Here is a 288,358-nt window from a genome sequence, read left to right as displayed (position 1 = left end):
GAACCAAGGCTGTAATGAGGTCAGGAGCCGAGTAATCATGGATCAACCCAAAATGAGCTTCAGTGAGCAAGTTATTGCAAAGCAAGTGCCACTTTAAAGCACTGTTGATGACCCCTCACATCACTTTACTGATGACCGAGAGTAGACTGATGAGTTCGTAATTGGCCTGATTGGATTTGGCCAGCTTTTGTGTACAGGGCATATCCGGGCAATTTTCCACATTGTCGGGTAGATGTCAATATTGTAGCTGTACTGGAACAGCTTGTCCAGGGACGTGGCAAGTTCTGGAGCACAAGTCTTCAGTACTGTTGCCAGAATATTGTCAGGGCCCATATTCTTTGCAGTATCCAGTGCTTTCAGCCGTTCCTTGATATCATGTGGAGTGAATTGAATTGAATTGGCTGAAGACTGGCATCTGTGATGCTGGGGACCTCCGGAGGAGGCTGAGATGAATCATCCACTCTGTACTTCTGGATGAAGATTGTAGCAAATGCTTCAGCCTTATCCTTTGCACTGATGTGCTGGGCTCCCCCCATCATTGAGAATGGGGATATTTGTGAAGTTTCCTCCTCCAGTGAGTTGTTTAATTGTCTACCACCATTCACGACTGGATGTGGCAGGGCTGCAGAGCTTAGATCTGATCCATTGTCGGATCGCTTAGCTCTGTCTATCGCATGCTGCTTATGCTGTTTGGCACACAAGTAGTCCTCGTTTGTAGATTCACCAGGTTGATGCCTCATTTTTAGGTATGTCTGGCACATCTCCTGGCATGCCCTCCTGCACTCTTCATTGCACCCGGGTTGATCCCTTGGCTTGGTGGTAATGGTAGAGTGGGAGATATGCTGGGCCGTGAGGTTACAGATTGTGGTTGACTACAATTCTGCTGCTGCTGATGGCCCACAGCACCTCATGGATGCCCTGTCATGAGTTACTAGATCAGTTTGAAATCTATCCCATTTAGCACAGTGGTAGTGCCACCAAACATGATGGAGAGTATCCTCAATGTGAAGACAGGATTTCGCCTCCACAGGACTGTGTGGTAGTCACTCCTACTGATACTGTCATGGACAGATGCATCTGTGGGAGGCTGGTTGGTGAGGATGAGGTCAAGTATGTTTTTCCCTCTTGTTGGTTCCCTCACCACTTGCTGCAGACCCATTCTAGCAGCAATGTCCTTCAGGACTTGGCCAGCTCGGTCAGTGGTCGTGCTACCGAGCCACTCTTGGTGATGGACATTGAAGTCCCCCACTCAGAGTACATGCTGCGCCCTTGCCACCCTCAGTGCTTCCTCCGGGTGATGTTCAACATGCAGGAGCACTGAGTCATCAGATGTGGGAGCGGGCGGTACGTGATAATCAGCAGGAGGTTTCCTTGCCACTGTTTGACTTGATGCCATGAGACTTCATGGGGTCCGGAGTCAATGTTGAGGACTCCCAGGGCAACTCCCTCCCAATTGTATATCACTGTGCTGCTACTTCTGCTGGGTCTGTCCTGCCAGTGGGATGGACATACCCAGGGATGGTGATGGTGATGGCTGGGGCATTACCTATAAGGTATGAGTCTGTGAGTATGACTATGTCAAGCTGTTGCTTGGCTAGTCTGTGTGTCCCAATTTTGACACAAGCCCCCAGATGTTAGTAAGAAGGACTTTTCAGGGTCAACAGGGCTGAATTTGCCATTATCATTTCTAGTGCCTAAGCCAATGCCGAGTGGTCTGTCCAGTTCCATTCCTTATAAACTTCGTAGCGGTTTGATACAACTGAATGGCTTGGTAAGCCATTTCAGAGAGCATTTAAATGTCACATATAGGCCAGACCAGATAAGAACAACAAATTTCCTTCCCTAAATGGCATTAGTGAACCAGATGGGTTTCTATGACAATTGACAATGGATTAGACATACTCGACCTTGCCCTCACCACCATCACCACCACCATTCCACCATGTTTCCTGCATATTCATTGGCTAATTTTAGCTATCGTGTGCAGCATCAGCTCATTGACATCTGTGATGTCTTGATCTCGCTCCTTCAACCTTTTCGGGTGCACGTAAGGGGATGTGGAAGAGGATAAGGAATACATTTTCAGTCCTGAAGAGTAATAATGTATGGCTCTCCACAGCTTGAAAACATTAGTATGCATGCCACAAGCACTGTGCATCAAGTTTTGGGTCTGCATAAATAATCTCATGTGTACAGCAGTGCTCGTCATTCAAGTGCCCTCACTGCACAAAATCTAATTCTATGATAGCCTAGCCCAGGTGTGTAACAATAGGACTTTAGCTTGTAATAACTGTACATTATAGGTACACTCAGACACACTTCTCCAATATTTCAGAAAGCAGACTTGTACTCTGGGTAAGATATTTCACTGTCCATCACCAAGAATTGCTAGGTAGCACCACTAATGACTGTCCAGAAGAACATACCTGTTAGACTGTGCTTGAGGCAAGTGGTGAGAGAAGCATCCCAGCGGAAAAGCTTACCTTCACCTCAGCCTCACCAATCTACCTGTCACAGATGCATCTATCCCTGACAATATTTGTAGGAGTGACAACGAAGAGTGCAGGATGACATGCCAGGAGCAGCACCAGGCATACCAATAAATGAGGTGTCAACCTGGTGAAGCTGCAACACAGGACTACTTGTATGCCAAACAGCATAAGCAGCAAGTGATAGACAGCTCAGCGATCCCACAACCAACGTATCAGATCTAAGCTCTAAAGTCCTGCCACATCCAGTTGTGAATGGTGGTGGACAATTAAAAAACTCACTGGAGGAGGAGGGTCCACAAATAACACCATCCTCAATGATGGAGGAGCTCAGCACATCAGTGCAAAAGGTAAGGCTGAAGCATTCGCAACAATCTTCAGCCAGAAGTGCCGAATGGATGATCAATCTCAGCCTTTTCTGGAGGTCCCCAGCATCACCGATGCCAGTCTTCAGCCAATTTGGTTCACTCCATGTGTTATCACGAAACGACTGAAGGCACTGGATACTGCAAAAACTATGGGCCCTGGCAATAATCCGGCAATTGTACTGAAGACTTGTGCTCCAAAACTTACCATGCCCCGAGCCAAGCTGTTCCAGTACAGCTACAACAATGGCATCTACACGACAATGTGGAAAATTGCCCAGGTATGTCCTGTACACAAAAAGCCGGACATATCCAAACGCTTAATTACTGCCCCATCAGTCTACTCTCGATCATCAGTAAAGTAATGAAAGGGGTCATCAACAGTGCTATCAAGCAGCACTTGCTTAGCAATAACCTGCTCACTGCTGCTCAGTTTGGGTTCCATCAGGATCACTCAGCTTCTGGCATCATTACAGCATTGGTTCAAACTTGGACCAAAGAGATGAACTCCCGAGTTGAGGTGAGAATAACTGTCCTTGACATCAAGGCAGCATTTGATTGAGTGTAGCATCAAGGAGCTCGAGCAAACATGGAGTCAATGGGAATCAGGGGGAAACCTCTCTACTGGTTGGAGTCATACCTAGCACAAAGGGAGGCGGTTGTGGTTGTTGGAGGTCAGTCATCTCAGCTTCAGGACATCACTGCAGGGGTTCCTCAAGGTAGTGTCTTCGGCCCAACCACCTTCATCTGCTTCATCAATGACCTTCCTTCCATCATAAGGTCAGAAATGGGGATGTTCGTTGACAGTGTTCAATGACAATGTTCAGCACCATTCACAACTCCTCAGATACTGAAGCAGTGCATGTCCAAATGCAGCAAACCTGGACAATATCCAGGCTTGGGCTGACAAGTGGAAAATAACATTCGCACCACCCAAGTGCCAGGCAAGAGAATCTAACCATCCCCCCTTGATATTCAATGGTATTACCATCATTGAATCCCTGACCTTCAACATCCTGGTGTTACCATTGACCAGAAACTAAACTGGACTAGCCACACAAATACTATGGCTACAAAAGCACGTCAGAGGCTAGGAATCCTGCGAAGAGTAACTCATCTCCTAACTCCCCAAAGCCTGTCCACCATCTACAAGGCACAAGTCAAGAGTGTGATGGAATACTCCCTACTTGCCTGGATGAGCAGCTCCAACAACACTCAAGCAGCTTGAAACCATCCAGGACAAAGCAGCCCACTTGATTGGCACCAGATCCACAAACATTCACTCCCTCCACCACCAACGCACAGTGGCAGCAGTGTGTACCGCCTACAAGGTGCACTGCAGGAACTCAGCAAGTCTCCTTAGGTAGCACCTTCCAAACCCATGACTGCTACCATCTAGAAGGACAAGGGCAGCAGATAGATGGGAACACCACCACCTGGAGGTTCCCCTCAAAGCCACTCACTATCCTGACTTGGAAATATGTCGCCGTTCCTTCACTGTCGCTGGGTCTACATCCTGGAACTCCCTCCCTAACTGCACTGTGGGTGTACCCACACAGCATGGATTGCAGTGGTTCAAGAAGGCAGTTCAACACCACCTTCTTAAGGGCAATTAGGGATGGACAATAATGCTGGCCTAGCCGGCGATGCCCTCATCCTGTAAAATAATTTTTTTTAAAACTGCACTGTCCTTGGGGAGATGAAGTCCCATCTTCACATCAAAGATACCCTCCACCGTGTTGTATGTCACTGCCACCATACTAAATGCAATAGATTCAGAACAAATCCAGCAGCTCAAAACTGGACATTCTTGAGGTGCTATAGGCCTTTAGCAGCAGCAGTTTAGTATTCCACCACAATCTGTCGCCTCAAGGCCTGGCTTATCCCTCACTCTACCCACACTATGCTCATTACTATCAATTAGGATTAGCCTTGGTTTAGTGAGAAGTGTAGGAGTGCATAATCGGAACAGCACCAGAGATTCCTAAAAATAAGGTGCTAAACTAGTAAAGCTGTAACACAGGACTAAATACATGCTAAACAGCAGAAACTGCATGTTATAGACAGATCTAACCAACCTCACAACCAACAAATCAGATCAAGGCTCTGCAGTCCTGCCACATCCAGTCGTGAATGGTGGTGGACAATTAAATAACTAACTGGAAGAAGAGGAGGTTCCCTGAATATCTCCATCCTCAATGATGGCAGAGCCCAGCACGGGAGTGCAAAAGACAAAGGGAGGAATTTTCCATCCTGAAGACTAAGACTAAGTGTGGTGGCGGACGGGAAATTCAGCGTGATTCCTGTTGGATGGCAGGGCAGATTTTCACGCCTGATTTCCTGCTTTCCAGCTCATTAATTATGCATCAACGAGGAGCTCATCAAATCTCATGGCATGGCGGGCAGGTATTCATCTTCCCCACCATTACCTCATGGGGTCGAAGGTCCTGGCACCATATTTAAATGGCAGCCGGACAGGCATTCACTCACTGCAGGCCAGATGTTATGTCATTCAGGTACTCCATGGTGCCTAAAAGATCCAAACCATCCACTCCATGGTTCAGTGAGGCTTCCCTGGAGATTCCCCTCCCGTCGCCCAGGAAAGGCAGGAGGCCCTCTTACCAGGAGATAGGAGCAGGAGGTCCAGTCACCTTACCACACCAGCCTGCGAGGAGGTTACCGGGGAAGTCAGTACCCGTGGCCCTCAAAAAAGGACTGCCCTGCAGTGCAGGATGCAAATGAATGATCTGATGCACTCCACAAGGGTAAGTGAACCATCTACAACAAAAACAGAATTACCTGGAAAAACTCAGCAAGTCTGGCAGCATCGGTGGAGAAGAAAAGAGTTGACGTTTCGAGTCCTCATGACCCTTCCGAAGGGTCATGAGGACTCGAAACGTCAACTCTTTTCTTCTCCACCGATGCTGCCAGACTTGCTGAGTTTTTCCAGGTAATTCTGTTTTTGTTTTGGATTTCCAGCATCCGTAGTAGCTTTTAGCTTTTTGTTTTTATCTAAGTGAACCATCTCCTCACTCCAAACTCACACTTTCATAAGGGCATCAGACAGTCTAAGAATTAGAGTTCAGAGGGATCTCACACAACACCAGCAGATGGGATATCAGCACTGAATGTCTGCCAGCCACTTTAAGATCCCCATCTCATGTAAGATCCTGCACAAACGGCATCTTAATCCCTTACTGGGGAGGGCTCAGCACACACAGCAGGCATGCATGCTTCTGAACTGCTCTTTCATCCATAGTGCTCACAGCCAATTCACCTGTCTTTATCCAAGACAAACCAGCCCATAATCGACTGGAAAGAGCGAAGACTGGAGGGGGTGCCCCGGAGCTGAGGATTCTCTCCTCCCATGAGGAGCAGGCTGCTGAGATGGCTGGTGAGGATAGAGATTGATCCTGCATAGTAGGCAAGATCAGACTCCCCCAAAAAGCCTGTGAGGCTCCATACAATATATATTGACCACATGCGGACAATGACTATGTGTGACATATAGTGTAGGATACTGCCTAGTCAATCACTAATTATCTTTTCTCTCTATTCCAACTACCAGAAAAAAATTGAGAGGAAGAGCTCCAACAAATGCCTCAGCCCCAGCCCCCAGGCCACCTCTGATGAGGATGCTGACGGACCATCCAATGAAGACCCGTCACTGCATTCACCTGCACCCTCCACCAGCACAAATACTCACACCTCAGTGGGTCCTAATTCTAGAGTAGGCTCAGGGTCACTGTCTGGTCATCTCACCGACACTGGTCCACAGCAGGCGGAGGCAGTGACAGCCGAGGTCTCTGACACTCGGAGGATTGCTGGAGACCAGGCCCCTGCAGAGTCTGAGTCCAATGACGAGTCTCTGCAATTGGCTCTGAGAGAAATGTTGGAGATGCAGAGGCAGGCAGGGGAACATCGGAGAGGGCTATCAGAGGCTTCCATCAGGCTGGAATGAAGGATGGAGGAGTCCGTCCAAGTTCTGTCTGATATCGTGGATCCGGCATGCAAGCTCATCAAAGTCTCCATGGGAAGGGTGGCTGCTGTTTCGGGAACCCAGGTCCGGCAGAAAGCACAGTTTCTGCCAGATTTGCATTTGGACATGCACTCCATTGGTCAAGCCATGGATGCATTCCAGCAGTAGCTAGACAAGGGGGGCGTGGTACCTCGTCCTCCCTCGGGGTACCTCTTCTCCTCAAGGAATCAGGGGGGGCTCCTCAGCACCTAAAGGGAGGAGAAGCGCCAGCCAGACACTCCAGGCACATCCACCCAAGAGTCTCCAAGGGTGTCCTGCTGCTCCAAATCCCCACTGCATGTGGCCCCATCAAATCCCGCAGGTCAGGCCGAGGAGGGTATACCTGCCCTTAGCAGGCCAGGGCCCTCTAGGCCTCAGGCCTCCAGTGGACACCTCCCAAATCATCTCAGACTACAGGGCATAGCAGTCAGCAGGCTGCATCCACTTCTGCTGCAGATGTCAGGGCTGCACCCAGACATAGCTTGACCACCTCAAGATGGAGCTACATCCAGACAGCACCATCTCTCGAGACACCACCTCTCATGCATGATTAATGCGGAGGCCGCATCTTGATACTGAGCCCCTAGATGCCATCGGACATCAGGACACAGTGATCTGTCACATGACAGCATGGACGCAACGCTGCGAGTTATGTTAGCATTGTACTCACAGAGAGTGGTTCAGCAGGACCATCCTGCGATTATTGACAAATACTCATTACCCTGTATTTGTCAGAAGCCTGCCAAGTTTACATCCTGCATTACCTTGGCATCTGGGAGAGATATGGCTCAGTCAGTGGAGCATGCATCCATTCTGACATGACTCCGTAAGGATCAGATGCCAATTAAGACAATATGCACCAAAGCACCTAAACCTAATGGATTCTTGCCTGAATGTACAACATTAGAAAAGGAGCCAAGCCCATTCATTGTGCATGAGACCCTCGAGTCCAGCACTCAGCTGAGCTATGCTCACCATAACAAGACAGTTATAGGGTGCCCCTTCAATCCACCAAGATTTGCTGTTCTGAACTCCTCCCATACGCCCTGAGACCACTCCCCAGCCAATTTTTTCTAACTTGATTTTCGAATTGCATCATTGCAAGGTGAACTTGAAAACGGTGCTGCTAACCTTCATGTGGGCGACCAGCTTCCAACCTTCCCCTATCACCCACCAAGTCCCTCCCATACTCACTGCATCCTAATTGCCCTTCCTCCCATCACTATCCAGCCTCCCCCTTTACCCTTGACCCCATCATAATCCATGTTGATATTTTTGTCCTCCCTGGATGCTTTAATGTTGTTGCCCCCATGAACTTTGTCAACCTGACCCCTCCCCTTCTCAAAACCACTTGCACCTTGACTTTCCAGGACCCCACCCCATGAGACCATCCAATACCCACCATGACATTTCAGCTACTGATTTACAGGATCCAGATGCCTCCCTGACTGTGACTTTGCCATCTGCATCACAGTATCACATCTCTCACCCCAAGGACCAAAATTCTTAGGTGAATGACCACACACTGTACACCATGCTGTGCGCGACTGACTGTCACTGCCCAGAGAGGGCTCCCCCGCCAAAGACAGGGACCAAGGCATGTGTGCCATGCAGAGCCCTCTGACATGGCTTGGACAGCCCCAGGACAGTCTGTTCTATATATCCCCAACAGCGTGGCCTCAGCGCCAGGACAGTCTGTTTAATATGCCCCTGACAGCATGGCCTCAGCCCCAGGACAGTCTCTGACTCCTCCTTGGATAGTCTTATAACTGTTGCCCCAGGACAATCTTTCACCACTCTGTCTTCCCCCTTTCCCTCTCATGTTCCATCCCCCAATCCTGCCTCCATCTCCACCCCACCCCCCACCCCTCCCCCCACCCCGTTACTATTGGCCTCCCGTGCCCGCTCTTGGCGCAACTTCTGGTACAAGCACCCAAAATCTCGTAGCAATGCTCTTAAAAATAGGCGAAAGCAGCATCTATGGTAACTCAAAGGAATTGATGAAGTAAAGCTCGCCAGGTGCACACCACTTATATACAGTAGGGATACAGAACATTCTGATAATCTGCTGTGGGGGCTCTTTATTTGGAGGGGGAGCGTAATTCTAATGAGTTGGTTTTTTAAGGAGCATTCATGAGATGCAAATGAATGCAAATGTGGTTCCTGACATAGATCAGTGGGAAACTTGACCCACCGTCAATGTCAGGAAAAGAAAATTCCAAACTAAATTGCTGCCAGTGAGAAACTGCCTTTTTCCATCACACCAAATTTAGTTCCCCCATCCGCCACAATTCCAGTCACTGGCGGGAGTGGAAAATCCTATCCACAGCTGAAGCATTTGCACCACTGTCAGCCAGAAGTGCTGAAAGGATGGTCCATCTTGGCCTCTGTAGTAATTATCGTTTTATTTACCATGTAGTGTACCTTTAAGAATAATACTTGTTAAGGAAAATCACATGATCTGTAGTAACCAATAGGAGAGTAGCATGGGCTACCTCAAGTAGTCAGTGTAGAGATAGAGTTGGAGTTGAAAGCCCACAAGTAGTTGCTGCTGAGTATATTGTAAATAAACTTAATATTTCCAACCAATAAATAATCCCCTCTCAAAATACCACAATTTGAGAGAATTGATCCTTTAGAACCAGCCACAGATGATTGGTCTCATTACATAGAACGCCTCACATTCTTTTTTCAAGCGAACGAAACTACGGAGGAAGAGAAGAGGTGAGCAATCCTCTTGAGTACTTGTAGGAGTAAAACCTACAGCCTGATTCAAAGTTTGATGCCACCTATTGCCCCCGATTCAAAACATTTCAATGAATTGGTGGAGCTCGTGAAGGGTCATTTTCAACCAAAGCCCTCAGTCACGATGCAGATGTTCAGGTTTAATTCATGAAATAGAGCATTGGGTGAGACAATTGCATGCTATGTGGCAAATTTGAAGCAGCTAATGGAACATTATGAGTTCGATATGATTCTAAACTACATGCTCAGATATTGTTTAATGTGTGCTGTGAAAGAAGACAATATTCAGAAAATATTATTGGCCAAAGTGAATTTGGATTTCAAGAAGATGCTAGAGAGGACACTGGCCATGAAAATCACAGTAAGAGATTCAAAAGCAATACAGGGTGCGCAAAATGGCGCTGTCCTCCACATCAGATGGGAAACTTCTGCCGAAAAGGGCACAAAAAAGCAAGACTCTGCCGGGAAGTGGGAAATAACCCCTGCTATCCAAAGAATAAAGAAAAATAACTTAGCAGCGAGATCGAAGAATAATTTTAATAGATGTGAAAATAACCAATCTTTTATCGATTGGCAGTTTAAAAAAATTGAATGCCAATATTGTCACCAAAATTGATATAAAATGAGGCAGTGCAAGGAAAGATTCAAGCAGGCTTGTAAACTAAAAAAGCCCAATGAAATCTACAATTTAGCAGAGCCTGAAACAACAAACTCAGATATTTACTCATTGTTTAATCTGAAGGTTGGAAAGACAGGACCAATATTTGTCACAGTGAAAGTAAATGGCAAACCTGTTAGAATAGAAGTGGACATAAGAGCTGACACTACAGTAATTGGGGAATATACCTTCAGATATCTGAATAATGGTGAACATCAATTAAGTTTAGAAGAAACAGCTGCCAAGCTAAAAATATATACAGGTGAAGACATTCAAGTAAACGGCATAAGCAGAGTAACTGTCCATTATGGAAGCCAATCGGCAAAACTGCCAGTGTTAATATTGAGAGGCAGAGGACCAGGCCTTCTAGGGCGAAATTGGCAAAGGAAAATCAACCTTGATTGGCCACTGAGATTCCAAAAGGAAGCTGGAAGCATTAAGATAAAAGCAAAAAACTACAGATGCTGGAAATCCAAAACAAAAATAAAAATACCTGGAAAAACTCAGCAGGTCTGTCAGCATCTGCGGAGAGGAACACAGTTAACGTTTCGAGTCCATGTGACTCTTCAACAGAACTAAGTAAAAATAGAAAAGAGGTGAAATATAAGCTGCTTTAAGTGGTGGGGGCCGGGGGGGGCGGTGGGACAGGTAGAGCTGGATAGAGGGCCAGTGATAGGTGAGATAGCCAAAAGATGTCATAGACAAAAGGACAAAGAGGTGTTGAAGGTGGAGATATTATCTAAGGAATGTGCTAATTAAGGGTAGAAAGCAGGACAAGCAAGGTACAAATAGCCCTAGTGGGGGCGGGGTGGGGTGGGGTGAAGGAATCGAAAAAGGCTAAAAGGTAGAGATAAAACAATGGATGGAAATACATTTAAAAATAATGGAAATAGGTGGGAAAAGAAAAATCTATGTAAATTATTGGGAAAAAAAAGGGGGGAATCGGAAAGGGGGTGGGGATGGAGGAGAGAGTTCATGATATAAAATTGTTGAACTCAATATTCAGTCCGGAAGGCTGTAAAGTGCCTAGTCGGAAGAATTGGTTGGAGGAACAGCACTTCATCTTCCGACTAGACACTTTAGATGCCCCCAAGTCAAAGTCTGTACCTCTGGAAAAGTATGAAGAGAAAAAGAAAGAATTCAGCACTTCCCTGAACAAACTGAAGTGTGAGTTGGCAGAGAAGACACAACAATGTTCAATTTTCTAGGAGGCAGCAAATAAATAGAAAAAAGAGATGGAAGAGCTGAAGAATCAGCTAAATGAAGCCAAAGAGGCTTTGGAAGCAAAAGTTGCAGAATTTTCCAAGAAGCAGACAGATAATTAAATTTTGGGAGACTCAGCAACTGAGCTCAGACAAGTTGAGCTTGCATCTGAGAGAGGAACGGCCAACATTGAAGTCAAAAAGAAGGCCAAGATTAAAGTCTGTGCTAGAAAGAAGAAGGCACGTAGAGAAAAGATGCAGAAGTACTAATAAGGCTTTAATTCTGGCAGCATACGAATACACTGTCGTACATGGGCCTGGCAATCAAATCACAAACGCCGATGCCCTTAATCGTTTGCCTTTACAACAAAATGATGAGCACGTCCCAGTTCCACAGGAACATGTTTTACTGTTAAATTTTTTCGATTCCTCACTGGTATGTACTTGATAGATCAGAGACTGGACAAGTTGGGACCTGTCCTACATCAAGTACGAGAACAAATGCTACATGGTTGGTCACAGAAGCCCGTATCTGACAAAATGAAACCGTACTTCAACAGAAGACATGAAATAACCAGCCAGGATGGCATTTTATTGTGGGGAGCATGAGTGATAGTTCCTCCAAAGGGAAGGGAGCCAATTTTAATTGAACTACACAGTGCCCATCCAGGATTTCCTGAATAAAGACTATAGCACGCAGCTATCTATGGTGGCCTGGGATGGATGGCAGAATAGAGAGTTTAGTAAAGCACTGCGTGCAATGTCAGCAACTGCAAAAGTTGCCAGTGACAGTTCCATTACACCCATGGGAGTTGCCGGGTAGACCCTGGGTGTGGTTACGCATTGACTATATTGGGCCATTCCTGGGAACAATGCTTCTGCTCATTGTCGCTGCCCTTTCAAAATGGCTGGACATATATGAGGTGAAGTCACCAATGTCAGCCGCTACAATTGAGAAGCTACATTAGTTTTGTCATTCACGGACTACCTGAAGAAGTCATTTCTGATAACGACATGGCATTTACAAGCGCTGAGTTTCAACGGTTTATCAGTCTCAACGGTATTACTCATGTGAAAACTACATCGTACCACCCTTCCTCAAAGAGACTGGTTGAAAGGGCATTTGAAACGTTCAAGGTAGGCATGAAAAAGCTAACTGGCGATTCCTTGGCAACCAAGCTAGCACACTTTCTTTTTCATTACAGGACTACCCCTCACAATAACAGGTGTCACACTTGCAGAGTTATTGTTGAAACACCATCTCAGGATGAGATTGAGCTTAATGCCAAATTTAGACGGGAAGGTGAAAAAGAGTCAGGGAAACCAGAAAACTAGACACGACTGGCATAGTCATGAAAGGAAATTTACTGTGGGAGAGCAGGTATACGTGAAGAACTTTGGGGAAGGAGCAAAGTGGTTACTGGGTGAAATAAGTGCGGTGACTGGACCTCTATCTTACCACGTGGAGGTGGAAGGCTGGTTCATCTGTAAACATGTGGACCATTTAAGGAAGAGAGAGACAAATTACCAAAATTTGGTTCCACTGGTGATCATGACCGGGTCTGCGTTTCCTGTTGAGGATACTCAACCCAGGACTGACATGTCCGATGTTCCTGTAAGAGTTGAGGGTACAGAGCTACAAGTGCCCACCGAAGCACCTGATGTTCAGGCAACTCCAGAAAAGGAGGTTCCTGACAAAGAATCTGAAGTTGTGGAGCTGCGATGTTCCACACATACCAGGAAACCATCTGAAAGACTGAACTTGTAAATTCCTTACCCAGAGTAAATATTATGCAGTCTTGAAAAATATGTACTTGTAAATATAATATGTATAGCCAAGTACAAGGGGGAGGAATGTAGAATTATAGTTTTATTTAGTGTTCAATGTACCTTTAAGAATAATACTTGATAAGGAAGATCACATGATCTATAGTAACCAATAGGAGAGTAGCGTGGGCTACCTCAGGCAGTCAGTGTAGAGATAGAGTTATTAGTCATGGAATAAAAGGGACAGTAGCAACGTGGATACAAAAATTGGCTGAGGGGTAGGAAACAGAGAGTAATGGTTAATGGGTATTTTTCGGGCTGGAAGAAGGTTTGTTGTGGAGTTCCCCAGGGGTTGGTATTGGCACCCTTGCTTCTCCTGATATATATAAATGATCTCAATCTTGGTGTGCAGGGAACAATTTCAAAGTTTGGAGACAACACAAAATGTGAGAGAATTGTTAACTGTGAGGAGGACAGTGTAGAACTTCAAAAGGACATTAACACATTGGGAGTGAGCTGATAGGTGGCAGATGAAGTCCAATGCGGAGAAGTGTGAGGTGATACACTTTGGTACAAAGAACATGGAGAGACAGTATAAAATAAAGGATACTATTCTAAAGGGTGTGCAGGAGCAGAGAGACCTGGGTGTATATGTACATAGTCATTAAAGGTGGCAGGACAGGTAGAGAGAGCTGTTTCTAAAGCATACAGTATTCTAGGGTTCATTAATAGGGGCATAGAGAACAAGAGCAGGGAGGTTATGATGAACTTATAGAAGACACTGGTTAGACCTCAGCTGGAGTATTGTGTACAGTTCTGGGCGCCACACTATAGGAAGGATGTGAACACATTGGAGAGAGCGCAGAAGAGATTTACGAGAATGGTTCCAGGGATGAGACACTTCAATTATGAGGAAAAATTGGAAAAGTTGGGACTGTTTTCCTTGGAGAGGAGAAGGCTAAGAGGAGACTTGATGGAAGTTCTCAAAATCATGAGGGTTCTGGACAGAGTAGATAGAGAGAAGCTGTTCTCGCTCATAAACAGATCGAGAACCAGAGGGCATAGTTTTAAAGTGTTTTGCAAAAGAAGCAAATACGAGGTGAGAAAAAAATTTTCCACACAGCGAGTGGTTAGGGCTTGGAATGCACTGCCTAAGTGTGGTGGAGGCAGGTTCGAGTGAGGCATTCCAGAGGGCATTGGATGATTATCTAAATAGAAACAATGTGCAGGGCTACGGGGAAAAGGCAGGAAATTGGCGCTAAGTTAAAATGCTCAGAGAGTCGGTGAAGACACAATGGGCCGAATGGCCTCCTTCTACACCGTAACAATTCTGTGATTCTGAGAGTTGGAGTTGAAAGCACATGTGTAGTTGCTGCTGTGTATATTGTAAATTAACTTAATGTTTCCACCCATGAGATGTCTGCAGATAAACTCTATCATCAGTAGTAGCAAATCAGCCACCCTTACAACAGCCTCCCTCTTAGGTCCCCAGCATCAATGCCAATCTTCAGTCAATTCAATTCACTCCATTTGATATTAAGAAACAGCTGAATGAATTGAATACATTAAAGGCATGGGCCCTGACAACATTTTATCTGTAATGCTGAAGAATTAGCTGCACCCATAGCCAAGCTGTTCCAGTGTAGCTACAACATCTAACCAACAATGTGGAAGACTGCCCACAAATTGTCCTGTCCACAAAAAGGAAGACAAATCCAATCTAGCCATTAACCGTCCTACCAATCTTCTCTCAACAAACTGGTGGAAGGTGTGGGTGACAGTGCTGTCAAGTGAACTTATTCACTAATAACCTGCTCAATGCTCAGTTTGAATTCCACTGTGACTGTTCCAGAATGCATTCCAGCCTTGGCCCAAACGTGGACAAGAGTTACATTTCAGAGGGTGGGGTGAGAGTGACTGACTTTGATATTAAAGCAGAATTTGAACAAGTGTGATTTCAAGAAGCCTAGTAAAATTGAAATCAATGCAAAATCAGGAGGAAAACTCTCCACTAGTTGGAGTCATTTCTAGCACAAAGGAATGTGGTTGTGGTTGCTGGATGCCAATCATCTCAACGTGAGGAAATCGCTGCAGGAGTTCCTCAGGGCTTTGTGCAAGACCAAACCGTTTTCAGCTGTTTTATCAATTAACTTCTTGCCATCATAAGGTCAGGAATGGGGAAGTTTACTGATGATTGCACAGTGTTTAGTCCTATTCACAACATCCCAGATATTGTAATAGTCTGTGCCTGCATACAGCAAGACCTGGACAAGACTCAGGCTTGGGCTGATAAGTGGCAGGTTACATTTGTGCCATATAAGTGCCAGGAAATGTCTATCACTGAAGCCCCCATCATCAACATTCTTGGAGCGGGTTGAGTTGGGGGACTGGGTGGGGAGGGGGTGAGGGGGTCACCATTGACCAGAAACTTGATTGGATCAGCTAATAGTGTGGCCAAGAGCAGATCAGAGACTGGAAATTCTGCATCAAATATTTAACCTCCTTACTCCTCAAAGCTGGTCCATCATCTCAGGAATGCTCTCCACTTGCCTGGATGAGTACAGTCCAACAACACTCAAGAAACACAACACTATCCAGGACAATGCAGCCCACTTGATTGGCACCCCATCCACCACCTTAAACATGCACACATACCTCCACCACCGGTGGACTGTGGAGGCAGTGTGCACCATCTACAAGGTGCACTGAAGCAACTTGCCAAGAATCCTGAGACAGCACCTGCCAAAGTTATGACATCTAACACCTAGAAGAACAAGGACAGCAGCTGCTTAGGAATAGCAACACCTGCAAGTTCCCCTTCAAGCCACACACCATCATGACTTGAAATTATATCACTGTTCCTCCCCTGGCACTGGCTGAATAACTGGAACTCCCTTCCTAATAGCACTGTGGGTGTACGTATACCACATCAACTGCAGCAATTCAGGAAGGCAGCTTACGACTGTCTTCTAAAGGGCAATTAGGGGAGGGCAATAAATGTTGGCCTTGCCAGCAACGCCCACATCCCATGAACAATTTTTTTAAAAAGCCTGCCAACTCTGTAGAGTGATGAGCCAGATACAGATCATTAAGCTGCTTTATTTTAAATCAAATGAACTAATGGATGAACAGATGCAATCAACTCTCACACTGATACATCCAGCTGCGGAATTCTCTTCAAGAGCAAGAGAAACAATTTTTAAAATATATCACAATGTTGCGAATAGACACTTTTGCCTGGTCAGCCACCTGATCTGGACTGGTTTTGGGCTTGAAATGAGCAAGATTCCCTCACAGGTTTCCCCTTCCAGTTGGCTGTTCAGCTGCCCATTTGTCGCTTTGTCCTTTTCTTTCTACGTTCCTCAGCAATGGGCCTTCAATCCTTCCGACTTTTTCTCAAAGTCAATAGTTTATAATTGTTAAAAACAAAAAACTGCAGATGCTGGAAATCCAAAAACAAAAACAGAATTACCTGGAAAAACTCAGCAGGTCTGGCAGCATAGGCGGAGAAGAACAAAGTTGACGTTTCAAGTCCACATGACCCTTCAATAGAACTAAGTAAAAATAGGAGAGAGGTGTTGAAGGTGGTGATATTATCAAAAAGAATGTGCTAATTAAGAATGGATGGCAGGACACGCAAGGTACAGCTCTAGTGGGGGTGGGGTGAAATAAGACTAAAAGGGCATAAAAGGTATAGATTTTAAAATAATGGAAATAGGTGGGAAAAGAAAAATCTATATAACTTATTGGAAAAAAAAGGGAGGGGGAAGAAATGGAAAGGGGGTGGGGATGGAGGAGGGAGTTCAAGATCTAAAGTTGTTGAACTCAATATTCAGTCCGAAAGGCTGTAAAGTGCCTAGTCGGAAGATGAACAATGCAGCAAGCCAAGGACAGACATGTGGGCAAGAGAGCAGGGTGGAGGAAGGTGTCCGGCCCATCTCCCGCACATGCGCGCCCTCACGCCTTCTCCAATTGGAGAGACCAAATGCACACTGGGCGACCGCTTTGCAGAACACCTTCGGTCTGTCTGCAAGAATGACCCAGACCTCCCTGTCGCTTGCCATTTTAACACTCCACCCTGCTCTCTTGCCCACATGTCTGTCCTTGGCTTGCTGCATTATTCCAGTGAAACTCAACGCAAACTGGAGGAACAGCACCTCATCTTTTTCTTTTCCCACCTATTTCCATTATTTTTAAATCTATACCTTTTATGCCCTTTTAGTCTTATTTCACCCCACCCCCAATAGAGTTGTACCTTGTGTGTCCTGCCATCCATTCTTAATTAGCACATTCTTTTAGATAATATCACCACCTTCAACACCTCTTTGTTCTTTTGTCTGTGACATCTTTTGGTTATCTGGTCCTATCACTGCTTGCTTGTCCCTACAACCACCACCCCCCCACTTCTCTCCCCTCACCCTCCCCACCTTAAACCAGCTTATATTTCACCCCTCTCCTACTTTTACTTAGTTCTGTTGAAGGGTCATGAGGACTCAAAACGTCAACTTTGTTCTTCTCCGCCGATGCTGCCAGACCTGCTGAGTTTTTCCAGTTTATAATTGTTTATTTGCAGCTCTATTTCACAACAATCTATTTAAACGTAGTTGAGATTAAAACAAGTCATTTCATTCTGGTAGTGGTAAACAGCTAATCATCTTTGCTGCTGTGTTTGTTTCTCTACAACTCCTCACTCTGATCAGCAAATACAAAATGTTTAAAACTTCTTATAGATTTTATTGATTGTGCCTAAATTATTTGAATTTGCAAATTTGAATGCTAGTAGTTGGAGATTTGGTTGGGGCAGTTATCCTGACTTAACAGGCCTGAGATGGGACAAATGGCCCTCATTGCTCCATTTGAAGTAAACAGCAAGCCATAGCATCCCACAAACTTGCTTTAATGGACAACTCCATGCCTGCACATTCACTTTGTTTCAGAATGCAACACATTAACATAATTCATTCCCAAATGTTGTTTGTGAAGAAAGCTCAAAGATCCTGACATCAGCAATGAAGCACAGGGAGCACGGAAATTGTTTCTATGGATTTAGATCCTCTGTCTCTTTTTAAAGAAGAAAAATACACACAGCACAATGCAAACCAGTAAAATGAGGTCTCCCCTCCTTTCTCTGCCACACTGGGTCGTAGGAGCATACCCCTCTATCAGAGTTCCCATGCTTATCTCCTCTTCTGCCATTTTGCTGTATCTGGACCCATCTTTTGTTTCTTTGCTTCACCCATTACCGCACCCCTTTGCACTGCTCCATGATTCCTTTGTTGTTTAATCACCCCTGCCCTCTACTCTATCAGAGACCTGCCCGTTGTTCTTTCTCCACCCCTACTGACCCTCTTCACCTTTTCCCTGGCTCTGTATATGCTGTAAAACTGTTAATCTCTGACATCCTCCAGTTGTGATCAAAAGTTATCAACCAAAATGTTGGCCAAAATCCGGTCCCAGGGTGGCAGGCGAGGGGACAGGGAAAATAGCAGGTAACCGCTTCGGGACAGCTTCCTGACACATTCCCACCATAGATAGTTTCCCAGTGACAGGACTGGGTGCACATCGGCAGGCAACGGAGGCGGGCAACTGATTTAAATAAATAAGGCCCCTATTAGGGGTGATTTTCCTGGCAATCAGCATTTTGGCACTGGCAGAGTGGCTCCCCAGCTTCAGAGAGGTGGCCATCTTGGGGGCCATCGGAGCTAGAGTCTCCATACACCAAAGAGGGAGCCACAGGCAGGGAACACCGTCCCTGTGATGCCAGCGGGTCGACTGGAGGGGCCAGCCTGCTTGATCCTTCTGATTTTTAATTTTATATATGCCTCTCCAGCGGTGCCTCCATGTTGAGGTGCCCACTTGACCCCAGAGCTGCCTTAGCAGTGCCCACCCTCCTGATGGGGCTGCTGAAACTCTAAGCTGTCGGCCCTCTGGTTGAGTCAGCAGCACCATGGGCCCACCCGCCATTTGTAATTGGATGTGAAGCCTGGAGGCAGCCAATTAGGAGGCCGCCACCCGTAAAATTGCTGAGGCAGTCCCGCTGCCAGCAGGGGCAGCTCAGGACACCCATTTTGTCCTGACATCAGGGGTCCTGAAGCCGGTGGTAAAATCCTGCCTGTTAACTCTGATTCTCTCTTCACAAATGCTTGTCTGTTGAGTGTTTTCCAGCATTTTCTGTTTTTATTTCAGATTTCCCGTATCCGCAGGGTTTGGCCTTTGCTTCAAGCCTGCAGTGATATCTTTATTTTATTTATTCATTCCTGGTATGTGGATGTTTCTGCAAGGCCAGCATTTATTGCCCATCCCAAACTATCCTTGACAACTTTGCAGCCTGTGTGTTGATGGTACATCCACAGTGTTGTTAGGGAAGAAGCTCCAGGATTTTGACTCAGCGACAGTGAGGGAACAGCAAATTATTTCCAAGTCCAGGTGGTGAGTGACTTGGAGGGGAACTTGCAGCTGGCGGTGTTCCCTTGAGTCTGCTGCCTTGGCTGTCTATGTGGTAGGGGTTGCAGGTTTTGAAGGTACTATCGAGCGAGCCTTGACAATTTGCTGCAGTGCATCTTGTAGATGATACACACTGCTGCTAGTGGTGGGGGGAGTGAATGTCTAAGGAGCCGTTTGGGGAGCCGACCAAACTGGCTGCTTTATCTTAGCTGATGTCAAGCTTCTTGAACGTTGAAGCTGCACTCATCCAGGCAAGTGGAGAGTATTCCATCAAGCTCCTGGCTTGTGCCTTGTAGATGGTGGACAGGCTTTGGGGAGGTAAGTTACTTGCTACAGAATCTGAGCCTCTGGACTGCTTTTGTAGCTCAAATATCTTTCTTTGTGCTAGGTATGATTCCAACCAGTGGAGAGTTTTTTCCCCTGGTTCTCATTGTCTTCAGTTTTGCTAGGGCTCCTTGATGCCACATTCGGTCAAATACTGCCTTGATGTCAAGGGTAGTCACTATCACCTCACCTCTGGAATTCAGCTCTTTTGTCTATGTTTGGACCATGGCTGTAATAAAGCCTGGAACTGAGTGGTCCTGACAAGACCCAAACTGAGCATCAGTGAGCAGATTGTTGCCACTTGATAGCACTGTCGATGATATCTTCCATCATTTTACTGATGATCGAGAGTAGGCTGATGGAAGTGATAATTTGCCAGATTGGATTTGCCCTGTTTTTTGTGGGCAGGACATACCTGGGCAATTTTTCACATTGTTGGTAGATGCCAGTCTTAGACCTGTACTGGAATAGCTTGGCTAAGGGCATGGCTAGTTCTGGAGCTCAAATCTTCAGCACTGCAACTGAGATATTATCAAGGCCCACACCCTTTATCGTACCCAGCGCCTTCAGTCGTTTCTTGGTATCACCTGGAGTGAATTGAATTGTCTGAAAACTGGAATCTGTGATGCTGGGGACATCAGGAGAAGGCTGAGATGTATCATCCACTTGGTACTTCTGGCTGAAGATGGTTGCATCATTGAGGATGATTGAGGATTAAGTCATCTCCCCCAGTTAGTTGTTTAATTGCTCACCAACATTCACGCCTGGATATGGCAGGACTACAGAATTTTGACCTGATCCATTTGTTTGCTTAGCTCTATCTATACATGCTGCTTCTGCTGTTTAGAATGCATGTACTTCATTTTTAGGTATGCCTAGTGCTAGTCCTGGCATGCTCTCCTACATCCCTCATTGAATCAGGGTTGGTCCTTGCTTTGATAGTAATTGTAGAGCAAAGGTGTGTCATGAGGTTATAGACTGTGATTAAATACAATCTTGCTGCTGCTAGTAGCCCACAGCACCTCGTGGATGGTGTCGAGCTTCTCAAATGTTGTGGACCTGCACTCATCCAGGCAAGTGGAGACTATTCCATCACACTCCTGACTTGTGCCTTGTAGGCAGTGGAAAGGCTTTGGAGAGTTAGGTGGGGAGTCACTTTCTGTGGAATACCTGTGCTTGTAACTACAGTATTTATGTGGCTGATCCATTTAACTATAACCTTCAGAATGTTGATGGTGGGAGATTCAATGATAGTAATGCCATTGAAAGTCAAAGGCATGTGGTTCGGCTCTCTCATGTTGGCAATGGTCATTACCTAGCACTTGGCATGAATGTTACTTACCAACACAGCACGGATGTCATCAATCATGGCTGTTGATCTCCCAGGATCTGCCCAAACATAGTTTTATATTTAACAAGAAAGTTCAAGAACAGGTATTTTTCAGGAATTTTTATTGTACCTAATGTGGCCGTTTAAATTCATTTCTGTTTTTAATTTACCACCTAGCTACAGCATGTTTTATATAGTGTAGGTGTGAATGGTACTCAGAGTAAATGACCTGGTAATAATGACAAACTGGATTTACAGTGTCATCCATATCATTACCAGTTTATTTAGGCTCTTATTGCTCTTCTTTGGATGAACAATTCTGGCATCCAGTGAATGTGATGCGTGAAAGTATGAAGGACAAGAAAACAGACTGAAATTCAACGTAATGGATTTTTGCTGCATTTTCCAGGCTCACCCATATTAATACTGTCCAAAAGTCAGGTGATACTCAGAAAAAATCTATCCTCTGCCATCAGGTTAAATCATTGTACTATGTAATAATTTTTAATGCCCACCTTATGATAAAGTGTTTGGTATTACAGGAAAATAGCTTTGTGTTCTGGGACAGTTAAGACAGCATTACAACTATTTTAATAGTCCATATTGCAGAAACACTTCTTGCAGTCATGCATTTCAAGTTAGGACATTGGTTTGATCCCTTATGGAATCAGTAGAAACATTAGGTTGGTAATAATGTTTCTTGGCTGTGGTTAACTTGAGTGAGTGACTGTCAGTTTTCAACATACTGTTGAACAGGAATCACAGAAAACTGACATGGATTGCCAAAATCTATTACTTTAACTGAGAATAATTTAAAATTTATCATTAAAGTGGATTACTTGATCTTGATAACTCAGTGTGTTGGGATATTTATACATTTATCATAGAATTTAGAGCCTTTTTTTATGATTCCCACTGGAGAGTTCTTGATTTTAGTTGACTTATTTGGTTCGACACTTACTGCAAAGTGCTTATGTGGTTGAGAAAAAGCTAAGGTTTAGTCAACTTACATGAGCTCAGGCCCATAATAACCAGGATCTATTGACTCAAAGTAAAGCCCAGCACCATTTAGAAATAAAATATAAAGATCTTTCCCACAAATTTGGATACAGAACACCTGTTTTTTGGTATCGCAGGCATCAGTTCAGTGTGAAAATGGCATTCGTTCTGGTGTGGGCCGCATCAGATGTCATTTATGGGTAAGTGATAGAGTGGGCAATGAGATTATGCACTGGAAGCAAGCAGAAGAGGCAAATCATGACATCAGCCAGCATCTAACATCGACTTGGTGCCAGCTATGCTATTTTTTTCAACCTCGATGCTTCGAACATCTGAACATGCATTTAGGAGCAGAAATCCCCCTCCATCTCTATTTAAACAGATTATCAACTATTTTCAGTTTAGTTGCTGATTGATTTCTACTGGCTTCTGCTGAATTAATAGAAAGGTTGGTGGTTGTAGTCTTATTTAAAGGTAGTTAAGTTTACAGGGAGCGGTGTGGCATGTGGCGAAAGCCTTGGTTCTCACTTCAAGAATCCTGCTCAGATCATTTTCTCCCAGTCACGGATGGTGTAGATTCCATTGTCCTTGGCCTTCAGCATGGCAGCGAGAAAGAGCAGAGGTAACACAGAGGAGGATAAACTGCTCAAAGAGGAAGGAGGAGGAGAAACAGGGTCTCCTCAGGAGGCCATAACCACCCAGAGTTTCCAGGGAGCAATTGTCCTACCTCAAGCTCAGCAAGGAACAGTACCTTTGTTTCACTAAGAAGTCCTCCACTGAAACCTGCCACCGATTGAAGGCAGAGGTCAGCCTCAGAACAGATTGAGAACAGCACAGACAGTGACTTTAAAAGTGACCGTGGCCATGAACCTCTTTGCATTGAGCTCCTTCCAGGCAGGAGCTGGGGATATCTCTAACATCTCCCAGTTCACTGTTGTATAAGGGAGGTGACTGATGCGCTGCATGCAAAGCAAGGAGAATAGATTACCTCCTCTCTTTCCAGAAAGAATCAGGCAGATTAGGGGAGGTGATGATATAATGGTATTGTCACTGGACTGGTAATCCAGAGACCCAGGGTAATGCCCTGAGGATCTGGGTTCAGATCCCAACATGGCAGATGGTGGAATTTGAGTTCAATAAAAATCTGGAATTAAAAATCTGATGATGACCATAAAAACATTATCGATTATTGTAAAAATCCACTTGATTCACTAATGCCCTTTAGGGAAGGAAATCTGTTGTCCTTACCTGGCCTGGCCCACGTGTGACTCCAGACCCACAGCAATGTGGTTAACTCTTAACTGCCCTCTGAAATGGCCCAACAAGCCACTCAGTTGTAACAAACTGCTGTAAAGTCACAAAAAAGGAATGAAACTGGACGGTTGACCTAGGCACCGGAAACGACAACTGCAATCACAGCCCTGTCAACACTGCAAAGTCCTCTATACTATCATCTGGGTGCTAGTGCCAAAATTGGGAGAGCTGCCTCACAGACTAGTCAGGCAACAGCCTGACATAGTCATCCTCATGGGATCATGCCTTACAGATTATGTCCCAGACACCACCATCACCATCCCTGGGTATGTCCTGTCCCACGGGCAGGACAGACCCAGCAGAGGTGACGGTGACACAGTGGTGTACAATCAGGAGGGAGTTGCCCTGGGAGTCCTCAACATCGACTCCCAACCCCATGAAGTCTCCTGGCATCAGGTCAAACATGGGCAAGGAAACCTCCTGCTGATTACCACGTACCGCCCTCCCTCAGATGATGAGCCAGTGCTCCTCCATATTAAACACCACTTGGAGGAAGCACTGAGGGTGGCAAGGGTGCAGAATGTACTCTGGGCGGGGAACTTCAATGTACATCGCCAAGAGTGGCTCGGTACTGACCGAGCTGGCTGAGTCCTAAATGACATAGTTGCTAGACTGCAGCAGGTGGTGAGGGAACCAACAGGAGGGAAAAAATACTTGACCTCATCGTCACCAACCTGCAGCAAATCTGTCCATGACAGTATCGGTAAGAGTGACCACTGCACAATCATTGTGGAGACGAAGTCCCAGCTTCACGTTGAGGTTACCCTCCATCGTGTTGTGTGACACTACCACCGTGCTAAATGGGATAGATTTCAAACAGATCTAGCAACTCAAGACTGGGCATCCATGAGGCACTGTGGGCCATCAGTAGCAGCAGAATTGTACTCGAACACTAATCTGTAACCTCATCGCCCAGCATATCCCTCACTCTACCATTACCATCAAGCCAGGTGATCAACCCTGGTTCAACGAAGAGTGCAGGAGGACATGCCAGGAGCAGCACCAGGCACACCTAAAAATGAGATGTCAAACTGGTGAAGCAAAACACAGGACTACTTGCGCGCCAAAAAGCATAAGCAGCAAATGATAGACAGAGCTAAGCGATCCCACAACCAATGGATCAGATCTAAGCTCTGCAGTCCTGCCACATCCAGTCGTGAATGGTGGTGGATGATTACCAACTCACTGGAGGAGGAGACTCCACAAATATCCCTATCCTCAATGTTGGAGGAGCCCAGCACATCAGTGCAAAAGATAAGACAGAAGCATTTGCTACAATCTTCAGCCAGAAGCGGTGAGTGGATGATCCATCTACAGAGGTCCCCAGCATCACAAGTGCCAGTTTCAGCCAATTCTATTCACTCCACGTGATATCAAGAAACAGCTGAAGGCACTGGATAGTGCAAAGGCTATGGGCCCTGACAATATTCTGGCAATAGTACTGAAGACTTGTGCTCCGAAACTGTGACAAGTAACTCACCCCCTGACTCCCCAGAGCCTGTCCATCATCTACAAGGCACAATTAAGGAGTGTGATGGAATACGCCCCACCTGCCCGGATGAATGCAGCTCCCACAACACTGAAAAAGCTGGACACCGTCCAGGACAAAGCAGCCCACTTGATTGGCACCACATCCACAAACATTCACTCCCTCCACCACCGACGCACAGTGGCAGCAGTGTATACCATCTACAAGGTGCATTGCAAGAATTCACCAAGGATCCTTCGACACCACCTTCCAAATCCATGACCACTACCATCTAGGAGGACAAGGGCAGCAGATGGAAGGGAGCACCATCCTCTGGAAGATCCCCTCGAGGTCACTCACCACCCTGATTTGGAAATATATCGCCATTCCTTTACTGCCGCTGGGTCAAAATCCTGGAACTCCCTTCCTAACAGCACTGGGTGTACCTACACCTCATGGACAGCAACAGTTCAAGAAGGCAGCTCACTACCACTTTTTAAGTGCAAATAGGGATGGGCAATAAATGCTGGCCCAGCCAGCAAAGCCCACATCCCATGAATGAATTTTTTTAGAAAATAATCTGCATCTAGCCTGCCCCATTGTGCCAAGGCCTTTGACCGCACAAACGTTGCTTTCAGGAGCCGCATCTATGTAGAAATGTAATGGAAATACAAAGGATTCCACTCCCTCAGTGTGCATCTGGTGTGCTCAACTTGTCAATGCCTGTCATCCTGGAAGCAGGCTTGGTGCCTTTATTTTGCACCAGTCCATAGTACCACCAGCATTTGAGTCACCGTGAGAGAACAGAAGGTGGCTACTGGGTATCAAGGACTATCCACTGACTGCCTGGCTCATGATTCTGATGCACAGCCCACTCAGACGTGGACAGCATGAGCCATGCTACCGCATGTAATGTGATTGAGCAGACCATTAGGGTGCGTAAACAATGTTTTCACTGCCTGGACCGATCTAGAAGAGCCTGAAGTACTTGACAGAGCATGTGCCAAGACTCGGTGGTCCGCTGCACCTTGCACAGCCTCGCCATAAGGGGGCAGCCCTTACCACCATGCATATTGCAAATTGCTAAGGAGGAAGAGATGGAGGAGGGAGGAGGAGGAAGAGAGGAAAAGGATGAAGGGAACAGGCTGACTCATCTAACTGCTCTACCACTAAATGAAACCCCAATTCACCATTAAACAGCAGTCACACAACTTACCATCCTTCTGTTACAGACCATCAACAGTGTCCTCTTGCTCACAATGCTGAAATGAAAGCTACCACAGGACAAAAATTCCAAACTAATTTCACCAAACAAACTGTTCAATATTCCATACAAAGGCCTACTAATCAGTGCTGAGCATTTCCTTAGTGCCTGTCTTCCATGTGCCTTTGCCTGTCCTTGTGCTTCTATGCAGTGCTATCCCAATGACTGCAGCATTGTTGGTGGTAGCTTGCTGAATTTCAGTGGGGAATACTGTAAAGGCCCTTGCACAGCTTTGGCTAGAAATTCCAGGTTTGGAATGCACCACCTTGGCTTGGGTGGCAGCAGTCTGGGCTGGCTAGCTGACAGCCAACAACAAGGGCACTGGCAGAGTGTCAGTGGTGGGAGGGTAAATGCTGTCATGCTGAGAGAGTACAACAGGTTTGCATTCTACAGAGCCACTGCCACACTGCTGGGGCAGTACCTCAGCACTCCTAATAATCTGCTAGAGCAGATTGCTGGACTGCTGTAAGAGTCTGCAAGCCTCTTTGAGCACCATTATCCACAGCCATTATGGCAGCAGCATGAGTGTGCATGGCAGCAAGCTGAACTTGCATGACTTCAGTCTGAGTTTCCATTGCAAAACACTCAGGTGTTTAATGGCTTCTGCTTGTGCTGCAGTGGAAGCTGAAATGTTAGCCACTGAATCATAGTTGGATCCGCAAATGTCCTCATACAGTTGCTCATCACTTAGACACTGGAAAGTATGGACTCCAAGCACTGCACAATGTCTTGTGCAAGGTAAGTGCAGACTTTTCTATGCTCCTTGACATATTGTAGGTCTTCTGGAAGACCTGCCAATGCATAAGCATTTCTGTGTGCATGCCCATCAGCTTTTTTCTGTACGCCATCCTATTGAAGTTCTCATCTGAGTCCTCTGAAGCAGAACTTGTGTGTGACCTCACCCTTTCTCCCTGCCTGTCTACAGACCACTCATGCCTGATAATTCACCGCATGCAGATGCCATGTCTAAGCCATCCTCTAAAGTATGCGTCTCATCAGTATCTGAGTTGGTTTCTGCGAGTGTCAGAGTGGGTGACAGTGTTTCTTCATCATCAATGTCTTCATCCTCAACTGCTTCTTGCTCTTGCACCATTGCTTGACCAGTTTCCAGTTTTTGGGCATCTGAAAGGAGAAAGACACAAGGTCTTGGCGAGGGGAATGGGGGAAATCAGGAGGTGCATTCATGCAGCTTATAAATCAGAAGAGATTGTAGGATTTGGGGAAATAGGATGTGAAAAGGAGGATTTGTTATAAACAGAGCATCATCTTCAATAGTTTTATCCCCACAGCTGGCCATGGCCTTCGTCATGGCTACTCCAATGATGGTGAGCACCATCTCCTCCTTCAGGGTGAGAGCTTGCAGCTGTGCCTTGACCCTGGTGCTTAAGTGCTACTGCCTCTGTTTGCACACCACCTTGTGCAATAAGAGAGAGGAAAGTGTGTGGGTAAGCTTTGTAAACCAATTCAAACTTGATACCTAAGTCATTCACGGTTAAAGCCTCTTGTTGACCATATTTAAAGGAATGCCTCATGAAATCTGATTTTCTCTTGATCTGCTAACCTGTTTGAATCATTTGGGAGTTTCCTTCTACTTTAGTGCATTTCACTTGTGATCAACCTTTTCATTTCTTCTATTTATTCCATCAAATAAGCCAAGTAAAGAGAAAAAGGAAAGAACCAGGCACAGAAGCAACAACAAAACCAATGCGTCCATGGGAATTACAGAAAAGGTCAGGGTATAGAACAGCCAGGTGCAAATGAAAGGTCCCTCCACTCTGCCTAAACAATATGCATTGGCTCAGTAGAGAACCCTCTGCTGTACCGGTGTCATTTTGAATGATACTGTCAGTGTGAAGTGGATTAGGTCTGCCAAAGATCATTTTACATACGACCCTTAAAGGCAGCAAACAAAAATTATTTTCGTCTCCTCGGTCTGGGCTTAATTTGAATCAAGGTCCCAAAGACAAAAGGCCAGTGACTATTAACTCCTTCATCCTGTTATTTTGATGAAGCTACTTATTTCAATGGGTTAAACATTTGTTAAAATTCCAGAAGAATCCCGTACAAGCACATTGACAGGTTAGTTACGAATACCGCACAGCACAATTTTAAGTTCCCTGGAAAGTTGGAATAACATCCATCAAGAAAGGAACCACCAGGAATGTGAATTATAAATACAAGATAAATGAACTGTTGAACATCACTATAAAGAGTACCAGAAAAAATTGTGTAGATCATAAAAATAAATTCCAAATCATATTCAGTGATGTGATATATATTCAGGTGTGACTGATGTAATACATTTTATGGTAGATTTTGACAGATATTCCATGGTTCTCTTTTTCTCAGAAATAACTTAAAAGGCTTTCAGCTGTGTCTGTGAGCAACCTGAATACATTCTTCAATAATTCAACAAATTTGCAGTAACACATTGCAGAAAAAGATGAGACTCACTAGCAGAGACACCACTTAGACTAAATCATTTATTTGTGTCACAATTTGCAACACCAGTACATTGTCATCAACTTTTTTATATTATTAGTCTTTTTTTTTCAATTAAAAAAGCATCTTTCAAATCCCAAGCAGCCTTTAAAAAGTTTGAAACTAAATAATGTAGTGTCCTCAGGATTCTCGCTGTACATTTATCATGGAAAGAAATTGTTTAATAAAATATTTAATTTAAAAGCATTTTCAGATTTAAAATTGCCAGCATTCAACCCTTTAACTGTGCTCCTTCTAATGCACAAGCTGTCAGAAAAAACAAGGATAGTTTAAAGCAACATAGCTACTGATGCCTATCACATTAAACCAAACAACCTTTAAATTGTTAACTGCAGAGAACCAGGCGTTTGCCAACAAACACTTGTTTTGTTAGTTTTATTATTAAATGACGGAAAATTGACAGAAATCTGGAACGTTATGCTTGGCATTAAAATTTAACATTATACATGAGACAATTTGCCAGTACAGCACCACCTGTCCACTCTTCCTATGCAATGTAAATTCAGTTGCTGTTAAGCACATTTTCAGAGTGTTCTAATTTTCCTTCTCCTTCTGCCTGCTCATCCCTCCAAAAGTAATTGATTTCTCACTGCAATACAGTTATCCAAGTGCCAAGAATCCTCCAACATCATGCCAAAGATGCCACTATTTATGTGTGAGCCTAGTAATGAGTTTTAGCAGGATATTCAAGCACACTTGCATCACAACCAAGTTTGATATTATCCACACCGTACATCCACACATTTGCATTTCCAACAGGGGCCTTCGGATAGTATTCAAAAGCAGGAACCCTGAAAGATTTTCTCCCCCAAGTCTAGATTGCTGAGGGCCCTTGTACTACCTTTGCTGCCATTCTTGCTTGGATCATATCTCAGTCAATGCAGAGGAGGTATTGAACCAATGACCTTCCTAATCTGTATGCTCAATGGATAAAATTGCTGAACCTTCAGGGAACTCTCCGCTCATGTTTATATGTAATAGTTACCTAGAGAAAAAATATGAATTTTGAAACATGACTGCAGAGCAGCACACAGGGAGTTACAGCATTTAGTTACAGAATGAACAAATTGGACAAAGTTATGGTTCACCCAATTAAATTACAATCTGTTCTGGCTCCTTACCATTTATTCATCAGTCAGGCCAGATTTTCCTTCCAATCACTGTGGGCAGAATTTTCCGTGCCTGCTGGCAGTGGGCATGATTGGTGGCACGAGCGAACAATATGGCACGATTGGTTTCACGATGGCAGGAAGGCAAGTCGTGATTGTCCACTCAGCCCGCCAACGGTGGGCCATGTTTCCCACCATCGATCATCGAGAGCTTCACTGTAATACATCAGCATCTCATTGTCCAGCCATCCCCCCAGGCTCTTCCATCACACTCTTCCTGGATGGGCACTGTGTAGTTCAATTAAAATTGGCTCCCTTACCTTTGGAGGAACTATCACTCATGCTCCCCACAATAAGATGCCATCCTGGCTGGTTATTTCATGTCTTCTGTTGAAATACGGTTTCATTTCGTCAGATACGGGCTCCTGTGACCAACCATGCAGCACTTGTTCTCGTACTTGAGATAGGACTGGGTCCCAACTTGTCCAGTCTCTGATCTGTTGAGTACATACCAGTGAGGAATCTAAGGAATTTAACAATAAAACATGTTCCTGTGGAACTGGAACGTGCTCATCATTCTCTTGTAAAGGCAAACGATTAAGTGCATCGGCATTTGCGATTTGATTGCCAGGCCTATGTATGAAAGTTTCTTCATATGCCGCCAAAATTAAAGCCTTATTAGTATTTCTGTATCTTTTCTCTACGTGCCTTCCTCTTTCTAACACAGACTTTAACTCAGCCTTCTTTTTGACTTCACTGTTGGCCATTCCTCTCTCAGATGCAAGCTCAACTTCTCTGAGCTCAGTTGCTGAGTCTCCCAAAATTTCATTATCTGTCTGCTTCTTGGAAAATTCTGCAACTTTTGCTTCCAAAGCCTCTTTGGCTTCATTTAGCTGATTCGTCATTTCTTCTGTCTCTTTTTTGTATTTGTTTGCTGCCTCCTGGAAAATTGAACATTGTTGTGTCTTCTCTGCCAACTCATTCTTCAGTTTGTTCAGGGAGGTGCTGAATTCTTTGTTTCCCTTTATACTTTTCCAGAAGTACAAACTTGGACCTAAGGGAATCCTGTAGTGTGTGAAGATCTTCCAACAGGTTTTCTTTTTCCCTTCAAAAGTTGCTCACCTTGTCTCGAACTCCGTCATCAAGCAGGGTATCTGCTATTCTTCCAGGTTTTGGCTTAAGACAGCCTGCATTTCTTCTGGTTGTTGAGTCCTTAAACACTCCTTTTTCAAAACAGGAATGCTTCCAGCTTCTTTTTGGAATCGCAGTGACCAATCAAGGTTGATTTCCCTTAGCCAATTTCACCCTAGAAGGCTCGTTCCTCAGCCTCTCAATACCAACACTGGTAGCTTTGCCGACTGGCTTCCATATTGGACAATTACTCTGCTTGTGCCTTTTACTTGAATGTTTTCACCTGAATATGTTTTTAGCTTGGCATCTGTTTCTTCTAAACTTAATTAATGTTCATAATTCAGGTATCTGAAGGTATGCTCCCCAATTGCTGTAGTGGAAGCTCCCGTGTCTGCTTCCATTCTAACAGGCTTCCCCTTTTAACTTTCACTGTGACAAATATTGGTTCTGCCTTTCCAACTTTCAGATTCAACAACGAGTAAACATCTGAATTTGTTGCTTCAGGCTCTTCTACATTGTAAATATCATTGGGCTTCTTCTTTTGTTTACAAACTGCTTGAATATTTCCTTGCATTGCCTCATTATATGTCCATTTCTGTGACAATAGTAGCATTCAATTTTTTAAACTGACAATCGCTGGAAGACTAATTGTTTCCACCGCTATTAAAATTATTCTTCAATTTCCCTGCTAAGTTACTTATCCTTATTCTTCGGCTAGCATGGGTTGTTCCTTGCTTCTTGGCAGACCCTTGCTTTATCGCGCCAGTTTCGGCTGAGGTTACCTGCCCGATGTGGAGCACGGTGCCATTTTGCGCACCCTGTATTGCTTTTGAATCTCTTACTGTGCTTTCCTTGGCCAACGCTATCTGTAGCGCTTCTTGAAATCCAGATTCACTTCGGCCAATAATCTTTTCTGACGAGCGTCCTCTTTCACAACACGCACTAAACGATCTCTGAGCATGTCGTTCAGAGCCGTACCGAACTCACAAAGTTCTGTTAGCTGCTTCAAATTTGCCATGTAGCATGCAATTGTCTCACCCAGGGCTCTATGTCACGAACCTAAACCTCTGCATCGGGACTGAGGGCTTTGGTTGAAAGTGACCCTTCACAAGGTCCACAAATTCATCAAAATTCTTCGAATCTGGGACACTGTGTAACCTCAACCTTCAAATCAAGCTGCAGGTTTTGTTCCTACAAGTACTCAAGAGGATCACTAGCCTCTTCTCTTCCCCCGTAATCTTGATCGCTTGAAAAAAGAATGTGAAGTGTTCTATGTATTGAGACCAATTGTCTGTGGCAGGTTCAAAAGGATCAATTCTCCCAAATTGTGGTATTTTGAGAGGGGATTACTTCTTCAATTCTAACGGAGCTTGCTACTTACAATCACTGTACGAGGTACAGTGCCAATTTCTTTTTAACTTGATCTCTTCTGTTCAATCCTGTTCTATCCTTGTCACCAGTTTGTTGTAGGGTGGCCAATTTATACTACTAATGATAGAGTTTATCTGCAGACACTTCTTGGGTGGAAACTTTAAATTTATTTATGATATACTCAGCCGTAACCACACGTGTGTTTTCAACTCCAACTCTATCTCTACACTGACTCCTGAGGTAGCCTGCGCTACATTCCTATTGGTTGCTACAGATCATGTGACCTTCCTTAACAAGTATTATTCTTAAAGGTACATTGCACACTAAATAAAACTATAATTATTACAACCACCATCAGCATTCTGTCTCTAGTTCTGATCCCTTTCCCATGTACATCACTTTTCCTATACCCTCCTTCTCTTTGTTCCCCTTTCCTGTTTGCTTTTCTTCTTCACCCGTTCAGCTACCCACCTGCTCCATAAGTAATTCTCATATCCACTCTCTCACCTTCTTTCCTTTCCCTCTCTCCAGCACCCCTTTTCTTCACCTATCCATTTTCCTCTTCCACTCCCCCATCCTTTCTGTGTCTTAAGGTTCAATTATTTCCCTGCCTTCCAATCTTGCTTGACCTGAATACAACATTTTGTCTTGTCTATATGAGAATAAAGGAGATCATTTCACATAAATAATACAAAGATGGATAAGTAAAGGAGTATGGAAGAACTGTAAGTTAGAAGGGAAAGAATATGGATGTCAATGTTTGGGAATATTGGGACAATGAATCAAAAATTGGCAAATCAGCTTATATGTCAATCTTCCTGTGTACATGCTGAGCTTTTAGTAACTCATTCAGCAATCTAATTAATTTAGTATAGGAGTTAAGGAGTTGGCTTTCCTAAGATGTGTTTTGTCAAATTATTGCTCTTTGATTAATTACCCTGTCACATTGAATTCTGATGTTCATTGTGCATTCTTTTACTTTTCAAGCTTTTATTATGATAGCCTGGTCAGTAAATTATGTTAGTTTAATTAAATAAATGTATCTTTTCAATTGTTTAATGTACTTCTTGTTTATTATGTCTTCTTTCATAAACAACAGAGAATGAATTGCATAGATTTTTGCATTTGGTTTATATTTTTTTCTAAATGATTTAGACTCATAATGACTTGAGACTTTAAGGGACCGAAGTGAAATGAGGTTCAGAAGTTTCAATCTAGTTTCTAGCAGGTACACAAAGCTATCCATAATTCAAATTAAGTGGCACTAAAATAGCAATTTCAACATCTGTAATAAAGCTTGATACTTAAGAAGCAAGTGGCATTCTGTAAGGATGTTTTCTCTGATTGCAATTTTGTTGGAGCAGCTACTTCACTGCCTCTGAATTTTATGAAATCTGGCCTGAGAGTGTTGGCAATGTTATTCAGGATTTTCCTGCAGGCTTCACGATCCCAGAATTTCGGACCAAGCCAAGTCTCAAGCTTGTACTTGCTGGGAGCCAGACCAGCAAAGTTATTTGCTGTTTGGTGAATGGCCACTTCTATGCTTGCCATCCCATCAGGTTGGCAGGCGGGCTCCCCATGCTGCTAGCTCAATTAGAGGGCCAGCAGATCTAGAGCCTTGGCAGCACCACTAGTCAAGGTGAGCGCTGCTGAGGCTGGTAGGAGACCTCAAGACGGAGGTACCCTCAGAGGTGTAAAGTAATTAATTATATTAGTGGGGTAGTGGTGGCAGGCCCCTTGGATCAGAGGCGAATCCCCTCTACTTTAATCATTGTGGCTGTGGAGAATGCCTTTTCTGCACACAGAGTGGCCCCCAAGACAGCCAGAGTTGGGGGCCACCCTGCTGCCAGAAAAATGCCTGCAAGTCCAGAAAATCACTCTTAATTGGGGCTTTAATTATGTAAATTGGTTACCCGCCTCTGTTGTGCCGGCATCCGATCCACATTCCTGCACACCCCAGGAAGCTTCTCTAGCAGTGGGAATTCATCGGGGAGCTGTCCTGACATGGCTCACCCCCAGTTTCCTGGCTCCCCTCCTCGAAGCCCACCACCATTGCCCATTTAGTGCAAAAATTGATAGTCTTCATTCACCAGCAAATTGCATTTTTCACGATAAGAAGTACAAAATTTCTCCCTCGTTCCACTTACTTTGAAACTAGTTTTAGGGCAGTTTCATGGTTCACTATGAAATGGTTGAAATTCAAATAACATATACGTTATAGTTAGAAAACATCTCTAAGTTGATATGAACCAGAGTCATAAAAATGAGTAGTCGCTTTGTAGTGTAGCTACAAATTAATGAAATTTACTATAAATAACCTCCTCCAAATCATTTATAAAGAATGAAGACAGCCTTCAGTTCTCATGAACTACAGCTTCCACACAACAATATTGCAGACATAAGAATATAAGAAATGAAGAAATAGGAGCAGGAGTAGAACATTTTCCCTTTGAACCTTCTCTGCCATTCAATAAGATGGTGGCTGATCTCATTGTTACTTTAATTTGACTTCCCTGCTTACCCCCCATAACCCTTAACTGTCTTGTAGATCAAAATTTGTAGATCAAGACACTACACTGGCTTGAATTTTTACTAGAAAATGCTATGTGAATGAAATATGCATTCTTTCTTAGTGCAGCTTGGCTAATTGACTTAAAATTCCTTCCATCACAGAACTAAACATACATACTGGAGTATTACTAGTGTAATATTTTCCATGCCTTGGATATGTTGAAATAAATTTGCTTCAAATAAAAGGGCCAGACACACAAAATGAAAGCCCCCATCTATTTGGTCCACCAATCTGTCGAAGGTGGACATCTTTCTCTCCAAAGTGCAGTCCAGAGCCTGCATGGCAGCTGACTGAGATTTCACCAAATTAGTACTCCTAGAGTGAGAACATAGGTGCAACTCATAGGAGGCTGCCAAAGCTTCCAAGGCAGACTGAAGAGTTCTGATACCCTGACACTACACAGGCTGAAAGCAGATTCCTTTACACTTCAAGCCACCATGCTAATATTCCTATCATAGCCTGTATAACTGTTTGTAAGAGAAAAACTGTTTTCTTTTCATTTCAGTGTCCCTGAAGCCCTCATCTGCCCTGTTTCACAGAGCAGGGACATGACCTTACCCTCCGCTAAGTTGTGTCCTGGACTGTTCCTTCCATCAGCACCTGCTCTTTGTACATGCTAGGTATTTCACCATGAGCTCTCTGGCTCACTGTAATCCAAACAGAGCACCAATGCTCATGCTGGCACTTTGAAGGGATAGAGCAGGTGACAGCACATCCTCAGGAAGATTGTTTTCTTCTGGGTTGTTTTCGCCTGCTGCTTTCCTGCCAGGGTTTGTGAGGAAAGATGTTGGAAATGGAACCATTAAGCTGATGTCAATTTGTTCTGTACTAATTCAGCTGGGGGCTTCCTCCTTCTGTGAGGTGCACTGTCACAGAGGGGAGACTTCGGCCTGAGTGAGACAAGAGACCGAGTGATTATATTTAGGAATTTGGTTCAAAGTGGGAATTCAACTGGTAAATCTTTTTCAAGTTCAATTTTAGAATATGAGTCAGATTCTGACCTGGAACTAGCAGCCTTTAAGTAAGTTAAATGGCCTAACCATGCTTAACTAAACAGAGAACTGCCTTAGTGGCAGTTAACTGTCAATCCCCTGAAAGCCTTTGCCTGAATAGGTGCCTGAATAGGTGTTGATTACTGTAGCAGGAAGCTAAGCTAGACAGTGACGCATCACAGCTCTGTATAAGAAAGGGACTGTTAAAGCGCACGGTTGGTAAGAGGCGCACAATTGCAGAGAGGAAACTTTGGCCTGAGTGAGACACAGACTGAATGGGTATATTTGTGAATTTGGTTCAAAGTGGGAAGTAGGGAGGGTTTAAAACTAAGTAGTGGAGGCAAGGGTACAAATTTGGGAAGATGTGGTAAATCAAAGAGTAGAGAAAAGGCAAAAGAGAAAGGTATTGTTACAGGAAATGAAAAACAGACTTATGACAGGAGGGGATGGAGAGTGAAAATGTAACAGTAAATCAACAGATGAGACTAGAGATTATAAAAAGGATAAAACTAGAGGCTCTGTATCTGAATGCACGAAACATTTGAAACAAAACAGATCAACTGAGAATGTACATAGAAATAAATAAGTATGATTTAATAGCCATTACATAGACATGGCTGCAGGAGGACATGGATTGGGACCTGAATATTAAAGGATATAGGACATTTAGGAAGGATAAGAAGCGAGGAAAAGGTAGAGGAGTGGCCTATTAGTTAATGATGGTGTTAGCACAATAGAGAGGGATGACCTAAGTTCAGGAAATCATGATGTGGAAGCAGTTTGGGTAGAGATGAGAAACAGTAAAGGCAAGAAGTCACTTCTGGGAGTCATGTACAGGTCCCCTAATAGCAACCACATGGTAGAATGGAACATAAAGGAAGAAATAAAGGGAGCTTGTCAGAAAGGCATGGCAAATAATCATGGGAGGTTTTAATCTGCATATCGATTGGAAAAGTCAGATGGTCAAAGGCAGCCTAGATGAGGAGTTCATAGAATGTTTCCGGTATAGTTTCTTAGAACAGCGTGTTCTGGTGCCAACCAGAGAGCAGGCTATACTAGACCTGGTACTGTGCAACAAGATGGGATTAATTAATGACCTCATAGTGAAGGCGCCACTAGGTAGCAGTGATCATAATATTCTTGAATCTTACATTCAGTTTGAAGGAGAGAAGAGTGGGCCCGAGACTATGTTTTTAAACTTAAATAGGGGCAATTATGAAGGAATGAGAGATGAGCAGTGAATTGGCAAATTAGGTTAAGGTATAGGTCAATAAAGATGTAATGGCAAACATTTAAGGGGGTATTTCAGAATACACAGAATAGATAACATTCCAATGAGTAAGAAAAAGTCCAAGGGATGGACACACCATCTGTGGTTAACTAGAAAGGTTAAAAATAGTATCAAACTTAAAGAAAAAGTATGTAATTGTGCAAAGATAGGTGGAAGGCCAGAAGATTGGGCAGAATATAAGGAACAGCAAAGGATGACCAAAAGGTTAGTAAGGAGAGAGAAATTAGTGTATGAGAGAAAGCTAGCCAGGAATATAAAAACAGATAGTAAGAGTTTCTATAAATACTTTAAAAAGAAAGGTGTCGACAAAGTGAGCATTGTTCCTATAAAAAATTAGTCTGGAGAATTGATAATGGAAAACAAGGAAATGGCAGATGAATTGAACAGGTATTTTGCATCAGTCTTCACTATAGAGGATACAAGTAATCTCCCAGAAGTAGCTATAAATCAGGAAATGGGAGGGAGGGAGGAACTCAGGAAAATTACAATCTCCAGAGAAGTGGTACTGAGTAAATTGTTGGAGCTGCAGACTGACAAGTACCCAGATCCTGATGGACTTCATCCTAGGGTCTTAAAAGAAGTGGCTAGTGAGATAGTTGATGTATTGTTTTAATTTTCTGAAACTCCCTAGATTCTGGAAAGGTTCCATTAAATTGGAAGATAGCAAATGTAACTCCATTATTCAAAAAGGGAGGGAGACAGAAAGTGGGAAATTACAGGCCAGTTAGCTTAACATCTGTCATAGGGAACATGTTAGAAGCTATTATTAAAGGAGCTATAGCAGGGCACTTGGATAAGTTCAAGATAATCAGGCAGAGTCAACATGGTTTTGTGAAAGGGAAATCATGTTTAACCAGCTTATTGGAGTTCTTTGAAGAAGTAACTGTGCTGTGGATGAAGGGGAACCGGTGGATGTACTGTACTTAGATTTCTAGAAGGCATTTGACAAATGTTATTGTGGAAAATAAAAGCTCATGGTCTAGCAGGCAACATATTGCGTGGATAGAAGATTGGCTGGCTAACAGAAAACAGAGAGTAGGCATAAATGGGTCTTTTTCAGATTGGAAAGATGTAACAAATGGTGTGCCACAGGGATCAGTGCTGGGACCTCAACTGTTTACAATTTATATAAATTACTTGGTTGAAGGGTTGGATGCAATGGTTGCCAAATTTGCTGATGACACAAAGGTAAGTAGGAATGTCATTTGTGAAGAGGACATAAGGAGGCTACAAAAAGATATCGATAGGTTAAGTGAGTGGGCAAAGATCTGGCAAATGGAGTATAATGTGGGAAAATGTGAAATTGTCCATTTTGGCAGGAAGAATAAAAGAGAGGCATATTATCTTAATGGTGAGAGATTGCAGAACTTGAGGTGCAGTGGGATCTGTGGATCTTAGTGCATGAATCACAAAAGGTGAGTATGTAGGTACAGCAAGTAATTAGGAAAGCTAATAGGATGTTATCATTTACAGCAAGGGGAATTGAATACAAAAGTAGGGAGGTTATGCTTCAGTTATACAGAGCACTAGTGAGACCACATCTGGCGTACTGTGCACAGTATTGGTCACCTTATTTAAGGAAGGATGTAAATGCATTGGAAGCAGTCCAGAGAAGGTTTACCAGACTAATACCTGGAATGGGCGGGTTGTGTTATGAGAAAAGCTTGGACAGGCTATGCTTTTATCCACTGGAGTTTAGAAGAGTAAGTGGCAACTTGATTGAAACATATAAGATCCTGAGGGGACTTGACAGGGTGGATGTGAAGAGGATGCTTCCTTTTGTGGGAGAGTCTTGAGCTAGGGGTCGCTGTTTAAAAATAAGGGGTCGCCCATTTAAAACGGAGATGAGGCGAACTATTTCTCTCAGAGAGCCATGAGCCTATGGAACTCTCTTCCTGAGAAGGTGATGGAAGCAGACTCTTTGAATATTTTTAAGCAGAGGTGGATAGATTCTTGGTAAGCAAGGGGGTGATAGGTTATCGGGGTAAGCAGATTTGTGGTTACTCTCAGATCAGCCATAATCTTATTAAATGGCGGAGCAGGCTTAAGGGACTAAATGGCCTACTCCTGCTCCTTGTTTGTATGTTCGTGAAAAACAGGACCTCCTTGATCTACTATTTCAAGTGAGTTGATTGGCCTATCTAATAGAACTGTACAATGTGAATGTGGAAACATAAACCTGTAATTATTTTTATTTGGCATTATAGATTTTTTTTTCACATTTACCTTTTTACTTCAAAATTCTTTGCTCCATGCCTTACTACCTTAGATTTTAAAGAGAAATCTTTCACAGGAGTAAGAATCCTCCAGCTGAATGAGAGCAGAGCATTTAATGCTTAGCTCAGCAAATTCCAAAATAGCAATTATTGATAGGACGAGTTTAAAATGTGCATGAGGGAAGTCTGCAAGAGAAAAAAAATCTAAATGGCAGAAAATAAATAACAGTGAAACATTGATCTTTACAGAGAAATACCAATGAGCTAAACCTTTATTGAAGCAAATTAATAATCTGAAATAGAACATAGAACATAGAACAAAGATTTTAATCTTTGAATTCTCTCCAGCTATTCTTCTCTCATTCATGATTTGTCACTTCCGGTCAGTTACTACTTGCTGAATGAACCACTTTGTTACCTGAACATGAGTTATTCCTTGACTAGCTGCAAGATTTGAAACACCAGATCAAAGTCTTCTGGCATTAGCAAATATTTCAAAAATAACTCTCTTTTATGAGACATAAGTTTGTCTTGACTCATTTTAGGATAGTGTATATTTTGTATTTTCCATAGGAAGGCTTTATATCTTTAGATATAAGGATCAGTTTTATAAAATCATGCTCCTGGTGCATAGATTTGCATGCTGCGAGCTTATACCATATTCAGGCATGCCTACAATGACTTTCTGCCCATTAGCTTTGATTTAAACTTTGCTTCCTCTGCCATTTCAGAACTGAACAGTTTGTTATACATTTCCTGCCAATTCTTAGATTAATTATGAAAATTACAGGGCTATGTGCCAAAATTCACAAATGTGCTCCCAGTGGATAAAGCCTTACGTTGGGAATAAAATTTGTAAACTTGCTTACATTACTGAAGACAGAGTTACTTGTGTTCTTAAAATAGCCAGATCAAAATATCAATGTTACTGTATTGTAGAAGATAATACTCATGAAAATCTATGTCGTATGTTCCATCTGCCACCCACAACTCTGTCCACCACCTCACCCCCTACCCAAATAATTTTGGCTGGACAAGCCATAATTACTGATGACCCTCTCAGAAATCCCAGAGTCAGATTTTGTAATGTACCTTGGAGGAATAGGAGCATAAATCCTGTGCAGAATGGGGTGAAAGGGAACTTGCAGGGTTATGAGGAAAGAACAGGGTTGTGGGACTAGTCGGATGACTCTACCAAGAGCTGGATGAGGCACAATGGGAAGAATGGCCTTCTTCTACGCTGTATCATCCTATGATTCTGCAATTCCAATATAAATTAGGCTATTTGTAACTCAATCGCTTAAAAGAATGAGTTTGTTTTGTGTTTTCAGTCAGCAGCAGAGTATTATTCCCAATGAACTGAGATCAGCCAAATCATCAGTACATGGTGCCCTGATGGTTGGTTGATATTTTATGTCACAGTTGCTATGCCCCATATGTGATGAGCTTCTTTTACTTTGCCTGTTTGAACACAGTCTTCCACATTATTTTTTAATTGCTTTAGCAGCTGCTTGCTTTATAGAGCGCCCCCTTTACAACCAGGAGCAGCCATCTGTCGAGTTAGTGGGATCTGAAAGCTCAGTGATTGATTTTGTGGGGTAACAGGACAATAAATACAGGGCCATTTACTTTGCTAAGAAAACGTAGTTTGAGTTTTAGTTATAGTTGTAGTTGTAGATCCTCCTCCTTTTTTTGCCAATGCTATATTTTAAATAAAATAACCCTGACATCAGCACTGGAGCTGTGATTATAAAGGTACATTTCAGCTATTTTGATTTTCCCTCACTAAAACATTAACCATTACATAAACATAAATATAAAACATTATAATGTTTTTGAAAATTAATAGAAGGTTACATAAGGTTACAAGGAGCTGAAACTTCTTTCTGATTTCTTTTAGTTTATTCCAAAACAATTTGATGTTGATGAGTTCTTCTTATGCACCTATTTACAATTATATATCAATAACTCTATGCACATAAAAACACAGGACATAAGAAAATAATTACCAAGACAATAATAAACCAGTCAGGGAAAAAAATCAATTCAAACATTCTTACATCTAGTTACATAAATTGTTACATAATAGCCAAGTACTGAAAGGATTTAGCATTGCCCATGATTCAAGCCAAGGGACAATGAAGTAATTTAGCTCTTTTATAGCTCCTTCTCCATTTTTTCTTTCTTTTCGTATATTTTCATAAAACTTCCTTTGACAGGAAATGCTGGCATCTAAAAGTTTTCTTCCTTCCTCCTGAAGTCACGAACTGAAAGAATGAAAGCACGCAAACATCTGAGTGACCAGTCACATGAGATATTTCTTCAAACATTTGCCATTGACTGCACCACTTTTGATTCATCATTATGCTCATTGCTGCTTATTCTAATTACAAATCAGGAGATTTTGAACTAATTTTGTGATGGTGGGACCAACATGCAAAGTGACAAAATTGACAACATAAGTCAGCAATCTCCCTGTTGCATCAAATTCTAGGCTAATAATTCAGCCTCGTTTAAAAAATTCTCATAATGATGCCTACAAGATTATGGTACTGGAGCAAACAACTCAGTAGAGCTGATTGAAATTGAGGAAAATGGCAGGAAAATATCCACTTTATTAAAAGTGGTGAAATGCAAAATAGGTCACCCAGATCATAATTGATCTTCCCAATTTGCATTTTATTGCCCATTCTCTCACATATCATCTTCGGTCCTTTTGTTTAGCTATTTCTGCAAGAAACTGACAATAGGCTTTATACTAGTGCTATTAATTTTAGGAGCACAAAGTCATAGCCTAAATGTTCTGAGTTGACCCCATGGGCCAGTTCTTCTTCTGAAGAAAACAGGTTCAGACTGCTTGCAGATTTGTAGTAAAGTAAATGAGCACAAGGGTTAAAATTTTCATCTTCAGCATCCAAGATAGATCTTTGCATACCTGAAGCACGTATTAAAAGAATCCCATTGCCGGGATGCAAATCGGATTCACATCAGCCTCCCTTGGGATTTCAGTTACCAGAAAGTCATGGGAAAAACATTCTTAATTCTCTAATATGAGCAACCAGTGCAGCTCCAACAACAATCAAGAAGCTTAACACCATCCAGGACAAAGCAGCCGGCTTGATTGGCACCACATCCACAAACATTTACTCCCTCCACCACTGATGCACAGTGGCACCAGCGCGCACCATGTACAAGATGCACTGCAGCAACTGACCAAGGCTCCTCAGCAGCTTCCAAACTCACAACTACTACCATCTAGAACTGGAAAACCCCAGCCATTGAGCGGAGTTGTCCCAGATTTACACTAAGTGCAGTAACAGCCGTGAAAAGGGTTGTTTTCCCCGCTGGCCGCAACGGTGGGTTTTCGTGCCGTGTTGTCACCGTCCCAGTGCAAGCATTCATGGGATATGCAGCAGATCGCTGGCAGGTGGGCTCGGATTTTCTCGCCACGCTGTGACCTCAGCGCTTCATCGCTATGGCGCCATATTTAAAGCGCACCAGAGCGCAACCTACTTCATGTCTCCAGACCATGATTGTTCCAGGCATCAGATGGCCCTGAAAGCAAAGAAGATGACAGCCTCCAAATTTAGTGACGCGTCTCTGGGGTACCTGCTAGACACAGTGGAAGGCTGCCGTGATGTCCTCTACACGCACTCTGGCCGCAGGAGATCCACTAAGGTCACCAATCCGGCCTGGAGAGCAGTGGCAGTGGCAGTCAGCACCACCGGAGCACAGAGGATGTCAACCATCCAGTGCAGGAAGAGGATGAATGCTCTCTTCCGTTCCACCAGGGTAAGCCAATCACCTCATCACTCTCAACTCACACACTCACAAACCCATCACACATCCACAGGGATCTCTCTCTTCAAGGGACAACATCACTAACTCTCACACACATCCTCACATCTCCATCAGGCTCATATCCACTTGAGCTCAAGTCCTCATTCCACCCATGGCCCACTCACCACACAAACATTTCATGCAGTACCATGTGTCCTGCTCACGCTCTCTCCATCTGTTTTCAAGCAGGAGAAGCTGGCTCACAATGACAGGGAGAGGTCCCAGACCAGGGTGGTGGGGGGGGTGGTGGAGTGGCCCACATTAGGCCCCTCATTCACTTTGAAGAGCGTGCCATCGCGCTGAATAGTGAGGACATGGGCCGTGCATGCAGTGACAGTGAGGACAGCGATGAACACCCACGTTAGGATCCTGCACCACATCATCCCTCTCCCAACACAACTGTGAGTGCTCTCTCTCCTGCTTTTGACTCTGCTGCCATGCAATAATTACCTCTACTTTGGTTCACCGGGAGCTCTGCCAAGTGTTCAACACCCTCAACCAGCCAGTCCCTCAGCTCCATCCACATCCTCACCTCCAGCGAAGAGGACACCTCCTCTATTGAAGAGCTGGAAATAAGCAGCCAGGAAGACCCATCACAGCACTTACCCACACCCTCCACCAGCCCAGAGACACACACCTCGGTGGGACCTAGATCTAGGGCAGGCTTGGGTTCACAACCTGGTGGTCACCACACAGACACGCGTCTGCAGCAGGAGGAGGCAGGTTCAGCCAAGCTCCCCGGCACTTGGAGCACTGCTGGGGAAGAGGCATCTGTGAGGTCTGAGGCAGATGACAAACCTCTGGATTTGGCCTTCCAACACAGCGTGGAGAGTTAGCAGAAGGTGGAGGAACATTGCGCAGAGCTGTTGGAAGCCCTCCATGTGCATCGGAGTAAATCGGCCTGCTCTCTGATGAAGTGGTTCCCACGTGTGCACGCATGGAGGTCTCCATGAGAATGATAGCAGATGCCTTGGAGACCCTGGCCCAGCAGAACACAGAGATGTGTGCAGACCTGCACTCCATTGCAGGAGCTATGGGTGAAATCCTGCAGTGGCAATGCAAGAGAACAATGGGACACCGCAATGTCCCTCCAGGTGCTCCTTCCCCTCAAGGAGTCAGGCCAGGGCCCCCGGGCACCTGAAGGGAAGAGGAGTGGCAGCTGGACACCCTTGGTTCATCCACTCAGGAATCTCAGAGGCTGTCCTCTCCCTCTGAGTCCCCTTTACCTATGACCCTCTCAACCTCGACCTCTGTCACCACAGAGGGAGCAGCTGACCCACAGGAGGACAGCCAGAGCAAGCTGGAGCCTTCAAGACCTTAGCTCTCCAGAGGTCCCAAGCCAAGGTCATCAGAGACAACAGGACCAGCCATTGCACAGGCTGTCTCTACCCCTGCTGCGGATGTCAGGGCAGCACCTAGAAGAAGCGGTAGGCAATGAAAAGTTAAGAAATTCTGATCCAAGTGCTTGCACAGGTGACATTTTGTAATCTGAATATATATTCACTTCCACTGAATAATGTATAAAGTTGTCTTTCAGCTTCATTGACAGGCTTCACGAGCCCTCCCACTGCATTCCCCGCCTCTAGCAGTTTAGCTGCACACAGTCGGCCCTTAAGTGATTTTGCAGGGGCAAGTGTGTATGTGTAGCAAAGCCTTTCAGAGCCTTGAGCAAACACTCTCCCACGCATGTGCAGCCTTCATCCATCACACTCATCTCAATGTCCCGAGCATTTTCAGTACTGCCTGCTGGGATTCTCTTTCAGTCGTCCATCTGAGTTGCATCTCCGCCCACCCACTGATCACACTCCCATGCAGTACCTGTGCCCACCCAACTTTCAATTTCAACAACCATGATTGCAGTGAGGTTTTGGAGCAGCTCCCTTGTCCTTTCCCCTATCACTGTTGACCCCCTGGCAACACCTTCCACCTCCCAACCGTCATCTACAAACCCGAACCTTTGTCTTTCCTGGATATCCAGGAGAAAATGCACATTCCCAGCCCCATCCACATTGACTCGCCCCCTCCTTCCCAGCCTCAGGATCCGTGTCTGCCTCCGAGTCCCCACCAACCAGCCTCGCCATCCCTTCTTCCACTACTGACGTACGCTCACCCTCCCACCCTACTGACTCCCTGTGACCATTCTCACACTCACCATTCCTTCCCATCATGCCCACCTCCAGTTTGCTCCCCATGAGGCAGTCATTGGCTCCACAGAACCGTCGCTTGCACGTTAACCTGGACATCACCACCCCTCCTCCACCCCACTCCCTCCTTCACCCAGACACCTTCCCTTCTCTGAACTCCCTCGCTTACACCTTCCTCCCCCCTTACACCTACCTCCCCACTTGCTGCATTCTCCCCCATTACACCCACTACCCCCTGTACTCCCTCCTCTCCCCTCCAAACCTCAATCCCCACTGACACCTTCGATCCCCTCCTCCAGCTTCACCCTCCACCCCCAGCCTGTTACACCTTCCGCTTGCAGTCACATCTAGACCTTCCTCTCCCACCCCCCGGTACACCTTCCTCTCCTACTCACAGCTGGACCTTCCTCTCTGCCCCTCTCCGATGGCTGAGACCGTGATTTTCCGAAGCAGACCCAAAGCATCAACAGAGACCACCCGCCTTCCGAGAGCTGCTTCACAGTGGAGCCGTGTCCATGAGAATCCACCCAGCATGCGATACATGTGTTCCTACAGGGTCCGGTAGCTGTAGGGCTCCAGCATCTTCTTCTCCTCAGGCGTCCACAATCTGAGCAAAGCCCTGAAGATGAGCCCTGACTTCTGCACATCACACTTGTCCAGATGCGTGCTGGGCCGGCGTGTTGTCCTGCCAGAGTGATGGTAAATCGGGCATGGTGGGACGATTCTGGTCAGGCCTTACTTTGCATCCATTACTGGGATTCACGTCAGCCTGCAGCGGGACTCGCGTTCCACCACGGTGGGCACCATTGGATGATCCCGCTGTGCTTTCGCACCAGCGTGAAACAGATTTCTACCCCTCACGCCGAGTTCACCCCAGCCCCCCACCCCCATTCCCCGCCCCCCCCCCCCCCCCCCCCCCCCGTCCACCATGACGCCCGCCGCCAACGGGACTGGGCTGTTGAGTATTTCCAGCACTTTATGTTTTTATGTGAGGAAGAATTCAGGAAGCTTGCCAAGGTAATCATGCGAATAGTTTTCCTCACTTTACAATCTCTTTTTACAATATATGCTAAAAGCAGGCCTTTGTGCAGTATCACAGGGAAATAATGTAAAATGCTGTTCATGTAGTTTCCACATTCACAGGCAAATCCATGTTTTTGTCGGCACTTTGTATTGTTGCCGTGTCAATATAGCAAGTTACAAGCATTAAGTAATCGACAATACAAGGAAGGTAGCAGTGGGCCATGTTCTTGAACCACATTAGCTTTTGTACTATATTACCCTCACAATGGCATTAAAAAGGAATTTTAGAATTTTGACTCAACAACAATGAAGGAATAATGATATATACCCAAGTCAGGATGGTGTGTGTCTTCTAGGGGAACTTGGAGGTGATAGTGATGTCATGCTGCTTTTGTCTTCCATGGTGATATTTGCAGGTGAGAATCGATCATAGATTATAAGCAGCAGTTTATGCAGACTGGAGAAGGCTAGTGTATCTCACTTCTTATGAAGAAAAAGCATTCCAGACTCTGGTCAAGGCATTATAGGAAGTGCGGGATTGTGAGATCAAAGGCCTCCACTGACTTCACACCTAGTAGAACCATTTGCTTTAGACCAATGCCTCATTCACCTGCAGGTTATAAATGGAAGTGGCACAATAGGGTCGTGTTCTAAGTGGGTAAGTAAACTGCTCATTTTTAACATCCCATCCATCCAGTTTCCTATGGGTCATTGAGGTTAAAATCAACTCCAAAATTTAATGTTTGCTAAAATGGCAGTATAGAATTGGAAGATGTCAATCATCTGTGCAATAAAATTGAACAGTTCGAGGCACCATTCCAGAATCTTATACTCTGAAATAATTTTGTTCATCCTGAATGTTGACTTAGATATGTTTATGGGCAGAATTTTCTCCCCCGTTGGGGGGGAAGTTCAGGAGCAGGCGCTTGGAGGCTTGCCTCTGATCGGTGCGCCCGATTGGGGACGTGCTGCCATTTTATGTGGGTGGGCCAATTAAGGCCCGCCCAGCGTGACGTCCGCAAGGAAGTGCTATGCACTCCCTGTGCGGGCGGGTGGGGCGGTGGATTCCCTGAGCCAGAAGTGCGCTACTTCACGCATGTGTAAGAAAGAGTGCACTCATCTCCCTAAAGTTGAGTGCTGCCTCAGGGAGATCGGCTCCACATTAAAAAATGTTAAAAACTGAAAAAAAAAAAATTCCCTGACGTGCCCCCTCATGTGACACTGTCACATAAGTTGGGACATGTCCATCACTTTTAGCTGCACTTTTATTAAATTTTTAAAAACCTACATGAAACCTCACCCCGCCCGTGGATGACGTTTCATGCTTTTTTGCAATGCCCGCCAGGGCTCCCGGCCTGCCTGCCAACCTTGAGGTTGGATGGGCAGATCCACTAATCATGTTAATTACTTTGTCAATTGCCTCAATTGGCCATTGACAGGTCGGCGGGCGCACAGCTGATTCGGCTGAGCCCCTGCCCACCTGAAAATTAAAATGAGGCGGGGCGGCATTGGGCGTTCCGCCCGATGTCACCCCACGTCATTTTACACGTTGGCAAGCTGGCCCCACCCCCCCCACTCGCCGACCGGGAAATCCTGGCCTATATTTCAATTCCCAGAAATTTGAGCAGAGTTTTTGGTAAGTTGATACTAATTACTGTAGAGTGAACATTTTGTGTCAACCACTGTATTCGTTCAATAATAATAGCTGTTCTCCTGAACACTATTTAATGTACCAATTGAAATTTTACAAGGATTCTGCTGGCCTGGTAATGATCTTCAGAAACACTTCACAGACCAGACACATTCTGTAAGATAAATGTCCTCATAACATTTGAGACAGTGGAGTTTAATGAAAAATGTGATGATCAAAACCTGAAGACCATTTATTGCATTGAATCTGTACTCTTATTTCTTTCGCTAAAAAATTGGAAAATATCATTTCACCTGATTATTTGATGATTATTTGACTATCATTTAAAAATTATGGACTTATAAATGTAGAAAAAGTACTTTTCATTGAGGTTTCTCAGATGAAATAATTAGCATTCTGATAAAGCATCTAGAATCAATTCTTTATATTGGACATTGACTGATCTCTGTTCAAGTGTTTCTCCACAACTACAGAAAATGCTTTCTACCATATTATATTATAATGGATTGTTATGATCCCCGTAGAGACCGGTAGCTTTCAAAAGGCGATGTGAATTTGTCAGGGACCAGTAGAAAAAATCTTTTGACAAGATTTCACATTTTATGACTTTTATAGGAACAAACTAAAATCAACGTAGACAAAGCATTACTTAATAGACAACTAATAAAGCGAACTATAGAAAAGGTCCTTCCCAATTAACTAATTAGCACAACTGAAATGCTTTACATCACGTTTACACAGGACGCCACTCTCTCAGCAGTTATGTGGCCTTTTAGAAAGTTCCAAACTTCCCCGGGCTTACTAACAGGATCCCTTCTCGCACCAGGACAAGTCTTCCAGTGCCCTCTGAAAGTGCCTTCACTCTGCCTTCTGAATATCCTCGAACTGACTTTCAGCCACTAGGTCCATTCTGGCGATTCCTTCATCCTTAAGCCTCCACAAGTTCAGTTTCTTTGAACAGAAAAATAATTCTGTTACGAGCTTCTCGCTCTCACAGTGATAGCTCCTCTTTACTTCTTCATCCAGCAGCATATCTCTGACTCTGTTTGTCTCAGTCTGAGAGTCTTTACCCAGAAAGACCAAATGCCCCTCTTTTGTGTCAAGGCATGAAAACAGGTACTCAATTTTCTATAGGTCTCGGCCTGGGCCTCTTTCCCCATGGCAACCACATCATATGGGCCTGTCTCCAGGCAGAGTTCAGTATTATTCCGCCATAATCCATTCCAGGGCATTCTTTTTTACCTTACATTAAAGGAGACAGTGTAAAATATAACTGCCTTATAAAGTTTCACATTCGTAACCCCTCCCCCTAAAATTTAGAAAAAGCAGTACCATAGTAATAACATTATCAATATATAACATTGTAAACATTTTAACAACCAACTTACTACATACAGTACAGGTAATATCCTTTCCCCCCCTTTTTCACATTTCACAATTAAACATTTAATCTTGGCAACATTGTAAGGCTTAACCCATCCCCACCATCCGAATTGACCATTAAGATTTAAAGTCCAGTTTACATGAGTTCTTAGAGTACCAACTCTCTTGCAAATGCAAGTTTATTTTCCTACAAGTCTTTTCACTTCCTTCCAATTAGCACAAAAGGTATCCTTTTTTATTTTGCTTAGGCTGTGCTGCATTTCATGCCCTTGGTTAAAAGATTGTACCATGGATTTGCATCCTTCATGTTGCTTCTTAAAATCTGTATTAAATTGTGCACAGCCTGGACCTTGAAATAGTATTTGCGATGGGCCCAAAGGTTTCACAACTTCTTTGGTCCAGTTAACTTTATCAAGAACAACATTGTTGATTGCTGGCAAACCATCTAGCTTCTGGATACTGGCAGCTGTGATGCTTCTTACCCTCTGGATTCAGCAATTTCCTTTGTTAATCTTAAAAGTCAGACACCAAATAATCACCAGAGTTGTCACTTTTTAAAACAGACTCTGAACCACTCTGTTCAGATTTTACCTCCTGATTTCCATCTTCTTCCATGTTTTTAATATCCGAGTCCATGAAGAAAGCCTCCAACAACCACCCTTCCAAATTGTCATGCATAACAATTGAATTCACATGTTCACACTCAGGATAATTTTTATCATTAAGTTTATTTCCACGAATTAATCCATTTGTGTTCTTATCCATGGGATGCAAGTCCTTTTGTGCAAACAGTCATTCTTCTATCGGGTAAAATCCTCTTTACCTGCTTTGAGAATTTGGTTAAGGTCATGACCAAAAGATCAGCCAAAAAAATGCTGGATACTCCACTCTTTCAGTTCAGAACTCTTTTAATTTCTCTTTGCTTATCTTCCTATACAGTTTGAGGTTTGTTTAATTGTTTTCTGGCAAGAGCGACCATTTCACCATTTTGTAGTTTTAATTTATGTTCAAAAACATATATCCTTCGTCATAGCTCTATGGTATCAGTAGTAGTTGCAGTAGAGCAATTCTATTTCAAAGCAGTTATTTCCTTTGCTTCATCGTTAGCTTTGAGCACTGTTGCTAAATGCTTTGTCGCACCTTTTTCATGTTTTCCCTACACGTTTAATTCAGAAGTTTTATCTTATCTCTAAATGTAATTAACTCTTTTTTGCAGTCTGATGCTCCCAAGTCCTTTTAACATTCATAGTTTGTTTCAGACTCTTTGAACACATTCTATTTTACCTTAAATTAAAGGAGACATTTTAAAACAAAACCACCTTATAAAGTTTTGCATTCGTAACAAGATCCATATTTGAATTAAATGCAGATTATTGATATGTACAGGAGAAGATAAATTATAACTTTAAAATAGGTAATGTTAATTAATTGTAGATGTGATCACTTAAAATATTAAGCAGTTCAATAAATGAATGAAAACATAAAATCGGAAGAGTCAGAGGAGAGATTCAGCAGAATCAGACGCCTGGAGTCAGGCCCATGTGAATGTCTTGGTTGCCATGGGGAAAGAAGCCCAGGCCAAAATCTATAGAAAATCAACTGTCAGTTTTCACACCTTGACACAAGAGGTGCATAATATACATATATATATATGTATACATGTACATATATATTATATATATATCCGTACAATTATATATATATATATATATGTATATGTATATATATGTGTGTGTGTGTGCATATATTGTTATGGCCATGTGAGGAGGGTTAGATGACCCCTATCTTACCAGCCTAAGTCTGACTATAACAGAGTTTGTTGTGAATTTAGAAGTATGAGACCATTTACCCAATATCTGTGCTTAACCATTTGCATACTGATTGCAAAGAAACAAATCTCCCAGGCTTTCTTGAGGTTCAAAACAAAAAGGGGGTTAGTTTTTATTGAGTTAAAAACCCACCCAGGTAAAGATAGCAAAATATTTAAAATGGTAAACCCACGCTCCTGGAACTCCTACATTCACATATTCAAGCATGCAAAGTTTACAAGTTATACTGTAGATAGTTACTTTTTAGCCAAATTAAAGTTCAATATTGAAAGATATAAAAAACTTGAGAGTTCACTGTTTATGGGTCCTTGACTGGTCACTCTAACTGCAGCAGAAATTTTTCCAAGTTCCTGTAGATTTCAGGAGTTGAGTTGAAGCCCATATAACAGCCTGAGACAATTTTTTTTAAAAATCCATAATCTGTCTCTCCCAGAAGTCAATAACTTTTGCACCTGAGGGTCCTTTCAATGGAAAATTCATTATCTCATTGCTGGATTTTTAAACTGTAAGGGATGGATTCTTTATTTGGGAAAAGAGAGAAGGGAGCTCCTAATGCCTCACTGGCAGCTTTTCCAGACTTCTGACCACTGGTTGCAGCTCTCTCTCCCCATAATGATTTCAGAAGGTGTTTGCTTATCTGGGGGAGAATTTTCCCTATGTTGGGCGGGCTGGGCAGGAATGAGTGCGAGCGTGGGCAGGCGTGGAACTGATCGCCACCAGTGATGCCACTGCCATTTTACGTGGGCGGGCCAATTAAGACCCGCCCAACGTGACGCATGGCTGGTAGCGCTCAGCGCTATCTATGCGGGTGGGGGGGGGGTAAGGAGAGTTGGGGCCTGTGCTCTTTCGCACATTCGCGCAAAAGAGCACAGGAATCTCCCTGAGGCAGCTCCGTGCCTCAGGGAGATTAAGTTCATATTGAAATCTTTACATGAAGAAAGATAAAAATTATTTAGGCATGTCCCTTCATGTGACAGTGTCACATGTGCTGGGACGTGTTTATAACTTGTTCAAAAATATTTAAAGATTTTATTAAACCTTCAGGAAACCTCATCCCGCCCGTGGATGAGGTTTCCTGAAAACTGCGAAGGCCACTTGGGTTCTTCGCCTGCCCGCCACCCTTAAGGTTGGACGGACTGCCCTGTTAATTATCTGAATTAGTTTCTTAATGGCCTTAACAGGCCTTTGACAGTTCAGCGGGCACACAGCCACCTCCACTGTATGCCCACCGAATGAAAGCTCCGAATGACACACGGTGACGTCGGGACGCACGCCCGATATCACCATGCGTCATTTTACGCGTCAGCGTGCCGGGCCCACCCCCGCACGCTGACATGAAAATTCTGGCCCTTATGTCTGAACTGATGTGCTTTTGTTTCAAGGCCCTTGGGGGGGGTGAGTAGATTCTGTAATGTCCCAGCCATTAACCCCCCTGAATAAGTCATTATCCACCTTGATGAGATAGGAAGACATATCTCCATATAACCATTGTTCTAGCAGACATTCTATCTCCACTGGAGTTCTTATAGAACTGCAAATGCTATGTCCAGTACATTTCAGTAAATCTCTTTCAAGTGGTTCTTGACATCCTCAGGTATGGAATTCCAGAGAAGGCTGTCTTGGCATGTTTGCATTGCAATTCACAGTGGCGCTTTCCAGAAGCTAGCCAACTTGCAATACCAGGCGTCAGGTGTTGTGGCAGTCATCTTTAGTCAGTGTCTCTTGTTGTCTTTAAAAAGTCCTTTTTAAACAGTTCGGTATATGTTTGGTCAACCAGTGAAATTACAGATTAACATCACTCATGCAAAGGTCACGTCATCATGATAATATGTGTACATGTAGGAAATTTTGATTGGTAATTTTATTTTGAAGAAAACAGATTTGATAGTATTGTTACCAGCCCTGCCTTGTGATCTCATATATCTGCAGACCTTAAGCTATAAAGCTGATAAAACCGCTTCTCTTACTTCTTGAGGGACTGCTCTCAAATCCAAACAAAATCTCTGCATTCTGCATCTTAGAAGTAGGATACCATCACTGTAAGAAAATTTGTAAATCAAAATTCACAATCTAAGAATAAGAACAAACCGCCAAAACCTCTCGGTGTATTCAAGCCTGTAATTTTACTTCGGAATTCAAATAAGAAACTGGAAAGTGCTGGAGCATTACCGAGTGGTATTGCACGGGGTGTATACCTGCCCAAATCAGTCAGTGTCAGTCATGCTATTGTGAGAAAAGCAAGTACTACCACTTAACTCAGGAAGTCAAATTGGATGGATCTTTTCTGGGCTGACACTCCAGCAGCTCCTAGCAGCCATTTTGATGTAGATTTCCCGCTCCGGACTTAATTGGGGAAGACGGAGGGATCTCCACCCCTCACTCTCTAGCCCTATCACACCACGCCCACTCCCCACCTCTGAGCTCACTTTCAGGGGGGGTCATTAAATTCCGCCCTATGACTCCAAGAACAGAAACACTTTCTCCAAGAAAGCAAAAAGTACAGTAAAACAATCTTCTAACCTTACCGGGAGCAAGTTTTTGATATGGTTGTTTGTAGCTGTAATTTGAGTTTGAAAGCAGTATTACCTTATTTCAGCTATTCAAAGTTATTGTCGTGGAATCTGATGATTTGTGATGCTCCATTTTTTTCATTGCAAAGTAATTTTTAAAAATGTAAATGAAGTGTTTTCTGAGCTATTAGGAATTTAATATTTTCTTTCATACACTAGCTTGCCATGATTCATTGCCTAATCAAATGTGTAGATGGGCAACCTTGCATCTGTCAGTATTATTTTTTATATCCAAAGCACATGAGCAGAACAAGATGAGAAATATTTTTGTGCTAGAAATTTTCTTGCAGCACAGCATTCACAGTCATAGCTCCCATGCTCTTACTTTGTCACCACTCCAACCCCCTACTGGGATTTTTCTTCTGGCTGCTGTTTATTTACTTAATCTATTTCTAGCTTCTTTACTTGTTCTTTCTAATTGCATTGATTATTCATGTCCCCTCCCTTCCTCATTTAAATGACACTTCACTTCCCTATTTATCTGTTTTGCCAGTTCATTAGCTCCCTTATTGCTCAGGTGAAATTCATTATTATTAATGCCAATTCCCCATAATATGGAAACACTTTTCCTGACATCTTTTTAGCCATTCATTGAGCTCCCTAATCTTCCTATCTAACTCAATTCTAGCATATGGCTGGGGAATAATCCAGAGTTTTGCACCCTTGAAGTCCTGCTTCATAATTTCATAAACTCCTTTTGTTAGGATTTCAGGCCTTTCCTCTTCTATTGACATGGACTGCAATGACTGGCTGCTATCCAGCACTTCCCATAATCATTTCCAGCCTTTCCAAATTGTGTTTCACACTAGCATCTGGGTGGTAATAAAGCATCGGGGATTCTCAGTCTGGACTACAAAAGGTTGAGTTGACCTATCTAACATTCAACCTTTCCGACTGTTACTACACTCCTAACTGAATTGATCATCTCCTCCGACCCGATCCATTTGATAGTCCTGCATAGGCTCTTCCACACATGAAGCGTGAATTTCTCAGATTTTCTGCCTGTAATGAAATTATAGGGAGTAGTGGAAAGGGTCAAAAGAGGAGGGTTAGTCATTGTGATGAAAAGCTTACAGTTTTCATTATAAACCAAGATAATCATGAAGTAGTACAAGGATTTGGATGGAGAAAAGGACTATAAAATATTGCTTTAAATGATCCTACAAATCTCTGTAGAGCTATTTAAAAACAGGAGCCCCCTATATAATAATTGCCCCCTATTATATAATAAAAGCTGTTGTAGTTCATTTGTTAGCTGTGGCATATGAATTTGTTTCCATTGTTTTAAGCTATTACCTGAATGGTTTGCCTTCTCTGTTCTCCAAATTCTTCATATTTCTGTTGCGTATGCAACAGAGAGTATTCTGCACCTCTCCACTTCATAGGTATGGAGGTGAGAATTGCCGCAATGAAAATGGTAAGGGAGATAGTGAATAACTTGGAGGGAACAAGGGCATCAGAAAGAGACCAGACAGCTATTGAGCTAGTTGACTGTAGTGGATGCGTTGATCTAGCTGATAGGTCAAATAAGATGAAGTTGGGAGTTTTGAAAGGACTTGAAAAGGGAGCAGCATGATAGTTTTCCCTATTTATGATGCTGACTGTTGAATGACTTGAAGCATGACAGGCTTAATTGTAGAGTTCTCAGAATCGATCCCAAAATCCTGAAAGTGGTTATGGTACTGATTGGGGAGGGTTTTCAGAGACTGAGATTAAGTGGGCCCATGAAAGAAGTAGAAATCAAAGGCATCTTAGATTAAGTTTGAAATTTCGATCAGTGAGAAGCCATTTACTGCAACAGCAGACTGAAGAGAGGGGAAAGAGATTTTGGGTAGGATGTTGGCAGGAAACAGAATACACAACAGAAATATTAAGAATTTGGAGAGCAAAGAAGGCAAACCATTATTGCAATAGCTTAAAATAATGGAAACACATTCATATATCACAGCTATCAAATCAACTATAGTAACTTTTTATTAAGGAACAGGAAACAATTAATGTAGTTTTTAAATAGCTCTACAGAGATTTGTAGGATTCAGGATATCACCTCACTAGAGAGATTATTTAATAGCAGCCTTGACAAACAGCACTTCCAAATGCAGTGTAGCCTGGTTGATTACCTACTATACCTGCAAGATAGTAAATGCATTTACCATCTAATTACATTGCTTAAGCCTTGCACACTCCTTTTGAACAATATTAACTGCATTGTTATGCTTCCTGTGTTATTTTTTAAACCTTATTTTTATTTTTGGTTATGCCTGTTTGATGGGGTAGTCGTGCATAAATTCACATTAGAATATATTTACATATATCAACATATCCAACAGGAGAATTCACAGTGGAGGTGTTTATGCCATTTAGGGCATATCATCAGGGCCACTGGTCTATAGTGGCTGAACAAGTCAAATTCTGTTTGATAACATATTGCTGAGGGATTTTTACCAGTGTTTTGAGGTTCAAAGTCATTTTCATTATCCCACTAAACTTGTTAATGAGTGGCCTAAATTTAATATAAATTTATATGTGTAATGTATATGGAGTTCAGTCACAGATCGGTCATGACTTCTTTGAATGGTGGAACAAGCTCCAGAGACAGAATAGCCTCCTCCAATGTTCTGAGTAGATGATCCTTACCTAGGTATTTCACATTTATCATATATCAGTTTAAATTTGAAGGTACAATGCAAGATGATGTGCTTGATACATCAGTTAGAAGTAGGCATTTGAGAGTCAAAAATTTGCTACCATTCCAGCACTTTCTCACATAATTCCAGTGGGAGTGCTGAAGACTTGTGTTCCAGAACTTGCTGATTCCCTAGCCAAGCTGTTCCAGTACAGTTACAAGACTGACCATAAGACCATAAGACATAGGAGCAGAAATTAGGCCATTTGGCCCATCGAGTCTGCTCCGCCATTCAATCATGGCTGATAAGTTTCTCAACCCCATTCTCCAGCCTTCTCCCCATAACCTTTGATCCCCTTACCAATCAAGAACCTATCTATCTCGGTCTTAAATACACTCAATGACCTGGCCTCCACAGCCTTCTGTGGCAATGAATTCCATAGATTCACCACTCGCTGGCTAAAGAAGTTTCACCTCATCTCTGTTAACGGTTTCCCCTTTACTCTGAGGCTGTGCCCTCGGGTCCTAGTCTCTCCTACTAATGGAAACATCTTCCCCACGTCCACTCTATCCAGGCCTTTCAGTATTCTGTAAGTTTCAATCAGATCCCCCCTCATCCTTCTAAACTCCATTGAGTATAGACCCAGAGTCCTCAAACGTTCCTCATATGTTAAGCCTTTCATTCCTGGGATCGTTCTCGTGAACCTCCTCTGGACCCTCTCCAGGGCCAGAACATCCTTCCTGAGATACGGGGCCCAAAATTGCTCACAATATTCTAAATGTGGTCTGACCCAAAGCCTCAGCAGCACATCCCTGCTTTTATATTCTAGTCCTCTCGAAATAAATGTCAACATTGCATTTGCCTTCCCAACTACCAACTCAACCTGCAAGTTAACCTTAAGAAAATCCTGGACTAGGACTCCCAAGTCCCTTTGCACTCCAGATTTCTGAATTCTCTCCCCATTTAGAAAATAGTCTATGCCTCTATTCTTCCTACCAAAGTTCTTCCTACCAAAGTGCATGCCCTCACACTTCCCCACGTTGCATTCCATCTGCCACTTCTTTGTCCATTCTCCTAATCTGTCCAAATCCTTCTGCAGCCTCCCCGCCTCCTCAATACTACCTATCCCTCTACCTATCTTTGTATCATCTGCAAAATTAGCCAGGATGCCCTCAGTTCCTTCATCTAGATCATTAATGTATAAAGTGAAAAGTTGTGGTCCCAACACTGACCCCTGCGGAACTCCACTAGTCACCGGCTGCCATCCTGAGAAGGACCCCCTTATCCCCACTCTCTGCCTCCTGCCAGGCAGCCAATCTTCTATCCATGCTAGTACCTTGCCTCTAACACCATGGGCTCTTATCTTACTGAGCAGCCTCCTGTGCTGCACCTTGTCAAAGGCTTTCTGGAAGTCCAAGTAGATAACATCCATTGGCTCTCCTTTGTCTAACCTACTCATTACCTCCTCAAAGAATTCTAACAGGTTTGTCAGGCATGACTTCCCCTTGATGAAACCATGCTGACTTTGCCCTATTTTACCATGCACTTCCAAGTATTCTGAAATCTCATCCTTAATAATGGATTCTAAAATCTTACCAACGACCGAGGTCAGGCTAATCGGCCTGTAATTTCCCATCTTTTGCCTCACTCCCTTCTTAAACAGGGGGGTCACATTAGCGATTTTCCAGTCCTCTGGGACCCTCCCTGACTCCAGTGATTCCTGAAAGATCACCACTAACACCTCCACTATCTCTTCAGCTATCTCCTTCAGAACTCTGGGGTGTAATCCATCTGGTCCAGGTGATTTATCCACCTTCAGACCTTTCAGTTTTCCTAGCACCTTCTCCTTGGTAATGGCCACCATACTCACCTCTGCCCCCCGACTCTCTTGAAATTTGGGGATGTTACTTGTGTCTTCCACCGTGAAGACTGACGCAAAGTACCTATTCAGTTCCTCCGCCATTTCTTTGTTCCCCACTACTACTTCTCCAGCATCATTTTCCAGCGGCCCAATGTCCACTTTTGCCTCTCTCTTACCCTTTATATATCTAAAAAAAACTCTTGCAAACTTCTTTTATATTACTGGCTAGTTTACCCTCATATTTAATCTTCTCCCTCCTTATTTCTTTTTTAGTTGTCCTCTGTTGGTCTTTGTAGGCTTCCCAATCCCCTGGTTTCCCACCGCTCTTCGCCGCATTGTATGCTTTCTCTTTAGCTTTTATGCTGTCCCTGACTTCCCTTGTCAGCCATGGTTGCCTCATCCTCCCTTTAGCATGCTTCTTCTTCCAAGGGATGAATTTTTGCTGTGTCTCCCAAATTACTCCCAAAAACTCCTGCCATTGCTATTCCACTATCTTTCCTGCTAGGCTCATCTCCCAGTCAATTCTGGCCAGCACCTCCCTCATGCCTCTGTAGTTGCCTTTATTCAACTGTAATACTGTTACATCTGATTCCAGCTTTTTCCTCTCAAATTGCAGGGTAAATTCTATCATATTATGGTCACTTCCTCCTAAGGGTTCTTTCACCTTAAGCTCCCTTATCAAATCTGCCTCATTACACATCACTAAATCTAGAATTGCCTGTTCCCTAGTAGGCTCCAACACAAGCTGCTCCAAAAAGCCATCTCGTAGACATTCCACAAATTCCTTTTCTTGGGATACACTACCAACCTGATTTTCCCAGTCTACCTGCATATTGAAATCCCCCATGATCACTGTAACCTTGCCTTTCTTACACGCCTTTTCTATCTCCTGGTGTATCTTGTGCCCCACATCCTGACCACTGTTCGGAGGCCTGTACATAACTCCCATTATGGTTTTTTTACCTTTGCGGTTCCTCAACTCTACCCATACAGATTCTACATCATCTGACCCTACGTCGTTTCTTGCTATCAATTTAATTTCATTTCTTACTAACAAAGCAACCCCACCCCCTCTGCCAACCTGCCTATCTTTTCAATAGGATGTATATCCTTGGATATTTAGCTCCCAGTCCTGATCCCCTTGCAGCCATGTCTCCGTGATGCCCACCACATCATACCTGCCAATTTCAATCTGCGCCACAAGCTCATTTACCTTATTTCGTATACTGCTTGCATTCAGATACAACACCTTCAGTCCGGTATTTCCCTTCCCCTTTCTCATTGTTAGCATATGGGGGGTGGATTCAACTTCATGGAAAATTATGAAAAAACTGAAAAGAAAGGAGAGCCCAGGAGAGGCTATTAAAGTCTCCAGAACACAAAATAGGACAGAGTGTTTGGAAAGGGCTAGGAATCTAACTTCAAGCACATCAGGCACTGGCATCTACCCGGCTATGTGGAAAATTGCCCAGGTATGTCCTGTACACAAAAAGCAGGACAAATCAAACTCGGCCAACTACCGCCCCATCAATCTACTTTCCATCATCAGTAAAGTAATGGAAGGGGTCATCAACAGTGTTATCAAGTGGCACTTGCTAAGCAATAACCTGCTCACTGATGTACAGAGTGGGTTCTGCCAGGGCCACTCAGCTCCTGACCTCATTACAGCCTTGGATAAAAGAGCTGAACTCCTGAGGTGAGGTCAGAGTGACTGCCCTTGACATCAAGGCAGCATTTGACTGAGTGTGGCATCAAGGAGCCCTTGTAAAACTGGAGTCAATGGGAATCAGGGGGAAAACTCCACTAGTTGGAGTCATGCCTAGCACAAAGGAAGATAGTTGTGGTTGTTGGAGGTCAGTTATCTCAACTCCAGGACATCACTCCAGGAGTTCCTCAGGTTAGTGTCCTCGGCCCAACCATCTTCAGCTGCTTCATCAATGACCTTCCTTCCAGCATAAGTGGGGATGTTCGCTGATGATTGCACAATGTTCAGCACCATTCACAACTCCTCAGATACTAAAGCAATCCATGTCCAAATGCAGCAAGACCTGGACAATAGCCAGGCTTGGGATGACAAGTGGCAAGTAACATTTGCGCCACACAAATGGCAGGCAATGACGATCTCCAACAAGAGAGAATCCAACCATCACCCCTTGATGTTCAATGGCATTACCATCACTGAATCCCCCACTATCAACATCCTGGGGGTTACCATTGACAAGTGACTGAACTGGACTAGCTATATAAATACTGTGACGACAAGAGCAGATCAGAGGCTAGGAATCCTGCGACGAGTAACTCACCCCCTGACTCCCCAAAGCCTGTCCACCATCTACAAAGCACAAGTCATGAGTGTGATGGAATACTTCCCACCTGCCTGGATGAGTGCAGCTCCCACTAACACTGAAAAAGCTGGACAACGTCCAGGACAAAGCAGCCCGCTCGATTGGCACCACACCCACAAACATTCACTCCGTCCACCACCGACGCACAGTAGCAGCAGTGTGTACCATCTACAAGATGCACTGCAGGGATTCACCAAGGCTCCTTCAACAGCACCTTCCAAACCCACGAACACTACCATCTAGAAGGACAGGGCAGCAGATAGATGGGAACACCACCACCTGGAAGTTCCCCTCCAAGTCACTCACCATCCTGACTTGGAAATATATCGCCGTTCCTTCACGGTCGCTGGGTCAAAATCCTGGAATTCCCTCCCTAACAACACTGTGGGTGTACCTACGCCACATGGACTGCAGTGGTTTAAGAAGGCAGCTCACCGCCACCTTCTTGAGGGCAACTAGGAAGGGGTAATAAATGCTGGCCCAGACAGAGAAGCCCACATCCCGTGAATGAATTAAAAAATGGCTTGGACTTGAGTTGGGGCTCAGATGCATCAGGACCTTGGTAAGTTTGGAGGTTCTCCCTGCCCCTTTCAAGGCCAGTGGCATGGAAAGAAGTGGAGCCGGTGTTGGAGGCTCCTAATACCAGGAGTTCCTCTGAATTTCAGAAGGATCCAGTATATCATCACCAGCAATTAACTTGATGAGACCACAGGGGTATGTCTAGGGTGCAAATCATTGAAAACAGGCCAGGATAGTGGGGACAGTTTTGGTGCAGTCATCTCAGCAATCAATAAATAATGCTCTTTTGGGGGACTGCATTTAAATTATTTTTTAAAATTGCTCTTTCGGGTTTCAGCCCACAGTTCTGGGCTGGACCCCCAGATGGCGCCCACATCCACCATTTGGTAGGCCTGTACACCTGATCATATCAGGCATATTGTGAGCTTTACCTGCATAGAGCTTCTGAAATCTTACTTCTAGCATTTCTTCAAATTATCTTAAATAACAAATAAATATTGTTAGAGATTGAAAAGAAGGAAGCACTTGGAAGGAAATTTCTGGATTGGCAGAAATTGCAATGGGAAGTGGCTGAGTCTTGTGCTTTGCGTAACAGCTCTACTTTGGGGATATTTCTTAGCTCTTCCTAGCTATCTGGGTAATTACGTATGTGTTCGTTGGACCAACAGAACTGTAACCAGCTGAGGGTGTGCAAGTTCCATTGAGGACCCTAGCAAACCTGCCCATGACCAGGATAATTGATTTTGGAGACTGGCTACTGCTTTAACTTCTGCCAGAACATTGGAATGGGTGTTAATCAAACACACTTTTGTCCATCCCGATTGTAATGATGACCTTGATTGTAATAATGATTCCTCATGATTTAGAAGACAGTATGCATTGGTCTCCACGAGCGAACAGGAGTCTCACCCAGCTCCACTTCTAGTGATGGAACAGTATGCCCAGAATGTTGGGCACAATGTCAGTCGGGCTTAATAAAAGCAATCGATGCATCCTGAGAAAAGTCTTCAACTAATAAAGTCACAGGTCTGAGCAAAAATATCGGTCAAGATTGCAATCCTCTGCAATTCACTGTAACCCTTTCCCTTATTTTCTGTTGCATTTAGACAGCTACTTAAAATATTACATAAGGGTAGACATATGAAAACAAGTTAGGATAGAGAATATTGTGCTTTGGCCTCGGAGATATGCAGAGATGACTCTCACCAGGTTCCATGTGTGCACAGGAGCTTTATTACACATGCTTTCAAGCTGTCTGCAGCCACAAGCTTACTAATTCCTTTCAGTTTTGCTGTAACTACATCCACAGGCTTGACTAACAGGACAGTGAGCAATCAACAGGCTCACACAATCAAGCCCTGAACAATTGAACACATCTTTTCCCCCTTGTAGAACTAGAGCCATTATAAACAACAAACATATATACAAATAGTTGCTTGGTAGTACAGAACTTGAGTATTGCTGAAAAAAAGAGACATGCTGTCAAAGCTTTTCATCTTGAACACAACAGGACAGACTTGCAAGAAGATCAAAGCTCAAAGGGGAACAACAATTTATACTGCATGCAAAGATTGGTCGGAAAGTGGACTCTGACTGATAGGGGCTTTGCCATGGAGAATGCACCAGGGAACAGTTAACTGCCAAGCTTTTTTTAAAATTTGCTATTCTTGCGAATCTGACCTGATGTGTGCAAGACGAAAAGTTTCGACAGTGAGTCGCTTTTTTTAGCATTAAACATATATTTATCAAGTAACTTCTTTGAGTTCAGAGTATCCATTTTTTCTAAGTGCGGAAATAGTAATTGAGGTATGAAGGTCACTAGTGATGGTGCTGAGCTCCAAGAACTTGAGGTTGTGGTTCTGCGTGATTGCCTCGATGAGGCAGGTGATCAACATCACAGTGACTCATCAGAAAAGGAAATGTAGCCTCATAATCAATGCCCTCGAAATATCCGGGTCTGCTCACTATTAAGCACCTCACGTTCCACTTTGTGTTATCATCCAACAGATAAGTGTCGGTACCGAGCAACCGCTTGACCTCCTTTCATGATAGAGATAATGAGAGCTTGTAATCACAATTTAGCTGATTAATGCAAACCCAATCTCAAGTCATGGTTTCCTTCCACATGTTCATTTGTTGAAGTACGCTTGCACTTTACCTTGTCATTTTGCAATTTCATCTGCTTTCGCTCTAACATTCTCATCAGATGGCAGTGGTAGCTTAAGAATGGTCAGCAACATGCAAAAGTTACTAGCAATTGTAAGTTTGGCTGGTGCTTTTCCAGTCAGAGTGTGGGATGGATTGATATGGATGAAGTAGGATATGAATGGATTGGTCAAACTCTTTCCCCCCTCACACATGCTTTCTCGTAGACTGTCCTTGATCACCCTGTTGAATCGTTTGACACCACCATTCGATTGAGGGTTGTATCGCAATGTCAGATGGTAGTGGATTCCATAGCTTGCTTGGAACTCTGTGAACTGACTGGAAACAAACTGCAGTCCATTGTTTGTAGTGATAGTCTCTGTCAAACCCCATTTCATAAACAACTTGTTGAAAATGTCAATGACCAAAGTGGTGGCTATGAAATTTGTTGTAGCGATTTCTGACCATTTACGATGTAGATCATAAACAGCAAGGAAAAAATCCATGGATTGCAAGGGGCTGTTTGCACTTCTCAAAACAAAATCTACTTGAGGTTGTTACCATGGTTTTGTTGGCCATTTTTGCATTGCATTGCATTGCAATGACCAGGTTAAATAACCATGGGAATTGATTTGTTCAATGCTACTATCTGCTTCAAGTGTATTCAGCTCCTGTGACACTTCAACATGGATTGCAAATGGCAACCATCTCAAATTTTGCAAAACTGGCAGAATTGAGGTGTCAATGTGAAGAACATGACAGTACCCCTTAATCTTCCCAAACCTGGTAATAAGGAAGGATAGTGTTGCACATAGTCATTGTCATTGATCATGTTAATGTGTGTTCTGGTGTAGTCTTCAGGTTTGAAGCCAAGCTTATCAACAGGTTTACTCCATAATGCTTCTGCCTTTAGCTACGTAGAATGTGAACTTGTCTAGGGTGACATTTTTGTAGCGCACTGGAACTATGATCATTCCCAAATCCGGAATAATTGAGTCATTGTAAGTTTAAAGTGACTGTTGCAGGAGTGAGAAAAAGTTGCAAAAAATAATGATGGTACAGCTTGTCCCTCATTATAGATATTTTTGTGCCAACATCAATGAGGAGCAGCACTGAGATGCCAGCGATTTTGACTAGGCAATCCTTAAAATGACCTCGTGCTTTACCGACCATGACGGTATACACATACCGTACTCCACACTCGGGAATAGATTCCTCCTTATGTCAAACTTACGAAGCCTTCTTCTTTGATGACTTACACATATTTGCAAAGTGGCTAATCTTTGAGTATGAGTTACACCTTTTTCCCTCGAACTAGACACGGTGTTGAGAATCAATGGGTGCCTCCACAATGTGGGCACATTATTGAGGGTATCTGACCCATGGTGGGGCAAATTTTGATGAGCCTGCTGAGGCCCCTTTGTCCATACACACTGTGCATGAACTGGTTGGGCAAGATGTGTCAGTGGCCTTTGGGTCTGAGGGTGCATTTCTGTGTAACCTCTTTGAATGGTGGTGATGAGCTATCACCTTAAACCGGTGCAGTAGGTACACCACAATGCTGTTAAGAAGGGAGTTCCAGGGTTTTGACCCAGCAACAATGAAGGAGCAGTGATATATTTCCAAGTCAGGATGGTGGTAACTTGGAGGAGAACTTCCAGGAGACAGCGTTCTCATGTGCCTGATGCCCTTGTTCCCCTAGACGCTTGAGGTAGCAGGTTTGAAGAAGCTTTGGCAATTTGCTGCAGTGCATCCTGAGATGATACGCGTAGAAGCCACAGTGTGCTGATGGTGGGCAGAATGAATGTTTAAGATGGTAGATGGGGTGCCAATCAAATGGACTATTTGGTCTTGGATGGTGTTGAGTTGCTTGAGTGTTGCTGGAGCTGCACTCATCCAGGGAAGTGGCCAGTATTTCATCGCACTCCTGACTGGTGTCTTGTAGAGGGGGGAAAGGATTTGGGGAGTAAAGAGATGAGATATTCACTGCAGAGTGCCAAGTTTCTGACCTGTATTTGTAGGCCACAATACTTATTTGGCTGGTCCAGTTTAGTTTCTAGTCAATGGTGAACCCAAGGATGTTGATGGTGGGGGATTTGGCAGTTGTAATGCTATTTAATGTCAAGAGAAGATAGTTAGACTCTGTCCTGCTAGAGATGATCATTGCCTGGTACTTGAAGGTAAAGTATGCAAATGTTACTTGCCATGTATCAGGCCATGCCTGAATGTTGTCCAGATCTTGTCGCATGCAGACATGGACTGTTTCATTATTTAAGGAGTTGCAAATGAAACACAATACTGTGCAATCACCAGCAAACATCCCCACTTCTGACCTTATGATAGAGGGAAAATAACTGAAGAAGCAGCTGAAGATAGTTGGGCCTAGGACGCTCCCCTCAGTAATCCTGCAGCAATGTCCTGGGGCTGAGATGATTGATATTCAACAACCACAACCATTTTCCTTTGTGCTTGATATTACAGGCCAGGATATTGCCATGGCCCATAGCCTTTGCCATTCCTCAGCTGCTCTTGATATTCAGCTGAGTGAATCAAATTGGTTGAAGACTTGCATCTGGGGCATCAGAGGGAGGCTGAAATAGATCATCCACTTGGCACTCTGGTTGAAGATGGTTGCAAATGCAGCAGCTTTGCCTTTTGTACTTTGTGCTGGGTTCCACCATCATTGAGATGGTGATGTTCGTAAAGCCCCTTCCTTCATGACTGGATGTAACATGATTCAGAGCTTTGACCTAATCCATTGGTTGTGGAATAATTTAGCTCCATCTATCACATGCTGCTTCCGCTGTTTAGCAGGCATATAGTCCTGTGTAATGGTTTCACCAGGTTGACACCTCATTTTTAGGTATGCTGGTGCTGCTCCTAGTATGTTCTCCTGCATTTCTCATTAAACTACAGTTGATCTTCTGGCTTTAAGGATGCCCAGAATTGAACTGCTAGATCTATTCTGAATCTATCCCATTTAGCACAGCAACAGTGCCACACAGTACAACAGAAGGTGTCCTCAATGCGAAGACCAGATTTCATCTCCATGAGGACTGTATGATGGTCACTCCTCTCAATAGTGTCATGGGCGGATGCGTCTGTGACAGGTAGGTTGGTGGGGATGAAGTCAAGTAGGTTGTTCCCTCATGTTGCTCCAATCAGCACCTGCTACAAGCCCACTCTGACAAATATGTCCTTCAGAACTCAGCCAGTTTGGTTAGTTGTGTTGCTACAGAGTGACTCTTGGTGAAGGACATTGAAGTCCCCCATTCAGAGTTCATTCAGTGACCTGGCTACTTTTAGTGCTTCTTCTGAGTGATGTTCAAGATGGAGGAGTGCTGATTCATCAGCTGGGACAGGGCGGTAGGTGGTAATCAGCAGGATGTTTCCCAGCCCATATTTAACCTGATGCCATGAGACTTCGTGGGGCCAAAGTCAATGTTGAGAACTCACACAGTTATTCCTTTGCTGACTGTATACCACTGTGCTGCAACCTCTGGTGGATCTGTCCTGCTGGTGAGACATACTGAGAGATGGTGATGAAGGATTCTGGGATCTTGGATGAAAGGTATGATTTTCTGTGTATGACTATGTCAGGCTGTTGCTTGATTAGACTGTTAGACAGCTCATCCAATTTTGGTACAAGTCTATAGATGTTACCAAGGAGGACTTTGCAAGGTTGACTGGGCAGGGTATGCATTTCTCATATCTGGTACCTAGATCGATGCTGGGTGGCCCAATGTGTTTTATTCTTATTATACTTTTCTGTATGGCTTGAGCTGAATGGCTTGCTCAATTGACTGTCTTGCTAGGCCACTTCAGAGTTCAGTTAAGAGTCAACCACACTGATGTCAATCTGGAGTCACATATGCACCAGGCTGGGTAAGGGCAGCAGATTTTCTTCCCTAAAGGACACAAGTGAACCAGATAGTTTTTTTTACAGTCGCATGGCCTCTGAAGTCCAATTCTCTGTCCTCCTAAGTAGAGCTGAGAAAGGACCTTATTCTTCATTTTGCCCTGCAGAAGGGGAGGATATACATTATTGAGTGTGTCCTACAAAAGAGATTGAAAATATCTGAGGCTTCTGCATGTTGTGCACATGCTGAGATGCAGAAAAATCAAAACTTAAGCAGAATGGGAAGGTGTCAAGTGCCTGGATTGTGAAATGAAGAAGGAGCCATGAGAGAAGTTGTTGGTTCTGAAAATCTATCAAGTGAGAAAAGAATGCTGCCAGAGCTGCTGTGAATGGAGCGAGGAAGAAATGATTGTGTGTTTGGAATGACAACGAGAGATTGCCACACAATGTAAACCAAGTCTCATTTTAATCTTATTGGAGAGCTTCCCACCAGATTCAGTGACACAAAGGGAAATGTGCCCACTTTCAATGGGGCTGCAGGGGCCTAGTTAAATTATGAATGCATCTCTTAAAGCCAGGTTGCATTCCCTTCAGTCTGATTGCATTGAACAAATAGATGTGCTGTGGTATTTTGTTGAACTGACACACATGATATAGGCCTGGATTTTGTGGTAGGAATAACTAAGCACTCATCATTATTAACAATAAATCGGACAGCAACTTCTGGCATCACCACATGCCCAGTTAAACCAGGAAATCATGACATATGGTGTGATTTACCCTGCCCCTCCACAAGCTTTTGACATACCAATATCTCAACAAAAGTTTCGGCATTGAAACAGATGAGGACACACAGTTGCGATACTTCACTACATGCCCATTAAAACACACCAGACAAAGTTAGGGCTTGTCCATTCAAGTGCAAGTGATTTTGTTAACAGTGTGATAAATGTTAAGTATTCCAAATAACATTTTTTGCACTGAAAAATAACTTTTGCAAATGTGGAGTCTTGTTCCTTCAGATTTCAATAATTGTTGATGTTAAAAAATTAAACAATGTAAAAAACGTTTTAAATTTTTTATTTTTGCCTCTTTAATCTGTCTTCTTAATCCCATCTTTTGTTCCCTTTTTTTAATGTTGCTTTCTTTAGATGATTTTACATTGAATTAACTTAGATTTTTGGTTTAGATCGTGTGCCTCATGAAAGATTATTCAATCTGATTAGTTGAGGACACATGCTGTTACTTGTCTCGATTCCAGATACCCTGCTGAGGCCCTCATGCTGTTTCAGACTCCTGGTGACCATAAATTGCCACGCAAAAGTGTGTGGCCGGCTGTAAGCCTAATGAACAGCAAACGCCATTCATTCACTACTGACCATAAATACAATAATATCTCAGAATTGTGAACGCGATTTTGAAAATTAAGCATTTATCACAGAGATTCTCATAGGGCAATATAGTTTCTGTTTGGGGTATTAAAGAATAACACTCAAGAAAAAATACAGCAATAAAACTTCTGGCTGAAACTCCCTACTGTAAAAAATAGAAAAAATTAAGCACATGAATTGAGCATATGCAATCAATACAAGCAATGGAATAGCACCTAAGGATAAATTCAGCAATCCTGCATTCTCATTAGTAAACTTTGCTCGATGGGAATCGTGAATTGGTACTAGCATGTTCTATTTCTATCTCTGTTTTCTAATTCTATTTCTGACCCCTGTTTGCAGTCAGCAAAGCTTTCCGTTAACAGCACAGGGTCACCAAATACACAATATAGACTTACATTATGAACATAGTGTGTGGGTAGTAGGAAGTCACCAGCAAATTGCATTTTTTACAATTGTATCCTTTAATTAAATAATTTTATTTGTAATCTATGTATGCTCAGTTGACAAGAGACATGGCAGAGACATGTGTCCTGTATAAGTACAGGAACTATCAAAGGGACTTTGAGTCCCTTTAACCCTAGATGAAATTGTTCAATAAATGGACACCGTACCAAAATGGCAAAGGCACTGCTGAAGGTACATTTAAAATCATATCATATACTTAGAACTGGACACTAAACAATATTGCATTAACATTAAAACATGCACAGCAGACAATTAGGCAAAGTAAAATCTATAAAACAATTCTGCTACATGTTTGCAAAGTCTATTTGCATGAACCAAGTACCTACCCTATTTCACATGCCTTTGCTTTAGCTCTCTATCACCTCTCAACAACAACAGGATACCTTTTCTCCTTACCTTCCACCAGACTAATCCACACATTCAACAGATCATTAAAACATTAGAACTTACAACCGAACATAGCCCTTCCACACCCACTGTCCCTCCGCCTTCCAGAAAGACAGTTCATTCCAGGATCGACTTATTGATTCTTCCAACACTGACTTCTAGCTGCCCTTCACCTGGTTCTTTCTCATGCAACATAGCACATGCATCTACTGTAGATGCAATATCTGTCCATTCACCTCTTGTCACGGATCATTCAATCTTCACTGTCTTTTGAAAAATAGGGTGATGCTAGTTTTCTTAAATTAAAGGCACTGTATGACCTTCCAGGAAAAAAGGTAGTGAGCTGCAAGCTTGTTGGTGGTCACGTATCAGCAGAACATCAGTGGAGTGCAATCAATTTTGATTCCTGCAGGAAATATATTCTTGAAAACAACAATAAAAGTGGGATATGGTGAACTACTGCAAAATAATTTCACTAACATACTATTTGATAAACATAATGGCCTAAAAATGTCACACTGAGTTGTATCATTGTTATGCCAATGAAAAATGAGTTGTGCCCATTGTTGGTATAACGAGGTATTTACACCAGAATTTCCTGTGCCCCCTCATTTGCTTATCCTTTGGAGTAGTGATTGATGTAAAATCCATCTAAAATGGGAATAACCTGCTGGGGTGCATGGGTATTGGAGCTCAGCTTTTAAAAAGCCAGCTCTGACTGAAGGTTGTTACGACAGCCTTGAGGAGCAGAGGGTAAGTAAGGAACAGTGGTAGCCTGAATCAGTTGATTGTCAGCTAGTTTGACTGTGTATCATGACTGTTTTTTTGTGTTAACTTCCTGGAATGTCTAATACTGGACAACTTGGCACAGAAAGCCACATGAGGGGTTAAAACATGGTGCAGAATAGAGAAATAAATGCTGCAAGTTTTCAGAAATAGATTTGCAAACCCACCTGAATGAAACATAGCAATGGAGAGGCATAGCACTGGTATCCATAGCAGGAAACTAGCAAAGAATATCACTTACACTGTGTGGAGGGAAGTGGTACTGCCACTGAGCAGCAACTCTCTCCCCAGGAATGTAGACTTGTGCCACACAAAATTCAGCGACTTACCTGGGCAAGTAAGGCAACACAATTGCCACTCTCCCTTCTCTTCACTGATCATCCTGAGCATCAGCAAACTCTTACTGATTAAATGTAATAGCCTCACAACAGACCCTTCACATACATGCTAAAGGACACTAATATGAAATCTTAAAATACTGACCACCTATTGCACCTAACATCACTTTAACAAGGTGATGACACCACATCATTTACCCAGTGCTCCCATGCTACTTGGCACATTTCTCAATTACTAGTCTTCACCTCCACAGAATCCCAGACTCCGCTCTGGTGAAAATAGGAGAGAAGAGACAGCACCTGCATACTAATTTCCAGGATCTGGCAGCCACAAAGCATCGTATAGCCTCTCAGAGCTTTCTGAATCTGGTAGCTACTATTAGATCAGTCATCCCAATGATTGGTGGGAAACCAGAACCAGGGCCCAGTGGAATGGCAATGGTTAGAGTTAACCTGCCTGATACTGCTGTATCTCAGGACAGCAGCACATGCCTGGTACACTGCTCTTGCTCCCTTACCACACCAGTAAGACCAGGTTGCCCAGGAGCAAACTACAGAGATGCAACCAGCACTGTCTCTTGAGCAAGAGCCAGCTCTGTAAGAGAAGGGCTACCTCAGTGCCATGATCTTTTGAAGGGTATGAGCAGCAAAACAGGTTATACCGGGCCTCCGATTATATTCAGAGAAGCACTAGAATGACACATGTAGCCATCCTGGTGTAGCACCATGCTTGGAAAGAATTGTTTGACTTGTCTTCAATTTGTACTTTATTGTAAATGAAATACAATGAGCATATACATTATGTTTGTTACTCATGGAGATTAAAGTCAGACAGAAGAGGTTTTTTTATTCACTTACAGGTTGTGGATGTTGATGTCCAGGCCAACATTTGTTGCCCATCCCTAATTTCCCTTAACTGGGTAGCTTGCTAGGCCATTTCAGAGGGCAGTTAAGAATCAACCACATTGCTGTGAGTCTGAAGTCACATATAGGCCAGATCAGGTAAGGATGGCAGATTTTCTTTTCTATAGGACCTCAGTGAACCAGGTGGGGTTTTATGGAAATCTGGTAGTTTCATGGGCACCATTACTGATCTAGCTTTATGTTCCAGATTTTTTGAAAAAAGTTACTAACTGAATTTAAATTCCCCAGCTGCTATGATGAGATTTGAACTTTAATCTCCAGATCATTAATCTAGGCCTTGGGATTAATTGTGTAGTGATTATGCTATCATTCACTGTAAACTTATTTGAAGTTTACTTCTTCAATCAGGCACACACTACGTAGAGCCAAAGAAAGCTGACAAATTGTTGTTTTAGAATGGGTGCTGGATTGAAGGAATGTTATTTGAAGATGGAGGGGATGGTGATAAGGTATTAGTGTTGAAGGCAAACTGTGTTAAGCAGAAGAGAATATTTCAGTGATGAGTTGTGACAATCTGGACCAGCTAGCTGTCTGGCACCAACATGAATAAGGAGCCAGGCATGTTGTCATTCTGATAGAGAACAGCATATGCCTATCTCATGATGGATGCCTATACCACTGTCATGGGGCTGCATCTGAGCGCTCCCACTGTTCTGTGCAAGAATAGAATGCAGCAGTAGTGGGATGCTTTGGAAGCTCTTATCATGCTTTCCTTTACACTTTAAAAATTGATAGAGATGCCGAAACTCAGTCAAGATGAAAGGAGTCTGTGTTTCCATTGGAACTGTCAGAATTGTCATCAAAGGGTCCATCACTGCAGTGTTCATAGAGCTGACCAAATGCTCTATGGTTGACAATATTGTTTCTATGCCCTTCTCAAATACCCCATACAAGTTGGCACTATAGACTCCTCCATGGTCTCTAATTTTGTGTAAAGGCTTCCTGTCAGGCAGTCCAATGCAGTGAGAAGGTGGCTTTACACAGCCTTTGATGTTCTTCTACAGGTTCTTCTACAAGTCAGCATCTGCCCTACTGCACCAAAATGTGAGTTCGCTCTCCGAAAAGTTGGCTTCTGGCTTTCCTAACCTCCTGACCTTGCTCCTGTGCAATTGTGCTGGGTGAATCTCTCGATGCAGGCCCCTCTAGCTTATTCTCTACATGACCTAGACTGCCATTTTCTAGTTGGTATGTTCAAGAAGAGATTTCCGTTAAAAGAGAAAAGGAGGTTAAGTTAACTAAACACCCTGCAGAGCAAATCCTCCATCCTCTCCAATTGCAATACTCCTGACATGCACCATGCCCACATCTCCATGGCCACCTTTTCGAAGATAGCACAGGTGTTGATGAGGATTGTAATGGGTGCAGAGTGCGATCAGCAACAGAAAGAGATTCAATGATATGTGCTGCTGTGATTGGAGAAGAGTGATGGGTCATGGGAAAGGAAAGCTGGGAGAAAGGCATTGGAAACATATCAACTCAAAGAATCCCTCTGTTACCCAAGGCAAAAGAAAAATGCTATAATATCAACTTGCACAAAAGCTTATGGATGCAGTTGGGGTGAGGAAGTAGAATCAAGGCCTTATAAAGGTCTAATTCTCTTACATTTAAAATCCTGGGGCAAACATGACCAAGGCTTCCATCCCACCAAGTTGTCATGGATGTGCTGAAGATTAGGAATCCAGTGCTGTCAGGGCCAGAAAATTAACTGTGGCAATACATTACCTATATTACAAACACAAACCTGGGATCAGTAAATGGTTAGTACAAGTTAATTTAAATCTTGGTAAGGTAAATTTGTTATTCGGATGTGGCACCGAAGTGTTATGGGAATAGCAAGGCATGGTTTAAGTACAGGAAATGCACACTATACATAAATGTTTTAACATATTATAGATGACAGTTTGCATCGAAAAGGTGTGTTTCAAAGGTTTGTATTGCTCTGGTTATAGCATCTGCAAAACGTTCCAAGCAACCAATTAGGCAGCAAATTGATTTATAGGGCATGGGGTTCCACTGTCAAAGGTACTGATGCTGCCTTTAACTTTCTCAATTTGGCAACAACGTCCTTTTAAAATTGCCAACGCCTCTGTAAAGAATGGAAATGTGTTTTGACTTACATTTTCATTGGTATGCAACTCACAACTTTTGTGTGCTCTATATAAAAGATGCAATCTGCCCGGGTCATTAGTGCGAAAAAAGGTGACACCTCGCTGCACGATTGAGGCTGAGCACAGTGAAAGTGGAGAGATCTCCTATGCAACTGCTGCCGAGGACATGTTCTCTCTCTCTCTTTCTCCTTTAATAGGCAATACCATTGAGGTCTCGACTTGCTGACCTCCAGGGGGGTACTTTCCCGTGGCATTGTGACGGAGCACGCACAGTTTCCGAACCCAGCACGTGAGGAGGAGGCGGCAGGGACCGGAGACTGATAGAGAGAGGGGCGGGTTCAATTCCAGCGCCAGCCCCAGCAGCAGGGACAGGCAGCTCCCGTCACTTTCCCAGTCACCTCTGAGGGAGAAAGCCCGAAGCTGCACATCAGCGCCGACTGCTTCCAGACAGAAAGCAAGTGTGCAGCTCGCCTGCAGTAAAGAACCCATTCAGGATGTACCAGGGGCACATGCAGGTCAGTCAGAACGTAGCCGAATACGTGTTTCTGTAATTAAAATTAAAAGCATAAATTTGAGGTAACCTCAGCATGAACGTTGGCTTTCAATGGTTAAAATGCAATTAGAGCGAAACGAGTACATGGCATGCAAAATGAAAAGGAAAATGATTGTCAAGGTGATCTGGGTTTTTGGCTGTGATAGTTACAGAATGGTATTCAATAAGACACAAGAGTTTTCAGTTGTGCATTCAGGATGGAGTGGCAGGCACATCGTTGGTATTTAAATTAATGAGCGTGTATTTATCAATGGTAACGGCTTATCTTTAATATAATGTGGAATTACGGTCCAGTTTATGAAGAAGGTTAACATGAACTGCAGTGTAGCTTTACATCTAGTACATGTTTTAATACATTTAAGTATTACGCAGAAATATGATGCCTGACACTCGTCGATTCAAGGGCAAGGGATGATAGATGGGGAAACAGGAAGGAATCTGCCGCGTTTTGTACGCTATAATGCAAGCACTTAGTTGGCGAAAGCCAAAAAGATTACAATTTAGGTAACATCTTGCAGTTGCAGTAATGTGTCGCCCCACGTGTGTGTAACATGGATATATTGCCTATTTGGGACAATAAATAACTGTTAGGAGCATCACATATTAAAGATGTATGAGTTCTGAGAGGGTGTTGCATGCAAACAAACCAACTGATCAATGCTTCAATTAGAAATCTTGGTGTGAACCATTTTTAGATACTTGTCATTGTTGAAACCACAAATTTGTTTCTTTATATAAACATTTCCGTCATTAGGAAGCGAATTAGTTTATAACCTTGAAATTCACTGTTGATCACATTTCATAATAGTTCTTAGCAACAGTTTTAATATTTTGCCAATAGGTTGTGTACATAATAAAGCAATTTTGTTATTTATCGCACGTATTGATCTGATATTGTGCCGGTGTTCCGCACTAGTGATTACAGCAAAATCCGTCACAGAACACTGTAAGTACAGTTACTGTGTAAATGAAGGCAACAGGCTCGCAGACTTTAATACTATCTGCTCAGTAAGCATATCTGACTATCGGGAAACTTCTGTAATAGCATGTATTAGCAACACAAAAAGTGGTGGTATTCAGGAATATGTGTGCAATTGTGTTGTGAAAATAGTTTAAATCTGCAGCATGACTTTTCAAATTGCTGGGGTGTCAGAATTTGATTGTCCCATATTTTTGTTTATGAATCGGTCCACGCTACTCCTTCCACCTAAAATTCTCAAAAATATACGGGATTAGAAATGCTGTTCAAATAGGCACCCATGACCAATTTTCCCATTCAGTGGAGGCATTATTACACACCTATCTAATGTTGCATGTTTTCAAGTGTGCAAGTCTGTACATTTAGGCAAGGGATGACAGTTCCGAGAAATGGATGGTTTTGCTCCTGAGACCAGGTGAGAGTAATAATCATTTCCAATGTAGATTGGTCACAGGTCAGACATAATATAGAGATCACCCAAATTATTACCCTAACAATAGGTCAATCGCAATTTGCAGCAAGTCAGTTTTGCCAATACATTATTTCTATTTCCAGCATCCTGTGTTCATGCATTTGTATTTGAAACAGTTAACAAATCTTAAAAGCCCACATTAACAGAATGGCTTCTTAATTCCTTCCCAAATGTTGAGCCAGTTATTAATTAAAGGTGACAGCAATATATGACAGTTATAATGACAATTTATGTGACAAATTAAAGACAATTTGAGGATTGTACAATATTTTGATTTGACAGTTATACTTTGGGTTGATTACATGAGCTACTTGGTACAAATTTTAATCAAACCTTAATTAAAATGGTCTGCAAAAAAAAATATTGACTTTGGGGTGATTGTGTAAAAAAAATGTGATATTGGACCAACTGCCCATTATACATATCTTCATTTTCATTTTGAAAATTGGGAGAGATGTATGGTGGGTGGCGGATCTGTTACTGGCCAAAGTCAAAATTGCTTCACTAAATCCACATCAGGCAGACAGAAGTAATGCTACAAGCTTGAATTGTTTTTCTGGTTGTCTAAAGTTCAGCCCGTGTTAAATATATTAAGTGGAGTAGTTTGAAGGTTTATAAGCATTTGATTGTTTTAATTACAAATTTATTTGTGCGCATAATGACAAGAAAAAGTTCAGGTGGCATAGAACTGATATTTTTAAGGAAACCATTATAAGATTTGAGTTCAGTTATGATGCATTTTCCACATTGACAAATCTAAAGGTTACAAGCATGATTTAAATAATATAATTTGAACACTTTCTTAGAAGTTACTGGCATAAAAAGTGATGTGAGGGCAACATCAAAGCAGAACATACTTTTGAAAAAAAAACTACACCACTTTTTATAGATAATCAATCATTCCAAATCAGCCCTTTCCTTGAGAATAAAATCTGACTGGGAAGAGCCAATTGCAAAGTATAGTACAAATTAATATATATGTTTTAGGAAACATTAAAATGTTTCCCCTGTAACTCCTGATTATTTTTGAATGTGTAAAGGACAACAATGAACAAAAAAACTTAAAATGAGCAAGATGTGAGTCACTAAGCGCTTCAGAAATAACACGAACAGCCTCCTCTTATAAAATCATTTTTTTTCTCCTAACCTCTAAGGTAGAGTAAATGTGTTAGTCCATAAATCAAACCTTTTAGATAACATTTCCATAATTTATTGTAAGATTTTCATTTTCACACAATTAGTGTATTTTTACTTTGTAATGTCATTCCTGTTTAAATACTGAACTAGTTTTTATCTTTCCTATTGAAGTAAATTTTAAAATGGCATTTTATCTTATCCTGAAGCATTTCCTACAGCATACTTCTAGGTTCTTATAAACATTAACTATGTATTTCTTAATTTACAAAGATCCATATTGAAATATAGATGCTTTCTCCAGAACTTTGAAGAAAAACTACACAGAATTTTATATACATCTGTAAAATGTTTGGATAGGATTTTTTTTGTATTTTCTCCAATCCTTATCTGAAGGTGCTGACTCTGGCTATTGTTATCTTCCCATTGCACCGAAGGCCTTTGTGGTCAGTCTTTATCTGAGAGTCCAGATAGAGAGCATCAGCAGGTTATTGCTTTTGGAGTGGGAGAATTGTGGCCTCACCCAGTAACCGCATACACACACTTTTCAACTGTGGGCTCTGGGTAGCAATGGGTAGCAGCTCTAAGCTGATATTTTCCCCTTGGCCTTCGGTCAGTGTGGTGTCTTTTTATTTAAGGTCCTTATAGCCACCATGCCTCAGAGCAGTTAACTGCGCACTGACCAGTATTTAAGTTCTTATTTTGGGAGTCTGACAGGTGCAGAAACCCATCACTTTTCTTAGGGGCAGAATTTTCACGTCGGTGTGCGGAGGCAGGCCTGGCACGCTGACGCGTAAAATGACGCGAGCTGACATCGGGTGTGCATCCCAACGTCACCGCGCGTCATTCAGATCTTTAGTTCGGCAGTCACGTGCCAGAGGCAGCTGGGTGCCCGCCGAGCTGTCAAAGGCCTGTTTAGGCCACTAGGGTACCAATTTAGATAATTAACAGGGCTGCCCGCCCAACCTTAAGGTTGGTGGGCTGACAAAGAGCCCAAGCATCCTTCGCATTTTTCGGGAAACGTCATCCACGGGCGGGATGAGATTTCCTGAAGGTTCAGTATGACCTATAATATTTTTTGAACAATTCATAAACATGTCCCAGCTCATGTGATACTGTCACATGCAGGGACATGTCTAAATAATTTTTATTTTTCTTTATTTAAAGATTTCATTATGAACTTAATCTCCCTGAGGCAACTTCGTGCCTCAGGGAGATATCTGTGCTCTTTCAAGTGCATGCACGAAAGAGCGCTGGCCCCAACTCTCCCTCCTCCCCCCGCCTACACAGGTAGCACTGAGCGCTACCAGCTGTGCATCATGCTGGGCGGGCCAATTAAGGCCCGCCCACATAAAATGGTGGCGTGGAGCCGATTGCGGGCGGCAATCAGCTCCGCGCATGCCTGCGCCCGCTCCCAACCAGCCCGTCCAACATGGGGAAAATTCTCCCCTAGGTGTTTTTCAAACCTTTTAAATGATAGATTGGCATGAAAAATGTTGCCTAATATTAAGTGCACACTCTCATCCCAATGTATCAAAGCACAAATAGTTTAAGCAGTACTTGCCAATCCAAGGTTTAGGGACCCAGAAGTTTGTGTAGAAGTCCTCTTAGAATTAAACATGCCAGAACAGTGAGCAGAGTGTTAGTAAGCATTTTGCTGCTATCTAGCAGTACTCCTTTACTTATGCTGCATTTGACTTGCATGGTTATATAGAACTAAATGAAAAGAATAAAAGCTTACAATGGAAAATCAATGCAAGCAGAGCTTCTGGCTCATTTGAAAAATGGGCAGGGGGTGGGGAGGGAAATCACCATGGTGCAGTGAAAGGTGTACTTCTGAGGTTAAAGTTGAGACTAAGCATTGTCGTAGGGACAAAGTAGAAGGAGTGGTATCCAGTATCCAGCTGGTTATACCTGACCTGAGATTGCTTGATACTGACACTAGGAAAGAGGGAATTTTCATCACAACTTTCTGAACTGTAATCTAGTATAACAGATTAGCTGCTATTTTCATTCCATTAGTTTCGATGAAATGAAAATTGGCTAGGTTCTATGATGTGTCAGCAGTCTGCTCTGTCAGTTTGCCACATGAGCAGTAAAGATGAAAATTTTCTGGGTGTCTGAAATGCAAAGCGTTCCATTCGCCAACACTAGCATCATTCACTTGCTAGAAAGATAGAAAATAGGAGTTGGAGTAGGTCATTCGGCACTTTGAGCCTGCTCTGCCATTCAATATGATCATGACAGATCCTCTCCCTCAATGTCATACACCTGGTCTCTCCCCATGCCCTTTGATGCCTTTAGAGTCTAGAAATCTATCTATTTCCTCCTTAAATATATTCAGTAACTTGGCCTCCACATCCCTCTGTGGTAGAGAATTCCACAGGTTCACCACCCTCTGAGTGAAGAAGTTTCTCCTCATCTCAGCCCTAAATGGCGTACCTCGTATCCTGAGACTGTGACCCCTTGTTCTAGGCTGCCCAGCCAGAGGAAATATCATCCCTGCATCCAGTCTGTCCAGCCCTATCAGAATTTTATATGTTTCAATGAGATCCCCTCCCATTCTTCTAACTCCAGTGAATACAGGCCGAGTCAGCCCAATCGTTGATCATACGACAATCCTGCATTCCCAAGAATCAGCCTGGTGAACCATCGCTGCACTCCCCTATGGCAAGAATATCCTTTCTTGGGTAAGGAGACCAAAACTGCATACAATACTCCAGGTGTGGTCTCACCAAGGCCCTGTACAGCTCCAGTAAGACATCCTTGCTCCTGTACTCAGGTTCTCTCGCAATGAAGACCAACATATCATTTTGCCTTCTTAACGGCTAGCTGTACCTACATGCTTGCTTTCAGTGAGTGGTGCACAAGGACACCCAGGTCCCTTTGTACATCAACATTTCTCGATTTATCACCATTTAAATAATACCCTGCCATTCTGTTTTTCCTACCAAAGTGGATAACTTCACACTTATCCACTTTATACAACATCTGCCATGTATGTGCCCACTCACTCACCTGTCTAAATCGCCCTGGAGCCTCTTAACACCCTCCTCACCACTCACATTCCCACCAAGTTTCATGCCATCCGCAAACTTGGAACTATTACATTTGATTCCATCATCCAAATCATTGATATATATTGTGAATAGCTGGAGCCCAAGCATTGATCCCTGTGGTACCCCACTAGTCACCGCCTGCCACTCTGAAAAAGACCCGTTTATTCCTACTCTTTGTTTCCTGTTTGCTAACCAATTCTCAATCCATGCCAATATATTATCTCGAATCCCATGTGCTTTAATTTCACAGACTAAAGTTTTATGTGTGACTTTATCAAAAGCTTTCTGAAAACCCAAATACACCACATCCACTGGTTCTCCCTTATCTATTCTGCTAGTTATGTCCTCAAAAAAACTTCAGTAGGTTTGTCAAACATAATTTCCCTTTCATAAATCCTTGGTAACTTTCCTAATCCTATTGATACTTTCTAAGTGTCCTGCTATCACATCCTTTTATAATAGACTCTAGCATCTTCCCTACTGCTGATGTTAGATTAAACTGTCTATAATTTGCTGTTTATCCCCTCCCTCCTTTTTTAAATAGTGGGGTTACATTTGCCATCCTCTAATCTGCTGGGACTGTTCCAAAATCTACAGAATTTTGGAAGATGATAACTAATGCATCCACTATTTCCATAGCCACCTCCCTTAGAACCCTGGGATGTAGATTATCAGACCCTGAGGATTTATTGACTTTCAGACCCATGGCCGGAATATTACACTCGTCGGGTAGTCATGCGCCCAACCCGAAAGAGCGTAAAATGATGCGGGATGATGTCGGGCGAGCGTCCCGACGTCATCACGCATTCCCGCGATATTTCTGTTGGCAATTAACAGACCTATAAAGGCCATTAAAGTCCTAATTGAATTAAATTTGTCACTGCCCGTCCAGCCTTACGATCGGGGGGGCAAGCAAAAAGGCCAGGCAGCCTTTGGATTTTTAAGGAAACCTCATCCACGGGCGGGATGAGGTTTCCAACATCTAATAAAAATAGTGGTAATGGTGACATAGAGGTATTGTCACTGGACTGGTAATCCAGGGACCCAGGGTAATGCTCTGGGGACTCAGGTTCGAATCCCACCACGGCAGACGGTGGAATTTGAATTTAATAAAATCTGGAATTAAAAGTTTAATGGTGACCATGAAACTATTGCCAATTGTCATAAAAACCCAACTGGTTCACTAATGTCCTTTAGGAAAGGAAACCTGCCGTCCTTACCTGGTCTGGCCTATGTGACAGCAATGTGGTTGACTCTTAAATGCCCTCTGAACAGGGCAGTTAGGGATGGGCAATAAATGTTAGTCGGAGGTGTCCACATCCAGTGAATTAAAATAAATTAATAACATGTCCCTGCTAATGTGACAGAGTCACATGAGGGGACATGTTTTTTTAAATTTTATAATTCTTTATTTTTAATTTTTAAAATCTTCATCTCCTCTGTGACTCAAGGAGCTTTTCCTGCACGCATGCACCAAGTTCCCCACCCGCCCTTCCTCCCCTCACAGGCAGTGCTGAGTGCTGCAGCATGCGTTTCACGCTGGGCAGGCCTTAATTGGCTCGCCAGCGTGAAATCGTAATTGGGTCCCAATCACAGGTGGCAGACGGCTTCCCAACCGCTCCCGTTCGCCCCCACTGAGTCTGCCTGACGAGGGCAAAATCCTGGCCCATTAATTTCTCCAGGACTATTGTTTTGATTATACTAATTTCCCTCAATTCGTCCTTCTCGCTAGACCCTTGGTTCCCTCGCGATTCTGGGAAGTTATTTGTGTCTTTCTCTGTGAAGACAGAACGAAAGTAGTTTTTCAATTGCTCTTTCCTTGTTCTCTATGTATAAATTCTCCTGTTTCTGACTGTAAGGGACCTACATTTGTCTTCACTAATCTTTTTCTTTGTACATACTTACAGAAGCTTTCATAGTCCACTTTTATGTTTCTTGCAAGTTATTGTTTCCCCTCTTAATCAATATCTTGGTTCTCCTTTGCTGAATTCTAAACTGCTGCCAATCCTCAGGCTTGTTGCTTTTTCTATTAACTTTGTGTGACTCCTCTTTGGATCTAATATTATCCTTAATTTCTTTTGTTAGCCATGGTTAGGCTGCTTTTCCTATTGTGTTTTTGCACCAGAAAGGAATATATAACTGTTGAAATGCGTGCATTCGTTCCTTAAATATTAGCCATTGCCTATTTAATGAAGTTCCCCAATCTACCTTAGCCAACTCATGCCTCATACCTTTGTTTAGATTTAGGACCCAAGTTTCAGATTGGACTGCTTCACTTTCCATCCTAATGAAGAATTCTATCATGTTATGGTCACTGTTCCCAAAAGGACCCCGCACAACAAGATTATTAACTAACCCCTTCTCATTGCATAAAACCAAGTCTAGGATATCCTGTTCCCTAGTTGGTTCCTTCACATACAGGTCTAAAAAACCATCTCGTGCACATTTCAGGAATTCATCTGCTAGGGTATTATTGCTAATTTGGTTCGCCCAGTCTATAAGTGAATTAAAGTCACCCATGATTACGGTAGCACCCTTGTTACATGCATTTCTGAGCATGAAAAAGTACAGGAATTGTTAAGTGAAAGTGAAGGTTGTTTTGGCCTAATACCCAAATAATACAAAATGGTGGAAACCAACAGAGGGATGTGAATACGTATCTTCATTTCTATTAAGAAGAGTAAAACATAGGATTAACTTTTTGTTATTGTCGTGGCTCCAGTACTATGATGGAAAAGTAAAAAGCCACTTAACCTGCCACTATGATGGTAGAATAACAAAACTCCCTGAGGATTATAAGAGGGGAACAGTTGACATCTTCCTTTTAGTAGTTTCTTGGTGTACAAACTGAATCAGGCTTTGATTTATAACTTCAGGCAACTATTAGTGTGTGCATTGTGTTTTCCCGATGAAAATTGAATCCAGAAACGAACATGCATTGCATCTGTGAAATCAGCACAACACAATAGCATGCAGTTTGCATACTGATGTAATTGATGCAATGTGCCCGCATCTCTGGACCTGATTTTTGATGGTAAAACAATAAGATGTTTACTTGAATTATTAGAAAAGCAGCTTTTGCTAACTCAACACGCAAAATAATTCCACCAATTTGTCAGTGGAAATCAGAGCTGATTTTAATGAAATTTACATGCAGCATTGAGAGGAAGGGAAAATAAGTTAAAACCAAGCACATGTTCAGATTCAAAAGATCTTTTGCAGAAAAATGAAATGAACCTAACTACTACATCATTTACATCAATATATTTTCAAGAACTGATGTACATACTGTTCCACATTAGCTCCTACAATACATGATTAATTGAGGTGGACTGAAATTGCGTGGTTTGTGAACTGTAATGTGGAAGAGATATGTACACTGTCCCATTTTCACCAGACAGCTTAAATCTCTACAGTAAACTGATTTACTGTACAATGACAACGTGCAACTTTGAAATGAATGCGTTTGTTTTTTTGCACATATGTGCCCTCATCAACCACTGGACCCTTCAAACAACTTATCAGATGCCTGCTTAGGTCTGGCAGCTTACTACAGTACAGCCTACAAAGAGTGTCTGATGTGATTGTGGCTTGATTATGTTGCATTACTATGCTCTGCAACTGGCACGGTGCATGAAGCCAGCATTGGAAGAGGATCTTCAGCATCTTGAAGATAAAGACACTAATGACATAGAGGATAGTAAGGAAGGATCAAACATTGCCTGAAGCTAGAGATTTTCAGCAGCCCCTTATTAAAGAGAATTTCAGATGAATGATCTGTGCTCACCTATATTAAATGTCATATCTTTCAACCTAAAATTATCAGCATCTGCTCAATACCAAAATTGATATTCATGTCATCTAATATTGCAAGGTCACAATTACTGGAGATCTATTGCGATTTTTAAAACAGTTGCTTTACTGACTGCAGAGAAAGCTCGCTTCTTTTGCACAAAGGCAAACAAACTGTTTTGCTGAATATGAACCTTTAGTGCCTATCATGAAATGCTGCTTTATTTATGCCAAAATGTCTCAAGATGATTACCCTGGTGCCTGTAACATGGGAGGAGGGAGACTGCTATGGATCATTCAAAGGTTAATAATATGATCATGGTTCATTTTGTCTAAGAGCTTGGGGCAGAGGGGTCCCAGCTGCAGACTACAAGAAGTCAGAATCTGCTCGTCTGGCCCCAATGACAAAGTGTTGTTATCATGCAAGATGGCATCATGTTTGATTCCCATTGCAGAGCTGACCCTGCTACTGGGATTTGACTCAGTATAACTACTGATCTAAGTCCCTTTACATTTGCTCTCCCAGTCTATTCATGGCAAGAGTGGCTGATCCCATAGCATGCATGGCTCCAGTGTGAGCAACTCTCCAAATGCTACTACTGGTGCCATATATTACTGAAAGGGTTCTTGATTACAATTGCCATCAAGATGAATGTAAGCTCCATGATTGACTGCAGAGTGGTGATGACGTGCATGGGAAGCCATTGAGAGGTGATAGTGAATTTTACCATACAATACAGGTGCAAACAGCCCAATTCATTCAAGCAATTATCTGTCCACAGTAATCTTAATTTTGTATGCTGCATCCCTAAAGTCTGCATCTCTGTTCTCTTCAGCTGCACTAGGCTGCAAGCTGAACCTCTAGTTAACTCTTCTCTTAGCCTTCCTTACCACATTCACTCCTGCTCACTTGATATGATGTGGCGTGTCCATCTAAAGACATTGGTGTAAGTGCCAAAGGTATTCAGTTACTTTTCCATGCTGCAACATCATGAATGTCTGAAGTGGCTGATGTGACAGTCTTGCTACAGATGGTACAGGTGTAATCACAGTGTCAGATGAAGGATTCCACACTGTATAAACTCTTGAAGCCTGATGTGCTTTCCTCTTTATCCTCTTCTCTTTCTTCCTTCAGCCGCTTCTCTTCAATTCCTTTGGCTCCCCAGTGGCACTCAGCTATCCAGTCTGATCCATTTGTTAGTTGAATCTTGCTGGTTTGCAGTTTTAATGTCAAAAGTTTCAATCCCTCCTGCTTCACCTATGCTCAGTAGAAAGATTTTTTAAAGTAATGTGATTGTTATTCGATACACTTTTAGGTTTATTTTTATTTGTAAACAAAGTTTAGGGAAAAGGTAAGGTGAGAGAGTGAGGAAAAACTGATAGTTAATAATAATGCTGTTCTTGTCTGCTGTTTATTTTATTTAGAATCTTGTTCCCATGCTTAAATGCATCTGCAAAAATTAGTCCCTGAAAAAAATGTTCATTATGGACATGTTAAAAGTAATTTGAGACAGTTTTGCTCATGGTTGGAGATGGTGTCATTACTTAGTTTTGTACTTGTGAGTAACTTTGTGAATGGAGGAGAAGATTTCAGTGGCTCTCAGAACACTGACAGAAGAGAATAATGTTATATAGTTTTCGTTCTGACAGTATGAATGCTGTCATTGTCAGGTTTTCCTAGTGCAGAAGCTGAAGGATAGCCAGGTAATGCATAGGCCGCAGGAGGCGTACCGTACACAGCACAGACAATGAGTGTCTCAATACCATAGCCTTTAAAATGGGCTTTATAATCACTTTTTCCGCATTTACATCAAGGTTTGTGTATTAGAAAGCAAGATGTACGATTGTTCCTGATTTATGCCCTTCAGCTGTTATACTGGAGAAGGGTAAAATAACCAGGATTACACATGTACCTTCAATGGCTATTTTCAGCTGTTAAGTTAAACAACTAGTTTGGATTACAAGGAACAAATAAATGATATCCTATCACCATTTTGATTTCCATTTGTTATTATGTGCAAAATAAGGCCATTGACCCTATATTCCTGAAAAACTGAAGCATGTTTCTCTAGGCTTTTTAATTGATTGTTACAGGAAAGAGTTTACTGCAAATACTTATGATGGTTTTCTTGGAAAGTTACAGTGGGTTTAGTAATCTTTACATCAGACCATAATCTCCGACCTTATTATATTTTATAGATTGTGAAGATATAGCCATTGTACGCAGTGCTTGTTGCAATATGCTGTTTGGAAATAAGCTGCCCAATTGATTTTTATTCAATATCTTTGAATATTCTTTCCTGTGTTTCTGTTGATGTCTTTGATCTAAAAAAATAGTATTTTAATATTTCATAAGTATTTGGGATTCCTGGAATTTAATCTAGACAGGCAAGTTTTTTTTTCTTTGGTTCTAAGTGCATGCTTCCCCATTGCAGTTTCTGTGCCTAATATGTCACAGAAAAAAATAGAGAGCCTCTGTCATTTCACTGCTTAACATCATGAAAATTCTTTAAATAAAAAGGGTTTAATGACAATAAATTGGAGAAAATTTTCAAAAGTGATCTGAGCTACTCAGTCATTTTTCTTTGGTATTTAAGAAAAACTATCTGAAATTAGGAGATTACATCTTAATTTAAATGAATACATATCAAAGCTAGGATAGTTATGGGATGTAGGTTGTGGAAATGTACTATCTAGAGGCTTTTTTAGTTGAACAACAAACTTTGTTTACAGAGCTGCTGGATTAGCTGCCTGCCTCCAGCAAGGCTACAATACATTCTTTACACTAGGAAAACTCTGGCCCCTATAATTCCCCACGCTCGTTGTTGATTGGCTGTTCTGACCACATGACCCTTACAGTAAGGCTGGCCTTAAAGCAACAATCACCACATCCCTCCCTCTTTAATTCCTTGTTTTACATTCCTTATTTACACAAATAACTTTATACAGGTGAGTAGAAAACAATATCAAAAATCTTCAAAATAATCACACTTGCACTTTGTCATGAATTCAGATTATACACTTATATACATAGGTCCAGTAATTACAAATCAAATCATTGAGGGGGTTTTCTGTTCCAGATAGAATGGCGTAATTCTATAGCCTGAGGTTCTCCTACAGAATCGACATTAACAGGAACTGCGATAACAGGTACCTCTTTTGACACAGGCAGTTTATTACTATTTGATTCAACGGAGACATCAGTTATGTTTATAACAGGTCGATCAGGTACTTCGATGCTTACAGATTTGATAACATTCCTTGGTGGCAACACTGACTGTGGAAGCATCTCTCTGCTCCTCAGGTGATCCATGTGTTTATGAGCGATCCTGCCTTCCACGTCTACTTGGTATGAAAGGGGTCCGGTCTCACGGACAATAATTCCTGGGATCCATCTTGGATTGCTACCGAAGTTCCTTACATATACGGCTTCATCTACCATAAATTTCTGGACTCTACTCTGCAAATCATGGCTTATTTTCTGATTACCTTGGTTCTTCTTTACCCTCTCTGGCAAATTTGGAAATACGAGGCTCAGTCTTTGTTCTGAGACGACGCTTCAGTTCTGCTGGTGGAACTCCCGTTGTTGCATGCGGAGCCGTGAGGTAGCGAAGAAGGAAGCGTAAGATTTTGGTTTCCAAGGCTCCTCCCAACAATTTTTTTTAATCCTTACTTGAAAGTTTGGACAGCCCTCTTGGCTAATCCGTTTGATGCTGGGTGGCAAGGCACAGTTCGGATGTGTTTGATGCCCTTTAATTTGGTGAAGTTCTGAAATTCAGCACTTGTAAACACAACTCCATTGTCTGATACAATAACTTTGGGCAATCCGTGAGCTGGAAAGCATTGACGTAACCTTTCGACGGTAGCACACGACATCGGTGCCCTCAAAAACCTCCCTCCATTCTGAGTGTGTAGCCATTATGAGCAAAAACATTGTGCCCAGGAATGGACCCACATAGTCTATATGGAGCTGCACCCATGACCGGCCAGGCCATTCCCAGGGGTGTAGTGGGGCTGCAGCTGGCAACTTTTGCTGCAGTTGGCACTGTTGACAGTGCTTGACTAGCTTCTCGATATCTGCACCTATACCAGGCCACCACACAACTCCTGGTGAGCATTTTCATCTGAGAAATGCCAGGGTGAGCACTGTGTAATTCGGTTAGGAGCAGTCTGGTACAAGAACGACTAAGCTTGCTCCCCAGAGTATGATGCCATCTTGGCAACTCAATTCGTACTTGCAAGTAAAAAATGGCTTCATTTCCTCAGAGACTGGCTCATTTAACCATCCTGTAAATATCTGGTTTCTCACTTTGGACAGAAGCAGATCTCGATTGGTCCAGTTCCTGATCTGCTTCGCACAGACAGGTGATGTGTCTAAAAAATTCAATGTAAGGACTATTTCTTGGGGTACAGGAGTACACGAGATACTTTCTTGCAAGGGTAGACGACTAAGGGCGTCCACGTTTGTCATGTGTATCCCAGGTCGGTGCTTGAGAGTATATTCGTAGGTGAACAGAATTAATGCCCATCACTGAATTCTTGCTGAAGCTATTGGCGGGTTAGCCTTGTCTTCTTTGAAAAGGCCCAAAAGCGGTTTTTGATCGGAGATGATAGTAAAGTGCCTGCCCTGTAAGTACTGGTGGAATTTTTTAACTCTGAAGACTATTGACAGCCCTTCCTTCTCAATCTGTGAATAACTTTTTTCAGCCACTGAGAGTGTTCTTGATACATAACCTATTGGCCTTTTGGAGCTGTCGTCCATTCCATGGGAACATACTGCACCAACGCCATATGGAGAGGTGTCGCAGGTCAATATCCAGTCTCTAGCTGGGTTGAAATGCACTAACAAGGTTGAGGAGTGCAGCAATTGTTTTATTCTGTTGAAGATTTCCTCCTGTGGAACCTTCCAGGACCAACGATGGCGTATCTTCAGCAGTATGTGCAAGGGGACCAGTACAGTTGATAAGTTGGGTAAAAATCACCCGTAGTAGTTCACCATCCCTAAAAATGCATTCCCCAGTGTATAGAGCACCCAAATTCAGCCACAATGCTGTGAGATAGGACTGAACAGAAGCCAGGTGCAATGCATAACAAACATCAAAGGGGGAGTTGACTGTAAGTAGCCTTCCAGGTGAGAGGTGGTGAGCAGTACTTGGCAGGGGCCTGGGAAAACATTGTTCACCTTTATGTCTCAAATATAGTTCACCTGTAGAGAAAAGAGATTCAGGTAATGGGAAGGAAATAAAGCACACTCATGTCCTCAGTGACAATCTTTGAAGAAAAACTTGACAAGCCTGTTTCATAATGGATTTCCAGAATTCCATTTAAGAGCCACTTAAAGAAGTGTGCACGCGCACATGAAAATAGTCTTACATTGGCATAGGATCTTGATTTAGATATTGAGAAAAGGTTTCCTTGTTTCAGGTGAATGATGGTCACCTATTTTGAAGCTAGCTCAAACAGCCGGGTGAACTTTATGCAGTCAGCAGGGAGGAAATCGTTTTTCTTAATTTCCAACTGCCCCAGTTGTCAGTGTAAATGGGATGGTCGACAAATGAAAATTAGTGCCCTTAAATAACATGAACAGATTGCTTCACAGATTTCTTCACTGACATTTTTATTTGTGAAGTTATTTGTGACAGGATGATAATAACTGACAACTTTAATAGCAATTTGTAGAAGTGAATGAAATGTTGTGCAGTAAAGATGTACATATTTAAATAGCGCTGTTACTGCTTGCAGTGGACAATAATTGTTGTGGTAAATGTCATAACCTTTTATGGTGAGCCTTTTGATTCCTGCCTACAGTAAAATCCAGCCAAAATTTATCGAAACCATAATTGATTAGAATCTGGTCTAGCATCTCGATCACAACTTTCTGCTACCTGATCACCAATTTAGTTGTCAAGCAAATCGACCAAACTTTCATCCTTTTAAGCTTCTAGTTCTGCATGAAATTATAGTTTTTGTAATTGACTAAAGCTCTGAAGGAGCAGACTCTGGCACTCAGGTTAGTTGTGGGGGTTTTAAGAGGGGTTCGAAGTCTGGAAGAGTGGGTGCCCAGAACAAGAGAGACCTAAACATTCCTTTGGGGCCTGAAGGAGCTTTGTTCCTCCTGGGAGGTTAAAGTTTTTAAAACTTGCCTATTTGGGCCTTTTCTGACCCAGACGCCTCTTTCTCCTAGTGTCACTTGGCAGAAAAGTAATAAGTGGTTGAAATCAAAACCTGATCTGCACTTTTTTTTTAAAAATACCTCACCTGTTTCTGGTAAGTGTCCTTGATTTCCCAGAAAGGTAGACTAAAATGGAAGAGAGCAGAGTGCCAGATGATTTTTCACTGCCTGCCCATTGGATTCTACCAGGGTTAAAATTTATCCTTCCAGCTGATAACTGCTAAGAAAGATTAAGGGAAAGCTGACCACACACTTCAGCTCTTTAAGGGTTGCGAATTCCCTTTCATTGCAAACACCATCCCATTTGATTATATAGGGTGAATGAGTGCTTGTTGCTGTCAGCAATTTCCCACTCGCGAAAGGTCATATTTGCCCACTGATGGAATAATCGGTTAGATTTTTAAAACAGGTGAAAAGTGAGCAGGGCATCCTCTGGCCCCATTCAAACCTGATGACATGAAGAATGCATCATTTTGAAGTGCTTGAGTCATTTCCGTGGAAAAGGCAAGCTACTAGTACGTGTGCTAGTAATTAGAAACCTCTCCTTGAGTGGGGGCAGGGTGTATTGTGGAGAAAATGAAACCTGGCGGAAACTTCTTAAAGGGGAAGTGTTATATTGAATGCACATTGAAGGAGTGTACCTGTGAGCCCAATGGATATGCAGGGCCCATACTTATCACTGTTACATTGAATTTACCAACTATCTGTCCAACTGTATAGTAAACTTAAATCCTTCTGTAACTCTTTTGTCATATACTTTGTATCGTTTTCGTGTCATCAGTTTTGATAATCATGTCATTAAAGTACTTCTGTAGGACCATTGATTCCTGACACGTCTTATTTTTCAATTATCATTTTATCATTTTTGTTTCTTTCTGTATTTTATTGGAATGTTCCAGTGGCCTCCTGCCTTTCTACATCTTTAATTCACATCCTTGCTCTCACTCAGGTCACTCTAGCAGACTGTAGGCCTTCAGTGAACTTGTCAACAAGATAGTGTTATGAACAATGTATAATTTTACATTGAATATATATATTTGTGTGTGTTAAGAAAGGTAAAAATTATTTCAGTTTCATTTAGGTTTTGTTTATGAACCTTGGTGCCTGGGAGCCTAGATTGTGACTAAAAGGTTTTGTGTCTTTTGAGTTTGTTTGTGTATATACATTTTTTAATGAGGTTTTACAACCCCTGAAGTGAAAGAGATGTGTTGAAAGGAGTTAAAAGTTGGGTGATTTTGGAAACAAAACACAAAGTAGAAAAGCTTTACTGTTGCCTAGTGACAGTGATCCAGAGACACAGAGATATGGAAAAAAGACAGGAGTTGACAGGGGGAGTTCAGAGTGGTTTGTTCAAGAGAAAGCAGACAGGGCTCTTTGAGAGAAAAAAAACTACAAGGCTATTGGGACAGCAGTTAGCTGAATAATCAGTTAAAGGGCTCAGAAAAATTATCAGTTTAGCAGAGGTACTACCAGAAGATTGAATTTAGGGAACTCATTTGTTTGCTTTGCAATTGAAGAAACTGTGAGCTTAGAGTGTGGTTTTTGGATGTCTCGGAGAGAGTTAAGAGTTGGGTGAGAAGCATCAAGTGAATGCTCAAGAATTCACCGGTTTCTGTCTGTAAAAGGAAAAAGCATTGATGGGGTAAGGAATAGTGGGAATTTGAATCGTGATCTTACATTTGTATTCAGATCTTTCCAACCATTTTGTCTGGTGTAATATAGTTCATTTTTCTTGTTTTAATAAATATTTTATTCTTTGCATTAAAAGTTCATCAGTGGCCTCCTGTGAATTTGTTCGTTAACTTACCTCCGCGTTTCTGAAAAAAAAAACTTAGGATCTATCAAGCCAGGTTTCACTCTGGGATTTGACATGTCCAGTATTCATATCAGCTGGGGTAGTAACAATAGTTACTGTGACTTTCCCTGTGGGGCTTGGAAGAGTTCTTCTGCTCCACTTAGTCCTGTAAAGGAATTTTTTGGCTTTCCTGGAGAACCTCTTTTTGCCTTCTCAAAAGCTACCAACCAGCTTCAGCCTGGTGGGAAAGTTGTGCAACCATTAAGGTCAGGAACTGTTTGTTATGCTATCAGGGACCTATTAATCATTAGCATCCCAGTTCACACACATTCATGAGGTTCCCATCTAATGTAGGCATGCGCCTCATCCACCTGCAGAACTTACAGATTAATATTTGAGATAACAGGATGGGTCAAGCTCCAAATGAGTAGGCAACCTGCTTGTTTCTGTTTGCCCTCTTGCCAAGTTTCACTGGATGGTGGGGTTAAATTCATCCTCTGGTGAAAATTTGCATATTCTTTCATACATTAAGATGAAATCTAATCTTAGAGTATAAAAGCTATGACCAAGAACTTGCTTGTAACTATGCTTATTTTTTGCTTTAGTGACCAAGCTACTAGTCATGAAAACTATAAATAAATTAATCAAATTACTTACAACAAGATAAACAGGTCAAAAATGCATTGTGTGGCCAACATATTGAAGGGACATTTATAATCAGTGACCTTTCATTCGCCATTTCAGACTAATTATTAAACAAACAGAAATTGCAGAGTACAGCAATGTTGTAGAGGGATATGCCATTATCTGTGCCAACATTATAATATGAGTTTCACAAATTATTCATAAGCATAATTGTTTAATCAGTTATTGGTGAATAGACTGCATTTATGGAGAAGTAGGTTTAGTATATTTGGACTAAGTTTGAAATAAAAAAACAGTATGTTACTGTTGTTGGTGCAACTTACAACAGTTGCCTTAGCTCATCTTCCACCCAGTATGTCAGTCAAAAATATCAACTGAATGAAAAGTGTAAACTTGAAGCAAAAAAAATCAATACTGGTGAATTGCAGAAAACCATTTTTGATATGGTAAGAAGGTTTAAATATAAAATAAAATTGAAAGCAGTGTCATCCTAATAAATTCAACAACTCTATTTCACTTTTCAAGTGCACTCAATATGATTTATGACACAAGTAGCTCAAGTTTTTCAATACATCATAAATGCTGCATTCTGTTTGCATAACAAATAACTATATTCTCATTGTGTAAAATGTTTATTTTGAATTTTGGCAATGGGTGAGACATTGGGCTCATTAGCAATCAATTTTGGGTGCTACAAATTACTTAGAACTCCAAAATGGCATTTGCAGCAGTGTGGGCACGTTATAGGTGAATCCCACCAGATGTTGTATTGGTGCACACAGTGAATGGTTGCTAGAAGTATGCAGAATAGGAAGAACATGACATCAATCATCATTCAATGCTGATTTAATGCCATCAGTGCCATAGTGGAGCTCAACACTCCAGCTCATGTCCTCTCTTAACCTCACACAACATGTGTTCAGCAGCAGGAATGACCCCCCCCACCAGTACTACTTAAAGAGAGGATCAACTGATTCCAGGTTATTGCTGGTTGACATCTTCTGCCTTTGCTTTGGTTATACAAGTTTTTTGGTGTTCCTACTGCTCCTTAAAGTTGCAAATGTCTAAGGGAAATGAGTGGCAGGTGCTGAAGAAGTTTTGCTAACTTCAAGGCTCCCCAGGCATGGGTGCACGAGTAGGTATTCCCCCTGAAATGCAGCATGACTTGGAGGTCACACAAAGCAGGGCAAGCTGTTGAAAGAGGGAGGAAGGGAGGGAGAAGACCTCTCAGCAGGAGGCAATATTCCTCTGGGTGTTACAGCAGCAATTCTCTTACTTCAACCTCAGCAAAGAACAATGTGTGAGACATCTCCACTTCAGTAAAGATGCCCTCACTGAAATCTCAGCCTGTTGCAGCCACAACTGCAATTTCAGAGCAGGCCTAGGTCTGCATTGCCAATGGCTATGAAGTTGATCGTGGCCATGAATCTTAATGTGTCTGGTTCCCTCCAGGCTAGAGCTGGAAATATGTTGCAGTTTGCCGTCTATTGTGGCATAAGGGAGGTGACTAAGGCTCTCTACTTCATGAGAAATAATTACATTTCACTCTCTTGCTAGAGACAAACGGGCAGAATGAGAACATGGCTTTTCCAGGTTTGCAGGCTTTCTTTTGGTTCAAGGTGCCATAGACTGCATTCACTGCTTTGCAAGCAGCACATGTCAACTCTGTCCAATGCTGGAACTGAGTAAGTTTTCTCAGTACAAGCAAATGAGATGCTAAAGAAGCAAGATCCGTGTGTGGGTCTGTCTCTCTGTCTCTCTCTCTTCGGGAGAACAGAAATTGTCCATCTACATCTTAAACTGCCTTGAAATTGAACTCAGAAGGCTCGCTGAGTTCAGTGTGAAGTCGGCCAAGTCAACAACCTGGAGGGGTAAGCCAGCCTAACCCTCCTCACCAGGTCATAACAATATGCAGTCAATTATGCTGGTCAGTGCCCAGTATCCTGGCAGCAGTCATGATACTTTCATTCTCTGGCAGTTTTGTGTCAGCTGCATTTGAGTCACAATGGAAAAGCAAAGGGTGGCTACTGGGTGACAAGGGTTATCCACTGATGGTATGGCTAATCACTGTGGTGAGCAACCCACTTGGACATGTGCAGCATGAAAACAATGAAATGTAGTAGAGCAGACCATTGGCTTGCTGAAATAATTGTTCCAGTGCTTGGAAGAGCGGTGCAGCACTTAACCAAGTCAAGATTTTTGGTAAAAGCAAAAAACTGCGGATGCTGGAAATCCAAAACAAAAACAAAAATACCTGGAAAAACTCTGCAGGTCTGGCAGCATCTGCAGAGAGGAACACAGTTAAAGTTTCAAGTCCGAATGACCCTTCAACAGAACTAAGTAAAAATAGAAGAGAGGTGAAATATAAGCTGGTTTAAGTGGGGGGGGGTGGGACAAGTAGAGCTGGATAGAGGGCCACTGATAGGTGAAGATAACCAAAAGATGTCACAGACAAAAGGACAAAGAGGTGTTGAAGGTGGTGACATTATCTAAGGAATGTGCTCATTAAGGGTAGAAAGCAGGACAAGCAAGGTACAGATAGCCCTACTGGGGGTGGGGTGGGGTGGGGTGAAGGAATCGAAAAAGGCTAAAAGGTAGAGATAAAATAATGGATGGAAATACATTTAAAAATAATGGAAATAGGTGGGAAAAGAAAAATCTATATAAATTATTGGAAAAAAGGGGGGGGGATCGGATAGGGGGTGGGGATGGAGGAGAGAGTTCCTGATCTAAAATTGTTGAATTTAATATTCAGTCCGGAAGGCAGTATTCCACAGGGATCGTTCCCTCCAGGACACCCTGGTCCACTCCTCCATCACCCCCTACACCTCAACCCCCTCCCACGGCACCTTCCCATGCAATCGCAGAAGGTGCAACACCTGCCCCTTTACTTCCCCTCTCCTCACCGTCCAAGGGCCCAAACACTCCTTTCAAGTGAAGCAGCATTTCACTTGCACTTCCCTCAATTTAGTCTACTGCATTTGTTGCTCCCAATGCGGTTTCCTCTACATTGGAGAGACCAAACGCAGACTGGGTGACCGCTTTGCAGGACACTTTCGGTTTGTCCGCAAGCATTACCCAGACCTCCCTGTCACTTGCCATTTCAACACACCACCCTGCTCTCATGCCCACATGTCCATCCTTGGCCTGCTGCATTGTTCCAGTGAAGCTCAACGCAAACTGGAGGAACAGCACCTCATCTTCCGACTAGGCACTTTACAGCCTTCCGGACTGAATATTGAGTTCAACAATTTTAGATCATGAACTCTCTCCTCCATCCCCACCCCCTTTCCGATCCCCCCCTCTTTTTCCCAATAATTTATATAGATTTTTCTTTTCCCACCTATTTCCATCATTTTTAAATGTATTTCCACCCATTGTTTTATCTCTACCTTTTAGCCTTTTTCGATTCCTTCACCCCACCCCACCCCACCCCCACTAGGGCTATCTGTACCTTGCTTGTCCTGCTTTCTACCCTTAATTAGCACATTCCATGGATAATATCACCACCTTCAACACCTCTTTGTCCTTTTGTCTGTGACATCTTTTGGTTATCTTCACCTATCACTGGCGCTCTATCCAGCTCTACTTGTCCCACCCCCTTTAAACCAGCTTATATTTCACCTCTCTTCTATTTTTACTTAGTTCTGTTGAAGAGTCATACGGACTTGAAACGTTAACTGTGCTCCTCTCCTCAGATGCTGCCAGACCTGCAGAGTTTTTCCAGGTATTTTTGTTTTTGTTCAAGATTTTTGGTTGTCTGTTGCATGCTGCACAACCTTACCATCAACACGGAACAGCTGTTTCTGCCAGCTGTATCCACAAGCAGCTCAGGATTAGGAGCATTAGGAGGAGGATGAAGCGAGGAGACACCCGCTTTCTGCCCAGGCTGTCCATGAAGAATTCATCAGTATGTAATACTAATAACCACAACTCCAATTCCCCATTCACTAGCAGTCCAAATTCTAATTTGCCTTTGTCCGTGATCATCATAGCAGCTGCTTGGCCACATGAAAAAATAAAATGCACCACTAAACATTCCAAACCAAATTTATAAATAAAATCATACCATACTGCATACTAAAGTCAATAACAACCCCTAGTGCCTGTCTTCCTACAGTGCTAAGCCAGTGGTGGCAGCATGGCTGGTGGAAGGCTGCTTCTGTCAGTGGGGGAGACTGCAGGTGAGCTTGGAGATTGACCTTGAGGAGCTCTGGGACTAAAAGGGCTGGTTGCAGACTGCACCACCTCGGCATGGGTGACAGCAGTCTGGATTAGGTAGCTGACAGGCAACAAAAAAAGCACTGAAATAACATCCCAGAAATATTTGTATAATCAAGAGGCGAAAGGGAGGGAGGGAGAAACCCAAAACAATCTCTATCACTAAAGAATAAGTAATTGGAAAATTAATTGGACTAGAGGCTATCAAGTCCCCAGGAGTTGATGGACTCATCCTCGGGTCTTAAAAGGAGTAGCTGCTGAGATAGAAGATGCATTTGTTATAATTTTCCAAAATTCCCTAGATTCTGGAAAGGTCCCATCGGATTGGAAAATAGCGAATGTGATGCCTTTATTCAAGAAAGGAAGAGGACAGAAAGCAGAAAACTCCAGGCCAGTTAGCCTAACATCTGTCAAAGGGAAAATGCTAGAATCTATTATCAAGGAGGTTACAGCAAGACATTTAGAAAACCTTAATCCAATCAGGCAGAGTCAACATGGCTTTGTGAAAAGGAAATCATGTCTGACTAATTTATTAGAATTATTTGAAGAAATAAAAAGTAACATGGATAAAGGAGAACCTGTAGATGTGGTGTATTTGGATTTCCAAAAGGTGTTTGATAAGGTGCCACATCAAAGGTTATTATACAAAATAAGAGTTCATTGTGTAAGGGGTATCATATTAGCATGGATAGAGGATTGGTTCACTAACAAAGTAGAGAGTGAAGGGATAAATGGGTCATTTTTGGGTCAGTAAATTGTAACCAGTGGAGTGCCACAGGGACCAGTGCTGGGGCTTCAACTATTTACAATCTACACTAATGATTTGAATGAAGGAACTGAAGGTATGGATGCTAAATTTGCTGCTTGACACAACAAGAGGTAGGAAAGTAAATTGTGATGAGGACATAAGACTGCAAAAGGATTTGGATAGGGTAAGTGGGAGTGGGCAAAAATTTAGCAGATGGTATCTAATGTGGGAAAACATCCACTTTGGAAGGAAGAATAGAAAAGCAGTATATTATTTAAATGGAGAGAGATTGCAGAATGCAGCGGTATAGAGGAATCTGGGTGTCATGGAACATGAATCACACAAAGTTAGTATGCAGGTACAGCAAGTGATTAGGAAGGCAAATTGAATGTTGGTGTTTATTGCAAGAGGAATGGAATATAAAAGTACGGAAGTTTTACTGCAGCTGTACAGGACCTTGGCAAGGCCACATCTGGAGTGCTGTGCAGAGTTTTGGTCTCCTTGCTTAAGAAAGGATTTAATTATATTAGAAGCAGTTCAGAGAAGGTTGATTTGACTCATTCCTGGGATGAAGGACTTAGCTTGTGAGAAAAGAGGCTGAGTCATTGAATTTATTCAAGGCAGAGTTAGATAGATTTTTGATAGACAAGGGAGTCAAGGGTTATGGGGCAGTCAGGAAGATGAACCACAACTAGATCAGCCATGATCTTATCAACTGGTGGAGCCGGCTCAAAGGGCCAAATGGCCTACTCCTGCTCTTAAGTCCTGTGTTCCTATGAGTGGTAGGGTGGGAGGACAGATGCTGTCTTCCTGAGAGAGGACAGCAGGTTCATGCTCTGTGGAACCACTGCCACTCCCCTGGTATGACACCTTAGCAATATTAGTAACCTAGGAGGACAGGTGGCTGTGAGACTCTGCAAATTTTTTTGAGCATTGTAATCAGCAGTCTGAACTTGCATGGCAACAAGCTGAGTTTGCACAATAGTTGTTTCGTTGGTCTCTGTTTGTGCTATAGTGGAAACTAACATTGGCCATCAGATGCTGCATCATGGTTGGCTCCACAATTGTACCAACGCAGCTGGCAACCACTCCCAAACAGGAAAGGATGGGCTTCAAGCACTGCACAAAATCCTGTGCCAACTTGGTGCCAGACTCCTCTTTGCTCCATGATATTGACCGCAGACTTTTTGGCAGGCTTCCTAATGCAGCAAGCATTTAAGTCATGCATACCCATCAGTGTTCTGCAGGCTGCCCCTTTGAAGCACTCATCTTGCGTTCTCTGCGGCAGAGTTAGTGTGCAACCTCTCCCTAGCTGGCACCTGTGCTATTCTTGCCCCCTGCCCAGGTTGCAGCTTCTTACGCCGGTGTCTCACAATGTGCAGATCCCATCTCTTAAATTATGCACAGTGTCAGTATCTGAGCTGGAGGCCGCGAATGTGAACCAGACTGACGGTGTGTCTTCTTCATCACTGCCGCCTTGCTGCTCCTGCTGACCATGTTACAAATTTTGGGTATCTGAAAGGAAAAAGGCACAAGGGTAAGGTTGTGATGTGGGAAGGGGGTGGCACAAGGGTAAGTAAGAGGTGCATGCTTACACCATCTGCAGGTTTTAAATCAGAAGAGAGTGTGGATTGAAGGGAGGTGGGTTAAGAGGAAGAGGATTAGATATCAGGGTACAGTCATCTTCGATGGTTTCATCTCCAACGTTGACCACAGCCTCAGCAATAGCCATTGCAGTATTGGCCAGCAGAGTCTCCTCTGTCAGGGTTAGGACATGGAGATCTGTCTGTCCCTGGTGGATAGCTCTTGCTCCCTCCTCTTGTGCTCCAGCTCATCCAAAAGAGAGAGGGCAATGTGTTGTTGAGTATGGTGCAATCTGTTTGGGTGATGTGGTTGTCATGGTTTAATCACTAGCAGTGTATGCAAACTGAGATACAGTTGTGAGGCTTGCAGCATTGCTACGTATATGACGATGCAATGAATTATGTGAATGTCAGGTACAAGTCCTGATGGAGGGGTGATGGAGTAAGCAGTGTGCAAGACCAGTGGTGCAGTTGGTATGATGTGGCACTTGAAGATTCATTCACTGACTTTGACCACTCATGAGGCCATTGAACTTCTGGCAGCACTGCATCCAATTTTGACTCCTGGCATTGGTCTCCACAGCCACCTACTCCCATGGCATTCTGAGCATGTGTTTGGAAGGCCACTTGGATATTTGTGGATACCGCACATCTCTTCTCCTTTCCACCTTCTCCACCAGAGCCTTGAGTGGAGTGTCCAAACCTAGAGTCCATTTTCTCCTATGTTGTGCTATTCCTCAGTGTTTTCCAGGTCAAAGTCACTTTCTACATGACTGCTGGCACCTGCTCCAGCCACAATCCACCACCCATTTAAAAAGTACAGGCTAGCTTTAAATGGTGCTAGCCATTCGTAATATTAGTCCCCTGATGGTTCCAGCCAGCCAACAGCATGATTAGCGCTGGCTGGATGCTGAAATCACCATCAACGGTTCAAGGGTTAAATAGGCATTACAATGCACATGCCTATTTCAAGGGCTGTTGAATTTACCATCCAATATGTTTAAAAATTGTCCAAAATAATTCTTGTTTACTTGCTGCAGTTTTCTTTAATAGTCTGGTTCAAGAGGTCAGATAGAATATTAACTAATTAGTCAGCTAGTTGATCATGTCAAGTTTCACAAAAACTGAATTGTTAAATTCTTCCAATATCCTGTCAGCCTTCATATTTCCCTCAGTCAGGAAATATCTAATTGTATAAGCTGTGTAAATGCTGACATTGTAGCTTGTGAACTAATCTGCACAGTGCTACAGAGCATATAGTCCAAAACTCAAATATGCTGATATTACAGAAGTGTTATGCTTTGGGCACAGCTTGTTAAGTGCATTCTGAAAAAACAGGAGTGTGCCACAGAATCTTTCCATATATTTTGTCAGCTGGCTCAATTAAGCATGTGATTCAATATGAAGCAGTACAGTTTTCTACACCTGCAGGGATTCACAAATTCCACAGGAATTAACAACGTCATTTGTGCTGCAACATAAATCCCTATTGATTAATTTAAAACTACCTGGCCAAGGATGGCTACATGTAAAAATATCCTTCTAATGCACACCTGATGTCTGAAAACATTAGCTCATTTTTAAAAACAAATTCTCCTGTACAAGTCCCATCATTGTGCACATTTTAATTATTTTTGTTCCATATTGATTGGACTTTTACAACATAGAAATATGTGAGCAGTCTGCATTCTGTTAAAATTACATTGAAATAGATTTGTGCTTTGAAGAAATGCCTCTTGAGAGATAATGTTTTGTAGAAATTAGGAGTGAGAATCTCAACAGAGTTTGGACAGCAATCCAGAAAAGCAGAATATTTAAGTAGGGAATAACATATTTTATCATCAAAACAAGTTGAATGTCAGCTTACCTAAGATTTATTATTTTTTATTTGCACCACCTCATGAATTACCTGCTAATTCAGGTCCATGGTGCATAGTCAGTAATATTCATGTGCATGTTGATCCCATGGAAATTTGAATTTCCACTCAAAACCATGGGAGCAAAAATTTCCTCTGTTCGAAATGCTGTAAACGCAATAAATACTTGCCTAGCCAGCAATGTCCATGTCTTGTGAATGAATAAATAAAAAATGTACCAAAATTGTAATTTATAAATTGCAATTTTTAACTTGTAAATTATTGAATCTAGCACAGTTCATAACTAGGTGGCATCTAATGCCATTGAAACCGGCTTTATTTTCCTTTCAGTCGTACAGCAAATGAAAATTAAAAGCAGTTCAAACTGATAAAGGATAGAAGTTGTCATGGAACACAGGTGCAGATGAAAGTGTCCCTTGATAGGTCTATCTCTGCAGCAGGAAATTGTGGGAATTGTCAAGCTGAAGCTGCTTGAACGCAATGCAGTCATTTTCTGAGCTCGCTTGGGATTCTCAGCATGGTTTGTTTTCCACTTTATGCCCCTCCTCCTAAAGGCCACTCTTACCACAAATTAAATTCTAAGATGCCAACAGTGTCCAACACCTCCCCCAAAGCACCATTCTCCAACATGTCAATCTAGGCAGTAAATAATTGCAGACCTTTTTTGTTATCACTGGAAGCATTATAAGCAAGTCCAATCTTGCCCTGTCCTCATAAACAAGTAGGTTTCAACAGGCATCGCTGGATAATGATCAGAAGTGAGATCCCAAGTTCATTTCCCCTCTTCCTTTAGCCTGTGGGGCAATGAGGCCAAACATAATGGGGTAGTGATGTGGAGGGGTGGGACCAGGGCAATGCCAGGGGCAGAGGAATTCTAAGTGGGGAGTTTCAACCGTGGCCTCTGATACAATGCATTGTGGATCATCAGAAAGAAGAGGAGTATTGGCTTCAAGGATGGCAGGTGTGGGGTGCACCTTGATGACCATGGCCATGCCTTGGCCCTTAAGACGAGGTCAGTAAGTTTTTAAAAAAACATTTTTAGAGAGGTTTCCCACCACCCAACCATCAAAATTACAGTTTGCAGTATTATGATCTTGGCGGAGGAACTGTAAACCAAAATAACAACATTTACCAAATGACCCCCAAATGAAGAAATTACCATCTTGATTTCATTTTTTGTAACTTTTGCTTTAGCACAATTCAGAACCAATACATATTAAACATGATTAGCAGGCAAATGATAAATCAATTAAAAAGATATATTTCACATTAAATAGTTGATACAACAAAGATACATCTTACATAACCACAAGCACCCATGTCACTCCACGCAGGCATGTGGCACCATGTGCAGTTCCAAAGTTTTCTAATTCGGCCTTTAGTTCTTAAGATCTCTCACATTTAATTGATTTGACCCTCGAGTCACATTCATAGGCAGCCATATTCCACCTGAGGTCCCCAGAAAGGGTTACCACCCAAACAGCGTACATTCCTGCAGAACCTCCTTAGTTAGGTTCACAACAGTCTTGATTGCACAGATTCCCCAGATACTCCTTTATCTAAGCCCTTTAATAAACCCTCTTAAATGGTCTGTTCGGATGCAGGAGGAGTAAAATTGTCCAATTCGCAATCCCTGCTCTATCCTATCTTTGGCTTTCAGCGCTCTTTAATTGTGTTACACACACAAAACTCCTTGTAACTGTGTCTTCTCTGTTCACCCCTCTGCTGCAGCTCTCCTTTGTGTCTGCCAGCCACACGGCTTTCCTGTTGGCGCTGCTTCCAATCAAGGGTCGCCAGGTCACATGGACCAGTATTTCTTATTATTCAAGAAAATTACAATTGATCCCTTTACAAATGATGCAAACTCTTAAAGATCTTTTTAAAACATTCTTAAAATCCAGTAGATTCCACAGGCATTTTAAAGAAATCACACATTTTTCTTACTGTACTGCTTCTGTGTCAAAGGTTATCACAGCAGTCTCCAGTTAGACAGGTACCCAAAATGTGCCTGTAGCAGCATTAGCAGCATAAACTCCAACTAGCCCTGAACTAATTAGATGTTTTCCCTCTAACCCCTCATACATCAGGGTCATTGTTGGAGCACAGCAACAGTCTTAATCCCATTGTAAATGGTAGGATTTCAACATCAATGTTGTTGACATTAATCTAGCTAGTTTCAGCTAAACCAGTATGAAACGGTGTTGACACTTGGGATCTTCCTGGTCTAGCATGACTCAGTGTCACACTATCTGTTATATTTAAGTGCTGAGTGTTCAGGAGTTCTATCGAGTGATTTTTATCAAGCCTTGCCTGCCTGGCAAGGCCAAATTAATGATTTTTAGTGGGAAGCAACATTTGCAGAAAGAGCACGACCCAAGATTTTCCATCCAGTTAAATGAATAGATTGGAATCAATGAGGCACTTTCTGCATGCCACTGGAAGCACTGGAGCCCTAACAGTAAAATTCTATAGCATTTTCAATATTGAGAGCCGTGTTGAATCTAGTTGTATGTCCAAAATTAAATATATGGTCGATATTCTAATTAGACTCCTAAGGATCAGAAGGGTCTCTACTGAACAGCCTATCATTGCAATCATTGGGAGAATATTGACATGTTAACTCAGGATTAACTAACATTTTAGTGTCTGTTGAATGGTCATGAGGACTCGAAACGTCAACTCTTCTCCGCCGATGCTGTCAGACCTGCTGAGTTTTTCCAGGTAATTCCGTTTTTGTTTTAGTCTCAGTGATCCACTTAGCTCTATATCAAAGACCCTAAAAACCACTAAATAACATTTATAGAACAACATACTGAGTTAATCATCACACCAAATAAATCTGGGCAACTAATTCACATTAGCTCATTCTCCTCAAGCTAAATTAGAAATGAATTTTGAATGTTCCCAGAGGTGATGGTGTAGTGCTAAGAACAGTCACTGATAATCCATACCCCACTTTTACCACCATCTCCGTCTCCTGTACCCCATACCTGCAAAGTAGGTGAACCCAGCAGAGGAAGGGTAAATATCAATGGACCATATCTTCAGATAGTAATGACAGCGAAGCTGCAACTTCAGATATCCACACCTGTGCAGTTAAACACGGAACTCTGGTGAATGCTGCCGATTACTCTACGCTTCTGCATAGGGTGCACTGTTGAAGTGCATGCAGACTGTAATCAATTGGAAATGACTGAACTGACGAGAACTTGCCTGCCTACAATATCACTGTTAATATGTATGGTGTAATATAGCTGTTTTTAAAAAACACTCTAAAAAATGCATGCAGGCTCAATGGTATACTAAATCAAAACCAGTGCTCAGTAACCCCTCTGGCCCTCAAAAACTAATCTTAAATTTGTGTAATGTCAATTTTTTTCCATTCTGATAATTGCAAGTTTTCACATTTTGAAAAAGTTTGTGTTTTTAGCTTCGAATGTATATGATCCAATCAGCTATTTTGCTTTCTGTCGAATTTATTAAAAAAATGAAGAATAATCATTGCATTTTACTTCCTGGTTTGCTAACTCTGAGAATACTTCAAATGTGATTCGCTGCTTACCCTGCTTGATGACATATGCCCGAACACCTGGGGCAGAATTTTGCCCTTGATGGGCAGGCGGGCCCCACCAGCTCGGCGGTGGGCGGGGAGCCGAATGCCGCCACCGAAACGGGCCCCGCCGCCATTTTAAGTGGGCGGGCCAATTAAGGCCCGCCCAGCGTGTCGCCTGACGGGAAGCACTATCCGCTTCCTGTGTGGGGGTGGAGGGATTCCCCAACTGCCAGAGTGCGCTTTTTCGCGCATGTGCACGAAAGAGCGCACACCTCCCTGAGGCAAAGTGCTGCCTCAGGGAGATCACTGAAACTCTGTGAAACTCTAAAAATAGAAAAATTAAAAAATCATTAACATGTCCCCCTCATGTGAAAATGTCACACGAGATGGGACATGTTAATGAAATAAACAAAAACTTTATTAAATGTTTTTAAAACCGCTATCAAACCTCACTCCGCCACTGGATGAGGTGTGTAAAAAAAAATCATCTACCCGCCTGCCCGCTGGGTCCATGTGCCGAGCCGAAGTTCACACGGGCTCCTCAAAATCGTCAACAATTGGCATGTTAAGGGCCTTAACGGGGCCTTTAATTAATGGCGGGCGCACGTCCCGCTGCATAGCGCGCCTGCCAACCGAAATATTGCGATGCCACGCGCTGACGTCGGGACGCTCGTGCGACATTTTAAGTGCTGGCGTTCGGGCTCCGCCACCCGCACGCCAGCCAGAAGATTCTGCCCCTGGAAATCCCCTTGACTTGGTGCCAAATTTAAATTAGCATCGGTGAGTTAAAATCCATGCCATACAGATCACTAGATATTGGTGGGCAGTTTTCTTTGAGGTCAGCAATAAGTGCCATCCCTTTGCCGCTAACTGCAAAATCCATTTCACTGGAATTTTATGGGTTGCATAGTTACAACTGCTTGCTCTCTGAATGAGCTGTTAGCATTGTGACCCTCTGTGTTAATTGTGCAATGTTTCCAATGCTAGCATTTCTGGATGCTCTAAAATCTGCCTCACAGCATCTTGTAAGCTATCTCTTCCACTTAGGCATAATATTTCAGTACATGTACTTAAGAAATAACTCAGAACGCCATTGATAAGGTACTGCACAGTCTTCTTATGTGGTCTTTCGAGATTGAGGATGGCTCGCTTCCGCTCTGATTCGATGGGTTCTGCGATGGCTGATAAATCGAATGCGCGATCTACACACTCTGCCACATGGTGGGACAGGCGGTGCTTTAAGGGTCAGGTGGATGAGTTGTTTGGAGGTTTGTGCACTCTCTCTGACACCTTGACTTCAGCTCCTCATGTTCTTGATGAAGTCTTTTGATGTGCTTGATGCTTTTCCAAATGAACCTTCTCCGGTTTAGTTGGTTACAGGCCAGAGACTCCCATGAGTTGACGGGATGGTTGACCTCTTCAGCACTGCTTTGATAACATCCTTAAAATATTGCCGTTGTCCTGTTGAGAATTCTAGGATGAAACCGAGTTCCAAGTAGAGCAGTTGCTTTGGGGGTCTGGTGTCAGGCATAAAAATGACATGTCCTGCCCAGCGGAGCTGGTTTTGAGTGATTAATGGCTCAATGCTGGACATGTTGGCTTGGGAGAAGACGCTGCTGTTGGACAGCCTTTCTTGCCACCAGATTTGGAAGGTCTTGCGAAGGCACTGCTGGTGGTACTTCTCCAATGCTTTGAGGTGCCTGCTATAGGTTGTCCAAGTCTCCAAAGCATATAGGAGCACGTGGATCTCTGCTGCCCGGTAAACCATGACCTTAGTCTCGAGTTTGAGCTTCTGGTACCCAAATACTTTTCTTTTTTTTTAAGTTTGCCAAAGGCTGAACTGGCACATTGGATATGATTAAATTTCATCGTCTATGTCTGCCTTCATCAAGAGGAGGCTCCCAGGATATGGAAAATGGTCACTTCCAGTGCTGCAGCTAGGCCAAGGAGGAGGTGTTCAGTGATGGAACCAGACTTTACTATAGCCCAGCATTTTTCTGGGGCCAGGCTGGTAGATCCTAGCGATGGGGACGGGGGAGCATGTTGGATAGGGCAGGGGTGGAGGGTGGAAGCAGGGAGGGGAAACTGTTTTGTGGGGGGGGACCTCTGATTGGCACTGGGGAGCTGGACAGAAGGAACCTGCCCCACTCAAACTTTTGCTGACCAGCAGCCCGCAGGGTAAAACCTGCCAGGCTAGACATTGGGCGTGAGTCTTTCCCTCCATCAGTTAAACCCGAACAGTCATAGGATGAGGCCCTCAAGTGTCTCAGTCCAGGGCCTCTTCCCTGTGCAGTGTGTAACCTTCAGACCAAAGTGATGGTCCGGCTTCACCCTCACTGGACACATTAGTGAATCCTGCACCACAATGGTGTTTGTCACTGCTGCCAGAATGTCGTGGGTAGGTGTCAGAGTTCTGTCATTCTCTCTGTGTGCTCTCAGCACCTTTTGTGGGGCTGGATCCCCATCTCTTCAGCATCTGTGTCCTGAAAGGATCAGGTGCACCTAAAGTATGTCAGCTGTGATGACCCTGATCACAGAGCGCAAATGCGCTGCCATCAGCCATACAAGTCGGACATTCACAGAGGCAATGTGAAGATCTATGGAGTGTCCTCACTGCATGTCATCATCCTCCTGGATTCTAGTGAGTATTAGGGCCTCTGCTGTGTCTCCATGACATGAGCCTGAGCACCGAGGGTATGTGCGCTGCCATCAGCCACACAGGAGTCAAATGTTCATGGATGCAATGTGAGGTTGTCAGGACTGTCCTCACTGCATCTCGTCATCATCCTCCATGAATCTTGCAGCTATTAGGGCCTCATGAGCACGCCTGCCTTGTTTGGCCAGTGCGATGGCCTCATCGCCAGCATCCTCGCCTTCAAGGACCTCATCATCATCGTCCCCTTCAACATCCTCCTCATCAGAGGAGACATTTCCATCTCCTCCTCAGGCAGGTCAGTCCCCTGTTGCAACGCCAGGTTGTGTAGTGTGCAACAAGCTACGATGATGCGTGACACCCTCTGGGGATTGTATTGCAGTGCTCCACCAGAAGGCACCAGAACCTCATTTTAAATATGCCACTCGTTTGCTCCACCAAAGTCTGGGTTGCGGCATGAGCCTCAGTAAAATTTCTCTCTGCTGCAGTCTGAGGCCGCCGCACGGGTGTCATCAGCCATGTCCTCTGTGGGTAGCCCTAGTCCCCAAGGAGTCAACCCTGCAGCCTCTGTGGACCCTGGAAGATGTCAGGGATCTGAGACCTGCTGAGGATGTAGGAGTCGTGGACACTCACTGGAAACCATGCACAGACCTGTAGGATGTGCTTGTAGTGGTTGCACACCAGCTGAACGTTCAGTGAGTGGAAGCCTTTTGCGGATGACGTAGCTGACTGCTTGTTGCCACGAAGATCTAAGCACCACTGGGTGCAGTCGATGGCACTCTGCACCTGTGGAAAACCAGAGATCACTGAAAATCCCAGCGCTCTTGCTTCCCAGCTTGATCCTGGTCGAAATGCACAAAGTTGATTGCCTTCACAAAGATGGCAACCGTGATGTCCTGGACGCACTTGTGGGTGGGGGCTTGTGGAGCTTTGGTAGGAGCCATGAGCATAAAAATTGAGTGCTGCCGTCACTTTCACGGCCACTGGCATTGGATGCCCTCCAAGTTGCCATGGCACCAAATCCTGCAGCAGGTGGCATTTGTTACTGACCAGTTCCCTAGACATGCATTGCAGGAATGACGAGCCATCTATAGACCCTCATTCTAACGAGGCGCCTACAAGTGATGGCTCACTGTGGACCTTCAACTGCGTGCACAGGAGACCCTGCCACCCCTTTATCTCGAGAGTGGTGCTACTCCCTTTGGCGAGCCAGGCGTCTGTTGCACTTGTCCCCTTCTCTGCTCCCTGTAAGCCACAAGGCATACTGCTTGATTGCCAGGCTCAATGATCCTGATGTTCTCCTCCAGCAGGATCAAAGAGAGAGACGTATGGATTAGCATATGTCTCCTAAATAGCTCTCTTGGTTAAGACTCCAGCTCTGGCTGTATCTTGCGACCCCGTCACGCATGCCGGAGACTGCTGGCCACCACTTGAATGGCCAGCGTGTAGTGCGCTTCATGGCTGTCTGACACCCCACCCACCTCTGCCCTAATCCACTTGACCAATTGGCGGCAGCTTCGGCCACTCAGCTGCATGTTGTGCTCTCAGCTCAGGCGCAGGCATTCTCCTAACCCCCACTGCAAGGCTGCGCTGTTAATTTGAACCTTGAGGGATACTAGTCCAAACCTGAATAAAGACATTGCAAGGGGCTCTGAGCGCCTCCACCAGTGACTGCGCCATGGCCACCTTTCGCAAGGGGAATGTACAACTTGCCCAGTCAGCCAATTGTTCTGCTGCCCCCTAAAACGCACATTAATTTGCCAACTGATTCAGCATTAAAATAATTGAAGGGCTTGAAGTTGTGGTATTTACCCACTAGTTACCTACTAAATACACTAGAATATGTTAGGGCTAGTGTATTCAGGTGTAAATGATTTTTCTAACAGCATGTTAAGTCTTAATTTCTGCAAAACAACCTCTCTGTCCCTGAAAATTTTATTATGGTGGAGTCTCATTCCTTCTAAATTTAATAATTGTTGGAGATTTTTAAAGGTTAACTATTATAGTTTTCTTTACAATTTTTTTCTCTCTCCCTCACCTCTCACTTTCTTTTACTCCTATAATTCTTTCCCTCACTTTATTTTTGTTTCTGTACATGATTTTACATTAAGTATTTCAATTTATAGTTCTTGGCTTAGACTCTACATGTCTCAGTGAGGATTCACAGTCTGGTTGAAGAGACAGGTTGTTTGTGCTGCTTGCATTTGTCATGGATTCCCTGTAGAAGGCATCACACTAAGAACAATCTCTAATTATTGTAAATTGCTGTTCAGAAGCCCACAAATGTCCGTGGACAGCTATAAGCGTGACGAACAGCAAGTGCTATTCCCTTGTCACTAGCTGCAAAATCTGGGCCGTTAATAACCTTGCAGAATGCGTGTGTAATTGGTAAATGAATTTCAACATAGATAAGTGTCCGCTTATGGTAGGAAGAATCAGGAGGCCACCTACTCCTTGGAAAATAAGACCCCAATATTTACTAGGGCAGGATTTCTGAGCAAAAGTGGAGGTTGATGGGAGAGGAGTTCTGGTCAGGAAACCAGGTTTCCCCTAAATGCTGTGGAAATGCTGAGCAATTTTAACTCCACAGCATGCATGTATTTTTTTTTAACAGCTTCCCCACTTGGAAGCCAGCCTGATTGGCAGGCTTGGATCTCTGTCAGGTGCACAAGAGATCGCAGCCCAGGAAGCAGGTAGGTTCTTGTTGCTCAGGACAGAGATCATGGCGTGTGGTTTGGAAGATTGAGTGGTGATTGTGGGCTGTCAGAGAGATCAGAGACAGAATTAGGGACCTGAGGGGCAACTGAGTGATCGCGAGGCAGATCAATCTCAGGGAGGGAATTATGTTTGCTTGGGAAAGTGGTCAAGGGGAAGAAATCCTGCTCCTCTGGCCTGCAAGCAGTACTGGGGAAAACTTGCCTCTTCCACACAGCAGTTTTCATCTTCCATTAATGGCTGGATTTCCCAAAGTCCGGGAAACCCAGCCGTCCAGTATTACACCTGGAAGAGATGTGAAATCTCTTGTTTCTACGTGCAGGGAAGACAAGAACTAGGGACCATTAATATAAGATGATGACTAAAAAATCCAAAAGTAAATTTGTGGGAAACTTCTTTACCCAGAGAGTGATAACAATGTGGAACTCACTACCACAAGGAGTAGTTGAGACGACTAGCATAGATGCATTCAAGAGGAAGCTTGATAAACAAGAGGGTGAAAGGAAGAAGGATATGTTGATGGAGTTAGATGAAGAAAGGTGGTAAGTGGCTGGTGTGGAGAATGTGCTTGTTGGACCGAATGGTCTGTTTCTGTGCTGTAAATATTATGTACTGCTATGTAGAATGCACTATAGGGAATATATGATTGTATGCCTGCATTGCGTCCACTAAATCTATTTTGTGTCACATCGTAAGTGTTCAGAATGATGCTCTATTGGCAGTTACTACAATGGGGTAAAAATTGGTTATGACCCTTTACCATGGAATTTTGGGATTAGAATAAAGAACTGTAAACTGGCCATAAAGAAATTAGATGAATTCCAAAATATATTAATTCCCTTTATCACTAATAAAAGTCTAACACAAAATACTAAATCGATTCCACTATTCTGAACTGCAGAGGATAATTTTTATCTTCACTATCTAGGCAGTAATCTGCTTTTTGAATAACACCCTTACCCCTCCCACTGCTTTTATCCCATTGAAATCAATGGAATGAAAATCGGGCAGATGCTAAGCTGGCTCGGTGTTCCACTCTTCTTGATTACTGCCTCAGCACTGACAGTGATAGCCTTTGGATCTCACTTTGAGAAATATTCACAGCTATAACAAAAAATGAACAACTGATACAGTTATGATATTATTATATCAATAGCTCCTACTGCTAAATAGCATACAATGATTGAGGAGGTTGGGGCACTAGGCACTTAATATTTTTCAAAAACATTTGTTATTTATCTAATAAAAACATATTTGGAACAAGTACACAATTGAATATGCACACCAATCATTTGAATTTCTCTTCTCTAAATATAGTACTGGCACAAGTGTTGAGCATGAAACCATTTTTCTTTATGAAAGGATCACCCTGCCAACAGCCAACATGCTCTGGTTTCTTCCAAAATATTTGCATGGTATCATGCTTCCATGTGTATAGTGGAGCGCTAAATTTCCATGGAAACCAGTGCACATGGTCATTTTACCCAAGTCATAAACACTTGAAATAGTGCTTAGTGAATAGTACAGACTGATCATCCTGAGGTATATTATTGCAGAAAATGAAAAACAGTTTTCGAGTGAACTGTTATTCTCTAAACATAACTTCATACAAGAATGAAAAATAATGTTTTCATAAGTAATTTTAAGAAAATAAGTTTGAGTTGCATCATTTCTGACAAGGTAAGAATTTGGTATATCAAAGAAGCAAATTCAGTGTAAGAAGCCATGGAAGATACATGTTAATTCATCTGAACATAGTGAAAGGAATAAGATTTCTTGAAAAAGTTTCAAACCTTTGTGTCTTGAGTTTTGATTATCAACAGGTATACTAAACAAATTCTCATATACTGCTGGGAAACATTTTTAGCAGTTAATTGCAATCATTCTAGTTTTCTAGATGCACATTTGTTACAATGATAAATGTCTTGAGCATAAAAATGAAGTAGATATGGGTATTAACAGCCAAGCCATTAAGTTTGTCAATGACCTATAAAGGAGAAATGTGTAAAAAGCTGAACTTATGCAAAGGGACTTGGAGAAGTTCAGATGTTGGATTAATGATTGATGAGTATCATTTAACTTGTCTAACTCTGAATTTCTAGGTCTTTACACACAAAATATGAATGTTCTGTCCTTACAGATGTCAAACAGGAGCAAAATGCATGCAAAATGGCAGGCAGCATGCACATACTCATTTTTGAGTTCTAAGTGTGCTGCCCACCATAATTGTATAGGCATTAAAAGAGGCAGTCAGGGCACCTAATGGCTGTTTGCCTCTTTTACCAAATTGGTTTGCACTGAACAGAGCTGGCACCAATGGCCTTAGAGACACAGTTGCAGGCCACTACCAAAAATATGTTTTTAAACAGGACTTTGCTAAATGTGTAGCTGGGAGAAACATTCCTGTTTCTCCTAGTTCTATATAAACTACAAGTTGTTGCTGGCCTTCATTTCCCCTCTTTTCACCACACTCAAATTGCTGCATTGCTTTCTCTCCTGGTCACTTTACACCTCTGCTCTCCCAATTGCTGCCTGCTCCCTGTCCTGATTCCTAGCCCCCACTCCAATCCCCCGGTTCCCGGTCACTATCCTCCCTCCCAATTGCTTACCCAACCTCTCCCAGTCACCCTGTCCCACCAAATAGCTGTCCCCTTCCCTCTTTCAAGATCAACCTGACGGTTGCAACAGGTGATGCAGTGGCCAGAAATTCAAATGGTCTTTGCCAGTGTGTTGCTTGCAGATACCCAGCAGGCATCTCCTGTGCCCAATTCAATTCCTGGTATATTGGCAAGAAAATGAACTTCAATAGCAATGAATCTATCTTGCTAAAGAAAAAGTATCTGGTAGCTGTAAATGCATTTTGTAATATCTTAGCAATGCAAGTCAGCTATATATAGACAAACATAACATTAAGGTGTACAGTCTGAACTGTGGAAACATCATTGCCACATCCACCTTGTCAAGGCTGTTCAAGATCTTAAATACTTCAATCAAGTAACCCCTCATTCTTCTAAACTCCTGTGGAAATAAGCCCGGCCTGTACAACCTATCCTCCTAAGACAACCTGCTCATTCCAGGTATCAATCTAGTAAACCTCCTCTAATGCATTAACATCCTTAGCTAAATAAGGAGACCAAAGCTGCACGCAGTATTCGAGATGTGATCTCACCAATGCCCTGTATAACTGAAGCATAACATTCTTATTTTTATGTTCAGTTCCCCTTGTAATGAAGGATAGCATCCCCATTAGCCGCCTTAATTATTTGTTGTACCTGAACACTAACCTTTTGTGACTCATGCACTAGAATGCCTAGATCCCTCTGCACATTGGAATTCTGCAGTCATTCTCCATTTAAGTAATACTCTGTTTTTTTTTATTCTTCCTGCCAAAGTGAACAACTTCACATTTTCCCACATTATGCTCCATCTGCTAGATTTTTGCCCCCTCGCTCAACATATCTATATCTGTCTGCAACTTTCTTATGTCCTCTTCACAAGATACTTTCCTACCTATCTTTGTGTCGAGTTAAAATTTAACTACCATGCCTTCACTATACCCTCATCTAAGTCATTGATATAAATTGTAAACAGTTGAGGCCCCAGCACAGACCCCTGCAGCACTCTGCTCGTTACATCCTACCAATCGGAAAATGACCCATTTATGCACAGTTTTTTCCCAGGCAGCCAATCTTCTATCCATGCTAATATATCACCCCCTACGCCATGAGCTTTTATTTTCCACAATAACCTTTGTGGCACCTTATCAAATCCTTCTAGAAATCCAAGTACAGTGCGTCTACAGGCTCCCCTTTACCCATGGTGCAAGTTAATTCTTCAAAGAACTCCAATAAAGTGCTTAAATGTGATTTCCCTTTCATAAAACCATGATGACTCTTCCTGATGACCTAGAGTTTCCCTAAGTGCCCAGCTATAACCTCCTTACTGATCAATTCTAGCACCTTCCCCACAACAGACGCAAGGCTAAATGGCCCATAGTTTCTTGTTTTCTGCCTCCCTCCCATCTTGAATAGAAAGGTTATATTTGCTACTTTCCAGTCCAATGGAACTTTTCCAGAATCTACCGAATTTTGGAAAATTAACACCAACGTATCTACGACCTCATTAGCCACCTCTTTAAAGTCCCCAGGATGAAGTCCATCAGGACCCGAAGACTTGTCAGCCTGTAGCTCCAGCAGTTTCTTCTTACAAAGACTTAATTTTTGGAACTAGTTATTACCTCTTGTGGTGAACATGGTTCTTATGTATGAGAGCTAAACAAATTTACCTTGCAGGAAGAAGGTGATGAATCTATAAGCCTAACTCTAGTGCAAAGTCATCATAAAGATATAAATGAGCTGAGGACTTGATGGGAATTAGAGTGTATCAATGGCAAGAGATGGGTATAATAACAATTCACTGGATAAAGCAAGCTTAATAGGGCGAATGGCCTATTATTATTCGGCATATTATTAGATTCTAATGAGTATTTACTAAATTAATATCCTTCGTTCACCACATTCTGTAATTTTAAGGGGTGAGGCTAGCATTTGTTGGCAGTATTGCCTTTAAGGATGCAGGGCGGAATTTTATAGCCCCTCCCACCGGCGGGGTCTTCAAAACTCCACTGACTTCAGCGGGACCCGAACGGCTCACCGCATTTTCCGGCCCCGCGCCCACCGCGATGGGGCCGTAAAATTCCGGCCATAGTGGTGAGGAACCTTCTTGATCTGCTGCAGTTCTGGAGTGTAGGCATACCCGTAGTGCTGTTAGGTAGGGAAAATAGTTCATGCGATTCTCTGCTTACTGACTTAAATGGATTCCCAGTCCTGATTCTCATACTTGTTTTCAGATCTTTTATATGGCCTCATCCCTCCATAACTCTAACTTCTTTCAGCTTTACAACTTTCTAAGATCTTTGCTCCTCCAATTCCAACACTGGCAATTATGCTTTCAGCCACCTGGGCCCTAAGATCTGGAATTCGCTCCCTAAATCTTTATCTCTATCCTCAGATGATCTTTAAAGTATTCCTCTTTGACCAATTTTTTGCCACAAGCTGTCCTAATATTTTCTTAAGTGATTTGTCAAATTTTGTTTGATAATGGTCTTGTGAAACACCTTGGAGTATTTTACTGTGAAAGATGTTGTTATTGCTGTTGTAAGTATCCTCCTTCACAAGGTATGAAATTAACATAGTAAAGGTGAACAATACCTAGACCTGTTGACCATTTTTCACTTTAACAAAAGATGCTGTAGTTATCTAATAATGTTACAAAATTTATGGCTTAGAAATTCATTCACACTGACATGCACCAGTAGGCCTGAGGCCTAACTGGCCCTCTAACCTCGTAAACCTTAGATCGGAGAGCTGCAGATACCTGCTGGGCAAGTTCAGCAATTCACCACTGAAGACCTCAGGAATTTCAGCCTGCATGATGTCCTGCAGGTAATTGTTAAATGGGGGGGGGGGTGGGGTGGAGTCTGTCAGGAGGTAGGAAAGGCAAATCAGGCAAGCAGTGGCCAGCAGCAGCCTGGGGTTTTCATGTGGAGCTGGAAAAGGAAGCTCCTTTCAGCTCCACAATTAGATAAATATATTTTACTAAACTTACTTTTTTTGGTGGCAGCCTAGATTGGTCCGTTTAAAGACCACTATCTAGGCTGTATGTGAACTTGTTCTTCCTGAATGCAGCCAGTTGAACTGGGTTTTAACACAATATAAATTAATGTGATTAAAGCCTACTTCAACTCACACCATTTTATATAGTAACAACTGCAAAGGAGAAAGTGTTACAGCATTGTTGAACTTGACGAGAGGATGTTTTTAATGCAACATCTCCCCATGGTACTTGACCTGGAAAAGGTTGAAACTGATACCTCATGCTAAAAATGGAAGATAACATTCTTCAATGCTAAACTGATGAGTATTAAGAAAAAAAGTCCAAAATTATAAATAACATTCCAGTGAGACCAGTAATAGCCGTGTCTGTTCATACAAATGACCCAATTAAAGTATTGTTCAGATTTATTAGGCTCCCACCCTCCCACTTGGAAATCATCTTTCTATCACAAGTCCTCTGCAGAGATTCAGATTGAGTTGGTATTGCTGTTACTTATGCTGTTCTGCTTTCTAGTTAAAGATTAGACCAACTCATCTTATATGTAATTATTGTATGAGTGAATAATTATTCTTTAAAACTTAGCTGAATTTCTTCCATTACTGAACATCGTTCTAAATGGCTCAGTTGGATTAAACAGTATTAGTACTTTAATTGAGATACATTGTTGTAAAACAGATGAGTCCCAATTTTCTTATTTCTATCCATCCTTTTCTTTCTGCACCTGCTCTAGTACTTATTCATAACTGGTTGTACCTCAGTAGCCTTGCTAACTAACTTATTGCCTTCCTCAGTGCCTCCACTGTCTATCTCTCTATCTCTCTTCACTAAAGCCAATCTCACACTTTCCTTCCATTCCACCCTTCATTGACCTTGCCCCTTCAAGCCCACAACTCTCTTACTTCAACCCTACTCTACAATCCAGCAATCCTCTGATCACTCTCCTTCACTAAATCATCTTGAAAAATTATTTCTTACTTGCAAACAAGACATTCTTTGTCCACAACTTTATCCTGGAGGAATATTTTGATACCCTTATTCTAACTGAAATCTGGCTCACTGTTGATAACCCCTCCCCTATCACTGAGGTCTCTTTTATTTTAAATAGCGCCATGTCTGCCAAATAATCACTTTAATGGTAACGTATCATTCTAATTTAGGTCTTGCTTAGTTTTTCCCCTCATATTGTCCATTATTCCTCATTTGAGCATCACACATTCCTTTCTTGGGGCTTCCTTGCCTAATACTTGCTCAAAACTCTCAAAAATCCATTTATCTGCCTTAACTTTCCACCAATTGTTTTGGCTAATTCTGACTATCACAAATTATACCAACTATGTTGTGTCCGAAGTCAAAGCTATCTGTGTTGGCTGCTCTGATGGGCCCCACTTCCCCAGATTCCCAGCTCCATCATCTGTCCTATTCTTTGTGCTTTCTCCCTGTTTGCTCTCCACTTCCTCAGCACTTCAATGAAGCCTGCTTCTTTGATCCCCTACCAATTTAACTTAATTCTTGTCAACCTCATCATCTCTATGAAGAGGTTCATGATGTCAACAATATCCCGCTTTCTTCAAAACCATTCTCTCTCCCCATCTCAACCTAAACTTCATCCACTTTCTTCAAACTCTTTCTTAAATCTTCCCTTCCTTTTCATAATCTTGGAATAAAATTTTATCCTGCAATTTTGCTTCCACACCTCACCACTTTATTCAACTCCTCTAACCTGGCTTCTGCCTCATTCACAGTACTGGTTGCACCTACTAAAAACCACAAATATTATTTTGAGCAATTGTGACCATGGCCCCCATTTATCCTAATCTTCCTCATCCTGCCTTTTGCTTCAACACTGATGACTGTTCCATCTTGTCCCAAAAGGAGTGGAGGCATCAGCTGGTGTATGGGATATGGATTAAGTGGATTGCTTTTTCCTAAATGGTCTTGAGTTTAAACCACTCTCTGCTTCAAAGCTTTTCCCTTCGACCAAATCTTGGATTCTGACACCCAAGAGCTTCCATTCCCTTCCCCCACTTTCTCAATGCTTAGTTTCCATTATCTCCTATCTTGTTTATCCAGACAAAACATTTGTATAAATGGTTGTTGTCATTGCTGTTGCCATCCCTTTTCTCGAAGAGTGGAGTAGATATTGACTTTGTGCCTTAGTGTAAAATGGGTGATAGCGAGTCGGAAATAAAAGAGTGGGAGAGGTATAAAATGGGCTGCCGACTTGTTGAGATTTAACATTATTGTGCAAAATCAAGATCTACCCTATTGTGTCTTGAATGCTGGAAACCCCAATCAGCGGGGGAGCAAATCCTAATTTTGCTACGTTTTACGGCAGAAATGTCTAGATACAAACATATTATAGAGTTGATTTAAACATCAGGCAGATATCGATTGAGTGGTGGGGAAAGCACTTGTACTGGCTGCTCGAGGAGAAACTGGAGCCATTTTGAGGGTTAACCTCATTTCAGTATAAATGTCATGCAGTGAAAGCAGAACCAGTGTTCACAGGCAGTTCACTAGGAAGGGTGTGATGAGAAATTTAGCAGAACTAAGTCAGACATAGGGACTAAAGGTAATTATTGGGACAGCTGGGGTCTGGGCAGTCACCGATGGACCAGAAGATTTTACAAATCCAGGAAAAGCATTATCCTCTTTCTAGCCTTTTAAAAAGCAGGAACGTGCCTTTTTCTGAAAAGCCTGCAGCAATCCCATTAATGACAGCTGGTTATACTGCTCAATGCCTGCTACCAATGGGCAGAACATGCATTGTACTCACTTTACCTACTGCTACCTCAAAAATGCATTGTGGATCTATTTACATCAGACCTCGATTTGTATATTATAAATAGGCTTCATGGGCTGCACATGTGAAGACCCCAGTGATACCTGCAGATGAATTGGGAGCAGGAGCTGTCCCTGCAATTTTCTGGGTTCAATTTCAACATTCCCATCAGGTGACCACAAAAACCAGTGTAAAATGGCTGTTGATGGCTGAGGAGCTGAACATAGGCTGCATTCTGTATAACTTGAAAATTCTAAAACCTCAGCTAAAGCAGATTTGTCACTATATATAAATATATAGAAGAGCATGTACTTATAAAATTCTCCATAATTCCTGCGTGTCAATGACTAGTACAATCCCAACTACTCTGGAATTTACTTTTTGAATATTAGTTGTTAACTTAAAATAAGGGAGTAAATCAATAAGTATAACATCGAATTTAGTGCAAGTTCTTATAAGACACATTAGGCCATGGTGTCAAGCTGGGATTTTCATTAGTGTTTGCCTCTAAAATTGTGACATAATTCCCAAACTCGGTTAGACCTCAGAATTGATGATGTGAGGGAGGCTGCTTCCAAGAGGTAGCCTCAACAGTACACAATTGCAGCAGGCACAAAGTTGCTTTTCTATTTATCTTTGCTGCATTCCCAGCTGCCTTACTAGTAATTAGAAAGCTGGCAATACAGAAGGGCTGGAAAATCCTATTCTGTGCAGCTATCTAGACAGGTAATGAAAGGTATAAATAGGTATACAGTGTACAGCAACATAATTGTCTTGTTAACAAGCATATGCTGATTTCTTGGGAGCTTGAAATGCAGAATGTGCTTGTCAATATCCTGCACCATCCCTACTGAGTCGATTGTTGTTACATTAAAAGCTGAAGTCCCGGAATATATGAGCACGAATTCCATAAGTCTGTACACAGCAGTGTACCCAGTTCCAAAGAAGAATCATTCAACTCAAAATGTTAACTGTTTCTCTCTGCACAGATGCTGCCAGATCTGCTGAGTTCCAGCACATTCTGTTTTTAATTCTGTCTGTACGCAGTATGCAACACATTCAAACATTTTAGCTTTTAATAAAACAGGAACAAACTCAAGTTGAAGCTATAGCAGGACTAGGTTTAGGAGAGTGACGTAGAGAAAAAAAGAAAAAAGGGATGGTTATTGGAGGGAGATTGGTGGCTGTATGGACTGTGGAGGAAAATGGAGAAAAGGGACAGTGGTGGACTGGGTGGTGGGAGGGGGTAGAAACAAAGTGCAAGCATGGGCTGGGTTGAAAGCAAAATTGACCTTATTTGTTCCATTCTAGAACCCGTGACTTTTCTTTGAAGTGCTACTTATCAACCTCTTGGCTTACATATAACTGGTATAACGCATCTCTGCACTTCCTGCACTTCTTTACACCAAGGCTGCTTTCTACACCCTGAGTAAGCAGGAATAATTGGGGCAGTTGTTTTACTTTTTACAATGTTTTCCAATTTCTTCATGGGTTCACCACCTCAAGCCTTGCGTTCTTAATCTTTTTCTCTTTCATTCCTCTTCCTAAGGCCTCCACCTCTATCCAAATACACTAGGTCATTCCAGCCACTCACCCAAGCACGATCTGTCGCCATCCCCACTTGAATCAATCACCAGCACAGTGACGTATATTGCAAAAGCAAACAGCAAGTTCAAGAGAAATCAAACGATTGGATACAGAGCACGGGTGAGGAAGGGGCAGGAACTGTTGAGTATGCAGCCAGTCCCCGATGCAGAAAATTCCACCTTGGTGTGGTCAACAATGCCGAAGGTTGCAGACAGGTCGAAAAGGTCAAGGATAGTTTACTTTGTCACAGTCACATAGGATGTCATTTGTGACTTTGACAGGAGCTGTTTTGCTACGGTGGCAGGGTGGTAACCTGATGGAGGGATTCAAACATGAAGTTCTGGGAAAGATGGGCGCAGATCTGGGAGGCCAGTGCCTTCCAGGTGTAAAGTGTGCCTGCCTGAAACAGGATTTGGGATCTCAATTTGCATATGCAGTGCACCTAATGCTAATTGTAGGGCCCTGATCAAAATGTGTCTACATATAGGTGGAGCTTGTGATGTGTATGATCAAGCTGGCTATTCTGGCCTTGAGCAGCCTCACCAATGGTTCTTAAAGGGACTACTGGAGGCTGCTCAAACAAACGACCAGAAATGTTGCTCGTTATATTTCTGTGCAGCCAGGAGGCGCGAGAGTATATTTATTGGTTTCACACCAGGATACTTTTTTCAAAATTCATTCATGGGATGTGGGCTTTGCTGGCTGGGCCAGCATTTATTGTCCATCCCTAGTTGCCCTTGAGAAGGTGGTGGTGAGCTGCCTTCTTGAACCGCTGCAGTCCATGTGGTGTAGGTACACCCACAGTGCTGTTTGGAAGGGACTTCCAGGATTTTGACCCAGCAACAGTGAAGGAACGGCAATATATTTCCAAGTCAGGATGGTGAATGAATTGAAAGGGAACTTCTAGGTGGTGGTGTTCCCATCTGTCTGCTGCCCTTGTCCTTCTAGATGGTAGTGGTCATGGGTTTGGAAGGTGCTGGCGAAGGAGCCTTGGTTAATTCCTGCAGTGCACCTTGTAGATGGTACACACTGCTGCTACTGTGCGTCGGTGGTGGAGGGAGTGAATGCTTGTGGATGTGAATTCAATCAAGTGGGCTGCTTTGTCCTGGACAGTGTCCAGCTTCTTGAGTGTTGTGGGAGCTGCACTTATGCAGGCAAGTGGGGAGTATTCCATTATACTCCTGACTTGTGCCTTGTAGATGGTGGATAGGCTTTGGGGAGTCAGGTGAGTTACTCATCGCAGGATTCCTAGCCTCTGACGTGCTTTTGTAGCTACAGTATTTATACAGCTAGTCCAGTTCAGTTTCTGGTCAATGGTAACCCCCAGGATGTTGATAGTGGGGGATTCAGTGATGGAAATGCCATTGACCATCAAGGGGCGATGGCTGGATTCTCTCTTGTTGGAGATGGTCGTTGCCTAGCACTAGTGTGATGCAAATGTTACTTGCCACTTGTCAGCCCAAGCCTAGATATTGTCCAGGTCTTGCTGCATTTGGACATGAATTGCTTTCAGTATCTGAGGAGCCACGAATGGTGCTGAACATTGTGCAATCATCAGCGAACATCCCCACACCTGACCTTATGATGGAAGGAGTTCATTGATGAAGCAGCTGAAGATGGTTGGGCCGAGGACACTACCCTGAGGAACTCCTGCAGTGATGTCCTGGACCTGAGATGACTGACCTCCAACAACCACAACTATCATCCTTTATGCTAGGTATGACTCCAACCAGTGGAGAATTTTCCCCCTGATTCCCATTGACTCCAGTTTTGCTAGGGCTCCTTGATGCCACACTCTGTCAAATGCTGCCTTGATGTCAAGGGCAGTCACTCCCACCCTCGGGAGTTCAGCTCTTTTGTCCATGTTTGAACCAAGGCTGTAATGAGGTCAGCAGCTAAGTGGCCCTGGCAGAACCAAAACTGGACGTTAGTGAGCAGGTTATTGCTAAGCAAGTGCCACTTGATAGCACTGTTGATGACCCCTTCCATTACTTTACTGACGATGGAGAGCAGACTGGGCAGTAATTGGCTGAGTTGGATTTGTCCTCCTTTTTGTGTACAGGACATACCTGGGCAATTTTCCACATAGCAGGGTAGATGCCAGTGTTGTAGCTGTACTGGAACAGCTTGGCTAGGGGCACAGCAAGTTCTGGAGCACAAATCTTCAGTACTATTGCCGGAATATTGTCGGAGACTTTAGCCTTTGCTGTATTCAGTGCCTTCAGCCCTTTCTTGATGTCATGTGGAGTGAATCAAATTGGCTGAAGATTGTCATCTGTGATGCTGGGGACCTCCAGAGGAGGCCGAGATGGATCATCCATTTGGCACTTCTGGCTGAAGATTGTAGCAAATGCTTCAACGTTATTTTTTTGCACTGATGTGATGTGCTTCTCCATCATTGAGGGTGGGGATATTTGTTGAGACTCCTCCAGTGCATTGTTTAATTGTCCACCACCATTCACAACTGGATGTGGCAGGACTGCAGAGCTTAGATCTGATCCATTGGTTGTGGGATCGCTTAGCCCTGTTTACCACTTGCTGCTTATGCTGTTTGGCACACAAGTAGTCCTGTGTTATAGCTTCACCAGGCTGACACCTCATTTTTAGGTATACCTGGTGTTGCTCCTAGCATGCCCTCCTGCACTCTTCATTGAACCTGGGTTGATCCCCTGGCTTGATGGTAATGCTAGAGTAGGGGATATGCTGGGCCATGAGGTTACGGATTGTGTTCGAGTACAATTCTGCTGCTGCTGATGGCCCACAGCGCCTTATTGATGCCCAGTCTTGAGTGGCTAGATCTGTTTGAAATCTATCCCATTTAGCATGGTGGTAGTGTCACACAACATGATGGAGGGTATCCTCAATGTGAAGGCGGGACTTCATCTCCACAACAACTGTGCGGTGGTCACTCCTACTGATACTGTCATGGACAGATACATCTGTGGCTGGCAGTTTGGTGAGGATATCAGATATATTTTTTCCTCTTGTTGGTTCCCTCACGACCTGCCGCAGACCCAGTCTATCAGCTATGTCATTTAGGACTCGGCCAGCTCAGTCAGTAGTGCTGCTGCTGAGTCACTCTTGGTGATGGACATTGAAGCCCCCCCACCCAGAGTACATTCTGCTCCCTTGTCACTCTCAGTGCTTCCTCCAAGTGGTGTTCAACATGGAGGAGCACTGATTCATCAGCTAAGAGTGGGCGGTACATGGTAATCAGCCGGAGGTTTCCTTGCTCATGTTTGACCTGATGCCATGAGACTTCATGGGATCCGGAGCTGATGTTGAGAACAACTCCCTTCTGACTGTATACCACTGTGCCACCACCACCTCTGCTGGGCCTGTCCTGCTGTTGGGACAGGAGATACCCAGGGATGGTGGTGTCTGTGACATTATCTGTAAGATATGATTCCGTGAGGATGACTATGTCAGGCTGTTGCTTGACTAGTCTGTGAGACAGTTCTCCCAATTTTGGCACTAGCCCCCCGGATGTTAGCAGGGAGAACTTTGCAGGATCAGCAGGGCTGAGATTGCCGTTGTCATTTCCAGTGCCTAGGCCGATGCCGGGTGATCCACCCGGTTTCATTCCTTTTTTGTGACTTTGTAGTGGTTTGTTACAACTGAGTAGCTTGCATTTAAGAGTCAACCACATTGTCTGGAATCATGTAGGCCAGATGGCTTCAAAACCAGATGGGTTTTTACAATAATCGGCAACGGTTCCGTGGTGATCATTAGACTTTTAATTCCAGATTTTTAACCGAATTCAAATTCAACCATCTGCCATGGCGGGATTCAAACCCAGGTCTCCAGGGCATTACCCTGGGTTTCTGGATTACTGGGCCTCTAGTCCAGCAACAATACCACTAAGCCATCACCTCCATTTTGAGAGCGCATGTCCTCAGAACTTCTGCTGCTATTCCACCATAAGTTCAGCAAAGGTTTAACAGAAAACGCATTTGCAAACTGGATTTCTGCCAAAGTTACAGCAGGACAAGTCCTGAGGAAATTAAATGCTGTAATTTTGTGGAATTTATAATGGAGACCTTGTGATAATTATGAATTTCGAATTGCAGCTCAGCAAATTATGGAGATACCCAGTCCTTTAATTTACTAAACATTTTGGTATTTGAAGTCTCTCTGCAAATATCCCCCCAACTTCAGGCAACTAAAATGACATTACAGTTTTAGTAAAATAGGCTTAATTTTGCCCTTCTGTGACACTGAAGGGGTTAATTCTTACTTTTCATTGTCAATTTGATGAGCATTGTTCTTAATTGTTCTTGATAGAAATCACTGAAATTTTAATTTCCAACTTATACAACTAAGGGCAATTGCACGAGCAACGCAAAAACATGAGCACAGAGGTCAAAGAAACCCAGTGAGCATTTTAATAATCACGATTAAAAGCTAAGAAAGAGAATTTCCCTGTATTAGTGATAGTATCCAGGTCAAACGGGCAGAGAGTGGGATATTGCTATAAGTAATTCAGTGATATCTGCAAAGATAAAGGCAGAGAGCATTAAAATGTCATGGTGGCTGTGGCAGCTGTTCATGATATCAACAAGCGAGCGACCCATTCAAGCAGATCCCATGGGTAATGTGTGGCCCCTGAATCCTAGGGAAGGAAGAAATGAGCTGGGCAAGTTGAAACAGGAAGATCAATAGAAGAATATACAGCATCAGCACATTCAGTTAAAGTTTCCAGCCTTGTAGAAACGACAAGACAACTTATTTTAAACTTCTAAAAACATTACCGTTGCTTAAAGTGGAATATTATGGGTTGCACATTTAACTTGCAGCCAAAATTATCACAAATAATTGGAGACGGGGCAGTCATGTTGCTCACCCTATGTTGTCCTCTTTTAGGATGCACGCCTGCACAGCTAATTAGCTGATGTTGCAGATGCCTCCTGCTGCAGCCTGGAATTACCCTGTAATATAAAAGTTCAGGGCCACCGTTCTCATCAAATTCCCGTTTTAGAAGTTTTTATTTTCAGTGTTTTCCCAGGTCACTGTTACCAGTTCACTCTTATGTGCTATTGAGCAATCAGAACCTCTAATTATTGATGTTTCCTGCTAGTGGATGCCAGTCTACATTACAACTATATATGTTTTTTTTAAAGACAGTTGCCTAATTATTAGTTTACCTTTAGAGAAGTAAACTTCAGTCCTGTGAATGAGAATGCTGTGTTTGCTGTGGGTGCAGTACTCTTATCACAGCTTTTTTCTTCCTATTTGCCAGGCTTACTGGAAAAGTATAGGCTTCAAATTATGTACGGTTTCTCTCCAGGTCTCCAACTAGAACTGTCGTAGAAGCCCAGAGAAACCAAATGGAATTTCAGGGCCTTTGTGTTGAAGTTTATACCCATTTGGAAGGTACCAGAATTCTTTGTACGTAGGGAGCTGGTGATGCTTTTTTTAAAATTTAAAGATCTAGACTAAGATGTAAAAGGTTCTCGGATTACTGAAAGTATAAAATCATTAATCTTTGGATGAATATAATTGATTAATGCAAGATGCATGTTGTTTACAGTTATAAGCCTCTGACAGTATTCTGCAGACAAGACATTCCAGAAATAGACTCACTGTGTACTAATGATGCTGTGCTAAGCAGCCCATAGTTAGAAATGTTACATTTCCTCTGAGGTGCTTGACATTCTATGCCACCCATCTCCCCTGTTATCCAATTATTCTAGGATTTTTTATTGTTCAATTTGAAGTAACTGAAGTATGTAACTGAGAACAGCCATGCTGCATTATTCTTATAGCAACTTTTTAATCACAAGATTCTAAATGAGGACAGGCTCCCACAGAAATTCACCCCTTCTATACTAAAACCCAAGAAAGTGAGCTCGCGCTCGTAACATGTTATTTATCAGCAGGCATGGAGGTGAATTTCCACAGGAATGCTTTTATGTTATTCCTGGGATGTGGGCATCGCAGGCAAGACCAGCATTTATTGCCCATTTCTAATTGCCTTTGTGAAGGTGGTAATGCAGTCTGTGTGCTGTAGCTATACCTATGTTTGATGTTAGTTAGGGAGAATAGTTCATTTGGCGTGAGCTCCAGGAATAGGCCCAGAGACAATAAATAACAATAAAAGATTCCTAGTCAGAATGGTGCATGATTGGAAGGAGAACTTGCAGGTTGTGGTGTTCCCATGTATCTCTGCTCTTGTTCTTCGAGGTGATAGAGGTCGCGGGAATGGAAGGTGCTGTCGAAGGAGCCTTGGTGAGTTGCTGCAGTGCATCTTGTAGATGGTACACAGTGCTGCCATTGTGCATTGGTGGTGGAGGGAGTGAATGTTTAAGGTGGTGGATGGGGCAGAGAGTATTCCATCACACTCCTGACTTTTGACTTGTACGTGGTGGACAGGCTTTGGGGAGTCGGGAGGTGAGTTACTCACTGCATAATTCCCAATCTCTGACCTGGTCTTTGTAGCCGTAGTATTTATATGGCTGTTCCAGTTCAGTTTCTGGTCAATAGAACCCCCACCCAGGGTTCAACGGTGGTAATATCAAGGGAGAATGTTTAGAATGGTCATTGCCTGACACTTGTGCGGCGTAAATGTTACTCGCCACTTACAAACCCAAGCCTTGATATTGTCCAGGTCATGCTGCTTGTCGACATAGACTTCTCCAGTATCTGAGGAGTTGCGAATGTTGCTGAACATTATGCAATCATCAGCGAACATCCCCACTTCTGACCTTATGATGGAAGGAGGTCATTGATGAAGCAGCCGAAAGATGGTTAGGAACTCCTGGAGTGATGTCCTGTGACTGAGATGATTGGCCTCCAAAACCACAACCATCCCCCTTTGTGCTAGGTATAACTCCAACCAGTGGACAGTTTTCCCTCGGATTTCCCTGACTTCAGTTTTGCTAGGGCTCCTTGATGCCACGCTTGGTCAAATGCTGCCTTGATGTCAAGGGCAGTCACTCTCACCTCACCTCTGGAGTTCAACCTCTTTGTCCATGTTCAGACCAAGGCTGTAATAAAGCCAGGAGCTTAGTGGCCTTGGAGGAGCCCAGACTGAGCATCAGTGAGCAAGTTGTTGGTGAGTAAGTGCCGCTTGATAGCACTGGCGATAACCCCTTCCACCACTTTGCTGATGATTGAGAGTAGACTGATGGGTGGTAATTGACTGGGTTGGATTGGTCCTGCTCTTTGTGGACAGGACAACCTGGGCAATTTTTCCATTGCCAGGTAGAGCCAGTGTTGTCGTTGTACTAGACAGCTTGGCTTCGGGCATGGCTAGTTCTAGAGTACAAGTCTTCAGTACTTTGCCAGAATATTGTCAGGGCCCATAGTCTTTTCAGTAATACTAATGGGTTAATTAGGTTTCATAGCCTTTTGCTTCATTTTGATGGGATTGTTAGCACCTTATCTCTGAGAAAGCAAGTTGAAAGTATAAAAACAAAAAACTACTGCGGATGCTGGAAATCCAAAACAAAAACAGAATTACCTGGAAAAACTCAGCAGGTCTGGCAGCATCGGTGGTGAAGGAGGGTCGTGAGGACTCGAAACGTCGACTCTTTTCTTCTCCACCGATGCTGCCAGACCTGCTGAGTTTTTCCAGGTAATTCTGTTTAAGTTGAAAGTATAATCTGACATGAAACTCCAGTGTAGGATTGAGAGTGCTGCATTGATTCAGGTGTTATGCTTTAGTGGAGATATTAAACTAAACGCTTGTTCTGGTGGTTCAGAGGCACTTTAAAAATCGCAGTGGTGATGTTCAAAAAAAAAAGAATGGTGTTCACGCAGTATTGGAGCCAACACTTGCCCTCAAAAATAATACCAAAAGCAGATTAATTGGTCATCCATCTTCCTTCAACCTGTGGGACATTGCTGTCTGCACATAGTTGTTACATTTACCTACATAAGCCAGAATTTTAGGGCTTCTGAGAGCAGACAATTCTGTTGCCTACCCATTTCCACTGGAATTATACCAGCGGAGCGACTGACTGCAAATTTGGTGGGGTGGGGGGGGCTCCACCCTTTTTGGGCACCTTGTGCCCTGTGCTGGGCCGCAGCCACTTGATTACCCACCCCCGGCCTCCCAATCAACACCCCCTCCCCCTGCCCTTAACGAGGCATGCTTGACTGGCCCCGATGAGCCACCTCTCTCTTACCTGATTTTCCAGCCACCATCACTGCTCCAAGTCGGGGGGACTGGTTGCAGTCCCAGCAGTAGCCTCCACTCCTGTTGGCACTGCTGGGACTGAACAACTGCTGGCCCTCTGATTAGCCAGCAGCTCTTGTAGTCAGGACATGCTGCCTCAGAAGGGGTGCGAGCGACGACCTTGGGCAACTAATTGCCTGAGGCATGCAAAATAGTGTTGTGATTTCCAGAGCTAGTGAAGGCGATCTCACCTCTGCCTTTCCAGCCACCGCCTCCATGTTAAATCCTAGCCATACTGTTTCCTACATAACAACAGTGGCTACACTTCAAAAGTACTTCATTGGCTGATGGATGCTTTTGGACGATAGTTGTAAAAACACTATATAAATGCAAGTCTTTCTTTTGTAGTTGTAGCCATTGTATTTCAGAGTTATTAATTGTTTGTGAAATGCATTGAAACATTTGTGAGGAATGTGGTAAAGTGCTGTGTAAATCACCTCGAGTCTTTGCAGCTTTTCTGAAAAATTATTTACACCATACTAGTTATTTATTAATAGCTAGATGCTATTTCTGTGTACCAAAACCATGTTAACACTTCTACTATAGTACAGTTTGCTGTTCTCTCCATTTTTTTATTGTTTGGTGTATTCTTTTTGATCTTGATGTTTTGTGGATGTTTTGGGTGTTAATGGGCACTCATTATGAACTACTACTTTTTCTGTGAACTTGGATGATTTTTCCAATGCACCACTTACCAGAGTGGGAATATGTCACATCTTGGTGATAAAAATGTAATGAAACAGCTCCCAAAATCTAATATACTATTAAATTCACATATTAGATTTGTCACAGTATTGGATTAACGCAACCTCCTCTTCATTCTTTCCCAGACATTGCTCGAAAAAGCAAATGTCAAGGCAGGAAATGGAGTCTGCATGCAAGTGATGGAGCAGCATGGCATGTGAACCCTTTGTTTGCTGGATAAAAAGGTGGAAGTGCTGAATGAGGTCTGAGCACAGGAGGCTTACCCTATTTGCACCCTATGGTACCTTCCTCAAGAAAACAATAGTGCAGCATACCTCACAAGATCAACCCAGGTTCTGAACCAAGAGACTCTGTGAAAAAACTCAAAAGTAGATAACAGACAATGAATGGATGACCAAGATATAGCAATACAATAGTAATATAAACTATGTAGATGGCTGAAGTAAACAAGTGTCAAAGTTATAGATAGGTCAAATAACTGTAAGCAGTACTCCAGTTGTGGCCGCATCAATGCCATGTACAGTTGTAGCAAGACTTCCCTCCTTTTATATTCCATCCCCTGACAAAAAAAGGCCAACATGCCATTTGCCTCCCTAATTACTTTCTGTACCTGCATACTAGTTGTTTGTGTTTCATTTGCGAGGATAGTCATACCCCTCTGTATATGGAGAATTCTGTAGTCTCTGTCCATTTAAGTAATATTTTACTTTTATATTTGTCAGGAAGAGATATTAATGTATATAATGTTATTGGATTTTTTAAAAATAGAGGTTTAGTCTGTGTGTGTGTTAATTGGATTAAAGCCAGATAGTCTGGGTGGTTTGATGTATAGTAGTTTTGAGATGTAAATAATAGATAGAGGGTACATTTGCATTTTGCTGAATAAAGCATTCAAGAGTTGGAGTGAAATCTTGCACCTAGCTAGGAGACACCAAGCAATGTTTATATTACTAATAAAATTGGTACTATGAAAGGGGTTTTATTGTTAGAAGAGGTGGAGTTCAAAGGGCCTGGTGATACAATGAGAATTTGCATTCAAAGGGAAAGGCTGGGTATAACAGAAAGGAGTTTGTATGTGCGGGTCAGAGGCATGTAAGATCTAAGCCTGTAAGCCTACAACTGTCTGCAAAGGAACCAAATTGAAAGGAACCTCATTTTGTATTCGTAAGGTGAAAAATGCTTTGCCTGGTGTCTGTTTAAGTCTATTGGTTATTGTTGCCTTAGTGGAGATTAATTTGGGAATTTGTTAAAAGTAGTTATAATTTGTAGCCATGTATATGTGGTTAATTTGTTGCAAATTAATAAATGTTTCATTTAGTTTAATATAAAAACCTCTCAAGAACTGGTGGTCTTGATCCTGAATTTAGAGCTGTAACTCAAAACATAACAATTGAAAATACAGGTTATGATAGTTGATAAAAGTTTCCCTCTGGGATTTTAAATAACTCAGCCTTTACGAACTGCTATGTCATAACAATTGGGGGCTCTTGGCGGGATAATATTTATAATTCCTTGATTGGTTTGGAATTGGTGAATCTTAAGGTTACGAGTATGCAAAGCACTTTGAATTCGGGAGTTGGTGAGGTCTTTTTTAGAAGTGGTGAGACTGCAAGATTGCTTTGGCAATTGCTAAGACTTGTCTGGAAGCAGAAGACATAACTCTGATTGGGTTGGAAAAAATAACCAAGAGTAAGTTAACAGAGTTGGCAGATAAGTTAAAATTGGTGTTACCTGCGGGGGCTAGGAAATCAGATATAATTAAAAGTATTGTACAACATCTACAGTTGGAAGTGAAACCTGACACTAGTGAGTCACAGCTGGAGGTAGTGAGATTTCAGTTACAAATGAAGACACTTGAATTTGAACAAGCAAAGGAACTGAAAAAATTGAATTAGAAGCAAAGGGAAGAGAAATGGCTTTTAAAAGGGAGCAGGAAAAAAGGCAGGAGAGAGAAAGAAAACAGGGAAGGGAATTAGAAATTGTGAAGATAGAGAAGGAGGAAAGAGAAAAAGAGAGAGAATTCCAACTGAAAATGTTGGCAGTTAAAAAAGAGACGCCAGTAGGTGAGGAAGGACTTATCTCCAGAGTAAAACTCAGTGGGGAGATGTTTAAATTTGTACAAGCTTTCAGCTATCATTGTTATATCAGAAAGGCTCAGATGTATCCCTCATTGCATGTATTTCAGCAAGTATATACTTTCACACCTCGTTTAGATGTTTGGTTGAAAAATGGCAAAAGATTTTGTAGTCATGACCAGCATTACGTTAAAAGTTACTGGCTCACCCAATCTTATAAACCCTTACAAAACAAAATGTAGACTTATGTCCCTGTATGGGGAACATATCGAAACAAATTGATGTGGCTTTCTTGTGCAAAATTCAATGAGGATAACACTCCTGTCACCTATATAACACTCATTACCACTGAGTGCAGCCCTAATTTTAAAATTCTTGCCAAATCTGGGCTCTGATTTCTTTCTGATTTCTTGTAATTATAGGTTAGTGGTCCTGGACTAGACAATGAGTGTTCTTATTCACAATGAAGGAAAAGCGATCTATTTCACAATGACCATGGGGTGCATACAATGAAAGGTTAATTTGGTGGATTCTAACATGCTGAAATCAGCATTAGTTGCGTCTCCAGTCCCTTCCCACCTACATCCGTGATTCCTCTGACTCCTTACGTCACATCAACAATTTCCAGTTCCCTGGCCCCAACCGCTTCCTCTTCACCATGGACGTCCAATCCCTCTACACCTCCATCCCCCACCAGACCATCTGAGGGCCCTTAGCTTCTTCCTTGAATAGAGGCCCGAACAATCCCCATCCACCACTGCTCTCCTCCGTCTGGCTGAACTTGTTCTCACACTGAACAATTTCTCCTTTAACTCCTCTCACTTCCTCCAAATAAAAGGTGTGGCTATGGGTACCCGCATGGGCCCCAGCTATGCCTGTCTCTTTATGGGGTATGTGGAACATTCCTTGTTCCAGTCCTACTCCGGCCCCCTCCCACAAATCTTTCTCCGATACATCGATGATTACTTCGGTGCTGCTTCGTGCTCTCATCGGGACCTGGAAAAATTTATTAATTTTGCTTCCAATCTCCACCCCTCCATCATTTTCACATGGTCCATCTCTGATACTTCCCTTCCCTTCCTTGACCTCTGTCTCAATTTCTGGTGATAGACTGTCCACCAATATCCATTACAAGCCTACCGACTCCCACAGCTACCTCGACTACAGCTCCTCACACCCTGCTTCCTGTAAGGACTCCATCACATTCTCTCAGTTCCTTCGCCTCCGTCGCATCTGTTCTGATGATGCTACCTTCAAAAACAGTTCCCCTGACATGTCCTCCTTCTTCCTTAACCGAGGTTTTCCACCCACGGTCGTTGACAGGGCCCTCAACCGTGTCCGGCCCATCTCCCGCGCATCCGCCCTCACGCCTTCTCCTCCCTCCCAGAAACATGATAGGGTCCCCCTTGTCCTCACTTATCACCCCACCAGCCTCCGCATTCAAAGGATCATCCTCCGCCATTTCTGCCAACTCCAGCATGATGCCACCACCAAACACATCTTCCCTTCACCCCCCGGCGGCATTCCGTAGGGATTGTTCCCTCCGGGACACCCTGCTCCACTCCTCCATCACCCCCTACTCCTCAACCCCCACCTATGGCACCTCCCCATGCCCACGCAGAAGATGCAACACCTGCCCCTTCACTTTGTCTCTCCTCACCGTCCAAGGGCCCAAACACTCCTTTCAAGTGAAGCAGCATTTCACTTGCATTTCCCCTAACTTAGTTTACTGCATTCGTTGCTCCCAATGCGGTCTCCTCTACATTGGAGAGACCAAACGTAAACTGGGTGACCGCTTTGCAGAACACCTGCGGTCTGTCCGCAAGAAAGACCCAAACCTCCCTGTCGCTTGCCATTTTAACACTCCACCCTGCTCTCTTGCCCACATGTCAGTCCTTGGCTTGCTGCATTGTTCCAGTGAAGCCCAACGCAAACTGGAGGAACAGCACCTCATCTTCCGACTAGGCACTTTACAGCCTTCCGGACTGAATATTGAATTCAACAACTTTAGATCTTGAACTCCCTCCTCCATCCCCACCCCCTTTCCGTTTCTTCCCCCTCCCTTTTGTTTTTTCCAATAATTTATATAGATTTTTTCTTTTCCCACCTATTTCCATTATTTTTAAATCTATACCTGTAATGCCCTGTCAGTCTTTCCACCCCACCCCCACTAGAGCTGTACCTTGAGTGTCCTGCCATCCATTCTTAATTAGCACATTCTCTTAGATAATATCACCACCTGTAACACCTCTTTGTTCTTTTGTCTCTGACATCTTTTGATTATCTGCTCCTATCACTGCTTGCTTGTCCCTACAACCACCCACCCCCCCCAACTTCTCTCCCCCCACCCCACCCCCCACCTTAAACCAGCTTATATTTCACCCCTCTCCTGATATTGCTCAGTTCTGTTGAAGGGTCATGAGGACTCGAAACGTCAACTCTTTTCTTCTCCGCCGATGCTGCCAGACCTGCTGAGTTTTTCCAGGTAATTCTGTTTTTGTTTTGGATTTCCAGCATCCGCAGTAGTTTTTTGTTTTTATATATTAGTTGCGTGGTAACTCACTCAAATTCACATTGGTGGACTTACTGCTCCATTATTAGCAATGGTTAGGCTGCTGCTACATTCACAGGGACCTGACACTGAAGTCACCCAGTGTCTGTCTGTTTCAGGCAGTAAATCTCTTATAAGTAAACAGGGGTCCTATGAACTACTTAGGACCCCGATTGCCATTATGGAGCAGAATTGGTTGGAATATGCACCATGTACTCTCCAACTGGTGATGGAGTCGAAGGAACTCAGCATAAGGTAAGTTTAAGTAATTTTTATGGGGGTAGGTAGAATACCACAGAAATGATCTTTGCTACTCCAGGCCCAGAGACATAATCGGGGCTGTTGCTTTCCCAGCTTCCCCCCCACTTCCACAATTGTAACCACCTCACCCACCAGACTTACCTTGCTGTGACCTGGCACCCTTTGGATCATCCAATTTTGGGCCAGACTGCATGCAATGATCTGAATTGGAATGTAGGTTTCATGGCTATGCCCTCTTCAACCCCAGAACAGGTGAACAGCTGGGAAGCTCCATTGATCATCTGACCCGAAGGACCTGAGGTTAATGAAAAAGAAAGTGAATTTACAGATTTGTCTCAAAATGGAAGAAAGTTTGCCCCCCAACTTCTCTGCCCTCCTTCTATTCTTCCTCTGTTTATCCCTCTTCCTTCCTGGCTCCAACATTGACCCCACTTTCTCCCACAAGATAATCACCTGAGATATTACCAAACGATGTAAGGAAGCACAAAAGAAGCAAATTAATATGATGAAAGTAATGATAAAAAACATAACATGATGAGTACCACCAATGATTAGCAAGGGTTTTTATCATATTGGCCCAGATTCTCCAGCCTCCGGGGAATCGTGCCCCGGGGGTAGCCTGAAAGATGCAATGGGGGGATGCCTTGGGTGTCCCCATGCATTGACTGCATGGGAATTGCCTGGAAGCTTCAACCGCATTTGAAACTCTTCAAAACTCTGATTTATAGTTGGAAACTTCAGATGGTTCTGACTCACTTAGCGGAATATTTACCCAGGAAAAGTTAGAAGGCTTAAAGCTGATTCTAATTCCTGGGTAGCCATGGGCAGAATTTTATGGCTGACGCACGGGAGGCGGAGCCCACATGTCAGCGTTTAAAATGTCGTGCGCTGACATCGTGAGAGCGTCCCGACATCAGTGCGCGGCATCGCGATATTTAGGTGGGCGGGCATGCGATGAAGTGCAATGCGCGCCCGCCATTAATTAAAGGCCTTGTTAAGGCCCTTAACTCGGCAATCGACGCCGATTTTGGGGAGCCCGTGCGATCTTTGCCTCAGCGCACAGGCCCAACGGGCAGGCGGGTAACTGATTTTTTAACAAACCTCATCCACGGGCGGGATATGTGGACTCAGAGGGGTTGTTCGTGTTTTTTTCTGAAATATTTAATGCAGAAAGTGTTTTAAACTTGCCTGTGTGATTGTAACCAGTTCAGATCGATTTCCAATAGCTTTCTCTGTACTTTGAAGCTTCAGCTCACCAGTCTGCAGACAGTAATCTTTATCGGGCCTGCAGCTTTCCGGAAGCCTCCCTTTAGCCTGGGTATGGGTTCTGACATCTCCACTGGAGGCAGCTCCTCTGAGGAGGAAGGGAGGGATAGAATAAGGAGGAGGCCAGGAGTGGACAATCAGCCTCCAGGGGAGCCACCTTTGGGAGCCCAGGTGCAGGCACAAGGGGCGCAGGGCCAAGGGGTTGTCCAAGGTGGAAGGGGCTGCAGAAGACGCCACTATCCTGCTGTCAGGGTATACAGGCGGCGAAGCAGCTACCTCAGTATGACTGAGGTACAGTGCCGAAGGAGGCTCTGTCTGTCAAGGGGGCCAGTGAACTATATCTGTCAGATGATTGGCTCTGAGATCTCCCCTAACTGTGTGGGTGGATACCCCATGCCAGCGGCTCTGAAGGTCACAGTTGCCCTCCACTTCTATGCATCTGGCTCCTTCCAGGGCTCGGTGGGTGATCTTTGCGGTGTCTCCCAATCAGTTGTCCACACTTGTGTCAAACAGGTCACAGACGCTCTGTTCAGACGGGCATTGACCTTCATCCACTTCCACTGTGACCAGGCAAGTCAGGCACAGCGAGCCAGAGGCTTCGCGGCCATTGCTGGCTTCCCCCGCATCCAGGATGCAATAGACTACACACATGTGGCCATCAAGGCGCCAGCAGGTGAGCCCGGTGCCTTCGTCAACAGGAAGGGCTTCCACTCCATGAACGTGCAGATAGTGTGTGATCACAGGATGCAGATTCTGCAAGTTTGTGCAAGGTACCCAGGCAGCTCCCACGACGCCTACATCCTTAGACACTCCCAGGTGCCGGGGCTCTTCAGTGCTCCGGCTCGGCTGGATGGTTGGCTGGTGGGCGATAAGGGCCATCCCCTCAGAAGGTGGCTCATGATGCCTCTCCGCCATCCAAGAACAGAAGCTGAGAAGCGCTACAATAGGAGCCAGGGCACCACAAGGGCTGTGGTGGAGAGAGCCATCGGTCTTCTCAAGATGTGCTTCCGTTGCCTGGACCGTTCAGGGGGCGCACTCCAGTACCCCCCAGATCGCGTCTCTGTGATCGTGGTAGCATGCTGCACTCTGCACAATCTTGTGCTGGAAAGGGGGGACGCAGTGGACGATGAAGGCCTTGACGCAGTGGATGAGGCTGCACATGATGAATCCAGCAGTGGCTCAGAGGATGAGGAAGCACAGGGCAATGATGAGGGGCAGCACGCCGACCCGCTACTACACCAAGGAGGCAGGGACACCCAGGACACTTTAATCCAAGGAACCTTCAGCTAGCTCCACACACATCGATCAGCAGGAGCAGCATTGCCTGGCGTTTCCACACGTGGCACTTAGGTGCTACATCTTCCACCTCATCAGCTGCAACTAAGGGCTTAGTACAGAAACATCAATGTCCACTCAAACACTCATGAGATGTCTGTGAAACATACAAATGCAGCACAAAGGAAACACCCTCAGCCATGGTCAGAAAAGTAGACTTTATTCCCACCAAAATAAAGCACAAACGTCGCTCTGACGCTGATAATGAAACATTCCCTAATCTAGAGCCAACACAAAATCACCAGTGACAAGCCCGTGGAGTGCCTAACGTGCCTTATGCTTACGTTTTTGGGTGCTGCGTCTAGGTACCACCCCATCGCTTGGAGTGGCTTGTGAGACAGCCTGCTGACTTTGCTGTCCTGTTGGCCTCGATGACCTTGGCAGCCGTCCTCTGGTCCGTGGAGCCTGTGATGGCCCCGCCTGGGAGGGAGTGGCCAGTTCCAGAACTGGCACCTCCCCAGTTGTCACAGCCTCAACGGATGCAACGGTCACTGGCAGAGGGGCTGCTGCCCTCATCCAGAGCGCCCTGAGAGGAGCTCGCAGCGATGACAGGCAGCTGTTGCGCCGACGTGAGGTCACATTGGACCTCCCAGCTCACCGCAGATGGATGGGCACCGAGCGGCGACACTTGGTGCACAGAACATCTTCCACATTGTGAATGACCACCTGTGGCCATTAGCGCTGTGAGGGCTTGCAGGTCAGAGCGTAACCCAATCAGAAGATTCTCAATCCGCTGGAAGCCCCTCTCCATGAGAGCCGCCAATCTCTCAATGGAGGAAGCCTGAAACTCTGTCCTGAGGTTCATGCCATCACTGAAACTCTGCCTAGATTCCTCCACCACAAAGACCAAGTGAAGCACACCCTCATGCAACCCTGCCAAATGCTCCCACGCACCCTGCCCTTGTCCTGCAGCTGCTGCATGGCTGACATCTCCAGAGGTACATCATCACTGCCGGACTCAGCATATGCCTGGTCCCCTGCAGTCCTCCGGCTGCTGGCGCCATCGGCACTCTCTGTCCATGCCATCTCCTCCAGCGACTGTGAAGACCCCTCTCCACTGTGCCCCGGGACACTAGCTGACGTCATAATCCCGGAGTGTTTGTCGCTGCGCTGGTGCCTGGCTCGCTGAAAGGATGTGACATAAGTTGCAAGTCTTGGCCCTCAGGTGTGGAGGGGAGGCTCTGGACATGTTGGGGGCGGCCATGCGGTGGTGATGCTGAAATTACCAACAAGAACAGTGCATCAGTTAGCGTTCAGTCAGTAACACCTTTCATCCCTTTCCCCCCCAGCCTTATAAGTTGCTCATCCTTTAAGGGGTGGTCAAGAGGAGACCTAAACATTACACGCGCCTACAGACAGGCTGGTCAGATGGCCTAAGGAATGCCACATGGAATGTTATGTGGATAAGTGTTCGGTTAAGCACTTGGCCAAGACAAGCAAGGTACAGGAATACATGAGTAATGGTAGGACCGTGGGAAGTCACGACGATTACAGGGCAGACCCGTTAAGGTAGCAGAACAAGAACATAAAGCATTTAACAAGGTCAAAGCCAGACGTGCCTTTATTAGCCGAGGAATAGAATGTAGGAAAAGGGAGGTCATGTTGCAAGTGCAAAAAACGCTGTGAGGCCACATCTACACTTCTGCGTTCAGTTGCGACCTGCGCTTCATGGGAGGGATGACATTGGAGTGGGGAGAGTACAAAGGTTCCTGACCTGGATGCATGCTGGCCTGGAGAGTTGAAGTGATGAGGAAACATTGCAAACACTTGTGACATTTGCCGTGGAGTACAGGAGATTGACAGGTCACATTATTGACCTTCATACCGTTATAAGGGGCATAGAACAGGTGGACAGAAGGCAACATTTCCCCTTGGTGCAGGGATGACTAACGTGGTGGCATTTATTTAAGTTGAGTACCATGAGGTTGACAGGTAAGGTGCTGACGACCATTTGGACAGAGTAATGTGGAACGCACTGGCTAAAAGGGTGGTGGAGGTACAAACCCTCCTAAGATGCAATAAGTCTTTGGATGTGCAGCAGCGATGCCATGGCATGTTAGGCCATGGGGATAGTGGTCACAAATGGGATAAGGCTACTTTGGAAGGTGCTAGAGACACGCATCCTCAAGGGGCCAAGGGACCTTTGTGTATGACACACACATCTGACTGTATCAGTCTGTGAATGAGCAGTGTTGCTGCATTAACGATTGCAGCAATAATCAGTGCTTTGGATGGTGGGGAGACAGAGTGGATGGGACTGTGGCCCTCAAATACCTGGCTGCTGCACCCCAGCCTCACCGACACCTGCCAACCTGGCCGCCTGCTCATACGTGGTGAGGCGCTGCAGCATGGCGTGCCCACCACCAGTCCGCTTCTGCTCCCGCATATTGCTCTCAGTTTTTGCTTGCAGAACATAGAAGAGCATTTATTGGGGCTGATCGCTCATGTACTCTGCATGCGCACGCCGCATCCCAACCCCAGTGGCCTATCTGAGTCCTCCTGCGGCTCCTGTCCACACTACTGGTGATCAATCCCCAGAAGATAGTACGGCTGCTCCCAACCCCCTCCCCCAGTGGACACTTTGGACACATTCAGCGTTCATCACTTTGAATAACACACGAGCCTTAACGCCCCTGGCAAGGAGGCGCAACTAGTTGCGGCGCCAAGGCCAGCAGATGGCTCTTGGCCACGACACCTTGAGGCTCCCCTTCCACCATCTCATCATCACCAAGAAGACATATGTTGGAGTTCTGAGTACATGTCTAGCTGCCTCCCCTGCAGGTTGCCCCCAGACTACTCAAATGTGACAAACACCAATATATGCTGCAGGGAGAACCCATCTTCTCCTCAACCACTAAGGCTGATGTAAGCATGGTCACTATCTGTTTGCCCACCCAGTGTGCGCCAAATGCCCAATGCAGTAACGACAGTAAGACATGGGGGGGCAGGGGGGCTCAAAGGCTAAGGCTACCTGCTGGGTCAAATGGCCAAGACTGACATGGTCCTCACCCTTCCAGAGCGCTGCAAATCATTGAAGCGCTTGTGGCACTGTGTTCCGGTGTGCCGCACAGCATCATGAGAGCTAACAGTCTCTGCCACCTGCTGCCACGCCTGCCTGGTGACATGGGGGTGCCCTCCTCCTCCCATCCTCCGGAAACAAGACCTCCCGATGGTTGGACACCTCTTCGAGGAGGACAGCAGGGCAGGCATCTGGGAACCGAGGAGCACAGTGGCCCCCCGCTGGCCTACCCTGCAGCCTGCCCCCCTCCTCCTCCTCTGCCCTCACCTCTTGTGGTGCCTGGTTGCTGGCCATGGTCAACAGCCTAAAGGAGGCTGCCTGGCCGCTCTTTATACAGACTGCCAGTTCCCGGTGGTCTGAACACACCCGCTGCCGATTTAATTTTCCCGATGAAGATGGAAGTCGGAACCCCGCTGGGCGGGTCTTAATTGGCCCGTTTCGGCACCGGGGATCAGCTGCCCACCCGCCGCCGAGTCGGTCAGGCCCGCCTGCCCATCAAAAGCAAAATTCCGCCCTATATTACTAACACCCCAACTCCCCATTGGACCACCTGACTACTACCCCCCAGTCACCCACCTACCCACTTACCTTCTCTCCGTAGCATGTCAAGGTGGCTTTGGGACATTTAAATTTACCGCTCTATGGCAGCTAGCGCTGTAAAAAGCGGGTGTGGCATGATATCCCCTGATGTTCCTACACTATGAGGAAAGGGCTCCAGGAGCAGGTATGCACCATGTTTCTCAGGAAGCCTGATTCTGAAGCCCGGGTGAGAAGCGTGGAGCTCCAGTGTAAAGTGAGAGAATAGGAGCAGAGTGGCAATCCAATAGTAAGTCCAATTGCCATTCCTCAGAAGATTCAGCCCAATTCTTTTTTTTAAAGCGCTACAAAATTACACTTTTATATGCTCACAGGTTTCACATAAGATAATCCACAAGAAAGTAAGCCCATTATTACTCTTTCACACCTGGAGAAAGCTTCATTACCAAGATGAGGAAGATGAGGAAAAAGAGTAGAGACATCTGATGCTTTTGCCAGGGCTACGTCAGGGCCCTACAAATAACATGAACTTGCAAATCCAGATGAGTTCAGGTACGAAAAATGCCCAAGCTTGCCGGGAAGGAATGTTAGGGCCAACGTTAATGTGCATATGTACAAATACTTCCAGCAGTCTCTCCTGAATCAGTACATTATTGAAATTAGCTCCTTAGAATTTAGGATCTAATATTATCGTGTGGTCCTTTAATGAGAAGAGAAACAATATGTTTCTCTCTGTGCAGCTCAGGCAGAGTTAAAATATTGGATGGCTTCACATGATACAACCGATAGGAAAACAACACCTATGCATGCAAATCTATGGATCCATGCAATTTCTAATGAATCACTTAATAAATTATTTATAATAACCACCTTAAATTTAAGATTAAAAGTCACTGTCTGGTTCTTCAATTAGAAAATAAACTAAGCCCTGTCAGTCAACTCTTAAGTCGATACAAAAGCAAAATGCTGCGGCTGCTGAAAATCTGAACTCAAAACAGAAAATTCTGCAAACACCCAGCAGATCTGGAGGCATCTATAGAGAGAAAAAACGGAGGTAATAGGTCAGATTTTCACCACCGAAGCAGTTAGCTCAAGTCAGAAAATTCCCCGACTTGGCAGACCTGCCTCTTTATTAAAAAGTCCCATCACATGCAACTTTAGCTCCAGGGGAGTGGGGGCAGGATTGAGTGCAGCACACTAAACCCAGAAGCAAATTGGAGTCAGCCATGGAGGCGGGCGAGTATCAAGACGGGCTGGTTAGAAGGCCCACCTCGGTTCTCTGGGACTTTGTTACCAGTTGTTTTAGAAGCTGTTAGGCACTCTAACCTTCACCCCTCACATCCCCTCACCTCCCTCTCATTCCCATGTCCCTCCTCTTGCCTGCTCCATGTCACCTCATACCTTCATGCCACTTTATATGCCCCTATGCCACCTCATGTACCCACCTAGTACCCAATACGGGCAGTTGTCAGGAGCCATGTAAGATGGAAAAAAAAATTGAACTTTAACAATATAAGGTTCATAACATTTAATACAAAAAAACTCTCATTCACGAAACCCATTCAAAAATTTTAAATCCCCTTAAATCTTTAAGCTGTTTTCGAAACAAACTTCTATTCAGTCATCACATCAAATGCAGATAATCCTTTTATCTTAAACTATCAAAATGTGAACTCAAGCCCCTGCTGAGATAAGTGCTTTTTGAGCTTTTGAACTCCGCCAAGCATCCATAATGATTTCTGCTTAGTAAATGCCAACAATGAACCCAGCTCAAACAGCAGGAGCAGATGGTAATGTTTTCTCTAACCTACACCTGATGGCCTGTCAATCAAAATAGACCAACAGCTGGTGCTTTTTTTTAAAAAAAGTCTGACAGCTTCAGCCTGTTTTGTTAGTTTTTAAAGGGCTGGGGATTTAAATAACTCCAGATCCTATCCGCCCATCAAGAGTGTTTATGTTACTTCATAAATCCATGACTCCCACACCGCAAGTTATCCTTGGGATAGCAAAAATGAGGTTTATTTAAACACCACACTAATTCAAATGGCCCTGCTAAGTTTGGGTTCCTGCCTGTGTGATTCATGCCCCTCCTCCTCCCCCCTCTGGCATAAATGGGATCTGTCAGAAATGGGGGCGGGACTTCAGCATTCGGGTCCAGCCCGCCATTTTTAGAGGTCTCCGGTGTCGACCCGACTCTGCGAAAATCCAGCTCATGTTTTATGTCTATTATTTTTTATCAGAACCTCTGATGAAAACTCTCAGAACTGAAATTATGCCTCAATAGTTGTTGTAATCACTGCTTTTGCCCTTGTTCTTGTAATCGATCACATCCTTTGCATCATGCATATACCGAGGCACTTTGCCTTTCCTCCAGCAGAGGCTCAAAAGTTTGTGCAGATGCTGCAGGAATGCCTATTTCCCATGTTTAATTAATTCAGGCAGTATAGCATCATAATCATCTGGAGCTTTGCCGATGGAAAGCCAATCAATAGCTTTGCTAAGTTCCTCCTCTTTGGGTTTGATATCCAGCTCTGCAATGACAGGCAACTCTCTATGGTGTCTCGAGCTTCCTCGGTGATCAGCTTCTCCCTAGAACACAACTGAAAGTATTGTTTCACTCATCTCTCCAACTGTGTTTATTGCAATTTGTGATGACCTCCCCGCCTTGTTTTTTTTTCAGAAGATCTGTTTTCTTTGCTGTTGCCTTTTGGTCACATCATACATGCCCTTAGCATTCCCTGTGTCAGAGGATATCTGGGTATTCTGGTAAAGTTGTAACCAGTATAACCAGATAGCCTAGGTGCAACACCTAACAGTCTATTAAACTTTACTTTGAGCAGCTCTTGAAGCATTCAGAGTCTCCTTGCCCAATTCTCCCTTACAATTAACGGGAGCAGATTGCTTGGCTTCAGAGACAGGTTGTATTACAGTGATGTTTGCCTCAAACCAGTCAGCAGTTTCTGCTCTAGTTTACTATATGTTGAGTGTGTGGTATCGTAAATCAATTCGATTGAACAGGTGCTCACCAGCATTCCCGTACAAGAGCGCCGACAGAAAATGGAACATATTTTGAAACACCATTTATGATACTGCACCAGTTAGTTTCCTACAAGTGCAAAAAAAAACAATTCTAGATTTGACTATGAGTAATGATATGGATCAAGTAAGTGAATTAAATAACTCGGAAGATTTCTCAAAGTATATGGCTGCCCTTTTTTTTTCTCATTGACTGAAATGTATAAGTCTAGAAATTGGTTTGCGCTAATCTGTTAGCATAATCTGGGCCTCCATTATAGGAGACTGCCGAGCTGCAATAAGATTTTTCCTACTAAGAAAAATAACATTTTCTTTATCGAATAGTCAAATTTCATCTTGTGTATTGCAATATTACAGTTTATGTATTTTTGAAGATAATTTGAATTCAGTGATGTAGTTTTTAACTTGCTGCCTGTGCTTAAAACTGGCCATGCAGATTGGACATACACAATAGAAACCACTGGATTTTAATTTCCACTGAAAGCAATTGAAAGGAAAATGGTGCAGTTTCTATAATAGGCAGCTGATCCTCCATGCCAGTTTCAAACATGCATGGTAAATTGAAAGTCTACCTCCCAAGTTTGCAACCAATTCGTTAAATAAAAGTTTTTTTTTCACTTCAGAAAGTGAGTCTGAAGAGGGAGCAGCTGTGGTGGTTATTGGAAAAACAAAATAGAGTTGATAATGTAATTTTGAACTATGTATTTTTTCTAACCTAGTAAGCTTATTTCCGAGGAGATTATTTTGTAAAACACAAGTAATTTAATTTTCAAAACTTCTCTGTTAAGTAAAGCAGGCTAATTACATCCTCTGTGAAATTTTTTATTGAGTCTTTGAGTAGCTAACTACGTCGCCTACGTTATCTAATTGTAAACATTGGAATTAATTACCACTGTGTTAAGTCACTGAATAAGTACACTATCACCAAATACAATATTAAAGTGCTTTTCATATTTAAAATTCACTTCATCTTGTTACAGGGCAAGCAGCCTGGGAATATGGTGTGTGGGTTGTTGATTTGTCTGGAACAGTCCAGGGTGAGTCAGTTTAGATTCTCTCGGGCACTCCTCCTGTTCAATGCTGCCAGACCTTGCCTATTCTCCCACCGATGCTTCTCAACGCTAGATCATCCCCTCTCACCATCCCCTCCTCAAGTGCTCCCAGATGCAGTTATTCCATTATTTACTCCCAGACTCCCATCCTGTCTGACAAGATCCAAAAACTCGGGTTTCCTCCTCCCGTTGCCACCGAGCCAGTGTTCCCAGATGCTGGTAATCCCCTAGGCACTGCTCCCAGATGCTGGTAATCCCCTGGTCAGTGCCTCAGATGCTGCAGCCTCTTTGTTTAGTACTCTCAGACCCTGCCTGGTCCTAATGCTTGCAGACAAAAGGATGTTCCTTCTCCATGTCCCGAGCACGGGGATCCACTCCTCAATACTACCAGATCTGGGAGACCCTCTCCAGTGTTATGTGATCTGATATGTCATGATGGGCTAGATAGCCACCTCCTGTGCCCTCCACTTTTTCTTTTTATTCCTTTCTTTTCTATCACCAGTAATGACAGATCCAGGTATATCCAACCTTCTCAATCAATGCAGTAAGAACCTTGAACTTTCAATGCTTTCCCTGTAATCCAAGACGTTCCAAACCCTAATTCTGTCACACCTTGATACCTATTCCTAGTATGTCAGACATCAAAGCCTCTCTCAAAACAGCACCCCTGATCCCCATCCTGCCCCCCAAGGCTGGTAACTCTACTACCACAGTTGTGGCACATCCTAATACCTCAGTATTCCAGGCTCTAGCCCGCTCCCTAGTGCATGCACTTTATACCCACTGCCACCACAAATAATCAAACGCTTATGGTTTTTGCAGAAAAATGGACATGCTTACAAAATTGACCTCCAAAGCACCAATAAAAATCTTAGTTAATCACATTGTGGCAAGTGACAGTGAGGTTAAGATAGCACTAAAATTTGCTAGCAGCTAACACTGATGGCTCTATTTAACTCTTTCAAGTTTATTATCATAAAGTGAAAGCACAACCCTGATGACAGCAGCTATAATGACCATAGGCTTCGGGACATTTTGTCAAGGAAAGGACTTATCCTCTACCTAACCGTCCCAAATCCGCTGAGATCCTGTGATTTGAGATTTTCCTGCTGACCTTTTCTGGATATCCCTCCAAATGGACTCCCAGCTAGTGTTTCAAGGAGAAAAGGTCCACCTGTTAGGTCCACCTGTCCCACTTTAATATTATTACAGTGTCTCTGCACATTGTCAGTACAGACACTTGCTCCCTCAACCTACCTGCCCTGCCATTCCCTGCATCTTTTCTCTGCAAATCTGAAAGTGGCAGGGCAATATAAAAAGCTATATTTGGTCACTGCTCTTCTTTTCATCTCCGTTGCACTAGCGAATCAATTTTCCAAGGCACATAGGAAAGGAAAATCTGCATCAATATTTCAAATAAACAACAAGTAAATCCTTAATTTTTACATTTCATAATCTTCACAATTTACTACATTAAAGGAGCTACACAATTATATGCTGCTGATATCTAATTATGATGCTTTAAAGCAAAATTAAAGTAATCTGTGAACACTGTTACGGACAGGAGAGAGAGAGGCAAACTACACTGATTTCCTCTCATTGCCTGTCTGTAAGCAGAAGGTGTGTTGAATTATTTTTTAAAGTACGCGGTGGCGTGTTTTCCCAAACCCACAGTTTGTGTGATCCAATTTACTAATAACCCGCTGCAAACTCATGTTATGCTTAACTCAGAAGGTTAGTTTATTTCACACTCATAACCTGGGGGAGGAGTGTTTGGAGTAGGTACATAGAGTCTGGGTTGCTTCTGCAGGCAATGGTAGGAAATTTTCCAGCAGAGACAGGCTTGGAGGAGTTAAGAGATGGTAACCGACTGCTTGCTCAACCAGGCAGCTGAAGTCCTTTCCAGTTAATGTTAAAACAGTAGGCTGAGGATTTCTCACTTCTCAAAGGCATATAGAGATTTCAAAATGGACACTCAAGTCACGTGTCCTTCTTTCTCCACAATGATTTCCAAAAGGGATTTTTATCCAGTGTCTGGAACTGGCTTTGATTTCAGGACTGATAATGTCCCAGTTGTTAGTTAGTGAAAGAGTTACCATCCATATTGAGGGTCTGGTTTTGGGAAGCCATTTCTTTTTATTCATTCACAGGATATGGGCTTCGCTGACTGGGCCAGCATTTATTGCCCATCCTTAGTTAGTTGCCCTTGAGAAGGTGGTAGTGAGCTGCCTTCTTGAACCGCCGCAGTTAATGTGCTGTAGGTATACTCGCAGTGCTGTTAGGAAGGGAGTTCCAGGATGTCTAGGAAAACCCACTGACTCCTCTAACAATGTGAGCCTATCAGATGCAGATGACATCCCTTTGGTTCCCTTTTGAAATGGGCCTGGAAGTCTCAGATGTGATAGGAGTCTGTTAGCAGCTCTGAAAGCTTCATGAATTTCAATGTGCAAGTCTCCTAGTTTTCGTAATTACAAGGGGTCTGAGGTGTGAGATACCATTGGCTGAGAAAATAATTATTTTGTTCTTGTAACTCCTCAAATATATTTAGTGTTCACCTTTAAAAATTTGGTCCATCATGTGTAGTATATCTCTATACTTTTTTGCATGAACAATCCAAGAGATTACACTCAAAATGACTACAGATGTCTCACAACATGTCAGTGTCCTTTATCCTGCCACACATTAGCACACCCAGTTAGGTCTTCATCTCCAAAAGATGAAAATTATGTTTCATTTTGAGCATGGTCACTTGGGCAAGACACAACTGATGCTCGTAACTACCATAAACTCAAAGTAAGAAATATATCTGGGGATTTGGTAGGCTATTATTTTTGCATAAACAACTGTAAACAAATTGCAATCCCAGACCTATTGTAAAAGACTTGATGTTAAATAGGGGAAAAAAGAAAAAATTTCCATCGGTAACCCAGCTTAGCTGTTTCACTGACATTCATTTCACCTTGAATTCTGTCAGATAACAACCACAGAATCACACACTATTGTTGTGCTGTTCTTTGTGGACACCAGCAGCTCAACATCAGTGGTTGTATTTTGTGTGACGTTGCTGGCAATGGAAGTGAAACAGTTAAGCCATTACCATCATGATCCAATAAGAACAGATTACTTTAGCCTAAGCTGTAGGCATGCAATTTTAACTGCAGGATTCAGCAATTTGACACCTGACAATAGCTGAACTGTGTGCTCAGCATGGTTATATCTGAAGCTGTTCTTCCAGTGCATTGATAATTATACTATATGATTAACATAAAAAACAACCAAACTTATTGTTTGCACATTTATTTATGGGCAGACTTTTCACCTCAGCAGGCGGGCGCATGCCTGACCTGCTCGAGCGGGAAATGTCACTCATTGACATCGGGCGAGCGTCCTGACCTCAACACGCACTCGCACAATAGTTCAGTCGGTGGGCGCACGCGGGAATCAGAAGCTCGCCTGCTGACAATTAGAAGGTCTGTTAAAGCCATTAAAGCATCAATTAAGTTAAATTTTTCACTGCCCGTCCAACCTTATGGTTGGCAGGCAGGCGAAAAGGCCAAGCGTCCTTTGCATTTTTTGGGAAATCTCATCCATGGGTGGGATGAGGTTTCCAACATCAAATAAAAATAAGATGAAAGTTTTAACATTTAATTAATAACGTGTCCCCTCACGTGACTCTGTCACATTTTTCAATTCTTTATTTTTTCAAAATCCTTCATCTCAAGGGCGCACTCAAACGCAGGCACGAAGTTCATGTTCGCCCCGCTCGCACTCCCCCCTCGCATCCCCCCCCCGCCCCCCACACAGGCAGCGCTGAGTTGCTTTCCAGCCTCAATCGAGGGCGGTGGTCGGCTTCCTGCCCACCCCTGCCTGACAAGGGCTAAACTCTGCCCTACATTTTATTTTTGTTTCTTTTCTCAAGTTTTTAAATACAATATGTATTTTAAAGATCTTAAAATCTATCTTTAAAGAGTATCATCTCAATTTACTATTTTAAAAATACAAGACTTATAAATAGTAAGATATATATTTTTGTAGTTTAGTTTCAATAGTGATTTGTTTTGAATATTTCTATTTAAATGGAGAACAAAGAAATTACTGCACTTCACAATGAGTGAAATAAATGAACATACAAAGTTGAATATGAAAACCTGGAATGGCTGCTGACATGATTTCAGATTGCTTATACTCTCCACCTCAGAGATTCTTCTGATTAATTTTCTCCAGTGGCATCTTCAGTTGCTATTTTTCAGGGAAAAACAACGGGGGGAGAAAAGGTTAAAATAAATGAAGGTCTGTTTCATTTCATAACTCTTTGCATCTGTTTGATTTTGAACATAAGCATGCTGGTATTTGTCCACAAGAAGCTGTTAAATCTTAAAATTAAATCTCAATATTCGTTTTAAAGAAAAAGTACATAACAGAGCTTTAAACAAGTAAATAATGGCATTCACAAAATTCTTGAGCCCTGAAGCAAGGTGGATCTTGAAAAACAGAAATAGGATTTTGTTATTGTCTGCATTTGATAAATGTGTTAAGAAAATTAATAACTTCATTTTCAGAAAGTAAAGTCCATATAATACAAAAATACCTGGATGCTACCAGATTGAATATTTCCCTAATATTTCTTTGCAATTTGTGTGCCATAAAGTTTCCTCCTGTGGTACAATGTTTCTTCTGGCCTGTGGGCAAATGAATGCTTTTTTGTGATTGGCTTATCTGTAGCAAACAGTTCCATGATGTATATTAGTGATGTAGTGACAATGTTTTTGGATGTTTCCATTGCTCACTTCATGCTTTGGTTACAAAATAATGTTTTTGTTACCAATTTAAAACTTAAAAGTTTATTTCAATTCTAAGAATGTTATAAAAGTGTTAGTTTGGCTAAAACATATATGGAAAAGAAAAGTTATAAATTGAACAGTAATAGTTTAAAGTCTTTTGACACAAGTCATTGTTGATTTCACTGTTGTAGGGGAAAGGCGCTAGGGCTGCAGATAAGGGTGTTACCATGGTGATGAAGGAGATACCGAGGGAGGAGTCTGGAGAAGGAAAACCCCTCCTCACTGTGACATCACAGGTGGGCAGCATCATGCCAATATCAAGTTGGCATGTGGTCATTCAGTCACGTGAACTGAATGTATGAGGACAATGTTATGAAACAGTTTAAAATGGAAGACTCTTCCTTAAATATGATTAATTCAGTTAATAATGATGTAATATCCAATTAATGTTTGCCTAACTGTACCATCATTAACATCCATCCCCATCCTGTGTTAATTGCTTTCAAATCATCTTACCAGAAGGACCCATCCTTTTGAATGTTTGAGGGACACCAGTTTGTTCATAATTTCCTCAAATGCTGAGCCCAGTTTTGTAAAATCTAGACGAGCAGCATTTTTGGTACATAACCTGGACTAAAGTAAAGTCTGACTCTGATATCAGTCTATTCGCATGTAGCATACTGAAAGCTGAATACCAGTACTGCTGCTGAAGTGTTCATTTAAAAACTTATTTTTAAGATGAACTTCATTATAATAACTTACCAGTCATATCAATCTTAAACCCTAAGAATGCATAGTATTCATTGATTTAACAAAAGGTAGTCCTGTGAAATAAAATATTCAATAATCTGATTTAGAGCATAAATCATTTTCTTTCCCTCTTGCCCAGCCACATCAAAGCATAATGTATATCTGTTCAAGTTTGTGCTTTATTTTCTAATTAAAGATCTTAGCTATTTTTGATCCATTGGCATTTGTGATGGCCCATATTAGTAACGTGCTGTGTCCTTTTATAAATGTGATATGGATTCTAGTTTGCCTTTAAGTTTTCCTTCACATGTCATCAGTGATCTCGCTAATACTAACTAAATGTGATACTTCTTAATAGACCAAAATATTTTGTTGTACATCAATATTAGCATACGTATTCCCTTGTTGCTAATTGTAAAGCTTTAACTGCTGGTTTCTGTATTAAACGGCATATTCAATCTTCGCTATTACTTTTTTTCTGTTAGTTTCATTGAGATGGATAGAATGTAATTTAAACTCTTTCCCAGGCAGCAATATTTGCAAAATATTTGGTGTTGAAAATCTGTAGCCATTCTAGTGAACTCCTGCCATAACTTCTGTACGAGTCAGACATAACCGCTGAAAACTAAGCCTCAGGCTCATGCCAATGTTTCCTGTATGTCTTAGGGTGGAGTATCCACCCACCCCTACAGTGTCATCAGCATAAGAGGACTCCATATGTTGGGAACTACTGTGAACCTGGTCCTCAGTCAGAGCACAGTGTAAGTTTGCTCACCAGCAGAGTAGATGTGAGATCCACCTGCATATTCAGGCCAGGATTGAGCTCTGGAACCTTGAAGACAAGTGAGGCTAAAACTATTTTGTTTTTTCATTAACAAGTAACGCTTAACATACTACTTTTGAAGCAATTTAAAAATAGCCCATTTAAGATGAAATAGGTGCCTCAGTTGAAGGGGACACCACTAACCAACAACAAAAACCCCAAATTTTAAAGGAAACTTAACTCCAATTAAAATAACATTCCTGGAGTTGACAATGCACTCCAGGTCCCTCACTGGCGCCCAATGGTCACCAAAGGCCTCAGGGTATCGGTGGTCACTGTGTATCCCCTTGCCAGGGTCACCTGGGCGTGGATGTAGCCATGGAAGAGAAGCAGCATACAGGAGAAAGTAGCCCACTTGATCAGCATTCCAGCCCACCATGCAAACATTTACTCACTACATACTGGCTCTGTGGCAGCTGTGTATACAATCCACAAGATGCATTGCAGCAACTCGCCAAAGCTCTTTCAAAAGTACCTTCCAAAACTGCGATCTCTACCGGCCAGGAGGACAATGGCAACAGGCACATAGGAACACCACCACCTTCAAGCTTCCCTGCGAGTCATACACCATCCTGACTTGGAAATATATCACCATTCCTTCATTATTACTAGGTCAAAATCCTGGAACCCCGTCTCTAACAACACTGTGGCTATACCTGCACAACGGGCACTGCTGTGGCTCAAATGGCTGATCACCATCTTCTCAAGGGGAATTCAACATGGGTGACGAATACTGGCCTTGCTAGTGACGCTCACATCCCATGAATGAAAAAAATTGTGATTCATTGGATTTAGATTCCTCCCCTGCCACCTCATGAAATTTAGATTAAATCTGTCAAAAAGTGGCAGTGTGCAGTGTTTTGCCTAGCAGGGCTTCACATGCATTGGATCCCCTGAACAAGGGGAAACATGTCACTTAAAACTAACACAATCTATCTAGCAGCTAGATGCTTATGAAAATTGGATGCATTAGATCTCCTAGAGCACCAAGGAATTTTGGAGACATCAGAACCACTAGATTACTAGCAACTTGTGCATTGCTGCCAAGTCATCAAGAAAACACAAGAACTAGGAGCAGGATAGGCTATTTAGCGCCTCAAATCTGCTCTACCATTCAATAAGATCATGGCTAATCTGATTGTGTCCTCAATTCGACTTTCCTGCCTGCCTCCCATAACCCTTGACTCCCTTGTCAATCAAAAATCTATCTAATTCAGCCTTAAATATATTCAATGACCCAGCCTCCACTGTTCTCTGGGGAAGAGAATTCCACAGACTAATGACCCTCTGAGAGAAGAAATTTCTCCTCATCTCAGTCTTAAATGGGAGACCCCTAATTTTTAAACTTTGTACCCCTATAGTTCTAGGCCCCCCACAAGGGGAAACATCCTTTCAGTATCCACCATTTGAAGTCCCCTCAAGATCTCTCAGATCACCTCTCATCTCATTCTTCTAAACTCCTATGAGCATAGGCCCAACCTGCTCAACCTTTCTTAAGATAACCCCTTCATCCCAGGAATCAGTTGACTGAACCTTCTCTGAACTACTTCTAATCTAATTATGGCCTTTCTTAAGAAAGGAGACCAAAACTGTACTCAGTACTCCAGTCTCAGTAAGGTCCTGTACAGCTTTAGCAACGCTACCCTACTTTTATATTCGATTTACCTTGCAAAAAACGCCAACATTTCATTTGTCAATGGTAAATTTGCCATTGCATTTAATGCCTATATATATATAATCCTGGAGAATATCAAATAACTCCAATGGATGGATATCTAGACCTCCAAAATCGGAAGTGATGCTGTGATCAGCACTACACTTCTTGGTCTAGTAGAGGTTGTGGTATCAGAACACGCCATTGACATTGGGTGCCCACAACGCTACAGATGTTTCAGGGCCTCTTAACTGTTTGCTGCTGAAAATCCCTGTCACTTAGCCATCAATGGCAATGCTGCCCATGTTATTTCCGTTATCCTGCTGTGTAAGATGGCTGATCTTTGCCTGTGCTGAAGAGATCTAAGCTGATTCCCTGACCAGGACTCCTGAACACCCCCTCACCACCACCACCCACAGCCAGGTCCATCTGAATTCTTCTGGAGGAAAGAGTTCAGCATCTCATTGATGTTCCAACACATCGGCATTGCCCCTTCAATGCCAATGATCTTATAAGGTGCAGAGCAAGCAGGATTTTCAGATCAAGCCAGGGACGCGGTATATCCGGGTCAAGGCTTTTTAAGAACTATTCTGCCAGTCACATCTGGAATTATGGCAAGAATCATGAAGAACTGGAATGGAATTCAGTCCCACATTTATAAGTCTACAAGGGAAAAAATTACACATAATGTATTCACTATATAATCAGCTATCTCTTTGATAGAAGGTACAGTGCACTATTGTGGAACTAAGGTAGATTACACACAAATCACAAATACCTGATGAATAATTATGCTTAAAAAGGGGAAGCCATCTACCTAATGCTCCCATTTACAGTTAGATTGAATAACAGTTTAAAAGTCAACCACATTGCAGTGGATTCACATGTAGGTCGGATCAGGTAAAGACAGCAAATTTCACATTAGTGAACCAGATGGGTTTCTATGATAATTGATAGTTATCATGGTCAACATTATCAAGACTATCTTTATATTCCAGACTTTCTAATCAATTGAATTTAAATTCCACCCGCTGCCGTGATGGGATTTGAAGCTGTGCCCACAGAACATTAACTGGATCCTCTGGATTACTAGTCCAGTGACATTACAACTACATCCCTGCCCCCTCCCCCAGCAGCAGGTGAAAATATGTATATTCATGAATTACTCGCAGTCACAATATTTTAGATACTAATTCTGGTTTAGAGCTCTCATCTTGACCTTTTTTTGTAAGTCATCAAAAAGATAACAGGATAGAAATTAAGCCCCGCTGCACCTATTCTTTGGGTGCAGGAGAGAAAGGCAAAAAACATAAATTTCCCGGTGCTATCTCCTGAGCTTTGAGGGTGTCTGAAGTACATCTGATTCCATATTGAGTCACCTAAGACAGGCATTAGGCCCCTTCCATATGTTTGGGAAGGGCCTGTTTCAGGATCTTTTCCTGGGAATTTGTCAACACTGAGAGCAGCACTGTTCCTGTTGTGACCTAACCATTGGTCTTTAAAGGGATTTCTATGGGCCAACCACCAAAAAGCTTAGTCAAGAGAGGGAGAAGTGCTGCTCCCCAGTTGCCAGCTGACATTTGCCCCCATCCTGTACTCCTGCCACGACATCCCACCCCCACAGGATTTACCTGAGGACTGTTGTTGGTCTGGCAGTTGGTCTAAACTGAAGCTTGGAGTTTAATGAGCTGTGTCTGGAGACCCTGTAGGTTCCCACAGTTCATATGAATGTTGTATGGCTCTAAGTCAAGTTTTAGTCATGTTTTGCATTATTCTGGCTTTTCTGACATGCACTATTCACACCCAATATTGAGCCAATTTCTAGGCTGACGTTTTCTAGTAGTATAACTGATAAGCTAGATTAATTCTGCAACGACTTTGATTACATTTTTGCCTTAAAGGTAAATGATACAAAATGTTAAACATTAGCTAGACAAACTTTAATTAATACGTGTTCAGATATTTTTCTAATTCTCTGATACTCTTAATGCACACTATTAAGATTTATTATTTAACATTTTTATTTATAATTTAAAACTTTGATATTTAAGGAATACCTTGCTTGGGGACTAAGTAATAAAGTGAGTTAGGCATTGGCATTCAGATCAGACGTGAGTTTGGATCCAGTCCAGACTGGTGGGTTGGAAGCACAATAGTTAAATGAATTACAGCAGTTTCTGTTCATTTCAGGGTGAATTTCAATCAACAACACATACTACCCAGAATTTGATGGGGATAAATTGTTAGTCTTGCTATCAAAGGTAACAAATGGCTGTTACGGGAAATTAAATGATAAAAATCATATTGATGCAGTTCAGGCGAAGGCACATGGCTGCATAAAAGTACATGGGGAGATTTGTTTCTGTAACCAAACCAATTTTTATTTAACATGGAGTATTTTTGATGCTGACAGTGAATGCTCAACAAAATTGGTGGGGGGGAGGGGGACAATCATTCAACTGAGACTCTGCATCACTAGTAAGCCAAAAAAACTTTAAAATGCTGCAGTTGTTAAAGGTACTGGCAGATCTTCTGTTGATGATGTTTCTATATTTTGATATGTAAATATATGTTGTTTTATAACAATAGGGATGTTATGTCATGCCATTGATTTGTGTAACTGAATAACTCAAATTCAATTATTAGTAAAAATTTCAGAACACTATTTAATAGTGACTTGAGGATCGGATTCTGCAGCTTTCCATTATCCTGTGAAAAGGAATGAAAATGAATGCCCTTTATCTTTATATTTCTTTACCTTTTATTCTTTTGTATTAATTTTCATCTTTACCTTTTTAAATCTGTGCTCATACTACAGGGTGGTATGCAGGATATACTGGTTGAAAGTAAGTAATTAGTATTTGGTGAGGAGAAAGTTAGGAAGTAATTAGTGAGGAAAGCAATGGCTTTTAGAATTATGGGGGAGTGGTCCTGGATGTTCATACCAGTCTAAGCATTGTCCTGAAATTTTGTAGTACTGGAGTGGACATCCAGGATCCAATAGCACAAGACATAGGGGCAGAAGTAGGCCATTCAGCCCATCAAGTCTGCTCCACCATTCAATGAGATTATGGCTGATCTGATAATCCTTAACTCCACTTTCCTGCCCTTTCCTCATAACCCTTGATTCCCTTACTGATTAAAAATCTGTCTATCTCAGCCTTAAATAAACTTACCGACCCAGCCTCTACAGCCCTCTGCGGTAAAGATGCACTACCCTCTGAGAGAAGAAACTCCTCCTCAACTCTGTCTTAAACGGGTGACCCTTTACTTTGAGATTAAGCTCTCTGGTCCTAGACTCTCCACAAGGGGAAACAACCTCTTAGTATCTATCCTGTCTAGCCCCCTAAAAATCTTATGCTGCAATAAGGTCGCCTCTCTTCTAAACTCCAATGAGTACAGGCCTAAGCTACTCACCCTCTGCTCATAAGAAAATGCCTCTATCCCTGGGATCAACCTAGTGAACCTTCTCTGGACTGCCTCCAATGCCAGTATATTTGTTGTCTAACACCACTGTGGAGAACTGGGGGTAGAATGTGGATTTGGCTCACTGGCAGATTCCTATGTTGTGCCATCAGTGAGGGGAAAGAGTTGGACTGACAGAATTTGTTTATATGCTTTTAATTAGGGATGGGCAACAAATGCAGGCCTAGCCAGTGACACCCACATCCTGTGAATTTTCTGCCTGTTGGGCGGGCGGGCCTGACCCAATCTCCGGCAGGTGGGGAGCCAATCCCTGCCGGAGAAGTGGACCCCACCGCCATTTTACATTGGCGGGCCAATTAAGATCCGCTCAGCGTGACGTCCGGCGGGAAGCGCTATGCGCTTCCTGTGCGGGCCGGGGGGGGGGGGGGGATTCCCCAAAAGCGAGAGTGCGCTCTTTCACGCATGCGCACAAAAGAGTGCACATCTCCCTGAGGCTAAGTGCTGCCTCAGGGAGATTGCTGACACTTTTAAAAAGATTAAAAATAGAAATTTTTTTAAATCCTTAACATGTCCCCCTCATGTGACAATGTCACATGAGATGGGACGTGTTCATAAATTACAGTAAAACTTTATTAAACTGTTTAAAACCCTACATGAAACCTCATCCCGCCGGTGGATGAGGTTTCATGTTTTTTCGATTGCCCGCCGGGGCTCCTGGCCTGCCCGCCAGCTTTAAGGTTGGACGGGCAGGTCCTTTAATTGTTTCAATGATCCTGTCAACGGTCACAATTGGCCATTAACAGGTCGGTGGGTCAGCTGATTTTGCTGTCCCCCCGCCTTCCTGAAAATTTAAATGGGGCGGGATGAGGTCGGGTGTTCCCAACTTCATCCTGCGTCATTTTACACATCGGCGAGTGGGCCCTGCCCCCTGCTCGCCAACGGCAAAATTCTGCCCATTGAGTTCAGTGTTCTGTTATTGATTTCTAGATATGGGTGCCTTTTTCTTAGGCTGTATCTCTCTTTGTTGCTTTGTCTCTATTTCTCTCACTAATTAGAATATTTTCTAAATATTAACAAGATGCAATAGATGACCTTTAAAGCTATTCAGTTTGAGAAACTTTCAAAAGTCAATTTATTTCTTATTTTCCGTTTTTTGAAATGTAATAAGATCTCAAATTAGAATGAGGAAAGACAATTTCTCCATGTGTCTTTCTGTTTCATACTATCTCTTTGGCCTATATTTTCATAAGGATAGTGGGCTCCGCACCTTAGCCAAAATGGTGACGGAGCCCCGATTCTAGATGCACTGCCCCCAAACCTGGTACCCACCATTTTTGTTTGTCGGTGGGGGGGCAGGGGGGGAGGCAGCGAATGAGAGGGATGGGGGGGGATGCAGGGAATGGAGACAGGTTGTATTTTTCATATGTATGGTTCACGGAGGCAGCAGCCCTCAGTTAGATATAATTCTTGTCACCCAGGTTTCTGAAATACAACTTCTGGGCTTTATAAATTTGAGGAGAAGATCTAAACTTACTCTTTGGGGAGTATCATTATGGAGTGCTCAGGTATTCATTTGGATAGCTTTAAAAAGTTTAACCAAGTGCCAAAGAACTTCCAGTGTGTGCCTGACACCCAAGGGAGTTCAAGGGAGGGGCTTGTGGCCTTGGAAGGGCAGATATTTTTGCCCCTTGTGACTCGAAAACCAGGTGTCAGGAAGGACAGTGTGCCATAGAAGGGAAGAGTGCACACCATGGTAAAGAACCTGCAAAACGGGGGTGGCACCTTCACACATTTGCACCATAGAGGAACCTGAGTGTGACCAATGTGAGGCCAGAGGGAGAGGACCAGGCCAGGAGTTAGAGGCAGCACTGCATTCACCAGGTAGGTGGAGGAGGATAACCTGGTTTTACACTGAGGTAAGGGTCTACTCACTGCGGAGGTCATATCTTGATATGAGAACCAATGTAGAAGGTGGCTCAGGTTAAGCCGGGAATTGGTCACCAACATGTGCCATGGTCCAGAGAGACCTCGAACCACAGTCAGTCAATCCTCATACCCTCCCAATGGCTCTCAAGGTCAGGTTGGATCTGAATTTTTATGCAGTCAGCTCTTTTCCGGGCTCAGTAGGAGACCTCTGTGGAATCTCACGGTCAGCTGCGCACAGCTACACCAGGGCAGTCACTGATGCCCTCTTTTCTTGGGTGGGGAGGATGAACACATTAACTTGCCAATGGATGTGTGAGCCTCAGACGCAGAGAGCCATGAGGTTTGCACTATTAACAGGAATCCCTCAGCTGTAGGGTGTTATAGGCTGCACTCACGTCGCAAGGGCACCAAGTCATCAACCTGACATTTCGTGAACAGGAAATCCTTCCATACCCTGAATGTGCAGGTGTTGTGTGACCACAGCAAGGTGCTCCTGCACATCTGTGCATGGTACCCTGGGAGCTTGCACAACTCATTCATCCTGAGGAATTCCCAACTGCCTCCACTTTTTCACGCACTGACAGATGTACCAAGGTTAGTTTCTGTGGGACAAGGGTTAGCACTTAAAGGTGGCTGATGATCCCCTGCTGCCCGCAAGTGGAATTATAAAAGCAGCCATGTGGTGACCCACAGTATAATAGAGCAGACTATTCATATTCTCAAAATGTGCTTCAGGTGCCTTGACCACTCAGGAGGGGCTGTACAGTTTTTCCCTGCAAGGGTCTCTCGAATAGTAGTGGTGTGCTACATGCTCAGGGGAGGGGCCTCCAACTAGAGGGGGCAGAAGCCGGGTCCATGGATGCAACATCTGAGGAGGAGGACTATGACTAAGGTGAAGAGCAGAAAGAGGAGACCTCTGTCCAGGGTCATGGACCTGACACAGAGGAGGAGGGGGAAGGCTGAAATGGCAGACCACCTGAGGGGCTAGCCAATGTAGCCATGGCTAAATCTTTACAAGAGGGAGGTCATTGCCATAAGCCTGGGTATCGATGGCAAGGCCAGCATTTGTTGTCCATCCCTAATTGTCCTTGAGCTGAGTGGCTTACTAGGCCATTTCAGAAGACAGTTATGAGACATCCATGGATGTCAGTGCTCATTTTCTGCAGACTGATCCAAGTTACTGAGTGAACCTTGTACCCTTTTCAGGCAGTGACGCTGCTATTGCATCTCCTCCGGGTGATGCTGCCTTTGTGTCTCCCTGAAATTGGCCATTCTCTCATGGTTGGAGCTCATGCAGTCAAGCCCCTAAGACAAAGTGGAGCTCAAAACCACCATGGACTCCTCAACTCGCAATGCGAGAGTTCACATTGCCTCAGGGAACTCCTCCAAACACACTCACATCTGCTGCTGATGGTCCAAATACTCTGCCCTAAAAGGTGATTGCTGAGGCCCCACATCCTTGCCCACTGGAGCATCATGGTGACTTTCCTCCCTCCTCTCAGGGGGACTGTGTATAGATGTCTCTGGCTGAGCAACTCCTCCTGCACTCTGGTGTAGTGCCCTTCACCCATGCTACTGACTCTACATGCATGCTACATCCCTCTGATGTCTTGGTATCGGTGTTGATGGAATGTGGGCTCATCAAATGTGACACTGCCTCCTCGGACATCTCTTCCTCTTCCTGATGCCCCAGGGATGAGGTGGCCTAGGGGTTGAGCAAGGAACGCTGGGACCTATGTGGGACACACAAGGATTTAATGAAATATAGCCCTTCACATTGTGAGAGCACACTCTGATACACGCCATTATCTTTAACCAGAATTGCGGTGCTCTTATCATGCAACCTAACCTTCACACATTCTCTCATACCAACATCCCCTTGTGCTCAGTGAACTAACAGGATCACCTCCACCATTACTACCATTTTCCAAAGTGCCTGTCCCACTCTGTCTTTAGCACCTGCTACAGGCAATTCTTCATCCCCGACAATCAGCTGGACCGGCACCGTGGCAACTTCCATTGTTGTTTTCTCCACATTACGGATCGCCTGTAGCCTCATGGACCCACCCCAGTCTGGGAATTCTCCCTGGTATTGTGGACCCTCTTGTCCTGCAGACACAACATAGAGTGCTTTTAGCCTAATATAGAGTGCTGCCAGGGAAAAATATCTTGATTCTGGCAATGCAGCAAAGTGTACATTCACATCTCTAATGTGTGCACCTATGCAGGAGTGTCTTGGACATATAAGCCTCCATGCTGTGCCAGGTGCAGCATTCAGATATGAACAATCACTTGGTCCTCTGTGTGCTTGAGCCGAACAACTCACCTTGCTGGAGTGCAGCAGCTTGTGAACCTCTTCTTACACTTTATCCATGAATGCCCATGGTCCTCTGCTGTGCTCACAGCAGTGGCTATCTCCTGCCATGCCCTCTTGGTCTTAGTGGGCGGTTGTGCCAGCTTAGGGGGTATAGAATGAAGTGCTGTCTCTGCACCTCCTTCATCAGGTTTTGGTTGCTGAATCTGCAGACAACCCCTCCCGCACTTTCCACAGTTTCTCTTCTTTCAGCCATTATGGCACGAGAATTTTTTTTTTTTAAAAAAGCATGCAGTGTCTCCAGCTTCAAATGGCCTCACACAAGTTAGTCTGCTTACAGACAAAAACCATGTTCTCTGACTCATCAGTGCTTAATGTTGGGGGAGGGGGAAATGGGTCTGGCCAAATGCAAGGCAGCCTGGATTTTGTTTCTGTCATGCCCAGATGGCATGCTGTGCTCCTGACCACAAACTACCCTACTGCTTGTTCCGCTAAAGTCTCAACAGTTGTCCCATGACAGCATGCAGCTGTGAGGATCCTAGTCAAGGGTCCATTGCATGGCCACACCCTGAGAGATGGGTGAGGATAGGTGGAAGGGCAAAGGATTGTGACAAATGTCGTGTGTATCAGTCATCCCCAGGGACAATCTCGTAACCTGAGTCAGTACAGAATATCTGAGCAGCTGATGTTTCCAAAATGCTGCCATTTCCATGGCTGTGTCTTGTGAAGCTTTTCCAGCCTTAACGTGGTTGTGCATGCTCCTTCATTTACAGTGTGAAAAGGCAGCAGCATTGACTGTATTTTCCTCTGGAAAACCCATGATGGGCCATCCCTTCTAATGTCAGCAACCAGTTAGAAAACTATTACACTTTGTACTCACCTGACTGTTGAATGATATCTCGTCCAAGCAAAAGCAGCACTTCCATACACTTCTTGCCTCAAAGAAGGAGCTCCTTGCCAGCCCACCTTTTATCGCTGATCGAGTCATGTTACCCATGCTGGCTCGCCTCCACCTCTCCACTACTCCCGAGGTCAGCAGGCTCGACTCCGTTATCCCCCGCCCCACCCCGGAACGAAAATTGGAACAGTCCAGACAGTCTCCCCACCCCCCACAGCCCCCACTGAGTCCGGTTTGCGGAGTTGAGAATTTTACAAACATTTTATTTAAAAGTTGAGCTCCTGCTCAAATGATTCGAGTTAGTGCCCAAATCTTAGATAAAATTTGCAAGCTTAAATATTATACACAGCTACAATTTTCTCTTTTCACAAGAAGAATAAATATCAATGGTTTTAATCCCATTCTGCACAATCTGTAACAGATCAGTACTTTCTGTCTTATTTGAAGTGCATTTGTTCCTCTGTCCTACACACACAAATGTGTACATCTTTTTAAAAACAGAAGAAACACATGAAGAAGCTTTACATAAGTAGTTCTTCTAAATTTTGCTTAACTTTTTTCAAATAATTTTGAAAGCCATCACAATAGGGATTGAAGCATTGTATCGGTTGAGCTGAAGAGATGCTGATGCGTCCTGAGAAATTATGTGCATTGGTTATGCTCCATCTGCAGCCTCTGCCTTTATCGTCTCTATCTTAACCCTTCGCCTTATATGAGAAAACATTTTCAGCATTCTCAATGCCATTATTTCTACCTGGAAACCAGACTATTCCTCCACCATGCATATGTTGTTCTTCAGTTCAAACTGTTGGAAAAGGTTACAAATGGAAGGCAAACATCTTTCACTTTCCATCAGTTACTTAGATTGTAATATGACTATTTGTCATCACAATACTTTTCTCTCCTTTGCTTTGTAGCATTTGTGTGTACACTTGGCTGCTTACATGCATCATAACCAGTGGCTGAACTTGTTAGCTGCAGCGTCAATGTGTACACATTAGACTTTCCTTTGCTTCATTTTAACTTGTCACTTTTCAATCACCAGAATCTGCTACCAGGCTTTCAGAACTGCTGTGACACGTTCCTTTTAATTTTCCCCTTGTTAACTAACAAGTTTGATTTCTGTACGTCCAATCAATGAAAGCAAAAGAATTTGCCCATAAGATAAGTTCACTTCACTTACTAAAAGTATTAATGCCTCAAACACAATAAAATACTTATAAACCAAAAAAGCTTAAAGGGGGAAATATGAATTACAATTCTTGGGCTCAGTCTTTGCGAGCTGCATCCAAATTCCTGTTACTAAAGTGCTATCTTATATTTGTTATCCAAATTTCCATATATGGTAGGCCTAAGATAACCTGATCTGAAGAAGAGTCATATGGGCTCAAAACGTTAACTCTGTTTCTCTCTCCACAGATGCTGTCAGACCTGCTGAGTTTTGCCAGCATTTTCTGTTTTTGTTTCATATTTCCAGCATCCACAGTATTTTGCTTTTATTATAACCTGGTCATACTTAGTTCATGTATAACTTTTCCATCTCTAAACTGCAAAGTACATGAATAATGGATAACAACAATACTTCTATTGATCGACATGGGTGAAGTTGATTTCATTTTCCAAACATCTTGCTTTCCACTTATTCAGGTTACTTATATTTCCTTCATAAGGACACCAATTTATTTTTAAGAGTCCCAGGGATTATCATTTCTGTTTTTCCTCACAGGAGGTGGGGAAAATGCCAGAGATAGCAGGATTTGAGAACCATAGTTCTAAAGTCACTGTTCCTCACAAGCACACTGAGGTCAGCTGTGGCTTAGTTGGTAGCATTCTCACCTCTGAGTCACCAGGCTCTGAGTTAAAGCCCCATGCCAGGGTTTGAGTACAAAAATCAAAGCTGACACTCCAGTGTAGTGCTGCACTGTTAGAGGTGCAGTCTTTTGGACGAAATGTTATACCACCTGCTCAGGTGGATATTAAAGATCCCATGGCGCTATTTCAAAGAAAAGAAAGAGAGTTATCTCTGGTGTCCTGTCCAATATTTATCCCTCAATCAACATCACACAAACAGATTTCAGGGATGAGGAACTTCAGATGTGAAGATAGATTGGAGAATTTAGGACTGTTTTCCTTGGAGGAGAGAAGGCCGAGAGGAGATTTGATATAGGTATTCGAAATCATGAGGGGTCTGGACAGAGTAGATAGGGAGAAACTGTTTCCACTCATGAAAGGGTCAAGAACAGGAAGGCATAGATTTAAAGTAATTGACAAGAGAAGCAAAAGTGATATGAAAAAAACCTTTTTCACGCAGCAAGTGGTTAAGGTCAGGAATGCACTGCCTGAGGGTGTGGTGGAGGCAGGTTTGACTGAATCATTAGAAAGGGAAATGGACTGTTATCTGAAAAGGAAGAATGTGCAGGGTTACAGGGAGAAGGCAGGAAAATGGTACTAATGAATTGCTTATTCGGAGAGCCAGTGCAGACACAATGGGCCGAATGGCCTCTTCTGCGCAGTAACGATCCTGTGATTATCTGGTCATTATCACATTGCTGTTTGTGAATACTGGCTGCCACATTTCCTATATTAGAACAGTGACTACACTTCAAACATACTTCATGGGCAGAAGCTTTCTGTCGGCGTGCAGGGGCAGGACCCTGACACCAACGCGTAAAATGATGCGAGGTGACGTCGGGCATGCGTCCTGATATCACTGCGCGCCATCGCGATATCTCGGTGGGTGGGCACGTGACATTGTCCGTTACACGACTGCCATTAATTAACGGGCCACTTAATTGAGGCTCCAATTGACCTGGATTTTAAGCCACCCATGCGATCTTCGGCTCGTCGCACGGGCGCAACGGGCAGGCGGGTATCAGAAATTTACATGCAGCTCATCCACAGGTGGGAGAAGAGAGCTCAGTGGGTTTGCGATTCCAGACATTTAAAAGTTACTGCTCCTCAGAAGTTAGTGAAACTTGCCTGTGTGAAGTGGAAAAGTTGCAATCGCATAGCAGCTGCTTGGACTGGACTCATAACCTTCAGGTCAGCACTTTTCAGTGAGGATTTGTTTTGGGGCCTGTAGGTTTCAGGAAGCCTCTCTGAGCCTGGGATTGGGAGGTGATCTCTCCACTGGAGGCACCTCATCTGAGGAGGGAGGGAGGGCTAGAAGGGGGAGGAGGCCAGGAGTGCACATTCAGCCTCCAGGGGAGCCACATTTGGGAGTACAGGCGCAGGCACAAGGGGCGCAGGGCCAAGAGGCAGTCCAAGGAGCAAGGGTTCGCAGAAGACGCCACTATCCTGCTGCCAGGGTATACAGAGTGTGAAGCACCTACCTCAATATGTCTGAGGTGCAGTACCAAAGGAGGCTTCGTCTGTCAAGGGAGACAGTCAACAGCATCTGTCTGATGATTGGTCCAGAGATCTCAGCAAACTTTGTGGGTTGACACCCCATGCCTGTGGCTCTAAAGGTCACAGCTGCCCTCAACTTCTATGCCTCTGGCTCCTTCCAAGGGTCGGGTGATCTTTGAGATATCTCCCAATTAGCTGTCCATACTTGTGTCAAGCAGGTCACAAACGCTCTGCTCAGGCGTGTATTGACCTTCATCCACTACCGTTGGGGCCAGGCAAGCCAGACACCGTGAGCCAGAGGCTTCGCGGCCATTGCTGACTTCCCCAGCGTCCAGGGTGCAATAGACTGCACACATGTGGACATCAAGGCGCCAGCAGGTAAGCCCGGTGCCTTCATCAACAGGAAGGGCTTCCACTCCATGAACGTGCAGATAGTGTGTGACCACAGGATGCTGATTCTACAAGTCTGTGCAACGTACCCAGGCAGCTCCCATGACACCTACATTCCGAGGTTCCGAGGCTCTTCAGTGCTCCAGCCCGGCTGGATGGATGGCTGCTGGGTGACAAGGGCTATCCCCTCAGAAAGTGGCTCATGACGCCTCTCCGCCATCCAAGAACAGAAGCTGAGCAATGATATAATAGAAGTCACGTCTCCACAAGGGCTGTGGTGGAGAGAGCCATCGGTCTTCTCAAAATGCACTTCAGATACCTGGACCGTACTGCAGTACCCTCCAGATAGAGTGTTGCTGATAGTGGTTGCATGCTGCGCTGTCCACAATCTTGCACTGCAAAGGGGGGACACTGTGGACAAAGAAGATGTAGATGGAGTGGCTGCACCTGAACACTATGAGTCCAGCAGTGAGTCCGAGAATGAGCACGCACAGGGAAATGATGAGGAGGTACATGCTGACCCGGGCATACTCCAGGGAGGCAGGGACACCTGCGACGCTCTAATCCAAGGAACCTTTAGCTAGCACAGCACATATGGACTTCCAACACAAGCCTCGCCTGTAACTTCCATCCTCGAGACCTTAGTGCAAAATTTGTCAGGATAGGAGTATTGACAATGGGCCCAGTTAACAAATGTCAATGACACACAAATCACTTGTAACATCTCAGGAATCCATCCACCTGCCCAAGAAAAGAGGCATCCCCATCCATGTTAGACAACATAAATTTAATGCTATAACAAAAGTCTTTTGACATAACAGAAATAAAATGGTGTCGCACTTCACACACAATCAGTAAGAACTCATAGGGGGGCCAACAGAAAACCACCAGTGATGAACCCGGATGTGCCTAAGGTGCCTTCATTTTACGTTTGCGGTGCTACGTCTTTGTGGTGCCCCCTCACTGGCACTGACATCTGAGACAGCCTGCTCTCTCTGCTGTCCTGTTGGCCTTGATGACCTTGGCAGTTGTCCTCTGGCCCGTGGAGCCTGTGATGGATCCGCCTGGGAGGGAGCTGCCAGCTCCACACCTGGCATCTCCCCAGTCATTGGAGCCTCATTGGGTGCTGTGGCCACTGGCAGAGGGGCAGAAGAGCTGCTGGCCTCATCCAGAGCGCCCTGTGAGGCGCCAGCAGAGATGACAGGCAGCTGCTCCGTCGATGTGAGGTCCGTTCGGCCCTCCCTGGTCACCTGGTAGATTGGTGGGCACCGAGGTGGGATACCTGATGCCCAAACCACCGCCTACACGGGCACTGACCACCTGAGGTCAATGCTCCTATGAGGGATTGCAGGTCCGAGCGCAATCCCAGGAACCACTGATCCTGTCCCTGGAGCTGCCTCTCCATGAGAGTTGCCAATCTCTCCATGGAAGAAACCTTGCGCTCATCCATGAGGCTCAATGTATTGGCCAAGGTCCACGAAGGCTCCTCCACCACTGACACCAAGCCAAGCAGAACCTCATGTATCTCCACCAGATGGTCCCGCACACCCGGCCGCATCTCATCAGTTAGCTGCATTGCCAACGACTCCTGAGGTTCATCATCAGCGACGGACTGAGCACGTGCCTGGGCCCCTGCAGTCCTCCCACTGCCGGCGCCATGGGCACTCTGTTTCCACCAGCCCCTCCAGTGAAATGTCCTCACCGCTGTGCCCCGGGACACTAGCTGAAGATATGAGGCCCACCGAGGTGCCAGTATCTGCGCTGCTGTCTGCCTGGCAGAGATGGTGTGACGCTTGTGATGTTGAAACTTCATGGTCCTCAGATGTCAGAGGGGACCCCTGCTGCTCTGGGTCCCGACCCTGCGCCACTGATGCCGAAAGGAAGAGTAAGGACATTCGATCAGTTAGCCTGCGGGCAATGTCAATGTACATGCCTGTCCCCCGGATCACCATGCACTCATCGTTCCACACGCAATGGGCAAGCCATGTTGGTAACGTCACTCACTCAACAATCAGCACTGCCATGGGTGTTGGGAGACTGCTGGTGACATGAGTGCTGGACACACATACCTGCCCGTGGAACCCAAGCCTCTCTGGCTCCGGTGGACCTGGGTGCGTGGCGCCTCTCCAGGGCGAGGGCCTCCTGCTCAAAACGGCTAAGCAGCAACATCTGGCCTGGCCCACCGCCAGTCCTCAGCCACTCGGTGTTGTTATGAGAATTCGTCTCCTGGAAATGAAAAAATTGCATTGATAAGTGATACTTGTACCGTCAATCTCCTGGCAGCCGGCCCACCCCAAGCCCAGTTGCCCATTGTAGGGGTGCAGTACATCCTTACCCCACTGCTGGCCAGTACGCTCTCAAATATGCCAGATGTGTCCTCCGCCACCCCCCCACCCCCCACCCGCCCTTGGCCACACGCTGCCTTCATCACACTTGGGAGCACACAATTTAACCTGCCATTGCAAGGAGGCACAATGACATGGAGCGCAGAGGGCAGCAGATTTATCTGTGCCACGCCACCTTGAAGATCCCCTCCCACCATGTCATCACCCTGACTTCGACATGTCCTGGAGTTCGAGCAGTGTGCCTGGGTGCAGATCCTGCAGGCTGCCCCCACCACAGTCACGTGGGTCTCAGTCCACTACATGCTGCAGGTGCAAAACCCATCTCACCACCATCCTCTCAGGCTGACCAACGCATAGGGAATATCTGCTGGCCCATCCAGTTAAAGGCACATGCCGTCAATGACTCATTGCATTCAGGCCAGTCAGACATGGGTGGGGCACCAGCAGCGGAGAAGCTTACATGCTGGGTGAAGTGAATGATGCCAACATGCTACTCGCCCTTCCCATGCACAGCAGGTCATTGAAGCATTTGCGGCACTTGGTCCATGAGCACCGCACCACATCGTGGGAGCTCACGACCTCCGCTCCCTCCTCCCACGCACGCTTGATCAAGTGAGGTGGACTCCTCCTCCTGTCCTGTGGGGACAAGCACCTCCCGCCGTGCTGCCACCACCTCGAGGAGGGCAGCAAAGCACTCGTCTGAAAACCTGGGCGCACAGTGACCACCCGCCCTACCTTCCTGCATGGCTAGCCTCGATGTGCCTTGGCCCCGACCTCTGGCCATGTATAGCAGCCTTGGAGCAGCTGCAGCTTGGCCTTTAAACAGGCCACTGGGGCACCATTCGACCCAGCGGCAATTGCCGACCCGCCTCCGCCCGCCCACTCTTGCCATCCCTGGGAGCCGCGAAACACGCTGGGCAGGCCTTAATTGGCCCGCCAGCGTAAAATGGCGGCAGGGCAATCAGGTCCGCGCCCACTCCTGCACGGGCCGCCCAACATAGGGAAAATTCTCCCCCTTTAGTTGTAAAGTGCTTTGAGACACCCAGTGGCCATGAAAAGCACTATGTAAATGCAAGTCTTTATTGTTACTACATTTACACCATGTTTCATATTATTCATATACAGTATTCCAAAGTATTATTTTCATAAGAAATTTATTTAATTCCCAATTGAAAGAATCAATATATTCTGCTTCCACCATCTCCTTAGGGAGCCTGCACCGTGTATTGACCAACCACACGCTGAAGTAACGCCCCAGATCTCTGGGATGTATGGCCCAAAAGATGCACGTCAGAACCTGTGGATGTCCTGACATGCTGACCTCTGAATTGCCCGGGAAGTTTCTACTTCTGATGGGCAATTCCCATGCTCCCCAGGACTCTCCCAGATGTCTCCGACTCTGAGTTAAGTAATTACCCAGGAAATGTTAGACAGATTAAAATCTTGTCCATCTCCTGAACAACTATAGAACTGAGCTCTGACTCCCACCTCGTCCCCCTCCGAGTACCACCCCGCACCTCCCCCCGACTACCCGTCCCGACTACCCTTCCTGGCCTTCAGACCCAACCCAACTAACCCCCCCTGTTCACCCAACAACCTTAATGTTACAGCAAAGTACTGCGGCACGGGAAATCTGAAATAAAAACAGAAAATGCTGGAAAAACTCAGCACGTCTGGCAGCATCTGTAGAGAGAGAAACAGAGTTAACATTTTGAGTCTGTATGAGTTTTCTTCAGAGCTGAACTCCCTTCTACCTTCCCTGACCGGACCCAACTATCCCTCCTGACCACATTACACCCTACGACACCCTATTCACCTGCCACCTATCCTCAGCCACGCTACCCACCTACCACTTCACCCACCTGCCATGTCATCTATCATACCCATCCACCAACATACCTCACCCACCAACACACCCTACCCATTCATTCTCCCACTCGCTCACCCATTCACTAACATTCACACTGGACCTTTAAACTTACGAAATGGCAGCTGGTGCTGTAAAAGGGAGGCATGTTGTGACTTCCCCTGACTCTACAATGCTGCGAATGAGTGTCCCAATGAAGGCTGCACTCTGCAATTCTGGTAAAGCTGGGCTCAGAAGACCCGGCAAGAAGTGCGGAGCAGTATTGAGGCAGAACAAAGTTCGAGTGGAGCAGCAATCCAATGACAATTGCCACTCCTTGGAATATCAGGGCAATTGTTTAAATGTATTAATTTTGAATCCACTCCTCTTCAAACTCAGGCTGTGCTCTCTGGTATGTTGTTCTGGACAAGGTGGAAAACAGCTACATTTTCTCTAATCTTTATCATAGTCTCTAGAATCATAAAATCAGAAATCATACCACCTTACGATCTTCTCTTTTTCAGTGAAAACATTGTAGTAGCTAGATGTACTGTCCCTCCCTCCTGTAAATCATTCATCATGTGATGCGATTACGGGGACTTTGATCAATAAGCTTATTGCTGTGGACCGGGCTTCCGACAGAGAGATCGTGTCTAGCGTGCAAGCACCTCTACATGTCTCCTGAATAAAGTTTAGCCTTTTCTTCACCAAACCTGCTGCTCCATCAAGTTATTACATTTGGCGATGAGCACAAAACTGACTTCTGCGTACTTCACCCTGGCTGATGTGAGTAAAACGAAGTTGAACAATACTTACCAGTCATGCGCTGTTTGGAAGAATCGATTCATACGATGCTAACATTGAAGATTGGAGTCAGTATGTCGAGTGACTCAGGTTCTATTTCGTGCAAATGAGATTATTGCTGAAGAAAAACGTAAAGCTATCCTGCTGAGTGCATGTGGAAGCAAAACATATAACCTGATTCGAAACCTAGCTGACCCGAACACGCCCAGTTCTAGGTCGTACAGTGGATTAGTGGAACTTGTGAAATCGCACTTTCAGCCCAAACCGTCTGTGATTCTGCAGCACTTCAAGTTTAATTGGAGAGTCCATTGCTACCTTTGTGGCGAATCTGAAACAGTTAACCGAATACTGAGTTTGGGGATGCCTTGAATGATAAGTTACAGGAAGAGACTTGCATACAGAGCCAAGGACAAACCATTCATCGCCGCTTGCTAGCTGAATCTGACATCGATTTCAAGCATACCCTCGAACTTTCTCTCGCTATGGAAAGTGCTGCGAAAGACTTACAGGCTTTACAACATGTGGATAATGGCACCGTACTCCATGTTGGGCGGGAACCTGCCACTGAACGTGGTGCGAAAAGCAGAACAGATTTTAAACACGACTTTATGCCCACTACACAAAGATTAAGGAAGCCTAATGGTAATATGACAGCTAATGAGATACACATTTGCTACAAATGTGGAGGAAATCATTGAGCAGATGTTTGTAGATTCAAAGAGGCAGAATGCAATCATTGCCAGAGGAAAGGAACCTGCTTCAACGGTGCAGGATAGGCAAAACAACAAACGAATCTAATTGAGTTAACTGATACAGCAAAGGCTGAGGCTGCTACCACTGGTGTATACTCTGTATCATGTGACTGCTGTTAAATCTGAGCCCATTACAGTGGCAGTGCAAGTGAATGGCAAGCAACTGCAGATGGAGGTGGACACCCGTGCTTCAACTACTGTTGTTGGAGAGCACACGTTCAAGTACCTCAGTGAAGGGAGTCAGCCATTGACATTGGAGTGGTCGTCCACCAAGCTGAGAACTTACACTGGAGAAAATTGAAGAGCATGCAAGCTAAAATGCATGTCAAAGCCCCTGTGATCGCATCGCATGATGAGTGATTGACAGGAGGAGAGACAACACATCTAGTTACTACAAACATATCCAATTTACATAATTGGCCATCATAATCCCACCCTCCATCCTCTCGATCAATATGGTTGCTCTCTCCTGCAACCTTTCAAAAGGCTGCAGTATCTTCTTCATGCTGTGACAACCAGAATTGCACATGATACTCTAAATGCAGCTGTTAAAATTCAAATTTTGAATGCCATATTTAATTGATTTGAGCAGTCTCTCAAAATATATTTGAATGAATCTGTACCTATCTTATGTCTCTTTATCTTCCATTCTACCACTTCAAGGCTCAATTTTTACAGAATGATTAGTTGTTGTTTTATGTTTCTCTTTCACAACATGAACATTTGGAGAGTTAAGCTGTCATTGTTTCTGCTGTCCCTTCGGGCTTCTCATTTGCATAATCATTTTTAATAGAACACTGCCTCATCTTCAATTGGGTGCATTACGAGGAATGATTTTGAAAAAAATATATTGCAGTAGCTTATTTTTGCCAGACAGATGTTCATCCCATGCAACTTCTTTATAGAAATATTTTATATAATAATTTAATTTGACATAAATTGGAGCTGGAACTGCTGAGTCAGTTTGTAGAAACATAAATGCAAACTCTGCATGTCGAACTGATTTTCTTTCAATATACATCAATGAAGTAAGACAGGTGCGAGTCAGCCTCTATAAAAGGTATGCCAGTTCCCTCTTGATAAGTGTCAGCTTAATTATAATCCAAAGTTTTAATCATGGCTAATTTGAGCTATGAACATTTACCATCTGTGTTTGTCTATTATAATTATTTTTAGAACTTAGACCATTTATCTTGAGGACATTTATTCAAAAATATATTCATCCTGTTTGAAATAGCTTTTAACAAAATGGGTATATAGTGAAACAACTTAGCTCAGTGATAAATATACATGCTGTGTATTTGCATCAAGCTAAGTCCCAGTGGCAATTGACCATTGAACCCATCAGCTGTCAGCGCAGGGAATTTTATTAGTATTGAACTTGACTCGTGAATGGGGTATATTACTAAAAGTGTCTCATATCTGTATACTGAATCTCGGGGTAACAGAAATAACCTTCCAGACACACTATGGATGTAAATGGAAGGTGGAATGGAGATCAAAAGTAAATATCCTGCATGCTATATAATTAGAGTTGCCAAATGTGGGTGCACTTATTCACGGAGGTTTTATCCACATGATCCACAGCCTCCCAGCATCCCACCCTGCCCAACAATCAATTGATTAACAAAGATGGTCAATCAAGACTCATTCAATCAGTAGGCTTCTTTCTCATTTCTGATATTTTAATAAATAATCAATGAAAGTGTTCAAAGAAAATGAATTTGACACTTTTTTACTGCCCTTATGATTGCTCGCAGCATTGTCCTGGAGATTAATCTTAGTTCCTGAAGATACCAGGACAGCTCTGGAGCCTTGGCAAGCCTATTTATTATAGATACTTATAATTCTGATTTTCATTAGTTTATTTCAAATTTGGAATCAAAATGATACTGCGAATACAAGATTATTAAATTTCAGACTGTATTTAGAGTATCAGCATGAGCTGGGCTGACTGTTATTTTGTACTGGGCTCAAGAGTGGAAAGTCAACAGCACACAATTTAGAAGTCCACGAACATGTATTACTTTGTGGATTGTGCAGTAGGTTAGTATAGTGTGCACACTCACTTTATATTGTATGTTTTGTCACTTTGAAAAAAACTTGGATTGCATTGGGAAAGGTGTTAAACCTAACATAACAAATGTATAGAATTGGCTGTTTTGACCAAAATTTGGTCAGTTCATAGAATTGACATAGGATTACTTCATAAAAGTACAGCAAAGCTCTTGCTCTCTTTAGGCCCATTGTACCTGATGGATTTTAGCTAAACAGCAGGATTCTGTAATCCACAGATTTAATGAGGTAGCTCATTGCTCTTAGCTGGTTGCAGGTTACCTTAGTTCATATGATATCTTTGGTTCAGTTTATTCTGAGTAGATACTAGTTTGAATATACGGTGCCTTTGGGACAGTGCAGTGGTATTGTGTGCTAGAGCGTGAATGTGCTATACTATGGAATGGCCCAGTGCAGGTCTCTTCTCACTCTGACAAAAGGACACTGACCTCAAATGCTAACTCTGTGTCTCTCTTCACAAACGTTGCCAGGCCTTCGGAGTAATTCCAATGTTTTCTGATTTTATTTCTGAATTTCCTCTGTTGAGATCCCAATTATATTTTCATTCATTCATGGAATGTGAACATCGCTGGAAAAGCCAACATTAATTGCCCATTCCTAATTGCCCTTGAGGAGCCTCATTTCTGGGAGGAAGGACCAGACATTTTTAGTTGGGAAGTGCCTATACAATGTTAAAGGAAGTCATGTCCAGGCCACTTAAACAGGTCTTTTAGCAGCCACAGGTGTGTCAAGTAATACTTGCCGGGCAGTGCTACTCAGTAGTTTTGCTTTTTTTTTTTAAAAATCATCCATTTTAATGGATGCCCCTTTCAATAAAAATATAGCTCCAAGGGTTTTCCTAGGTTTATCATCGGTAATATGTGACAGGTTTGTAGGAATAAAAGGGGGAAATTATATGCAAAATCAAAATATGGATATAGTGACCTTTAAAATAAAGGAAGTAATTCCTTCTATTATATTCCATTCTCTCCAAACTTAATAAACTGAGATATGCATTCAGTAAATATTGTAAGATTTTAATAAAATCCACTTACTATGCAAAATGGTGTTCTGTATTTCATAAAACGCTCTGAAACATTACCTGAAAGAAGTGAGCATTCACTTTTTAATTGGATTATGGATTTTTGTCAAAGTACTTTTATTAACAGTACTGTGACTTAGCAAATTCTGTCATGTAAAATTTAGAACATAAATATAGCTAGTAGCTTTATTATTAGAATTTACCAGGATAAGCTGACGGGCGAAGAATAATGGCAGATGCTATATTTACATGTCACAGCCTACACTTAAACATGAAATTATTATTCTAATTGAAATGAAATCCTGCAACTACACATGTTTTGTCATTGTGCCATGTCAAGCAACAGACATTTTTGAAAAGCAATGGATTGTTCTAGTAAAAGGGTGTTAGAAACAGTATTACCTACATGCAATATTCAGTTGTTTACACAATTTGTTTTGAAACACAAAAAGAATTCCTTGCAGAATTTTGCTGCTGGAATTTTACAATGAAGAATTACGCACTATATGTTCATAAATTTAAAATTTTGGTATAAGAATTTAGGTGATGTATACTGAAATAAAAGCCTTTGCTACACACTTGGGTCTACCTCAGTTACCTTCTTGGTGTCAGTCACTCTTATAGGATTATATAGGAAGAGGCTATTTAGCCTGCTCCATCATTCAATCAGATCATGGCTAATGTGTACCTCAGTCTCATTTATCCACCTTTGATTCACATCCCTTGATACTGTTACCTTAAAAAGGATGGTGTAGTTGAACAGGCCAAAGACATTTTTTTCATGAGAATTATGGAATAATAGAGGAGCTGTTATGCTACGGGTGTGTATTATGTCAAGTCTTGGAAAAGAGATAGAGGAGCAAGTTTGCAGGCAAATTACAGAGAGATGCAATAGCCACAGAGTAACGATGATGGGGACTTCGATTATCAGAATATAGTTTGCGATAGTAACAGTCTAAAAGGCCAAGAGGGGGAGGAATTCATAAAAACTGTAGAAGAGAACTGTCTTAATCATTGTATTTTCAGGAAGGAAGCAGTGCTAGATCTGCATCTGGGGGATGAAGTGGGTCAAATGAAGCATGTTGCAGTGGGAGGGTATTTAGGGAACAGTGCTCATAATATTATCAGGCTTAGAATAGGTATAGAAAAGGACAAGGAACACTTGTGTGTAAAAATACATAACTGGCAGAGGGCTAAATTAAGAGAGTTGAATAGAGATCAGGCCCAGATGGATTGGAATCCAAATTTAGTGGGTAAAAAAGTATTTGAACAATGGAAGGGTTAGGGTTAGATGAAGGGGAGATGATTCAGGTATAAAATTGTCACATACCCACAAGGGTGAAATGAAGGGCATCCAAAGCAAGCACTGTCTGGATGACTAAAGATCAAGGCCTTGGTTTTGGTCAGCAGCAAAGTGACACCATTTGACAATGACCTTGAAGAAATCTGCCCCCAAAGGTCTAGTGATCTCTATGGTGTGAATTTCAACTGAATGAATGAAATTTTACAACTGAATGGCTTGCTCAGCCACTTCAGAGGGCATTTAAGAGTCATCCACATGGCTATGGGTCTGGAGTCTCATGTAGACTAGACCAGGCAAGGACAGTAGATTTCCTTCCCTAAAGGGTATTAGTGAACCAGATGGGATTTTCCAACAATCAGCAATGGTTACATGGTCACCATAACTGAGACTAGCTTTCAATTCCAGATTTATTAATTGAATTTAAATTCCACAATCTGCCTTCTAACTAGCCTGCCTTGTCACTCACCTGGTCCTATGGCCACCTACGATCTGCCTCTGGGGCTGACGGGCCTGATTCTGTCTGGTCCCACTTCCCAGTGGTGAAAATTGGGTGTCCGTTAAACCAAGGCAGGTCTGACAAGTCAGGAAATGCCATCAATCTAACCCAAAATATTTGTCATAACACAGAGTACAAAACTGAATATTGAAGTTAAAGAGAAGATCCAAAAAAGGGAATAAGAGAGCCAAAGGGAGAGTGTGACAGTAGATTAGAAGCCATCATAAAAGGAAACCCAAAATCTTTTATAAACATATAAATCATAGAAGGGCATACAAAGGGAGTAGGGAGCCAGTTATAGCCAAAATGAGAACTCTTAATAGAAGCAAGAAGGCTTGACTGAAGTACTAAATGAGTACTTTGGCCCAAATTTTCACCACAATGGAAAGCCCCCCCCATTGTGGCGAACATGGTGGAAGTGGCTGAAAACCACAAGTCCCGCTCCCGAACAAGGCAATTCCGATTCTTGCAGGGGCAGGAGTGGGGGCAGGGTGTGTTTCACGTATGCACGTTTTACCTGGGGTGGGGCAGGTGGCCGTTTAAATCATTAGCTGCCTCCACTCAAGTAGGATTTTGGTCACCTTGGAGTTTGAAAACCAAAGTGTGCAGATTAGACCTGGTAGAAGCAGGTATAAAGTTTGTGGATTTATTTGGATAGCCTTTGGATTTGGTCCAGGAACACCTTTGGGTGAGAAAAGGTGCCATTTGTGGTAGGTCAGGTTCCGTTTGGGGGAAGTAAGCTGCCCTTTGAAATTGTTAAAATTAGGCATAAATGTGCATAAAAACTGCATAAAACTCATAAAGCTCATTGGAACTGTTGACAGGCAATTCAAAATCAGCTGTCATAACTGTCAGGAGCACCCGTCAAAGGGAGCTGTCAATTTTGCAATGCATTTAAAAGTCTGGTCCTTTAAATCTTCAAAAATGATTGCTTGCTATTTCACTCTGTCTGTTGACATATGTCTGGGGGCTTCCATTACTGGATTGCTGCTGCATGACTGATTTCACAACCATCCATTATCACATTATCACATTCACAGTTTGATTGACAGTTATAAGTGGTTATAGTCTCTGAAGTGGTCTATGAACTCCAATGCTTGCTCTTATAAGGGATTGTGCACTTTAATAAAATGTTTATCATGAGGCTGTATTTAGTTGAAGGAATGTAAATGAAGTAAATGAACGTTTTTTTTCAATATAGTGAAGGCTGCAATTGACATTTAGGACTTGATTTTATCGAACTTTATTTTATCTCATTTCTGTATGGGTCCTGAGGTCTGCCCATGGTGGATACTGGGTAGCTGACATGGTAGGTGTAAGGACAATGGGTGGTGGGGCATGAGTTAGCACTGTTGGCATAGGGCTATGAAGGGTCTGGGAGTGGGTGGAGGGGCATAGGTTGGCATGTAGGGTATGAGGGGCCATTGGGGTGGGTAGAGGAGCATAGGTTGCCATGGAGGGGATGCAGGGCCATGGGTGCTGGGTATGAGGGGTTATGGGGATGGTTATAGGGCACGAGGTGACATGGGAGGTGTGTGAGAAGGTGAGGGCTGGAGGGATGTTTCATGTTTTATTCTTTATTTTTATATTTTGGATAAATGCAAGAGCCCTGAGGCGGGCCTTCCACCCAGCCCGCCTCCATACCTGGTAGCCTCCTCAGTTCTTCGGCGGTTGCCTGCCCCAACTTCTAAACCCACTGACCCTTTTCAGACTGAAAATCTGATGTCCAGAGAGCCATTTTTAAAAGTTGGGTTCATGGAGCTGAGAATTCTCCTGTCTCTGCACACCACACCCGCCTGGGAGCAAAAAATCTGGGCTTTTGTATCTTTCTTCATTGGAGAAGAGGATGCTGCCAATATAGTAGCAAAGGAGGAGGTAGAAGCGATATTGGATAGGATAAAAATAGGTAAGGTTTGGCAGTCCTCAATAGCAAAGTTACCTGCTCACGATAGGATGCATCCTAGGTTACGTAGGGAAGTAGGGGTTGAAATTGTGGAAGCTCTGGCCACAATCTTCACATTCTCTTTAGATGTAGGGGTGATTCTCCTTAGATGTAGGGGTGATTCTCCTTAGATATAGGGATGATTCTCCTTAGATGTAGGGGTGATTCTCCTTAGGGTGTCACAAGACAGAAGGATTGCAAATGTCGCACCCTTATTTAAAAATGAAAAATGGATAAGCCACACAACTGTATGTATGAGCAGTCTACAGGAGCAAATCAGCTAGTCCCGCTCCCCCACCACCCCACCCCACATTCCTCACAGCCCAGCAATTTACCTCTTTGGGGGTTATCGAATTTCCTTTTGAAGTCCACAATTGAACCTGCTTCCATCACCCTCCCAGGCACTGCCTTTCAGATCTTAACTACTCACTGCTTTAAAAAGTTCTTTCTCATATCGCTATTGCTTCTTTTGCCAATCGCCCCAAATCAGTGCACTCTGATTCTCGACCCTTCCCTCAACGGGAACAATTTCTCCCTACTGGTTTCTCCCTATCTACTCTGCCTCAACCCTTCATGATTTTGAGCACCTCCATCAAATCTCTCCTTATCCTTCTCTTCTCTGAGGGGAACAACCCTAACTTCTCCAACCTTCCTCATAACTGAAGTCTCTTATCCCTGGAACCCTTTCTGCACACCTTCACATTCTTCCAAAGTGTGGTGCCCAGAATTAGAAGCAATACTGCAGTTAAAACCGAAGCAGTGTTTTTTATACAGCTTTATCATAACTCCCTTGCTTTTGTACTCCATGCCTCTATTTATAAAGCCCAGGATCCCATTTGCCTTTTTAACCACTTTCTTGATCTGCCCTGCCAACTTCAACAACTTGTGCACACATAACCCAGGTCTCTCTGTTCCTGTGCCCCTTTTGGAATTGTGTCACAGTACCACAGAATCTTTATAGGGCAGAAGGAGGCCTTTCGGCCCATCGAGTCTGCACTGGCTCTCTGAAAGAGCATTCTACCTAGTCTCACTCCCCTGCCTTATCCCTGTAACCTTTCACACTCTTTGTTTTCAGATAACCATCCAATTCTTTTTTGAATGCCTCGATCGAACCTGCCTTCACCACCCTCTCAGGAAGTTCGTTCCAAACTCCAGCCACTCTCTGGATGAAAAAATGTTTCCTCACATCACATTTACTCCTTTGCCAGTTTATTTTATATTGCTCCTCCTCAATCTTCCTACCAATGTGTATCACTTCATGCTTCTTTGCATTAAATTTCAGCTATCATGTGTCCACCCATTCCACCAGCTTGCCTATGTCCCCTTGAAGTTTTCCACTATCCTCACAGTTCATGATACTTCCTAGTTTTGTGTCAGCTGCAAATTTTTAAATTGCGCTCTGCACATCCAAGCCAAGCTCATTAATAGAGGCATAGAGTACAAAAGCAAGGAAATTATGCTAAACCTTTATAAAACACTGTTTAGGCCTCCACTGGAGTATTGTGTTCAAGTCTGGATACTACACTTTAGGGAGGATGTTGAAGCATTTCAAGGGGTTGCAGAAGAGATTTTATAGAATGGTACTAGGGATGAGGAACTTCACTTATGTGAAGAGGCTGGTGAAACTGGGGTTAATCTCCTTAGAGCAAAGAAGATTAAGAGGAGATTTGATAGGTGTTCAAAATCATGAAGTCATTTGGTATAATAAATAAGGAGTAACTGTTTCCAGTGCAGAAGAGTTAGAAACAGATAAGAAAATTTTAAGGCGATTGGCAAAAGAACTAGAGGCAACATGAGGATAATTTTTCTTTACTCAGCAAGTTGTTGTGATCTGGAATGCACTGTTTGAAAGAGTGGTGGAAACAAATGCAATCCTTCAAAAGGGAATTGGTTAAATACTTGACAGGAAAAAAAATGCAGAGCTACGGGGAAAGAGCAGGGATGTGGTACAAATTCGATAGCTCTACCAAAGAGCCAGCACAGGTACAATGCGCCAAATGGCTTCATCTGTGCTGCATTGTTCAATATAATAATAATATTCTATTAGTCTATGTTCTGTGATAAAAAATCTGTCAGTCTAAGCCTTGACAAATTCAATTCTGATCAGAATTCTAACCTTCCACAATCCTTTGCATGTAAAAGTGCTTCCACATTTCAATCCTGGATGGTCTCGCTCTAATTTTAAGATGCGCCCTGCTTTGTTCTAGATTTCTCCACAATAAGTAGTAGCTTTTCTATATCTTTGGTGCAGTCTGAGCACCCTTTATGGATGTATACTCCCATTGCCCTATAACTATTTGCGGGATAGCAGAACTCAAGATTGTTATAATAAAACCTTTCTGGATTTACATAAGCAAAACTCCTTAAATCTCTCTGAAGACAGACAAAATTAACACTGGGTGAGGCAAAGTTTGGCTTGAATCGTAAGCTGTTTTATTCCACAGGAGGCAAAATATATGGAACAGTAGGGTCAACGAGAGTTATTTGACACAATCAATACAAATTCTGTTAAGATACTGTTACAAAATAAAGAAATGCAAGAGCTAGCATACCCTGGCGAGTTGTCTAACTCAAAAGCACAATACTACCTATTGCCTAGGATAACAACTTGTTTACATCCTTTCACTGTTCGACTGCCCTTTGGTATTTGGTTTCTGATATTTTAAAGCTATTCTCAAAGCCTCAGAAACAGTGTGAAATATTTTTCTGAATGACCAAACACTGGTGAATTGGCCACTTTTGGCCTCCAAAATGCTACCAATGCATTTCTGTCATCGCTCCTCACCTATCTATGAAACCACAACCCACAATGTTGAGCTGTAGTGAGAAGCAATCATCCTTTGGGCAAACTTTAGCATAAAACACATTTTAAAATGGTTCATTTACAAGTCCTTTACATGGAAAAGTGGCTAAAACAAACTCAAACTGTGACAGCCTGACGTAACAATGAAGATGTATGGTGAGATAAAAGCCTGAAGTTTTCTATGACTTTATTACATGGAATTAATAAATTAGAATTTCAAGATGGAACATTTGAGGCCCCATAAAACAATGATTGTGAAGCACACAATATAGATGCACGTAGAACAACTTATTGGGAGATGTGCCAATAATCATTCCATTGGTATTTTATTCATAATATCAACCAATTGAACAAATTAAATCCTCAGCAGAATTGGTTTAGTCAGATCTCACTTCATGCATAGTCCATGTGACACAGCATTTGAATGCATAATTGATTCCTTCTGAAATAGTAAAATATTCTAATTAACTTTATAATAACTAAATATGCATAAACCAGGATAGCTACAGAAAAGATTAACTGCTGTTGAGCTCCAAAAGGAACCTTGTGTATGATACTAAAACGTGGGTAAAAATTGAGAGAAGAATGGTTTTACAAATCAAGGTGCTCTCAAATCAGACAATCACAGATCCTCAGAAAAACAATACAAATTCATGGATTCCTTTCCTAGATCAATAACCTGAAGGGATTTACTTTTCATTGATTCAATGAAATGTTAAAAAGTCAGCAATGTTTTTCTTACTTATAACTTTAATTGCCATTTACTTCTGTTATACAGTGTTCCATGTACAAGTATATTTGTGATTAAAAAGTTATTTGTAAAACAATTATATGCATTAAAACATTGATTTTTGTAAAGGCAAAAAGTGTAAGAAAAAGTCAATTTCAATTCTGGTCATTTTTTAATGTGAAGTAAGGGGATTGTTTAAAAATGATGCATACCATAGTGACCACAGTGAATCCAGTGAAAGTGAAGAAATGGCTTTATAGCTGCAAGTCAGGATGGTGTGTGGCTTGGAAGGAAATTCTCAGGCATTGGTGTTCCCATGCATCTGCTGCCCTTGACTTTCTAGATGGCAGAGGTCACGGGTTTGGAAGGTGCTGTCAAAGAAGCCTGGGTTAATTGCTGCAGTGCATCTTGTGGATAGTGACAGCAGTGTGCACTATGCGTCAGTGAGGGAGGGAGTGAATGTTAAGGTGGCAGATGGAGTGTCAATCTTGAGTGTGTTGGAGCTGCACTCATCCAGGCAAGTGGAGCATATTCCATCACACTCCTGACTTGAGATGGTGGATAGGCAATAGAGAGACCGGAAGTAAGCTCTTTTGTCCATGTTTGGACGAAAGTTGTAATGAAGTCAGGAACTGAGTGGCCCTGATGGAACCCAAACTGAGCATCAGTGAGCAGGTTATTGCTGAGTATGTGCCAGTTGATAGCCTGTCGACACCACCTTCTACCACTTTGCTGGTGATGGAGGGTAGATTGATGGGGCGGTAATTGGCCGGATTGGATTTATCCTGCTTCTTGTGGACAGGACATACCTGGGCAATTTTCCACATAGCCAGGTAGATGCCAGTGTTGTAGCTGTACTGGAACAGTTTGGCTAGGGGCACGGCAAGTTCTGGAGCAGAAGTCTTCAATACTATTGCCAAAATATTGTCAGGGCCATAGCCTTTGCACTATCGAGTGCCTTCGACCGTTTCTTGATAGCACGTGGGAGTGAATTGAATTGGCATCTGTGATGCTGGGGACCTCCAGAGGAGGCTGAGATGGAACATCCACTCGACACTTCCTGCTGAAGATGATTGCGCTTCAGCCTTATCTTTTGCACTGATGTGCTGGGCTCCCCCATCATTGAGGATGGGGATATTTGTGGAGCCCCTCTCCTCCAATTAGTTGTTTAATTGTTCAGTACCATTCACGATTGGATGTGGCAGGAGTGCCGAGCTTAGATCTGATCTGTTGGTTATGGGATTAGCTCTGTCGATCGCATGCTACTCCCGTTGTTTGGCATTCAAATAGTTCTGTGTCGAAGCTTTACTAGGTTAACTCGGTCTTGGTGGTGCTACCAAGCCACTCTTGGTGATGGACATTGAAGTCCCCCACCCAGAGTACATTCTGCGCCCTTGCCACCCTCAGTGCTTTCTCCAAGTGATGTTCAACATGGAGGAGCACTGATTCATCAGCTGAGGGGGTTGCGGTATGTGATAATCAACAAGATATTTCCTTCCTTATGTTTGACCTGATGCCATGAGAGTTCAGGGGGTGCAGAATCAATGTAGAGACCTCCCAGGGCAACTCTCTACTGACTATATACCACTGTGCTGGTGGGTCAGGATATACCTAGGAATGATGATAGTGGTGTCTGGGACATTGTAAGGAATGATTCCATGAGTATGACTATGTCAGGCTGTTGCTCGATTCATCTGTGGGACAGCTCTCCCAATTTTGCCCCCAGATGTTAGTAAGGCAAACTTTGCAGGGTCGACAGGGCTGGGTGTGCTACTGCGGTTTCCAGTGCCTGGATTGATGCTGGGTGGTCCATTTTGACTTTGTCTCACTTTGGTACAACTGAGAGGCTTGCTAGGCCATTTCAGAGGGCATTTAAGAGTCAACCACATTGCTGTGGGTCTGGAGTCACATGTAAGCCAGAGCAGGTAAAGAATTCCTTCCCTATACAACAGTCGTGAACCAGGTGGGTTTTTACAGCAATCAACTGTAGCTTCATTGTAGCCATTACTGGTCTGGCTTTTAATTCCAGTTTTATTAATTAATTGAATTTAAATTCCACCAGCTGCCATGGTGGGATTTGAACTTGTGTCCCCAGATCAGTCCATGGACACTGGGCCACTAAACCACACCTTCCACAGGTTGGATATACTTGATTGCATGTCATTGAGTCACTGCAGAAATTCTGGAACTTAAAACACCCTAATACAAGTGACCCAGAGTTCCTTCAAACTTAGCTTGTAATCCAAATGAGGTTACATCCAAAATTATTTCATGTTGAACCAATGAAGATGCAGTACAATTAGGGTCTAATTGATGAAGCAGGACAAGTGACCTGAAGATAAAAGCAAAATGCTGCAGATGCTGGAAATCTGAAACAAAAACAAAAATAGCTGGACAAACTCAGCAGGTCTGACAGCATCTGCGGAGAGGAACACAGTTAACGTTTCGAGTCCGTATGACTCTTCATCAGACTCTTCTTCAGTGACCTGAAGGTTGGGAACGTTTAGGAAACAGTGACCTGTCGGCTGGATTTGTTTGTTAATCTTTGGTTCAAGCCCTGCACCAAAACTTGAGTACATAGACTAGGATGGGAATTCAGTGCATTTTTGAGGGAGTTGCACTGTTGAAGATGCCCCTGTGACTTTTAATCAAAGCTTTGTCTGTCTGACCCAGTGGTTCAAGTGGAAATTATAAATCCCATGACACTTTTCAAAGCAGAGCAGTGAGTTTCACTAGTGACCAGACTATCATTTCTTTTGCAACTGCCGTGACCGAAACAGATTAACTGTTGTTCAATTCACTAGGTGCTTATGAAACTGACATTGACATTGGAGTTGTTGTATAAATGCGACTGAATGAAATATTTGGGAAAACAAGTAATGATTCATTAATGGGATAGAAAAAACTTTTGCTTTGTTTTCAAGGCTTTTCTCATAGCAATAATGCCAGTGCAGAAGAAAGCCATTCTGTTGCATGGACATTTTCATATGCATCAAGGCGGGGGATATTTGCAGGAGGCAATGGAACACTTTGGGTATCTGCTGCCACCTGGAGATCAGGTATGAAAAGCATAAAAGAAACAGCTTCCTGAACTCTCCTGATCACCCACATGGACTAGATTTTCCACATAATTCCCACTCATATAACAGTAGAATCTAAGTGGAATGAAATGAAACGGTGCTAAAAATCGTGAAATTTTAAGTGTAAACAAGTTGCACCCGTAACTGTGCTTGAGTGTCCGCAATCTCTTAGACAAGTTTATCTCAATCACAGAAGACCATCTGCTGTAATGTGAATTTTTCAACTTCCTGCATCAGCCATCCTGTTAACTTACTGAAATGTATTGCTATTTTTTGATGAATTATCAACAATTTTGTACTGGAAACACAAAAGCAAAATGATCATGCACTAACCCACTATCTAGTTTCACCTATTCTTTATGCATCTGATTGGTTAAGACTTTCCAATGGAACCCCCCAAGCACCTCATAACTTAGATTCATTGGCCAGAATGTTCCAGCCCCTCACACCGATGGGGTCTTCTGGTCCCACCAATGTGAATGGACATTCAAATCCGGCCATTGAATCATACAGCAGAGAAGGAGACCATTTGGTTCATCATGCCTGCACGAACTCTATGAAAGAGCTATCCAATTCATCCCACTCCTTTGTCCTTTCCCCTTGGCCCTGCATTTTTTTTTCCTTTTTTAACCAGGTATCCAACTCCCTTTTGAAAGTTGCTGTTGAATCTGCTTCCACCATCCTTTCATGTGTTGTCTTTCAGATCATAACTTGCTAAGTAAATTTTTAAAATCCTAATTTTCTACTTTTATATTTTGTTAATTATCTTAAATCTGCGTCTTCTGGTTACCCATTTTCAATTTTCAGTGCCAAATGGTTGGCGTATGCATGTCCTTAAAGGGGTCATTCGCAAGCTGTTCAAAAAGGGGTGTAAAAGTGGAGTTTTGATTTTTAAACGCCTTTTTATTGCGAAGAAGAACTGGAAGTTCAAAAGCACTAGAGGGAGTTGGGGCAGCTTCTTAGAGAAAATGTTGAGAGGAGATTTGGTAGTGGCATTCAAAATCATGAGGAATCTAAATGGTATAGATAGAGAGAAACTGTTCCTATTGGCAGAAGGGTTGAGGGGCAGTGGACACAGATTTAAGGTGATTGGCAAAAAAAAACGGCGACATAAGGAGAAGCTTTTTTTTAATGCAGTGAGCGGTTACAATCTGGAATTCCTTGCCCGGAAGAAAGGAAGAAAAGAAGGTGGAAACAGTGGAAACAGTTTTAATCATGGCTTTCAAAAGATAATTGCATAAGCAACTGAAGGGAAAAAGTTTGTAGGGCTATGGGGAAAGTGAGGTATTGATGGATTAGCGAAATTACTCTTTCCGAGAGCCGACGTAGGCTCAACGGGCCAAATGGCGTCCTTCTGTGCTGTAACCTTTCTATGATTCTGTTCTATGAAGAAGATATCACCATACCTGTTTGATGAAGTACCTGAAGCCATCCCCCTCCACCAATCAAAGAAAGAAAGAAAGGCAGACTTGCATTTATATAGTGGTTTTCATGACCATCGGATGTCTCAAAACACTTCACAGCCAAAGAGGTACTTTTGAAGTGTAGTCACTTTTGTAATGTAAGAAACAAATGCCTTATTCCTTCCCCAGTGCTGAGGGAAAAACTGAAGACCATTCCTCCTCTGCTAAGGAAAATCCCTCTCCAACTAAAGCAAGAATCATGCTCCCATGAAGACACAGATCATGATTCCTGAGCCCCGCCCCCCTGAATTCCCCAACTGCTGAGGCAAAAGTCCAATGTACCTGGTACCCCTAAAGTCCCCTGCTGAATTAGAATTTTCAATGGGTTAACCCCATTGCCTTCCCACCACCACACCCCTCCACCCGCTATAGCTAACACTTAGATTACAGACCCCAACACTAACACAAACCCCAACACTAACACAAACATTTATACTATCACAGGAAAAACTAAATTTGATCGCTGGCGCACGTTTGTTTCAAGCTCCCTTCTGCTTCTTTCCTGACACTCCTCTCTGCACTTAACGAACGCCTTAAACTTTAGCACAGCCTTACCCGATACTTCATTTCCCGGTCTGCCTAGCTGGAGCCTAACCTTCTGAAACAAAACACTGCACTGCAATTCCCAAGGACCATTGCATTGCATAACCAACTTAAGCAATCACAACTCCCAGAAAATCCATAGCCTCAAGTCCCAGTGTCCCTGTCAGCTCTCAGCATCCTCAGGCCACACATTCTACAACTTGCTTGATTGTGATCTTGCAGCCACCCACTGACAACCCCACCTTCTTGATTTACAGGCCTCACTCACTCAATTTGAATCCCTTTACTTCTGGCACCCTTAAATTGAGTTCTGTCACTTTTGCCTTAGCCCAGGCTGAGGCTTCATTGCTTTTTCCCTTCCCTACTTTTAAAAAGAAATAAAGAGCTTAGTCACAATTTGTGCCTACAGTTAGAGTGGCTGAAGCAGGAAATAGAAAATTCACATTAATGAGGAATAACTACTGCATTTAAAAATATGTCTGTTAGGTGCAAAGATAAATGAGATTTTGCACAGGCCAACAAACGCAATCACAAGAATGAGGGATTTGCTTAAAGTTATTTTTGAAATGTAAGTTAAATACTGGAGCATAAAGAGGACAATTTAAAAAAAACTTGATTTAAAGAGCAAACAAAACACAAACAATTACCGGGTAATCTGGTAGTTGACTAATATTAGGTGAATGGGCAAAGAAGTGGCAGATGGAATACAACGTGGGGAAGTGTGAGGTCATGCACTTTGGTAGGAAGAATAGAGGCAAAGACTATTTTCTAAATGGGGAGAGAATTCAGAAATCTGGAGTGCAAAGGGACTTGGGAGTCCTAGTCCAGGATTCTCTTAAGGTTAACTTGCAGGTTGAGTAGATAGTTAGGAAGGCAAATACAATGTTGGCATTTATTTCAAGAGGACTAGAATATAAAAGCAGGGATGTGCTGCTGAGGCTTTATAAGGCTCTGGTCAGACCACATTTAGAATATTGTGAGCAATTTTGGGCCCCGTATCTCAGGAAGGATGTTCTGGCCCTGGAGAGGGTCCAGAGGAGGTTCACGAGAACGATCCCAAGAATGAAAGGCTTAACATATGAGGAACGTTTGAGGACTCTGGGTCTATATTCGATGGAGTTTAGAAGGATGAGGGGGGATCTGATTGAAACTTACAGAATACTGAAAGGCCTGGATAGAGTGGATGTGGGAAAGATGTTTCCATTAGTAGGAGACACTAGGACCCGAGGGCACAGCCTCAGAGTAAAGGGAAGACCTTTTAGAACAGAGATGAGGAGAAACTTCTTTAGCCAGAGAGTGGTGAATCTATGGAATTCATTGCCACAGAAGGCTGTGGAGGCCAGGTCATTGAGTGTATTTAAGACAGATATTTAAGACAAAGGTTACGGGGAGAAGGCGGGAGAATGGGGTTGAGAAACTTATCAGCCATGATTGAATGGCGGAGCAGACTCGATGGGCCGAATGGCCTAATTTCTGCTCCTATGTCTTATGGTCTTATAATATTCAGGTCAATATTTTTAATTGTTTATTTTTGAATTTGCACAATGTTACAGGTGACGAACTGGGCTGCTAAAAACAAAATCAACTTTGTTCTTAAAGTTTTCCATTCTGTTTCTCTGTGATCCCTATTCCAACATTAATAACATTAAAAAATATTTCCAACATGCCAGCTAATGTCCCTCTATTGTGTCAGCCAATGTAACAAATCATTCAGTGTGATTACCATTGACCTTAAACCTGAAAATCTTACCTGCGTACTCCAATTCGAGGAGCATATCGGTTTTAGATAGATTTTTCTTTTCTGTTGTTCAACCATTCACTTTGACCAATGATTGATTACATCTTGCTTGAATTAGGCTTCAGCTATACTTGTTATAATAATACTGAATACAATACTTTTTTTCATTCATTCATGGGCTGTGAGCTTCGCTGGCTGGGCCAGCATTTATTGCCCGTCCTTAGTTGCCCTTGAGAATGTGGTGATGAGCTGCCTTCTTGAGCTGCTGCAGTCCATGTGGTGTAGGCACACCCACATTGCTGTTAGGAAGGGAGTTCCAGGATTTTGACCCAGTGACAGTGAAGGAACGGCGATATATTTCCAAGTCAGGATGGTAAATGACCTGGAGGGGAACATCCAGGTGGTGATGTTTCCATCTATCTGCTGCCCTGTCCTTCTAGATGGTAGTGGTCGTGGGTTTGGAAGGTTCTGTCAAAGGAGCCACGGTGAGTTTCTGCAGCGCATTTTGTAGATGGTACACACTGCTGCTACTGTGCATCATCGGTGGTGGAGGGAGTGAATATTTGTGGATGTAGTGCCAATCAAGCAGGCTGCTTTGACCTGGACGGTGTCAAGCTTCTTGAGTGTTACTGGAGTTGCACTCATCCAGGCAAGTGGGGAGAATTCCATCACATTCCTGACTTGTGCCTTGTAGATGGTGGACAGGCTTTGGGGAGTTAGGAAGTGAGTTACTCACCACAGGATTCCTAGCCCCTGACCTGCTCTTGTAGCCTCAGTATTTATATGGTTAGTCCAGTTCAGTTTCTGGTCAATGGTAACCTGAGAATGTTGATAGTAGGGGAATCAGTGATGTTAATGCCAGTGAACGTCAAGGGGCAATAGTTAGAGTCTCTCTTGTTGGAGATGGTCATTGCTTGGCACTTGTGTGGCGTGAATGTTACTTATGACTTGTCAACCCAAGCCTGGATATTGTCCAGGTCTTGCTGCATTTGGACATGGGCTGCTTCAGTACCTGAGGAGTCGCGAATGGTGCTGAACATTGTGCAATCATCAGCGAACATTCCCACTTCTGACCTTATGATGGAAGGAAGGTCATTGATGAAGCAGCTGAAGATGGTTGGGCCTAGGACACTACCCTGAGCATCTCCTGCAGTGGTGTCTGGTACTGAGATGACTGGCCTCCAACAACCACAGCCATCTTCTTTTGTGCTTGGTATGGCTCCAACCATTGGAGAGTTTTCCCCTTGATTCCCATTGACTCCAGAGGAGGTCCCCAGTATCACAGATGCCAGACTTTAGCCAATTCGATTCATTCCACGTGATATCAAGAAATGGCTGAAGGCACTGGATAGCGCAAAGACTATGGGCTCTAACAATATTCCGACAATAGTGCTGAAGATTTGTGCTCCAGAACTTGCCACGCCCCTCGCCAAGCTATTCCAGTGCATCCACAACACTGGCATCTACCGGCTACAAGGAAAATTGCCCAAGTATGCCCTGTAAACGAAAAGCAGGACAAATCCAACCCAGCCAATTACCACCCCATCAGTCTACTCTCAATCATCAGTAAAGTAACGGAAGGGGTCATCATCAACAGTGCTATCAAGCAGCACTTGCTTAGCAATAACCTACACTCAACACAAGTCACCATAAAAATATCTTTGCATTTACAGAAAAAATATATAGTTTGAACCGAAGAATATTTAGCAATATTTAAAATATTAAACCACATTGATTCACCGAGCAAAATATAAAACCTTGCTATATGTAGCTAGACATTTCTGAAGGCAACACAAACCAGAGCCCCTGTTCAAGTTGGCTGTCTTGAAATATCGATTTTGCATTTTCATTGAAAGTTTATTTTATAATTGAACCCTCCCCTGCATCTAACTCTGTATGACTGCTTCTTTTATTTCTATTTTTAGCTGGTGAATGAACAACAGGAGAGCCGACCCCTCCTGAGCCCCTCGATTGATGATTTTCTACTTGAAGCAAAAACTGACAGAGTTTCACGTACACCGACATCAAACACAGCAGGTGACCATTATCCTGAATATATCAAAGAAAAGAAACTTAACTCAATAATTCTCGAAAAAGATTTTTCCAAATAATAGTCCAGTGTAATTGTAATTTATTTGGGATTAATATGTAACCGTGTTCATTGATACTTACAGAAATTGGAATTAAATTTTATTAAAATTGGGATGTCTCTGTAATGTTATATGAAAACTTAGGTGATTTTTATACCATGAATGTTCAAATTATTGAAAGTTTGTTTAGAATGTAATTTGACAATAGAATAGCGTGTTTCAAAAGTAAATTGTGTAGAAATTGCTAATAGAAACAGGGAATTCAGGTTAATCAACTTGTGTTGGTGTTTAACCTCCACATGTGCCAATCTCAGTCTCATGTGTCCTTCCTGTTCCCATATCTTTTTATTCCCGTTTCCTTCAATCACTTATCCAACCTATTCTTAAATGTTGGTATGGTCTCGGTTTCAGTCACTAGTTCTATTAGTGCATTCCACATTCTTGCATCCCTCTAAGTTTTTTTTTTAAAAAGTGTCTCCCATTCTCTGTCATAAATCCCTCATAATTAATCTTGTTTGGGTGTTCCTACAAAGTGTTTTCAGTGTACAACCCCTTGTGTAAAAACAAAAGTTTTAGTCTGCTCTCCGCCTTAAATCTCTTGCATTAACCTTGGCTGGGATTTTCTGTGCCCGCTGGCACCAGGGTCGTTCGGTGGTGAGTGGACAATACGGCGAGAAGGCCAAAAATCAGTTTCATGCATCACGAAACCAGTTTGCAATCGTCCACTCCGCTCACCAATGGCAGGACACGTTTCCTGCCATCGGACGTCGGGAACCTCATTGTAATACATCAGCATATCATTATAAGGCCAGCCCGCTGGAGTCATCCCCCCAAGCTGGATCGTCCGCCCATGTCGGCGGGAAAACACGATGATGTGTTTCACAACAGCATATATAAGTTATGCATTTGGCGGGCTGCACTTCACTTGGGACTTCAAGATTTGTTTGCCTACCTTGCTTCGGTCCGCACTCGCAGTCATCAGCGCCAGGCTTCATAGACAGCACCACGTCACTTATAGCGGGGCTCATGGATAGTTCTTTCCCTACCAGATCACCCTTATGTGGGTGGCTATTCAACGGCTGCAGAGCTAGGGGTGCTTGGGGAAGGGGAAGAAGAGGCCTCAGGCATGGGAAGAGGCTGCAGGGCGAGGGTTGTACTGGGGAAGGAGGTGTGTGGGAGGGGGCACATGTTGATCTGTGCAAGTGGCCTCAAGATGGTGAAGGCTGAGGAGGCAGGCTCCAGAGGAGATGAGGCCAGATGGAGATGTGAGGGTGTGTGTGTGATAATGGGTGATGTCGTCCTGGGTGATGTCGTCCCTGGAGCTGGCAGTGAGCGAGATGCCAGTGAATGTGTGATGGGCTTGTGAGTTTAGAGTGATGAAATGATTGCCATACGCTGGCTGTACGGTTGAGATCATTCATCCTCTATTTGCATTGGATGGTCAACCTCTTCTGTGACATATTGGCACTGGCACTGATCACCACTGCCATCACCTGCAAAGCCGGAGTGGTAACGTTGCCCCTCCTGCGGTCAGAGAAGGGGGGGGCGGGGGGGATGGTAGAGGACATCACAGTGGGCCTCCATGGTGTCCAAAAGGCGCTCGAGGGCTACAGTCTTCTTGTTTTTTGGGGTCATGTCTTCTTTGCTGTAGTGCTGTAGTCCTGGGCTGGAAGCACTGAGTGTGGCTGTACTTTAAATGTGGTGCCTGACGTGATGAAGCAGTGAGGTGATGGCATGGCAGGCGAATCGGAGCCTGCCCGCCATGGAAATGGCGTATTTCCCGGGAATACATAAGTAATGCAGCGGGTTTGGGATGCAGTGTGAAAACCTGCCATCGCAGCTGGCGGGCCCGCTACCACACTTAATGCAAATCTGGGACAATTCTGCCCCTTGTATCTGTGCACCCTTGTTCTAAAGCCTGCAATCAATATGGGGGTGAAATTCAATTTGGATGGGGTTACAGAACAGGCAGTAGTGGATCAGCCAGTCATAATACATCCTGCCCCACTTTTCTTTCCATTAGCTCTGAAAATGTATAATGCAAAAGCAATATACGTGAAAGCCATTTTTGCAACTATGTAATACATAATGTAAAAATACTATGCACACACACACACTTTCTTATACCTGACCCATATAACTTTTATGAGCTAACGCTGGCTGAAATATATTTGATCCTGGTGAGCTGCTACAAAAAGGATGCAAATACATGCAAGAGTGTCAGAAAGTATTTGAGAAGTGACATTAATAGGGCAACTAATTTAAAAATAAAGATCAACATCTGGTTTGTTTCGTTAATAATTAAGGTGTTAGCTGAGCAGGTTTTCCCCATTGCTTTGTTGTTTGCTCTGCAGTTTTCTTTAGTCTTTATATGAAGCAGTGCAGTACAGGTCACTTATTCATTCCATGGAGAAAAGGACTTAAGGTTGTATTATCCTGTCTCAGCCTTAAAATTTCATCAGTAAAAATTCACTTACATGTACTATATGCTAGAATGCCTGCCAAAAGACACAAAAGAACAGCTCAGTGACCTGTGCTATTTTAATTCTAGTAGTGATCTGCCTCAGGTCAGATCCTCTGCTCATTTCTCTACACCTCATGGCCTCGTGCTTTTCTCTGTAGTTGCTCACAGACCCCTCTAATTTCAATTTCAAGTTACCTGACAGCATCATTCTCTTTCTTCCTCTTAGCCTACATCCCTCTAACCTTCCATCAGTCACCTCTTTCAGCAAGTTCTCATTCCTTAGACTATGGCCAATCTAACCTTGTTGCCTTTTCTTGATGATGTTCACTAATGATCTTTCCTGTTCCACCATCCTGAGAACTTCTTCATTACTCTTGTGTTCTCTCCAATTGAACCGTGTGTGACATCAAAATAGAACATATTTTGTTTTACATAATCCATGAAGTAGTTATGTTCAAAAGATGACTGCCTCAATGGGTATGTTACCCCAGGACATCATCCAGCAAACCAAAATTATATTATGAAGGTCCTTTTAAATGTCAATTAAAATTGTGCACTGAACCAGTTTAGCTATCTGGCTTATATACCAGTTTGTGAATGGCTACATACACAAAGGTGTGAAACTGAATCCTATATATGACCAGGATTTCCCGGTCGGCGAGCGGGGGGTGGGACCTGCACGTTGATGCGTTAAATGATGCGGGATGATGTCGGGCGGAACTCCCAACTCCTGCATCATTTCAATTTTCAGGTCGGCGGGAGCTCAGCCGAATCAGCTGTGCCCCCGCCGACCTGTCAATGGCCAATTGAAGCCATTTAAAAAATAATTGCAGTAGTTAAAGGACTTGCCCGTCCAACCTTAAGGTTGGCGGGCAGGCTGGGAGCCCTGGCGGGCTTCAGAAAAAGCATGAAACCTCATCCACGGGCGGGATGATGTTTCATGTAGGTTTTTAAAAATTTAATAAAAGTTTAACTAAAAGTGATGGACATATCCCAACTCATGTGACAGTGTCACATGAGGGGACATGTCAGGGAAATTTTATTTTTCTATTTTTAACATTTTTAAATTTGGCGCCGATCTCCCTGAGGCAGTACTTAGCCTCAGGGAGATGAGTGCACTCTTTCATGCGCATGCGCAAAAGAGCACACTCCCTGCTGAGGGAATCTCCCCCCCCACCCCGCCTGCACAGGGAGCGCATAGTGCTTCCTGGCAGATGGCACACTGGGCATGCCTTAATTGACTCACCCACATAAAATGGTGGCGCCCCGCCAATTGGGGGCGCCAATCGGAGGTGCGCCTGCACCCGCCCGCTCCTGAACTTTCCCACCCCCCCACCCCCGACAGGGGGAAAATTCTGTCCTATATGTCTGTGTGTATATGTGTGTAATTCATATGTATTCTCATATATTTTGCACATTTTAATATACACGTGCACATTATTATTTTATGGTGCTGCTCATGTGGAGTTAGAGGATCTGCTGTTATAAAACATCAGGAGGGTCACTATCAAAGTTTGACAGGAAATGTGTTACAGAAGGTAATGCAGAACTCAGCTGTGACCTTGCCCTCCGGGGAGCTGGCAAATGAATTGCCCCATCCTCCTGGCATGACTGCAACACTGTCATGCCCTGTGACACAATCCATGCAGATCACAGCTCCACACTACCCTCTAAGGTTCATGCAATGCCAGTATCTGAGCTGGCTACTGCAAGTCTCAGATTGAGTGATGTTGCTTCTTCATTGGAGGTGTGCTGCAGCTCTTGCTTTTTCTCATGAAGCTCCACTCGGTGGCCAGGTGGCAGTTCTTGGGTATCTGAATGCAGAAAATCAGGCGAGAAAGATTGGGGTGAGGGGTGGGGAGGCAGTGGGTTGGGTGGAAAGCGAGATGTTTATCATCATACAATCTACAGCTTTCACTTTATGCCAGAGAACAAGATGAGGGCGGGCTTTAAGAAGAGCCATGGCAGGAACAGACCATCATCCTGAATGTTCTCAGCAGCACTAGATGCATTGGCTTCTGATGCCGTTGGCCCCTTGGTACAAAGGGCTTGGGCAATGCAGATGCACCTGTCCTGCACTAGTTCTCTGCTGTCCCCTGCAGTTAGGGGCCAATTTGTCTTGCAAGAGAGAGGGAAGGATGTCAGTGAATGTGCTGCAATGTGTTTGAGTAATATGGCTGCCATGGTTGAATAGCTGGAAGTATGTAGAGGATGTGAGAGGTCGTGTGAGGCTGGCATCATTGGTGGGTGTGTGAGGATAAGGTGCAGTATCTGGATGTTAGGCCTGAGTGCTAATGGGGTTGAGGTATATTGAGCTGTGAAAGAGCTTGTTACATGGTGGTTAGTAGAGGTTATGTGAAAATGCATTCCTTGATGACCTTGATTATCTGTATGAGGTAATTGAACATCTCCCAGCACTACTTCCAGATCCTTGGACCAAACTGCCAGATCCTTGGACCAAACTGCAAGAATTGACCTCCTTTGGCTACCTGCTTCTACTCTCTTCTCAGAGTGAACCTCAGGGATCTCCTAGTCCCTTGTAGAAACATGGCCTCTCTCCTCTTGGCGATCTCTTGGACTAAGGCCTCCAACGCTGCATCTGAGAACTTGGTAGCCCTCTCTCTTCCTCTGTTGCTCCATTTGGTCTCCTTCTCCTTGGACCGGCTTTCACTGCAGATAGTCAACAGTGGCTTCTGTGTCATGAGTGTAGTTCCTCTTTAAGAGGAGAAGGCTGCCTTGAAGAAGTGCTGGTAGCTGGAACATGTGCTAGCCATGCACACTGCTGGGCCCCATGTTGAGCATTCAGTGAGTCAGCAGCAGGTCACACCTCAACTGAACGCTACAATCATTCAAATGAGGAGGCAGCACAAAGTTTGTGGACTGCTTGTCATAATGGAACTAGGTACAGGCTCATCACGAATTGCGACCCTCATCCCTGAAAACAGAAGAAATCCAAATTTTAGCCCTTTGCCTCAAAACAACTGACAGGACTTGGGGAAAGTAAAGAATTTAGATAACTTGCTACTGGGGATATTTCAATAATCACTATAATTGTACTGCAGATTTGCAATGAATACAAGTTGCATTTGAGATCAGAGCAGTGTCATTGTAGTTAAGACTACATTGTACAATAACAACAGAGATTAGTAAGCATGAAAAAATATTTTATGTATGCATTTCTGTAACCAATCAGAAGAACAACTTATAGTAAAGCTTATAAGTTTATTTTTAAAAATATTTCATTTGGTTTTCTTATGAGAAGCAATACTATGATCTGGGAATTTGTAATTACAGGAAGCACAGGTTGAAGAAATAAGGCTGCAAAATTACAGCCTCTTCTCTACCCCACAAGCCTCCAAGCACAGCTTCCCCACTGGGAGAGTGGTATCATAGAATCACAGCGATAATTTGTTAAATTTAATTATGGGTGACCTGCTTGCATGCAAAATTTTAATTTATCCTAATTTTTACATAACAATTACTGATAATTGGTACTCTTTCTACTTCATGCAGCTGTTAAGGAGTCTTCATCCACAAACAACTTGCATGAGAAAGTTAGGTGCAACTGTACACAGATTTCCAGCCATTTCAAATGACAATTGTGTACAAAATGTGTCTATGTCTTGCTGACGGGCAAAGATCCCTACTGGAATTACAGTCAGAAAATTACCCCTGTACAGTAATCTTTCAGGACTCTCATGCTCTCGTCAAATGTTTTCACAAGAAAATGTAAATCAAGTTTACTAAGGCTCCCCTACTTACTTTTAATAACATCATTCAATATTACAGTTTTGTCACCAACTTTGGATCTCTTGGACCTTACGGAGCCAGCTATGGCGAGCAGTAATAAGACAAAGAAATCTGATGTTGCATCAAGAAATGAAGCAGCTAAACCTTCCTCCTTTAGAAAAGAGCAAGATGACACCGACCTAATCAAAGTTGAAATTGAACAAAATATTCAGAACGTCAAAGACCCACATAGACCATCCCTGGATGCTGGTATGAATTGAACAAATCTTGAATTATTGAATTTTATTCTGTAGACATTAACATTATTTTCACAGTTTTCCAGCCATTCTGCTCATATATTGAAATTTTACAGAAAATACACTTTGCACCAGGTGAGCAAGAATACAAAAGTCATCAACCTACAAGATTACCAAAGTTTAATTTCAAGTGGAGCTATCACATAACTTGCCTATTCCCTTTACAAATGCTGACTGACCTGCCGGGGGTGGGGTTCCAACATTTGCTGAATTTGTTTCAGATTTCCATCAGCTGCAGTTTTTAAAAGTTTTTGGAACTTTTTAACAAATATTTTTCTTCATAATAACATATTCAAATATAAAGAAAATATCAAATCATATTTGTCTATAAAGTAAATAGCATTGAGATTTGTTGTATTCATGAGAAAATTCAAAATCTGATTACAATTTATGGTTAATATACCTTTCACATTTCTGAAATTAAGTTAGTAATATAGAAGGTAATGTTCTGTATTTCATGTGTTCTTGACTAGATGCCCATTACAGATTTTTGATGCAACAGATTAATAATATTTAACTAGTGGATTTATTTGTGCTAGGACAAATAAATATTGGAACGAATAATGGAAATTAAGAGTAAAAAGCAAAATACTGTGGATGCTAGAAATCTTAAATAAAAACAGAAAATGCTGGAAATGTACAAAGTCTGGCTGCATCGATGATGTATTGTCAGAACATCTGCAAAAAGGTCATTGACCTGAAATTTTAACTGTTTTTCTCTCCACAGATGCTGCCAGACATGTTGAGCATTTCCAGCATTTTCTGTTTTATTGATGAAATTAGATTAACTGATTCAAACCATACATGCGCAACTATGTTATTTCCATGTATGTTATAATTGCATGTCCTATGAATGGTGATATATTTATTATCGGAGACCAATGGGTAGTTGACATCTCCAAATTTCCATTCAAACTTCATTCGATAAATTCACAATTTCCTTGCAAAAACTGAAAATTGATTTTTTTAGACTACTGTTGTCATCATTTCATACTATGACCAGAATTTTATGCCCACCACCTGCCCCGCACTGCCCAAACATGGGAAAGGGGTGGGGAGACATAAAATCAGGTGACATAGCAAGGACAGCCTGCCTGTCGCCTACCCACTGCTGTTGGTATTTTACCAGTGGCGTGATAGGTGCAACTTGAGGGTTTATCTGGTAACCTGCCTGCAGCCTTGGAGTGGCCGGGAGGGTGTGTTCATGCGTCCTGTGGCTAACTGAGGCCCACCTCAATGGTAACTGCCTTTTCTGTTTGTTTCCACTCTCCTCAACAGCTTCCCAATCACTATTCCCCACCCCGCCTCGCTGGACCCTACCTGACTGGCCCTGACGAAGCCTCCCTGAATTGCCTTAGGATTCAGCCTGAATCACTGTTCCTCATCGGGGACTGCCGCAATTCCAGCAGTGGCCAGCACTCCCAGTGGCACTGCTGGGACTGGAGAGCTGCCAGCCCTCTGATTGGTCAGCAGCTCTGGCAGGTGAGTCATCCTCCAACCTGGGGCAGAAGCCAGGACCTCAGGCCATTAACTGTAAAATCTGGTCGCAGCTTCCCAGCCAGGCAGAGGTGGGCTCGCCCCTGACTTTTCAGCCAGGGAGTAAGGCCGCCTTCTCCGTGAAAAATTCCAGCAAATATCCCGGTGTCCCTTGCTGTCACCTTGCTTTTCCTAGAAATTCAAATTTCCCCATCTCTACATGTTCAAAGTTGTTATTTGTTCATCCTATTGATATTTTGAATGCATTTCTACCACCAAAACCATGGTGCCAGCACAGGAGGAAAAAACTCCATGTTTGCGACCTATAATGCTTCATATTACTTGAAAATAACTCTGCCGTTCTCCTTGATGAATCATTTTCAATTTGGCAAGATGGACATGGACTCCCCTACTGCTAACACTCTCATAGGACTCTGTGGAGTGGCAGTGATGGAGTATTAACGTTTCCTTGTTCCATTGATGTGATTAATTTCACCCACCGCAATATCAATATTTCATGCCTTTTTTATTATGGAAAATGTGCAAAAGGTCTCAGTAACCTCACATTGAAATGAAATATATGAGCTAATTCCTGTAAAGCAGACTCCGTGGCCGCCATTAGTCTGAATTAGAAGGCTATGCCAGCAGCATAAAATGGATTAAAAAGAAATCCAGACAAATTAGCATGAACTCAAATATCAATGGAAAACCTATTACGCATTATGAGATATGTGGAGAACCAATCTAGACGAGATGTAAAATATGCATGTTCTGATGGAATACGAAACAAAAGCAGTTAAGCGCAAGGTTTACAGATAAACTAAATTAAAATGGGCTAAGAAAATAGAGAATAGTAAAGACCAGCATTCCAGCGTATGATCCCTGGTGGAGTACCGGTAGCCAAATCTAAACAGGTTTACTTACAGAAGAACAGCTTTGATCCTGATTTCAAGAACAATGGAAATTCTAGTATCAGGCCGTCCATTGATGCGATGAACAACTAGATTAAGATATCAAATGTATCAGTGAGCTGGATTTTGAGAGACGCTGAAGTCACCGGAGTGGAGGGAACCCGCCCATGATCCCAACAGCTGCCCCGTAGCAATTTAACGCAGGGAGCAGCGTTCATTGCTTTAAGGCAAGACTTCTACCCCTATTTCAGGAGGAAATCCTGCCTTAGAGGGTAGTACTATCAGTGCCAGTGGGAGCACTGGAAACCTCTGGGACTACAGGAAGCCCCACCACGCTGGGGAGCCCAGATAAGTCTGGGGTCTGTGCTTAGTGAGGGGGGTGGGGGGGCTGGGTTCAACAGACTGGCAGGTGGGGGGGAGGCATGGAGGTGGGCACGGGTCGGGGTGGGGGGGGGGGGGGGGTTAAAGGCAGGGAATGACCTTTTGGGGGACGATGCCTCTGATGATCACAGGGCGCCCCCACCCACTTTTCCAACACCAGCCCACATAGCTAAAGCTGCTGCGATTCCCCCCAACTACGGATAAAATATACCAGTGGTGGCAGGATGAGGCTCTTAAGTGGACTAAGGGCCTCAATAGGCCCAAGGGTGAGCTGGCCACCCAATGCCTCCCCTCCCCACCTTCAACATTCAGACAGTTTGGGTGGGCGGGTAGATAAGTGGGAAGGCTACCACTGGATTTTATGCTCTTGACCCCTGCCTTGAAACCTGGTGATGTGGGAGCTTAAATGCTGCCCCAGAGTGTTATCTATTATCTGACATATAGTCCAGTAATTGGGTAGGTCCACACAACATTGACATTGCAGCCAGGGATATTTTAATCAGTTTATTTCTTCAAGCATCGTGCTGAAAGTTAAATGGCAGAAGTTTAATTTTATGAAGAAAGCTATTTCTGAAGACGTTTCAGTTTCAGTTTGCCTCATTTTTGAGCCGCTTAAGTATTTTATATGGGGATGAATTTTCAGACCTCCCATTGAAAGGAAACAAACCTGAAATGGAATTTTAGAACTTAGTGTCCTGTTGTCACTTTCCCGGTTGTTGTCCCTTTTTTTGCTTAGATCGGTCTAAGCACGATTTTCAGACTAGGCAGGCTGAGCAGTGCTCAACGAGGGTGCCCAGCTGATTAAAACGATATCTATGATGTCAAAGGGCCTCGATTACATTTTTGGCTGGACTGAGTGGAGCATGTAGCATGTCAAAATAAAGAACATGAGAAATAAAAGCCGGCGGTCATTGGGTCCTTCAAGCCTCCTCTGTCGTTCATTAAGATCATGGCTGATCTGATTGTGGCCTTAACTCCACTTTCCTGTCTGCCTCCCATAATCTTTGACTCACTTGTAGATGAAAACTACAATGTCTACTCAGCCTTGAATATATTCAATGTGCCGTAACCTCCGACTAGCGTCGGAGAGTGCTGGCCCTCAGGAATTAGAAGAAATAAATACCTACGTAACCTGGTCTTGAAAATTAAGCAGCCACTTCCGTTTGCCAGCTTCGAAAGGCAGGCCCCAGCGAAGTGTAGCTCCAGCGTATTCAAGGAGGCCACGCCCCTTTTTTTTACAGCACTTGCTGCCATAAAGCAGGTAAGTTTAAAGGGCCAAGGAAATTGACAGGCCAGAGGAAAGTAAACGTCTAAGGTAAGTGGATAGGATTTGGGGGGTTGGGGGTGTCCAGGGGCGATCCAGGAGTGTGGTTCGAAGGTCCAGGGGATTGGGGAGGGCAGATCGGAGGTTCCGGGTGGTGGGGGGCAGGCTCAGACAGAGATCCAGGGGTTGGGTGGAGTCAGTTGGAGGTCTGGGGGTGTTGGTTGGGGAGGGTGGATCGGAGGTTCCAGGGGTGGGGGGTTGGAGGTTCCGGGGGGGTGGAGGTCCGTCGGGGGGGGGGGCGGGCTGGAGGTCCGTGGGGAGGGGGGTTGGAGTTCCATGGGGGTGGGTTGGAGGTTCAGGGGCGGGGGGTGCTGGAGATCCGTGGGGGTGGGTCGGAGGTCCAGGGGGTAGGCGGGGGTGGGTTGGAGGTCCAGTGGGGGTGGGGGGTTGGGTCTGAGGTCCAGGGGTGATGGGGGTGGTAGATCGGAGTTCCGGAGGGGGAGGTTGGGGGGATGGTTCGGAGGTCCATGCGTGGGAGTTGTCAGAAGTCATAGGGGGTGGTCGGGGGTGGCGTGTGTCAGAAGTCATGGGAGGTGTGTCAGAGGTCGGGGGTCGGGGATGTATCAGAGGTCATTGGTCGGGGTAATGTCAGAGGTCAGAGTGGGGGGTGGTCGGTGCGAGATCCAGAGGATGGGAGGGTGGTTCATTGGAGGCCTGCGTGTTGGGGGGAGGGTGGTCGGGGGGAGTGGGGGGTGTCGGAAGTCAGGTGGGTACGGTGTGTCATAGGTCAGGGGGCGGGGTTGTCGGAGATCAGGGACTGGAGTTTTCAGAGGTTGGGGTGGGGGTAATCAGTCGGGGGTGGGGGTTATCAGAAGTCAGGGGGTTAAGGTGGGGTGGGGTGGGTCAGAGGTCCAGGGGGGGTGGGGGATCAGTCGGAGGTCCAGGGGTTTGGGAGGGGTGGTGGGTCGCAGGTCCAGGGTGTCGGTCGGATGTCTGTATGTGTAGGGGGGCGGAGGGTGTGCATGGTCAGGGGAGTTAGGAGTTGTCAGTGGTCAGGGGTTGTTGGACGTCAGGGGAGTCGGGGGTTGTCGGAGGTCAGGGGTTGTCAGAGGTCAGGGGCCAGGGGTTATTGGGAGGCAGGGGTGTCGGAGATCGGGGGCGGGGCGGCTGGGGGCTCGGGGCGGGGATGTCGGGGTCAGGGGTTGTCAGTGGAAACTGAGGTGGGGGGGACAGGGGTCTGAGGTTGGGGGGCAGGGATGTCAGAGGTTGGAGGCAGGGAGATCGGAGGCGGGAGGGGCTGGAGGTCGGGGGTGGAGGAGGGTCAGGGGCTGGGGGGTCGGAGGTAGGGGGCAGGGGTGTAGGAGGTCGGGGGCGGTAGGGGTCAGAGGCTGGGGCAGGGGAGGGTTGCAGGTCAGAGGCAGGGTGTGTCAGAGGTCGTGGGTGAGGTTGTCAGAGGTCAGGGACTGGGGCTGTGGGGTGGGTTGGTCGGGGTTCAAGGTTGTGGGAGGAGTCCTGGGTGTTTACAATAGCTACTCAGAATTAAAACCTCTTCTAACTTCTTCTAACATTTTCCTGAGTAACTATTGGTATAACCCAAGCGGAACTATCTGAAGTTTGCGATTTAAACCGCACTTTTGGCTGCTTCCCAGCACAGCGCAATGCAATTGTCCAGAGGAAGTGTGCACACCTGGGCAATTGCCGTGCAAACCCTTACCTGGGAACTTCACAGAGGAATTTCCCAGCTCACCTGTCGGGTACCCCCCAGCTCACCTGTTGGGTACCCCCCAAATCCAATGCTGGGGAGCTTGGAATTTATGGTCCTGTGTCTTATGGTATGGCAGGTATTATTTGCCAGGCTGACCAAATCCACAAGAGAAACTTGGCCACGCTATCACAACGGTTTTGCAATTTGTATTTATTACGGGTAGGTTTGGGCACTGAATTCAGAAGTAATGAGTCCACTAACACCTTTAGAGATTTTAAAAATTAAATTAAAATATTTATTAACAAAAAAGAATTAAAACACGTTCACTAGATTACAGTTACACCATTACTTAATATTACAATAAATCCCAAAATTCCTAATTAACCTGACCCCAACTATACACCTCTTTTAAGGCAACAGTCCAAAATAGATTTTAAATTTAGAGAGGCATCCAGCAAGGTTATCACAAACGCCCACTCGACAGTGGTATTCCAACGGCTTTCAACCCAACTTTGATTACTGGAACAGCAGACTTCAGCAAAGTGGCTGGAGGCTGTCTCCCTAAGTCTGTCTCACATGGTGTATCTTTTAGATCTTACATGGCCACCCCTGCTACAACCCTCCATCCTTCTTTAAATATATTTCTTGCTCTTTAATCTGTAAATCCCATTGTTCCCAAATGTCTTTGGAGTTGACTTTTCCCATAATGTAATAACCTTGCCCTATTTATCCTGTCAGTAATAAAACTTATGAAAACCAAACACCTCCCCACTTAACTTATCATATTTCATTTATACCCTATCTACTGACTTTACCCCAGCTCACTCATTCGCATTTCAAATACCCTTTTTACACCTAACTCTTTTGATAATTTCAACCTGGCAGTCTGTCCGACTCTAATTAAATTAAATCAGCCACACCCAGAACCACCCAAGCACACAAAAAAAGCCTACCTTACAACATCCACCAATAATATTATGAAAAATATGGTAGTTTTGTGACAAATGTCTCAGCCTCCACTGCTCTCTGGGACTGAGAATTCCAAAGATTAATGACCCTTTGAGAGAAGAAATTGCTCCTCATCTCCATCTTAATTGGGAGACCCTTTAATTTTAAACAGTGCCTTGAGCTTTGAGCCTTGGGCCTCACTAACATTTATGTGCTAGCTGTTAGAGAGCCTTTCTTGCCTCCATATGCCTCATGTATTGCATTGTGAACACTGGGCTGCTTGCCTCATTGGCAGTGGACAGTGGGCAGGGGATGGGGTGGTTGGCCCCACTGTGGAGTCAGGAAAGCAGCCAGGAACCGCTGAAGAATTCTGAGTGGCACCTGCTCAGCACATCATAAGTAAATGAGAGCACCTTCAACAGACTTAAGAGATGTCAGCTGTGGCTCAGTTCATAGCACCCTCGCCTTTGAATCAGAGGGTTGTGGGTTCATGTCCCATTCCTGGAAAACCAAGAACTGTGATTGTACTCGAAAGAAGTTGCAATCTGTGACTGTTGGTAACTCGAAAGAGTTTCAACAGACTTAAGACCTCTAATTAGCATATATGCAGCCATCCAGCATGCCTGCAAAAGCCACAATCCAGCACTGATCAGGCATGGGGTGTCATGCCCCAAAGTTCATTGGGTTTTTTTTTGCCCCTGTTTTCTACCTGGAAGACAGATGTATTTAGAACCTGTTTCTACTGCGTAGTTGATCATTATTGCAGTTTCTTTAAACATTTTAGGTAGCTCTATTAAATACCTGCTGTTTCCTTTTCATTTTGTTCCCTAACAAATATTTCACCTTTTGTCAGCATCTGCTCCCAGTTAGTGTTTGTGAAGCATGCAACATTGAGAGCAACAACCAACTCACCTTTTCAAAGTAATCATTAAAAAGTCTTATTTCATTATGAAATTGGTGAGTTTTGTGCCACGTAGAATTTTTTTTACATTATCCCTTTTTTCTGTGAAAAATATATAGAATGTATAGATTTTTATTAAGAATCTGTAAACGAGGGAGGAGATTAAACTACATTTTGCAGCATTCTTACTACAAAGTATTTTAATTCTAATTTTTGAGTTTATCTAAGTAATTGATAGCACTTACTGTTCACCTTGGTGCTTCTATACTGTTTCTTCCAATGATAATTTGTGATGTGTGATGCAACTATATCAGCATTACTACATTGCTCTTATGTCATGAAAAATGAATTGTTGGACAGTTCTAGCTTTAATTAAATTAAGATGAGTGGTTGGCTGCCATTATAGTTGCATTTGGTCTTTATGTATTAGACAATAATTGAACACAAGAATTAGGAGCAGAAGTAGGCCATTCGGTCCTTTGAGCCTGCTCTGCCATTCCTTAAGATTATGGCTGATCTGATTGTGGCCTCAACTCCACTTTCCTATCTGCCCCCATAACCCTTGACTCCCTTGGTGATCAAAAATGTACCTAACTCAGCTTTGAACATATTTAATGACCCAGCCTCCAGTGCTGAAATCAGTGTCAAAAACTGCTAGTATGAACAGAGACTTTACGTAAAGAGTGCACCCATTTTGTCTTTCTTCATCTTCATCAGCATCAAAGTTCTTACAAGAATTTTGTGTCTGTTACTTATTCTGATAATACACTATATTACAGCGGTTCATCTGTTTACATTTTATGCCTATTTTTTTACCACATTTCTTTTCCTTTTTTAGGTCCCATCACTTCCTGAAATATCTGCCATATTGTATTGAGGATAGGGAAGTCTATGAAACTGATTTGTATGTCAATATTTGTGTTGAATGACAAGAAATGTGCTTTTATGGAAAAGGAATAGTATGCCAGTTCTTCATTCTTCCTTCCCAGAGACAGTAATGATTGATCTACTGCTAGACATTAAGCTCAGTTGTAGCACTCTGAGCGAGAAAGTCTTAAATACGTAATATCGGTTGATATTTATAGGGAGTGCTACATTGTTAAGAGGTGACACATTGCAGATTACAAATTTCAGCATCCTTTCTATATTGCTGTGCAATGCACGATCTAAGAACTAAGAGATACATCTGATGAAGGCAACTAAAGCCAAATGTTAGGATCAAGCTACAAATTTGATGATCTGATTTGCGTTGCCTTTTTATTTATTGCAAATATTATAAGGCTATTACAATGTTGTCAATTTTCTATCATGGTAAATTTTAAGCAATTCTCTATCAAGGAATACATAATGTAATACAGTTCATTGATTATTAACAAAAATGATTATGGTTGTCTAACAAAATGACAGAAAGGAAGTTCCTGGGGTTCTGGACACAACTTTGATGGAGAAAGAAAATATGCTAATTTAAATTTCTGACACCAACAACTTTGTTCAGTGGACCACCAATACATTATAATGGTAACTAACCTTTTTCCTCATCTTTAATTAGAAGGGAAAACATTTTTATTCAAAATGAACAAAGTTTCTACTAGAATCACAGAAACTTTACAGTGCGGACGAGGCCATTTGGCCTATCGGATCTGCACTGACTCTCTGAAAGTGCTTTCTACTTAGTCCCACTCCCCTGCCTTACCCCCGTAACCTTACATATTCTCTCTTTCCAGATAGCAATCCAATTCCCTATTGAATACCTCGATCGAACCCTGCCTCCACCACCCTCTCAGGAAGTTCATTCCAGACTCCAACCACTCTCTTACATAAGGCTAAAGAAAGATCTGAGTTGCATACTGTCTGAAGAATTTACACTTTATTGTCAATCAGCAGCAGAATAAATGCTAAATACTTTGTTTCTGCTCAGCAATAACAATGTTTCTTCTCATCTTTCTTTAGTCAGTATACCTCCACATTTAGAAAAATGGGAAGAAGTGAATCTGCACAGCGCTAAAACCCCTGAAGATCAATGGGTCCCAGAAAGGAGACGTTCCAACAGGGTTGCCTCACAGGAGTTCTTATGGTAAATAGCATCTTCTACACTATTCAACCTTGTGGTGGCAGTTTGCTCAAGGGCTGGTATGCTGCTCATTTTGCCATGCCTCGCGTCCTTGAACTTTGCTCTTCCGGTGCTGGCCTTCCATTTTCAGCTTCGGCCTTCCTCATAACTAATCAGTCTTGCACTTTAAAAATGTAATGCAAGATGGCGTCTCAGTAACTCTGCATAAACTATTAAAGTACAATTTTTTTTAAACTGTGATTATTAATTGGGTAAATTCATAAACTGGGTTAAGCAGTACAGAGAAATGCTATATACAGCCAGCTTGCATGTTCCAATCTGGGCTTTTCCCCAACACTTGTTCTTGCTTTCATGGGGATGCAGCAGTGTCCATAACCAGGCTGAACCCACTGTGATCTGAAAACTGCACTGTTATTCTCTGCTATTTACAAATTAAAGCTCACAATTAATACCTAAATTGATATGGTAAAATAAATGGGGTACTGAATACATTCTCCAACCACAGAAGGCAGAAAATAGGGTAATGGTATTGTCGCTGGACCAGTAATCCAGAGACCCAGGGTAATGCTCTGGGAACCTGGGTTCAAATCCCACCTCAGCAGATAAAAATCTGGAATTAAAAGTCTAAATGACCATGGAACCATTGTTGATTGTCTAGCCCTTCAGGGAAGGAAATCTATCGTCTTTACCTGGTCTGGCCTCCAGAACCACAGCAATCTGGTTGACTCTTAAATGCCCTCTGAAATGGCCTAGCAAGCCACTCAGTTGTTACAAAGTCACAAAAAAGGAATGAAACCGGACAGACCGCCTGGCATCAACCTAGGCACTGGAAATTACAATGGCAATCTCAGCCCTGTTGACCCTACTTAGTCCTCCTTACTAACATCTGGGGACTAAGGCTAGCTGTCTCTGTCTCAGACTAGTCAAGCAGCAGCCTGATATAGTCATCCTGATGGAATCATACCTTACAGTAAAGTCCCAGACACCACCATCACCATCCCTGTCCCACCGGCAGGACAGATCCAGCAGAGGCGCTAGCACAGCGGCATACAGTTGGGAGGGAGTTTCCCTGAGAGTCCTTAACATTGACTCTGGATCTCATGAGGTTTCATGGCAGCAAGTCAAATATGGGCAAGGAAACCTCCTGCTGATTACCACGTAACGCCCTGTCTCAGCTGATGAATCAGTGCTCCTCCATGTTGAACACCAATTGGAGGAAGCACTGAGGGTGGCAAGGGTGCAGAATGTACTCTGGGTGGAGGACTTCAATGTCCATCACTAAGAGTGGCTCGGTAGCACCACTATTGACCGAGCTGGCCGAGTCCTAAATGACATAGCTGGTAGACTGGGTCTGCGGCAGGTGGCGAGGGTACCAACAAGAGGGAAAACATACATGAGCTCATTCTCACCAACCTGCCTGCTGCAGATGCATCTGTCCATGACAGTATCGGTAGAAGTGACCACTGCACGTCCATTATGGAGACGAAGTCCTGCCTTCACATTGAGGATACTCTCCATCGCGTTGTGTGGCACTACCACTGTGCTAAATGGGATTTCAAACAGATGTAGCAAGTCAGGACTGGGCATCCATGAGGCGCTGTGGGGTATCAGCAGCAGCAGCAAAATTGTACTCGGACACAATTTGCAACCACATGGCCTGGCATATCCCCTACTCTACCATTAGGGAGAATCAAGCCAGGGGATCAACCCTGGTTCAATGAAGAGCGCATAGGAGCAGCACCAGGCATACCTAAAAATGAGGTGTCAAGCTGGTGAAGCTATAACACAGGACTACTTGCGTGCCAAACAACATAAGCAGCAAGTGATAGACAGGGATAAGTGATCCCACAACCAATGGATCAGATCTAAGCTCTGCAGTCTTGCCACATCCAGTCGTGAATGGTGGTGGACAATTAAACAACTCACTGGAGGAGGAGGCTCCACAAATATCCCCATCCTCAATGATGGAGGAGCCCAGCACATCAATGCAAAAGATAAGACTGACGCATTTGCTTCAATCCTCAGCCAGAGGTGCCGAGTGGATGATCCATCTTGGCCTCCTCTGGAGATCCCCAGCATCATAGATGCCAGTCTTCAGCCAAATCGATTCACTCCACATGATACAAGAAATGGCTGAAGGCACTGGGTTCTGCAAAGGCTATGGCCCCAGATAATATTCCGGCAATAGGACTGAAGACTTGTGCTCCAGAACTTGCCACGCCCTTAGCCAAGCTGTTCCAGTACAGCTACAACACTGGCATCTAGCTGGCTATGTGGAAAATTGCCCAGGTATGTCCTGTACACAAAAAGCAGGACAAATCCAACCCGGCCAATTACCGCCCCATCAGTCTACTCTCCATCATCAGCAAAGTGGTGGAAGGGGTTACCGCCAGTGCTATCAAGTGGCACTTACCAATAACCTGCTCACTGACGCTTAGTTTGGGTTCCGCCAGGGCCACTCAGCTTCTGACCTCATTACAGCCTTGGTTCAAACATGGACAAAAGAGATGAACTCCCGAGGTGAGGTGAGAGTGACTGCCCTTGACATCAAGGCTGCATTTGACAGAGTGTGGCATCAAGGAGCCCTAGCAAAACTGGAGTCAATGAGAATCAGGGAAAACCCTCCACTGGTTGGAGTCATACTTAGCACAAAGGAAGATGGTTGTGGTTGTTGGAGGTCAGTCTTCTCAGCTCCAGGACATCACTGCAGGAGTTCCTCAGGGTAGTGTCCTTGGCCCAATCATCTTCAGCTGCTTCATAAATGACCTTCCTCTTATCATAAGGTCAGAAATGGGGATGTTCGCTGATGTTTGCACAATGTTCGCCATTTGCAACTCAGACACTGAAGCAGTCCATGTCCAAATTCAGCAAGACCTGGACAACATCCAGGCTTGGGCTGACAAGTGGTAAGTAACATTCGTGCCACACAATTGTCAAGCAATGACCATCTCCAACAGGAGAGAATGCAACCATTGCCCCTTGGTGTTCAATGGCATTACCATCACTGAATCCCCCACTATCAACATCCTGGGGGTTACCATTGGCCAGAAACTGAACTGGACTAGCCATATAAATGCTATGGCTACAAGAGCAGGTCAGAGGCTAGGAATCATGCAACAAGTAACCCACCTCCTGACTCCCAAAAGCCTGTCCGCCATCTACAAGGCACAAGTCAGGAGTGTGATGGAATACTCTCCACTTGCCTGGATGATTGCAGCACCCACAACACTCAAGAAACTTGACACCGTCCAGGACAAAGCAGCCCACTTGATTGGCACCACATCCACAACGTTCACTCCCTCCACCACTGCTGCACAATAGCAGCAGTGTTTACCATCTACAAGGTGCACTGCAGGAATTCACCAAGGCTCCTTCAACAGCACCTTCCAAACCCACGACCACTACCATCTAGAAGGACAAGGGCAGCAGATAGATGGGAACACCACCACCTGGGAGTTACCCTCCAAGTCATTCACCATCCTGACTTGGAAATATATTGCCATTCTTTCACTGTCGCTGGGTCAAAATCCTGGAACTCCCTTCCTAACAGCACTGTGGGTGTATCTATACCACTTGGACTGCAGCGGTTCAAGAAGGCAGCTTACCATCATCTTCTCAAGGCCAACTAGGGATGGGCAATAAATGCTGGCCCAGCCAACGAAGCCCACATCTCATGAATGAATAATAAAAAAAAATGTCACAAACAATTACATACAGCTAAAACTACTTGGTAAAAAGTATTTTCAAGTGAAACAATTTACAGAAGCAAAAATCTTTACTGAACCCTTACTGAAATCCTTTCTTTTCACTGTTGTAACTGTGTCTTTTATCAACATTGCTGCTTCTCCTTTCCAAATCTCCCCATCCTTTCTAATGATCTTATATGCTGGAACACATAGCTCCAATTCATGTCCAGCTTGAAATTTTAACTTGGCTGTTCTCTCTAAGAATGCTGACTGGCTTGTTTAATCTTTACAACATTTTAAGTTTTTGCTTCCTTCGCAAAATTAATTTACTTGCAAAAATCAAGATACGATAATGGTTTTTGTATGCCTGCAAGCCTCAGGCTGATTCTCATTTCCTTGGTCAAGTTAAACAGCAAAAGAATAATTTGCTATATATGTTACTAGCAGTAAATTTAATTTAGTGTAATCCAATCGAGGAAGTCCCACGTTGGAGAGCTGCAGGCCAATCAGATGGTCGCAGCTCTGTAGTCCCAGCAGTGCCAGCCGGGAGCAGTGGCCACTTGCTAGGACTACAGGAGCAGTCCGACCATGCTGAGGAGCCTAGGTAAGTCTGGGTTGGGGTCTCAATCAGAGGTCCAGGTTCAAGAGGCTGGAAGGGGAGTTTAAAGGGGGGGGGGGGGGTGACCTTGGTGGGGGGGGTGGGTGCGGTTGGTTGGGGGATGGGGAGGTCCAGGGGACCTGAAAAGGAGTTTCCCCCCACCTTGCCTTACACCAGCTAAAGTTGCCAGGCTTCCCACATGGCATGGACTTCACCCTGCCACAGGTAAAATACCGGCGGGGGCAAGATAAGACTCTTAAGCGGCCATTAATTATCCACTTAAGGGGCTCAAATGGCACAAAGGAGTGTGGGCCATTCAACACCTCCCCCACCCCATCCCTTCCTAAAATTTCAGACAGATCAGGGCGGACAGGTAGGGGGCAAGAAGGCCACCGATTGAATTTTACAATGCCCCCCCCCCGGCACTCAAACTCACTGGTAGGGGAGTGTAAAATCCAGCCAATGAGATGGTTAGTGTTCCCTATCATTAATCCTCTGAGATGAACAGCAACTTCTGAAGTCCCTGCACATGGAGTAAAATGTGGAAATCCAGGAGTGGTTGTCAGTGATTCACAGGGTGCACTGTTAAACCATAGAAAAGTTACGCCACAGAAGGAGGCCATTCAGCCCATCGTACCTGTGCTGGCTGAAAAATAAAAAATAAAAAACTAGCCACTCATCCTCATCCCACCTTCCAGGACGTGGTCCATAGCCTTGCAGGTTACAACACTTCAGGTGAAGTTCCAGGTACCTTTTAAATGAGTTGAGGTTTCTGACTCCACCACAAATCCAGGCAGTGAAATCCAGACACCCACCACCCTCTGGGTGAAGAAGTTTTCCCTCATGTCTCCTCTAATCCTTCTACAAATCACCTTAAATCAGTGACCTCTGGTAATTGACCTCAGCTAGGGGAAATAGGTCTTTCCTGTCTACTCTATCTAGGCCGTTTATAATCTTGTACACTTCAATTATGTCACCTCTCAGCCTCCTCTGTTCTACAGAAAACAACCCTAGCCTACCCAATGATTCTTTATAGCTACAATTTTCAAGCCCTGGCAACATTCTTGTAAATCTCCTCTGTACTCTCTCCAGAACAATTATGTCCTTCCTGTAATCTGGCGACCAGAACTGTACACAAAATTTCAGCTGTAACCAACATTTTATGCAGTTCCATCATTACATCCCTACTTTTATATTCAATACCTTGTCCAAAAGGGAAAGCATTCCATATGCTTTCTTTACCACCTTATTCACCTGTCTTGCCACCTTCAGGTACCTGTGGACATGCACTCCAAGGTCTCTCACTTACTCTCTCAACATCCTCCTGTTTATTGTATATTCCTTGCTCTGTTTGCTCCCCCCAGCGCATTACCTCACACTTCTCTGGATTGAATTCCATTTGCCACTTCTCCGCCCACTCAACCAAACCATTGATATCATTCTGGAAAAAATAGCTATCCTCTTCACTGTCAACTACACGGCCAATTTTTGTGTCATTTGCAAATTTCCCAATCATGCCTCCCATATTTAATTCCAAGTCATGGAAATATAAAACAAACAACAAGGGACCCAACACTGAGCCCTGTTGAACGCCACTGGAAACCGCTTTCCATTCGCATAAACATCATCAACCATTACCCTTTGTTTCCTGTTGCTGAGCCAATTTTGGATCCAACCCGTCATATTCCTTTGTGTACCATGGGCTTTTGAAGTCCCTTCCCAACCTCAGACTGCAATTAAGTAGAAACCACTGATCTGATGAGAACTTGCTCTTTTATGCCATCTGCTGTAAAAATCCTTGCTCTAGTTAGAGATGGATTTGAACCTATTCGGTGACTGATCATCAATGTGGACTCACAGAGATTGGTCTCGAGACCATTGCTCTTTACTATTTTTACTAATGACCTGCATGTACCTGTTGGGGGCATGATCAGCGAATTTGCAGATGATGTTAAGATCTGTGTGAAATCTCTTTACAGAAGGTGGGCATTGCTGGCAAAGCCAGCATTTTTTGCCCAACCTTAATTGCTTTTGAGTCACTTTCTTGAACCATTCTGTGGTGAAGATGCATCCAGAGTTGTTGGGGAGGGAGTTCTAGGATTTTAAGGAACAGCAATAGATTTCCAAGTCAGGGTGTTATGTGATGTACTTGGAGTTGGTGGTGTTCCCATGCACCTGATGCCCTTGTTCTAGGTGGTAGAGATCACAAGTTTTGGAGGTTATATTGATGAAACCTTGGAGAGTTACTGCAATTCATCTTGTAATGTTACGCACTACAGCTCTGGTACACCAGTGGTGGAGGGAGTGAATGTTTATGGTGATGGATGGGGTACCAATCAAGCAAGCTATCCCTGACTTGTACCTTGGGGAGTCAGGAGGTGAGCCACTCATATGCTTTTGTACCACAGTATTTATGTTTCTATTAAGTATCTATTCAGTGGTGACCCTCGGATGTTGATGGTTGGGAATTTGATGATTGCAATGCCACTGAATATCAACGGAAGATGATTAGACTCTCTCTTGGAGATATTCATTGTCTGGCAGTTGTATTGCATGAATGTTATTAGCCACTTATCAGTCCACGCCTGAGTATTAGGATTTCGCTGATTCAAGCTGATCTTACAGGTCCAGATTTCACAGTCAGTGGCAAAGCAGTAGTGCTCATTACAGATCTTGAAGAAAACTGGCCACAAAGATTTAGTGATCTTTGTAGTATAGATTTCCCCTTTCCCGTTGTCAGTTTGAATCCAGCACCAAGTCAAAGGGATCTCCAGGTTTCTAGCACCAGTGATGGCTTCAAGAAGGATAAGCAGCCAATCTCATTGAAGTATTCTTACAGACAGCAATCCAAGAAATAAAATTTTTGCAGAGAACAAAATAAATGCTTGGGATAAACATGTGAATTAGAGGTAGAAGCTAAAACAGACATTATTTTCAAAGTGATTTTCTTTTAATCCTAGTGGAGAAATTTGAATGAATATGAAATTCATTTTTCTGGGTAAGTGAGGTTGTTTAGAAGTAATTGCACAAGTTGCAGCTTGTTGAATGAGTGTGCAACTGGGTATTTAACAGTATACTAAGTTCATAATTGCTGCTAAACAGCCTCACTGACCCTGAAAAATGAATTTCATATTCATTCAAATTTCTCCACTAGGATTAAAAGAAAATCACTTTAAAATAAAATCTGTTTTAGCTTCTACCTTTAATTTATGTGTATATCCCAATCATTTATTTTGTTCTCTGCAAAAATTTTATTTCTTGGATTGCTGTCTGTAAGAATACTTCAATGAGGTTGGCTGCTTATCCTTCTTGAAGCCATCACTGGTGCTAGAAACCTGGAGATCCCTTTGACTTGGTGCCAGATTCAAACTGACAACGGGAAAGGGGAAATCTATACTACAGAGATCACTAGATCTTTGTGGCCAGCTTTCTTCAAGATCTGTAATGAGCACTACTGCTTTGCCACTGACTGTGAAATCTGGACCAGTAAGGTCAGCTTTAAACAGTCAAGTTCTAATACTCAGGCATGGACAGATAAGTGGCTAATAACATTCACGCAACACAATTGCCAGGCAATGAATATCTCCAACAAGAGAGAGTCTAATCACCTTCCCTTGATATTACCTCCTGTAAATGAGCAAAGAGATTTCACACAGATCTTAACATCATCTGCAAATTCACTGATCATGCCCCCAACAGGTATATGCAGGTCATTAGTAAAAATAGTAAAGAGCAACGGTCTCGAGACCAATCTCTGCGAGTCCACATTGATGATCAGTCTCCGAATAGATTCAAATCCATCTCTAACTAGTCTCTACCTGAGTCCCTTGTAATCAGTTCTTGAATATCCTTCAGTGGCTCAGTACTGTCTTTGACAGGCCTCTGACTCTTCACTTAACTGAAAGAGCTTTTCCCATTACTTCCACAATTGTGTGTGATCCTCTTTTCCGTTGGCCTTTTAGCTGATCTAATAGTATCTGTCTGATGGAAAGGCTGAACCAATTTATGGTTGCACAATAAGCACTACAGATGCTAAATGTTACAATTATGGATATAAAAATAATATTTTTCTCCCATTCAGGGCTACAGAAAATAGGATCCCATCTGAACTGGGGTCTACTAAAAATGCTTTGGAACTACATTCGGCATCAACAGAACTGGAACCAATGCCAACAGCACAGGTAGAATGTATTACTGTGACTTAAGGGAAGTAAATTACTAAAAGATGTTACATTGCTGAAATATTTGGGCTTGTAAAAACAAAATTATACAATGATACTTCCAGAACTTTTCACCAGAAGAATATGATGCTTTTGACATTTTAATGTTAAGCAAAAAAAGGACCAGTTTTAACTCATGTGGTGGGGATCAAGGTGGACCATAAACCAATCAACCCTCTGCAGCATGAAGCCCCAGGGGTTTAAACTGTCCTGTTGATCTCCTGCGCAAGCCCAGCAGGAAGCAATAGCTGGTTGGCAGATAGAAGCAAGGCTTAGGGCAGCAGGAGGCCAAATTTTGCAAAGTACCTTTTGATGTTCCCATATCTCATTTTGAATATTGAAATAGAGGGTGGGTGCAAATATTGTCCCATAGGCTCTTAATTGGAATTAAGCCAGTGGAACACTCCATAAAATACCCAATTTCAGGGGGAGGCAGTGGCATAGCAGTATTGTCACTGGACCAGTAATCCAGGGATCCAGGGTAATGCTCAGAGGACCTGGGTTTGAATCCCACCATGACAGATGGTGAAATTTGAATTCAATAAAAATCTGGAATTAAAAGTCTAATGATGACCACAAAACCATTGCTGATTGTTGAAAAACCCATCTGGTTTATTAATGTCCTTCCTTTAGGGAAGGAAATCTACCGTCCTTACCTGGTCTGACCTACTAGTGACTCCAGACTCACAGCAATGTGGTTGACTCTTAAAAGGCCCTCTAGACAAGGGCAATTAAGGATGGACAATAAATTAGTCAATGACGCCCAAATTCCATGAACTAATAAAAAAGGTATAAACTCTGCATCATGGATGCAGATCCAAACTAAGAATGCTACTTCAAAAATCTATGGCCAGGATTTCCCGGTCGGCGAACAGGGGGCGGGGCCCACTTGCCGACGCGTAAAATGACACGGGATGATGTCGGGCAGAACTCCCGACGTCACCCCGCCTCATTTAAATTTTCAGGTCGGCGGGGGCTCAGCCGAATCAGCTGTGCGCCCGCCGACCTGTCAATGGCCTATTGAGGACAAAGTCATTAACGTAATTAGTGGACCTGCCCGTCCAACCTTAAGGTTGGCAGGCATGCCGGGAGCCCTGACGGGCATTGGAAAAAACATGAAACCTCATCCACGGGCAGGATAAGGTTTCCTGTAAGTTTGTAAAAAAATTTAATAAAAGTGTAACTAAAAGTGATAGACATGTCCCAACTCAGAAGGGACATGTCAGGGAAATTTTTTGTTCTTGTTTTTAACATTTTTTAATGTGGAGCCGATCTCCCTGAGGCAGCACTTAGCCTCAGGGAGATGAGTGCGCTCTTTCACGCGCATGCGCGAAAGAGCGCACTCTCGGCTCAGGGAATCCACCCCGCCCGCACAGGGAGCACATAGCACGGACGTCTCACTTTAAGGCCCGCCCATGTAAAATGGCGGCACACCTCCACACGCCCGGTCCTGAACCCCCCCCACCCAGATGAGGGGAAAATGCTGCCCTATGAGAATTTAAGAATATAATATTTCCGAACTGGGATGGTAAATTCAAGTAATCCGATCCAAATCTACTGAACTATTTAGTCTTATTTCAATCAGTGTTTCCTTCTATATCTGATTCTCAATGAATCAATCTTTTTGGTGGTTTAGTCTAGATAATGTCGCAAGTGGCTGACAGTAATCATTCTCTGACATGATGTGGATGCATAGCAGAAATTCTGCATGCCATCTAAAGACAATATAATGGGTCCTTGGATTGCCCTCAGCAAACTGTTGCAGATTGACTTGCATACAATGTGCTGAATTTAATGCCCCTCTCCCCTCACCCAGGGAGCAGCCTGGGAGGTGGGAGGTGCCTTTAATTGGATTGGAACATGGAGGGTGGAGAGCAGTCACCTTCCTGGCATCCTCCAAGGACAATTGAGGACCTTAAGTGTCTCTTGAAGGGCATCATCCTTATACTTTGCTGGCATTCTACTAGCGAAGGGTGCCGGGGGGGGGGGGGGAGGCGTGGCGGTGGAGTGGAGGAGGAGTGGAGGAGGCGTGCACGGGTGCAGGCCAACCAGTAAAAGCCACCTGTGGGCTGGGGTGGGCAGCCCCTCCTGATTGACCCCCCATCAGAGGGTCCCACCATCTGCATGCCCCCCATGAGAAGTACCCCCCTCCCATGTCCTCCACACTGAACCTCCCACCACCTATCAGCGATGGCCTGACTGATCCCGGTAAAGCTGCCGCCATTACCTCACCTCCGGGGCCTCCATGGCTGCTCAGCATCCCAGGCCACCTGCAGTTCTGGAATTGACCACCACTCCCACTCCCACTGATGCTGCTGGGTTTGAAGAGCTGCCGTATCCTTAATTAGCTCGCAACTCGTGGAGGTGCGGTCCTCATCTTGAAGCCCCCCGGGAACCCTAAAGGCGGTCAGGCAGGTAGGTTAAGTATCTGATTGGGATTTAATCCCATCAGGTCTCCTGGAAATGGCCATGGCGGGATTGTGACTGGCCGTCCGGCTGGTGGAGGGGATATCACCCCGACCACTAAATTCAGCCCAAAGTCTCCCTTCAGCTCATAGGAGCCACAATCTTGACTCATGGCAGTTGGCTTTTATGTCAGGCTCAAGGAAAAGTTTCTGAGGAGCCTAAAATCAGAACTTGTCTTTTTTGATCTTCTGCAAACCGACCAAGGGACAGAATTTGGCCCTCGGGCGGGCCCGGCAAAGCTGACTGCCGCCCGCTATCAGGTCCTGACTTGGATTTCACGCTGGCCGGCCGGCCGGCCAATTAACGGCCAACCAGAAGAATTGCGCGCTGCAGCGTTCAGCGTTGCCAGGGAGGGGGCGGCAGGAGTATGGGTGCTGATGTTTGCGCATGCGCGCAGTAAAATACTCGCGGCACCAGAGCTGAAGATTTAAATTTTCAATTTAAATGTGACTCTGTCGCACGAGCAGGGACATGTAAAATATGAATGCAAAAAGTTTTTTTTTTAAATCACTGGACAAAACCTCATTCCTGCCTGTGGATGAAGTTTTGCCAAAAATGCAAAGGCCACTTGGCTTTTTTGCCCACTCGCCGACCGAACAGTTGGACGGGCAGCAAAACATACGAAACAATTAGTTAATTAAGGGCCTTAATAGGCCACTTAATTGTCGGCAGGCATACTGCCAACTCCTGTGCACACCAGCCGACCGAAATATCGCACGAATGCGTGATGCCATCAGGACGCTCACACTACGTCATTTTATGCTCGTTCGGGTTAGCCCGCCTGACGGGCGCAATATTCTGCCCAAGGTTTTGGGTGGAATCGTCTGCTCCTGTTGGCAGCGGGCATGCTTGACGTCGTGAGCAGACAATATGACAGGAAGGCAAAAAATTGGTTTCACACATCGTGAGACCAGTTTGCAATTGTCCGTTGCGCTTGTCAATGTTGGGCCACATATCCCACCGCCGCACGTCAGGAAGGTCATTTTAATATATCTGCATATCATTATAAGTCTAGCATGCCAGGATCATCCCCCAAGCTGGATCATCCGAGCACAACGCTGATGTGTTTTACAACTGAACATAAGCGATGTGCACTTGGTGAGCTGCACTTCACTCAGGACTTTGAGACTTGTTTGCCTACCTTGCTTCGGGCAGCACTCGCAGTCATCAGCACCAGGCTTCGCAGGCAGCACCACATCACTTTTAGAGGGGCTCATGGGCAGGTCTCTACTTACGAAACTTGCATATGGCGAGGGTATTGTTTCAACAGCTGCAGGGTTAGGGCTTGCTTGGGGAATGGGGAGAAGTGGCCTCAGGCAAGGGAAGAGGCTGCAGGGCTAGAGCATTACTGGAGAAGTCAGGTATCCCAGGGCATGTGGGGGGGTCACACGTTGATCTGTGCAAGTGGCCTTAATATGGTGAGGACGAGGAGGCAGTCTCCAGAGGTGATGAAGCCAAATAGAGATGTGAGGGTTTGTGTGAGAGAGTGAGTGGTGGTGTCCCTTGAGCTGGCAGTGAGTGAGATACCAGTGAATGTGTGATGGCCTTGTGAGTGTGTGAGTTTAGAGTGATGAGATGGTTGCCATACCTTGCTGTATGGATGAGATCATTCATCCTCTATCTGCATTGGTTGGCCAACCTCTTCTGTGCAACATTGGCACTGATCACCACTGCCATTGTCAACAAAGCCAGAACAGTGACACTGGTGGGTTTCCTCCGGCCGGAATGGGGGTAGAGGACATTGCGGTGGGCTCCAACAGTATTCAGAAGGTGCCCCAGGGATGTGTCACGAGGGGCTGCACTCTTCTTGGCTTTTGAGCCATGTCTTCACTGGTGTCCTCCTGGGCTGGATATGGCACCCAGCGTGAGGAAGCGGCAAGGTGACAGCATGGCGAGTGAATTGAAGGCTGCTCACCGGCGAAACGGCGTGTTTCCTGGGAATGCATGATTACTGAGGTGGGATTGGGACGATACAGCGTGAAAGCCGCCATTGCGGCTGGTGGGTAAAAAGTTATTTTTTCTGCCCGCTACCACACTTAGTGCAAATTTGGAATGATTCTGCCCTATATAAATTATAAAATCACCAAATGGCACAACACATGAAGCCATTCACCCATCAGGCCTATGCTGAATCTTTGAAAGAGCCATCCAATTAGTACCACTCCCCTGTTCTTTCCCCATTATCCCACAAGTTTGTCACCTTCAAGTATTTATCCAATTTCCTTTTCAAAGTTATTGAATCTGCTTCTACCTCCTTTCTGGTTATGTATTCCATATCATAACAATTCGCTGCATAAGTTGTGTCTGTCTTAATGTCACTTCTGGTTGTTTTGCCAATTACTTGGAAGGGCCGAGTTTTCAGAAAATTGTCCGCCAACACAAACCTGACTCGGGAGAAACTTCCCCAAAAGGCTAAATTTTGTTCCTTGAGGGCAGGTGCTAACTGGAGTTGGGCTTGCCATCCCTGGAAACAGGGCAGAGGCAGCCACAGGGGCTGCCGGTTGCTGAGGCAGGCTGGTTAAATGGCCGGCCTTGATGCTCTGGGACTTTGTCCCTGCGCCAAGTCATGCCACCTCATGCTTGCCCACCACCTCAATGGTCCCTCATACCCTCCATGCCAACCTTTGCTGCTTTACCCACCCCCATGGACCTTTATAGCCCCTATGCCAATGTAGTGCCAACTCATGCTAACCCATGATCCTCACTCATCCCCATGGCCCTTCATAGTCCATATGACAACTCACCCAGTTTGCATTGTGAATAAACCTCAGGAGCCATTCTGAGATGAAATAAATTTCTATATACCTATTACAAATTTCACTGTATTAAAAATAAGATTCTCATTGATAAATGCTCATATATTTAAATCCAATATATTTTAATCCTTTCAAGTACTTAATCATTTAAGAAAACAAACAATTGTATTTATGGGCCCACATCAAAGACAGCTAACCTCTTTATAACCACTTGGAGCTATCGATCAAATTGTGAACTTACATGCTCCCGACTGTGATAATGATAGGTTGTGGAAACTGTCAAGCAGCACTAACCCTATAATGATAGACCTCAGGCTTATGTCAACAAACAGCTAGTGAAATTGCAAGCAATTTTTTTTCCAACTGCAAGCTTTTATTTTCAAAAATGTGAAAAGCAGAGAATTTAAATGACTTGACCGTTCTCCAGAACTCATTCACTTTTTATACACACTCTTGTCTACTCTTAACAAACCCAAAGGGGTACCTGACCTCTCCCAAAAGAGTACCTGACCCCTCCAAAAGGTACCTTACCACTTCAAAGAACTCTGGCAGGTTTAGACCTTTGCCTCCAATGTCTAAAGCCCACAAGTCGTGTTTTTTGCAAGCTTTTTTGGGATATTTTCCATATTCAGATACTGGATAATAGTTAGGAGTAGAAAATCTTGGCTTTTGAACTCCCCTTCCTAGGCCATAGAAACTGATACTAAATATAACACTTGCACCCTGTCAAATATTACAAAGATACATACCAGGGTGGAATTGGAAGTCCATTCCAATTATTATTATAAGTGCTTCCTGACATCAATCTTGAACTTGCCTTTTACCACTTTAGATCTATGTCGCAGTGTCCTGCAGTTGTGATTTAATTTGAACTGATGTTCAGGGTTAACCCGTTCTATTTCACTTAAGATCTTATGGGCTTACAGGGTCCCCACTGTGAAAAGGTGAAAGGGTGAAAGGCACTAAATGGGTGCTGTGCTAATAGGGCATGCCTGTTTGAAAGTCTGGCTTTAGCCTGCAATTTTGGTGCAAATTGATAATTAACATGAGTTAAACTTGCCTGGAAGCATTAAAACCAACATCTGCAGGTTTCACTCAAATACCGTTTAGAAGCATTTTTTTGTGGAGTACCTCCACTGAATGTGTGAAGTGCCTGAGGCACAACACAATGCTTCAAGGTGGCTTGGGAACCAAAGGAGTAGAAGCACAGGTTCATAAAAATGGCACTGGAGGTCCTTATGGAGGAGATTCAATGGAAGAGGGATGCCCTAGCTCTAACCATGGGAGAGGGTTGAGCCAGGGAGTGTAGTGAAGCAGCCCACCTCACCCTGCTGTTCCTCTGGCAGCTGGTGGCACTCTGTCTATCCTCTTGTCCTCCTCCCATTGCTCCTTCCGACCAAGAGAGACCCCGAGCAAGATACCCATGGTTAATCATCCCCTTTCTCCTGGTCACTCCTGTAAGGTGTCCAACAAGATCCAGCAGCATTGCACTCACTCTCTTTAATGAAGTCCTCAGAGAATTTTCAAGATATATGTTGATAGAACCATGATGAAGCCTTGACTTCATTGTCAAGAAATGACAGCATCCCAATGTGCCTCAAAAGTTTTCCTCAAACTTCCAGCAGCTATGGAACAGTGAAGCTGAGCATAGCTTTAAGTAGCACACAAAATCCTCAGCAATGACCTTTTTATGGCTGTTCTTTTAGTTGCTGTTAGGAGAGGTTGTTAATTGAAGCACTGGCCACCAAAGCGAGTGCAGCATTTTTAATGAGCGTTAGCAGGTAATTTGATTTCAATCCCTTAGGTGGCTGTTACTAGCATGTGCTTCAACTCTTTTACCAAAATGGCACCTTGTGTTAAAGGCAGGCGAAACCATTATTGCAGCCTAAGATCCAACCATAGCCACCTCGGGATCTCTTTTGTGTCTAGCTGGGGAAAATCACCCCTATATATTTGTACAAGGTTCCTTTTTGTTCCCTTCCTTTGAATTCTAAAGAATCCACATTTTCTGGTCTTTTCGTATAAGAGTCCTCTGGCACAAGGGATCATCCTCATGACTGTTCTCTGCACCATTTCCATTGTGTGGATATTTTCCCAGTATTCATCGAGGCCAAAACTGAATGCAGCGTTCAAAGTGCAATCCAACCAGAAGAAAAACACCTTCAGCATCACCTAATGCTTCATTAATATTAATTATCCTCTCATCGCAGTGTACCAAAGATGTGCTGCATCTGCAGAGGTAGGAGCTTGCCCAAATTTGCTTCCTGGCACAGGACAGCCCCTAGACCTTGAAATGAAGCAGGAGTGAAGCTGCAGACCCAAGAGACCTGCTGTTGCCCTCCCACTAAATAGAATCAGGATCTTGTTGCTGGATTGCAGCAAGTCTCCAAGATTGCACTTGGTGTAAAATAATTTACCTGTACTAACCTGCTGCCATTTTTGCATTTTCAGGGTCTCTCAGGACCCCTTCACAGATGGTCTTGAAATTCTTCCTTCCACTTTTCCTTCACTCTAACTTTGAGCATGTACCTACTGCAGATGCAGGCTGAGCACTGCTTATTCAGGGAACCAACCATAAACCCGGCGCTATGTGGCAGGGCTGAGGTCGTACATATTGGGCCTGTGCTCCCATTTCCTCGTTGCTGTGCCTGAGAATGCTCTAGGAACAAAGAAGAGGAAAATCTATTGTATAATTGACTAATTTAGTAGGTTAGTTAAGCATGCTATTTGCTTTGTTGACTGGACTGCAATGACTGTGCATGATCAGTGTTGAGGAGGTGTCAGCTGTGGCTCAGTTCATAGCACCCTCGCCTTTGAATCAGAGGGTTGTGGGTTCATGTCCCGCTCCCGGAAACCAAAAAAAACTGTGATTGTACTTGAAAAAGAGTTGCAATCTGTGACTGTTGATAACTCGAAAGAGTATCAGTGTTGAGTCTACTATTGCTCCCAGATCTCCATCTCTAGCCAATTTGATAGCAAGTGTGTCCAACACTTTCTTCCAATGCATAAAACTTTGTAATTCTGTATTGAATTTTATCTGACAAAACAACAGACCATTTAAGTAGAGAGAATTTAGAAAAAATGTGTTTTCATGAACCGTTTTAGTTGAGTCACTTCCATTGTAATTTAAGTTATGTTTCTCTCACTTTCCAGACTCGGATGACCAAGGAACAGCGCTGGGGAAGTATGTTACTGACCCGGAACCACTCAACAGAGGAGGAGTTTGAAAGAGCAAAGGCAGCAGTTGAGGTCTCTGAATTTTTCCACAATTTTTTCCTGAGATTAGAATACAGAACATGACTGGACAAATTTTTACAGCCTGTACATGAAAAATACCATACCCCTTTCTACAGAATGGGTTTCAAAACTACAAACTATATACTTTCAGTGTGCAGTTGTCTTTTAAATACTTCCAATTAGATATTTGATAAGGCGCCACATCAAAGGTTATTGCGGAAAATAAAAGCTCATGGTGTACGGGGTAATATATTAGCATGGATGGAGGATTGGCTGGCCGGCAGAGAACAAAGAGTATGCATAAATGGGTCTTTTTCTGATTGGCAGGATGTGATGAGTGGAGCCATGCAGGGGTCTGTGCTGGGGCTTCAACTTTTTACAATTTATATCAATGACTTAGATGAGGGGAGTGAAGGCATGGTAGGTAAATTTGCAGATGACACAAAGATAGGTAGGAAAGTATGTTGTGAAGAGGACATAAGGAGGTTGCAAACAAATATAGATAGGTTGAGTGAATGGGCAAAAATCTGGAGATGGAGTATAATGTGGGAAAATGTGAAGTTATTCACTTTGGCAGGAAGAATAAAAAAGCAGAGTACTACTTAAATGGAGAACAGGTGCAAAACTTCGAGGTGCAGAGTGATCTAGGTGTTCTAATGCATGAGTCACAAAAAGTTAGTGTGCAGGTACAGCAAGTAATTAAGAAGGCTAATGTAATGTTATCCTTTATTATGAGAGGAATTGAATATGAAAATTAGGATGTTATGCTTCAGTTATATAAGGTATTGGTAAGACCGCATCTTGAATATTGTGTGCAGTTTTGGTCTCTTTATTTAAGGAAAGATGTAAATGCATTGGAGGTGGTTCAGACGAGATTTACTACATTGATACCTCAATGAGCTAGTTGTCTTAGGAGGAAATGTTGGACAAATTGGGCTTGTTTCCATTGGAGTTTAGAAGAGGGTGACTTGATTGAAGTATATAAGATCCTGAACGGTATTTACAAGGTGGACATGGGAAGAATGTTTCCTCTTGCGAGTGAGTCCAGAACTAGGAGGCACTGTTTTAAAATCAGGGGTTGCCTTTTTAGGACCGAGATGAGGATCATTTCATTTTCTGAGGGTTGTACGACTTTGGAACACTGCCTCCAAAGGCAGTGGAGGCGGGGTCATTGAATATTTTTAAGTAGATAGATTCTTGTTAAGTAAGGGAATCAAAGGTTATTAGAGGTAGATGGGAATGTGGAATTCAAAACACAAACAGATCAGCCATAATTTTACTGAATGGCGGAGCAGGCTGGAAGGGGCCAAATGGCCTACTTCTGCTCCTATTTCATATGTTTGTATGATATTATCCTTACTTCTACTTCTACTCTTACTTTTAAGCCCTAAAAGTTCCATCCTGCTTATCCTTCTTCCTGCCAAGATCATGATTCATCACAGTCTTTTACTTAACTCAGTCTTTCCCAGAACCTCGAAACTGCTTATGCCCTTACCTCACTCATTCTTTTCTTCCTCTTTTTCACTTTATTAGCAGCAGCTTTGATGTTATGCAATCATTTTATGAATAGAATATGAAGCTACATCATATCCAGATTCACTTCATCTTTGTTATTCCTTGCCACCAAAACGATAACCTGCAATGCAGACCTTAGCCTTTTTTTCTCAATAAACATCAGAATAAGTGTGGATTGAAAAGATTCTAAACATTCTAGCATTGCTTCCTTTTGTACTTTAAATGGTAATGAATTTGTAAGAATGCTTGGTCTTTTTCAATTGAAACCATGTCAATAATTAACTCAGTTTTTCATGTCTTTTAAATTCTGCTAAAAATGGTCCATATATTTCACTGGTATTGTCTTGTTTGGGCGATTATATTGAGAAGTCTTTTCTGCTTATAAATGATGATGACTATAACTTGTTCTGAACCATAATATCACAAAGCAAAATAAGATCATTTAAAGAATCAATAAAGCAAGGACTAAGAAACATCTTCGTAATTACTCGATACAGATTCAAATATATTCCATTTCTATGGTAATTACATCTTTCATATCGTTACTGAGGAAATTACAAAACTAGTCAGGCAATACAATGTAATGCCACTAAAATTAGATCTTTTAAACACTACTTGCCTTGTATGGATTGGCAAACAGCAATACTTAAGCAATACATTCACCACCATTACACTATCCATGTTCATGGGCGGTGCCTATATTGAGCAAATAGCGCTAACCATTTGCCATACCATAGGGGTCATTTACAAAAGCACTACTCTTAACATAGAAATTGTGCTAGCTTTTTCGGCCACATTTATTTGCTCTGTCACTTCATTCCTCTCCTAGCTGTTCAGTTGGATCATCTCTGAGTTTCCATGCAGTGATAGCTCCATTAAAGTGGAGTGGGCACCTGCACCTCAGTACTCCTGAAAGTGGCCCCTGAGCAAGTGATCGGCTGGAGCTGTGCTTTTTGATTAAGGAAAAGGAAGAACATGGAAACGGGGTGTAGATGTGCACATCCAGACTTGTCTCACTATTTTCCCAACTGTTACAATTGAGGAACAAGTGTGGTTAGTTGCACCACTGTCTTTTGCCTTCCTGCTACTTTTTATACCCTCCATCTACTATATTCACATCATTCAAATACCAGCATGCCTGCTATAAGCAGTGGGGATCATAATTATAACCGAGTAAGCAAAACCCTTAAAGATAAAATAAAAAGTGCTATAAGTTTTCCAAGATAAAATCAATGTTGCTTAAGAAAAATATGAAAGTGTTTCACATTGATGATATTGGATTTTTCTTACTGTTAACTAATACTTTATAAATACAAACTTAGTTGAGCCTCTACAAATCATATGGCTGATAAACTTTACAAGAAAATAGAGAACTACAAGCCAATTAGCCTGATATCAATCATCAGGAAAATGCTGGAATATGTTATTAAGGAGGCCAGACAGAGTCAACATGGCTTTATGAAAGGGAAATCATATTTGATAAATTTATCAGTGTTTTTTGAGGATGTAACTAGTAGGATAGATAAAGGGGAGCCAGTCAATGTGGTATACTTCAATTTCGAAAAGGCATTCAATAAAATGCCACACAATGATTAATATGTGAGATAAGGACTCCTGGAGTTAGGGCTAATATGTTAGCATAGATGGAAGATCAGACAACGAACAGGCAGCAAAGAGTAAGGATGAGCGGGGCATTTTCTAGTTGGCAGGCTATAACTAAAGGAGTGCCGCAAGGATCAGTGCTAGAGCTTCAGCTACTTACAATCTACATTAACACTCAGTTGCTTTGTCTAAGTCATTAATGTGTTCAAGTTTGCTGACGATACAAAGCTAAATGGGAATGTAAGCTGTGAGGAGGAAACAAAGAGGCCCCACATCTGCAGTAAATGCCCGTGGCTCGAGGGACTTTGGTTCAGAATTGATGAGCTGGATCTGAGCTACAGACAATGTGATGCAACAGGGAGGGGGAAGGTTACCTGGACATTATGTTCCAGAAATGCAGTCACAACCCTTAGGCTAGCGTCTTCTGATTTGGTCGGTGGTCAAGGACAGGAGGGTGTGACTGCAAGTGAGGCAGATATGGAGATTGAGGAGGTCGAAGTGGAAGAGCCTCAGCCATTGCAATTGTCCAACAGCTTTGAGGTTGTTGAAGCTTGTTTGGATGAGAGGGGGGGCTGCAGAGTGGATGAGAAAATGGACCATGGCATCATTGTGCAGGAAGCCATTCAAGTGGGGTGAGTAAATAGGAATATAGTGGTAATACGGGACAGTGTGTTCAGGGGGATAGACACATTTCCCTATAGCTGAGAGTATGAGTCCAGAAAACTGTGTTGCTTGCCTGCTGCCAAGGTTCGGGGCTGGAAAGGAACTTGCAGTGTGAAGAGGAGGGTCCAATTATTGTGGTTGATGTGGGTACCAGTGACATTGATAAAACTGGGAGAGAGGATCTGCTTAGGGATTATGAACAGCTAGGGGCTAAATTAAAAAGCAGAACCACAAAGGTGATAATCTCTGGAGTACTACCTAAGCCACGAGCAAATTGACATAAGGGTAAATAAATAAATAGGGCAGTGGAGAGAGCTTTAAACTAAATAGTTGGGGAGAAGGATCAAGTAATGAGAGATGTGATGAAGGGAAAGGACGGGGCAATAGGACAAGATAGCGACGTAGGTAATGATAATCAGACTGTGGCAGGAAGGGACAGAGAGTACAAACTTAAGAATGCCCCAGCAGTTAAGGCCAGAGTTTACAGAAGTGGTAAAAAGACAGAATTGAAGGGTCCGTATCTGAATGAATGTAGCATTCATAACAAAACAGGTTTATTTCAGCATTTCTTCACACTTTTTTTTTATCTTTAGGGAATAGTAGGGAGATGGTGTAAGGATTCCCAGTCTGATTATCAGCCCATTGAACCATGTCATGAATGCTCCTTCCACGGCCAACAAGCCCTGGTCAGTGTTGAACCCAGAGCTTCTCACCCAGTGATAGGGATGCTACCATTGTGCCTTTTTTTGTGTGTATTATGAAAATAAGAAGAAAATATACTGATCTCAGCAGCAAGAAGCCCAGTGACACTTGGGATTTTAAAAATAAAAATTTTATTAACAAGAAGAAAAGAAAACTTAAACACACAAAATTACAGTTACAGAGTTAAAATTAGTCTTACAAAACATTCCCCCAAAGGACTCTCTACTTGGGCAGACCCAACAAGTAAACACCTTCCTGGCAACACTCCCTTAGAAAGGTTTAACCATAAAAATCCAGTAATATTACCAAAGGCAAATTGCTGTAGCTTTCATAAAGGCAATAGCATATTGGACTGGTAATCCAGAGACCCAGGGTGATGCTCTGGGGACTCGGGTTGAAACCCAACACGGCAGATGGTGGAATTTGAATTCAATAAAAATCTGGAATTAAAGCTCTGATGACGATCATAAAACCATTGTCGATTGTCATAAAACCCCATCTGGTTCACTAATACTTTAGGGAAGGAAATCTGCCTTTCTCACCCAGTCTGGTCTACATGTTACGCCAGAGCTACAGTAATGTGGTTGACTCTTAAATGCTCTCTGAAATGGCCTAGCAAACCGCTACAAAGTCAATGAAACTGGACAAATCAACCAAGGCACCGGAATCAACAATTGCAGCTAACATCTGGGGGCTTGTGCCAAAACTGAGAGAACTGCCTCACAGGCTAGTCAAGCAACAGTCTGACATTGTCATACTTTACAAATCATGTCCCAGACACCACCATCAATATCCTTAGGTATGTCGTGTCCCACCGACAGGACAGACCAAGCAGAGGTGGCAGCACAGTGGTATACAGTTGTAAGGGAGTTGCCCTGGGAGTCCTCAACATTGACTCTGGCCCCCATGAAGACACACGGCATCAGGTCAAACATGGGCAACGAAACGTCCTGCTGACTACCACATACGGCCCCACTCCACCCACTCCCTCTCCTCCCCCCCCCCTCCGTCAGCTGATGAATCAGTGCTCCTCCATGTTGAACACCACTTAGAGCAAGCACTGAAGATGGCAAGGGTGCAGAATGTACTCTGTTTAGGGCACTTCAATGTTGACCACCAAGAGTGGCTCAGTAGCACTACCACAGTCTGAGCCGGCCAGGCCCTAAAGGAATAGTTGCTAGACTGGGCCTGCAGCAGGTGGTGAGGACACCAACAAGAGGGAAAGACACACTTGAATTCATCCTCACCAATCTGTCTGTCACAGATGTATCTGTCCATGAAAGTATCGGTAGGAGTGACCACCGCACAGTCCTTGTGGAGACGAAGTCCTGTCTTCACACTGAAGATACCCTCCATGTTGTGTGGCATGACCAACGTGCTAAATGGGATAGATTTTGAACAGATCTAGGAACTCAAGACTGGGCATCCATGAGGCGCTGTGGGCGATCAGCAGCAGAAGAATTGTACTTGAGCACAATCTGTAATCTCATGGCCCAGCATAGCCCTCACTCTACCATTACCACCAAATCAGGGGATAAACCCTGGTTCAATGTAGAGTGCAAGAGGGCATGCCAGGAGCAGCACCAGGCATTTGACACCTAAAAATGAGGTGTCAACCTGGTGAAGTTAAAACACAGGACTAATTGTGTGCCAAACAGCAAGTGATAGACAGAGCTAAGCAATTCCACAACCAACGGATCAGATCTAACCCTCCAGTCCTGCCACATCCAGTCGTGAATGGTGGTGAACAATTAAACAACTCACTGGAGGAAGAGGCTCTACAAATATCCCTATCCTCAGTGATGGAGGAGCCCAGCACGTATTTGCAACAATCTTCAGCCAGAAGTGCTGAATGGATGACCCATCACCACCTCCTCCAGAAGCCCCCAGCATTACATATGCCAGTCTTCTGCCAATTCAATTCACTCCACGTGATATCAAGAAACAGCTGAAGGCACAGGGCCCTGACAATATTCCGGCAATAGTACTGAAGACGTGTGCTCCAGAACTTGCTATGCCCCTAGCCAAGCTGTTCCAGTACAGCTGCAATGCAGGCATCTACTCGGCAATGTGGAAAATTGCCCAGGTATGTCCTGTACACAAAAAGCAGGGCAAATCCAACCTGGCTAATTATCGCCCCATCAGTCTACTCTCCATCATAAGTAAAATGATGGAATGGGTCATCAACAGTGCTATCAAGCGGCATTTGCTTAACAGTAACCTTGTTACTGACACTCAGTTTGGGTTCCGCACAGGTCACTCGGCTCCTGACCTCATTACAGCCTTGATTCAAACAAGGACAAAAGAGCTGAACTCCCGAGGTGAGGTGAGAGTGACTGCGCTTGACATCAAAGCAGCATTTGACTGAGTGTGGCATCAAGGAGCCTAGCAAAATGGGAGTCAATGGGAAACAGGGGGAAAACGCTCCACTGGTTGGAGTCATACCTAGCACAAAGGAAGATGGTTGTGGTTGTCGAAAGTCTCATCTCAGTTCCAGGGCATCACTGCAGGAGTTCCTCAGGGTAATGTCCTCGCCCCAACCATCTTCAGCTGCTTCATCAATGACCTTCCTTCCATCATAAGGTCAGAAGTGGGGATGTTCACTAATGATGGCACAATGTTCACCATTTGTGATTCCTCAGGTACTGAGGCAGTCCATGTCTAAATCCGGCAAGACCTGGACAATATCCAGCCCTGGGTTGACAAGTGGCAAATAACATTCGCGCCACACAAGTGCCAGACAATGACCATCTCCAACAAGAGAGAATCTAACCATCAGCCCTTGACATTCAATGGCATTATCATTGCAGAATCCCCTGCTATCAACATCCTGGGGGTTACCATTGATCAGAAACTGAACTGGACTAGCCATATAAATACTGTGACTACAAGAACAGGTCAGAGGGTAGGAATCCTGCGGCAAGTAACTCACCCGACTCCCCAAAGCCTGTCCACCATCTACAAGGCACAAGTCAGGAGTATGTTGGAATACCCTTCACTTGCCTGCATGAGTGCAGCTCTAACGACACTCGAGAAGCTTGACACCATCCAGGACAAAGCAGCCCACTTGATTGGCACCCCTTCCACAAACATTCACACCCTCCAGCACCAACAAACAGTGGCAGCAGTGTGAACCATCTATAAGATGCACTGCAGAAACTCACCATCGCTGGTTAAGCAGCACCTTCCAAACCCACAACCACTACCATCTAGAAGGACAAGGGCAGCAGATCCATGGGCACACCACCACTTGGAAGTTCCCCTTCAAGCCACTCACCATCCTGACTCAGAAATATATCGCCATTTCTTCACTGTTGCTGGATCAAAATCCTGGAACTCCCTCCCTAACAGCACTGTGGGTATACCTTCACTGCAGGAACTGCAATAGTTCAAGAAGGCAGCTCACCATCACCTTCTCAAGGGCAATTAGGGATGGGCAAAAATGTTGGCCTATCCAGTGATGCCCACATCCTGTAAATGAATAAAAAAAAACACATGACCTCTTAAACTCTCTTCCATCTGCTGTGGAAATCCAAAACTTCAGAACAAGACTTTTTTTCAGCCCAAGATCTTTCTGACTTGACTGGATGGCTATTTCAAACTGCATCTTCTCCCAGTCTAGAGCTGTTTCCAGAAGATCTTCCTCACACAGCCAACAGCCAACCCTTAAGCTCTCCACAGTAACTCTAAAATACCTTTTCCCCCTTTCATCTCAGGTTCCATTGTTCTCACACCTCTTTGAAACTCAAAGCCTTCTAAATATGAAATCTTCATTTTTCTATTTTGTCTCTGTTTTCAGGTTAATGAAATGTAATATACCCTCTTCTGTTTACCCGTGGAACTCCTGTAAGATGCAAAAATGTTTCTTGTTACCTTTGACTTTCCTTTTATATTCAAATGAACTCTCAACTTATACAAAAATGCAAATGTTAGATCCAACTTATTTACTTGTACCTCAGCCCACCATAATATCTCATTATAATCGTACGCCTAACACCGCTATGCTTTCTTGTGTTAACCTCCCAGACAACCCATCTCTAGTGACCTTTCCCCAGCTTAATTAAATCATTTAAACACACACAGACACACAGCCTTCTTCACAGAATAACACCATATTCCCTAAAAATATATTTTTTAAAGCACCCATTCTCACACGGCTTCTTAGAGCAGCACATTCCAAAATCAATCAGAGAGCAGGCTATTCCAGGCCTGGTAATGTGCAATGAGCCGGGATTAATTAATGAGCTCATAATGAAAGAGCTTCTAGGTAGCAGGGATCATAACATGATTAAATTTCACATTCAGTTTGAGGGTGAGAAGAACGGGTCTAAGACTAGTTTTAAACTTAAATAAAGGCAATTACAAGGGTACGAAGGCAGAGCTGGCTAAAGTGAACTGAGAAATTAGGTTAAAGGATATGATAGAGATGCAGTGGCAGACATTTAAGGAGATATTTCATAACACTCAGTAAAGATACATTCCAGGGAGAAAAAAGACTTGTGGCTAATTAAGGAAGTTAAAGATGGCATAAAATTGAAAGAAAAGGCTGTACAATTCTGCGAAGATTAGTGATAGGTCAGAAGATTGGATGGATATAAAAAGCATGCCTAAAATAAAATGAGGGAGAAATTAGTGTATGAGAGAAAGATAGCTAGAAATATATATGCAGGTAGTAAGAATTTCTACAAGTATTTTAAAAGGAAAAGTGAGCATTGGTCCTCTAGAGAGTGAGACTGGAGAATAAAAAATGGGAAATAAGGAAATGGTGGAAGCATGGAACAGATATTTTGTGTCTATCTACACTGTTGAAGACACAAAAAAATTCCAGAAATACTTGTAAATCAAGAGGTGAAAGGGAGGGAGGAACTTAAAACATTTACAATCAGCAGGGAAAGAGTGCTGAGAAAACTATTAGAACTAAAGGCTGACAAATCCCAGGACCTAATGGCTTGCATCCTAAGTTCTTAAAAGAAGTGGCTGCTAAGATAGATTGGTTGTAATTTTCCAAAATTCCTTAGATTCTGGAAAGGTCCCAACAGATTGGATAATAGTGAATGGAACTCCTCTATTCAAGAAAAAAGGGAGACAGAAAGCAGGAAACTCCAAGCCAGTTAGCCTAACATCTGTCATAGGAAAAATACTAGAACCTATTATTGAGGAGGTTATAGCAGGGCATTTTGAAAATCTTAATGCAATCACACAGACTCAAAATGATTTTGTGAAGGGGAAAATCATGTTTGACTAATTTGTTAGGATTCTTTGAGGAAGTAAAAAGTAATATGGATAAAGGGGAACCTGTAGATGCGATGTATTGGATTTCCTAAAGGCATTTGATAAGGTTCAACACCAAAGGTTACTACACAGATCATTGGTGTAGTGGGCAACATATTAGCATGGATAGAGGATTGGTTAGGAAGCAGAGAGTAGGGATAAACAGGTCATTTTCGGGTTGGCAAGTTATAACTAGTGGAGTGCCACAGGCATGAGTGCTGGGGCTTCAACTATTTACAATCTATATCAGTGACTTGAATGAAGGGACTAAATGTATGGTTGCTAAATTTGCTGCTGACACAAAGATAGGTAGGAATGTAAGTTGTGAAGAGAACATAAGGAGTCTGCAAAAGGATATAGATAGGTTAAGTGAGTGGGCACAAATTTGACACATGGAGTATAATGTGAGAAATTGTGAACTTGTCCACTTTGGAAGGAAGAACAGAAGAACAGTTTATTATTTAAATGGAGAGAGATTGGAGAACTCAGCGGTACAAAGGGATCTTGGTATCCTGGTACATGAATCAGAATAAGTAAATATTCAAGTACAGCAAGTGATTAGAAGGGCAAATGGAATGTTTTCTTTTATTGCAAGGGGTATTGAATATAGAAGTAAGGAAGTTTTGCTACAGTTGCACAGGGCATTGGTAAGAACACATCTGGAGTACTGTGTACAGTTTTGGTCTCCTTACTTAAGAAATGATGTAATTGCTTTGGAAGCAGTTCAGATAAGGTTTACTCAACTGATTTCTGGGATGAAGGGGTTATCTTATGAGAAAAAGTTGGACAGATTTAGCCTGTATCCATTGCAGTTTAGAAGAATCTTATTGAAACCTATAAGATCCTGAGGGGACTTGATGGTGGTTGCTGAGAGGATGTTTCGCCTTGAGAGAGAAACTAGAACTAGGGGACACAATTTAAAAATATGGGGTTGCCCATTTAAGATAAAGATTAGGAAAATGTTTTTTCTCTGAGGGTCATTAGTCTGTGGAATTCTCTTCCCCAGGGAGCAATGGAGGCAGGGTCATTGAATATTTTTAAGGTTGAGGGTTAAATAAATTCTTAATTGACCAGGGAGTCAGAGTATAGGGCTAGAAAGGAAACTAGAGCTGAGGCCACAATCAGATCAGCCATGATCTTATCAATAGGTGGAGCAGACTCAAGGGGTTGAATGGCCTTCGCCTGCTCCTAATTGGTATGTTCGTATGAGATATAGACAGGTTAAGTGAGTCAGTAACAAGGTGGCAGTTGGAGTATATTGTAGGGAAGTGTGAGCTTATTTACTTTGGTAGTAAGAATAGAATAGTAGGATATTTTTTAAAAGGTGTGAACCTTTTAAATGTTGATGTTCAGAGAAACTTGGGTATATTTGTACAAGCAATACAAAGTTAGCAGGCAGATACAGCAATTAGGAAGGCAAACAGCATATTAGCATCATTGCAAGGGGATTGAAGTACAAAAATAAGGAAGTCTTGCTACAGTTGTATAAAGCTTTGCCGAGACTACACCTGGAGTACTGTGCATAGTTTCAGTGTCCATATCTGTACTTGCCTTGGAGGTAGTAGAGTGAAGGCTCACTAGACTGGTTCCTGGAATGAGTGAGTTGTCCTATAGGGTGAGTAAATTGGGCCAATGCTTCCTGGTGTTTTGAAGCATGAGAGGTGATATATTTAAACATACACGTTTATGAAGGGACTTGACAGGGGAGACATTGAGAAATCCAGAACATGGGGATATAGCCTCAGGATAAGGGCATTGAATTGAGGAGAAATTATTTTGCTCAAAGGGGTGTGATCTTTAGAATTCTCTGACCCAAAGGGATGTGGATGCTCCGTTGTTGAGTTTATGCAAGGCTAATATGGATGGAATTTTGGTCTCTCTGGGATTTAAGGGATACGAGGAATGGGTGGAGTATTGGAGTTGAGGCAGAAGAGCAGTGATAATCATATTGAATGGTGAAACAGGCTTGATGGGAAGCATTATCTACTCATGCTCTTATTTCATATATTCATCACATTAAGTGGTCATTTTCTCCTGCAAGATTAAAAAACCATGCAAAAATATCAGCAACAAATGAACTAATAAATAAATATCAATGGTTATAATTGAAATTAAATGGCCCTAAAGACTTAATCAGTTGATGGTATATTACATTGTAGATATATACTGCTGCTTAGGGCTATGAAAAAGGCAACTTTAATCATTATTTGGAAAAACTGAATTATTAACTTCATATCATGTATTCAGTTTACCATTAGTGTGCATAGTGAAGTATGTATAATTAACAAAAGCACTAGCATTCTTGAGGTTGCATTGTCACTCAAAGGAAATCTTTGAAACCTTTCCTGAAAGAAGCTTCCAGAGAACCATATTTTGTGTGAGCTAAAGTAGACTTATCCTTTCTATTTTCTTCTTAAGCATTCACACTCAAACTCAGTCTCATCTAGCAAGTATCTCATTGTGCTGTGACTTATAGAAAATGCCAGCTTAATTAGACATCTGATGCTTCATGGATTGCTGCCAAGTATTCTCTATGGTTTTTGAATTGAAATTAGCTCGTGATTGAAGTATTTTAGCTTTCGTATTTTATTGTTCTCTACCAGTCTGACACAGAATTCTGGGATAAAATGCAAGATGAATGGGAGGAAATGGCACGTAGGAATTGGATTGCAGGAAATGAACAGCCACCAACAAATACAACTATCTCCCCACATGAGAAGGTGATCTTAAAAAAATACCTTCAAAATATGTTGCTTTATAATCACATTTTTGCAGCTAGCAAACGCTTGGTTATTTGATTCTCTTATATATTCAAAATCTACCTGAAAATGGTGACAATGAATTCATGCAGTATAATAAGGAGAGGTATCTATTATGCAGGACAGAAATGAAGAAAATATAGCTGAAAAAAGTGCGAACCTTTGGTGTACTATTACCTCATGCTTTACACAAGATGGATTCTGATCGTCTGCCTCATATTGAACAGAACCCAAGTAGCAAATAGTGGATAAAAGAAAAATACTGCAGATGCTGGAAATCTGAAACAAAAACAGAAAATGCTGGAAAACTCAGCAGGTCTGAAGAAGAGTCATACGGACTCAAAATATTAACTGTCAGCATCTCTCCGCAGATGCCTGACCTGCTGAGTTTTTCCAGCACTTGTTTTTGATGTAGTAAATAGTGAGTTTGATGTGGGTAACTGTAGTGATGATGGTGTGTTACAGTTCACTCGGAGTCCGAGTTGCTCTGACAATGTGCATCTTTTACATGCATGTTGTAGTCTGGAGCTATGGATAGTGATGGTAGAGACTCAAAGTTCTTTCCTTCGCATAGCTGGCCAAGAATCTCTCCCACTCTTACTGCCTGCCATTGGCATGTGTTGGAAGGATTTACAGGTTGATACTCAATTTGGCCACATTAAGAACGCACCTTCCTTGGCCATCAAGCCCTGGGGTGGGACTAAAACCTGGAGCTTCAGACTCAGAGGCAGGGACATTACCCATTGCACCACGAGACCTCCGCCCAGTAAGTGTAGTGCTAACCAGTTAAAACAGCAAATTAATGAGGGGTGGAAGGAATCAAACAAATGTTGCATGAATAATTTTTGAGGTAATTATTAATGAAACAATTTAATTATTGTAACCCCATGAATAGCAAGGTAATAGTGAATAAATTATATTAATTAAAATGCCTATCGAGCTATCAGTAAGCAGAACAATTTAGTTCTAGAAGTTAGATAAGCAATTCTTATGACTTTTTTTGTGAGATGTTATTGACTTCAGTTGACCTTTACTACAGGGCTATTACTTTCACACCGACAATCCCTTCAAAGACTGGCCCAATGCATTTGAGGAAGCAATAAAAAAGCAGAAAGAAGGAGATTTGCCCAATGCTGTCTTACTGTTGGAATCAGCAATTTTGCAGGACCCCTATGATGCAGAGGTAGGCTAATGATGTTGCACAATCATAACTTTATTTTAAAAAAGGCAAAATATGCCAACAATCATATAAGTTGAAGTAATGTGTAATGCATATCACTGTGTTTTTACAAAAAAGAGATGCATTTTGCTTGGTCGCAGTGCGGTATGATATATACAAGCATTAGATGTCCTATATATATATATATATATATATATATATATGGACCTATTATTAACTCATTGTGATCACTGTATTCCAATGTAATTTTCAATTAAGTGCTATATCAAAGTTGGGGTGGGGGGTTAGTTGGAGAACCATTATTCCTCAATAAAGCACATATCGCTTTACTGTTTCAAGCAGAAATTAAATAGATTATATGTTCATACACTGCTTATAATTCCACCATATTTGGATGGGGCTTTCACGTGCAAATCTGAATTTTGAAATATTACTAGTGGGGCTATACCTAATGATACAAAAGGGTTTATAATGCTTTTTCATTACTAATTTTTGGAACCTACTGTGAAGTTTGAAACTGATATAGGCTTTTTTACAACAACAATTTGTATTTGTATAGTTATGCTAACATAGTAAAACATCCCAAGAAGTTTTATAAATTCAAAATCTCTTCACATGACCCTTCATTAATGGCATTCTAGATCAGCAACTAGAAAATGCTTGAACATCACCAAGGTATGTCTCTTCCTTGGATTTGCCCTGGATTAACCTTCTGTACCCAGGAACATATGCAAATTTTAGCATAACATACTGACAGTCATCATTTTGGAGCCATTGTCAGTGTGTCTATGTTCTCTGGTAAAAAATTAGCATGGAACTGACCTATGAATGTCCAGCTGTTAATGGAATGGGCTCATGCAATGGCATACTGTAGGCAGAAGTTCTCAAAAGGAGTGTTTACCTACAGTGTATAGTGCAGTCGTGATTCCTGCTCTACAAATCACCTAGTGCTACATCATCACTTACATAATCTAATTCCCCTTTAGTTGAAGGTATCTGAGATGGTGCTTAGGAACGAAAGAGTAAGTGATGAGACAGCACGAATGGCATCGGTGGAACACAGGGCAGGTGAAGGTCCAGGGTGGGCTAGATAGTAACCTCCTCTCCCTCATCTTCATTATTCTCCTCATCTTTGTATTGTCATAGTCAACATGGAAGAAGTCTATTCTCTCCTTCATTGTCTTCTTCCTATTATTGTGAGTCTGCAGAAAAGGAGGGAATAAGCGAAGTTCTGAAGTAGTCATTCGACTTGACACATTAACTCTGTTTCAGAGGCTGCCAGGCCTGCTGAGTATTTCCAACGCATTTTTTTTAAATTATAGTACAAGCTAAGAGTGGGTGACCGTATCCCACTTGGGCTCAAGAAGACAGAGAAAGCTTTTCACAGAAATCCCATGGCAACTGTGTAGCATGCCATCACAAACCTACTACCAGCATTCTAGCGTAAATCTCCCACTACAAGATTAGCATTCCTTCACATCAGCTGCATGACAAGCTCCTCGTAGGGAGCATCTGTTGATGTTGGGAATGGCTTCTTTGATGCCCTGAATCCCACAGGCATTGTATGCCAGTTTATGCTGCAATTCAATTTGAATGAATTGGTCAAAGGTAGCAATTGGAGATTATTTTACAGGTGTCACTGGACAGTCGATGCAAGTAATTTGGTGGTATTATCTTGTTAACGTGGAGAAAGAAGTATGGGGTTTGTATATGCAAGTAATTGTAATTTAGGGAGGTAACTACATATGCTTTAAGACTCCTTGATTAGGTCCTTTTTAGCCAGACGGTAGTGTGAATGTTTAGTTTGAGGCTCTTAATTTTAGGCGGTGAAGAATGCCAAAGGAAGAAAGGGGAGACTGGCCAGTGTGCTATCTGACCTGCCCCGGTCTGATCATTGAACTAGTTGCTGCAGTGGAGGCTGGGCCATTGAATATGTTCAAGGCTGATTAGACAGAATGTTGATCAGCAAGGGAGTCAAGGATTATGGGGGGGGCACAGCAAAGTGGAGTTGAGGCCACAAGCAGATCAGCCATGATCTTATTGAATAGCGGAGCAGGCTCAAGGGGTCAAATGATCTACTCTTGCTCCTAATTCTTGTGTTCTTGTACTGTGTTGTGACAGTCGCACATGAGCCATTCAGTGCATCCGCCTGGCATTGAACTTAGTGATCTAAATGCCATCCTACTTCTCTTCTGCAGCCTCGGCCGATTGCTGCAATCTGCAGTTAAACTTGGCTTTTTAAAAGTTAATTTCCTAGCACCCAAAACATTATTTCTCCTTTACATGGATTCATGCTGGCGATCCTCCAATGGCTAAGCAAATAGACTGATGCATAAAAATCCTGGCAATTGGAGCTCTGTAGAGCAGAAGTGATTCCAACCCTAGATACATTGGCTAAAATCCAACAGAACTCACTAAGTGGTATTTTGGAACATCTGTGTGCTTTCAACAAATGGTTAAAAAAAAATCAGTATTAAATATTCCATTGATATTGTACCTGCTGGTTTATCTTGCTTCTTTGTATATTTTATTTCATTTCACTTTAGTCGAAAACACTTAATCTATCAACTGGAGAGTTCAGGAGTATAAAGGGGGGGGGTGGTTTTCAGACAATTTATTTTAACCATATAAAAAGTAGATTACTAGCTCAGAGAGATGCTACATGCCATTCACTATATGCAAAAGGCTGAGTTTTGCTTCAGTCGCCCAGTACATTACGGAATAAAATCAGAAAATGCTGGAAAAATTTCAGTAGGTTAGGCAACATCTGTGTAGAGAGGGAGAAACAGATGCTGCCTAACCTGCTGAGTTTTTTCCAGCATTTTCTGTTTCTACTTCAGATTTCCAGCATCCGCAGTTTTCTGCTTCTCAATTAGTACATTATGGAAGTTGTTTGTTGCAGCAAATAAGAGTAGCATGTCAGGCAACAGCCCAACTTGTAACAGGTTAGACCTGCTGGGAGCATGAGTTGGATTATTTGCTTTAGTGTTGAAACACTGGCCAAGATTTTCTGTGCCTGCTGGCGCCGGGCATGTTTGGTGGCATGAGCGGACAATATGGTGACAAGGCCAAAAATCAGTTTCACCATGTCGTGAAACCAGTTTGCGATTGCCCGCTCAGCTCGTCGATGGCACCATCAGACATTGGGAACCTCATTGTACTACATCAGCATATGGTTATAAAGCTAGCCTGCCGAACTCATCCCCCCACCCGCTGAATCGTCGGCCCACGTCGTGGGGGGGAAACATGCAGGTGCACAACACGTCTTGACAACTGTGACCTGCAAAAGTCGAGGTTTACAGCCAGGGCCTTACTCACATCACAGACACCCAAGGAGCAGAAGATGCTGGAGCCCAACAGCAACTGAATCACGGGATCCTAGAGTAACATCCATGGCATGCTGGGTGGATTCTCATGGACTTGGCTCTGCTGCGAAGCAGCTCACGGAAGTTGGAAAGTCACCATCGATGCTCACAACGGATGATGGTCGAGGGGGTGGGAGAGGAAGGTCTAGGGTCGACTGGGAGAGGAAGAGGTGTCGGGGGTATGAGGTTGGGAGGGAGGGAATGAAGGTGTCGGGGGAGTGAGTTTGGGAGAGGGGAGGGAGTCCAGGGGGAGGAAGTGATGTTCCCCTGCCTTCTGCTGACTCTCCACGATAAGTTAGAAGGCTGAATCCAGAGGCTCATCATCTGACTCGGACCTCACAGATGCCTCTTCCCCGGCAGTCCTCCGAGTGCCAGGGAACTTGCACAAACCTGCCTCCTGTTGCTGCGGAGAGGAAGGGAGTCTGGAAGGTGGAAGGATTGTGGAGAGGGGAAGGAGTAAAGGTGGAGAAAGAAGTAAGGGTGTAGGAAGGAGTCAGGATGGGGGAAGGAGTAAAGCTGAAGGAAGAAGTAAGGGTGTAGGAAGGAGTCAGGAAGGGTGAAGCAGTAAAGCTGGAGGAAGAAGTAAGGGTGTAAGAAGGAGTCAGGAAGGGTGAAGCAGTAAGGCTGGAGGAAGAAGTAAGGGTGTAAGAAGGAGTCAGGAAGGGTGAAGCAGTAAGGCTGGAGGAAGAAGTAAGGGTGTAAGAAGGAGTCAGGAAGGGTGAAGCAGTAAGGCTGGAGGAAGAAGTAAGGGTGTAAGAAGGAGTCAGGAAGGGTGAAGCAGTAAGGCTGGAGGAAGAAGTAAGGGTGTAAGAAGGAGTCAGGAAGGGTGAAGCAGTAAGGCTGGAGGAAGAAGTAAGGGTGTAAGAAGGAGTCAGGAAGGGTGAAGCAGTAAGGCTGGAGGAAGAAGTAAGGGTGTAAGAAGGAGTCAGGAAGGGTGAAGCAGTAAAGCTGGAGGAAGAAGTGAGACTGGAGGAAGGAGTCAGGAGGGGGTAAGCAGTAAGGCTGGAGGAAGTGAGACTGGAGGAAGGAGTCAGGTGGGGGGAAGGACCAAGGGTGGTGGAAGAAGAAAGGGTGTCTGAGGGAGTCAGGAAGGGAAAGGGACTAGGCGGGTGAGGGAGCCCAGGGGGGAGGGTGGGGGGGTGGTGGTGAGAGCACTAAGCTGGAGTAGGGGTTCCAGGGAGGAAGGAGTCTGGAGGGTGTAAGGGGTTCCAGGAGGGGAAGGGGTCCGGAGGGGGGAATGTCAAAGTGAATGTGCAAGGGAGGGCTCTCATGACTTCCTCCTGGGAAGCGAACTGAGGGTGGGTATGGTATGAGGGAATGGTGAGAATGACCAAGGGCAGAGTGAGGCGGTAGGATGAGGATTTGATGGTAGTGGTAGAAGGGATGGCGAGGGTGGTTGGTGGGGCCTCGAAGGCAGACACGAACCCTGGGGGTGGGAAGGAGGAGGTCGGGGAGGTGAATGGGGGCGGGATTTTCGAGAAAGAAGAGAATGTGCACATTCACTTGGACATCCCCGAAAGAAAAGTTGTGGCTGGTAGGTCATGGAGGGGAGGTGGTAGGTGATGCCAGGGGGGATAACTGTGATAGGGGAAAGGAAATGGGTGACTGGGGCAGGGGAAAAGACGGGGGGCAGCACAAAAATCTGAATACAGACCTCGCTGTCTAAATCAAAACTGTCATTGTGGGCGAGATCAGGTGCTGCATGGGAGTGTGAACATTGGGTGGGCAGAGATGCAGGTCAGCTCAGCTGGACAACTGAAAGCGAACCCCAGCAGGCAGCATTCAAAATGTTCAGGATATTGAGGTGAATATGAAATGTAAAGGATCCGCATGCGTGGCGGAATGCTTGCACAAGGCTCCAAAAGGCCCTGCCTCCCCACCCCCACACAAACACACACACACACACATACACATTCCCCCTCTAGAATCACTCGTTGGCCAGCTGCTCCGCCTGCGGTGACAGAGGACGAGGCTGAGGGGGTCACAGGCAAAGGGGACTCGGATGGAGCGGACAGCTTCCGAGTTTCCTGAGTAGATGACCCAGGGGTGTCCAGCTGCTGCTCCTCCTCCCTTCAGGTGCCCGAGGGCCCCGGCCTGACTCCTTGAGGGGAAGTAGTACCTGGGAGGACATCGAGGTGCCCCATTTCCCTCTCGCGTCGCCACTGCAGGAACTCACCCATCTCCACGTTCTGCTGGACCAGGGTCTCCATGGTGTCCGTCATTCTTCCCATGAGACCTCCATATGCACATATGGGCACCACTTCATCTAAGAGCAGGCAGACACACTCCTCTGACTTGCATGCCACCCTGCTGAGGGCTTCCAACAGCTCTGTGTGATATTCCCCTGCCTTCTGCTGACTCTCCATGATAAGTTAGAAAGCTGAAGCCAGAGGCTCATATCTGACTCGGACCTCACAAATGACTCTTCCTCAGCAGTCCTCCCAAGTGCCAGGGAACTTGCACAAACCTGCCTCCTGCTGCTGCGGACATGTGTCCATGCGGTGACCACCAGATTATGAACCTGAGCCTGCTCTAGATGTAGGTCCTACTGAGGTGTGTGTCTCTATGCTGGTGCAGGATGTGGGTAAGCGCTGTGATGGGTCCTTCCAGGCTGCTTATTTCCAGCCCTTCAATGTGTCCTCTTGGCTGGAGGTGAGGACATGGATGGAGCTGGGGGACTGGCTGGCTGAGAGTGGTGGTCGCTTGGCAGAGCTCCCTGTGAGCCAAAGTAGAGATAAGTAGTGCATAGCAGCAGAGTCAAAAGCAGGAGAGAGAGCATAAATGTTGGGTTCATTTCCTATTTGTGTCCCATGCGTTCAGTCAGATCCACCGACGTCAAGCCAGTGTTCTTCTCTGACTACTGCCTCCTACTGGCTGACTGTTACTTACAGGAAGACCAGAGGGTTGGCAGGGGGACATTTATGTTGAGAGAGGAATGATGTGGTGCTGGATCCTTACAAGGTTGTTTGCCACTGACCTCCGTCACTGCAGGCACATCCATGCCCTCACCAGTCAGTGTGAGTGAGGAGCCTAATGTGGCCACTCCACGCACCCCCCCCCCCCCCCCCCCCCTCCCTCCCTCCCCTGGTCTGGGACCTCTCCCTGCTGCTTTGAGCCAGCTTCTCCCGCATGAAAACAGATGGAGAGAGTGTGAGCGGGACACATGGCACTGCCTGGAATGTTTGTGTGGTGAGCGGAGCCATGAACAGGATGAGGATGTGAGCTCAAGAGGATATGAGCCTGAGGGAGATGTGAGGGTGTGTGTGAGAGTTAGTGGTGTTGTTCCTTGAGGTGTGAGATCCCCGTGGATGTGTGATGGGTTTCTGAATGTGAGAGTTGAGAGTGATGAGAAGAGTGAATTACCCTGGTGGAACGGATTAAACCATTCATCCTGTAGCGGCACTGGGTGGCTGTCCTTTTTTGCAGGGCATTGGCGCTGACCACAGCTGCCACCACCTCCCAAGCCGGATTAGTGAGATTGCCTGCGCCCAGAGTGGAGTTAGAGGGCACCACGATGAGCCTCCGTTGTATCCAAAAGGTGCTCGAGGGACACGTCATTGAAACTGGGGGCTGCAGTCTTTTTGCTTTTCAGGGCATGTCTTCTTTGCAATAGTTGTGGGCTCGAAGCGCTGGACTTTACACGTGGCGTCCGGGTTGCTAAAGCGGCAAGGTGATGGTGTGGTGGGCAAATGAGAGCCTGCCCGCCATGGAAACAGCGTGTTTCCTGGGAATGTATAATTAATGCGGAGGGTTTGGGATGATACGACAGGAAAAACCGCCATTGCATCCAGTGGGTAGAAGGTCATTTTTCCCACTCACTACCGCACTTAGTACAAGTCTGAGACAATTCGGTCCACTTTCTCCAATCCACACTCCTAGAAAAAGTGTAATGCCCCGTAGAGAAAAGGACTAGTGAGTTTAATCTGTACAGTCTAAAGATCCACAAAAAAAGTCTCTGCTCCCTGTCAAATGTCATGCAGTGAATGTTAAATTAAAACATCTAGAGTTTCTCGCTTTTGAAACACATTTATTTCATTACATATCTACTTGGTACTTTGTTCATGTGTTTCTGGGAGGGAGGGAGAGGAAGGTGTGAGGGCGGATGCGCGGGAGATGGGCCGGACACGGTTAAGGGCCCTGTCAACCACCGTGGGTGGAAAACCTCGGTTAAGGAAGAAGGACGACATGTCAGAGGAACTGTTTTTGAAAGTGGCATCATCAGAACAGATGCGACGGAGGCGAAGGAACTGAGAGAATGGGATGGAGTCCTTACAGGAAGCGGGGTGTGAGGAGCTGTAGTCGAGGTAGCTCTGGGAGTCAGTAGGCTTGTAATGGATATTGATGGACAGTCTATCACCAGAAATTGAGATAGAGAGGTCAAGGAAGGGAAGGGAAGTGTCAGAGATGGACCATGTGAAAATGATGGAGGGGTGGAAATTGGAAGCAAAATTAATAAATTTTTCCAGGTCCAAACGAGAGTATTAAGCAGCACTGAAGTAATCATCGATGTACCGGAGAAAGAGTTGAGTTTAAAGCCATATTTCCCTACTCTGGCCATGTTTGCTGGTGCACTCTTATGTTTGTGCACTCTGTCCCTTCCCGTCACCATTACCCTAGTTACTTCTGGTTACCATTACCTGTATCGTGAGCTACCCTGTACTATTGCCTGTCTTTTCTCTTGAACTTTCCAAATTTTGCCTCACATGAATCTCACCCTAACCCTCGCACCGCCAACCCTCCCAACCCACTACTCTCCCATCCGCTATTTAGTTTAAAGTTCTCGCTATAGCCCTAGTTATATGACTCACCAGGACAATGGTCTCATTCCTAATGGTACAGCTCTCTCTTTCCCCAGTACTGGTGCCAGTGGCCCATTTTCCCCACACCAATCTTTGAGCCATGCATTCAACTCTCCAATCTTCTTTACCCCATGCCAATTTGCTTGTGGCTCAGGTAGTAACCCTGTAATTATTATCTGTGTGGTTCTACATGTTAATTTAGCCCCGAACTGCTCAGACTCCCTCAACAGAACTTCTTTCTTAGTCTTCCGCCATTCTGTTTTTCCTACCGAAGCAGAGAACTTCACACTTATCCACGTTATACTGCATCTGCTATGTATTTTCCCACTCGCTCAACTTTTCTAAATCACCTTGAAGCCTCTTAACATCCTCCTCACCAATCACATTCCCAGCATGTTTCATGTCATTGGCAAACTTGGAAATATTATATTTGGTTCCCTCATCCAAATCATTGATATATATTGTGAATAGCTGAGGCCCAAGCACTGAATCCTGCGGTATCCTACTAGTCACCGTCTGCCACTCTGAAAAAGACCCGTTTATTCCTACTCTGTTTCCTGTCTGCTAACCAATTCTCAATCCATGCCAATACATTACCCCCAATCCCATGTGCTTTAATTTTTCACACTAACCTCTTATGTGGGACTTTATCAAAAGCTTTCTGAAAATCTAAATACACCACATCCACTGGTTTTCCCTTCTCTATTCTGCTAGTTACGTCCTCAAGAAACTCCAGTAGGTTTGTCAAACATGTTTTCCCTTTCATAAATCCAGGTTGATTTTGTCTAATCCCGTTGATATTTTCTAAGTGTCCTGTTATCACATCCTTTATAATAGATTCTAGCATTTTTCCCTCTACTGATGTTAGGCTAACCAGTCTGTAATTTCCTGTTTTCTCCCTCACTCCTTTTTTAAATAGTGGGGTTCCATTTGCCACTCTCCAATCTGCCAGCACTGTTCCAGAATCTATAGAATTTTGGAAGATGACAACCAATGCATCCACTACTTCCATGGCCACCTCCTTTAGTACCCTGGGATGTAGATTATCAGGCCTTGCGAACTTGTCGGCTTTCAGTCCCATTAATTTCACTAGCACTATTTTTTTTAATAATACTAATTTCCTTCAATTCCTCCTCCTCACTAGACCCTTGGTTCCCTAGCATTTCTAGGAAGTTATTAATGTGTTCCTCCAGGAAGACAATTAAAGTAGTTGTTTAATTGCTCTGCCATTTCCTTGTTCCCTAATAGAAATTCTCCCCTTTCGGACTGTAAAGGACCTACATTTGCCTTCATTAGTCTTTTTCTTTTTACATACTTGTAGAAGCTTTTATAGTCCACATTTATGTTCCTTGCAAATTTACTCTCATGCTCTATTTTTACCCTCTTAGTTCACCAGCTTCCCTATGTTACAGTTGCAACACATCACCTGCCCTGCTGCCTTTGTGTTTTATTTAACTAATTAGGTTTCAACTTCCATTTTGTCGCTTTTGATTTTATCACCAGCCAATTTGAAAATCATTCATCTGTTCTGTATTTAATTAAAGAATAAAAATATATATACAAAAGACTAGTAATTTGAAACAGGATGAAGCTGGCATTTTTTAAAAATCTATTAAAGATTGTATTTTTTTACGTAGATATTAAAGTTGTATTGTAATTTTCTGAATATAATCATTATTATTGTTGCTTCTTTGCATCAATTTTGTTGGTATGTGCACAGGCATGGCAGTACTTGGGTACCACACAAGCAGATAATGAAAATGAACAGGCTGCAATTGTCGCTCTCCAGAGGTAAACCCTAACAAAGTATAAAATGTCTACATTATTTTCTGTATCAGCAAGTGCAAGTTATAATATGTTGTTTCCTCTGCAGGACATAGTTTGGTCCATGATTAAAGCGTTAATTTTTTTTTTAATTATACAAAATTTGAATAATGAAAAATGGGTTTAGCAGGGGAGGAATCTGGTATGAGCATTTATACAAGGAGGAATAAATGTGACTGCCTTCATGACTCATTGGGAAAAAAAGAGTCAAAGTTGCAAATAAAAAGACATCCCCTTCATCAAATTGCTTTAACAAATATTTGCTTTCATTTGTCATCATTCTCTTAACGTAGCAAGAGCTACGTTAAATGCACAAGACATTTTTAGGCCCTGTTTTATTAGGTTGGAAAAAAACCTAGTTAAAGATGAGAAAGTTCGGGTGGTTTTGGCTGTTTCATTTATAGTATTTTTCCCACTGGTTGCTGCCGTTAGATATAATAGCTCCCTCTGGAATCGAACCTTCTCCTCGAATCCTTGTTGCAGGATTTAAACTGCATTGCTACATATTACAGAAGATAGAAAGCGATGGTTTTGGTACATGACTAGCAACCCAGAGGTGGCAAATTTAAATCCAACTGACTTGTGAAATTTAATTCAATAAATCTGGTAATTTTATAGACCAGTGCCCAATGTCCTTCCGGGGGAGGAACCTTCCACTCCTACATACTCTGGCTGACATGTGACTTGAGCCCTACAATATGTAGCTCTCTAAATGGCCTAGCTCACCACTCAGTTCTAGAACAGTGGCCACAGAGCAGCATCATATCAAAGTTATCCACAATGACCCTTGTGTCATCGGATCAGGACAAGGCTTGTGCAATCCCAGCCCAGTTGATCATGTGGAGATTTCCTCAGTAAGATTTGAGGACTGATGCATAAGTTGGGAGGGCTGACCCACTGCCCGATCAAGCAACAGCATAATGTACAACTTCAAGTCAAACCTATTGTCAACATCCCAGACTCTGCCATCGCTGTCCCTAGGTATAGGATATCCACCATTCAGAGGTTGGGGCACAGAGTATATGTGACCCTGAACTTGACACCAGACCACAAGGCTGTGTGTCCCTCAGTATATCTCAAACTTGTACACTACTTGGAGGAAAGACAGAGGAAAACAAAGATATATAATAAGTTGTGGGTGGGGACTTCAATGCCCACATGAAGTATGGCTCAATAGCTGCTGCATCCTAAAAGACATAAATCCAGGCTAGAACATGAGTCAGGGGGTGAAGAAACCAATGTGTGAAAGTAACCAGCTTGAGCATGGTTTTACAAATCCATCTGTCACTGATGTGCTTTTCCTCAATAGCATTGTTAAGAATGATCACCATACAGTCTTTGTGAAGTGAAACGACTGGATTCTTCACCACAATCGTCTCTGAAAGGGGGTGAAATTGCAATGCAAACTGAGACAACACCTTGCACTGATTTCTACCGCTGACTAACTGTCTTGGCTTGGATTAGTTTACTCAGCCTATACTGTCTTGGGCTGCCTCTTTGACACCCACCCCAAGTAGATGGTGGCATTGATTCTCAGAACCTGTGTTACCCCTGCTTCCCCTTGTCCGACATGCAGAAAATGGTGATAGGTCCTAGTATGTGTCTGTAACAGCTCTCGTTCCCCAGTGGACCGGGAGGGTCTTTGTAATGGCCTTCTTTGCCTCCAATCTGATACTCTTACTAGATTTGAACAGACTTGTGCCAATTCCCCAATCTTTGGCATTATTGTGCTCCTTGAAGTTTCTGGCCACCTGTTCTCATGGTGCTGCAACAGCAGTAGTCCTGACAAGAGCCTGTAATGCATGAATTATGAACCCTGGGCTATGAAACTTGGGTCAGGGTTGGTGAGGTGGGCAGAAGTCCAACTCTGCCAAAACAATGCTGCTGGGAGTGGAATGGGGTTATAAACTGGTGAAACTACCACACACAGCTGCATGTATAATAAATGCCAAAAACAGCAGGCTACTCTTAGACCTAAATAGTCCCACAATTTATGAATAAAATAAAATCATTGTAGCCCTACCACATCCAGTTGTGAATGATGGTGGACCATCAGGGAATTAACAAAAGCAGAACATCCCCAGCTATGAAAGAGCCCAGTATAAGTACAAGAAAAGGCTGGCATGATTCCATACAGAGTTAGCCAAAAATGACAAATTGATGACCCCACTAGGTATCCAAAGGCACAAAACAGCCGAGTATGCTGGACATTGCAAAACATTATGGACCTTGAGTTATGGATAGAGATAAGTAGCATAGTCTTTACGTTACTGGACTAGTGATGCAAAGGCCTGGACTAATGATCTGGAGATATCGAGTTCAAATCCCACCACATTGGGGAATTTAAATTCAATTAATACACTAGTATCAGTAATGGTGACCATGAAATACAGATTTTCATAAAAACTCAGCTAGTTCCCTTAATGTCCCTTGGGAAAGGAAATCTACTGTCCTTACCTGGCATGGCCTATATGTGACTCCACACCCACAGCAATATGGCTGACTCATAATTGCCCTCTGAAATGGTCTAGCAAGTCACTTAGTTGTACAGGGATGGGCAATGAATGAATAAAAAAAAATCCTGACAACAACCTATAATGTTCAAGACCTTTGTGCCACAGCCAGCCAATCCCTCAAACTAACCTATTCATGCACAGCCTAGATATTAGCATCTATTTAACAATATGATAAATAGCCCAAGTATGTCATATCTACAAATAATGAAACAAGTCTAGTCCGACTAATTACTACCCTATCATCTTCCTCCCAGTCGTCAACAAAGTGATGGAGGGACTCTCCAAAAGTGATACCTGCTCAACAATGGTCAGTTTATGTTTTGCCAGAATTTGGGTTCTACACTTATGGTCTTGATCCAGGAATGAACACATTCATAAATGGCAAAGAAGAGTTAGGAGTTAATGCCCTTTGCATAAAGCAGCATTCAACTAAGCATGGCACTAGGGAGCCTCAGAAAAATGTCCTTGACCAGCCAACTTCACTGCTTCATCAATGATATTCTCAGCAACATAGAAGATGGAAGTGAGTCTATTCACTGACAAATCTATCGTGTTCATCAGTAATGAAGTAGCCCATACCGGTCTATAGTGGGACTTTGGCTGAAAAGTGGCAGGTAATATTGGCAGCACGTAACCAGACAGAGAGCACCTCCAACAAGGAAAGATGCATTCACCTCCCCTTGAACTTCAGCTGTGCCCCATTGCCAAGTTTTTCACCATCAACATGCAAAGGATTACCATCGACCAGAAGCTTAACAGTACCAGCCATATCAACTTCACTACAAGCCTCAGGCACAGGCTATGTACTCTGCAACAAGTGACTCACCTTCTGACTTCTCAAATCTTCTCCGTCATCTACAACACTCATATCAGGAGTATGTTGGAACATGTGTTACTTATCTAGATGGGCACAGCTGTATTCAAGAAGCTAACCACTATCCAGGATAGTGCAGGCCACCTGATCAGCACCCCTGCCACTGGACATCGTCAGCCACTTCTCTGCACAGTAGCTAGAGAAGGCACTACAGCAACTCCCAAGCTTTACTTTGGCAGCTCCTATAAACACTGAAACTTGTACCATCAAGAAGTACATGAAAAGCAACTTCAAAGTAACACCATCACCAAGTGCATATATTCTGGGATGTATATTGCCTTCATTGGCATCCATAGAATGAAACAGCACAGAAGGAGGCATTGACCCATTGTGATTATGCCTGTTCTTTGAAAGAGCTGTCCAATTAGTCCCACTCCCCTACTCTTCTCCGTAGTCCTGCAGATTTTTCCACTTTTTTGAAAGTTATTATTGAACCTGTTCCCATCGCCTTTTCAGATAATGCATTCCAAATCATCATAACTCAGTGTATTTATTTTCCCTCATGAACCTCTGAACCTTTTACCAGTTTCTTTAAATCTGTGTCATCTTGCTACCAACCCTTCTGCCACAGTTTCTCCTTATTTACTCTATTAAAAAAGTTATTAATGCATTGAAGACTAACTATTGCAGGCCACATGTCTATTAAACAATTTGCCAATAGTTGAATCTTGGGATTCCCAAATCAATACCATTGTGGAGTCACAAGTAACACAAACATCTGCAGAGTTCAAGAAAAGATCCAATGGGGATGGGCAAAAGTATGGTTTTGACATGTACAATATGCAAGGTGAGGACTTGAGAGAAAGTGAAAAGCAAGTGTGCAGATTCAAAACCAAGGAAGAGTAAGTAGAAAAAATGACATCCGAGACAATACCTTTGAAATTGCACCATAGAACTCTAACCTATTAGGAATGCTTACCACATTCCATTGAGATTCATCTCTTCACTAATTTAAACTGCCAACATACGAAAAACATCCATATACTAGCATTGCACTGAGTAATTTCACAGCTAATGTAATAGATTAAATGTGAAGGGAATGTAATTATAAGAAAAAGAACAAAGATAAAAACAAAATTATGGTGATTAAGAACATCCCATAGTGTCAGAACTAATATAGACTCATCTTTTCTCAACTAATCTTGTCCAATAAGTTAGCCAGTAGTCACATGTGACTAATTCAGAATCCAGATGTGGATCATTGCACTTCTGATTAATAAATAAAAGATGAGTAAAACATATCATTGGGCATGTGATCTCAATACTCTGGTTTGCACTGAGTATGCAGGTATACTTTAACTGTTTGTGTACTTGTCGGTAAAATGGTAGATGAAAAGGAGAGTAACAAATGTTTGTTTGATAACTATGACTACTTTACTTCCTTGGTTACTGATAGATGGTAGATGTTAAATATACACACAAAGCCCTGTACATAAGGTGTTTTCTACTAAAATTACTACATCTGGCTAGTCAGCAATTTCTGTTGGACAATCCAACACAACCTTTTCAACTTCTCAGCTTTAGCTTTTAAAACATTGATTTAGAGACCTGCTTTGAAACAAATTCCTAAACATGCTATGTTGGATGTAATTCATGGGCAGAATTTTGCCCTTGGCGTGTGGGGCGGGCGGGAAACCGCCCGATTGGCAGCGCTCTGCGATTTTACGCAGGCGGGCCAATTAAGGCCCACCCAGTGTGATACGCAAGCGGCAGCACTAAGCACTGCCTGTGTGGGCAGTGGGGGTGGGGGGAGTGCAAGCAGGCCTAGTGAGAACTTCATGCATGTGCACGAGGGAGCACCGAATAATCTCCTTGAGGCACGGAGCTGCCTCAGGGAGATGAAGAGGTATTTTTCAAAATAATAAAGAGCAGAAAAATGTAATGAAACATGTCCCCTCATGTGACTTTGTGAGCGGAGACATGTTTTTAATTAAAAATTAAAGCTTTTATTTCATTTGTACTTAATTTTAGAAACCTCATCCCTCCTGTGGATGAGGTTTCCAAAAAAATGCAAAAGCCGCTTGGCCTTTTTGCCTGCCCGCCAACCGTTAGCTTGAACGGGCAGTGAAAAATTAAGCACAATTGTTAACTTAACAGCCTTAATAGGCCTTTTAATTGTTGGCGGGCGCATTGCCAGCTCTGGCACGTCCCTGCCAACCGAACTATCATGCGATCACGCGTTGACATCGGCATGCTCAGCCGAGGTCATCGCGCATCGTTTCACACTTGGTCGGGTCAGGCGCGTGCCCACCCACCGAGCTAAAAATCCTGCCCCATGTAAATTCATTAGTTAGCCATTCCAGCTACAATCCAGCATCTCTTATTGAATGACTGTCATTTAATGTAGTACACTGTTGGAATTAATATATAATTGCCCAACTTGTTGAAATTAATATTTCCTAAACTATTTCATTTTTTTTAGTAAGTTGTCTAACTTTAGTTTTACAGTCCTCCTGATCTTAAAGTTATTTCCAAAGCATTAAATATGCTGTAGAATGAAAACACTTGTGCCACACCAGCCTTTGGAAAATGCGCATATCCATTTTTCTTTCTAGATGTCTGGAACTGCAGTCTTGCAACTTGGTTGCTCTTATGGCATTGGCAGTAAGCCTCACCAACACAGGTCTACAACAAGAGGCCAGTGAAGCCCTAAAAAACTGGATTAGACATAACCCCAAATACAAGTACCTAATAAGAGGAAAAACTGGGTCTCCAGCTCTTGGAAGAAAGGAATGCAAAGAAACGAATGGCAGGTAAATCCAAATCAGTCTTTTAGTTAATGGTAAAGAATTTGTTTTGCAAACATAACTACTGCAATTGCCAAAAGAAAGTAAGTTTGCATACAATCTATTTTAACTGTATGGTTGAGTTAATTCACCGACTTATAAATGGAAAACGCTCTTAGTTATTTGATACTCAATTACCATAAACCTTTTTAGTTTATTCCTTGCAGAAGTGAAGGATTTGTTTTTGAAAGCAGCCCATCAGAATTCTGATGCAATAGATCCAGACCTGCAGACTGGACTAGGTGTACTTTTTAACCTCAGTGGAGAATATGATAAAGCTGTTGAAGCATTCAATGCTGCCCTGACAATTAGACCACAGGTAAAATCTCACTGTTTTGAATGATTACATATTTTTACTATAATCATGATTTTAGTTTTTTTCGCTTTTGCAAAACTAAATTGGGAAGAGATCGTGACAATTAAAATTGGCTATCTTCTGTGAGCAAGAAGTGGGAGTTCTCTGTTTAGTATCTTTTTGTTTGATATTGCATTTTAGCTTCATTTTGCCATACAACCCTATATACCTAGATACAATAATCATGTATGAGGAAGTGAACAGTGAAAAATTAGAACCATCATCATTATACAGGGACATTTTTATCTATGAAATGCCTGCCAAGATTCACTTCAGTGTTCAACATTTTTATTTCACTAAGCAATAGTGAGATCCAGTGGTCAGACAGGTAACACATGCTGCCCTATTTCAATCCACCAGAATGTATGTGATTCTCATATTTCATATGAGAATTAACTCTAAACTAAAAAGCAATTTATTTAAACATGGAACAGGTAAATGAATAGTAGGCAGTGCAAAACAATATTGGGCCAGATTTGGTGATCCAAGACAAATGAACGGCGCCAGCCATTTGTTATACTTGACCATAGACATTCTGTGTTGAGTCAGCATAACCCAGCCTGTTTCCTGGTACGAGACTGAGTTCTGAGATAAAACCAGCTATAGTAATGTTATTTTAAAGCCTTTGTAAGTGTACTGAAACAAACTCCCAATTTTTTAAAGAAGTACATTTTGTTAATCACATTAAATAGTCTACCATTTTTGCCAACTACAGAGGATATTTGTTCACCAGTTTGGTTGATCTATGATAGTTAAACACTGAATCATTAAGTTCCAGTCAATGATAGTGCTCAACAAATTGACACCGATGATAGCATATTCAAAACACATTAACATATTAAACTGCCTTTTGTTCTCTAGGAAGCCAGAGACTTGCTGATAAGCCATGCAGGTCACCCATTTGGTTTCACTAACCTCTGCCACTGCCAAACAGGAAAAGGAAATTGGGAACTCTGCTCCCACTCCGGCCACCAGCGCCTTCATGGTTTCTCCAACTGCGTCACCATTGGGTGTCTCAAAACCTCAGCCCTGCCTGCTGCCTGCTGCCTGCCCCTCCCACCTGCTGCCTCCTGCCCTCTTCCCTCACTGCTTGCACACTGCAGTCCCTCGCCACTCCCTCACTTCCCGCCGCTCCCTTCCGCTTCCTCCGCAGCCCGTCGCCACTCCCTTTGCTGCTGGCCTACATACACCCCCTCCCTCCCATTTCGCTCATACTTCCCCTCGCTGCTCCGCTCGCCATTCCCTCTCCATTTCGCCCCCTCAAACCTGTTTGTTGCTTCCTTCGCGGAATAGAAGGGAGAAGCAAAGGGACTGGCGAGAGGGAGCGGGGACCAAATGGTGAGTGGGGCGTGGGGAATCAGCAAAGGGAGCTTGTGGGGGGGGGGTGTGTGGTAGAACAGAGAGAACCTGAACAGTGTTACATTTTCTTTTCTTTGTTCGGTCTTCATCATCTCTAATACAAGCAGCTTCCTGGGATGTTGCTGTCACAGGCACTGGCACTGCATCTGCACATGTACAGGTAGTGCTCCCCCTAGTGTGGCAGCACAAATAAATGCAGCCTTCTATTTTCATGTTGCTGGAGTGCCACAAAACCAACATCTATTAGGATAGAATTTGTCAACAAATATTGTCACACTCAGGTTTCTATATGCACAATTTTTACGCTGCAGTCATCACATTTAAAGTTATTGGGTTAAATATTTTTTTAAATAACCAACAACTGCAGATAAAACACACGAAGCAATGTGGTGTAAAAACATTAATAAGTCATATGTGAATTTTGTCATTTGGAATTTCACTGACAATAGCTTTAAAAATACACATACATATATACTTCCAAGGATTACTTATTGTGGAATCGACTTGGAGCCACTTTAGCAAATGGAGATCGGAGTGAGGAAGCTGTTGAGGCTTACCAAAGGGCTTTGGAAATTCAGCCTGGCTTCATCCGATCAAGATACAATCTGGGAATCAGTTGCATAAACCTGGGAGCTTACAGGTAAGGGCTAAATTCAGCTTTCTTTGAAATTTAAATTTGTAATTTGACTTTGTATTTATTGAAGAGAGGCATTCAGTACTGGCAATTTGAGCATTTTTCCCATTTTGAAAATTAAGTCCCATATCAAGTACTTTAAAATGAGGCATAGCACTACTTTTTAAAACAATGGGATGAGGTTTCCTTTGGCTGCTCGGTGTTCAGAAAATCACAATGTAGCAGAAAGGTTCCCTCTGATTTGCTATTTATAGTGCATGGGTAAATCTGTTCTCTTCGAATGCTTTTATGATTTCATGAGAAGAAGTAGTGCATCAAAGGAAATGTTCCCATTGTGGTTGCAATGTTGTTAACAGCATGGTGATAGCAAGAAACCTTAAAGTATCTTGGTCTGTCTTGCAATATAGCTGATGAAAGTAGAATGCGATTCTTGAAATTTGATTTATTTTCCTAATTATGTGGTTAAAGGATATTTGTGCCTGCACAATCTAAGATAAGAACTTGCATTTGCATTGTGTCTTTCACAACCTCAAGATGGCTCAAAGTGCATTAGGGCCAATGAAGTACTTTTTTGAAGTGTAGTCATTGTAATGTAGGAAATATAGGAACAAATTTGTGCAGAGCATGTACCCACAAACAGCAAAGAGCTAATGACCAGATAATCTGTTTTAAGAGATGTTTGTTTAGGGATAAATATTGATCAGGGAGAACTCGCCTGCTGTTTGAATAGTACCATGGAATCTTTTACATCACTTCAGAGGGCACACATGGCCTTGGTTTCATGTCTCTTTTGAAAGATGGCAATTCCCTCCATATTGCACTGAAATACCAGCCTGGATAATGTGCACAAGTCTCCAGGGTGGGACTTGAGCCCAAGAACTTGACTCTAGTACTGAGCCAAGGATGAAACCTAATGGTAAACTAAATGACTAGAACTACAAAGAGACAAAAAAACCTGTGATCCTGGAGCCAAAATTTACCAACCATATTACTTGACCTAATCATCAGACATTCCCTTTGTCAAAATCATTTCAAGAATTGGATAAACATCTGAAGAACAAAAAAAAATTCACAGGCTATGGAGAAAAGGGGGGTGGTTGGGTGGTTTTGGGACTAACTGAGTTGCTCTTGAAGTCAGCTGGCATGAACATGACATAGTAAATGGCGTCCTTCTGTGCTGTAACCATGCGATGATTCTACAAATATTGTGCTGGCAAACTCTATGCCAGCATACAGCCAGTAGTCAGTAATTACAGTAACAGCAGACATTGCATTAAAGAAAGAGGCTTTTGGGCTGAGATCAAAGCAGATGGCTCAGGCTCGGGGTGGGGCTGGCAGCAATGGTGGCCAGGGAATGGCAAATGGAAATCCAATATCCAGGATTGATCTGGTCACCTTTTTAGGAACCACAGCCTATCAATCGTTCATCTATCAGCGACATTGAGGGAAACATTTTCCCCCCATTAAGGGGAGGAAAGTGTGGGAGTGGGCGCAGGCGGGGGCGCCGCCATTTTACATGGGCAGGCCAATTAAGGCCCGCCCAATGTCCACTTGGAAGCGCTATGCGCTCCCTGTGCGGGCAGGGAGGATTCCCTCAGCCGGATGTGTGCTCTTTTGCGCATGCGCGCAAACAAGCGCACAGGTCTCCCTGAGGCTAAGTGCTACCTCAGGGAGATCGGCTCGGAATTAAAATTTTTAATACAAATGATAAAAAAATTTCCCTGACATGTGCTCTCATGTGACACTGTCACACGAGTTGGGACAAGCCCATAACTTTTACTGAAAGATTGGATAAAAATTTAAATACCATCATGAAACCTCGTCCTGCCCATGGATGAGGTTTCAAGATTTTTCCGAAGCCTGCCAGGGCTCCCGGCCTGCCTGCCAACCTTAAGGTTGGACGGGCAGGCCCACTAATGGCCTTAATTAGTTTTTCAATGGCCTCAATTGGCCGTTGACAGGTCGGCGGGCACAGCTGACTCAGCTGCGCCCTCGCCGACCTGAAAATGGAAATGAGGCGGGGTGACGTCAGGAGTTCCACCCGACGTCATCCCGCGTCATTTTACGCGTCGGCGAGAGGGCCCCGCCCCCACTCGTCAACTGGAAGATCCTGCCCTGGGTCTTCTGTGGCTCCACTGACAATACTTTACTTTAGCGTTGCCAAATCTCTCACCTCCTCAAAACCAGGTGGCTATCCGTCCTAGATGCTCCAGTGTAGCACCCCCTCTGCAGTACTGCCACACCCAACAACACCCCTCAAAACCACCTAAACACTACAAGCTCCACATATGCTACTAAACTCCACAATTTTCCTGCACCAAATGTCTGCTTGCTACATGTTACCTACTGTTTCCATGGATACCCTAGACTTTGCTAAAGGTAAAAGATAAACATTCAACTATATAAACAAATCAAGGTTGCTAGAATAGTTAAGGCTGCTAATTTATGGATTTCACAGATTAATTTGAGCTGTAGAACTCAATCCGCAAACCAATGATTTTAAAAGTTGCAGGATACCATGTAATGAAAACAGAATTTGATTTAAGTCACATTAAAATAATTCCTCTGATACTACTTTGTGCATTAAGTAGCAATGGCACCCTTTTGTAATAAAACAGCATATGCTATAACTCTTCTAGAGCAACATAATGGAAGATCTGTCAGTGACACTATAAAACAGCACATGTGGCGCACATCTCTTGTCTGTCTGATTTATTCACACCATGCCAAAGACAAATAAAGGAACTATCTAAGAATGGGCTGTGTTCTTGATTGATGTTTTAATGAACTTGAAGCGTTTACTTCACAGGAATTAGATTTTGTAGCCTTAAAGGAACCAAATCTGTACTTCAGCAGAAGAGTGAAGCGTTATAATTTATGATATTGTGTTCTTTTCTAAAACAGAAAAATATAAAGATGCACTATAGAAAAAGTGATGAATTTTCCTTTGGTGTATGTTCACAAGGAATGTTAATAGAAATAAGGGATTACCATGACATGACGAAACACTAAGCACTTGGGGCTTTTTCACAAAAGCCAAATCAAGGGTTGGCCTGATAAAGATCTTAAAAGATAATGTAGAATATGATTTGGTAAATCGTGACAGATTATTTCCAGCAGTCAGTGAAACAGTCCCAGATGGCTGCAAAAAGAATTAAAGAAAAAAAAATTAGGAAAAAAATCTCTTTATATGTATGATTGGATTAGAGGATTGTTTGTCATAGGATCTATAATTAAAAAAAGAAATAGTGCCTGTGAGAAGAAGAGAATTTTAAAAGGTTGGGAGTATACAAGATTCCTGTGGAGAAAAACACTGAGACAAACATCATGGACCAAACAATTTCTACGCAAAATTATTCTGTTTCTAATATGAAGATCTTACACAGATATAAATATTCATTAAAGGGAATAGTGCCAGAAGTCAGCTAATGTTGCTCCTTTATTTAAAAAAAGAGATAGAACAAGTCCTAGGAATTATAGACCAGTTCGCTCAGTAGGCCGTACGAAAGATAATGTAATCTTTATTCAAAGCTGTAATAGAAAAATATATGCCACTAAATTTGACTTCATAGTGCTCAGTTTTTTGATGCTAAAGGGCCACTTTGCCTCCAAAACAGGGCCCACAGCATGTGGGCACACTTCTGATTCTAGCCACGGCAGATGCCATTCTGGTAAGGGCCTGCGACGCTGATTTGGTCGTGAGCACTGCCATTTTGCAGCTTAATGCTTCAACTAATACCTTCCCCTAACCCTGTACAGTCAAACTTTGCGTCCACTTGCAGAAAGGACTGCTCCTCCCCAACAACCAGTTCTACTTAAAGGGATCAGGGATCATCAACTACTTTCAGATGAGTTACTGATTGATTTCTGCTGACTTTTGCTGCAATTGTAAAAGTGTTTGATACTGTTCTTTAAAGTTGCTGAAGACTACAGGGAGTGGTGTGGCATGTGCTGTAGAACTTTCTCCTGACTTCAAGGATTCCTGCTTGCACTCTCAGATGTGGTTGCAGGCATATGCACCACCCTTGGACCAGAGCATGACAAGGAGAATGCGCAGAGATGACACAGAGCAGGATAAGTAGCTATAGGAGGGGGAGAAGGGGTCTCAACAGGAGGCGATATCTGCCCACAGTGTTCAGGGAGCAATTTCCTAACTGAACCTCAGTGAGGAACAGTGCGTGAGAAGTCTCCACTTCACTAAGGATGTCCTTACTGAAATCTGCCACAATTGTAACCCCAGAGCAGGACAAGGACAGCATTGCCAGTGGATTTGAACATGATTGAGGCCATGAACTTTTATGCTTTTGCCTTCTTTCTGGATTAGGTGATAGAAGCATGTTCCATTTGCATCTACTGCCATCCACTGTTGCATAAGTGCCCTCTATCCCATGATAGCTGAATACTTTTCATTCTCTTTGCCCAGGGAGATAAAGGTGAAATAAACATACAGCTTTGCAAGGATTGCAGACTTCTCAGTGGTGTGGGATGTTATTGAATGCATGCATGTCGCTTTGTGGGTGTCACATGTTTACTTTGTACCTCAACTGAAGGGATTTCACTACCTCATCATTCAACTGGTGTGCAACCAAATACAGCATATCATGCAGGTCAATGCCAAGTATCCTGGAGGCAGTCATGATGTCTTCATTCTTTAGCAGTTTGTTGTACCATCTAGATTTGAGCTAGCATGGCAAACCAGAGGGTGGCTACTGGGCGACAAAAGCTGTCCTTTGACAACATGGATCATGACTCTGGTGTGCAACCCATTCACACATGTGTAGCATGTATATGATGAAGGCCATGCGGCCACATAAAATGTGAATAGAGCAGACCTTTGGGGTGCTGAATACTGCTGCCTGCTCGGGAGGAGCCTTGTAGCACTTGGCAGACCATGTGTCAAAATTCATGATGGTCTACTGCAAGCTGCACATCCTCACTATCTTAAGGGCACAGCTCCTGCCATTAGGTATACAGAAACTAACTGAGAAGGAGAAGGACAGCAGGCAACCAGAACAGTCCCTTTTTGCCTGGGCTATCCATATTCAACTCATCTGACTAATACCAGTCAGCGTAACCCCGATTTCCATTTACCAACAGTCCCAAACCTTACCTTATCTACATTACTAACCATCACATCATCCACTTGGCCACAGTGCAAAAATGAAAGCCATCACAAAAATAAAACATCCCAAACCAAATTTATAAATCAAACCGAGCCGTGGCATAAGGCATTCACTTTGTGCCTAGGAAAGTCCTAGTGCTCTTATGCAGGCTGCGGCATGGTTAGTGGAAGTCTACTGACTTTCAGTGGGGGAAGACTGCAGATGGCCTTGCAGGATAACCTCAAGTAGCTCTGGGCCTGGCCTGGTTTTGGACTGCAGAATCTCATCCGTGAGCAGCAGCAATCCTAGGGGCAAGACTCCTGCCATTGACTGTCCTGGCCATCTGGTCCCACTGCCTTCCCAGTTTGCCTGCATAGATGTTATCTCTCGTCCTCTCCGCCTACTGCACAAAGGCCTCCATTGCAGCATTGGAAAATCTTGGAACCTTGTCGTGTTTTGCCATTCAACGTGATATGTTTGGATTTTCACAAAGACCTTCGTGAGGTGGCTCATAGTAGACTCATGAGCTAAGGTCAGTGTTTTAGATTCAGGAGATAGGTAGCAGAATGGATAGCAAGTTGGCTACAAAACAGAGAGTAGGAATTAAGGGCAGCTTCTCAAACTGACAAAAGTTGGAAGTTGTGTTCCACAGGGATCGGTGCTGGGACCACTGTTGTTCACAGTCTACCTTAACAATTTGGACTCAGGAATCAAAAGCACAATTTCTAAATTTGTGGATGACGCCAAAGTGGGAGATATAGTTAAAGCAGAGTAATTGTGACAAAATATAGGACAACTTGCAGAATAGGTGTTTAATCAGTAAACAAATTTCAATATAAGCAAGAGTGAGGTGATCCATTTCACTAGGAAGAATAAGGAGACCACATATTACGTGGATAATAAGAGTCTAAACAGGTGGAAGATCAAAGAGATCTAAGGGTACAGATACACAAATCACAAAGGAACGAAGCAGATTAATAAAGCCTTTTTTTTAAATCAAACTCAGAACTGGGGTTTACTTCTAGAGGGATAGAACTAAAAAGCAAGAAAGTTGTGCCAAATCTGTATAGAACCTTGTTTATACCATAAATAAAAACAGAAAATGCTGGAAAACTCAGCAGGTCTGACAGCATCTGTGGAGAGAGAAACAGAGTTAATATTTTGAGTCTGTATGACTCTTCTTCAGAGCGAAAGAGTAGAAATGTGATGAAATTTATATTGTTTGGAGGGTGGGTGGAGCAGGTGAAGCTGGATAGAAGGTTAGCAATAGGTGGGGGCAAAGGAGAGACTGACAAAGATGTCATAAACTAAAGGACAAAGGGAGCATTAATATTAGTGGTAAGGGCTAAAGAAGGTGCTGATAGTGGCATAAAGTTAAGAAAGCAGAATGTGTGAATAGCAGAAGACCATGCTTCTTTAAACCATACTTGCAGGACTGAGAATTTTAGCATGCACAAACTGGTGGGTCAGATCGGTTGGGGGGTGGTGGAAGGTGTGGTGGTGAAAATTTTAAAATGCTGATTCCTGACTCCAACCCACCCACTTCAGGATTTTAAGGGGGAGAAAGGGTGGGCAGCCTCTGGTATATCTGCTTTGGAAGTTTTACACTGAGTGAATGGATTTCCCAGGCCTCAGGAAACCCAGAAGCTAAAGTGAGGGGAGGACAACTTCAAGGAGAAAGCAAGTGCCTTTACAGCACTGCTTTTTAACCAGGGGGAGCAGCAGTGATCTGATCAAGAAAAAGAAACAAACTCAGAACTGGTGAATAGATTTGAAAAGCAAGAAAGTTGTGCCAAACTTGTAAAGAACCTTGTTTAGACCATATTTGGAGGACTGTGCTTATTATGAAAAGGATTAGGTTCCCAATACCTTCCTTTCCCACAATGGCCCCAGAATCAGACAATACCCTCTGATCCTGTGGTCTGCTCCAGAGCACTCCTTGTCCAACTGGAAGCCAAACCTGTCAATCAAGCTGATGTCTGGCTCGGAAACCTGTCGGGACCACAAGATGCATGCTATGGAGTTAAAAACCCACAGCATAAAACTCTGCAATTTCGCTATCCCCATCCCCCCTTAATTTGTAGCCTATGTAACTTTGATTCTACATCGTAGTGTCAGGAACTTGCAGTCACCTTGGGTACTGTCATTCATTGACAAGTAGGTAATTAAAAGCTGCAGCAAAATTATTGCTTATTCTGTGAGGAGTGCTGTTAGTTACTGCCAGCTCCTTCTCATGTCTATCTGTGTCTAACAATTATAATTAACTGCTTTCCCAAATAAAATGTCCTTTAATTTTACTGCTTTAATAATGATTAACCTTTCCTCAATAATCTTCATGCTGATCGTTCCAGTACCGCTTGCTCATGGTGCAATCTAAATGAATTTAAAATAGTTCCGTCACGCACATAAACAGCAATTTACCTTGAAGATGGTGTGTTTTCAGTAACAGACATTGTCCTTTGATAAATCAGTAGCATGATTGGTATGAAGCTATCATCACATCAGTGACAATTTTTGCCCTTTTTTAGAAAAAGTAATTGTTGTACTTCCATCTTGTTCAAGTTAAAAAAGAAATGCTCGGCTAATTTGTTGGCAAGCATATCTGTACTATTACAAAAGCAAAATACTGCAGGTTCTGGAAATCTGAAATAAGAAACAGAAAATACTGGAAATACTCAGCAGGTCTGGCAGCAGCTGTGGCGAGAGAAACAGAGTTAATGTTTCAGCTCATGACCTTTCATCAGAACAGAAAAGAGTTGGAAAAATAAAGGTTTTGGGCAGGTGAAAGGGGGCAAGATGGATGAAGTGCTAAAAGGAAGACCTGTCGTAGGGTGGAGACAGAAAGATAAAATGACAAAAGGTTTCATTGGTGCAAAGCCAAAGGGGGTGGTAATGGAACAAGTAAAGGAACAAAAGATGTGTCTAGAGGAGGTGTGAATGGCAGGATAGCAGCAATCCAAATGCAAAATGTTAGGTCAATAAGACATAAAAAGAAATGCAAAACTATATATCAAAGCTTCAGGTTTTTGTTGCTATTTTTAAAATGGACTTTCCGATGAATGAACTTTCTACTGAACCAAAGAGAAGGCTGCTACAAATCGCATGACCATAGGATTGGCCCTTTGTTCTGGAAGCTACCAACAGGAAGTACAAGAACAAAAGAATCCTCCTCTCATCATTGTAGAATCTCACACCCAATTGTATGGACATTATAATCATGAAACCAGGGGACTCAGACTGAAACTTATTATGCTGCACAGCTGTTGACAAACTCATCTCACACCTGGGACTGTCCAGGTCCATTTCAAAAGGAGACAATTGAGGGAACAATGGACGTCATTTGCATCTTGATAAGCTTACCCCTTTAGCAGAAAACCTCAATATGGATGGTAACTCTTTCAAAATTGGATCACACAAACTTAGAGTTTGGGGAAACATGCCACAGCCTACTTTAAAAATAATTCAAGAACACCTCTGCTTACAGACAGATGGGGAGAGGATCAAGAGGTTCAGTTTCTCTCTCTCCCTCTCCTGTCCGTAACGAAAGGAAATGAATTTTTAAAAAGAGAGTAAAAAAAGATAAACCAAGCTTGCAAAAAAAAAAATGCAAAACAAAATAAGGGCAGAAGTTGTGATCTAAAATTGTTTAACTCAATGTTGAGTCCAGAAGACTGGAAAGTGACCAGTAGAATGTTGAGCTGTTGTTCTTCAGACTTGTGTCGGGCTTCATTGAAACACTGTAGCAGGCCAAGGACAGAAAGGTCAGAGTGGGAACAAGGTGGAGAATTAAAATGACAGGCAACTGGAAGGTTGGGGTCATGCTTGCAGACTGAACAGAGGTATTCTGCAAAGTGGTCACCCAGTCTACGTTTACTCCCCCCAGTGTACAGGAGACCACATCATGAACAGTGAGTACAGAATACTAAATTGCAATAAGTACAAATCAATCACAATTTCATTTGAAAGGAGTATTTGGACATTGAGAAAGGAGGAGGTAAAAGGGCAGGTGTTGTGTTGGAATAGGAGGGGTGTTAGGGGTGACTGAGGAGTGGACCAGGGTGTCATGGAGAAATGTTGATAGGGGAGGGGGAAGGGGAGGGGAAGTTGTATGTGTGGTGATGACATCATGCTGGAGGTGGCAGAAATGGCAAAGGATGATCCATTGAATACGGTGGCTGATGGAGTGGAAAGCGAGGTCAAGGGAACCCTATCATGATTCTGAGAGGGAGGGTAAGGGGTGAGAGCAGAAGTACATGAAATAGAACAGACGAGGACGAGTGCCCTGACAACCATGGCGGAGGGGAGGGTGAATCTTCATTTAAAGAAAAGGAAAGACATATCAGAAGCACTAGTATGGAAGTATGAAAACAGATAAGTTGAGAGAATGGAATAGAGCTCTTACAGGAAGTGGGATGTCAGGAAGTGTAGCCAAGATAGCTGTGAGAGGCGGTTGACTTATATATTGGTTAATAGCCTATCCCCAGAAATGGAAACAGAGAAGTTATTAAGAAATGAAAGGAAAGACTCAGAATTGGGCCATGTGAAGATGAGAGAAGGGTGGAAATTGGAAGCAAAGTCAATGAAATTTTCCAGTTCAGGGCAATGGCAGGAAACAGCACTGATACAGTCACCAATGTATTTTTCCTGTACTATTATTTTTTTTTTGTATGATTTTTGTGGATTTGAATTTCACAAACACATGTTAGCTCTTCACAGAGTAAGACTCCCATTTTAAGTAACAAGCCAAAGTATCATTCACTCTACTAACTCCTAGTAAAGCCATTTTTGATTTCACCATCCAACCAGCTGCGTTTCTGTGATCTACTGTCTCAATGTTGAATGATATAAATCCATTCAGCCCTGAATAAGATAGGAGATAGAAGTGTGCATATGATAAGATGAGGCTGAGAGAAGCATTTCAGAGCCACAAGAATAATTTTGGAACGAGAGTGGAGAAAAGGGAAAAACCAGATGAGTGGCAGGTCAGATGATTGGTCAGAATATAAAGAATGGCACAGAGAATGACTAAAAGGTTAATCAGGAGTAAGAAATTAGAGTTTGAGAGGAAGCTTTCTAGAAATTTAAAAACGGATAGCAAGAGTTTCTACGGGCAGAATCTTCGGCTCGGCGAGCAGGGGCGGGGACCGCTTGCCGAGGTGTAAAATGATGCGTGGTGACATCGGGCGTGCGTCCCAACGTCATCGCGCATCATTCAGGTTTTCAGTTCGGCGGGCGTGCACCCAAGTCAGCTACGCGCCTGCCAAACTGTCAAAGGCCTATTAAAGCCAGTTGACTATCAATTAAAACAATAAATTGAGTTGCCCGTTCAGCCTTAAGGTTGGTGGGCAGGCGAAGAGCCCAGGCGGCCTTCGCATTTTTCATGGAACCTCATCCATGGGCAGGATGAGGTTTCATAAAGATTTTTAAAGGTTTGAAAAAAATTTTAATAAAATTCATAGACATGTCCTAGCTCATGTGACAGTTTCACGTGAGGGGACATGTCCTAAAAAATTTTCTTTTCCTTTATTAAAATTTTTTAAGCTTAAGCTTTTTTAAGCTTAAACTAATCTCCCTGAGGCAGCCCTGTGCTCTTTCTGCGCTCTTTCGCACACATGTGCAACACCCCTCTCTCCCCCCCCTCCTCCACCACCCCCCCCCCCGCCAGCACAGGGAGTGCTCAGCGCTACCAGGCACGTATCACACTGGGCAGGCCTTAATGGGCCCGCCCACGTAAAATGGCGGTGCCCAGCCGATCGCGGGCGGCGATTGGCTGCACGCCCGCCCACCCGCACCTACACAACCCCCCCAACGGGGAGAAAATTCTCCCCTACAGGTATTTAAACACGAAAAAAAGTACGCAAAGTGAGTGTTGGTCCTCTAGAGGGTGACAATGGGGAGTTAATAGTAGGTAGTAAGGAAATGGCGGATGAAATGAACAAATATTTTGCTTCTGACTTCACTATAGAGGATACAAAAAAACTGTCCCAGTAATAGCTGTAAAGCAGGAGATGGAAGGGAGAGAGGAACCTGGTGAAATTACAATCACTAGGGAAGTGGTACTGAGCAAACTGATGGAGCTGCGGGCTGACAAGTCTCCGGGTCCTGATAGACTTCATCCTAGGGTCTTAAATGAGGTAGTAGATATGTTGGTGTTAACTTTCCAAAATTCCCTAGATTCTGGAAAGGTTCCTTCAGACTAGAATGTAGCAAATATAATCCCTCTATTCAAGAAGGGAGGGAGGCAGAAAACAGGAAACTATAGGCCAGTTAGCTTGACATCTTTCATGGGCAAGGTGTTAGAATCGATCATTAAGGTGGGTAAAGCTGGGCACTTAAAGAAACTCAAGATAATCAGGAAGAGTCAGGATGGGGAATGAATGAAAGGGGAATCACGTGTAACCAATTTATTGGAGTTCTTTGAAGGAGTAATAGGCACTGTGGATAAAGGGGAGCCTGGAGATGCACTGTACTTGAATTTCCAGAAGGCATTTGATAAGGTGCCACATCAAAGATTATTGTGAAAAATAAAAGCTCATGATTAAGGGTTAATGTATTAGCAAGGATAGAGGATTGGTTGGCTGGCAGGAAACAGATCGTGCATAAATCTGTTTTTTTCTGATTGGCAGGATGTGATGAGTGGAGTCCCACAGGGGTCTGTGCTGGGGCCTCAACTTTTTACAATTTACGTCAATAACTTAAATAAGGGAAGTGAAGACACAATAACTAAATTTGCAGATGACACAAAGATAGGTAGGAAAGTATGTTGTGAAGAGGACATAAGGTAGCAGATGGATATAGTGAGTGGGGGCAAAAATCTGGGAGATGTAGTATAATGTGGGAAAAAGTGAAGTTGTTCGCTTTGGCAGAATGGAGAATGGCTGCACAATTCTGTGCTGCAGAGCGATCTAGGTGTTCTAGTGCGTAAGTCACAAAAGGTTAATATACAGGTACAGCAAGTAATTAAGAAGGGTAATAGAATGCTATCCTTTATTACAAGAGGAATTGAACAGAAAAGTAAGGATGTTATGCTTCAGTTATACAGGGCATTGATGAAACCACATCTCGACTATTGTGTGCAGTGTTGGTCTTCTTATTTAAGGAAGGATGTAAATGCATTGGAGGCGGTTCAGAGGAGGTTTACTAGATTGATACCTGGAATGAGCGGGTTGTCTTATGAGGAAAGGTTAGACATACTAGGTTTGTTTCCAAACTGGAGTTTAGAAGAGTGAGGAGTGACTTAATTGAAGTATACAAGATCCTGAACAGTATTGACAAGGTGGATGTGGAAAGGATGTTTCCTCTTTTTGTGAGTCCAGAACTAGGGGGCACTATTTTAAAATTAGGGATTGCCCTTCTAGGACAGAGATGAGGAGAAACTTTTCCTCTGAGGGTTGTGCGACTTTGGAACTCTGTCTCAGAAGGTGGTGGAGGCAGGCTCATTGAATATTTTTAAGGCGGAGGTAGATTCCTTTGTCTAACAAGAATCTAAAGTTATTGGGGGTGGATGGGAATGTGGAATTCTAAACATAAACAGTCATGATCTTAATGAATGGCAGAGCAGGCTCTAGGGGCCGAAAGGTTTACTTCTTCTATTTCATATGTTTGTACGTAAATCCTATTCAGGATACTCCCTTAAAATGTAAGCATGAAATCTGGAAATGTACCATTTTGATTTATGGCTGGGATTTTACACCCCAGGCAGACTGGGGGGAAGGGCCTAAAATTGGGTGCCATGGCAGTGGTGCTGTGCCCACCTTCCAGCCGCCTCTGCTGCGATTTTACCAGTAACAGGGGAGGCGATGAGCAGTCTGCTAACCTGTGGGCCAATTGAGGTTCCTAAGTGGCCAGTTAATGGCTATTTAAAGGCCTCTTCCTGCCGCCACTGGGATTTTAGCTATGGCAGGGGAGATCAGCACTAATTGTCCAGCCTGGTAGCTGGGCAAGGGAGGCTCCATGCCCCCAATTTAACCCCCCCCCCGCCCCCCCCCTTGCCTTCAAGGCATTCCCCCACCCCTGTACTGTCCACCCAAGATAGACTTCCCTTTGTTGCTGCCTCCATCCCAGCACACCTTCCTCAAGGATTGTTGCAGTCCCACTTGAGGTCACACTCCCGTTGGTACTGCTGGGTCAAGAAAGCTGCTGGTCATTTGATTGCCTGGCAAGTCTCAAAGGCAGGGTTTCCTCTTCAATGGGAGTGCAAAGGTCACCTCAAACTAGTTAACGGCCAATAGATATGAAATATTAGCTCTAGCTTAAAGATGCTAAGTGTTAATGCAGTCTGCAAATGTTACATCTCATCAACCCTGACAATTTAGTGTAGTTTACAATTTTAACTCTAAATATGCTTATTATACTAATATTTATGTTTGCCCTCATCTGGATGATAGGTGTCATTGTCGGGGTGTGGAACATTTGCCAGACTAGTGTGCAGTGTCGGCAATCCTTCTGCTATCCTTTAGTACGACTATCATTGCTGATTCAGAACTTGTGTAATGCTGTGGACTTATATTTGGGAGAATCACATGCGTAACAGTTTTTTTTAAACTCTGAACTGAATGTAAACAATATATATATATATATATAACAAGGTCGAGATTTAATATGGTAATAACCTTCTGGCATAACATAGACAATTTGTATATCTTATTTGTATTTCAAACAGAGAAGCTGTCAGCAACTTCCTTACAGCCTTGAACTTGCAGAGGAAGAGCCGAAGCACACAATTCTGCCATCAGTTCATTTCAGGCAGCATCTGGACAGCTGTCAGGATAGCACTTTCCCTGATGGACCAGCCTGAACTCTTTCAAGCAGCACATGTAGGAGACCTTGACACCTTACTGAAAGCCTTTAATATGGACTGATCTGCTTTTGATCAAACATTTAATGTTATACATGATACATATGGTAGGGATTTCCATGTAAATTTAAAGGATGCTATACGTACCAGGATTTTTACAGTTAGGTTTACAGCAGGATTTTCATGGGGACTATTTGTCCCATTCTTAAACGCTATCCAGTGGTTTTGCAGTCATTTTCATATAATGGACAATTTGAAATTCATCAAAATTCAATCAATGTGTCATTCACATCCAATTATTATTTTAAGATACGGTATACCTTTTAGGTGGGAGCATTTAAAAGCTGGATAGCAACTATAACAATGTTTCGTATGTTTGATAAAGAGAGGTAATGTTAAATTTTTCTCATAGTCAGAATATCCGAGCTGTGTTTGAGTCATTGCAATCTTTAACACTTATCATTGTAAACTTTTTCCCCCCACTTGGGAAGCTGGGAAGTGATGCACTTTAGTTAAAAGTTAAGTTGAATGTCATCAGAACAGTTTCTCTCATAAAAAAGACCAAAAGTTGAGAGAGGGCTCAATTTAGCATTAATGAAACAATGCAATCTGTGGATAAAGAGGACATTTCCAAACTATTCTCATTACATGGGACAACATTTTCCCCCCCCCATCGGGAGGGATTTGTGGGAGCGGGATTTTCCCGATCGGTGCCCCCCAATTGGGGGCGCGCTGCCATTTTGCGTGGGTGGGCCAATTAAGACCCGCCCAGCGTGATGTCCGCTTGGAAGCGTGGTGCGCTCCCTGTGCAGGCGGTGGGGGGGGGGGGATTCCCTGAGCCAGGGGCGCGCTGTTTCACGCATGCACCCGAAAGAGTGCACAGATCTCCCTGAGTGCTGCCTCAGGGAGATTGGTGGAAGTTGTAAAATAATTTTTGGAAGTGTACAAAAAAATTTCTGACGTCCCCTCATGTGACACTGTCACATGAACTAGGACATGTCAATTTCTTTTATTTCAACATTTTATAAACATTTTAAATCCCTCATGAAACCTCATCCCGCCCGTGGATGAGGTTTCATGTTTTTTCTGAAGGCTGCCTGGGCTCTTTGCCTGCCCACCAACCTTAAGGTTGTTCGGGCAGGTCCATTAATTGGCTTAATTACTTTTTTTAAAGGCCTTAAGTGGCCGTTGACAATTTGGCGGGCACGCAGCCAAGTCAGCTACGCACCCGCCGAACTGAAAATCTAAGTGACGCAGGGTGACATCGGGACACACGCCCAGCATCACCCCGCGTCATTTTACGCGTCGGCAAGCGGGCCCCGCCCCCCCGCTCGCCAACCGGAAGATGCAGCCCATGGCACATTTAGAACATTGAGCTATTATCTGCATCCAATCTACAGAACAGCAACTCCTCAGTTAGACCAAGATTTGCTAATTAAACAAACCAAACATCTACACCATAAATCTACCCCAAGCTTTGTTACAGAAAATGGAATAGTAGGTGGACATGGCCATTCAGGAATTTTCATGTCATCCTTGTGCACAAGCCATGTAAATCTTTTTTCATTTCAATTTTAGGATAGGTTCAGTGAGAGAATTAATGCTTGAACGTTAATTACTGTTTCGTCCGCTGATTACAGTAATTAATATTGCTTTATATTTCTATGCGTCAATGGCTTTTTACTACACTTCCCCTCTCATCAAACTTACATCTTGTTGCATCTGTCAGCATGGATTTTGACAAGCCCACTTATATCCTATGATAATTCTGAAGTGGTGAGACACAACCCCTTCTGTGACACTGGAAAAAGATGGAAAGCGTTAGAAAACAGACACCAAGTAGAGTTAATAATATTGAAAAATATTCGTTATTTACAAAAGCAATGTTCATCAAATTAGGCTGAAAGTAATACATTTCTGCATCAAAACAGATCTAGAGAAATTCAATCAAACTTTCTCTCATTGAAGAATATTTTTGTTTCTGTAAAACTGATATTTAAGTATAGATCTATTTTTTTCCTGTTTGGGTTACTCCTTGTTTAACTACCCAGAAGAATACTGTATGTCAAGGGTCAACTTTTTAAAGATTAACATAGTAAAATAAATTTTCTATTGGGTCCAATTTAGAATATGACTAAATATGAAAGCATTTAAACATTTTATTTTGTTTTAATAATTTTGTGATTGGTTTATTTTCCAGTCTGCACCTATAAAATTACCATTATTGTTTCGATTTATTTCTGGTCTTTATAATTTTGCGGTATTTTCAACAAAACCACTGCAAGTTTTACGTATTTTTGTACCAGAATTAAAATGGCCCAGTATTTAAACTCAATAGGAACTGAAACCAAAAGAGGACACGAGAGATACTGAATTGTCTTACTTAAGAAGATGATATCCACCAGATCTACAATCAAGGGATTCAAAAACTGAATACATCCTGAAGATTTAGATTTTATTATTTTAAAGATAGCATGCAAAAGGGAAATAATTTAATTTCAATATGTTATAAAGCATGTTGTATTCCAAAAACCATGTTCTAGACCAGTAACAACTTCTTTAGGAATACTGTGTTCTAGTAGAATTAAAATGCTGCAATGCACTGAATGAAATGGGCCATTAGGAGTATGTATATATGCCCCATCATTCTGAAAATGTATTTCCTATAAATATAAGGAGAGAAAAACATTACTGTGGTTTTGGATAACCTAACTACATTCCCAGGACATGCTAATCTCACCGCATGATTTTGAAAGACAATTCTCCTTTCTTTCATGTTCCATCTATCTTTATTTTACAGAAGTTAGTTTTTCTTTAAATATGATGTAGTTTACAGCACATTTGATGTATTTTGTTAGTGCATAAGATGAGGGATAAGCATCAAAACAGTAATTGTGTAGCATGAAATACATCTTGCAATTTGTACTAAAAAAGATCAATAGCTATTTCACATGACTAGTTAATATCAGCATAAATATTTTAGTAGACACAGTAGTAATCAAATATGTATTTTCATTGCTACTAATTGAAAGCTTGGCTAAGCTTATAAAAAGAGTGGTTCTAGTGAGAACTGTGTTACTGTCACATTCCTCACAAATGTTTTCAGCAATACAATAAACTTCAAAAACTGCTGCAAGATGCGCACCAAATTAAGAAAACATTTCAAATATTTAAACTTATTCTTAAAACAAATTTTCAATAATCTGACAATAGTCAATGGGATAGAATGTGACATTAATGACAGTACATGTGAACATATGCACACTTCAACCTCTGCTGCTTGTAACGCACTCATTAAAAAAAATGCAAATAGTGTACTATGATGGTGTGCATGAATTTGTCAGAAGTACTAAGGATTACCTTAAATGCATTAATTATAAAGAAATAATGCTCTACAGCATAGTTAGATAAAAAAGGGGCAAATATTTCCTCGGCACATGGTGTAGCAAAAGGATTAACCTATTTTTTAGTAAAGCTTTTATGATCTTGCTACACCTAAAGCACCAAGGAAATCTTATCCCTATTCTTTGTTGAAAGCCAATTGTGTTGCATTAATTATTCGCACATCTGTTTTTCCTATATTTATGATTGCCTTTTGGTAGTTTAAGGAAAATATTTATTCGAACATTTTCTGATTCTTAAAACCAGGACCACAGAGTATTTTTCTCAATGCCCTTATATTGTTTAACATGAATTTAGTAGCATGACTGTGCAAGCAGCAACTGGTAACTTTTTTCCGAAACAATTTGTTTCCTTTTGGGAACTATTTGTAAGAAATGAACTGTCTAGTTCTGAGGGACTTTGACTCCATTGTACATTGAGTGATGAAATCACCAGGGTGTGAAACAATTTGCAGGTAATACAAATGTACAAATACTTCTTGAGGCTTCAAACTGGCATTTGCACAAAATGAGGACTGCCAGTGTAGCATGTGAGGATTTCTGATATGTACAGAACATGAAAGGTTATTTAAATAAAGTCAAATATGCATAAGTTATTTGCTGTCCAGATTCTCTATTAAAATACTCACTTTGAAAAAGGTAACTGCTTATTTCATGGCTCGGTTTTCTATTGGCTCTCAGTAGAGCTAACTGCAAAGCAGGATTATTATACACAAACATGTACAAATACATCTTTTTCTCCTACCTCCTCTACCACCAGCCACTCCCCTGCCCCGCCCCCACACACCACCAGATACACAAAAAAACAAAATAAACTTTGTATGGCTGCTAAGTTATGGTAGTTTCAAGACTGACCGGGCCTTTGCCAGGCCTACAGTTCAAATGCCTTGAGTGTCCTGATTACTTCGAGCCTTAACTTCATCATTTAAATTGAGGTCCAGCCCCCTGGGACAGGTAAACTTTCCTAAACCTGAATTCAAGGAGGTTAAGAAAGGACAATGTTAGGAATCCAGCACAAGCCTCACAGCACTGTGGATGTACCTATATCACATGGTCTGCAGCAGTTCAAGAAGGCAACTCACCACCACCTTCTCGAGGGCAATAAATGTTAGCGACGCTCATATCCTAAGAATGAATATGAAAGAAAAAGAGATGAAGAAGGAATAGATCTCTCATCATTCGGGAAGAGTTAGAAGAAGTAATCGATTGCTTGGTCACAAACGAGCTTTTAAGAAGGTTTTTCTAGGTGAAGAGGGAGGTAAAGATAGGAAAGTTTAGGGAAGAAGCTCCAGTGAGTATGCCAAGTCACTGAAGATTGCACCAGTAATGGTAGTCCAAGGGAGTGTGTTGCACAAAATGCCAAACTCAGAACTGTTACTTGTATGTATGTAAGACCAGAAGAGGTTGCAGCCATAAAGTAGAGTGGGACTATGGAGGGATTTGAAGATAGGGAGAAAGGGCTGAATCAGGTGCATGTCAGGGTATTGAATCCTCTAAAAAGGATATCAGGTTGGGATTCCAACATCATCCCAGGTTTTACACAAGTGGGTTTGCAGGTGAGCAGGGAACCCCCCCCTTGGAGCTGTCAGGTAAGTATTACTAATGTGCAAATGAGTAAATTACTCCTGTTTTAACCCAGCAATATGGCTTTGACAGCCAGTATATGAATTTCCCAAACTATCAGCAACTCACTGCAGGAACCAAGTGAGTGCACAGTGGGGAGTGCTTGCCAGTGAAATGACAGACTGGCTCAGTTAATGAGCCACAGCAAAGTCCATTTCTTTAACAAACTGGTTCCGGGCTCACGACAAGCCTCACAGGGTGAGGTCAGAAATTTCAAAACTGGGCACACAGCCCCAATCCACCTTGTACAGGCTGTAGGTTTTGTAGTATGTGAGTGTCTGCCACCAAGAGACTCAGAATACCCAGCAATAAAAAGGGGACAGCTACTTTGGCTCAAGAAAGCAAGTGCCTTTTATACCATTCCTGGTGGGCATGGGGAAGCAGGAGTGCTCCTGATTTCCTACTCTTTTCCACGCCCACCACCACCCCCCCAACTCCATGATGGCCTCTCTTTCCCTTCTCCCTTGTTCCCAGTTGTCTCGTGCCACTGTTTCTCCCTCTTAGACAGTTAATTTTGCCAGTTACCAGGCAAAAAAAGATATTGGGCGGAATTTTCCCAGAGTTGCACTAAGTGCGGTAGTGGGCGGGTAAAATGGAGTCCTACCCGCCGATAAAAATGGTGGTTTTTCACGCTGTATCTTCCCGGAGCCAGCCTCATTATTTATGCATTCATGGCGTTTCCATGGCGGCTGGGCTCTTATTTGCCCGCTTGCCATCACCCCGCTGGCCGCCATCTTTAAAAGGCAGCCACCAGCAAAGCACTCATCACCACTAGCTCACCACCACTGTCCGGGACACATGGCCAGCAAAGGCAAAAAGACTGCAGACCCTGCTTCAACGACGGGTCCCTCGAGCGACTGCTGGATGCCATGGAAGCCCACCGGGATGTGCTGTATCCCCGCTCTGGCCGCAGGATAGGTAACAATATCATCAACCCAGCTTGGGAGGCGGTGGCAGCGGTGGTCAGTGCAAATGCCTTTCAGAGGAGGACAGCCAGTACCGCAAAAGGATGAATGATCTCCTCCATTCCGCAAGGCTAAATCACTCTTTTCATCACTCCCAACTCACACATTCACAAACCCATCACACACCCACAGGGCCCTCATTCACTGCCAATGCAAGGGACATCACCATTCACTCTCACACACACTGTCATTGTTCTCATCCCGTCCATGAGACCACTCACCACCCACACAGGCCAGGCATACTTATCATCTGGCCCGGCAGGCGTCCCGATACACTCTCCCCACCTCTATCCACGCAGGTCAAACTGGCTCACAACAGGAGGGAAAGGTCGCAGACAGGTGGAGGGATGCTGGAGATCAAAGTTCTCACAGAATTCAAAAACAGAGCCATCCAGCTGGCTGGCGATGACCGGGACCGGTCCTGTGCTGACGGTGAGGTCGGCGCTGCTCTACCAAGTGAGGATCCAGCGGTGCAACATCCATCAGACAACCATGCCGTGAGTGATGTGTCCTCTTTCACAGGCCACTGCCATGTACTAAGTATCTCCCCTTGCTTTCACAGGCACATCTGCCAAATAGCTGACAGGGTCCATGACCCAGGGCCTCCAACCAAGCTCCAAAGAAACCTCTGAAGAGGAATCTGAAGGTACCCTCCCTTAAGTCCCGTCACAGCGCTTACCCACACCCTCCACCAATGCAGAGATACATGCCTCATGGGACCTAGCTTTAGAGTAGCCTCAGGATCACAACTGGTGAGCACATCGCACTTTCTGACCCACAGCAGGTGGAGGCAGGGACTTCCCAGGTCCCCGACACTCGGAGGATTTCTGGAGGCCAGAATGTCACTGAGTACGAGTCAGATGACGAGCCTCTGGACTCGGTCATGTCACAGTTTCTGGAGCTTCAAAGGCAAGCTAGGTAGGGAACCACAGGAAGCGACGTCCGCTGCACTCCTCAGGTTGCAAGGCACGATAGAGGACTCCGTCCATCTTCAGGCTGAGGTGATAGCGCCAGCATTGCAACACACCGAGGTCAACACTGGCAGGATGGCAGCCGCCATGGAGTCTTGGTCCAGGACATCACTCCTGCGCTGCTGCACGGGCTTAACTCCATCGCTGATGCCATAGTTGGCCTCCAACAGTGTGTACGCGAGAGGGGTGCTGGGCAGTTCAATCTCACTCCAGCTATCCCTTCTGCTCACGGATTCAGCCATGGGGCCTTGGGTACCCATAGGGAGGAGGATCAGCAGGTGCACACTCCGGGGCCATCCACCCAGGTGACTCCAGGAGTGAGCGGCCCATCCGAATCCCATCTTCCTGTGACTTCTGCAGACCCAGCTTCTCAGGCTGAGGAGGGTGTCACTGCCACACAGCAGGACTCCAAAAGCAGGCTGGGGCCCTCCAAGTCTTGGCCCTCCAGAAGACACCTGCCAAAGTCATTACAGACAGGGCATCACAGTCAGCAGACTGCCTCCACCCCTGCTGTGGATGTCCAGGGAGCACCAAGATGCAGTGACAGGGTTAGGAAAGTTAGGAAAAAGTAGCTGCACAACCTGGCCACGGGTATTGATCACTTGTACATATTGTTCACTATTGTCAATAAACTCCTAAGAATGTCTCCCTGCCTGTGGCTTCTTGTTCTGATGAGCAGTGTTCTTGTCACTCAGATGTGAAACCTTTCTACACAAGATAAAAGGCAGGTGTCTCAGCCCAGGGCTTCTTCCCTGTGTGTTGTGTAGCCTTCAGACCACAGTGATGGTCCAGCCTCACACTCCCTGGAAACATTACTGATGCCTGCACCTCGACAGTGCTGGTCATTGCTGCCAGAATATAGTGGGCAGGTGCCACAGAGTTCTCTCATTCTCTGTGTGCTCTCAGCACCTTTAAGGTGGGGCTGGCCCTCATCACACCAGGACCTGTGACCAGTGATGCTGTGCACCAGCTCCTGAAGGGCTGAGGTGCTGAAGGCGGACACAGCATCAGATGCGTCTAAAGTTTCGCGGCTGCTTCTCTGAGATGGTCCTGATCATGGAGCGCAAGCAAGCTGTCCTCGGCCAGACAGGAGTCAGACATTCTCAGAGGCTATGTGAAGATCTATGGAGAGCCCTCACTGTATGTTGTCATCATCCTCCTGCAATTGAGTTACTATTAGGGTCTCCACTGCATCTCCATGACAGGAGCATTCTCACAGAGGGTATTGGCACTGCGATAAGCCAGACCGGAGTCAAACATTCACAACTGCGATGTGAGGATCTACGGGGACACCTCACTGCATGTCATCATCATCCTCCACAAATCTGGCAGCTATGAGGGCCTCCCGAATGCGCCTGCCTAGTCTATCCAATGCGGGAGCCTCATCCCTGTTGTCATCACCACCGAAGACCCCCTCAGCCTCATCCCCATCGGCGGCATCCTCATCGGAGGAGACGTGCAGCTCCTCCATCTCCTCCTCAGCCAGCAACTCACCCCGTTGCAGTTCCAGGTTGTAAAGGGCACAGCAGACGACGACGATGCGTGACACCCTCTGTGGACTGTATTGCAGGGCTCCCCCCGGACCGGTCCCGGCACTGGAACTGCACCTTCAGCATCCCGATGGTCTGCTCCACCAAGTTGTGAGCTGCTGCATGAGCCTCATTATAACGTCACCCTGCTGCAGTCTGAGGCCGCCGCACGGGTGTCATCAGCCACAGTTTCTGCGGGTAGCCCTTGTCCCCAAGGAGCCAACCCTGCAGCCTCTGTGGGCCCTGGAACACTGCAGGGATCTGCAAGCGACTCAGGATGTAGGCATCGTGCACATTCCCTGGAAACATTGTGCATACCTGCAGGATGCGTTTCTGGTGGTCACATACCAGCTGCATGTTTAGTGAGTGGAAGCCCTTGTGGTTGATGAAGTCCACCGAGTGTAGCGACGGAGACCTGAGCACCACATGAGTGCAGTCAATCGCACCCTGTCCCTGTGGGAATCCCGAGAACAGGGCGAATCCAATGGCCCCTGCACCCTGGCTGTCCCGGTCCCAGGAGAAATGTACAAAGTTGTGTGCCATGGAGAAGATGGCATCCGTGACCTCATGGATGCATATGTGGGTGGGGGATTGTGAAATCCCACAGAGGTCACCTGTGGAGCCCTGAAAGGAACCACTGGCATAGAAATTGAGCGCTGCAGTCACTTTCACAGCTACTGGCAGTGGATGCCCTCCATGTCCTCTTGACGCCAAGCCCTGCAGTAAGTGGTAGATGTGAGCCACCAGGTCCCTAGACATGAGCAGTCATCGGTGACACTGGTTCTCAGTCATCTGCAGGAATGGCAGGAGGCGTCTATAGACCTTGGGTGTTGCTAGGCGCCAACCAGCCATGGCTCACTGTCACTCCTGGGCTGTGTCTGCGGGAGCCCCTGCTGCTCCTTCTTCATGAGGTTGCTGCTCCTGCCTTTGCGCAGCCAGGTGCCTCAGTCGCTCTTTCCTCTGTCTTCTAAAGTATCTGTAGGCCATCAGGCATACAGCTAAGTCACCAGGGTCCATGATCCTGATGTGGTCCCCCTGAAACATGAGAGAGACGTGGTTATCATGGCTGTACTTAGTGCCTTTCCTGGCCCCGTGTGACCACCCCTTAATGCTTCCCGGAGAATGCTGGTCACCCCTGGATGCCAGAGATGAGTGCGCTGCATGGCTGCCCTGTCAACCTGCGACATGGGGGACATTGGTCCAAACCAGGATGCTGAGATTGCAAAGGGCTGTGAGCACCTCCAGCAGTGACTGCTACATGGCCAGCATTGGCGAGGAGATTGTACAACGTGTGCAGTCCAAATGCTCCGCGGTCCAATAAAGCGGTGGCGGACTCGAAGTCTCTGCCAGGGGGGATGGGGGTGAGGAGGTAAGATATGGAGCACTTGGTGGCCCTTTGGTGCCACCGTGATGCTTGTATGGACAGACAGGCTAGGAGCCCAACCCCAATCATATCCACTGTGGCTGTGCCTGATCTGTCACAGTTGCAGAGGCATGATCAGTTTATACAGGTGTCCCTAATGCGTGGCCACTCCTCTCGCTTAACCAGACCCCCTCCTCGATTGCCTGTGCACAGGATGCAGTGCTAGGGCAGCACTTGAACCCGCCCCCCCCCACCCTCAGCATTCGCCTCCGATGCTGGCCAGCACTTGCCCCCAGGCACACCACCCCCTCAGCAGTTGCCTCCCAGGATTGCCAGCACTTGCCCACGGACCCCATTTCCACCCCCCCCACCCCAGGAGTTGCCTCCGGGGCCAGGTATTAGTTGCCCCTGCCCCTCGAGGCCTGTAAACAATGGGTGAGCTGTGGAGAACGCTGCTGCTCACTCACCTCAGTTCCCCCAAAGTGAAGGCCGCCAAGTGCGCGTCGCCTGCGCGCTGTGAAATACGTTGGCGTGCTTTCCTGCCGACATGGACAGGTGATACAGCGGGGTTCCAAGAGCCTGGTGGGATGGTCTTTTAATTACATGTTAATATGTCACAATTAGCTCCCCACTGACCAATGGCAGGAAACATGGTCCGCCATCAGCAGGCTGAGCGGACGATCTCAACCTACCTTCACGCCGGCGTGAAGCAGGTCCCGCCATGTTCTCCGCGCACGCCACCTATCACACCCGCTGCCAACGGGCTCAGAAAATTCCACCCATTATATTGAAGTCCTGCCAGGGCCTGTGTGTCCCCAGTCCTGTCATGTTTACCCCATGCTCCCTGTAAACATCAGCGGGGGCAATGTACTACAGCCACAGTCACATAAGGTGTCGTTTCATTGTGCTGTGCACGGAATGGAAGCCGATTCAAGTGATTCAAACATAGTTTTGGGAGAGATGACAAGGAGCCGAAAGTTGATGACCCTCGGCTTACACCCCTTCCCTCCATATTGCCAGATCTTATTATCATTTTTCCAGAACTGCCAGATCCTTTGACCATCCACAGTGCTGACAAACTTCACCATCCTTCCCTCCCCTGCTTTTGTGTAAGTTAGGAGTGTGCTTCCAGTGAATTAACACTCTGATTCTGCTCGACCTGGAACTCACTCCACTGCCGTCACACCTGTCCTCCAGTACTGCAACAGTGCAGACACTGCTCCAGTGTGTTACCATAAACCTCCACACTGAGAAATACCTGACCCCTCTTTGTGTTGCTGAGATAACACAGGAACTCAGGGAGCCCAGCACATCAGTGCAAAAGATAAGGCTGAGGCATTTGCTACAATCTTCAGCCAGAAGTGCCGAGTGGATGATCCATCTCGGCCTCTCCTGGAGGTCCCCAGAATGACAGATGCCAGTCTTCAGCCAATTTGATTCACTCCACGTGATACCAAGAAACGGCTGAAGGCACTGGATATATTGCAAAGGCTATGAGCCCTGGCAATATTCCGGCAATAGTACTAAAGACTTGCGCTCCAGGACTTGCCACGCCCCTAGCCAAACTATTCCAGTACAGCTACAACACTGGCATTTACCCGGCTATGTGGAAAATTGCCCAGGTATGTCCTGTATAGCAAAAGCGGGACAAATCCAACCCGACCAATTCCCGCCCCATCAGTCTACTCTCGATCTTCAGTAAAGTAATAGAAGGGGTCATCAACAGTGCTATCAAGCGGCACTTGCTTAGCAATAATCTGCTCACTGGCACCCAGTTTGGGTTCCACCAAGGCCACTCAGCTCCTGACCTCACTGCAGCCTTGGTTCACACATGAACAAAAGTGCTGAACTCTAAAGGTCAGGTGAGACTGACTGCCCTTGACATCAAGTCCCGCATTTGACTGAGTATAGCATCAAGGAGCCCTAGCAAAACTGGAGTCAATGGGAATCAGGGGGAAAACTCTCCACTGGTTGGAGTCATAACTAGCACAAAGGAAGGTGGTTGTGGTTGTTGGAGGTCAGTCATCTCAGTTTCAGGACATCATTGCAGGAGTTCCTCAAGGGCGTATCCTCGGCCCAACCATCTTCAGCTGCTTCATCAATGGCCTCCCTTCCATCATAAGGTCCAAAGTGGGGATGTTCGCTGATGATTACACAATGTTCAGCACCACTCGCGACTCCTCAGATACTGAAGCAGTCTACGTCCAAATGCAGCAAGACCTGGACAAATTCCACGCTTGGGCTGACAAATGGCAAGTAACATTCACGCCACACAAGCGTCTGACAATGACCATCTCCAACAAGAGAATCCAACCATCACCCCTTGATGTTCAATTGCATTACCATCACTGAATACCCCAATATCAACATCCTGGAGGTTACCATTGACCAGAAACTGAACTGGACTAGCCATATAAATGCTGTGGCTACAAGAGCAGGTCAGAGACAAGGAATCCTGTGACAAGTAACTCACCTCCTGACTCCCCTAAGCCTATCCACCATCTACAAGGCACAAGTCAGGGGTGCGATGGAATACTCCCCACTTGCCTGGATGAGTGCAGCTCCCACAGCATTCAAGAAGCTTGACACCATCCAGAACAAAGCAGCCCGCTTGATTGGCACCACATCCACAAACATTCACTCCCTCCATCACCGATGCACAGTAGCAGCAGTGTGTAGCATCTACAAGGCACACTGCAGGAATTCACCAAGGCTCCTTAGACAGTTCCTTCCAAACCCACGACCACTACCATCTAGAAGGACATGGGCAGCAATAGATGGGAAAACCACCACCTGGAAGTTCCTCTTCAAGCCACTCACCATCCTGACTTGTAAATATATCGTTCATTCACTGTCACTAGGTCAAAATCCTGTAACTCCCTTCCTAACAGCACTGTGGGTGGTACCTACAACACATGGACTCCAGTGGTTCAAGAAAGCAGCCCACGACCATCTTCTCAAGAGCAACTAGGGATGGGTAATAAATGCTGGCCCAGCCAGCGACGTCCACATCCCATGAATGAATTAAAAAAACTCATCCAACTTCTACAGAATCCCCTTCCATTCTCCTTCAGTGCTATTAAACCCCATGATCTTTCAGGAGTTATTTGATTCCTGAGAGCCTCTTCCTTGTGCTATCAAGCCACAGGACTTCCGCTAATGTTAAAACTCTAGGAACACTCTCAACGCTAACAAATTCAAAACTCCTTCCTCCTAAACCTCACAGATCACCAGTGGTACAAAATTGCAAGGCCCACATCTTGTACACATAAATGTCACATACCTGATGCATACCATCTCCCATCTTGCTGTGTATCCTGTGTTTTAAAAAAGTGGAGTTTAAAATTGAGTTTACGAATAAAGAAACTGGAAATCCTCCAGCACAAAGCAATGCCATGATCCATCATTAAAATAGTGATTATATCCTTCTCCTTATTGAAAACAGAACTGTGTTAGTTTATCATACCTGCTGGTCTGAAAACAGTTTACAAATTTAATTAGCTCGGAAGTATACTGGTGTATTTACAGCAGAGGAAGAACATCTGTTCTGATATTTCATCACTCCTTTTTGTTTTTGAGTTCCAACAATAATAGCCTATCAAGCCTGAAATGTACATCCAAGTTTTTTTTATTCTTTCATGGGATCCGGGCATCGCTGGCTAGGCCAGCATTTGTTGCTCATCCCTGATTGCCCTTGATAAGGTGGTGGTGAGCCACCTTCATGAACCACTGAAGTCCACCTGGTACAGGTACGCCTACACCCAGAAGGGAAAAACAGTAAAAACTGGGAAATAAGAATATTGGTCCGAACTGGTCTTGTATACCTTAAAATGGAACACCAGTAGAGCTGGGAAATAGGAGTACTGGTCCGAACGGTTTTTTCCTTCTGGGCAGTGCTGTTAGAAAAGGAGTACCAGGATTTTGACCCAATGACAGTGAAGGAACGGCGATATAGCTCCAGGTCAGAATGGTGTGTGGCTTGGAGGGGTACTTGCAGGTGGTGGTGTTCCCATGGAGAGAATTTTCATGTCGGCGTGCAGGGATGGGCCCGGCACGCCAATGCATAAAATGTCCCAACGTCACCGCGCGTCATTCAGATCTTTCGTCGGCGGGCGCATGTTGGAGGTGGCTGCACGCCCGCCAAACTGTCAAAGGCCTGTTAGGAAGGCCATTAAGAAACCAATTACAGTAATTATCAACGCTGCCAGTCCAACCTTAAGGTTGGCGGGCAGGTGAAGAGCCCAAGCAGCCTTCTCGTTTTTCGGGAAACCTCATCCACGGGCGAGATGAGGTTTCATGAAGGTTTTATTAAATAAATAAATGATTTTTCCACAATTCATAAACATGTCCCAGCTCACGTGGGGACATGTGTAAATAATTTTTATTTCTCTTTATTCAAAAATTTCAACATTTACTTAATCTCCCTGAGGCAGCTCCATGCCTCATGCAAGGCTCTGACTCTCCCTCTTCCCCCGCCTACACAAGTAATGCTGAGCGCTACCAGCCGTGTGTCACACTAGGCAGGCCTTAATTGGCCCACCCACGAAAAATGGCGGCACGGAGCCGATCGTGGGCAGCGATCGGCCCTGCGCCCACTCCCAACCGGCCCGTCCAACATGGGGAAAATTCTCCCCTATGTCTCTGCTGCCTTTGCCCTTCTAGGTGGTAGAGGTCGCAGGTTTGTAAGGTACTGTCAAAGTAGCCTTGACTAGTTGCTGCAATGCATCTTATATATGGTACACATTGCTGCTACTGTGTGTCAGTAGTGGAGGGAGTGAATGTTTAAGATGGGGTGCTGCTGATTAAATGAACTTGTTCTGGATTGTGTAGAGATGTGTTAAAGAAAGGAAAACCTGAAGAACAGCAGTTCAAAAACATAGTGATGAACAATAAATTAGCATTCTTGAAGTGATTACTGATTATTTTTAATTAACAAATGCCAATGTTTCTAATATTTCAACACAACATTCTGCACTTAACCCCTGCACTTCCAAAGTGCTTTGTGCTTATTAGCAGAATTAGGGATGAGCACATGTTGTTTCATTGTTCAGGTTTTCCTATCATCTGGTCTATTAGTGTTGTATGCACTAATGCCTCAGGCTTTAACTTTTTATATTCTTCTGTAACCCTAGGGAACGATGACCATTTTATAATTTCCATTAAGCAGTCAATAATTAATACATTTAAATGAAAACTCAGCTAAACAAGATTTCAACAAAATTTTATTGAATTACTCCAACGTTGTAACTGTGCAGCAATGAAGATTGTGTTCCAACATTTTCCAGTTACATTAATACTGATGATAGAGTAGTTTCTGCAAACAGCAGCAGCTGAGGATGAGATACAACCATCCAGAGACACTCTGCCTCACTATGGCAAATAAGTTACCTCTAAAAACCCCAATGGTGCTATAGTTATACAATGGTGAAAAACACCAGTACCGCATTGACAAAATTTAAAAATAGATGGGGGTGTAATTGAGAAAACTAGAACAGGAGAAGACAATGGCTTCAGTATTCACATCAGTCAAATGCATAGATCTGTAACCTTCACCAAAGTTGTAAAATGGCAGCCACAATGGATTAGAGAAAAAATATAGGAAGGCAAAGGCTACAACATTCATAGAAAATGTTTCAAAAAATAATTAAATTTGAATGCTGGCACTCCCAAATGTGTAAAACCATCTTGCTAACAGGAAATATGAATTCCTGCTACTTTCACCAGCGACCTTTCCCCACCAGGCCATGTCCACCCCATATCATTGCCTCCCCTTCAAGCTGGCTGATGGAGCTGAGGAACATGGTTAGCGTTTGAGTGGATAGGGGAAGACAATGAAAGGGATGAGGCAAAATGGGAAGGGCAGGGAGTATCAGGGGATGAGGAGAAGCAGGAGAGAATGGATGAGGTGGAAAGAGCAGATGGATGAGTAAGGGGTGCAATGGGAAGGTGATATAGGGGATCAAGTTTGTTTTGATGCATAGGAAAGAGTTCAATTTTATTTTTCAAATGTTTTTTGAAATATTCAAAATCACAAAAATGGGAGCTTCCAAACGTGCAAAAACATTTTCTCAGTTCCTACAGTGAGTTTTTTTTTCTGTCATGCCGATAGTAACTAAGTGAAGTAAAGGCAAGATTAAAAATTCTAAGTTAATGTGGATTTAAGAGCTTCATCTCCAATTGCTAAGAAAATAACACCACGAAAGTTATCTAAGTCATCTAAATCTACTGCTTGAGAGATTAATGAAGGTTACTTTGGTCTGATGGTTGTTCAGGCATAAGATAAAACAAGTGCAAGTTTGTTAAACATGCCAAGTTCTTTATACCAACATTGCCCACATACTGACACTAGCCACCCATCACAGGGTTTCTATTATGCAACAACCATGATGTGGATACATTTTCTTTTAAATGGATCTCTCAGCAAATGGAGATTCCAAAAAGGACCTTCATTATAAATGCACTCAACAACTGTCAAGTATAGCATTATATTATCAATTGGAACTGATTCAATAATGGTTCCCTTTTGAACTTAATGGGTTATAAGAGGATGCCAGGAAATAATGTCCATTAATGGATTTGAAAAACATGAAAGAACTTATTTAAATTTTGGTGCATACACAGGCCGATAATTCTAATGCAGATAAAGTGACTTCTCAGTTTGAGAAGTAGTGCATAATATTCTCATAAGCTATTAAAATCTTTTGTAACATACTATCACTAATCTACTCGAGAGTAGGAGCTCATTTTATAAAAGCCAACTGGAAGTCATGCACAGATAGAATTTGAGGTTTATTTGGTGTTGTAGTTTCAGAGGCCCAAACTGAACTTGGCTTTGAGATTAAAATTAGTTCAATAGCAATCAATTTTTGAAGAGTTTCCATTGACTTAATGTATTGATTCAATTAGAAGTATGAAAACAGTCCCATGTTTTAGAACTTCTAGTCATCCAAATAGCATTGCTGATTTTAGATTTAGACTAACTTAATAGATTTTTATCAAAATAAAGTTGTCTTAATAATATAATATGTGAGCAGAAATATGATGTGCCAAAACTGGTCATAGCATTGGGAGAGAGCCAGCAACTAAAGTACTTCAATGTAATATTGCAGTTTATTTTTTTTAAGATTCGCTTTAGAGATCCTCAGTGTTCCTTTAAATTTAAACTTGACAAGCAGGAAAAAATGTACAGAGGTGCAAAATATAATTGCCTAAAACAAATTTTACTGATCCTACGGCAAGTGAAAAATTAACAGTATAATTGTTTGTAAAGTTGTGAACGGCAACATGATTACAACCTGGAATTTGCATTACTAATTCATTAGTCTCTACATAATTCATTTTAAGGAAGACCATTCAACACTTCAAAGAACTACCTACTTTCTTGAGATCCTCCTGCCATCCTGTCATGGTTACCACTACTTCTTTTCTTCAAATAATGGCAACAATTACTATACCCTGCTCCAATCAACAAATGAGAAGTCTTAGAAATTCCAACAATGTTGTAATCACGAGTTAGTAAGGACCGTGATTGTTTTCTTCAGTGTAATGTAATTTAGTATATCTAACCCTGGTATAATTTCTGATACATTTAGGAAAGCCATGATTCTTCTCAATAATCTTAACTAGTGTCAGCCAATCAAGTCTACAGACGAGTTTGTAACCATCAGTTGTAGGAGTGATTTAAAAGAGTGACCCACTATGAAATTTAGATGGCAAGGAACCAAGGTCTTGAGTTTTGCAAATTTTTCCCCATTCCCCAGCACTGGTATCTTTCACCTTGTTGGGCAAACAAAATATAAAAAACTTCACAAGATAAAATAACTTTTCTTCTCACAAGAAACAATTTTGCTTTCTCCTTTTACCTGATGCCATCCTGTCAAATGTTTCATGCAGCGAGCACACCCTTAGACTTTAACGCACCCAAGATTGACAAGTCGTGATATTCTTTCCTGATTAACTTCCACATTTGCTCTGGATGTAAATACCTTTGCATTTATTAGATCTGCTAGCTACTCTTTCACTTTCATGTGACTCTTTTCTAGCCAAGCTGGTGTGAGGGTCTCAAGTTTAACAACTGGGGAATTATTCAATAACACAGCAAGATTGTTGTGTCTATTCCTAAAGCCTTGGTGATAATCATTTAGCTCTCCAGACTTAGACACCATATAATTTACTGCAACAAAAAGATGTCTAGAATAATTTCAGGGTTCAGTGGTGTCAGTGGCAGAACTACAAATTATCATTTAATCTATGATCCTGTGATACAACAACACTCTTCATAGGTGATAATAAACAACACGTACTAAAATTGGCAGAGAGCTTCAAAAGAACCTGATTGTCAACAGGAAAGTAAATAAGAATAGTTAAAAATGCCTCAGTTACACCTATTTTTACATTATATTTCCTTGCCATGATCTTGTGTACATTTATCCCTACCTGCAACCACCAGCACCTATTTCACATGGGCATGATTAAGATCTGACAGTTTATAGCTGTGCAGCAGAATAGGCATAATTTAAAATGAAACAGCAACCTTATTGTTAGGTGCACTGCAAATGAACCCATCTAGAAGTTATTTTGGGGCACAAATTGGTGAAGCTTCAGCAAGACCAAATTCCAGCCCACTTTTCACTACCAGTTGCACAATTTATTCAGCAGCAGGCACCCAGCAGTGGAAAATTCATATTGAGAAGTCTTACCTTTAAATCAATAGCCTTATCTGACAACAGATGTTAGCTTAGTCTTTTGTTTTAATAATGGGGGGTGGTGACATGGTGTGAATCAAAAATTCTTGAGGTAGGCCTCCTTTGCTTTGTCAGTTAAATAGCTTAGCTTATCATATGGCAAATGGAGGTTACTTTCATTTGAAGAATATGGGCTGTTTGCCAAAGAAAGGTACCTTTTAGAGATGCAAGTTTGTAATGAGCCATTATTCTACTTAAATGGAAGCAATGTTGTAAATTATATCATTACATATGGGGGTCTCAGTATCAACCTTAGACTTTTGAAACTAAAGTTGGCTCTCTAAGGTATTGACATAATTTTTCTGGTAGTTGTTATAATCACTGGGTAGAATCTTGTCCCCTTTAAGAATAATTGCAGGGCAGGTCCTATTCCAGGTCCCCACTACACTTATGCCAGCAATGCACCCGCTGGCATGATTTTCTGGGAGATGGCCTCCTATTTGGCTGCGTCCACTGTCCAGTTAAGGATTTCTTAATCAGAGGGACTGCAGCCTTGGAAGGATGGTATGGACACTTCCCCTGTAGGAGGATGACCGCCAGGGCACCTTCATCTTGTGGTACCCCTTGAAGAGGTTTGTAGTTTGAAACCCCTCTACAGGAGGTTTGTAGTTTTAAAGCCCTCAATAGGATTGTCTGCGGCCACAGAAATGGCCCACTGATCCATTCAGCTCCGTTGGGGGGGAGGGGGGGGACGACCGCTGCCGGGAAGATCCCTGCAGCACCCCCAACCTTCCTACAATTGAACAATTAATTATGCAAAGTGACAGGCTGTGGGGCAGGTAGCCATTGCTGCTTTCACCTCACCTCTGACAGAATTGGCCAGAGACGGGAACATACTGGCACAACACTTTTCTGTCATACCTTCTTCCTGGTCTCGTCATCAAGCCACCTCGGCAGGCCAATAAGATTCCAACCATTGTTTGCTAACACTAAGCACTATCTTTAAATAGAATAACAGCCTGATTCTATGTGTGACAAGAAATAAAATGATGCCATATGAACGACAGAGTGGGAATCTAGAAATTTAGCTTCTGGTTAGGCTTTTTACATGACTTGGATGAGAATGGTCATATACACTTGTGAATACTTTAAGGTTCTTGGTTTTAAGGTCTCATACATCATGTGCCATATATATGACTTTGTAAACGTGGGTTTTAATATGAAACCATGGATTTGTTCAAATTTAAACTAATCAGAAACTATGAGGCACATCTACATGTCTAAATATTTGGTTAGTGCTAAATACAATAACTCTCCCTTTTATGAACTGCTATTTAGAGGAGAAAATCCTAAAACTAGTGACTTTTTGTGGAGGGTGAATGCATTCTATAAGACAGCCATGTTTCTATGGAGTGCCCATTCAAAACAAAAAACAAAATGAAACAATTATTCTAACAAATGAACTAGAATAAGAGGGAAGGAGGGCAACGGAAGAAATAATGAAGATGTTTTGATATGTTTTTAAA

General features: G+C 43.5%; 1 protein-coding gene across 1 annotated transcript; it reads left to right on the top strand.

Annotated features, from left to right (window-relative positions):
- The first annotated feature begins 74,160 nt into the window (after positions 1–74,160).
- Positions 74,161–268,471, top strand: pex5la (peroxisomal biogenesis factor 5-like a). Its single transcript, XM_078563858.1, has 15 exons — positions 74,161–74,284; positions 143,650–143,706; positions 148,694–148,798; positions 188,899–189,010; positions 195,317–195,526; positions 205,110–205,233; positions 213,596–213,695; positions 222,110–222,205; positions 234,550–234,666; positions 235,745–235,888; positions 245,770–245,840; positions 251,819–252,016; positions 252,203–252,368; positions 254,246–254,403; positions 268,162–268,471. The coding sequence occupies exons 1-15, from the start codon at positions 74,264–74,266 to the stop codon at positions 268,358–268,360; spliced, it is 1,878 nt and encodes a 625-aa protein (XP_078419984.1). The 5' UTR covers positions 74,161–74,263; the 3' UTR covers positions 268,361–268,471.
- Positions 268,472–288,358: the final 19,887 nt, after the last annotated feature.

The sequence above is a fragment of the Cetorhinus maximus genome, chromosome 19 (assembly GCF_964194155.1).
Source record: "Cetorhinus maximus chromosome 19, sCetMax3.hap1.1, whole genome shotgun sequence".
Classification (NCBI taxonomy): domain Eukaryota; kingdom Metazoa; phylum Chordata; class Chondrichthyes; order Lamniformes; family Cetorhinidae; genus Cetorhinus; species Cetorhinus maximus.
The sequence above is the reverse complement of the archived record's forward strand: the minus strand, read 5'-3'. Positions and strand labels throughout refer to the sequence as shown.

Coding starts and splice junctions, on each gene's coding strand:
- pex5la (XM_078563858.1), top strand. CDS start 74,264: ATGTACCAGGGGCACATGCAG. Junction 213,696..222,109: donor AACCAATGCCAACAGCACAG/GTAGAATGTATT, acceptor CTCACTTTCCAG/ACTCGGATGACCAAGGAACA. Junction 235,889..245,769: donor AGGACCCCTATGATGCAGAG/GTAGGCTAATGA, acceptor GTATGTGCACAG/GCATGGCAGTACTTGGGTAC.